General features: G+C 41.3%; 8 protein-coding genes across 13 annotated transcripts; 3 read left to right on the top strand and 5 right to left on the bottom strand.

Annotated features, from left to right (window-relative positions):
* Positions 1-8837: 8837 nt before the first annotated feature.
* LOC137278068 (uncharacterized) lies at positions 8838-28150 on the top strand. Its single transcript, XM_067810152.1, has 4 exons — positions 8838-9130; positions 23379-23912; positions 24677-24847; positions 25439-28150. The coding sequence occupies exons 1-4, from the start codon at positions 9062-9064 to the stop codon at positions 25766-25768; spliced, it is 1104 nt and encodes a 367-aa protein (XP_067666253.1). The 5' UTR covers positions 8838-9061; the 3' UTR covers positions 25769-28150.
* A 5412-nt stretch (positions 28151-33562) lies between these two features.
* Positions 33563-53332, bottom strand: LOC137278067 (uncharacterized abhydrolase domain-containing protein DDB_G0269086-like). Of its 2 annotated transcripts, none has more exons than XM_067810151.1 (6): positions 52955-53332; positions 42394-42425; positions 38287-38405; positions 37316-37381; positions 35051-35825; positions 33563-34656 (listed from the first exon to the last, which is right to left on the bottom strand). In XM_067810151.1, the coding sequence occupies exons 1-6, from the start codon at positions 52992-52994 to the stop codon at positions 34258-34260; spliced, it is 1431 nt and encodes a 476-aa protein (XP_067666252.1). In that variant the 5' UTR covers positions 52995-53332; the 3' UTR covers positions 33563-34257. The 2 variants fall into 2 exon arrangements, with proteins under 2 accessions (XP_067666252.1, XP_067666251.1); XM_067810150.1 differs by having other exon boundaries at positions 38287-40772; positions 52955-53239.
* An 18805-nt stretch (positions 53333-72137) lies between these two features.
* LOC137276858 (exosome complex component MTR3-like) lies at positions 72138-78952 on the bottom strand. Its single transcript, XM_067808505.1, has 8 exons — positions 78770-78952; positions 76540-76597; positions 75906-75984; positions 74241-74415; positions 73865-73925; positions 73526-73611; positions 73167-73337; positions 72138-72299 (listed from the first exon to the last, which is right to left on the bottom strand). The coding sequence occupies exons 1-8, from the start codon at positions 78851-78853 to the stop codon at positions 72195-72197; spliced, it is 819 nt and encodes a 272-aa protein (XP_067664606.1). The 5' UTR covers positions 78854-78952; the 3' UTR covers positions 72138-72194.
* A 6061-nt stretch (positions 78953-85013) lies between these two features.
* LOC137278065 (E3 ubiquitin-protein ligase UBR5-like) lies at positions 85014-124797 on the top strand. 4 transcript variants are annotated; one of them, XM_067810145.1, is made up of 50 exons: positions 85014-85192; positions 86638-86764; positions 87087-87163; positions 87603-87722; positions 89385-89592; positions 89774-89833; positions 90378-90612; positions 91037-91257; positions 92182-92310; positions 92623-92733; positions 95664-95821; positions 96027-96135; positions 96387-96529; positions 96714-96844; positions 97400-97521; positions 98008-98275; positions 98653-98807; positions 99314-99505; positions 100168-100249; positions 100707-100829; positions 101176-101296; positions 101578-101732; positions 102028-102235; positions 102442-102774; positions 103501-103647; positions 104006-104127; positions 104297-104423; positions 104792-104903; positions 105058-105224; positions 105564-105744; positions 106304-106480; positions 107547-107661; positions 107944-108078; positions 108529-108678; positions 108967-109083; positions 109539-109652; positions 109883-110127; positions 110829-111063; positions 111439-112462; positions 113019-113138; positions 113267-113483; positions 114149-114328; positions 114605-114677; positions 118255-118589; positions 119084-119214; positions 119599-119823; positions 120224-120452; positions 121552-121677; positions 121869-122013; positions 122300-124797. In XM_067810145.1, exons 1-50 carry the CDS (start codon positions 85131-85133, stop codon positions 122596-122598), a joined length of 8898 nt encoding a protein of 2965 aa, XP_067666246.1. In that variant the 5' UTR covers positions 85014-85130; the 3' UTR covers positions 122599-124797. The 4 variants fall into 4 exon arrangements, with proteins under 4 accessions (XP_067666246.1, XP_067666247.1, XP_067666245.1 ...); XM_067810146.1 differs by having other exon boundaries at positions 99311-99505; positions 106304-106432; XM_067810144.1 differs by having other exon boundaries at positions 99311-99505; positions 109542-109652.
* A 13644-nt stretch (positions 124798-138441) lies between these two features.
* On the top strand, positions 138442-199360 carry LOC137278066 (tudor domain-containing protein 7B-like). The gene is made up of 25 exons (XM_067810149.1): positions 138442-138593; positions 138901-139010; positions 142173-142278; positions 142366-142474; positions 143652-144059; positions 163938-164025; positions 165818-166009; positions 166565-166639; positions 167608-167678; positions 168848-168981; positions 169699-169753; positions 184607-184644; positions 184981-185092; positions 186278-186388; positions 186739-186882; positions 187453-187543; positions 187709-187846; positions 188642-188742; positions 189255-189500; positions 189762-189874; positions 190878-191586; positions 192338-192415; positions 193656-193760; positions 194351-194468; positions 196719-199360. Exons 2-25 carry the CDS (start codon positions 138920-138922, stop codon positions 196937-196939), a joined length of 3654 nt encoding a protein of 1217 aa, XP_067666250.1. The 5' UTR covers positions 138442-138593; positions 138901-138919; the 3' UTR covers positions 196940-199360.
* A 1501-nt stretch (positions 199361-200861) lies between these two features.
* On the bottom strand, positions 200862-233930 carry LOC137278064 (replication factor C subunit 1-like). Its single transcript, XM_067810143.1, has 25 exons — positions 233829-233930; positions 232181-232363; positions 231371-231455; positions 230201-230272; positions 229870-230057; positions 228405-228503; positions 220312-220348; positions 219726-219844; positions 218845-219003; positions 218411-218503; positions 217236-217415; positions 216705-216818; positions 215912-216200; positions 215356-215456; positions 214769-214880; positions 208032-208126; positions 205829-205966; positions 205490-205585; positions 204831-204929; positions 204404-204558; positions 204158-204275; positions 203786-203931; positions 203077-203290; positions 202239-202436; positions 200862-201572 (listed from the first exon to the last, which is right to left on the bottom strand). The coding sequence occupies exons 1-25, from the start codon at positions 233829-233831 to the stop codon at positions 201453-201455; spliced, it is 3213 nt and encodes a 1070-aa protein (XP_067666244.1). The 5' UTR covers positions 233832-233930; the 3' UTR covers positions 200862-201452.
* Positions 233931-241502: 7572 nt separating this feature from the next.
* On the bottom strand, positions 241503-250979 carry LOC137278063 (agmatinase, mitochondrial-like). Of its 2 annotated transcripts, none has more exons than XM_067810141.1 (9): positions 250853-250979; positions 250182-250298; positions 249720-249855; positions 249141-249266; positions 247137-247312; positions 245123-245323; positions 244671-244815; positions 242716-242810; positions 241503-242000 (listed from the first exon to the last, which is right to left on the bottom strand). In XM_067810141.1, exons 2-9 carry the CDS (start codon positions 250221-250223, stop codon positions 241896-241898), a joined length of 1026 nt encoding a protein of 341 aa, XP_067666242.1. In that variant the 5' UTR covers positions 250224-250298; positions 250853-250979; the 3' UTR covers positions 241503-241895. The 2 variants fall into 2 exon arrangements, with proteins under 2 accessions (XP_067666242.1, XP_067666243.1); XM_067810142.1 differs by having other exon boundaries at positions 250182-250246; positions 250853-250974.
* A 9048-nt stretch (positions 250980-260027) lies between these two features.
* Positions 260028-272969, bottom strand: LOC137278062 (agmatinase, mitochondrial-like). The gene is made up of 8 exons (XM_067810140.1): positions 272898-272969; positions 266295-266484; positions 265573-265698; positions 263747-263922; positions 263055-263255; positions 262639-262783; positions 261810-261904; positions 260028-260473 (listed from the first exon to the last, which is right to left on the bottom strand). Exons 1-8 carry the CDS (start codon positions 272898-272900, stop codon positions 260369-260371), a joined length of 1041 nt encoding a protein of 346 aa, XP_067666241.1. The 5' UTR covers positions 272901-272969; the 3' UTR covers positions 260028-260368.
* Between the last annotated feature and the right edge of the window lie 15389 nt (positions 272970-288358).

Raw genomic sequence — 288358 nt, 5'->3', positions numbered from 1 at the left:
CTGTTTTCAACATTTGGCCATTTCAACTTTGGACATGTTTTAACTTAAACTTTCAATGTAACAAGACAAATCGGATTTTATAGAAGACAGATGCTTCCTCTTGGAGTTTTATTCAACGTCGTATTAAACCTCATTTCTCTTCATTTATCCATATTAGTATTGTACATATACAACAAATGTTGTCTTTGTGCACTCACAAATGACTCACACTAAAAAAGCACAAGTTAATCGTTAGTTGCTTGTCAACTTTAATCAGTCTCATAACAATCAGTCCATTTTCAATTCCTGTTGATGTTGTAAGATAATATATGGACATATAGTGACTATTAACTGTAGCATACACAATCCCATCATTCGCATCTGACCTCTGTTAAACAGTCAAAGGAGTCTTCTCTACCGGCAGCTTCTTTCTTTACCCGTCATTCTCCGTTTTTCCTCTTTGGCTTTACATTATATATTTCTGTTGCTACACTGGTAGCCTCATGTGTATTTCCTTCAGTCCAGTTACAATCTAGATATAATAACCAACTTCAACCTGCTTTCATCTTATTCAATCGGGTTGACAAAACTGTCTGCAGGAAAACACAACAGAGATATGCAGCACGTCTTTATTCAAGTCATCATGATGGTATTCAGTCCAACAGAACTGCATTCCCACAAACACTTTGTAGGAGATTCTTTCACTAGCGGCGACACACCTTTTCTCCTTGTATTTTACAGCTATGCATCTTGCATGAGCTTCCCACTCGGAGAGCACAATCTTCAAACATTCGGTTTGTTGACTGTAGGGTCACACGAGTTGTCTCCCCTTTACAGTCAATTGCACAATCAAATGGAAGTATTACAGGACAGAAACCTGTAGATATAAGTATACAACTTGTCTGTATTTGTGCCGGGTGAGCCGTAGCATGGTGGATTGATTGCCGACTTACTTCCACTGAGCCTAAAGCATTGGATCTATCCTCGTTGGGGAAACCTCGGTCGAACCGCGGGGATACCACCATGCCAACTCGATACTCACCTTTTTCTTATTTTTGCTGTTTTCAACATTTGGCCATTTCAACTTTGGACATGTTTTAACTTAAACTTTCAATGTAACAAGACAAATCGGATTTTATAGAAGACAGATGCTTCCTCTTGGAGTTTTATTCAACGTCGTATTAAACCTCATTTCTCTTCATTTATCCATATTAGTATTGTACATATACAACAAATGTTGTCTTTGTGCACTCACAAATGACTCACACTAAAAAAGCACAAGTTAATCGTTAGTTGCTTGTCAACTTTAATCAGTCTCATAACAATCAGTCCATTTTCAATTCCTGTTGATGTTGTAAGATAATATATGGACATATAGTGACTATTAACCGTAGCATACACAATCCCATCATTCGCATCTGACCTCTGTTAAACAGTCAAAGGAGTCTTCTCTACCGGCAGCTTCTTTCTTTACCCGTCATTCTCCGTTTTTCCTCTTTGGCTTTACATTATATATTTCTGTTGCTACACTGGTAGCCTCATGTGTATTTCCTTCAGTCCAGTTACAATCTAGATATAATAACCAACTTCAACCTGCTTTCATCTTATTCAATCGGGTTGACAAAACTGTCTGCAGGAAAACACAACAGAGATATGCAGCACGTCTTTATTCAAGTCATCATGATGGTATTCAGTCCAACAGAACTGCATTCCCACAAACACTTTGTAGGAGATTCTTTCACTAGCGGCGACACACCTTTTCTCCTTGTATTTTACAGCTATGCATCTTGCATGAGCTTCCCACTCGGAGAGCACAATCTTCAAACATTCGGTTTGTTGACTGTAGGGTCACACGAGTTGTCTCCCCTTTACAGTCAATTGCACAATCAAATGGAAGTATTACAGGACAGAAACCTGTAGATATAAGTATACAACTTGTCTGTATTTGTGCCGGGTGAGCCGTAGCATGGTGGATTGATTGCCGACTTACTTCCACTGAGCCTAAAGCATTGGATCTATCCTCGTTGGGGAAACCTCGGTCGAACCGCGGGGATACCACCATGCCAACTCGATACTCACCTTTTTTCTTATTTTTGCTGTTTTCAACATTTGGCCATTTCAACTTTGGACATTGTTTCAATGTAACAAGACAAATCGGATTTTATAGAAGACAGATGCTTTCTCTTGGAGTTTTATTCAACGTCATATTAAACATCATTTCTCTTCATTTATCCATATTAGTATTGTACATATACAACAAATGTTGTCTTTGTGCACTCACAAATGACTCACACTAAAAATGCATAAGTTAATCGTTAACTACTCGTCAGGGTTGATGAATCCCGTGCCCGAGACCGGTGTGGATACAAGAATACAACTTGTCCTTTTGTTTTAGTCGTCACATGGCAGACTGATTGTCGTGTTACCTGCTTAAAAATACTAACTACACCTGTGTAGCATACCTGAAGCATTCATGTAACTTGCGCTTGCAAATGATACTTTCATGTGATTCCCTGGGTAAGGAAAACAGCACAAAGTGTTTTTCAATAACGTTCTTAAATATTACAATTAGAAATATATTCTACGATGTATATTGTGTCTACGTGAAATATCATTTGCTTTCTGTTTCATACCTTATGTGTTTGCAAGAATGTTTTTCAAAGTTTTAAAAGCAAATTTAAATCTCAACCACCAGTTTACATCTCACTTGTGGAAAATGAATATAGGTTGCTTATGGAGAAGAGAGAAACTCTTGGTAGATACTCTAGCTTATAAATGAAACATTCAATACAAATTTCGTATGATATTTTAGATTTAGTCCCATTTTTGGCAGTGTGATTATCACACCTCTTAACCAGTCCAGCGAGTTGTCCCATTTTTGGCCGTGCTATTTCCGTGAGTCCCTTTTATGACAGTATGCTGTTCACACCTCTTAACTGATGGGTAATAAATTACTAACTGGACTTGAGTGGGGAGTAACATAATCGATCAACGGTAAATTACCATGAGAGACACAAGCAAGTAAAGTGCTTCATGACATTTTTGATATTTAGAGTTCATGTCAAAGGGCATATTACTTATCACAGCGATAACAGAATAAGCATTAATTAACATGGATGGCTGTGCCTAAAGTTCTAGCCTTAAAAGAACCTGCAAGTACTGCACCAGAAGCTGACAAATACGAAGCAAGTATTAAAAACACTTCCTTTCTCCAAGTGCACAATATACACCCTATTCAATCCAAAATAATAAAAAAAAACTGTGTTGTTAATCATTAGATGCGCGGGGTAATTGATCAGGCAGCAATGGATGAATTAACCCAATTTCATTTTCACACAGGATTAATTAACCCAATTTCATTTTCACACAGACGAATTTGTCATAATTAATGATGGTAGTTGTCCCATTTCTGGCAAAGGATTATAACACCTCCCTAATTACGTCACCCGGAGACTGCCAGTTTAGGGATCTTACCAATATTTTGTTCATTGGTGATAATCAGGTTCGCTGTATGATGGCATGACAAAACTCTTTAGTTTTTTAATGTAGCGATTTTTAAAAGACTACAAGAAAATGATGTGGGAGGAAATTTATAGCAGAATACACGTGCACGTTGTGACAATAATGTGCAATCGCAATGACTATGAAGGCTCAAACATCGATTAGTTAATTTCCACGGTTTTGGAAATGAAAAAATGCCGAGCCTAGTTACTGCCACAAGACGCCTTGAACTGGATCATCCCAGTCTGCAGTTGCACGTAAATTTCACCGTAAACCAAGCGGTATTGGTATCCTGCCTCCGCAAACCGCCCGAGAAGTGGTAGACCAAGAGGTACCACCCCTGAAGAAGATCGCTACATTCAAGTCTTACATCTACACATTGGAATGCTTCTGCCACCCAGGACATGTGCCTGTTTTCAGCTGCAGGTTGGTATCGGACCAATCAGCAACCATCTGAGAGAGGTGGAACAAGATCAAGGATACCACTGTATTGAGTGTTGTGCGACGCGTTCAGTGGATGCAATGGAGCACCTCCTACGAGAAATTGACGGCGAGTCTGGGTCAGAGATTACATGAACACTTCAACCTAAATGCGTACAAAATGTCGACCGAATCACTGCCGGAAGTATGATGTTTCTGTCGGAGCACATCTGAAGGCAAATCGGTACACCGACCAAATTCTTCAAGTCGCCCTCTTCCACCGTTGATCCACCGACAAAGATAACGTTTTCGACATGACACAGCTACATTAGACACATGTGTCACTCAAACGTCGGTCTCTTCCAGACCTACGGATCCGAATCCAGCAGAAAATCTGTGTGATGAACGTGATAAAGATATACGTCAACGTCAATTTCAACCTCATCATACACCACAATCATGTCGCAGCTGACCAGCACGTTGCAGGATGAATTTGGGTGAATTCCACAGCACAGAAATCGTACATTTATTCAATCTGTGCAAAACTGATGTAAAACGTACGGTGTTAACAGCAAACAGCAGTCACACCAGGTACTGACCAAAACGCCCATCCATGGACGTACATACCCCTAGACGGAACAATCAGTATTGCTATTATGTATACTGAACATGTGCCCGTCGCCAAATTAAGATTCGTCCTTGTGTCAGTTAAATGAAACATGCACATTCAAATGATCACAGTATGAATTCTCAAAGCTGAAGAGAGGTAGAAGAGTCTAATGGGTACAATGTGTATACGCCACTCTGAAGACCCGATGCCGAATAACGACATAGGAATTTTCTTGAACCATGATATTACTGGAATGTTGCTATATGCGTCGAAAAAAACCATCCTCGTTCAACCTGAGATGCCCAGTCAAGCAAACAGTCGACCTTCATGACAACGTATGACGTCAGACAGCTGACCCCCAGTTACACAATATAGCCCTGACAATGGTAGAGGTTGCACGTTTACGTCTGACGGCGGTTGATCTGCAGACTGCCCACTGGCAATATATTGACAGTCTGCTGACCTATCCCATGTTAACAAATTGGCGTAAAATATAATCAGTGTAATTGTCAGTCGTTGATTACACAGTACATGGTGATCTAGATTTCCCAGCTATACAGTCGACCCAGGATTAGAGAATCCAGTGACTGGTATGAGCAACCCTGCACACAGACAAAGACTTCGTCTCAGAATAAATATACATACTTTTGATAGTAACAAATAACCGATCTGAACTGAAATGTAGCACCACTGGCATGGGAGATCGAGAACCTGAGTAAAGCTAGACTTCTTCATTCAGGGCTTGAGCATTACAGTGAGGGCCAGGCAACAGAGGACATAATGTGGTTGAGCGACTGTCAAACAGACTAGCCTCCACACAGTGAGGGTACGATGAGACACAATGAACAGAGCCTCGAGTGTGACCACTCGACCCGTTTTGTAGCCCCTTAGTCAGTCTCACAGTCCCTGAACCATATTATTTTCCCTACAGTCTAGCCCTCGTTGTAGTGATAAGGCCCTAAATAAAGTAAGTCTACATTTCCGCAGATTCAGGGCCTGTTAACATCTGCCTGGAAACTAACTCACTTTGGGAGCGGCTTACAAAGTAAACACATCTAACTGCCATGGCTGGCCGGACCAGCATCCTCGCCAGTAGTCTGGAATCTTGTCTCGTCTGTCAGCTGTTAATTAACAAGCACACAATCAGGACGACATGAATTGTCTTGTGGGCCTTGTGCACGGATTCTGGTGTTCAGGAGACGTGTAGCCCCAATGCAGATGTTCTTAGTCTCTGAATCTCTGCTCTCCCTGCGGATCCTTTTCAATTAAAATGGGTTTGTTTGTTTTTGTCAAATTATATATATTCAAAGACTAAGCCTTACTCTAGTAGCCCCTTCATACCTATACATATAAGGATGCTATGGATCATTACTACGTCCCCTACACACGCATCTGTACTCTCACTGAGGCGCGGTCACACCTTATGGTCATGGACGTGTTTCTAATGGACCGTAACGTAGTACACCGTAGTTTAACATTAAACCACTTGGGAAAGTTCTGTCCATTGTTCTTGCAAGTGTTTTATTTGTATGACTCACTGATCACGGGCAAATATGTCTATTTAAAAACAATAAACAACAAAATTGTACTTATTTGGATAACCTTCATCATGCCTATTACCTTAAATACTAACTAAGCGGTTTAATCACCCTCACTATGGTAGTTATTTAAATAAATGTTGATTAACTGATACGTAGCGCCATGTTACCACGGGCTGATACGATCAGTAGGGTCAGTTACGGTCTACCAGGGAGAACTCGGGTCAACTACGTTCAAACAACGGTAACAGTTGGGTCTTGGCATTCATTCTAACCCTGGTAGAGATATTTATTTGGTCTAACCACTTCCAAATCTCGGGTTTGCTAAAGTTGAGAGTACGGTCGTAACTACGGTGATCCATATTGAACTACAGGTAACTACGTTTAACTAAGGTCAAATACGGGTCTACCACTGTCAACTATGTTCATTCACCATTACGGTTAGCTACGTGTGTTCCCGTAAGAGGTGACCGCTGCTTGAATCAAACTGCTTAAATCAAATGCATATCTCTCATCCCTACAGCAAACTGACCCGTGCCATCCAATCACTGTATTGACAACGCATCGCGCCAGTAATTCCCAGTATGCGAAGTGTACAGAGTTTTACACAGTAATCACTTTGAAATATATCATTTGGCAAATCTATGTTCCCCATAAGTTCTTGTCAAGGTCCTCCATTATTTATTTAAAATGTCAACCACTTTAAGGCTAAATCCAAAGCTAAAACCGCATGATGTTTCAAATTCGTACACCGACTGATAATCATGCGCAGATGAATTACCATGGGAACTAGGAGCATGCAATGAATATACGACATACTGCAATCAGCTGCTCCGACAACATAAAAGTAATGATTGCATTTTCACGTGGCCTTGGTACAAAATTGAACATCAGTATACTCTCAGTATGACAATTCCAATGCTTTACATCCCAAACTGAACTCATCTTTACCTTTATCTGGGTAAAATCTTACATCGAAAGTCTACAGCATTAATTGAACATGGGAGGGTACCAGCATGTACTCAACGTACAGCTGTAACCGGTTGTTTTCATGTGAGCAGTAGTATGATTGTGTGCGAATGTGTGTGCGAATGCGCCTGTGGACGACTGTGTGTGTGCGTGTGTGCGTGTGTGCTAGTTATATGCACAAAACTCCACCTGAAACCTTTCTGCACATATAAACACATCTAATATTGGGTCCATCACGTCGCTGGGTAAGGGCCCAGTCTTCGTAACAGGGTTGCAGTAATAATAATATCATTTGATCATTTTTATTAAATCTAATCTACAATGTCTTGTAAAGTATAACTTCCAGTTTTATAAATGAATCTGATATTTAACTGAAATTAGTTTGCGTCTTCCAAATAAATAATGAGGTTTGAAGAATTATTATTATCATTATAAGCATGCTAAAAGCAGGTGCGGACATTGGGAATGCCTACTGGCAGTAATATTATTGTGAATACATTATGCTAAGACTAAACTTGGTTATATGCACTGTAGTTGGTATCAACTGTATGTTTATGAGTGGCCATGATCCAGCTGACCTCAAACGTTTATTCACGTCAAGCCTTTACCAAGGTCAGTCCCTGTGATAACTGTCCTTCTATCAAGTGTTTACTCAAATGTAGAGACCTTCTTTGAGTGAATATCGTCAACCATGGCTGTGTCACTGTATATACGTGTTTTGACTGGTTTAAAGAAAACGACATTGCCCGAGCGGATATGGATCGGAAAATGAATGGAAATGGGGAGAATATTAAACACAGCGAAAAGACGTTTTAATCTGAATAAAAAATGTTACTATATAGTTTTTGTAGAATGGACGTTTGAATGAAAAATGAAAGTGATTTTATCATGATACAAATGTATAGAGAGAGAGGAACTGCAAAATAGAAAATTAAGCATTGATATTGAAACAGAAATTGGAAGTGCATTATGAAAATGTGAATTAATCTTATGTGATCGCACATGCGTTGTAAAGACTGAACTAATGATTTTATAGTATCATTTATTTTCCTCTGAGAGATTAACGCATGCTTTGATTCTGAGTTTTGTGATAATCTAGTACTGTTATGTCCTTCGTTGGCAGTGTTTTAAATATTACGTGAGTGTAGTCTGCATTTTACTCACGATATGGCTAAAGTATTTCGATATGACTTTAAATCTTAACTCACTCACTCACGTTGCTTTTGATTATGGAGATATTTTTCGTTATTATCTCAACTTCTATAATACAGTCAAAAACTCGAACACTGTTGGGTCGAAATAGTCGAAAGCAACATTAACTTAAGACTGTTTCACCGCTAACAGAGCTTCGAATATCTACCTCTGCCTATTCCTCATATTGTCATCATATGTCGGTTGTGGCGAACATCGGGTAACTCGAAGTACCCGTCGACTTCGACACAGCAGTGTTTGTTCTTGTGAAGTGTTCAGAATAACGTATTAATACAATCTATACGCTGACTCGGTGGTGAGACATTAAACGTAGTGCTATAAGTGAATGTACACTTTTATTACAAATTTAAAAAACAGACATCCAAGCATATCGGATGAATTTACACCCTCACTCTACAAGTGTGCATACACTGCCGTTAAGTACTTGACCTATTTCGAATTGCACAACAGCGATATGCGTACCAATATACCCGTTTTCCAAAAACTATTCTGATGAACAATTGGACCCTTGTGTTTGTCGTGTTATCCATCACGCTCTGATTCACAAACAAAGTAACACATCATGGGAATATCCAACTGGATGCTTGAGCTGCGTATATCTACGCCATACAAGTCAAGGTGTATTGTCACTGTACAACCCAACTTCCTGGTCCGACCAATCGGTTGATATGAGGCCACGTGACTATACAATAATTTACTTCCCTGTTGAAAATCGTTGCCGAAATATGTCGTCTGTACTTGCATATGATGATGTGATTCAGGGAAAGACGGGATGAGGTAGGGCACGGGATATACTATCGAGTTACACAGCGGAGCAGACGACACTTACAGAATGGCGGGAATTTACAGGAGTAAACTTTTCAGACTTTTCGCAGTGGCAACGTTGATGACAGTTTTACAGGTAAGTGGGAGTATGTACGTCGAGGGTACGGCGCCATTGCTTTGTCTGTTGACGGGATTCGGGGGGTTTCGGGAATGAAGACTGCGTATGTGGTTGTGGGTTTTTTGTACTCTGTGCTTTTAGGTATTAGTTGTCCATTACTGTATTATTTGTACAGCGGTTTGGTTGTCCCATTTAAATACTTTCTTGTACTGTCATGTTGGGTTGGGTTCTATTTCAGTCGCCAACTCGACTACCCCGACTTAACGTTATTCAACACGTACTTTTGAAATTGAAACCTTTATGTGTTAGACAAACATGTTAGGTGTGTACGTCGTGCCTTCACTCTCTGTGTCAGCTGAAGGTCTAATAATCTAGGTTACCTTAATGCATAGGGCAGATCTAAGATTCCATTGACAACGGAATATATCTATTTAGAGTCTAGTCGTCTATTTACTAGATCTTGTACAACCCCACAATTCTAGTTTACTTATCTATTCTCCCTTCCTTCTCTCTCCCTACCGACCTGTGAAGGTCCCGGGGTAGAATAGGCCTTCAGCAACCCATGCTTGCCATAAAAGGCGACTCAGCTTGTCGTAAGAGGCGACTAACGGGATCGGGTGGTCAGGCTCGCTGACTTGGTTGACGCATGTCATCGGTTCCCAACTGCGCAGATCGATGCTCATGTTGTTGATCACTGGATTGTCTGGTCCAGACTCGATTATTTACAGACCGCCGCCATATAGCTGTAATATTGCTGAGTGCGGCGTAAAACTCAACTCACTCACTCACTCACTCTCTCCCTACCTCCCGATCTTTCTGTGTATCCCTATCTATTCTCCCTTCCCCTCTCTCTCCTTTCCCCTCCTTCTCTCTCCCCTCCCTCCATCTTCTCTCTCTCTCATCTCTCCTCTCTCCCCCTCCTCTCTCTCTCTCACTTTTCCCTTCCCTCTCTCTCCCCCTCCCTCCTTCTCTCTTTCTCTCTCCGTGTCGACACAGGAAGGAAAATACACCATACAGATACCTCCACTTGAAATTATCGTTCGTTATCAACCAGCTTGTCGGACCTCATCCGTTAGTCGATCATGGACTCTTTTATTGCGTATCTCAGGGAGTGCCCTGTCTATACTACGGTTATGTATTTCCTCACAAGTGATAATGAATTATGTCAGCAGTAATTGTAAACGCACCTTTATGAAAGAACTGTAACAAAATAGACTGGAAGGGCATTTTGATGAAAGCCAGGACGGCTGTAACATGGTTGATCTCATGTAAATGTACCTCCTTCGCTGTATCAGATCATGTTGCAATAGACATGTAAATCGATATTGGGTGTTCTGCTAATACATCCATTGTATTCCTTCACTAACAGTTGCCGAACCGTGAAATGTCTTCCTCGTCCGAGAGCGAGTATATAGATGCCCACAGCAATAGAGTTGTGCGGCGTTGTTTGTTTGTTGTTTAACGCCACACTAATCAATAATTCACCTATATGGCGACGGTCTGTACATAATCGAGTCTGGACCAATGATCAACATCATGAACACCGATCTACGCAATTTGGATACGAAGACACGTATGTCTGGCTCCTCGCCTCTGCAGGTTAACAGACACTACAACTCATTGTACCAACACAGTCAGTAGCTGTACCGATCACTGATCCTCTGTTCTTCTGAAGTGATTAATTATCTGAATTCATCGTTAATCCAGAATGTACCCGTCTGGCTGATGACGATACTCATCTTTACCTTTTTAAGATCTGGATGCATTTGTCGTTGGCTGGATTCGAACCTGCGCAGAAATCCAAAAGTTGTCACTACGCCACCACACAGGGCCAATTCTAACTGTTGTATTCCTGCTGCTAAGCACAGAGTTGATTAAACTCCGAGGACCGAGGGAAGGAGGAAAGCCAAATGGAGGAGGCATAATGTGGCAGAGGGACAAACAGGAGAAGAGATGAGAATAGATTAACTTAAATGATCAGAGGTCTTTTAAATAAATAATTATTTAATCTGTTTCAGTTATCATGTAAATAGGCTAGACCCCAGTGGTTCCCTGAACGGTGCCAGACGCCTCCGCAATAATGATGGAAAAGGTGCCACCTGATCCTGAGAATACAGCAACTCCGCGCTATTACCAAATATAACACTCAGTTTAAACTTTAACCCCACAAAACAGTTTCCCTTTCCTCATGTAATCATCATTCTTATTCAAAATGGACGTGATACCCGATACAAAATATATATTAACCTACCTCATTTAGTATTTGTATCATGATAAAAAATATTCTAAATATATCTACTTTATATATTCAGAGGAAAAACCTAATCTCAGTTTTACAATAAAATGTTAATTCCTATCTATATCAGTGTATTCATTTTTGAAAGGCCATCCTGGGTGAACCTTCCACCGTGTAGATCAACGGTTTCATTGTATCGCTATTTACGAGGCACTTGAACTGTGCCCACCTTAGTCACATTACAAAGCTATCTGTTTTACATAACCACTTGACGGGTGATATATCGTTCGTGAATTGCATACAGAGACGATCATATTATGGCATATTGGTTTATGAATACATCTTTATTTACATGTAATCATCGTAAGCAACATTCATGTAGCTATAAACAGTAAAAAATGAAACTTCTTGTTGATATATATGAAATGATACCTGTCTGTTTAATGTATTATACATATATCTATTATATCAAGATAGCATAATATTTATCCACCTATCCTTATGCTAAACGTGATCTTAGGTTTTGTGCTCTTGTATTAGTCTGTCTCAGTCCTCAACCATGTTATTGTACCTATTACCTAACCCTCCTGAATCATGTTATTCTATCTACTACCTAGCCCCTTGAACCATGTTATTGTACCCTTATTACCTGGCCCTCCTGAACCATAATTTTGTACCTACTTCCTAGCCCTCTTGAACAACGTTAGTGTACCTACTACCTAGCCCTCCTGAATAACGTTATTGTACCTACTACCTGACCCTCCGGAACAATGTTATTCTACCTACTACCTAACCCTCCTGAACCATGTTATTCTACCTACTACCTAACCCTCCTGAACCATGTTATTGTACCTACTACCTAACCCTCCTGAACCATGTTATTCTACCTACTACTTAGCCCCCTGAACCATGTTATTGTACCTACTACCTAACCCTCCTGAACCATGTTATTCTACCTACTACCTAGCCCTCCTGAACCATGTTATTCTACCTACTACCTAACCCTCCTGAACCATGTTTTTGTACCTACTACCTGGCCCTCCTGAACCATGTTATTGTACCTACTACCTAACCCTCCTGAACCATGTTATTCTACCTACTAACTAGCCCTCCTAAACCATGTTATTGTACCTACTACCTAACCCTCCTGAACCATGTTATTCTACCAACTAACTAGCCCTCCTGAACCATGTTATTGTACCTACTACCTGGCCCTCCTTAACCATGATATTCTACCTACTGCCTAGTCCCTTGAACCATGTTATTGTACCTACTACCTAGCCCTCCTGAACCATGTTATTCTACCAACTGCCTAGTCCCTTGAACCATGTTATTGCACCTACTACCTGGCCCTCCTTAACCATGATATTCTACCTACTGCCTAGTCCCTTGAACCATGTTATTGTACCTACTACCTGGCCCTCCTGAACCATGTTATTCTACCAACTGCCTAGTCCCTTGAACCATGTTATTGTACCTACTACCTAGCCCTCCTGAACAACGTTATTGTACCTACTACCCAGCATTCTTGAACAACACTATTGTACCTACTACCTGGCCCTCCTGAACCATGTTATTGTACCTACTACCTAGGCCCTTGAACCATGTTTTTGTACCTATTACCTGGCCCTCCTGAACCTTGTTATTGTACCTATTACCTGGCCCTCCTGAACCTTGTTATTGTACCTATTACCTGGCCCTCCTGAACCATGTTATTGTACCTACTACCTAGCCCTCCTGAACCATATTATTGTACTTACTACCTGGCCCTCCTGAACCATGTTTTTGTACCTACTACCTATCCCTCCTGAACCATGTTTTTGTACCTACTACCTGGCCCTCCTGAACCATGTTATTGTACCTACTACCTAGGCCCTTGAACCATGTTTTTGTACCTATAACCTGGCCCTCCTGAACCATGTTTTTGTACCTATTACCTAGGCCCTTGAACCATGTTTTTGTACCTATTACCTGGCCCTCCTGAACCATGTTATTGTACCTACTACCTAGCCCTCCTGAACCATGTTTTTGTACCTACTATATAGCCCTCCTGAACCATGTTTTTGTACCTACTTCCCGGCCCTCCTGAACCATGTTATTCTCCCTACTACCTAGCCCTCCTGAACCATGTTTTTGTACCTACTACCTGGCCCTCCTGAACCATGTTATTGTACCTACTACCTAGCCCTCCTGAACCATGTTTTTGTACCTACTACCTGGCTCTCCTGAACCATGTTATTCTACCTACTGCCTAGTCCCTTGAACCATGTTATAGTACCTACTACCTGGCCCTCCCTAACCATGTTATTGTACCTACTGCCTAGTCCCTTGAACCATGTTATTGTACCTACTACCTAGCCCTCCTGAACCATGTTATTCTACCAACTGCCTAGTCCCTTGAACCATGTTATTGTACCTACTACCTAGCCCTCCTGAACAACGTTTTTGTACCTACTACCTAGGCCCTTGAACCATGTTTTTGTACCTATTACCTGGCCCTCCTGAACCATGTTATTGTACCTATTACCTAGGCCCTTGAACCATGGTTTGTACCTACTACCTGGCCCTCCTGAACCACGTTTTTGTACCTACTACCTGGCCCTCCTGAACCATGTTATTGTACCTACTTCCTGGCCCTCCTGAACCATGTTATTGTACCTACTTCCTGGCCCTCCTGAACCATGTTATTGTACCTACTTCCTGGCCCTCCTGAACCATGTTATTGTACCTACTTCCTGGCCCTCCTGAACCATGTTATTGTACCTACTACCTGGCCCTCCTGAACCATGTTATTGTACCTACTTCCTGGCCCTCCTGAACCATGTTATTGTACCTACTTCCTGGCCCTCCTGAACCATGTTATTGTACCTATTACCTGGCCCTCCTGAACCATGTTTTTGTACCTATTACCTGGCCCTCCTGAACCATGTTATTGTACCTACTACCTAGCCCTCCTGAACCATGTTTTTGTACCTACTACCTAGCCCTCCTGAACAATGTTATTGTACCTACTACCTGGCCCTCCTGAACCATGTTATTGTACCTACTACCTAGCCCTCCTGAACCATGTTTTTGTACCTACTACCTAGCCCTCCTGAACCATGTTTTTGTACCTACTACCTGGCCCTCCTGAACCATGTTATTGTACCTACTACCTAGCCCTCCTGAACCATGTTTTTGTACCTACTACCTAGCCCTCCTGAACCATGTTTTTGTACCTACTACCTAGCCCTCCTGAACCATGTTTTTGTACCTACTACCTAACCCTCCTGAACCATGTTATTGTACCTACTACCTGGCCCTCCTGAACCATGTTTTTGTACCTACTACCTAGCCCTCCTGAACCATGTTTTTGTACCTACTACCTAACCCTCCTGAACCATGTTTTTGTACCTACTACCTGGCCCTCCTGAACCATGTTATTGTACCTACTACCTAGCCCTCCTGAACCATGTTTTTGTACCTACTACCTAACCCTCCTGAACCATGTTATTGTACCTACTACCTAGCCCTCCTGAACCATGTTTTTGTACCTACTACCTAACCCTCCTGAACCATGTTTTTGTACCTACTACCTAACCCTCCTGAACCATGTTATTGTACCTACTACCTAGCCCTCCTGAACCATGTTTTTGTACCTATTACCTAGCCCTCCTGAACCATGTTTTTGTACCTACTACCTAACCCTCCTGAACCATGTTATTGTACCTACTACCTAGCCCTCCTGAACCATGTTATTGCACCTACTACCTGGCCCTCCTTAACCATGATATTCTACCTACTGCCTAGTCCCTTGAACCATGTTATTGTACCTACTACCTAGCCCTCCTGAACCATGTTATTCTACCAACTGCCTAGTCCCTTGAACCATGTTATTGTACCTACTACCTAGCCCTCCTGAACAACGTTATTGTACCTACTACCCAGCATTCTTGAACAACACTATTGTACCTACTACCTGGCCCTCCTGAACCATGTTATTGTACCTACTACCTAGGCCCTTGAACCATGTTTTTGTACCTATTACCTGGCCCTCCTGAACCTTGTTATTGTACCTATTACCTGGCCCTCCTGAACCTTGTTATTGTACCTATTACCTGGCCCTCCTGAACCATGTTATTGTACCTACTACCTAGCCCTCCTGAACCATATTATTGTACTTACTACCTGGCCCTCCTGAACCATGTTTTTGTACCTACTACCTATCCCTCCTGAACCATGTTTTTGTACCTACTACCTGGCCCTCCTGAACCATGTTATTGTACCTACTACCTAGGCCCTTGAACCATGTTTTTGTACCTATTACCTGGCCCTCCTGAACCATGTTTTTGTACCTATTACCTAGGCCCTTGAACCATGTTTTTGTACCTATTACCTGGCCCTCCTGAACCATGTTATTGTACCTACTACCTAGCCCTCCTGAACCATGTTTTTGTACCTACTATATAGCCCTCCTGAACCATGTTTTTGTACCTACTTCCCGGCCCTCCTGAACCATGTTATTCTCCCTACTACCTAGCCCTCCTGAACCATGTTTTTGTACCTACTACCTGGCCCTCCTGAACCATGTTATTGTACCTACTACCTAGCCCTCCTGAACCATGTTTTTGTACCTACTACCTGGCTCTCCTGAACCATGTTATTCTACCTACTGCCTAGTCCCTTGAACCATGTTATAGTACCTACTACCTGGCCCTCCCTAACCATGTTATTGTACCTACTGCCTAGTCCCTTGAACCATGTTATTGTACCTACTACCTAGCCCTCCTGAACCATGTTGTTCTACCAACTGCCTAGTCCCTTGAACCATGTTATTGTACCTACTACCTAGCCCTCCTGAACAACGTTTTTGTACCTACTACCTAGGCCCTTGAACCATGTTTTTGTACCTATTACCTGGCCCTCCTGAACCATGTTATTGTACCTATTACCTAGGCCCTTGAACCATGGTTTGTACCTACTACCTGGCCCTCCTGAACCACGTTTTTGTACCTACTACCTGGCCCTCCTGAACCATGTTATTGTACCTACTTCCTGGCCCTCCTGAACCATGTTATTGTACCTACTTCCTGGCCCTCCTGAACCATGTTGTTGTACCTACTTCCTGGCCCTCCTGAACCATGTTATTGTACCTACTTCCTGGCCCTCCTGAACCATGTTATTGTACCTACTACCTGGCCCTCCTGAACCATGTTATTGTACCTACTTCCTGGCCCTCCTGAACCATGTTATTGTACCTACTTCCTGGCCCTCCTGAACCATGTTATTGTACCTATTACCTGGCCCTCCTGAACCATGTTTTTGTACCTATTACCTGGCCCTCCTGAACCATGTTATTGTACCTACTACCTAGCCCTCCTGAACCATGTTTTTGTACCTACTACCTAGCCCTCCTGAACAATGTTATTGTACCTACTACCTGGCCCTCCTGAACCATGTTATTGTACCTACTACCTAGCCCTCCTGAACCATGTTTTTGTACCTACTACCTAGCCCTCCTGAACCATGTTTTTGTACCTACGACCTGGCCCTCCTGAACCATGTTATTGTACCTACTACCTAGCCCTCCTGAACCATGTTTTTGTACCTACTACCTAGCCCTCCTGAACCATGTTTTTGTACCTACTACCTAGCCCTCCTGAACCATGTTTTTGTACCTACTACCTAACCCTCCTGAACCATGTTATTGTACCTACTACCTGGCCCTCCTGAACCATGTTTTTGTACCTACTACCTAGCCCTCCTGAACCATGTTTTTGTACCTACTACCTAACCCTCCTGAACCATGTTTTTGTACCTACTACCTGGCCCTCCTGAACCATGTTATTGTACCTACTACCTAGCCCTCCTGAACCATGTTTTTGTACCTACTACCTAACCCTCCTGAACCATGTTATTGTACCTACTACCTAGCCCTCCTGAACCATGTTTTTGTACCTACTACCTAACCCTCCTGAACCATGTTTTTGTACCTACTACCTAACCCTCCTGAACCATGTTATTGTACCTACTACCTAGCCCTCCTGAACCATGTTTTTGTACCTACTACCTAACCCTCCTGAACCATGTTTTTGTACCTACTACCTAACCCTCCTGAACCATGTTTTTGTACCTATTACCTAGCCCTCCTGAACCATGTTTTTGTACCTACTACCTAACCCTCCTGAACCATGTTATTGTACCTACTACCTAGCCCTCCTGAACCATGTTTTTGTACCTATTACCTAGCCCTCCTGAACCGTAATATTTTACCTAGGCTACCTAGCATTGCAAAGCCCTAAAGAATCGAGGATAGGTTTCACCAGGTTGAGGTCTCTGGAATCCAATTTATATGGTTTATATGTTGTTATATGTGTTTTATATATATATATATATATATATATATATAGAGAGAGAGAGAGAGAGAGAGAGAGTGAGAGAGAGATAGATAGATAGATAGATAGATAGATAGATAGATAGATAGATAGATAGATATAGATATATAGATATATATAGATAGATATAATATTTCATAATTATATAAGTTGAAATATTATATAACTATTTATAAAAGTACAAATCATATATAGTACGTATTTGTGGCATGATATTAGTACGGCGGCACGAGTTAATTACATTTACCATGCAGTCGGTGATCGTGGAAACCGCTTTAAGTATAGTATCATTTTCCAGTTTAAATTCTGGGATTCTACGAAATAAGAAATGTATTTGATGATATGCCATGAAAGGAACTGAAATAAATCTGAGATATCATCAGTAATTATTTATTATCCTTACAGTTTCAAAATCATCACATACAATACTCAAATTCGTTTCCAATGCAGAAAATATCTGTTTGTCAAATTCCGTGACGTACAGACTGGTTAGTCTGCTGTCATTAGGTAGCATAACATGCCTGAGAGAAGTGTGTTAATCTAGGAATGTTATTGACTGCGTGAATGATTGAAAGGTCAGTCAAGGAATTCTGCACGAGATGGATAGATCGGGGAGTCATAACTGATAGGTAGGTCTAGAGTCCATGCTGTGAACATCAGCACAAAAATATTCGGATTTATGCACATGCTCTGTAGTTCTCAATTTGAGACTTCCCAGTACATGGTCCTTAATAGTGTTAAGCATGTTAATTTACTAAGAGTCGTTGTGTTGTGTAGATGTACACTTTACCATGCACGGAGGTTTGGTGTTGATATTATATATGATGAGGCTACGAAGCATGTAATGATGTTTTATATCTTGGCTCTGAACTGTAAAGAAGCCAAGTCTGATGAACTAAAAGGTCAAATCTTAGCCATCTGTAAATAGGTAGTGTCAATACTTAAAACATCATCAGCAAAATACTTGCGCGCATCTCAAAACATGTACGTGCAATCTTGTCATAGTGCGTGTGCCTGTCACCAGCATGTAATCTAGTCAGCTATGAGCACTTGGTCGTCATCAGTGTGTGATCCTGAGATAAATGTACATGAGGGAGCTGCTATACCAAACCATCTTAGCGCTTAGATGCTAATGTGACCGTAACTCCCATACCTAAAAATAGACAGAAGACAAAGCATACTGGCAATCTTTATGTATACATACCTTTTCTCATTCTGTGAAAAGCGGCGTAATTGCGAGGCAGCACCATTGAAATCTATGTTGAAACGCCGCCTTTCACCTAATATAAGAAATTGCATATCCAGAAAAAGTGTCATCATTCTTCAACTTCAACTTCAACTTCGAAAAGTCCATCAAAGAAATCGACTTAAGGTAGTCTTTGCGCTAAGATTGGTTTGTACAACAACACCCTAACATGCTTACCATAAATCTTGCCTTTATAGTTCACATTTAATCGCATCTTGCTTAAAATATCTAGACGGCATCTTAAGAGTCGATGTTAATATCTAAATAACAACATGATCTAAACATCAGCATGACAGTTTAACACAATTTGACAGACGGATACTAAGATATGCATTGAAAGCCGATTGGAATAATGTACCAAGATACCAAGATATACATTGAAAGCTTATTTATAGTAATGTACCAAGATACCAAGATATACATTGAAAGCTGTATGGGGTAATGTGCTTTTTAATAGCTTCTCTCGTAGATGAATAAGTCCTGTAACGACTTGCATTCCCCCAATCCACAGGGATTGTTTTCCTTGAGTGCAATGTCTAATTAGTCTGCGTTGTGGGTATCATTGCGTTTCCTATTCTACGAACTGTGCAATTGCAGGAAGTTCATAATAGTGTATCCTAGCTCTAACACAGCATTGTGTAGCTCTGAATCATCAGATCTCGATTGACCATCCTATTGTCAATGTTGATTCACATCCTGTGACAGGAACATCTCTCTGACCAATCCAGACATGCCTCGTCACCACTTGCCTCTCGTGGTTAATAATACGTTTGGCGGTATTCCCGGGTTCAATCTCCCGAGGTTATAGGGGTTTTTTTCGTTATGATTGTTGTCTTGGAGTCTTTTACGTGTTATTTTGATGGTATTCCTGTATTAATCAATGTGTGATTGGTGGAGCTGTTGTCATCACCATCGTAAAAATATTATTTTGTATATTGCTTTAACGAAAACAAACTGTCTTCTCACATTCTTACAATCTGTTCAAAGTACATATCAACAGATTATAGCAAGACAGTATTTTTAATCATGCCTTTTGCATAGTGTCCGATAGAGAACCTACGATGTGTTAATACATTTCAGGACTAAATTACAACGATATGTTATAAGTATGAAAAAGTATTTAATATTTTGCTCGGGTATTGAAACACTTTAAGTACTTACAGTCCGCCTCGATGACATATTGTTGTCCAATATAACACCACTGATGTCGCTTACAGAATACACGCATATACATATTGTGAAGTAAGTTTGTATATTTGCCCTAAACTAACAATTTCGATGGGAAAAGACAAAATTCAGTACTTTCTGTGTATACTTAATACAGAGAATAGCAGACATATATGATACCACTATAAGCCGTAGAATGTAGTCTGAATGTTGGTGTACGTAGGTGTCAGTCTCGGTGTCATTGTCAGTTTTCTGATCAGTATGTTATCAATATTTAGGAAACTATCAGTATCAACGGCAGAATCAATAACAATTAGGATTATATATAAGTGGTTATAATAAGTCGCACATGGTATTATTTTCCTTATATAATTATACAATGTAGAGTATCAGTATCAGTTAATAATCGGTATTCGTAACTCGTTCAAGTAAATATCCCTGCTATGATCAATAATATGAATGTATTATATGTTGTCAATAAGCGACGAAACACAATAAGAAACACCATATAATTCGAATCGACGATCATACGTAAACTTACACGCCAAAGCATCGGCTATGCATAGTGAGTGAGTGAGTGAGTTTTGTTACGCCGCACTCAGCAATACTGCAGCTATATGGCGGCGGTCTGTAATAATCGAGTCTGGACCGAACAATCCTGTGATCAACAACATGACCATCGATCTGCGCACCTGAGAACCGATGGCATGTGTCAATCAACTCAGCGATCCTGACCACCCAATCCCGTTAGTCGCATCGTACGACAAGCTGAGTCGTTTTTATGAGTGAGTGAGTGAGTGAATTAAATTTTTGCATCGCATCGGCAATATTACAGCCATATAGCGATGAAAACAAGGTAATCAATCTAAAATATCCGTCGACAAAGGACAGTAAAACTAACTAGGTTATCACAGATATATTGATGTTAAAACTAATCATGAAGAGTGGTTTTTATGGCAAGCATGGGTTGCTGAAGACCTATTGTACCCTGGATCTTCACGGGTCTTGTGGACTGTGGGTATGGGTGACGAGGGGTTAATACAGGTACAGCTAGCACATGATCAAGCGTTAACAACAGGTTTTGTTTTTTCCACCAAGACATTAATAAAGAGAACTACCAACTAACTTTGTTTATATTTCATTATTTAACGGCTGTTGATCTGAGCAATTATGTTTAATGAATCATTGTAGATTTCAGCAAATATACAGTCACAATCTCTGACGGAATCAATAAATATACATGATAACTGGGGAAAAATCAGTAAATGTACATATCTACTGATTATACATCTATACATTTCACAACCCCAACCGATTTTAACATGTTCCGTTAGAACCACACTAAATATACGGTAGAGGCCAAACAAGCGTCACTGCCCGAATCCGATCTGGTGGATTTAAATCCGATCTGACATACTTGAATCCGATCTGACGTACGTGAATCCGATCTGGCGTACTTGAAAAGTTAGAAAGAAAAGTTTTCCTTTAGTATAGACAGCAGTGTCGAAATTGGAATTCCAGTCTCAGGCAAAAGTAGCTGACATTAGAAAAAATACCTGTTGTTGAGACCATAGCATGTCCTCCTGTTCGATGAGAACATACCGCATAGTATGGAGCTGAATGTGTTAGCTGGTCACCGTTTGATCCATACAACACGCGAGCTCCGGACAGTGGTCGAATATTGTTACATGTATACCAAAACATTACCTACTTCACATCACTACTCAATGGAGACACATGGCTAAGGTGTCTAAAGTGCGTAAATGTTGCCTGCAGGGTATTGGTGTAATATATAGTATTGCTGGTCGTTGGTTCGAATCCCCAACTGGATTGATCCTTAGTCTGTCTGTTATACCCGCGTTCATCAGAGACTTAGTTGGAGATGTTTTTATCCACCGCAACAACGAAGTTGCGGCTGATGTAGAAACGAGTCCCGTCCGCCATACTTCGTCCGAAGCATACCTGCTAAACTACTAGTATTCGTGATAACTTAACCAAACTCGTTACACATGTCGAGCTATAATGGTGTCATCTTGTCCGGAGAAAACATGGCTTAGGCTGTGACTATGACTGGTGATGAGGATTTTATCTTGTCCGGAGAAAACATGGCTTAGGCTGTGACTATGACTCGTGATGAGGATGTTATCTTGTCCGGAGAAAACATGGCTTAGGCTGTGACTATGACTGGTGATGAGGATGTTATCTTGTCAAGAGCCGGTCTTCCAAACTATACACTCTAGCTTCATCAAACTTCTTAGTACTTCAAGCATGATCCCCAGATGTGCCTTTAGGGGATAAGGCCCAGTAATGAAATACATGTATATATTTTTGCGGTTTCCATGGAAACATGACTTAGGCTGTGGCTTGAGGACGTCATCTTGTCCAGAGCAGATGTCCCAAACTTTAGCTTTATGAAACTTGGTACACATGTTCACCATGTTCACCATAATCCCCAGATGTGCCTTTTGGGGAGTTACACCAATGTGTAAATTTTATTTTTTGTAGTTTCCATGACAAGAAATTTGACTTTGTCTGAAATTGGTGGTCGTGCTCCTTTCCGGAGCAGAACTTTAAAATCGATCAGTATTTCTTAACCAAACCTGGCACATAGATAGGTCTTGTGGTATGGTAGTGCCTTTTGGCAGGTTTGCATTTTTTAATAAGATATTTTTGTGCTTCCACTTGCAACAAGGTCGGACTTCACTCAATTTGGTGGTAATGTTCTTTAAAACCTTTCAATACTCTCCTTCCACTCTGCCATATGCACACCTGTAATCATTAGTAGTAGACATATTCATGAAGAGTATTTTGCCGTTGCGAGGGGTTATTGATGACTTTGTTTTCTTGTTCTACCCACAATGCGAGGAGCGTTGCTTGACCTTTAAGTAACGAGTTTGCTTCGTCAGAACAGCGTGGTAGAGTTCAACAATCAATGCTTCAAATTCTAGTTCTGCCCAACAAGTGTTGATCTTTTTATAAAAAAAAATCTATCAGAAAAAAAGTGTCTGTTTATTTTCATTTCTCATCTGTACAAATGTTTGAAAGGAGAAGAAAATATGAGGCGCTACTGATTATATATAACCATTATATTCTATCTGTTAAGTGTATATGTTTCAGGTATCAATAGATTGGTAAATCACCGTTACTCTTATCTTTCACTTGATCTGTAAGACACAGTCTATTCCACCTGGGGATATATATCAGTTGCAATACATGACATGGATCATTTTCTTGTGTTTTCAGGGACCAATTGCACAAGCACAGGAGTGCGACAGTGTCCGAACCAATACGTGTTGTTCAACGTACTCTCAATGTCCAACCGGGTACTACAAGGTATCACAATGTGACTCACTCTCAACGTCGGTTCCAAGTCCGCCCCAACCCGACGACGACGACGAGAGTTTCAACTCCACAGACTCAGGCAATGACACGTCTACAGATGCTACAACAGAGATGACATTCAACACCAGTGACAGCGAAGGAACTTCAACTTCACCTTCTTCTATCCCAGCAGTTTACTGCATGCGATGCGAAGACAACTGCTTCAACTGCAGTGCTTCTAGATGTTTTACCTACATGAACTCGTTCTTGCCGAAGAATGGCCAGTGCGTTTCATCCAACGCTTCCGAATCATTCCCCGTGGCGGCCGTGGTTGGTGGTGTTGTTGGCGGTGTGGCGTTTATTGTGGTAGTTGTCGTTGTCATCGTTTTTGTGTGTCGCAGAAAACCCACAATTCCTGCACAGAGTCCACTGCATAGGACCAATGACATGTCAAGTGTAAGTAAACATGATGCATGTGACATAATAGGAGATTGTTGATATGGCGGTAGAGAGAACACAGGTTTGATACCACAGCAAACATGTGTAAACATGACTCAAAAAGGCAGAAATGAGTACACGTACGACAGATATGAGGAGACATGACTGATACGACAGATATGAGTAAACATAACTGATAGGACATGTACTGGACAGCCAAAGAAACGCAACTCTGGCTTTTTGACAAGTATTTGAATAGACTGCTTACTTTTATGAGATTTCATTTTTTCGAAACTTGCGTTTCTTTTCTTGTTCAGTGCATATGAATCAACATGACCGATACGACTGATATGAATAAACATGACTGATACGACTGGACCTAGATATAACAGTCCAAACATGCCCAAAATGAGTATGCTAGTTAGCGGAGACTGTATGTGTTCCAGCCAGCTGACGCCCCATGGGATACAGAGTTAAGGCATTTGCGAATTCTGGTAACACTGGCACCAGCCACCACTCATCACATGCATGTTGCAACGCCATATAGCAATATAACCCACAACAGACCACAGGCCACAGGCCACAGGTCACAGGTCACAGGCCACAACCCCACATCAGCGAACTACAACCCACACCCTACAAACAACCCACAGCACATTCCCCCTCAACTACTCTCACACAGCAAAGAATATCAAATAACCGCTCTTTTTGTGCAAAGAAAAAATTGGTCTTGAACGAATTTCAATGTAAAGTCCGAATTCAACTTGTATTGTATTTTGCAGACACAAGACTCGTCTTCAGATGCAGAATCGGGGATTTCGGAGGGAAAAGGGAAAGAAGATAATCCTGATTACGAGAACATGGGTAGAAAAATGAAAGACATGCCCACCCAGATCCTGAGAGGACAGGACAATGTGTTGCGATATACTAAAGACCCAACAGCAAAGAAGACGGTAAGTGAGTGGAAAAGCGTGTGGACATTCCTGCTGTATCACGACAACCTTACTTGTGTTTACACACACTTATCATGGTATGGGCAATAAGTTATAAGATACACCCAAAGCAATAACAACACCCACACTCACACACACACACACACGCACCCCCACCCCCACCCCACCCCCACCCCCCGCACCCCCTCCACCTACCCCCCCCCACACACACACACACATCAAAATCCACATCCACAACCACATGCACACCAACACCCACATCCATACTCACATCCACACCTGCACGCAAACCCACACCCACACCCACATCCACATCCACAACCACAACCACAACCACAACCACAACCACAACCACAAACACAAACACAAACACAAACACAACCACAAACACAACCACACCCACACCCACATAAAATAATTACACTCTGCCCCCTCTTCCCAAACAGTACCAATAACCTCTCTAACCACTTCACCCACAGCATACCACACTGCACCAACAACTACAGCACAACACACTGCATCAACAACTACAACAACAACAAACACACATCCATCCACACCCACTCACTGTCTGATGTCCTTTTACTCCAGGTGCCTGAGACAATAGAGATAGAGACCACATACACCAACCAAGCTACAATCAACCTAAACCAGATGAACCAGGAGGCCAGAGAGATCCAGCAGCTGCCAGCAGCTCCAGCGGTTCCTAAAGGTGCTCAGCCGTCAAACAAGCACAAGAAGAAGAAGAAGAGTCGGAAAGCAAAAGTCGGAGAGGTCCCACAGGACGAGCCAACACCAGCAGCGGAACCCGAGTCAATATATGTCAACACAGCAGCGGTTGTTAGGGAAAGCTTGGAAGAAGAACAAGTGTATGAAAATGAAACAACGTCACCTTATGTGAACTTTGGCTTCCAGAATTAGATGTCAGGATAGCCCAGTACGTTTGCGATGACATTTGGTTTGCTGAATAGACACGTAGATGACAATAACGTCACTGTGACTTTGGTAATAAGAGGAAGACTAAATGTGATATTTGAAGGACTAAGGTTCCAAGAAACACTAGGCGCAACATTTTACCACATATGTATTTATGTATACTTGAGTCGGTAATTAAAAAGATACTAATATATTACCAAATGTTGATGTTTCAGAAGACACATGTGACTTATTGTAGAAAGGGTTCCAAGATTTGGTGATCACCTATGTGTGCAATGCATCACATGACCACAAATATGAAACAACGAACTTCGCTACAGTACTATGTATAAATATTTGTCGTTGTTTATTACACAGCAAAAATGTTCAGCTGCGGTATGTATTTCTGTAGCTGATGTTAAGAATGTGCCAAAGAGTTATATGCTGTAGATAAACCTGCACTCTTATATTAAACCTGCAGCTCCTTTCACAGAGCACTAAGGCGATCGTAAGTCACTAAGGTAACCTTTGTGCAGTGTTAAAGAATGTTAGTTAACCTTAGTAAAGGCTGCTTCGTGAAAGGAGCCCCTGCTCAGTAAAACAGTTTGGGTAAACATGTTGGTGTCCAAACATATCCTGTGTTGAATCTGTTTTATTTCAACTGGTTGTAATTTGAGTAAAAACTATATCCATAATTGTGCTTGACAACATATTATGAGAACAATCAATTTGGACTGGTATTCTGATATCAACACACCATTATTACATCCCGATGCGGCTTGCGTGTACGTCACAGTAAAACAACGACTGAATGAGGAAAGGTTTGGGTATGTATTAGAAGCAATATTTCACAGAACGCTTATTTGGATAAAAGCATTTCAGTATCGATAAAAAGGCTCCAACAAACATGATAATTTTCTACTGATGCGACGAAAATGTTTTGTTCGGTATTTGTAACAAATTGTTAATAGAATGTCATTGAAATCAGACATAATATATGATTATAGCATTTGCAAGAAAATAGCAAGCAGCTATTCAAGTGTATTGAAAATTTGTATTTGAACGATGCTTTTTCTGTAGGAGATGTTCCCGAACCATGGTGAACTTGAACTTAATGTTTTGTGTATGTATGCAAATAGGGATGTGAAATATGTGCTTTGAGTTGTATAGTTCTGAATTGGCCAAGTGATACAGGGCCTTATTTTTCTACTTTACATGTTTATATTTTGTATACAACATGCATCAGTGTTTGTGCTCCTCTTGCTGTAATGTATTATACATATGGTGCATGCAGCATTGCATATCAATCGTTTTTATTTATTCTTGTAAATATCCCGCCCATAGAACAGTATGGAAAAGCACCAATATGTTTTAGCATTGTATAATTCAACATTGATGATCAGTTATTTGATGTATAGTTATATCAGTTATTTGATAATCGCGTTGAACTCGACGGACAGAAGATATCTATTTATTGATAAATAATCGGAGAATATATGATACACTGTATATGTAGCTTTCTACATTTCACTTAATCACGAGTGTTATTAAAGGCGTTCACCCAAGCATATTTACTGATGGAAGCGTTTTGAAACTTGCAGAGTTAACATTAAAACATATCTTAACGAATGTCGCTTCAAATGTAAATGTTTCTTATCAGTTGAAACTTGGCACAGCAACGTGGTTAAAAACAAACCAGTCCACGAAAACTAAAACAACGTACGAAACGTAATAAAGGCTAATATCCTACAGCTTTGAATGAATCGCGCTACATAGGTTTTGTAGATTGTCAGCGATTTCCAAAAAAAATAACGATATATCGATGCTAAATATAATTCAAGATGCAGGGGGCAGTCGGGTAGCCTAGTGGTTAAAGTCACGCCGAATATCCGGGTTCGATTCCCCAGATTGGTACAATGTGTTAAAACCATTTCTGGTATCCCCCGTTGTGATATTGCTGGAATATTGCTAAAGGCGACTTAAAACTATACTCACTCACTCAGGCTTCATGGTATTAGTTACGAAGAATGCAACAATGGGTGTAGATTACAGCCAGTTTTGTGATCAGTGTAGAATATGTAAATGAAATATGTCTGTCTGTATTGTTGGGGTCACGTGTGTCAGTCATTGTAATTATCATTATTGTTCGGAATGTCAATCAGCTGTACACTAAACTACCGAAATATACATTATGTCCAAGTGTACTTATGCTCTCTTTATCATCCCTGGTCATCATCATTGTGACATATTGTCATTACTTCACAAGTGATACGTATCATTTCACTGAAGATTTCTTCAACGCATTTCATGTAAGTGATTCGATGAATGTATATATGAGTTGTCAAGCTCAATAAACTCTGAGTCATGTTATCATGCACATCATGTTAACCAGCCTTGTTTATCCTTGGTCTTGACGTCATCACTGGAGTTAGTTCTGAATCGACTCGTTAATCGAAACTAGTGGCTGACTGCATTAGCGAGGAGGCATACCGCTGGTGCACACCTCTTCAGTAGCCTGGTGGACAAAACATGTTCCCGAAGAGAGGACTGCTGATGGTTGGATCACCGCCTTCGTCAAATCAAAATGCGTTAAAAGATTACGCTTATTGTTACCGTGCCTGGCATTTTAGGGATGGGACAAAGACTGAACGGGAGTCAGTGTATTGTCTGAGTGGAATAGCAGTGTTACTTTGTTAGACTGCCACATGACATCGCACCGGCTTATTGTTGCCGTGGTAGTAGACCGACCTACTTTCATTTACACGCACGTTCGCACGCAGCAGCACGCACGCACGTACCTCCATGTACGTGACTAAAGAAGCACAATAATTCCGAATTTGACATTAATCCCGTTTCCTTACTTTATCTCGCTTTGTAGCATGTGATAACGGAAAACCATTGAAGTCACACTTGTTAACGTCTCGAACCTCCTCTGTCTACCTTTGGTTCCTAATTTACCTCGGGAACTCCTGAACTCTGACAGAGTATACAATACTCTGATTAAGGTCGCAGATGGTACTTCACAAAAGAAAGCGAAACAGATAATTTATGGATAGAATGTATCGGGTAAAATTAAGTATTCACTTGAACACTGGGTCTCAGGTTCAGGACATGTTAGTTTTGATCGTGTACTAGTATCGAGTTTTCCTATACGAATGACAAATTTGATATTAAGCATACGCGGACTAGGCGTATTAACATACCATCAATACATTTATCTAGCAATATTTGGAATACACGTCATCAAAGTGATCTATCCTTGAGGAAGAACTTTAGCTGTGATAGTACATGTCATAACTTGGTAAGTGTGAGAAAATGTGTTGCTTTTGCTGTGAGCATTCTCATAACATCATTACGCGCGTGACGTTTAATAGCATCCATTAGAATGTAATCTTCCCATTATTAAGCAGCCACCGGGTGGCTATTATATGGCTATTATAGTGTAATAGCCATATGTCACGTTTCGCAGGTGCTCGCGGCTTGTTGACACGCACCCTACTTAACGCGACACCTTTACCTTCTTTTAGAGTATTTCGAACAGGAGTGTAAACCTTGCCGCGAGTAATCATCGGAACTGCTTCAAGGATGTTCACAGTTCGCCAGTTCAGCGGTTTTGATTCGTTGCATTAAATTTGCATAAGATATGCAATAGATATCAATAATGTGGTGTAATTTACGAATTCTTTCACAGCCGTGTATAGTAATTACGTAACTAATATCCTTTTTGTAATTTAAAAAGGCGGAAACTCGAGGTATGTATTCACTGTCAAAATAACATGCGATGTTATTGATTGGGCCGTATGTAATCAGTTAGTGAAGATGGCATGTTCTAGAGTGTAAATTGTTTGGATGTCATCACACGCAAACAGTAAAGTATCAGGCTGTCGTTCATAGGTTTTCTAGATCATTCAGGGTGTAATATAACACTTAGGCAAAAAGCGTGCAAGGTGCATGTTGCTCCATATTCTGAGAACAGACAGAAGATACCTAATGCTCGTATCCTTTGTGAATAGAATAATGGCAGAGAACTCATGCATTCTATGTGGATCCTAGGGTGAAATACATGGATACTTGTTGGTATCCTGTGTGGATTCCATGGTTATATAAAGACAGGTATCGCATGTTTATAGCCTTGTGGAGTGTACGTTAGTATAAAGGCGGGTACTTGTTTGTGTCCTCTGTGCATTGCAAGAATGCAATGGCGGGCGCCTCAAGTGTGCTGTTTTGAGCAAACGGATTGTGCGTTTTGTGTTCATACTCTGTTACAGCTTAAATGGGCATAAATAGTACACATGTGAATTTTTAGAAGGTACTAAACAGATTATTCTGCTTAGACGTTTGGGGATTAAATGATTATAGTAAACGTTGCTTATCACTTGTGCACTGGTTTCGATATCATGCAGGAATTATTCCTGCGTTTCTGGAACATGACTGATGAATATACCATTTGATATCCGGACAAGACAACGTATAAATAATCACAATACATCAATGCAGTATGATCATAATTGCAGCATACTCTCCAAGTCCTGTGACTCATGTTCAGAAACAGAAAGTAAACAGAATGTTCCCATGTTTCAGAGAGAAATACTTCCCCTTCATACAGTGTAAACTTTGTTTATGCAAATAATCTGTGAATACATAATTATTGTGCATATAGAGAGGAGATTTTTGGACACACAATATAAATCTAGAAGATTCACAAATTCATTCTTTCACTCACCCACCTGAATAAGCAGGGTGTGTATTTCCATTGAGACAATATTTTTGTTAAATGAAAAAAAATGCTCTGGCAGGTTGTGAAGTCCGTGTGTAAATCAGGACGTATCACTAAATTGTGAGCGAACAAGTTTCGTCTATTCTCACGCTGTATACTGCTCGCTCACATAAACATGGCAGGTCGTACTCTCATTTATAAGATTTATGTGCTGATTATAATCTCGTGTAGGATTATGTAAATCGTTAAGTTAAGACAGATAACGAATCTGTTCGTTTTCCTGCTTTAAATAGTATGAGAACGAAAACTGAACAGTGTGACCGTCTCCCACCCTAGAAAACTGGTTGGGCGAATATATGAATAGATTTAATCACTATTTCGAGGATACGGTTGTCCTGTTGTTTATTCGTCTTTTTATCGACTGAATTCTGTCTTCTATGCATGCCTCTCCTAAACGCATATACATCATCATATGAACATATGTAATATGATCGTTTTACTATTCTAAGTAGTCCACAATGACTCCCTGGCGAGGGCGTCGTCCAAATTCATAAATATACTTGATCAGCATTTTCCTTAGTGATGGCAGCTAAAGGTCTTACTGATTTCCTCCTATTTAAACGTTCGAATACCAGCTTGCATGAATGTCCTGCGTGGGCAGTATCAGTTGTTTGCAGTCTTGTCCATTTACAGAGAATTCCTAGTCACATTCATGTCTGCAGATATATACTGCTTGGCTGTTTTTATCTTTGACATGAATCACTTCAGTATGGAAAATGCTGTACCTACTGCATGCAAACTGTTATGGGTTTACTGTAATTCTTTGTTGGTAGTGAAAATTTGTGAGCTTAGGGTAAATTAAGATATTTTAGCCATATCACTCTTAGTTTTCATCTGAGTACCGATCACAGTCGCCAAAGGACTTTGTTCCCATTTGTTTGATGGGTTTAACACCCTGGCACCTTCCCAGCGGAAGTGTCCATGAAGATCCGGGTTAAGACTGATCTTCAGCTTGTCGTAAGAGGCGACTAGCGGGATAGGGTGGCCAGGCTCGCTGATTTGGTTGACACATGTCATTGTATCCCTATTGCGTAGATCGATGCTCATGCTGTTGATCACTGGATTGTCTGGTCCAGACTTGATTATTTACAGACCGCGTCAACATAGCTGGAATGTTGGAATATTGCTGAGTACGGCGTAAAACTAAACTCAATCATTCACTCGTCCACTGGCAACAACACAGTTAATGTGTATGTGTCTATGTATTGTCACAGCTCGCGTATCCATCTATTACAAGTACAGTTCGTATCACTTGGGTCAATCCTGTGTTTATCTTCTATGTTATCTTCTAATACGTCCCTTTCATGGTGCGAGATTTCAAGATTTGTGATTGGTTGTCAATCAGATTTAGTTGTGCAATCAGCGACGTTGTTTGAAAAACTATGTTTAACAAAGCTGAACTTTGAACTCAACTGCACTTTGAGAATAAAAAGCCCAAGCAACTTAAGCAATATATTCACAAAACGCAAACTGTCTTCTATTTTTGAGTGTAGTACAGTCAGGCCGCGTTAGTCCGGACCCCGACAATCCGATTCCCGCGATATCCGAACAGTAGCTGGCTGTAACCAATCTTGTTTACTATATAAACTCATTACCTGATGATTCATTAATCCGATGCTTCAGTCTCCGTATCCGAACGTTAATTAGCGGTAACAGATTGGCTAATTACACATGGTTTTGCTTCATTAATCCGGGGGTACATCAAAAAGGTTCGGATAATAGTCTTACCTCGTGCGCGCCTGTGATTAGCGCTGACTTCAATTGTTAGCTGTACATTCTGGGAAATGTGTTTTCTCATATTTGAGTACAAACTCTAACTTCAGTCAATACTCAGACTTAAGTTTGTTTCAAGAAATCGAGGCCAGATTGCATTGGAACAAGGGAGATAATTTGTGTTGCGATTTTTTGCCGCTGGGGGCTTTTAAGTTTACGAGAAGTGGGAAATCATTTGTTACAACTCGCACCTTGCCGTGCCCCCAAGACGACTCGGGCCCCACACGATGCTTGTTTTGTGCGAATATACGATAAACAATCCAGAACTCGCGTAATGGATGTTGTGCTTTGATTAAAAAAATAATCCCGACTACTTAACCCCTTTATGACATTATGTTATTGTTTTAAATTAATGAAATATATATATCGTCATATTGAAATTACAAAGAACGTATCAAACGGAAATGTGCTGTCTGATGTGAAGTTTTTTATTAAACTCATGCGATTTAGGGTGAGAGATTCAAGTACATGCACGTGTGTTTGTTCACGCAGCGGATCTCACTGGACCAACGGAGGCACTGAGTGACGACCTTGCAGGCTTGTTGTGATGATTGTACGTGCGCTTCAAAGAGTTATCAGAAAAATTCAACGATTCATATGCTATCATGGTTACATGAATGTCCAGTTTGAGAAATATATCAAAGTCATATTTGACTTTCTGCCTTGGGTTTTAATATACTTTTGTTTTTAATAAATTTTATTGCATATTCAATAAAACAAATCTCATTTGTAATCATTAAACCCTTTTCAGAAATGGAAATGTAAGGTATATAATAGTATGATATATATACGTCAGAATATGTCTTTACCAAATATGTTTTTTTCCTTCTTTTAGCTGTATCAAGAAGGCCTAATTCTTTGGAATTAAAAAATACAAAAACAAAAACAGCAATACACTGTATGAGTATTTCGGCGATATCAAGTCCCACTGGAATCAAACAGGAATGGAGTTATCGTTTCTGTTTTAATAAGTTCTGCTGTTCCTACGCCAATATGAAATCCTTCGAGAGAGTCATGAGTCACTATTTGGCATGTCCTGGAATAACATGAGTTGGTCACGAATACCGGGAAATATGGCCGTATTAGAACAGAGGTTCGTACGAAGATATGACAAGTAACCTCTGTGGGAAAAGAATGAGACGACAGACATTGTTCTGAGATTTCGAGAGGGAACCATGACCAAAGGATTCAATGGAAGAATAATGCTTCCTTGCAGATTCAAATCCATCGAAATTCAAAACGACTGCAAATAAAGTGGAGAAATGTGATTTATTTAAGCTGTTTATATACATATTGTGGAAGTATGACTACTCAAGGGTAGGCAGGGGATAAACTAGAAGATAGACGGTACAGCGCTAGATACCAACGGTGTGGATGGTAGGGTATAACCACATTTCACGTAATAGGACACCATGCAGAGGGCGTTAGATATCATGAGAGGGTGACTGAAAAGTATATATACACGTCATAGGACACTGAGCAGAGTTAGATACCATGTGGGGTGACTGAAAGGTCTAAATACATTCCACGACATAGGACACCTCGTACCTACGCGTGGTGACAAATTCCAAACAATAGGCCAAGAAATCAAGAATTACTGGAACTGGGGTACATTTCAAAGGGGTGGGGTCGATAAGCAAAGCAATGGACTTGAGTAAATATTTCAACGACATTGAGAGGTTAAAAGTAACGAGTCTGTAAGACATACAAATGTGGTTAGAAAATCACCGGGTAAGGACAGTCGGCACAGTGTTACATAACTGTTGACATCGAGATTGCTGCTTTCGAATACGTTAAGGACCGTTTGATGACAACATGTACACACTGACACTGCTATCATTTATGCAAAACAGAGTTAGTTTCATACGTCCGAACAAGTGTTTAACACATATTAGACGGAGATAGAAAAGTGAGCTCGAGAATTAGGCAAACTCAGTGGAGCGACTTAGCAGCAGACACCCATCCAGCCATTTCCTCTGCAGCAATTCAGTCGAGCTGACGTTGAAGGTGTACAACAGACGACACGACCCTGTGAAGAGCTGAGCTGAGTTTGAGGTTGGGAAGCCCCGCAACAAGGGGTCGAACTTACTAACGTAGTGGATGAGCAGCACGCGGCGCGAGCAGAGTCGGCCGTTGAGCAACAGGTTGTCACTTGGACCTGGGGCTGGGGCTGGGCTGCAGAAGAACAGCAAGCTGGTCTCTGTGCCTCGGGGATTCGAAGGGGTTGGACGGAAGAACCACAGCTACTGCATACCCTTCGTGCGATGAGAGCAAGGCGGTCGGCTTCTTGCTGAGCGGCGAGAGTAGCTGCCTGCTGGGCTTGGAGTTCGGCAGCTTGTTCAGCCTTTAAACAGAATCATAGAGATCAAAATAGACAGTCCGTTGTAAGTTACTAGTTGTTATTGTGTGCTTCGATGATAAAATCATTATACAACAGTAGACTTGATAAAATCACATTTAAGCTGAATACTGACAAAGCGACGTAAACTTAATTCACCCATTCACTCGCAGACGCACGCATGCAGTATTATTTATGTAGTGCAGTACTTCATAAACCTGGGCATTCAAAGTTTGGTTCAGGTGCAGTGAAAAGTTTGATACAGATCTTGTAGTTTTGTCAAAAAATAATTATATTATGAATCGTCTGGTTTACAGCTGAATTTGGAAGTTACGGCCAGGAGTATAGGCGAGTGTTTCTCACTTCCTTGGCTTGCTGATACTTGTATCTATATATTTACCTGAAGCCTTGCAAGGTTGTCCCGTTGTGCCTGGGCTCTTGCCTCTGCATCTCGCGCCGCCTCCTGTTGGCGCTGCAGCTCAGCAAGGCGAGCAGCCTCGGCTTCTGCGGCCACCTGAGCCAAGCGAAGAGCCTCGTGCTGAGCAGCAAGCTCTGCCTCTCTCTGAAGTCTGAGAGCAGCCAGTCGAGCCTCGTTCTGCCTCATTTCTCGTTCTCGGGCAACTTCTAGAGCGGCAAGACGAGCGGCTTCCCGAGCCTCGGCCTCACGCGCTGCAGTTTCCCTCAAAATAGCAATTCTTTCGGCCTCACGTTGTTCAGCCTGCCTTTGGGCCCGAATAGCGGCGAGTCGAGCAGCATCTATGGCAGCTTGCCGCGCCTCCGCCTCTCGCACTGCAGCCTGTCTCAGAGCAGCGATCCTTACAGCCTCACGGTGCTCAGCCTCTCTTTGTGCTTGAATAGCGGCCGCTTCCTCAGCCCTTATACGAGCAATCCTCTGAGCCTCCATTTGAGCAAGGATTTGCTCAGAGGTCGGTATAACTGCGCAACAAGGGGGCCTGGGTGCACTCATGCAGCACAACATACGAACGCTCTGGACCTGCTGGCAGCAAGCCTGAGGTGTTTGTGTTTCAGACAGCAAATACCGTTCAGTACGACGACGTCGAATTGGGGGTTTCGGACGAGGTGCTTGGACATGACATGTCACTGGACTCGACGGGATACGATTGCAACAAGCGGAGCACACGCGGTCAGTGCGGGTTTCACATTGCTTGTCATATCTGTAGAAATGCGAGCACACAAGACAAAATATGTACATAAATCTCTAAAAGTAATAATACATTAACAGTACAAATTGCAGATCCTGACTAAAAGATACCTAAAATACTTAAAGTGGTGACAATGCTTTTTCAGGTTTGGTTGATCATAAGCTACGTTTAGTACTATCTAACCTCACACATGAATGTCTCTTTCTGATTGGCTAGGCGCTATTCTATTATTTTCATTGTACCCCGCTCACAGGCGATGTATTATTTTCAGTGTACACCGCCTGTAATTCCGAACTCTTCTGGTGCTTCATGGTAGTACTGTTTTATCTCGAATAACATTGAATCACGTATCAAGCACGGAAATTACCGATATTTTGCGATTGAAAATCGATGGAAGGGAGATAACTCTAAATCTGTTAAAATTGTGTCGTCTGCAAAATGGCGATTCGCCTCGCATTCAAAACAGAAGTGGTTCAAACAGTTCAGAATTAAAATTCAGGTGTACGGTAAGATAAATACGTTGTTCACTGGTCCCTCGGGGGGCATGGGCGCATGTACCCTCGAGGTTTGTTTATGTTCCCCCCACCCTGCGGACTTGTGGAACATAAACAGACCTCGAGGGTACATGAGCCCATGGTCCCCTTGTGACCAGTGAACAACTTACACTGGCGTCTCCTAATCTCGCGGTACTTACGAATATCAGCTGAAAAAATAATATAAACAGTTCTTTTCTCATGTATGCTTGTTGTTTTTAAATGAAGAGATCCCCCCTCTAACATCTGCATCTATCAACCGCTTGATCCATTGAGTGAATTGTCTCAGTTGAGCTCGATAAAAAACATGGTCGTCCGCCGCTGACATTTCGAGGCGCCTCCTATTCTCGCGGTTTGAGAAAGTAACGTTATTAGGTGTAAGGAAGGGGAATCTTATCGGGAAGGGCGGGGGAAAGTTACGATTTTTCCAAGTTGGTTAAAACTCACGAATATTCGTTACATTGCAAATTTTCATAATTCACAGACTTGGGTCACTTCCTTACTGGTCAATGATGTAAACAACCGCTAAGTATCACGCATCGGCGACCTCGGCAGAAAATGTGTTTACCGCGAGAATAGGAGACGGCCCTATATATTATTTATCCATGCAAAATGATGAAAAGGAATGAGCGATGTGGTAAATGAGGTTGAATTATCTTTTCAAAATTATAGACAGTATGTAATAGATCATTCTACAAATATAAATTGCATAAGCACTGAAAATTTCTTTTGTACATGGGCTGTTTGAAAGCCTTGTGATTTACAACCGACAAAATGGGGCGCTGGGGTAACCTGGTGGTTAACGCGTCCGCTCGTCACGCCGAAGATCCGGGTTCGATTCCCAACATGGGTACGATGTGTGAAAACCATCATTGGTGTCCCGTGCTAGTGCTGGAGTATTGCTAAAGGCGGAGTAAAACACTCACTCAACCGACGAAACCGACCATCCTAATCCAACCGGGCACCTACCTGGTCTGGTTAGACATCCGGACACACACACCATTGGACATCTCCAGACATACCTGGGTGGTACACCTGAAATTTGAAACACTGTGCAATGAAGGAGAACACTGATATGCCTGTATGGCATACAATAAGCATCATCCTATGAGTGCGTGGCATCAACATCACATCCAACATTACGGGTTTTAAGACACATATCGAGTAAAATGATTGTAACACAGTGGGCAAATAAACGATAACAGATATACCTCCCATAAAATGTTTAGACTCTCTAAAGTGAATACAGCCACTTACTTCAGACAACTGTTCTAAACCAAATTTTGCAAAATATTTTACACTGTTTAAAGGTACTGATTACACATGAAGTGATGGTTTCTAAAACAAATTCGTAAAGTTGTAAATATTATTTTCAAATGATAGAAATCAATGCAAATTTGCGAATTCTTACCAAAACTTTACACCAAAACCGCAGCTCTTCACATGCACGATACGTGCACATGTTTTTCAGCAATTTGATGCATGATCATAATGCAATTCATCTGCGTAAGGTTGCAATCGGTTCCCCTAACACACACACACATATACATAACATATAGTGATTGTTTTAAGTGAGTAAACTTTAGATGGGAAGTATCTATCGTCATTTAAGGCAGGTTCTGTATATCAGTATACGAAGAACTGAAATTCTGTCTACCTTCCAATGCCTTACATAAAAATATAAGTACCATGATGTATCTTCAATTGTTAACACCTGGTCCAACCGTACACGAACACATTAAGTCTCATCCTGACATCCGATCGATATAGTATTCTGTAAGACATTTTGTCCACCTCTCAGTTCCTTACATAAAGTAATAAATACCATGATATATCTTGGTCAACACCTTGGCAAACAGTGATGGCCGGGCAAACAGGACTAACATTTATGATTGTGGCTTAAATAAGAGCTTATTCATCATGACATGACTGGAACGCACCTGTTGGTCCACTTGCAGCAGTAGCACGATGAGGAAGAGGAACAGGGTCCTGAATGTGTATCCACATTTGTGGGGGCTTGAGTAGGGGCCTGTGTTACAGATGCAACCTCGGCGTCAGTCTGGATGGGGACATAGGGCAGACTGGTCACAGATAAGGAAGGCAAATATTGTTTATTCCAAGGCTGGGTTTCTGCACGGAAACCTGGGCGGAGGTGGGTGGGGAGGTTATATTGTAAAGATGGAAAGTTGGGGTGCCTACCCTCTGGGGAATAGCGGTCGATGGGAGGTGAGTACCGGAAGACTGAGCGCTGAAAGTCATATTTGCTTATTGCAGGACGGTTGGTAGGGACATTTATACCCGGGCGGAAAGGAGGACGGGTGGGGTGAGTAGGTTTATATTGAAAAGGAGATAGGGTGGTTTGATTTCTACTTGGAAAACGGTGAATTGTGGCTAATAAATCGGGTCGAAAATGAGAGCGGGTGGTGCGGTTAGGATTGTACTGAAAAGGAGGAAATGATACAGAGGGAAACGGAGGAAGGGTAGATTGTTTTTTGGTTACTCTGGGACGACGGGTGGCGGGTGCTCCGTCAGGTTGGAAAGGAGGACGAGTTACGCGGTTGGGATTGTACTGGAAAGGAGGAAGGGTTCCAGAAGGAAAAGGAGGATGGGTTCCAGAAGGAAAAGGAGGAAGTGTAGATTGTTTACTGCTTACATGGGGACGACGGGTGGGAGGTGTTCCGTCAGGTCGGAAAACAGGACGAGTTTCACGGTTGGGATTGTACTGAAAAGGGGGAAGGGTTCCAGAAGGAAATGGAGGAAGAGTAGATTGTTTTTTGGTTACTCGGGGACGACGGGTGGGAGGTGTTCCGTCAGGTTGGAAAGGAGGACGAGTTTTGCGGTTGGGATTGTACTGAAAAGGAGGAAGGGTTCCAGAAGGAAACGGAGGAAGAGTAGATTGTTTTTTGGTTACTCTGGGACGACGGGTGGGATGTGCTCCGTCAGGTTGGAAAGGAGGACGAGTTTCGCGGTTGGGATTGTACTGAAAAGGAGGAAGGGTTCCAGCAGGAAAAGGAGGAAGAGTGGATTGTTTACCGCTTACTTGGGGACGGCGGGTGGGTGGCGTTCCGTCAGGTCGGAAAGGAGGACGGGTTTCGCGGTTAGGATTGTACTGAAAAGGAGGAAGGGTTCCAGCAGGAAAAGGAGGAAGAGTAAATTGTTTCTTCTTTACTCTGGGACGGCGGGTAGGAGCTGTTACGTCAGGTCGGAAAGGAGGACGGGTTTCACGATTAGGATTGTACTGAAAAGGAGGAAGGGTTCCAGAAGGAAAAGGAGGAAGGGTTCCAGAAGGAAAAGGAGGAAGAGTGGATTGTTTACTGTTTACTTGGGAACGGCGGGTGGGTGGTGTTACGTCAGGTCGGAAAGGAGGACGGGTTTCGCGGTTGGGATTGTACTGAAAAGGAGGAAGGGTTCCAGCAGGAAAAGGAGGAAGAGTGGATTGTTTACCGCTTAGTTGGGGACGGCGAGTGGGTGGCGTTCCGTCAGGTCGGAAAGGAGGACGGGTTTCGCGGTTGGGATTGTACTGAAAAGGAGGAAGGGTTCCAGCAGGAAAAGGAGGAAGAGTGGATTGTTTACCGCTTACTTGGGGACGGCGAGTGGGTGGCGTTCCGTCAGGTCGGAAAGGAGGACGAGTTTCGCGGTTGGGATTGTACTGAAAAGGGGGAAGGGTTCCAGAAGGAAAAGGAGGAAGAGTAGGTTGTTTTTTCTTTACTCTGGGACGGCGGGTAGGAGCTGTTACTTCAGGTCTGAAAGGAGGGCGCGTGGCGCGGTTGGGATTGTACTGAAAAGGAGGAAGGGTTCCAGAAGGAAAAGGAGGAAGAGTAGATTGTTTTTTCTTTACTCGGGGACGGCGGGTAGGAGCTGTTGCGTCAGGTCGGAAAGGAGGACGAGTTTCGCGGTTGGGATTGTACTGAAAAGGGGGAAGGGTTCCAGAAGGAAAAGGAGGAAGAGTAGGTTGTTTTTTCTTTACTCTGGGACGGCGGGTAGGAGCTGTTACTTCAGGTCTGAAAGGAGGGCGCGTGGCGCGGTTGGGATTGTACTGAAAAGGAGGAAGGGTTCCAGAAGGAAACGGAGGAAGAGTAGATTGTTTTTTCTTTACTCGGGGACGGCGGGTAGGAGCTGTTGCGTCAGGTCGGAAAGGAGGGCGCGTGGCGCGGTTAGGATCGTACTGAAAAGGAGGAAGGGTTCCAGAAGGAAAAGGAGGAAGTGGACGTTGGTTCATCTCCATGGCCAGGGGAAATGCAGTCGTGTTGTCAGACGCATATGAACGGTCTGCTTGCGACTGGGTTTGCCTCCTCCTTGAAGGACGACGGGAAGGAACAGGTACATCCATCCGGAAGGGTGGTCTGGTTGGACGGTTTTTGTCATATTGGAAAGGAGGGAGTGTTCTTGAAGGAAGGGGTGAGCGTTTAGGAGCAGCCTCGTCAGGCTGAAAGAAGGAATCACACGGTGGTGGAACGTGATCAGACATCAAACGTGTTAGTAAGAGAGGAAGGTGTTAATGGGGTCACAGGTCCATCATACATGCAAATGAAGGTCAAACCAGAACAACATGCAAGACATGTTTTATTCACACAGCCACCAAAGCAAAACTTTAAATGATATTTTGAATTCTGATACATCAGAAAGTAAATAGAAGTAAATATTGCTATTAGTGGACTGAAATCTGAGACTGCGCCTGGCAAAGATGATCTACCCCCTGAAATAATCGTGAAATGTTGTAGTATTTTAGCTCCATATTTGTTCCATTAGTTTAATTCTATCATGCGTACGGACTTGTTTATTCTCTGTAGACTAAAAGTATTTTTTTCAGCTGTACCCATAATGAGAAGTGTAAAAGATGTTACTAAATATCTTTGATAGACACATCAGGAAACCGTTTGACTGCGGTGTTGAATAATAGATCAGCTCCGTTTGCTGATTTGTATGAGCTCAGGCTGCATTTAACGTGGTTGCTGTACTGTTCATAAAATCTTTACTTTACACTGTTTGGTTCAAAAACATGTATCGAAAAAGGCATACAGATTTTCCTGCATTTTTGTAGATTTTGTTTGGGCTTTTTATGCCGTTTTTCGTTTTTGGGAGATTAGTGTCGGTGACCGGGGAAGTCCCCAGAAAACCACAGCTGTTGTCTGTTAAATCCCTTGTTAAATCTGTTTGACCGTCTCGCATTTGATTGGACGGACATAGGTCGCTCGAAATTTATTTGTCGCGACCTTCTACTTAGGTTTCTTTCACTCCATCCTCGATATTTCCACTGTATACCTTCCGATAAACCTCCACTATACCCCGATTGCATCTACGGCTCCGCACGATATTTTAATACCTACACTGACTGGCTTTTTATCCAAACAGATGTCTACGCCGGGAAGTTAAGCGTACCGATCACAACTCACTGTCGCTTTTCAAATTATCTAACCGGTTAAATTTAACAACACAAATCGTGAAGAGGTACTGTGAAAGAGGTAGAGGGCGTTCTTACAAATATTTTTTAAAGCTTAGGACCTGACAATTTCTAGGTATGATATCCCCAAAATCTGAGTCGCACTGCGAACAAACCTGCACAGCTGAGACCGCAATTTTTTGTGACGCTGGCAAGCTCGATAGTAACGGCGGCTTTTCTGGCTGGCTACAGTGAGAATGCGAACCAGCAAAGAGAGGTAATAAAATCACGAAGCCGTACATGCGTCCAGGGTTTAGTGGAGAGGTATCGGGAAGAGGATGCTTAGACTGAGGATAGCAGTGTAACGAACAATGCTAAGCCAATGTTTACTCAGACTGTAATACATGCATCAGTAATATGAATATTGTTCCATGGAATGAGAGTTAGTCATGCTCGATTTTTATTGATTATCGGCGTTAGAGCTGATATAATAACAAAAAGAAGGTTAATCGATGTATTCAATAATGTTCTTAAATTATGGTAATAATAATTCGGGAAATCCCTTAAACTATTTATGTATCAGTCTAATAATCATCAACCTATGCCAGTCTGTAATGCATATAACAATGGGAGAATGTGTCAACTTGCCTTTTTCAACCGGACTTACCGTTTCCTGGGTGGAGGATACCCATGTTAAACCTGCAACACAAGGGCATATAAACCGTCAGTTTTCTACAATCACAGACAGCCGGGCGGGCAACACTATGCCACAACACCTGCAGACTAACACATGTCGTCTACAGACCGCCGGGCGGACAACACTATGCCACAACACCTGCAGACTAACACATGTCGTCTACAGACCACCGGGTGGACAACACTAAGCCACAATACCTGCAAACTAACCAATGCCATCTACAGACCGAAGGGTGGACAACACTATGCCACAACACCTGCAGACTAACACATGTCGTCTACAGACCGCCGGGCGGACAACACTATGCCACAACACCTGCAGACTAACACATGTCGTCTACAGACCACCGGGTGGACAACACTAAGCCACAATACCTGCAAACTAACCAATGCCATCTACAGACCGAAGGGTGGACAACACTATGCCACAACACCTGCAGACTAACACATGTCGTCTACAGACCGCCGGGCGGACAACACTATGCCACAACACCTGCAGACTAACCTATGCCATCTCCAGACCACCGGGTGGACAACACTAAGCCACAATACCTGCAAACTAACCAATGCCATCTACAGACCGAAGGGTGGACAACACTAAGCCACAATACCTGCAGACTAACACATGTCGTTTACAGACCATCGGGTGGACAACACTATGCCACAACACCTGCAGACTAACACATGTCGTCTACAGACCGCCGGGCGGACAACACTATGCCACAACACCTGCAGACTAACACATGTCGTCTACAGACCACCGGGTGGACAACACTAAGCCACAATACCTGCAAACTAACCAATGCCATCTACAGACCGAAGGGTGGACAACACTATGCCACAACACCTGCAGACTAACACATGTCGTCTACAGACCGCCGGGCGGACAACACTATGCCACAACACCTGCAGACTAACCTATGCCATCTCCAGACCACCGGGTGGACAACACTAAGCCACAATACCTGCAAACTAACCAATGCCATCTACAGACCGAAGGGTGGACAACACTAAGCCACAATACCTGCAGACTAACACATGTCGTCTACAGACCGCCGGGCGGACAACACTATGCCACAACACCTGCAGACTAACACATGTCGTCTACAGACCACCGGGTGGACAACACTAAGCCACAATACCTGCAAACTAACCAATGCCATCTACAGACCGAAGGGTGGACAACACTATGCCACAACACCTGCAGACTAACACATGTCGTCTACAGACCGCCGGGCGGACAACACTATGCCACAACACCTGCAGACTAACCTATGCCATCTCCAGACCACCGGGTGGACAACACTAAGCCACAATACCTGCAAACTAACCAATGCCATCTACAGACCGAAGGGTGGACAACACTATGCCACAATACCTGCAGACTAACACATGTCGTTTACAGACCACCGGGTGGACAACACTAAGCCACAATACCTGCAAACTAACCAATGCCATCTACAGACCGAAGGGTGGACAACACTATGCCACAACACCTGCAGACTAACACATGTCGTCTACAGACCGCCGGGCGGACAACACTATGCCACAACACCTGCAGACTAACCTATGTCATCTCCAGACCACCGGGTGGACAACACTAAGCCACAATACCTGCAAACTAACCAATGCCATCTACAGACCGAAGGGTGGACAACACTAAGCCACAATACCTGCAGACTAACACATGTCGTTTACAGACCGCCGGGTGGACAACACTAAGCCACAATACCTGCAGACTAACCCATGTCATCTACAGTCCGCCAGGCAGACAAAATTTAGCCACAATACCTGTAGACTAACCAGTATCATCTACATCAGCGTGGGAAGCAAGATGGTGATAATGACGGTATTAACTGACAGCAACACAAGGGTATAGAAAGCATCAATGCTTGTCGTAAGAGGCGACCCACGGGATGGGGCGGTCAGACTCGCTGACTTGGCTGATGCATGTCATCGATTCCCAGTTGGGCACATCGATTCTCATGCTGTTGATCCCTGGACTGTGTTATCCAGACTCATTCATTTACAGACCGCAGCTGGAATATTGCTGAGTGTGGTGTGAAACTAAACTCACTCACTCACTATAATCACAGACCGCCAGGAGAACCTATACATATCCACAATACAGGCGGACTAATTAATGCCATCGACGCAAGCTGTGGGTAATGACATAATGCATTAGCTGACTATGCTTTTCGTGGTATCATTTATATTTGTCTACATGCAATGTGCGAAATACTTTCCACATTTTACTTGCCAGTCAGGCTAGCCTAAAGGTTACTAGTCCACAAAATAATTCACTAGCCCAAAATGTGACTATAGAAACTTAGGAAAAGATTACAAAAAGGTAAAATGCCATAATTTATCAGGCCATATGAAAACCCTGTGAAAATTCACCAGTCATTCAGGACAAGAACTTTGGAAATTTATGGCCCAATTTGTTTCTTATTAGTCACCGAATAGCGGGATAGTGGCTATTTCGTCTTTTCCGATCACTAGCAATTCATAGTTACTGAATAGTAATGTGTGTTTGAAGAACTAGACATGTTTGAACGTCTAGAACTAATATCAGAAGTAATGTCCACATATAATATTATAAAGAACGTCTAGAATTCTCTTTCGAAGATCTAGAAACAGTGTCAGAACGTCTAAAATTAATATTAAAGACATAAAGACATAATGTTAGAACATATTTCAGATGGGTCCAGAAAAATTGTTCCAAAGTCTAGAAACATTGTTAGAACGTCTGAAATTAATATTAAAAACATCCAGACATAATGTTTGAACATATCTAAGATGAGTCCGGAAATATTGTTCGAAGGTCTAGAAATATTGCTAGAACAACCAGAATCGATATTAGAAGATCCGGAAATATTATGAGAACGTCCGGAAATAGTGTTAGTAGGTCTATAAATAAAGTTAGAACTTTCAGACAAAATGTGAAAACATCCAGACTTGTTTCTATTTTATAGTTTCGATTTTGAAACGTTCTTCAACATATGGAAAAATAAGTGTTGCGGATATTTAACCAGTAAACGCTAGTTTTCCTTTTAAAGTAGATTAGTGAATATTGTCGAAGCAAACAAATGTTCAACTATGAAAGCATGTGCTAAATAATCGAGTCTTAGCAGGACTCCCTTCTGGAGTTGAGATGGGATGCTCCGGTCAATGTTTGTATGTCCGGTGTGTGAGAGTCCAGAACAATCTTGCATTTGATGGACCACGTGAACAAATCTTGTGGCGAGTCACAGGTGCTAAGTTTTCATCTGTTGCTAAAATATGGCACAGAAAATACTTTCGTCGATACCAATGGCTCAGTTTGTGATGAGTGCTTACTAGATACACCACAGAGAGCTGTTAAATCCCGCCAGTGTACAGGTGAATGAATGATGAATGGCATGCGTGCTTCTGAGACTTCATCATCGTAACAGGGGCGGTGGGGTAGCCTAGTGGTTAAAGCGTTCGCTCGTCAAACCGGAGACCCAGGTTCGATTCCCCACATGGGTACAATCTGTGAAGCCCATTTTTTGGTGTCCCCCGCCGTGATATTGCTGGAAAATTGCTAAAAGTGGCGTAAAACTAAACTCACTCACTCATCATTGTAACACGAGCGTTAGTACCCACGCATATGGTAATCGATTAATACCGTGTAATATAACGTTGATACTATGGTTCATCCTCAGTGAATAATATTATACACATAATTTTCAAAATCTGGACAAACAGTTTTATTCAAATGATAAAAGGATAGCGAAGTAGACAAGACTGGCCAAATATTATGACACATTAATATCAAATATGGCTCTCGTAATGGTCATTTGTAAAATCGTATTTGAACCTCTTGGACAAGATCAAGTGGCATCAGTGTGCTACAGTCATGTGATGTTTCAGCTTCCTTGGATGAATAGTTACCGTGGTGAAGGTGTCAATGCGAGGAATTACATTTGGAGGGAGTTTAATATTATGAGTGAGTGAGTGAGTTTAGTTTTACGTCGCACTTAGCAATATTCCAGCTATATGGCGACGGTCTGTAAATAATCGAGTCTGGACCAGACAATCCAGTGATCAACAACATGAGCATCGATCTGCGCAATGGGGAACCGATGACATGTGTCAACCAAGTCAGCGAGCCTGACCACCCGATCCCGTTAGTCGCCTCTTACGACAAGCATAGTCACCTTTTATGGCAAGCATGGGTTGCTGAAGGCCTATTCTACCCCGGGACCTTCACGGGTTTAATATTATGAAGAAAGTGGACATATAAAAAAAACAAGCTGTGTTTAGTCGGGACTGAAGATTTAAGCCAAGCCCCCCACCCCCCACACCCCACACCCCACCCCAAACAAGGACGCAGTGCTCTTGCGTGAACATGTTGAAAAGTATCAAAGCATCTGTAATGACGTCACATGGGCTAGATATCTGTAATGACGTCACATGGGCTAGATATGTCCCCTTTTCATAATGAATAAGGTTCAATGACCAGCGAGGAATGCGTCATGTTGAGGTGACCGCGTAATAGTGCTCAACATTACTTGCGCGTTGAGGCACCCACATATCCCGGTCAAGACCACATAGGGTCGAGATAGCACGTGACATCTCAAATGTGCCGCATGTGCTGAAAGCGAGCTGCTGCAACAGAATCTCTCAAAGATAAGGGCCGGTCCCAACAGTTTTATTCAATTTTCCTCTTCTTTCAGTGCCTGGACAAATATGCATTTTCTCTTCAAGAATTCCCTCCCTTCCTCTTACCCAAATCATCGCAAATTTCAGTATCACATAGACAGAGACAGACAAATGCTTAAGTGTCTGACTATATATAATTTTGACAGTAACAAACAAACCCAAATTAATTGTAAAGGACCCCCAGGGAGACCATAGATTCGGAGACTAAGAACATCTGCATTGGGGGCGACACGTGCTGGGGTCATTACCAATTAGAAGTCACATCATACAACCATCAGATAACGGTAAAAGTGACAGGCATGTTTATTGGCCCTCGCGTTAAACCCTGTTCTTTCTCCATGCTGTCATCAACTCATGCGCCCCAGTCACGGTCTCTTACTGCCAAACAGTTTACAGTTTGGAGCCAACAATGTCACGTGTAGACTAGATGGCCAAGTATCTATCTGCAACACCAGCAACATTACTTAGGAATGTGATGTAAACATGTCTACAAATTCAAAGCATTTCATTTGTATAATATGCCAATCGATAGATGCCCACGCATTTAATCACTGCATTGTCTGGTCCAGGCTCTTTTATCTGCTTTTATGGTTGTCTCTATATTTTCATTTTGTTCATATACACTGTATTTAATTTGTTTAGAAAACCTATGAGCTACGGAGCGATAGTAATGCCATGATCAAATCGAATGAATTGATCATGTGACCTGTTTCCTTGCCCTATGTTGACAATGAGTTTTCTTGTTGAGCAATCAGATAACGGTAGATTATTAAACCACAACAGGGTTAAACCCTTATCCACATTAACAATTGGGCTGGCATGCGTGGACCCAAGTCAGACAATGAAACAATAATTTTCACAAAGTAACATTCAGGAGGAACCTTTCCCTAACATTTTTGCTTGATTTGTCTCTTTAAGACCAGAAACTGTGCACACTCTCCCATCTCCTTAAGAACTGCCAGATGAAAATGTGTGACAAATTTCCAGACCACTGTAGACTAACAGCTAGTCTCTGAAATGAACATATTTTACTGAAAAAACGTTAGTGAAAAAAAATAATATAATGAGACTTTCTTCATTTTCAGAAGAAGCTGAAGCTATGGAAATCTTGACTTGCCACATTTTCTAGATTTGCGTGAGCTTTCTTGGATATGTATACTTCAGGGTCTGTACGACAGACTAAGACCACTGGTGAAGGTGATGATCTGACCAGTCATAGCAATTAGAGATGTTTACTTTGTAACCGGACCCCCAACGTGAGTTTGTTTTCTTGCAGTTGCTTACAGATCCTGAACATCAGGGATTCTAGACTTACTTCGCTTAAGGCTTTGGCTCTGCAGAGAAGACTTGGCAGTAGGCAAAATAATGTTGTTCAGGGACTGTGAGACAGATTCAGGTAGAGAGTTATCTAAAGCAGCGCACTTCGTTGTGAAGTAACAGTTTGGGGTAAGGTTTACACCGCGCTCAGCAATATTCCAGCTATATGGCGTACATAATTGAGTCTTAACCAGACAATATAGCAATCAACAGCATAAACGTCAGTCTACGCATTATAATGACTTGTTTCAACCACCTCAGATAGTCTGACCACTCGATCTCCTTAGTCTCCACAGAACATTCCGCTTACTAAAGATCATTTCCAACTCGGATCTTCACGGGTCCGTTGTGAAGAAATTGCGCCCATCAGGGAACAGCTGACACCCATGAGCATGTTTCGCCCTTTGTTTTTAATGTTCTAGGCGTAGCAGCATCGTATCCGTGCCCGTTGTCATATTCGTAAATTGTTAGAAAGTGGTATACGTAAAAAAAATGAATTACTCCAAGTTTTCCTCCCATGTCAAGCAGACACGCAGTGACATAACTGGAATACTGTTCCAAACGGCGCTAACACAAATCACTTACTCATCCACTCAAATATCCTCAAATAACATGATGGACATTATTACTACGGGTAACCTAAGTTACCCAAAGTTAAAAGCCATTTGCCTTATCCCACCGGGTACCCATTTCCTGCTGAGTGAAGAGGCAATTTTGAACAAACTCGCACGAATAACATTACACATGTGTGCTTCGTTGGGGTCAGGACAGAAGATACTGTGTTGCAGACTGATAAAACAATCTAGTTTCTTTTTGGTTGTGAAACTTGGCGCAACAATAAACAAACAACTCCATTTAAATTGAGAAATCTGCTTTTGTATGATTTTACACTGACGCATAAATGGAATATTTTCTTTCTCGCCAATTCAGTTATAATAGAAGTCGACCAACCGATGTCTTGGTCAGCAAATATTTCGAAATGTGTGGTCATATCTGTCATAACAATACAATGTAGCAAGTTTACGAAGAACAGATAATACAATGTTATTCACGTGACAGGCATCCAAGGCTAGATTTTCGAAGCTCTCTTAGCGCTAAGATAGTCGTACGTCCGTGTTCATATATGGCACTTACGACTATCTTAGCGCTAAGAGAGCTTCGAAAATCTATACCCTGAACATCTGCTTTCACTTATTTCTTCGATGTTGCTAGTTTCATCCGTGACGTCAAGATAACTCAGGGATGTACGATGGCGTAACCCTAGACCCATACACACCCACAGATAAAGGTGAATGACCGATTAGTTAAACTAGAAAAATATGTTTGTTACTTTTCATTCTCAAATGCGTTCAAAGTGATATCCCAGAGATGAGCGTAGAGAAGAGTATTTCAAGGTACATAACATGTATATTGTGTCGTGTATTCTGAACCATTGGATATCATGTGTTCATGTTCACATCACGTTGGCATAAATAATCCAAACAACGAGAAAATAATTAAAACTCCAGTCTTTGAAAGAAAACTTAAACAACGAGACAGTTAACGAGAAAACACTCTTAGTGTGGTTAAAATAGTTGAAATAATGAGAAAAGATTCGAAGAAACTAAAATAGAAATTTCGAGCAAATACGCCTTTGTCCTCCCCGGCCCCGATTGCTCGAAACAAACTTAAGTTTTTATTCAAATTTCAAAATGAGTTTTGTGCCGATTTCAGTTCATTCTGAGAAATGAGTTTTCTCAAATTTGAGTAAAATTTCAGACCTAAGTCAAAACTCAGACTTAAGTTTGTTTCGAGAAATCGGGGCCAGGACACATATCGGCCCAAGCTGTTTATTTATGTGTTTGAAAAGGAAAAATCATACACTTTATAGCCTAAATTGCTTTTCTGAAATGCCATAACCATTCATACTTATACAAACTACATTTTTAACATAGATCTAGAGTCACTATTATGTCACCTGCTCGTTTCAACTAATTATCACCCACATTTTGCGATTATATACTTAATGAAACTCATGCATTTACTTTGGCTACATACAATTCACATGTTCGGGGGAAATATACCCAGTTCACCATATCCGTATTGTGTGTGATTAAAGTTTGGTTTGTTCATTGATTAACGCCGAATTCATTTAACGTCACATTTTCCACAATTATAAATGGCGGCGGTCTGTAATTAATCGAGTCTGAACGAGACAGTCCAGTGAGAGACATGAGGAGCATCGATTTACACATCTGGGATATGAAGACATGCATCAACCACACTATCAAGTTTGTCGCCATTTAAGACATGTATGGGTTGCTCACGACCAATTCGTATTCAAACACAGGTTTTTCATAGAATTTGCCGGACGGTGTACTTCTCGTCAGTTGAATATGACAAAGGCTTCATATCCCACCCACAGACCACACTGCGGGTCAGAATATCGATAAACTACTTAGTGTCGGTGTACTATCCATTCCATACCACTGCCATAAAATATGTGAAGGTTCGTCACAGAAATACGACGACACGATTGAAAATCGGACAGTCACGCACAAATCAATCGATTTATTGAATTTTAAAGGTCTCAAAAGCACCAAAAGCTTTTGTCTATATCTCCTGTGTAGGTGGCATATACACAGGCTTTCCCAGGGGAAAATTAAATCGCCAAGGACAGAGTTGACGTGCTGGAAGTATACAAAGTTAGATAGTCAACGCTTGACTTCACTATCTCCGGACGATCAGATTGTCTAACACATAACACTGGATTATTGTGTGCTTCTTTGAAAAATGTTTTTACTGGTTTCTTAAAATTATTGTTAGCACGGTAAAACATCAAACCAGTGACATCAATCTTGGATGAACCACGTAAGAATTGTCAACTTTACTATCTCCGGCGATCAGATTGGTTAATAAAATGACAAAATATGTAAATGCGAAAACGAGAAGGCAATTCAAACGTCTTTCATCCAAGTTGCCACGGTTTGATGGTTTACCGTGTTAACAATAATATACTAGCCACATAAAGAGGCTGTGCACATGGAAAATATGAACAAAGACACACGGTGTCTTCACACATAAATTCAGGTGTGAACACAGCAAGTATTGGAGACTATCAAACGCTCATGCTCGTCACAGGCGACGTGACGTCATTGATGGTGGCATATGGACTTGCAGTGTGTAACTGCAAGTGCAGCCCGTGCAGCTGCACTCAGCAAGTGAAACTCATAAGTTGCTGTCACTATCGAAAACTTGATCTTTGGTCATTCAAACGTTCACAAATTCATATGCACATCATAAGAAGAGTATTTATGTAGCGCTGACTTCCACCACACAAAAGCAATGCTCAAAGCGCTGACAAGTCACAGTTCATATGCACAAGATAATCCATGGATTTATGAAATATATTTTTGAAAAAGGTATGTTTTGTGTGTGAAGAAGAGTGGCAGAGTTGGCGCTAGTTTTAGATGAAGGGGCAGAGTGTCCCAAAGGGTAGCGGCTGCATACTGAAAGGACCTGGCAACAAATGATTTGAGTTTATAAGAAGGCACGGACAGGAGAAACTGATCATGGGAGCCGAGAGTTCTGGAAGGAGCGTACAGTGTTGGGGGTCTTGAAGATAGAGCGGTCCCATGTTGTGAATTGCCTTATAAGTGAGAATCAGTGTTTTGAATTTGATGCGCTCAGGAATATGAAGCCAATGGAGAGATCGTAGAATGGGTGATATGTGACAAGATGGCTCGTTTCTTGTTATAATACGGGCAGCAATGTTCTAAATCTTTTGTAACTTATTGATCAGTTCACGAAACTCCAAACAATAAACTGTTACAGCAATCCAGGCGAGAGAGGACTAAAGATTTCATGAGACATGCCACTCAGACAAAAACGTCGTCAAGACAACCGCACACGGTGGTCACACCCTTTCTTGGCTGTGTGACTTGGGCGTGTGTCTCCTTACTCGAGTTTGAACCTTGACGTAATCGTTACGGATATTGTTCATGTTGACTTTTTGTTGTGGTCTGATACCACAATGACATCATTTCGTCTTTGCTGTGAAATTCTGAATGCATTTTCTGTATATGCCCAGTTTCTTTATGTGGCTAGTATACAAACAAACGAGTAAAAATATGTTTACAGAAACACTTAATAATCCAGCGTTATGTGTCAGCCAATCAGACGCCGGAGAGAGATACTGATGTCAAGCGTGGACGATTTAGTTTTTGTATACTTCCGGCTCAGCAACTCGGTCTAAGGCGATTTAATAAGACAAGAAATGCATCCCTACGAGAGGCGTGTGCATATGCCTCATACGTACTTTGGAGATATGGACAAAAGCTTTTGACCACTGAGACCTTCAAAATACGATATATTGATTGTTACGTACGTGGTTGTCCGGTTTTCGATCATGTCCACGTGATTCTATCACGAACTTTCACATATTATATAGTATGGGAGCTTGACAGTTAGTTTATCGGGTTTAGCTTATCGATTTTCTCACCCGCAACTAGGAGCCAATGTATCCCACCTGTTCACTCTATCCCACTCACCTGACAACAGACACGCGAACAGGAAGACCTTCATTTCCATGTTCCTTGCAGTACTTGCTTCAGCACCTTAGCTCGCTCCGGCAACAGCAGACAAAAGAAATCACAAGCAGACGACACTTCCCTTTGCGCCCACAATTAGATCCACCTGTTTTTTTAAAAAACCAAACGACATTCACTCACTGTTCCTGGAATGTTTCGAACCACATTAACCAGATGCGAACAGCCTACCAGAGTGGAGGACCTGTGACTGAAGTTTCGATTTAGTTCAGAGACAAGCCTCGTTCTGATAAAAGCCATCTCGTATTTCTTCGACCTCTAACCCAAAACGTTGCCTCGAAGATAACGCTGTGGCGTTACGTAGACGTACAAGAGACGTCTGTCTTGTTGTCGCCCGTTATGCGGCAGTACCACTGGGATAGTTGGGGCATGGAATCTGGGGATCTGTGTTCGGTTATTGGGTCAATAGTGCATCAAGTGAAAGACGTTCGCTGTTCACCTCAACGCCCTCTCCGCGTAAGCATTTGATAAGCATGTGAATTAACGTCAGGGAGGATGGTTGTTGCAATGGTTGCATTGGAGCAATAGATGTTTTCTTGGAAAAAATAGTGCATGTAAAGGGTTTAATTTCTTCTTTTTCTTCCTTTGTCAACTTTTTTTTCTTTTTTTAAGCATTCATTGATACATGGATGTATTTGTTACCAGTAAAAAGTATATGATTCATTAAGCCAGTATTATTTCCGCCAATTAAGACATTTTTAATTTTTATAATATATTATTATTTTACAGAGTAAGATTGAAATGCAGCAGAGAGGGTTTGGGTGATCCTGGCACAGTCAGGCTGGTCAAGCTCATCATCAGCTCAGGGCCCTCACCCCCTCTACACGCAGCCCAGACAGCGAATGGGACTTCTCCCAGGAAACACTGCCTAGTCGAACCCACCAAGAACTTTTCGGAGAATATGAAGGCTCCCCAACACTGCAGCCTTCTGCATTACCCAGATTGTCAGAAGGGCTGTGCTCCCGGTGGAGAACCCGGGCACTCTCCTCATCTGCGCTAACAGATCAGGAGGTACCAAACCAAGGGCACCGAGAACAATGGGGAGCCTGACGACAGTGTACTTGGAATGCAATCGAGACATTTCAAAGGCTAGGTCCGCATATTTATCATGCTTTTCCTGAATCTTGCCAATCACATTGCTGTCAAAAGGGACAGAAAATTCTATGATATAACTAATTTCATTGGCTTTATCAAAAAGGACAAGATCAGGTTTGTTGGCTGGAATTCGTCTCAAGCTGTATATTGGCCTATTCCAGAGAAGTTTGTAGCTGGAATTTTCCAGGACGCCCTGGACATGTTCAGGGTCGTACCATGGATGGACCTCAGAGTCAAATCCACAGGCATGGCGGAGACGATAATAAAAGCAGCGAGCCATGCCATCATGTCTTTTAAGATATGCTGTTTGTGCCAAGGAAGGGCATCCACTGACAAGGTGTTGGACAGTCTCTGTAAAGTGATTGCAAAGACGACATTTCATATTGATATTTTCTTTAAGAATCACATTCTGGCGATTGCGAGTGGGAAGTGACTGGTCCTGAGCAGCAAAAAGGAAGCCCTCAGTTTCACATTTAAGACCAGCCGACTTCATCCAGGCGAAGGAGTCGGTTGGATTGCTGTTCTGTTCCACACACTGCATATACACACGATGCAATGGCTTCTCAGACAGCTTCTCCACAAAGGACCGACTCTGGGCAGACTTGGTGAAAGACTTCACCTGGTTTACTCCCATCACTGTACCGTCCAGCAGTACATCGCCATCAACAAAATCAACTTCAAATTTCAAATTGTGTCCAACAACCTTGGCACGCTTAAAATAGCTGTGGAATTCCTTGCTTTCATCATGAATCTTGACGTGCATCACCAGAGAATCATCTGACAAATAAATATGTGCAAAAGTACACAATAAAATTCTGTCATGAAGAGCTTCTACATTAATCAAACCCCGACCTCCCGAATTGATTGGCATATATAAACGATTAAGAGAGGAACGAGGGTGGTGTGCTCTGTTATCAGACATGATCCTTCTGGTCAGGCGGTCAAGACTCTGGATGTCTTGTTTTGTCCAATCAACTACTCCAATTATTATTATTATTATTATGAATAATTTTAAATTGAAAGTCAATCAATTTAGTATCTTTTGTGCATCTTTTTTCGAAAATATGTTGCCATGTGATTACAATGCCAAAGAGTTGTTGCCATTTTTCACATGTAGGAGGGAAGTTTTCAGTACTTACAAGTTTATCATAGAAATATCTGGATCTCTTTGGTGCTGAAAGCAAACCTATCAGTGATGTGCTAAGATAATGATTATGAACAGTCAACAGATTATTTCTAATAGTATCTTTCCATTTTCTTGGTATATTTGAAAGAACCTTGTAGTAATCAAGAACTGTGCCTTTGATTTTGTACGTTTTCTTAAGTTCATTAAAGGACAAAATACCTTGATCTTTACACAAGTCTGTTATAGAGTGAATACCTTTAAGATATCAATGTCTTATAATAAAATTACTATTTTGGAATTGATGGTTGAACCAAAGGGGTTCAGATAAAATTTGATCAATCTGTAAAATCGGTTTTATGTGTTCTATAAAATATTCCCCATGCCGCCAGCACATCTTTCCAATAGGGATTCATTATAGTCATATAATTTTCATTATTGGCTCCAAGCAGAAATATATCCTTGAAATTAAAGGTACTGTGGCTAGCATTTTTATTGTTAAGATTTATTTAATACTGACAGTTTTAATGAGTTTATTAACACCACTACACTAACCATTCTGAGTGCCCCTTCTTCATATTTTCTAATAAGTGTTGTTCGCCATATCTTATCCCGCTTATCATTCCAGATGGATTTATAAAATATATCATTTAATTTATCAATGAATTCCTTTGGAGGATTTGGGAAGTGAATATATGCACCAATGATGAGAGTGCTAAAGTTTTAACAACCGTGATTTGCCGTATTAATGTCAAATCACTATTAATAATTTCTAGTCTTTTTCTTGTCTTTTCTAGTCTTTTTCTTGTATTAATTACCCACAGGTTATTCAAGTTAAGATTAAGCCTTATTCCTACTATATCAAAGTCCCCACTGTGCCAGTCAAGCTTAAGATCCTGACATAACATCATGTTACTACCTGCCATTGAGTCTATCCATATTGCTTTAGTCTAATCTACATATATTCTTAAGCCAGACATTTTTTAGAAATTATTGAGGGTGTCAATTGCTAAGTTTAAGCCTTCTTCACATCCATCAAGAAATAATTCAGTATCACCCACAGGAACTTGTATTGCTGAACACAATACATTCTGGGTCCAACAAACGTACATTGATATCCATATACATATCAGGAGGATGTATATGGATATCAGAGCACGCCTGTTGGACTCAGTACGTATTATGTTCAGCAATACAAGCCCCTGTGGATGATACTGATCATTATTCCTAAACTTTCTGCCACTAAAATGAATATGTAAGGAGAGACCGGGTCACTTTGTCTGCATCCCTTTTCATTGTGAATAAATTGAGATAAATGACTATTTTGTATAACTATTGATTCATAGTTTGATCCCTTTTCCATATTGGGTCCAAAGCCAAACTTTCCAATTGTTAGAATCTAAATTCTTTAGAGACAGTGTCAAAAGATTTTTCAAAGTCAATAAGTACCAACAGTCCCGTTTTATCTGGTAATTACTTCTAGTCTAAGTAAACTTAGTCTCAGTGTTATTCGTTACACTCCACCACTGAGTCTAACAAACCCTATTAGAAGGTCGCCTCAGGTAACCTTTAAGCGACCTATGACCGCCCAACCAATAGCAAGACGGTTAAATATATTTAACCAATCAGACAAAGACTACTACTTAGGGATCGGAGGTACTTACAAAATATTCAGGTCACTGACACAGATCTCTTCACAAACAAAAATCCGCATATAACACAGTTATTAGGCCTGCAGTATATACGCTTTGGGGTTTGTGTTGACATGGTTACCATTAGCAAATATTTCCGCAAGATGACAAACTTGAATTTTGCCAAAAACACTGTTTTCAGAGACTGTTTACTTACAGTGTGTCATGGTTGTAATGTGCACCGTGTGCATCACCCGGAAGCGAGCGTACGCTAACTAGCATTCGGGTACGAACCCTTTCAGGAGAAAAAATTCAAAAGGTAAGTGCGAATGTCCACTTTTGCGATTTTGTAAGCTGTATTCTGATTGGTCAGTCTCAAAGGTTACCTGACTCGACCTCCCATAAGGTTTTGTTAGACTCAGTAGTGTAACGAAAAGTACTGAGGCTAAGTTTACTTAGACTGCACATGAATACATCTTTCAACACACAGGAATTACTGTCAACAATAATATTGTGTCCTTATGTGAATAAATACAAACATATATGTATATACATCACAAACGCACGCTTTGGAGACCCAATTGCAGACAGGCAGTCGTGTGAACAAGTGGCAGACTTGCACGTCTCTCGACAATTCAGTGCAAGTCACGTGATCGGTTACCGTATTATACATCGAGTTATAAAGCATATGATTGACATCCTCAAATGCTAATCCAGCCTGGTTCCCTAGGCACAGGAACCCGATATCGCATTGTAGGTTAAACATAGACCATAGATATACACTCACGTCATATATATTAAGAGAGCAAAGGAGCAGCAGCTGCCATATTGGATTGTCGTGCAGACATCGACTCGTTCCGATTTCAAGCTGAAATGTACGCTAAGAATTCGGTGACATTCAAAACTATGTACACGTACCTCTCAATTATACATGTCCCCACACATCCTGCCTGATTTCCACGACACAACACCCATTTTATTAACTTTAATACGTCCTCAAACTCGAAAATCAAACCAAAACACCTCTGGGGTGAACGTTATCCAGCACTTATCCCGATCTTCTCAATCTTCAATACAGAGTATTGTTATATGATCTTTGTCCTGTTGTATTCGAGGAAGTTCAGTCTTCTGAGTTTTTAAAAAAGGTATAAACAAAGAGCAGAGGGAACACCATGTCTAGTTATTACACACAGTTGAGAGTACGTATTCTTCAATCCGACAAGTTCTTACAAAAACGCTTGATTAATGTCATCCTCAAGTTTCACTGTTTTCCATGGTTGATCTGAGTTTTTTTCTGCACTGTAAGAAAATTTCAATTCCCTTTTCTTGGGTACGCGTTCGAACCACGTATTTCTGTCTCAATTCGTATGATTTATTGGCAAGCTTTCCACGAATCTTCTTCAAGGGAACCGGGAGATCACTGCGGATAGACATGCCTCTCTCGTAGTAGGACACACTCACGAAAACTGGCTTCAATGATAGCTTGCCTGTCACACATGTTGACAAATTTGGCCACAGTAGGTTTTGGAGGTTACTTGATCGAAACAATCGTGTTCAGAATGTGACCGTGCCGTTCATACTCTGGGCGGTGTGTGTGTGTGCATGTGTGTGGTAGGGGAATCAGGCGCTGTGAAGAGTTCAGACCGAATAACTATTTTCACAGACACCACTTCAAAATAAACCAGTCTTTTCTTTTAGAAGAGGATCTGAACTTTTTTTTCCAGGATGCCAAACCCGTCCGGTTAACCTTTCTTATCTTTTCCGGATTAGTCGGGACGAGGAGTCTTAGAGTGAGTGAGATTGACTTTACGCCTCAATATTCCAGCTATATGGCGGCGACCTGATTATAATCAAGTCTGGACCATACAATTCAGTGATCAACAGCATGAACATCGATCAATGCAACTGAGATACGATGACGTGTGAGCCAAGCCAGGGAGCCTGCATGACCACTCCATCCCATTCGTCGCTTACCACATGCATGGGTTACTGAAGATCAGTTCTAACCCGGATCTTCACGGGAAAATTGCTTTAGAAATGAAACACATAGTAGTGATATATTAACTAAAAGCCCAACCCATAAAGTCAATATACAGTCTCGCTATTTTTTCCAATCCACGAAGGTTAAAATGACAGTGACACAGAACGGTAATGTCGACGAATATGTGAGATACTGGTAACGACAAGTACTGACAATAATTGTTTCCATGGATTTACGGCAAAGGGTACTTGTGTAAAACGTCCACATGCGTTTTGTGAAAATTCAAATCAAGTAACAATTACTTGTCACTGAGTTTGCTACTAGCTGGGATATAGACCCGTGAAGGTCCTTCAGCAACCCATGCTTGCCATAAAAGGCGACTCAGTTAATCGTAGGGAGGCGACTAGCGGGATCGAGGGGTCAGACTCGCTGACTTGGTTGACAGATGTCATCGGTTCGATGCTCATGCTGTTGATCACTGGATTGTCTGGTCCAGACTCGATTATTTACAGACCGCCGTCATATAGCTGGAATATTGCTGAGTGCGGCGTAAAACTCAACTCACTCACTCTCCCGTAGGCCAGTAAACCGGCCAGGCAGTAGTCGCATCAAAATCATGTATAATTTTCGGAACCTAGCAGACATATGATTCTTTTATCAAATCTATCAGTTTTCACAATGTAAGAAAACACTTGTCTGATTCCAAATGACCATATATTAACGACAGGATTAGAATCATAAACTATTTTCGCAACGTTATTGGGAAAAACGATTCTCATTCATATGCTCCGGCAACGGGTCCACATCAGGGTTTTCAGTGAGCACATGAACGATGTTTCGAGGAAATAATTAAAACATGAAATGAACTGAAAACTAAATTCAACAACAGTACTCATAAAAGTTGCTAAACGAACATTACAACTTACTGTCTCCGCCTTTATAGTCCGATTGTGTAGTGTAATTCAAGTGACATCTCGGCTTTCGTCGCTTCGCTCTTTACGCTCGGACACGATGTTTAAATGCTAAAATATATGCATAAAACTCTCTGGCCACAGGTCATAACCTAGCACGATACGTCCTCCACGTTCCATTATATGCGTATAGGTGGTGACTGTTTTGCGAAACACGTTCAGAATAGTATGATTTTACCCTAAACTTTCGCCTGAATCAAAAGATTTTAGGAAAGTTCACGCGGACAGCATCCATAGCTGTTACCTGATTGGCAGACTTCATGTCACATGTCTCATTTTGACCAATCACGATCCTTTGCAAGAAAAGCGTCATTATAGACAATCGTTATCCAACAAAATCGCGTCTGACAAGAGTGAAAATATTCTAAAAATACATTAAAAAATACGATTACGTAAAAATGATTAAGTAAAAATGAAATCAATGGAAAAATGGCATGTTACAAATGTAAATTATATCACAGCATTTTTGGCTCCCTTTGTGGTTTATCTGGACATTATAAATGTGTAAGCTTGAATTTTCCATGAAATATTAAAGTATTTACGTTGTAGTTGTATTAATTGAAAAATATTATAAAAAAATAAATTCCATATTCATAGGCAGTAGAATGATACCTTTGAAATGGTGTATGAGATGTAGCAGCACGAATGTTTTACAAGCTGATATTTTCTTTGATAATATATGGACTTCATCTATGACCTCAGAGTCTCTGGGAACTCGGTGTCATGGTTGTGAATGCTTTGATTTGACTGGTGTTGACAGAGTTTACCTTAATAATTAATGTTATGATCATGATACATAATACAATAGCAGTACTAATGATATTAGTCATGTGTCTGGGACCGCCATTTTATTGTCCAGGACCACTGAAAATTATAAGCATTAGTCCACGGGACCCTCAAATACAGAACTGACGGTTAATCCCCGTCTTTTATTCTTGTTATGGCTCGCATAAAGATGTTGCTTACTGAAGAGCATTCAGTGATATATTCCACTGATATTGATCCGACAAGTACACGACATCCACGCAATACTGAATTAGCCACCTGTCGCCATTTGTCCTGTTCATATGAGTATATATGGCTGTGTATGCCAGCAGAGGTTCGGGGATCTTTTCATATACACATTGTACTTTAATGTTTAATAAGGGTACAGGGGTGTCTTTTAATACACGCATTGTTTCAATGTTTAATAAGGGTGCAGGGGTGTCATATAATACACATATTGTGCTTCCGTGTTTAAGAAGGGTGCAGGGGTGTCTTATAATACACACATTGTGTTTCAATGTATGTTTAGTAAGTGTGCGGAGATGTCATGTAATACACATATTGTGCTTCAGTGCTTAATAACGGTCTAGGGGTGTCTTATAATGCACACATTGTGTTTCAATGTTTAGTAAGTGTGCGGGAATGTCATGTAATACACATATTGTGCTTCAGTGCTTAATAAGGGTGTAGGGGTGTCGTATAATACACACGTTGTACTCAAATGTGTAATAAGGGTGCAGGGGTGTCTTATGATACACGCATTGTGCTTCAATGTTTACTGAGGGTGCAGGGGTGTCTTTTGAAACACACATTGTGCTTCAATTTTAAATAGGGGTGCAGGGGTGTCTTATAATACACGCAGTGTGCTTCAATGTTTAATGGGGGTGCATCTCTTCTGTACAAATCTCCGTATACTTTAGACGAGGCTATGAAATCCGCAATCTAAGCACAAAATAAACGGCCGTATTCGACTTCATGCCGAACAAGGGTAGTCTGTAGACCCTGAAACAAACACATCAAAGAAAGGCCATGCATGTCTAGAATATGGGACAAGTCTAGATAACCACGGATTCTGAAAAAGGGGGCCTCTTGGCATATTCTCATTGTCTTTTATGATTATAATTAACGAAGTGGGGCTTTTATAAAATTTCAGAGCCTAGGTGTTAGTCTGATATAAGGAGAGCATCACGCCACTCACAGCTTTTGGTAACAATGCTCAATCCAGTGGTGTCACGTTAAGGAACTCGATCCTGTGATGTGGGTCTCCCTACGCCGAGAGTTAGCACGTATTGTAATCTGAACGTTCTCGTCAATGATTAGGTCTCACACACAGTGGTCGAATGGCATGTGTTTCACACGTCAAGCAAAGAGTGTTCCAATATAGAGACAGACAGAATGGGCTTCATACAATGCGTCAGTGAAGAATGAACCTCGATCCTCCCTCTCGACCAACAACGCTGACAGAACACACCTGTTTGGGTGAAATGGTTATAAACTGTGTAAACTCAGTAACATCCTCAAACATTGCACATGGCTCACTGAGGACAGAGGTCACCCGCCACTTCCTAAACCTATAAATCACGCTGGGGAATTCGTGACATTGTTACGTCTTTGAGTTTCCCATAGCTTCAAAACTTTTTTCTGAACGATATTCCCTACTGTAGATATATTTCTATGGTAGAATGTATTTTGGGTTTATTTGTGTGAATGTGGGGCACTGTGATAACGTAGTGGTTAAAGCACGCCAAAGACCCGGGTTCTATTCCCCACGTGAGTCCAAGGTGAGAAGCCCACTTCTGGTGTCCCCCACTGTGATACTGCTGGAATATCGTAAAAGCCGGTGTGCAATATACTCATTCATTTTACATGGTTATGGCTGTTCTGTAATATCAAATGTGTTAATATTGGGTGGCGGAATAAAACTTCACCTGGTTGAGAAATCTAGGGGATCTATTTGTACTACTTGTGTCCATTTCAAATTAAATAAATGGAAGTACATGTCTTCTCATTGCGCACTGTGACAACAATAACTGTAAATGCAAAGGTTATTCTAAAATAAACATAGCAGAATGGCAAAGGATTTTATTGAATAAAAGTGAGTTTTACAAAAACACTTTTGCTCTAAAACTGTGGATGATAAACACAAATGGCATCATTGACAGCTAAAACAGAATTCCGTGACCTCCACCCAGGGAAATGTAATATGCGAACCTGGCCTCTAGTTAAGGAATCGTTTCATGACGTGCCCGCCATCAGCTTCCACTCTAATCATGTCTGTCGGCGTTCTTTGGGGCTGTTATGCTTAGTCATAGCAGAGACCGTATATGGTCTCTGGCCATAGTAAAGCTGTGTTCTTCAATGAAAGACAGATAGATGTAGATATGGAGAAAGCATATTAGTCAGTGTACAGTACTTTCACTCCGCGGAATAGATGGATTTTCACAGATCAAGAAATCAACGCCTCGTCATGCTGCCAGGGAAATGAAATACAGGAAGAGTTGACGCTATTGACTAACTTCCTATTTCCTGTAGAAATCAATGAATATTTATGGCGACTACCAAGACACACTTTGAGCTAGCCTCACTGTGTACTGCAGGGACGTGGTGTTTTCACCGACATGCATTGTCATTGTAATCAAAATGAACGGAAACTGAAAAGGAGATAGTAAAAGTGGATGGGTTATTTACATTCGTGTGTTGCATTCGTGATGTATCTATCGCCTGTTTCTATTTGTGCCAACAACACATTTCAAAGTAATTGCTTTCTTATTAATAATCAAAGAAACGAAAAGTGTACCATTACAAACAGAGGATAAGTTATTTTGAAGATTAGGTATCTGAAAACATTTGTAGAGTAGCCTACAACACACCATATCCTGACACTGGCGTAGACGCGTTTTGATAACGTATGCCATGTATCATCTGTCACTCTCCCAACACCACCACGTCCCACTCCAACCCCCATCACAACCGCCCCTTTTGGTTTACTAACTGCGTTTTGAAACTAGTGAAAACGGATAACAATTAACTGTGCACCTCTTCCTTTCTCCAAACACCCGTATCCGCAACCGCGTACTGGCCACCACTACAAACATTGCACCTTCAGAAATTACTGCCTGCATAACGTGACTTTTAAAACAACACCAACACTAATCAATGTTTCCAGACGTGACCAGTTTGGGCTAGTCAAGTTATCAGATTTAAACAGAGCAAGATGAAATTACAGACGTTTTGGAGGAGGTGATGGCATCCAGAAAGACTGGAACATAGTAGCATGACAGCTGAACTCCCCTCAATATGTCCACAGTTTGAGAGTTACAGTCGAGTTAACAAAGTGCAGAGGTTTCAAAGGAGACGCAATACATGTAGTCAAACCATACCGAAGCATAGATCTCGTTAACAAATTCGGACAATGACCTCCTTTTGAAAAAGACACCACAAACAACACTGGTTACACTGATTTTCAATTCGTCGTTTCATATGAAAAAGAAATTTTCAAATGAATTTCAATTTTAAACTTTAATAACAGCGTATGTCTGTTTTATGGGGAGGTATAGGCAGCATTACCTTAAGTAAGACGTCACAAAATGTCCCCGTTTCATGAGGTCGTAAAATTATTCACAATGCATCTGGCCCATTTGTTACACCTGTGATGTGTTTTTACTCTTATTCTGAGTAGTTATGGAACGTGCAATGAGATTAATTTAATATCAGTTCCGTACCAGACCGCCAAAGTTTCCTAGCGGCAGAGCCTCGGTTTGAGATTTCCACGATTTCCAGTTTTCCGTTTGTCAGAGCTCCCTGTACGACATGTGTGTAAGGATCAGAACGTGCGTAGTGTTGCAACATACAAGAGTTTAGATGTAGCACATCATACTGATTAATATTTATGTAGCCAGTTAAATAAATTAGTCTGAACATTCTGGACTGGTTATTGCACTAAGATGCGCAACGGGGCGGAACCCAGTCAAGAGGAAACGCGACTGTTGTGTAATCAATGTTACGACTTGCTGCACGTAGTGCCATGTCACCGTAAGCCGGTCTGGATAGGGAGTTCACAATGTCAACAAGAAGACAAAGCCATCAATATCCCACGCAACGGCATAATATTCTTCATGAATATGTCTACTGTTTATGGGTACACCACTTAGACCAAGCTATGTGCCAAGTCTAGTGAAGAAATAGTGAACTAGTGAGTGCTGCTCCGGACAAGAGTACTACCATCAATTTCAGTTGAAGTCAAACTTGTTGCCATGGAAATGCAAAAAAATATTTTATTCTGAATTCCAAAACTACCACAAGGCAACAGTACACCACCAGATCTATCTATGTGACAAGTCTGGCGATAAAATATTGAATGTGCACGGACGGACGGAGTGCAAATTTATTACCCCCTCCAAAACGCGTTGCTCGGGTTGCTCGGGATCACAAGCGTCATCAGAAGAATCGTTTCCATAGAAATAATTGAAAAGCCAAATATCTGTAAACAGCAAAAGGCACTACTTCAAGATCTGCGTCATATATCTGCCAAGTTCTGTTGAAAGATATCAAAATGGAAATATATGGTATATTTATATACATATCCCATCTCACGTTATGCAGCTCTCTTCTTACTCTTCGACGTGTGTGGAAACGCGCCATGAGCTAAGTTGAATCCAATCGTTCTGGCCTCTGACCACCCGACCTCTGATGTGGGGCAGGTTGGGTTGGCATCCATCGCGTGACATAGCACAGGTATATAAATACAGTTTATGTTTAACATTTCCAAATTTTTAAACTTATCCTGTCTCACGTTATGCAGTATCCCACAGTTGGCAGAGGGGACGCACATGACCCTGATAACTCTGCGAAGAGGAGTACGCAAACACAAGGAGGCCAGGAGAAGCACAGACTTTCGATATGCTAACTCACACTTGTGACGGTTTGCTTCTAGACAACCCCTTAGCTTACACAACACAAAAACTCTAGGGAGTGGGCGCTCCCGGATTAATGAGGTTTTCTGCCGCAACTTTTGATAAACAAAATGACGCAAGTAAACCCCACCGCCCCAAGATTTATCAGGTGACCCCAGTGGTCTGGCCAGTCCCTGGATGGCGGTGAACGAGGGAATAGCCCGGTAGCTCAACTAGTTTAACGTTCAGTACCTATCTCCCTCACATACCAAAGGTGAGGAAAGACCTAGGAGCAGAATGCTTCGGAAGTCATGTAGGTAATCGGAATTAACACTTCATTGACATAGTTACTCAAAGAGTAGAGGTCAGTAAGCGGCAGGTCGATCATGTCTGCATGTAAGACAAGACTGATTGCTCAGTCTGTCATGGCACAACATGACACTGTTAGCACGCCCTAGTACTCTAGACGAGAATGATCTAGCCCATATGAACAGACGTATTGAGATATGGATAGCATCGATATCTTCTATTAAAGGGGCACTGATGCGGAGCAATTTCCGTGGACTGGTGTAAACCTTTGTTATTGTTTTACTCCAGTGAGTACCCGGATGATATCCCAGAATACGTGACTGGTTCGTGACCTCTGCTGCGCAGTCCGTTTGTGCAACTGATAGTTTAATTATAGACAGATCAACTGAGGTGAAGTCATTTTCACTTCATTACAAATGTATTATGAAAACAAATGAAACACTTTGAAGATTAATCATCTGCCAGTGGTAGAAATGGTAAAAAACTATTAGGACGGAAAAATACCGAAGCCAATGTACGTCTCTATATTTTGTCTCATAACCCTAATTAGTTTATTGTCATATTTGTATGATTTTGAAAATTAATAAAAGAACACACGGTCTGCTTATACTGATAGTAAATTTCTAACATAACAGCAACATTTATACATTGTATAGATTGCCAATGTGGATCCTATTTCACACACATACGCGATCTAGTGTGTGTTTTCTGTCATATCGATTCTGCTGAATGCTACAACAAATAAATTAAAACAAAATGCAAATAATGAATGTAAAACAGACTAATTTTATAGCAACAATGTCAGGCTACTACCTTGTTCAGGAATGTATCGATATCCACGTAAAAGAAATCGTATTCCATTCATCTGCAGCTGGTAAATAATCCTTCTCTGTGTCGCGTGTCTTACACAACTGTCTAAAGCAACACATCGTTTCACGTCTTTCGTTGGTGAAAACCTGATAAACCTCTCACTGGTCACCCAGGATAGCACACCTGGCAACTAATTGTATGATGCCCGCTATTCTAAGTAATTTAGTTAACCAATAAAGAGCAATCAATCAATCAAAGCAAGGGTGGTTAATTCTTTGAAGGGAGGATGTTGTTTTTACAATCGCACTTTACGACAGGGTGTAGTCATCTACACACACTACCTTTTGACAAAAGTAATTAATCAATCAGTGTGTTATCGGTTAATCTTTTGATCGGTTTGTTTTTTTAACTCAGCTGATAAACCCTCTTGCATCACTTACATGCACATATTACATAACATACAATAAATTTGCCATTACATACCTTAATTTATAATGTTGAGTATTTACTCCAGACAGGAGAAATGCCAAATGGGAACCTTTGTTGAGTAACCTGAGTGGTGTTACTACTAATTACACCTGTTATGAATTCAGAGAATGATGACAAATAACACGTGTAGGTTTACACCATCAAACGCGAGTTACAGCAAGGAAGATGTAATCTCTGTGTCGCATGCAGCCTGAAAACACTTATGGGCCGAAACTGTTTTGAGGATACCAACGGAATTTCGTTACATAAGTAATACATACAGGCATTTGCTGTGTACTTGGGTAAATAGGTGAAATAAGGGGGGGTTTTTACGTTAGAAAATTTTCAGATTTCTCTACCAAAGGCAAAGTCATCGTTTATTGTTTACGAATTCAAATAAATCAACTGTGTGTTTTCATTATCATAAATAATAAACCATTGTAGCTACTATAGCTACCAAAATTTACGTATGATATTTGCTATCACAGCTGAACCAACACTCAAAACTACCTAAATATGAAGCTTTGCAATCTTCCGGAGTGAAACAAATGGCTTGCTACGTGCCTGTAGACATCATGTTTTCATGTAACATGATTGAATATCGAGGTTAAAAACAGAGAAACAGGATAAAATTGACTAACTATACCATCCAAGCATCATATTTTCATTTAACATGATTAAATATCGAGGTTAAAAACGCTGAAATAGGATCAAATTGAGTAACTATACCATCCAAGTATCCGAAAAGAACTACACTGCTGGGATATTTTGTTACGATCAGACAAGGAATACCATGGATATTTTTAAATAATGGCATATGATGGGCATCCGGCCTCCTGACTCTTTTGGGTGAAGAAATTCTGCTAATATGGACAGGAGCCCAGTTCCTTTGTCCGTCACGGTCGAAGGAGCGGGCGCTGACCAATTTGCAGTTTGGTTCCGTAATTTGACCGTTGGCGAGAAACATTATACGCTCCGCATCAGTGCCCCTTTAAGTACAGAGCAAACTGACACACAGGAGGATCGTTTTATCAGTGAAGATGGGTCGTTCACACTTGCTGCGCCAGGCAGGACCAAGGGCTTAAACTGATGGAGACCTTCCACGTCCGTAACTGAGAGATCCCAAAGATAATGCCATGCAAAAACCGTATCTGACTTCCAAAAGCATCCCTCCATGATGGATTGGAGGGAACAATGCCAAAGGCAAGCGTTCAAGTCTCATGAGGCTTTGCAATCGACAGTGGAGGGAGGTTCGCAAACCCATATGTACAAAAGGTTCGCAGACCTCAACCAACATGCCAGGGTAGTATGGGAGAGTTCTAAAGTGGAGGTGGCGGACAACAGAATAAAAAGTTTCTTCCGTAACTTGCGGCAGCTAAGTAACTCTGTAATGCACAAACCGGGCACAAGGGCAAATCATCTGAACCCAAAATCGTAGAATGGTGAAGGCACAGTCCAGCTGACCTGGTGAATGGTTCCTGGCGAGAAAATCCCACCTCAAACAAAGCAACACTTTGGCATATGCAGACCTGTCAAACTGTACCTAAGAAACATCAAGAGCATGTAAGTACGAGCAGCAGTGGCCAAAGCTAACAAAAAGAAGGTCTTAAAAGTGACGTGCTCAAAATCTTTCTCTTTCAAAGGTTCATAATCTACTGACGTAAGGTGAACAAGGATGATGGAGAGATCCGACCAAAAGCAGTGTCATCCTCTGGGTCGAGCACAGCTTGAGTAGTATGTGTGGAAGATGGGCCACTGGTGGAAACATGGACGCATAGAGATCCTCCCATGGAATAGCTACATTATCCTGACCCCAAGCCAACGGGTTCAGCAGTGGTGACACAAAGCGAGGCAGCTGACGGTTGAATCTGGCGGTAAGTGGTGAACAGATATACTATCAGATTCGTCCATGGGAAGAAGAAGGTCCGGAACACCTCCAGATGGAGCTTCCACTCCATTGGAGAAGGATGGCTTGACCGCAACAAGAAGTCCGCAATGACATTCATCAATCCTGGAATAGGGTTGGCGTGAACCATTATCTTGAGAGAGTACACCAAGTTGAAAAATCCTTATGTACATTTCAGAAGTTGAACGACCCCATTGACCCCATCGGATTGATGTGCCACACCACTGTTCCGTTGTCCAACCGAATCATGAGGAAGGTTACTTGTAGAAGGTCGTGCCAATGACTGATGGAAAGAATCACTACTGAGCTCTAGAACTTTGATCTTACAAACATGATCTGCAGGAGACCACTGCCCGAACACTTGCTGATTGTGTAGGAGAGCTCCCCATCTGTGTAGAGACGCATCTACGCACAGGCACTGATAAACGGTTCTAAACAAACTCCCCCGCAAAGATTCAACTCATCCATCCATCACATCAGATAAGGATGTAGCTGCAGGGGAAGAGTGATCCGCGCATGCGGATCGCCCAATCTGATATGAGGAGCTAGAAATAGCTGCAATGGTCGAAGCTGTAGTTGACCCAGAAGGGCCAGTGCCTGTGCTGCCGACAGAAGACCGAAGAGTTCTTGCCACTGACAAATTGTCTTGACTTGAGACAAAGCCAGAAACGACCCCTCGGGACAATGCAATAGGAAAGACCGATTGGTCTGAGCTTGAATGTAGTCATTGATGTAAGTATTGAACACTATCTCCCAGCGGTGAAGAAATCCACTTAATGACCAGTGTAAACAGCTACAGTGCCAAAGACATTACAAACAGGACGGCAGACCATTGATAGTGGGTGCTCTTGAAGACAAACCAAAGGAACTTGCAATGAGCCTTAAACATCAGTATGTGGAGGGATGCATCCTGCAGACTGAGGCTGACTATGTAATCCCCTGACTTTATGATAGTTGTGAGAAGGGACACTGACACCATCCACAAATGAGACAGTGGCTGAAGAAACATTTTGTTGAAAACTTTCATGTTAAAGATGAGTCTCTACTTGTCCGAGTTTTTCTTTGGAACCAAAAAGACTGGAGACTAGAATGTATCCCTTGACTTTCTGATAGTTCTGAGAAGGGCCACTGACACCATCCAGAAATGAGGTAGTGGCTAAAGAAACATCTTGCTGAAAACTTTCATGTTGAAGATGAGTCTCTGTTTGTCTGAGTCTATCTTTGGAACCAAAAAGATTGGAGAGTAGAAACCCAGGTCAAGCCTAGTGAACTGATCACCAGCTTCTGAAGCAATGTGTCTTTTGTTGATCATAGAACAACCAATTGCTGAGCGGGATACCTTCTGTGACTCGGTAGGAGTGTTAGAGGACAATTGCCAGTGGTGAGAATATAAGGGTCGCCCAAAATGGTCCAGTTTGGAACAAAAGTCCTAAGTCTTCTACCTACCTGAGAAATCTGAATAGACACAACTGTGGGAGGAAGGACCACGTCATGCTCAAATCTCAAGCAGTCACTGTTTGTCAAGTTTCTGGGAGGAGGACTGGTCGGAAAGGGAAGCTGATCTAGTATACACCTGGAAAGTAATTAATGTTCTCAACACTTGAGAAGTAGTGAGTAGTGCAAGGGAAGGTACCGGAATATCAGGAGCCAAAGTCGCACAGAAGACAAACGTTGAGGCAGGAGAAAGCAATGCATGACCTACTAGTAATGACAAGCACACTGAACCAAATGCACACACTGCCAGTAACCAGTGACCATGCGAAGATCACGTGCTGATACAGGGGTGAAGCGTTGAACCAGGTATGGCGTAAGGGAGCACCAAACCAATCGTACTATGACAAAACACTGAACCACCTGGCATGTTATGAATGACCGGCGCTTGGGCTTGCCCAATCGTAAACAAAGCTTCAGAGGTAAGCACTGGTAGAAAAAGGCTGTCCTTGACTCAACAGGTCCATGTGAATAGGATGAGATAGCGCCAAACCGAAATCCTTCACCTCTCCTTATTGATTCGACAAACTGGACTGACTGCGATCCAGGAACCAATGTTTCCGTTTCTTTGAAATCTTGTGATTAGCTCTACCCATCTTCTTAAAAGAATGATCAAACTTATCAGTGAAAAACATGTCCACACGCCATAGCGACAAGAAAGAAAATGACAAGCACAGATCAACACGTGATCACTAGGGCATGCAACATGAGCACAAAGATGATTAACAGGTGCCGATGTCAGGATGGGGGCAAAGGTTGGGTGGTCAGAGGCCAGTAAGATTTGTTTCAACTTAGCTCATTGCACGTTTCCACACATGGTCGAAGAGTAAGAAGACAGCTGCATAATGTGAGATAGGATAAGTTTAAAACTTGGTAGGAAACAAAGCCCATCCCTCCCTTTTTCAGATTTCTACACAATGCCATTTAGAAAGTGGTCAAATGTAGCATGTCATATTTTGAAATACACTTTCTTAAGGTAAGGTACAAATTCTAATACTTTTTGGGTTGTTTCCCATTCGGGATTTGAGCCCGCACCCTCAAAGTCAGGCACCTTATCACCTACACAAAAAATGGAAGTCAGACAAATGGTAGTCTAGACTGCATACTTTATGTACCCCTCTGATAAGTGTAAATTGGCATGCTTCCATGGAAACCAAGAAAAAAAAATGCCAAAAATCTGTAAATAGCAAAAGGCACAACCTTAGCTTCAGTTTGTTATGACTGCCACTTTTGGTCTAAAAATGCTGAACGTTTTTTGAGTTATGCTATGGAACAAATTCATAACAGACTGAGGGGCAGGCTGGCAGATGGACAGACGGAAGGACGGTCAGACAGACACGGCAGCGACTATGTCCTCCCACATTTTATGCTGAGGAAATAACAGATATGGGCACTTCACAACAGTTGCCATTAGCAGTGATACAAAAATATCAACTACAAAAAACATAATAACATTGATGCGTAATGCTTGGGTCCTAGTCAAACTGGCCTCAAAACATCTAAGTCAAAATGGCCACAAAAATGTCAAGGTTCAAGGTTACACAATGTATGTAATGACGTGTTGATTAGTAATTAACGAGCAATTTAAAGGATACATATGGGATGATAGCATGGGTACAATCCATATCGTTAAGGTGTGGCATTTAACAATTAAAATTTAAATCAAATAACAACATACACAGGCTGTTGTAACTGCTATTTATATAGAATGTACAAGGTAATATTGAGGACTTTTAAAGTGTCATCCTGTGTCTGCATCCTTCAGCCTCTGTTTGAGTGCTGTCTCCAGGGCTTGCTGTAATACTGGATACAATCGTTGGCATGTCTCCACACAATCTTTGATAGCCTAGAGGATGAAACAACAGAGGTATGCACAATAAAACCTAACAAAATCTCATTAAGCTGCCCCATATTTTGTAGGAGTGAAATCTATCTCGGGCATCAGTGCATCACTTTTATTCATATGCAAAAGAATTTTTATTGCCATTTAATTGGCCGCATCCCAATCATTCATTTGTCTACTATAATGAGTATCTGTAAGTGTGACTGAATCTACAATTCATTTACATGTGCAAAACTTTCCAAGCTATATTTCTGAGAGAAAAAAAATAGAAATCACCATCGTCACTTTTGAAAGAAATGTGCCCAAGAAACATTTCATTTTCTTATGCAGCATAAAAGAAAGAAAAAAACAATTCAAATGCACAAATGTCTGCCCTGATAATAGTTTCTGTCTTTTTATTGCCACTTCACTTCGGGAGGATTTTAGCAGGTAAGTGAAGCAAAAAATAGGTAAGGGACATCCAAATGCCACAAATATGACTGTGCCCAAAATAACCAGGCATCCCCTGAATTACACCAACAAGTCATATTCTCATCCCCAACCCTGTCCAAACCAATATTTATAGCCTTATACCAACCATCACTCATTCCAAAACAAGTACCAGTAGCCCACTGTCTGGGCATAGCCATTTCTAGAATATTACATAGGCTGGTATTGTTACACAACTAACATGGAATAACAGGGACTAGGTGATGCATGGCAAGAGGCAGCATGTTTAGAACAGCCAAGCATGCAAGGTCAAATCTGCTTCCACTACATCAACAGGCACAGTCTAAACTGGCATTTCTTCTCGATACCATGTGAAGTTCTGACACAGCAGAAAGTTTTTCTTATTGATAGTTCCTCTACTGCAGGAACCCTCCTCCTCACCTTGGTGGCTAGTGGAAAATCGATCTCCCCCTTGGAAGTGATGGCAGACACTTGGTTCAGTGATGGCATGAGACCAACAGTAACAGAGCCATTGTTCTTTTCAGCGGTCAGCTCTGGCTTGTACTCTTCCGACTCAGTGGGATCCAGCAGGATGGTGTCTCCTCGTACACGCTGTCACAAGATGCAACGTACAGATACAGTCAAATCACATGTACTTATGTATCGATAATGATAAAAAGTTACATATATATAAAGTTTTGCTCAGGCACCGTGATAAAGAAAAGAACAAACAAGTCCGTTTCATGGTAAAATTCATTTCCACACTTCCTTCTCATATCTCCACTACAGTCCATACTTACAGCTGAACACCCAGTGACAAGGTCGTACATCTCTATGCCAGCATCAGCGAGTGCCAGAGCAGCACATGTGATGGATGCAGCCAGTGCTACAAGGAGCAAAAGTGTTTCTCAAACACATAAAAAGGTAATACAGTGTATAACAAGTATATTGTTTGGGTAATATACATCAGATACAGTTTAGTGTGAAATATTATTAGTAGGCACATTATCCATTTTCAAAGCAGAGGTAAACTCTAAAATTAATAAGCAGCATGAATTTTATACAATTTACATTTACAAAGTAACATTATCAAAGAATTTTCATATTTGTTTTAAACTGTAAGGCAAGTATGGACATACCACTGCCGGCGTTCTGCACCACCATCACATACACATTCACTTGGGACTTGGGGAACTTGTGCTGAAACAGTTTCAAAATTATTTTCCATTATTTTCAGTTATTTTGATTTTTCATATATCTTAAGTCTATCATAAATAGCACAGAATATACATTCCAGATAATTTCTACTTTATTGCAACTCATTATTACTACCTCACAGAGTAACATCCTGCATTCGAATATGGATACCCAGGAGACACTAACCCAGACAAAGCACGCTGACCCTGCATAATTCAATAACCATCTCTAACACTATTGGTACATTGTTCTTATCAAAAAGATCACATTGGCGCAGGTTCAGTGTGTATTTGTTTATGAAAGGGAGATAACTCCTACCAAGCAGACAGCTGGCTCCAGTGCTTCAAGTAGCTGCACCGAGAAGTCCTTTTCCTCACTATCCTGCTGATGTTTCCGTCTCAGATGACATGAGAATGTCGCAAACTTGAACTCACAAGTAAGCTGACCTTTCATGCTGAAGTCTTCTTTGCGGACCACTTCTCGTGGACCATAGCTGCAACAATGTATATTAGTATTCCTAGAAATTATTGAGAAAGCTGTTTGGGCAAATATCTAATAAATGTATATAAAATATGGAAATTTCACTTAAATGAGCATGTTGACATGTAATTTTCTAACAGTCTAAGTGTCTTTTCAGTAGTTGGTAAAACCTCCTTATCCCAACTCATGTCTGAATATTCTTCAAAGTTCTGTTTACTGAAGAGAGGAATGTCATGTCTACCAGCTACCCCTTTTAGATTAGTCACACCCCTTTGAAAATCACCTGGAAGAAGCTTTCTTTTCTCTTCTGCAGTCAAATATACCATATCAAATAAGGAAGATGTCTGCTACACTAGGGGAGATAACTTTTGATGTAGTAAAGTTCATTCATTAGCCTACAAGAGTTGTAGTACCTCACTACAGAATATAACACTTATTTTAAATTCTGTTATCAGCATTAGGAAACAACGATTTTCTTAAAAAATTCTGGGAGAACTGTAGTTCATATAGTATCTGCATAGGTGCATCCTGACTGGGATTGCATGGGTGCGCACCCTCCTTTCATCCTGAAATCTTGTTATACGACCATTGAAATTCAGGTGAAAATGAAGTGTGCAGCCCCCTTTTCCCAATAATGTGCTCCTTCCCTTTCTCAAAAAATTGTATCTGTCCCTGATCTGGTCACATCAGGATTCCAAACCAAATTACTTCTACAGGCAAATACATTACAACATTCAAACTTTGATTTGTCTTAATGTTCTCAAAAGATCATAACTCATATTGGGAAGTAAAGGACAGACTACTGACAGGGAAGACTTGCCCCATTACAGACTCCTACTGTTGTAGAGCATAAGTCAATGAGAATGAGTTGATGTAGTATCACATCATAGTCAGCAATATCATAATGTAACCATGGTAACTAATCACATCTAAACCAGACAAATAAGACTGACAGCAAGAAATCCCATCATGTCATCAGATCATGATGACACACAAGCCAGGTCACATATTCAAACCACCTAATCCCCACTTTAATCTCAATCTGAGTTAGAATATCTCAAAATCTTGATATACTGGAAACCTCCACATAGCAGATGAAACCCTTTGAGGATATCAACAATCACACACTGAATCCAGAGTATGTCTCAAATGGAATTACATTCTTCATCTACACGGAACTTTCAAAATGCTCCTCCAAGTTACATTAGCTAGACCTGTGAAAGTTCCGGGGTATAACAGGCCTTCAGCAACCCATGCTTCCCATAAGAGGCAAAAAAGCTTGTCGCAAGAGGCGACTAACGTGATTGGGTGGTCAGGCTCGACTTGGTTGACACATGTCATTGGTTCCCAGTTGCACAGATAGATGCTCACGTTGTTGGTCACTGGATTGTCTGGTCCAAACTTGATTATTTACAGACCACCACCATATAGCTGGAATATTGCTGAGTGTGGCGTAAAACTAAACTCACTCACGCACTACTTTAGCTAGATCCCAACACTTACACAGAACAAATCACTTTTGTTTCATTCTGTTCAATGTAAGCTGATCCTCTAGCCTGGGTGATCAGTCCAGCTCGTAAAACTGAAACATAATTATTCAATGTAATACAAAGATCATTCTGACAACATTCTTTCAGCCTATTCATTCATCTGTCATTGTCAGGTTGGGTATATACACAGGTGGAATAAGTCAAAGCAACACTGAAGTATACTTGATTTCCACAAAAATAGCTCATATATAATAATTAACACTTGTTTAGAGCATCCATTTTCTAACTTAACACACCTGTGTTTGTTCCCAGTAATGTATACTGAAAGCAAATATTTTTATAATATGGTGTGTATCAGTGCATTGACAACAGTGGTATGGACATTTTTCAGTTTGGGTTACATGACGTGTAAACAGTTTATATGATTATTGTCAGAAGCAGAGGCCTTACACATAAACTTCATCAGGCGTCAGTGCTATCTGACATATTCATTGAAATTAGATCCATATCCTGCTTAGATACTTTCCAGAATAAATTCTGGTGGGTATAAAAATACAGATGGAAACGTGCTTAACATTTCACATTTGCATAAATTAAGAGATAAATATCCGTAATACTCTGAAAATGGGGAAGATGATCCTACTCACACAGAGGCCTCACTTGATCAGGCTTCCTTCCATCGGCTCGTTCACTTCCATTCGTTACCTGTCACAGAAACGTCAACAGTCCTCATATTTATCAGCACTGGCTGGCGACCAGTTACTGCAGCACACCAGTTATCCCCACTTTCTCATTACAGCCCATACACAGATCTGATCATGTCAAATTCGTTGCTTTTCCAAACGGCATGGTCAGGAAGTATATCTTGAATATCGTAAACTATTTCCATGGTAAGTAAAACAAAACTTAAAATCAACAGAAAAAAAGTTTGTTCTCTCTATGATTTTAATAGCAGGGTAGGGGGATGTCACGTGATCAACATAGTTGTGGTATAACATTCATATCCTATTATGTTAGACTGATATATTAACTTGTGTCTTTAATTACAAAGCAATATTTTTGTAAGGTTTTGTATAAAATTATCCATAAAAGATACAGCACAATTTAGAGGTACCACTAAGAGAAAATACTTTTGTTGACAAAATCGGTCAATACCAGTTCATTTGCATGACATAATTTACATTATGGTTTCCTTTCACTAAGGCATATCCACAGATAAAGTATCATCCATTCAGACTGACTTGACAGTTAAAAACAATGTTGTCAATATGTCGAGATTGGAAAGACAATGATTTTCATTTTCTTTTTCAAATTTTATGCCACATATGGGGAATAACATGAACAATTCTGAAGTGGCGACAGCATTTGAAATAATCGTTGGCCCACAGGCCCAGTGCCAGTTGATAATGTATTGGGCCGGCTGTTTCAAATATTTGCAGGCCCTTGTCATATTAATTTTCTTTATTAACGTTCAACAATCATCCTTCATGTCACGGTAACTTTCAGTTTCACTCCCTTGTATTTCAGCGCATTGTGCATAGGAATGTCAACACCAGTCTTCAACAAACAAAAACTTCTCTCTGTACCATAGACTTCACTAACTGATTTTGCAGAAATAGTGTGAATCTGTGTACAGTGAAGTCTGTTTTGTTTTTATTGGTTCGATTGTAACAAAATGGGCCTGCAGATTTCATTCAGGTCCTGCAGATTTTAAAACTTGCAGGTAGCAGCAGGCCCTGATAGCCAACTGGCAAAATAAAGCATTGCAAACACTGAGTGGCGATAACTGCTCCTTTTAGTTGTTTGGAAGTAACAATATGTGCGATCACGCTTCCTGTTGGCCGTGTTATTGACAGTTAGCAACTGTAAACAAGCAGGATACTTCAACTAATCTATCATCAAGTTTTTCACTAGACTTAGAAACTACAGGGAAAACTGTGAAAAACTGCTAAAATATTGCAATAACAGGTCGCCTGCTAGAACCAGTGTAACAATACAAGCAAGCCCCAGTCTAAAAAGAGTGATCACACATACATACATCATACAAACACACGCACACACACATATACATTCTGTATAGCAGTGAGTGAGTTTAGTTTTACGCCGCACCTATATGGTGGTGGTCTGTAAATAATCGAGTCTGGACGACCATTCACTGATCAACAACATGAGCATCGATATGCGCAATTGGGAACCGATGACATGTGTCAGCCAAGTCAGCGAGTCTGACCACCCGATCCCGTTAGTCGCCTCTTATGACAAACATAGACGAAGTCCAAAAAGACAAGGGTCCCCAAGAAGAAGGCAACAGCAAAGAAGTGAATACTGATGTTGTGAAACTGACTTGTGTAATTAGGTTCAAACTTTCACACCTAGTGCTTTATCATCATCACCACCTCATCAGGTGTCACGAACACATTTACACTCTCGCTCTGCATCAGGGCAAAACTGGACAGGCAGCAGATTGAGCTGAGTGTGGTAAGTTGATATTGACATCCCTCATACATGTCATCGAAAGTCAGTATCGCTAACGTTTTCAATTGTGCAGTTTTGTTAATTATTTATTGGTATGCACAATGCGCACGTCATTACTCACTGATATCGCGTTTCATTGGCACAATCTGGGGAGTGGGTATAAACCATGATACAAAAGAACTATACTTATCCCGACAACGTAGCCGTAGGTGCGATGCGATTCGTATCCAGTAAATTACATGTTACAAATCCTCTCACATTTCAGCAGGTTTATAAACTTGGGGTCACTGTGCAGACTACCAAACGTGGAAATACCACATATACATTGTACCATGATACTGTACTAAACACAACAAAACTAAAAGTGTGCAAGACCTGTGACCACTAGATTTACTGATTTACCGGTGCGTGTGGATTGTTCTTGGTCAGAGAGTATGGGCTGATCGTTCCTTCCGGACCGGTCAACCTACGTGTGTCGGTCGGCATAGTCTGGGACGCTCTTTATTCACTATATGTACAGACTTAATAATCGGTCGACACGTTTCAAATGGAGGCATCCATGTTGCAAATACCCGGATGCTCAGTGAATTATCTCCCTTGCATCATAACGCGGGGTGTGGGAGTCAGTATGGTTTATATGGTTTAACGCAAAAGCAGAGACTGTGCAACAGATCTGTTATATGGTCTCTGAAAAATGACACTAAAGGAGTGTATCAGCCTTTATTCTGGATCGTATCATCATGTGTATAACACAATTTGATAATAATAAATGGACATATCAAATCCGACAAGGTAAACACTTTTGTTTCATAATATTTCGATCAAATGAATAAATAAGATACATGTAATTATAGAATTGAAAGATTGTTTGTCACCAATAATGATCAAATAGACAGACACGTGTAAAAGTAAGAAGATAAAACTTTGCGACGGAAGTGAACATTAACAATGCAGAGAGACCAAGAAAGTAAACACCAATAATGCAGCAGGGTCATTGGACACCAATAAATATACTGCAGTCGTGGCAGTGAGACTAGCAAGAACGAGGACGGAGATACCAATGCATCACGGCCAAGAATGAAATCGCCGATAATGCACCATGTTCAGTTAGGGACACATCAATAATGCAAAAGGGTTCAATAAGGGAGACACCAGTAATGCAACAGGTTCAGTGAGGAGGACCCCAACAAACCTGTAGGTTCAATGAGGAAATCGTCGATAAAGCACCTGGATCAATGGGGGAGACACCAGTTATATAGCAGGGTCAACCATTAAATCGCCGATAATGCAGCGGTTGAAATTGCTGCACCAGTCTGAATGACGGAGACACAAATAATGTGGCAGGATCAATGAGGAAATCGGGGATAGTGTAAAATGAGTGAGTGAGTGATTTAAGTTTTACGCCGCTTTTAGCAATATTCCATCAATATCACGGCGGGGGACACCAGAAAATGGGCTTCACACATTGTACCCATGTGGGGAATCGAACCCGGGTCTTTGGCGTGACGAGCGAACGCTTTAACCACTAGGCTACCCCACCGCCCGGATAGTGTAAAAGGATCAACGAGAGTGACAGCAATAATGCAACAGGATCAACCAGGAAATCACCGATATCATAGCGGGAACAACGCTCAGTGAGGAAATCATCGATAAAGTAGCAGGATCGATTGGGCAGACACCAATAATATAACAGGATCAACCAGGAAATCACCGACAATGTAGCAAGAACAACGTTCAGTGAGGAAATCATCGATAATGTAGCAAGAACAACGTTCAGTCAGGAAATCATCGATAATGTAGCAAGAACAACGTTCAGTCAGGAAATCATCGATAATGTAGCAAGAACAACGTTCAGTGAGGAAATCATCGATAATGTAGCAGGATCGATTGGGCAGACACCAATAATATAACAGGATCAACCAGGAAATCACCGATAATGTAGCAAGAACAACGTTCAGTGAGGAAATCATCGATAATGTAGCAAGAACAACGTTCAGTGAGGAACTCATCGATAATGTAGCAAGAACAACGTTCAGTCAGGAAATCATCGATAATGTAGCAAGAACAACGTTCAGTCAGGAAATCATCGATAATGTAGCAAGAACAACGTTCAGTCAGGAAATCATCGATAATGTAGCAAGAACAACGTTCAGTCAGGAAATCATCGATAATGTAGCAAGAACAACGTTCAGTCAGGAAATCATCGATAATGTAGCAAGAACAACGTTCAGTGAGGAAATCATCGATAATGTAGCAAGAACAACGTTCAGTCAGGAAATCATCGATAATGTAGCAAGAACAACGTTCAGTCAGGAAATCATCGATAATGTAGCAAGAACAACGTTCAGTGAGGAAATCATCGATAATGTAGCAAGAACAACGTTCAGTGAGGAAATCATCGATAATGTAGCAAGAACAACGTTCAGTGAGGAACTCATCGATAATGTAGCAAGAACAACGTTCAGTCAGGAAATCATCGATAATGTAGCAAGAACAACGTTCAGTGAGGAACTCATCGATAATGTAGCAAGAACAACGTTCAGTCAGGAAATCATCGATAATGTAGCAAGAACAATGAGGAAATTATCTATAATGCAGTAGCATCAACAACGAAATCACCGATAATGTCGCAGGTTCAATTACGAATACGCCAACAATGCAGAAGGTTTAATAAGGGAGATACCAGTAATGCAGCAGGACCCCAATAATGTAGCAAGTTCAACGAGGAAATCGTCGATAATGCAGTAGGTTCAGTGATGGATGCGCAAATAAAGCAGCAGGGTTAGTAAGGAATTCATCGATATAGCAGCAGGTTCAATGTGTGAGTGACCCGAGAAATTGACTTCACACGTTGCACCCATGTGGGGAATCGTATTCGGCAGGACGAGTGCACGCTTCAACCATTTGGCAATCCCGCCGTCCCGCGGGTTCAGTGAGCGAGGCAACAATAATGTAGCAAGTCCAATGAAGGACACGTCAATAATGCTGCAGTTGCAATAAAGGCGAGAATAATATTGTAGCAGGTTCGACGAGGAGACACGAGAATAATGATGCATAATCAAAGAGGGAACACACCAATAATGATGCAGGGTCGACGAGGGGGCACGCCAAAGTAATGCAGGGTCAATGAGGGAGACACCAATGACGCAACAGGATCACTGGAAACCAATAGTGCGACAGAATCAACAACGGAGACACCAGAAGAGCTGTAGTTTGGTTGAAGGAAGCACCCATAAACAACAGAATAGATTAGAAGGGAACAACACAGAACTTGAACTGAATCTGATCAAACAAATGATTATTAACACCCACACCCGCCTCATTCTTACGAGGGGAGGTGGAGTAGCCCAGCGGTTAAAGCGTTCGCTAGTTACGCTGAAGACCTGAATTCGATTCGCCACGTGGGTACAATGTGTGAGGCCGATTTGCGGCGTTCCCAGTCTGGATGTTGCTGAAATAATGCTAAACGCAGTTTAAGAGTAACTGACACAAACTCATTGTTACGAAAACACTTCGGTCTGAATGCACCTTGTTTTGGATTGCTGTTGTTGTTCTACAGTGGCACGTTCATAGTTATACATCTCCTACTCCAACTCTCTAGTCTCAGTACCTAGTGTACAAGCTCCTTAAAGCCCACACGCCGACAGTCGCCAATACATTCCAAACATTCCATATTCAGTGACTTGTGGTGTCACAGTCACTGAGCCTTAGTATATTCCCTTCCTCCCAGTCCTATCATAATGCCTAAGTCAAGCATGTCTAGATTGTCCACGGGTTCAGAAAATCCTATCTTCCAATTTCAGTATAGTTGCTTGTGTCTATCTATCAAGGCCTATGTGAGTCTTTCTATGTGCTATGCGACTGAAACTGCCTGGGCCCTATTCCACAAAGCGAACGTAGCGCCAAGACGATCGTAGCTCCCATACTTTGACAGACTTAGGCCATCGTAGCGCTGCGATCGTTTTGTGGAACAGGGCCCAGTGCAGGACAATAACATCAGTGTGGTGGACTTCAAGTTTACGCACTTCATTACCGACCAGCAGTACACATTTCCAGTTCTGAAGGTCTATGTACACTTCTCATAGCAGTATAGTGTTTTTCAGTATCCCGAAGCCATGACAGGTAACTACAGTCAATTGAACGGGTGGTCTTTTTATCCCGTTGAGTGGTGTTTATATTGTGGTATTTAAGTGAATGCGTTGTCTTCAAGGCCACTACACAAACTGTCATCAAATTTATATCATATGTCACATAAGGCGGGTATTTTCATCTACATCTTCAAAGTATGCAACTGGCGACCGCTTCAGCTACACGAGTGAGACAGTGGAAAAGGTTTCACGATGGAAGCTTTGGGCATGATTCAAACAGTATCACGACAGTGGAGACCAGCAATGAGCATCACACATTGTTTTCATGTGAGGAATCGAACCCGGGTTTTCTGCATAAAGAGGAAAGCTTTAACCGCTTGGCCTCCTCACCGCCATCTGCTGAAAGAGCGAGGAAAGTGTCACTTGCAGATATCTTATCCCGTTGGTGAAACAGTCAGAATCTTAATTCGAACCTACGACAAGTGATTAGAGCGTACTAATCCCGCAAGTGTCCTTTGAAACTGCACTGCGCCTTATAGCGGGCAACTGAGTTTAGTCTTACGCCGCTTTTAACAAAGTTCCAGCTATATGGCGACTGGGGACACCAGAAATGGGCTTCACACATGTGCCTATGTGGGGAATCGAACCCGGGACTTCAGCGTTATGAGCGAATGCTTTAACCACAAGGCTTCCCCAACCGGCCAGCTGGACTGCGCATTCCCTTGACATATCCTCAGATTTATTTCAATTTACAGATTCATTTTACTCCCCTCGGCATCCATGCAAATAAAATCATGCAGTCAGTTGTGTTTAAATCTTGTTTGTACATGATTACAGTTACGTCGTAGCGTGTAAACTCGATGTGGGAGGAAAACTCAAAGTGTTGCAGGTCGAAGAGCTGTAGATTTAAGGACACAACATTTCTTTGTTTATCCTTTTGGCGAAAAAAATTATGAACAAGGTAATATGCTCTTGACAAATCTTGAAACCATAGGAACGCGGTATACTCTACACAGCAAATTGCGGCGCCAAAGACGTTGCGTTGAAATTTGATAGGACATTTGAAACCGCATATGTGTTTTCTTTAGATTTTCAGCTGCCAATATTTAAGCATTAGGGTATTTAATGAAAATACCATGTTCAGGCTTTTAGTAAGATATAAATTGACAAAATTAAGGCTTTCCGTAGGACATGACGATCAAAAGAATCAGTTACTACACACTACATTATTCTCGTACCAGACATCATGCAGTCTGTTATATAGTCTCTGCTCTTACGTACGTTTCAGATATTAAATGATGAAACAGCAGACAAAATGGAAATGGTTATACTGGGAATTAAGATACCGTACATTTTTGAGTAACTAGAAAAATTCTGTACGGAATCGTACCAAATTGAAAAATGAGTGACAAGTGTATCTAACTCAACATTTTTGGTTTCAGTTTCTTGCCGGGTGTTTTGTTTTGAGAGATGTCGCGTGGCTGTGTGAATTATTCATGACAAAATGTTAGTCAACAGATCATCTCGTGCTGCATGTTAAATGCCAGGTTTATTTCCCCCTTGGTCGAGAAGACGTGTGGAGAATGCGAACTTAAAATAACGAAGCATTTTGCTACATGTGATATGCGTTTGCGTTGCTCCCTTGTAGAATAAAATGTGGTTACATGTACATTACCAGCGTATATACCAGTATACTAGTATATGTATTCATCTGCCTTTCTGATTCCTATGTATACAGGTGATTTCCGCAGGTATATAAGTAATAACTATTTAAATGGTGCGTCCACATATTTCTTCTTGCGAAAATGGAGATATAAAGGAATTTTGGCAAGAAGTAATATCTGGGTTCATCACACATACATACACACATATACATTCTGTATAGAAGTGAGTGGGTGAGTTTAGTTTTACATCTCACTCAGCAATATTCCAGCTATATGGCGGCGGCCTGTAAATAATCGAATCTGGACCAGACAATCTTGTGACCAACAACATGAGCATCGATCTGCGCAATTGGAAACCGATGACATGTGTCAACCAAGTCAGCGAGCCTGACCACCCGATCCCATTAGTCGCCTCTCACGACAAGCATAGTCGCTTTTTATGGCAAGCATGGGTTGCTGAAGGCCTATTCTACCCCGGAGCCTTCAGGGGTTTCCTGTATAGCACATGCGTGATCGAGTCTAATATATGTATATGCCTATACAAACTATACAAACTGTATAACAAGACCAGAGGGAATAGCCCAGAAACGATGTGCAAATAATAAAGAAGTCAATGTCCATAACATTTTGTCTTATACTTAAATACCTACTTCTACATGCCTCTCAAGTACCTCAAGTACTCCCTCAGTGGGTAAAGGATAAAACAGCTATTCAGTTTGTATTGCAATTTACATAACAATCCTTTAAGATGACAAATAATTTTGACCGTCATACGAGTAATGAGAATCATGTTAACAACAACTATTATCGTTATTATGTAAACATTTGAAGGCGTGCTTTGACAATATACCGTTCCTCTGTCGCGCTCATAAATTGACCAATCAGCGCGCACCTGCCCCGTTACACCGAAGCATCTGTTCAAAATGGCGATGGGTCGCACTCAATTTTTGTGAAGACTTGGGGCGATCCTTCTCAATATACGACAACCTGTGTAAAACAGATGTTTATAAAATGACTTCTCTTCATTTTGTTGTTCAACCACTACCGGGAACTGATGATCAACTAAACGAAAGGTGACGAATCCACGCTCTTTTTCTATGTTTTAGATGTCATCGTACCCCAGACAAATCAGACTCGGGCACGCATGTGTAACGTCGACGACAGAATACTAAGCTTGGAATCCTTTGTGTGGACATTATGAAAACTGAAAGAGGCATAATAGACCGTAGATTCCATTTCACGTTGATGACTTTGTCTAGTATGCTTTAATGGAGATTAAATTATAATGTATTTTGTTTCCATAAATAGATTCTGCCAGGTTAACACATCTGGATCCTGGCTCATCCCAGTTCCTTAGATTTTAGACATTCACGTTCAGGCACCCAAAAAAACCATGGTGGTTCCATTTACTGTGTAGTTGGTTATGCCGGAAATAATGATAAATGTTCTAAACATAGCACCGACATGTAAAATTTCACTTGAATTTAGTTGTGAATAACGTCCAGCTTAGTTTTTCAGTCTTGTAAGTTCTGTGTTGAAACTTTACATCAATTGTGATAGTCACAGGGAAAGTATTGTGAATCATCCTGATAAGGTTGAACTTCAGTAATTCAGGGCATTCTGTCATGTGAATTTATACACCCCCAAATCAGTAAATAACCTCACATGTTCATTACCTTCCCTGAATGCTACACCCCTAGTCCTATATTTGTTACAACTTGCTAATCAGGAGCATCATTTCATAAAAGTAAAGTGGTCCTGTCTAAACAATGATATTAAATTGCCCAGTTTGATCATGATATATCTGAAAATAAAACTATCTGAAAATTTTCACTTAACAAACATTTGAAATGGAACAGTCTGCAGGTTCTACTGCTATTTTTAGTACTATGTTGTTAATAGCCTGTCACAACATAGATGGCGAGGAATATCATAACATTCAATCACTGATTTTGTTTGGCACCAGGGTCTTGGAAGTCCAAATTCAGCTTCATGTAATGAGCCATTATCTTAACAAATTCACAAATTTAATGAAATAATTGCCCAATATTTTCAAATGATAATAAAGTTGTGGCATTGTAGAAGTAGCTTTTAATTCGTTAATTGCAGAAGCCGAAAAAGATAATGTAAAGTTAAAATGCCTCTATTCAAGAACAATGACAAAAATCCCAGTTTCTCAATTTGTCTGCCAAGATGGCCAAGGGAATCCTAGCCAAATGCCTCTCTGCTAATATGATTACTTACTTACAAGTACAATAATATTAGTCAGAAATAGGATGAAATCAGCATTAAGTGACATTGACCATATTCAGCAGTGTCATAATTTGGCGGATGGGTAGTGACAATATATATTTCAAGAGATTAATCAGTATTCACATGATGTAGTAATGCAGTGACACAGCTGTCAGTGCTAAGGAAAATGTAGTGTTATCAATCTGACTGTCACTGTCAGATATATCATAGTGAGTGATGTATTTCACATGTTGGCACTCACACATTTAACGTTTTACCATTCCAGACTTGGAGAAGTTGCTGCTAAACTGAGTCATCATGGGTTTACCAGTCCAGCATGTCTGTCAGCACTGAAGAATCTAGTTATATCACAATGTGTGATTGGACCAAACTATATTGCTCTTCTTCTAGAGGTTTGTAGTAACATGACCTTGATAACAAAACATTAGTATGTATGGAAAAAATTAACATTTAAAACGATTATTTGCCTTTTTTATGATAGAGTGGCATGGTGTTGGAATGCCAAGAAATCAGAATTATACCAGAAACAACCAGTAAGAACATACTATATGTAATTTATGTTGTCAATTAACACTTTTATCTAGCTTTTGTATTACTGAGTACAGTAGTATTCACCAAGGCAGGATTCCATATGTGTGGTAAGGATTTATTTCTGTTTGGCTTATTTGCTTGAATTTGAGAATACTTAAGCTAAGTTGTTGTGACTTTTCACAGAATGGCCGTATCTGCCGTGTGCCTTTCACACTGGTGACAGACAGACTTGACCTCAGCAAAAACAATGATAACAAAACGTAAGTCTTTCCGTTTCCTGTTTACAGTTTGTTTCCATGGCAACATTCCTCAATGGCACAAATTGTTAAGATCAGTATAATACTGTACATGATGAACACTTGAAATTGGAAAAAATGATTTCATTTCTGAAAAACACCTATGCTTGAAACTTGTTACAAACCGAATGTAAATATTCGCTTTCAGGTTTGATTTGTTATTCATTTAAGACATGGTCAGATCCGCTATCTGTTTTTCGCAAATGAACTAACGAGTGGTAAATGAAGCCCTTCATGCATCACTGAAAGAGGTGAAGGCACTGTATGGATTACTTGTCATGATAGGTAGACTCCTGGATCTCTCAAGACCATGAACAGTGCGTAATATATGTGTACTTACCATCTTATCCTTTCTATACATCTGTTCAAGGGTATGTCTTAGCCTTTCTATCCATCTGTCCAGGAAGCCCAGTAAACCTGAGAAGCCAGAGCGGAACCTGTCTCGGAATGGCACACTCGTCGTGGAAAGCCCCCTTGTGTTGGTGTCAGATGCTCTAGGATCAGGCACAGCACAGGCTGTGGGGTAAGACCTTTTTGCTGTGTTTACATGAGATTGAGCAGTTACAGGTGTCAGATTTTATGCTGTATTATGCTTGTAAACAATTGCTTTGGTGTTAAATATTACTCATATTAAAGTTCTATGACAGTTTTAGGTACATTTTTATATACCTGTAACAATTATTTTCAGCATAAATAATCTTTATATTATTAGCTGTAGTGTACCCTAAGAATTAGTTTATTACAGAGGTTGGTTTATTAGGCAGGGGCCATGGGCCATTTTGCACATTAGAATGAAGAATGGCCCCTCAAAGTTCGGAAGTAGGTACAAGAGCAGTTGCCCATTCAAAATTCAGGAATTGTCACATAGGCATTGTTCTCCCAATCCCCGAAGGTGCTTACTATTAATGATTTCTTCCTGTCATGTTTTGAATAGAGTGTTGTATAAAGTGGAAACAGTTTGGTCTTCCTAAACCACCATTAACAGCTGCTAATTCAAATGAACTTTGATTTATTCATGTTTTGTGACAAAGTCTAGTTTTAAATATTTGTATTTAATAGATTAGATAGTTTATAGGGTTTATTGGTTCAGCCTTTAACTTTACAGGCAACATATTACAAGCCCCCTGAGTGATACATGCCCTCAACACAAATAAACATTGCCCACTACTTCTGTAATTACTAATTTAACAATAGCCACCTCACTGGGTCAGGCCATGTTCTGTTCTGACTGGTTGCCTTCTGACTATGTGCTGACACTCAGCACTGTGCACAAGCTTCTTGTCTTTCTGCTTCAGTTTGTCTGGTCAACTTGCTATCTATTGTCTGTTTAGATTTAAAGGTTGCTGTGACGCATATTCTGTTGGCAGTCACATAGATCTTTTGGAAGAGGTCAGCTTGATTCATGCTCTTATTCATGGAAATTAGCCATTTACTGATTGGGAACATTGCTGAGGACTCACTGTTTTGTGATGAGGATTTCATTATTTAGGATGGTGTCACATGGTCTTGAGCATTGAGCTCATTGCCACAAAGTGGGTTTCGTATTATTATTAGACTTGCTGTCATCATCAGCATCTTCATCATGCTGACATCATGGTGGGGTAGCCTAGTGGTTATGGTGTTCATTCATCATGCCGAGGGCCCAAGTTGAATTCCCGTCATAAAAAATAGTGTATGAAGCCCTTTCCTTGTGCCCCTCTTTGTGATATTACTGGAATATTGCAAGAAGTGGCTTAAAATCCAAATTCATTCACTGTTCATGCTCTCAGAAATAAACTTGGCTGTCATCTATACCTGCAGTTAGCATCTTGTTTTGTGAGCCTTAACATCATTTTTACCTGCTATTATTTTTTGCAGTCTTGATACAGATACCATAATTTCTGAAATGCTTGGACCCATAAAAGCCTAGGGTAGAAAAGGTATTCAGCAACCAATGCTTGTCATAAAAGTTGACTATGCTTGACGTACAAGGCAACTAACAGGAATGGGTGGTCAGGCTCGCTGACTTGGTTGACACGTCATTGGTTTCCAGTTGTGTAGATCGATGCTCATGCTGTTGATAACTGGATTGTCAGGCCCAGATTCGATTATTTACAGAGCACCCCCACATAGCTAGAATATTGCTCAATGCAGCGTAAAACTAAATTTAAGGACAGAACTCTTACCCAAAACTGTCTCTCCACAGAACATGGCCAGGTTCACGAGGTGGAAGTGGAGGCGTTGGCAGCAGCAGTGGTGGTGCCAGCAACCCCACATCCCGCAACAACAACCAGCAGGGCTACAACCGCATGCAGCGTACAGTTCATGTCAGCAGAGGTCGGAGGTCAGGGGTCATAGTTGGAGCACGTCCTCTTGTACCTGCCTCAGTTGTTCCAGAAGAGCTCATAAATCAGGTATTTGCAATACAATGCATAGTTATGTCAGAAAATCATAAAAGTGTTGCTTAACTGCCATGTAGAAATGTTTCTATTGAATTTGTGCATTTTGATCAAATTTTCAGCATTTGTGTTAGTGAAAAGTGTGTGTCTTTTATGCTATTAACATTTGTAATTCAAAACTTGTTTGTTTTTGCAGTGTCAAGTAGTTCTTCAAGGCAAATCACGAAACCTTATCATTAGAGAACTGCAGAGAACGGTGAGTGTATCATATATTTTTTAACTTACAGTGCCACATTATAGTCAGTGTTCACAATTTTATTACAGTCTAGAGCATGAAGTCAAATGATAATTGCATTAGAACTTGGTGTCATCAGACAGGCATCCTCTTCAAAGAAAGTTAGTAATAGGTATTTCAGGGTATCTCTTCCAGGGATTGGGAAAGAAAACTTTGACAATGGGCTATTTTCAGGATTATTAGCCATTCTATGAAATTGGAGTGGGCAATTTTTCATTCTAATGTGCAACATGGCCCATGGCACCTGCCTTTCCCAATCCCTGTGTTCCAGAATGTAAAGGGTATCCCCAACTCACCCCAACCCACTAATTTTTGGAATTCATATGTATTCATATTTTTGAGTACTATGAACAATAACAACACTTACACAATAACAAACTGGACCTCTTGGTTTGTTTCTGTCAGTTTTTCTTTTTCCATGGAGCACCCCTAAAACCTACGATCATCATCATCAGCTGTCAATTATCTTTTGTCTGTTTGAAATGTTTCTTTGCTTTGTCATTAGAACCTTGATGTGAATATGGCTGTGAACAACCTGCTCTCCCGGGATGACGAAGGGGAAGGAGACGAGGAAGACAGCCAGGACTCCTACATGCCTGACGACCTCATCTCACTCCTTGACAGTGGCATGCATTCTGACCACCCAAGTGTCATCATCGATGCAGATGCCATGTTCAATGAAGACATGTTTGGCTACAGTTCGCTTAGAAGTCGTGGCTCGGGGACAAGGTCCAGGCTAGGTCAGTGCTAGGAGAGATGAATTGAGTTCCAAATACACTGTTCCTTTCTTAGGAACAAGAATAATCATGTCATGTCCAGGTGTCAATATTTCTCCAGTCATAAAAATTTACTTTTCATTGAATCACTATTCATAACCAAGGTTCAATTACAGAAAGCATTGAATGCATGACCTTTTGGACTTTTGTCATAAGTAATCTCTTGATACACAGAGGTTGTATTATGTTGCACTGTTCTCCCTGGTTTAGACTCATGTCACCATTTTGAAATAATAAAGCCTTTTCATTGCTGACTCTTTGTCATTAAACTCTTTACTTCCATTCACTGTTCATTACCAATGTACTACTATCACTGTTATGTATGCTTCTATTACTGTAACTTTTCATGCAACCATGTCAGTTTGCAAGATATTTCGGATAATTGCAGGTGAGCGAGACAGGGACCTTGATCGGGACAGAGAGAGGGAGTCCATCTTCCGTATACGTGACCGCCGGCGTATAGAGTCGTCATTCCGCGAGGACCCTCTGAAGCCCTTAGATAGAGATAAGTCCGACAATGTTAGTGGGGAGTCCAGCAAGAAGTCCACAACACCAACACAGAGTCCTCTCATTCTTGGGGAAGAATTGCAGTGGTGGTCCGCTTCTATGGTATGTTTATGAGTCCTTACTGGAGCTGTTATAGTGATGTGATTGGTGCATGTGAAGGGTCATAAGCTGTATGGGTCTTTTGATTGTCTTTATGGAAGATAGCCTTGTGTTACAGTCCCTTGATGAAGAACACATGATGTTGTTTGCAAATTGTGAAATAAGTATGTCATTGAATCCTGGGAATAATACACAATGACTACCACAGATCAGTTTGGATATGGGACCAGAAATAGAATGGATATGACTGTAGGTATCTGTGATCACAGAGTCTGTGTGATATCTTTAAGATTTCATTGTACATGATATGGTACTCAAGGACTTTGTTGTTTGCATTGGACAGTTTTGTATAGGGAGCACACAAAGAAGTTTGTATCAATTATGCCCCCGCAACGCGTTTTGTGGGGTGTATTAGAATGGACTCTGTGTGTGTGTGTCCATGCATACATGCACATTTGTCTTTTTCAGCATAGAACTTTAAAATCATTCACTATTTCTTCACCAAACTTCTCACATTAGGTATGGTGGTGTACTGGCGTTTTTTGGGAGATTTGGATTTCTGAATAAAATAATTTTTTGCGTTTCTGTGGCTTCAAGTTTGTCTTTGACTGAATCTGGTGGTCATGCTTCTCTCTTGTGCCTAACTTTCAATACTCTCCATGCACTTTGCTATATAAGTACTAGACATATTCATGAAGAGTATTTTGCTATTGCATGGGATATTGAAGGCCAAGTCTTCTTGTTTCATTATCTGAATTACTTGATTGACTGTGGAATGTGTTTCCTATTATCATAGATAATTCAAATGATACATTAATGCCACTTGATAAAAAGTTATGGCAAACTATGTTTGGTTGCATTAGTAACTTTGATCCTGTGATCCTGATTCACAAATGTAATTTCTGTGACTGTTATTTCCCTATGCAGGCCCAGGATGCAGATGATCCACGGTTTACTCACATCTCAGCAATGCACTCAGAACTGGTTGCTGTGGGATCTAATGGTCGTCTGTATGGATGGAAGTGGTCGGATCCTGATCCATACAAACATCCAGATGTGAGTTCATTATTGTATTAGCATCTACTGTGTCATAGTAGAAGATGTGGAACAGATTGTTTCCAGATATGAAAGGTTATGTTACTAACCATAAGTTTGGTGACAAACTGTGTTTGACGGTAGTTGCTGAGTATTCCCGTGATAGTTTTGGTGAAAGGATGAATGAACAGTAGATAGAAACATACTCTTGTGATAAACAACAAATGCTCCTAAGCAAAAACTGAATGACCATCTGCCACCTTATGATTTACTCTTATAGCTGATGTTTCATTGTGTCTGAAAATGAAGGTGATGCTGTATATTTCTTGACAGAACCCCATCATTCACCATGCTAAGACTGCCAGTCTTGGGCTGACCAATGAGAAGGTGACTGGACTATCAACATGCAGTGTCCGAGCATCTGTGTGCACTGAGTCTGGCAAGGTAGGAACAATGACGACACATTGTCTTAACAAGTACAGGAGAAAACATATTGGTATCATTCAGAAAACCAGTGTTCAATTCTTTTTCATAGAGATCGTCCTTGGGATACTTATATGCATTTTCTGCTGCCGGAAAATGTCACGTGACAGTGACAGTATGAATGTTTTAATAAAACATTGTACAATAAACAAAGAGTCTTTTTTGTTCATTATATGGCCCCTCACCCCGTGGCGTCACCCCTCTGCCGCACATGCGCAGGCAACCAGGTAAGCATCCAAGCCCGTATCATCATTCCTTCTGCTGTCACAGTGGTGTACGGACGTAAGCTGGAAAATTCTCAAAGTAAAAGTTGCTACAAGGTTGCCTTACGTGATGTCTCAGGAGTCTTCCTCTACTGTATGTATGGTTTATTCGTTCGTTACACAGAAAACAGAACGTTTAAAAACCTAGAGTTACTTTGTTTGTCTGTGACTAGAGTTGTATGACGGCTTTCCCGTGGGTTACGCACTTGTTGCTTTCCCATTTTCAATGATTTCTACGTGATACATTACGTTTATACGTAGGTATGCTGTTGTGTTCGCCGTTAGCTTATGCCTTGCATTCTTGGCTTACAGGCATTTACAGCGTGTACGTCTTGTGGGTCGAATATCCCCCCGAGGTATCTCCCAGTTGTACGGATCGTTCCAGGTGGATCTGTTTGCGGCAGGACAAATCAGATACTCGTGTTCTGCTCTCGGATACTGGACCAAAGGGCATTGGCATCCGACGCCTTTCTGCTGGATTGGTCGGGACAGGTTCTGTGGGCGTTGCCGCCACTTCCCTTGATTCCCTGGGTCCTCTCCCAGCTGTCCACCCAGTCGGCTCAGCTGCTTGTGCTTCTGGCACTGCTTTGGCTGTCACAGAGCTGGTTTCCGGTAGTTGTCAGGTTTCACCCCAATCCACGGATTCAGTGGGTGGCTTGGCCTCTGTCAGGTCTAGCCTCAAAGCGCGCGGAATTCCTGCGGCAGTTGCAGACACAAATCTGGCTTTGAGGCGGGATTGGACAAACATTCAGTATGAGGATAGGTGTTCCCACGATGCACGCTGGTATTCAGATAGGGGGATTGCAGATCCCTTTTCTGCGGATTTAGTCCGAGTATTGGAGTTCTTCCAAGCTCGTTTGGAAGAAGGCCTGGCGGCTTCAACCATTCGCGGCTACTCCACCGCTATTTCCACTTTTCACAACCCTGTCAATGGTGCTCTTCTGTCGCAGCACCCTCTTGTACAGCGCTTCCTAGCTGGTGTGGATCGGGTTCGACCTGCTATCCGGCGAACCCGCCCACCTTGGGATTTGTCAATCATGCTTGATTGGCTGTCCGGTCCTACTTTCTCACGTCTATCAGCTATTTCCATTCAGCTGTTAACATGGAAGGCCGTATTTCTGGTGGCGGTAACATATGGAAGAAGTGTTGGCGATGTACATGTCATGTTTTCAGACCCGGCGCTGACAGTGTTTCACCCTGACTGTGTCAGTATTCGCCTGCTTGATACTTATCGTCCAAAGATCAATCACACTTTCCATGTGACAGCTCCTATCAAACTTCCCACTCTCACCCAGCCTTCTACATCGGGGACCTTTGCAATGAACACTCACCCGTTGGATGTCCGTAAGACCCTCAAGGTCTATATCTAACGAACACAAGGGATCCGTACAGGTACCCATCTGTTCTGCTGTTACGGTGGTGGGACTCCTGGGTTGCCAGCTAGCAAACAAACTCTCTCTCGCTGGCTAGTTTCTGTTATCTGTGCGACATATCAGGCTAAGGGCAAGCCTCCCCCTGTGGGGTTGAAGGCTCACTCGGTAGCCGCTTCCAAAGCATTTGCATCGGCACTGCCCATTGAAGAGATTTGCTCTGCTGCTATTTAGAGCAGGCCTAGCACGTTCATCAAGCACTATCAGCTTGATACGCGCTCACGTGAGCGTGCGAGGTTTGGCCGGTCGGTTCTCTCCAGTGGACAGTGTCCTGCCACTCTGACCGAGTGAGTCTTGGTTACTTGACAGTCGATGCTGCTGACATACTGTGTATTAGTGCATATCTCCACTTTTGACTTGTCCTGTGACTGCGATCTGACTAGATTTGTTGTCAGTCTTAATCAGGTTTTTTGCCCCTTTTGGGGCTCTCTATACGATTCACTTTGTGGGCGGGGCGAATTAGACACTTTTTACAGTGCTCGCTTATTTTGCTTAGATCTGAGTCGGTCTTGGTTCGGTTGCTCCCTGTCGGTTCTCTCCCATAATACCTCTCACAGAAGCTTATCAGGAGTTGGACGCAGGTTAGTCTCTGTTGCGTGTGTTAATTTTCGTAATTACGATCGCTAGTAATTCCATACTGTACCAGAATTCCTTCCTCCCTAGCCTCCAGTCTTTGGGAGTCTGAGTTATGCATACAAGTACCCCAAGGACGATCTCTATGAAATAGAATTAGACAAACCTGTAGAGGTTTCCAATTCTTTGAAGAGAATCGTCCTTGGGCTAGGGCCACCCACCTCCCCGCAATTCTGTTCCCTGATTTATATATCAGCAGAAGGAATGATGATGCGCGTTTGGATGCTTACCTGGTTGTCTGCGCATGTGCGGCAGAGGGGTGACTCCACGTGGTGAGGGGCCATATAATGAACAAAAAGAACTTTTTGTTTATTGTACAATGTTTTATTAAAACATCGATGCAACTGTCACGTGACATTTTCCGGCAGCAGAAAATGCATATAAGTATTCCAAGGACAATTCTCTTCAAAGAATTGGAAACCTCTACAGGTTTGTCTAAATTTCTCACATGGAAAGTCTGTAAGGTCCAACGCTTGCTCGTAATATTGCTCTTGCATATCACCATGCAAGATATTCTGCCATATTTTCTGTAGGTAATTATCAACACTGTTAACGTCTCTTTCAGGTGGCGACATGGATGGACGAAGCCCTCAGCCAGGTTGCTGTGAAGCTAGAACACTCTGCTCAAATGTTCAGTGAATTCCAGACAGACAAGATTGTGTCCCTACACACATGCTCCCTGTATACCTGTGCCAGGCTTGAGAGCGGGGCACTCTACTGGTGGTGAGCCTTTACACCATTGACATCCTAGCATAGACAGTACTCATTGCTTGCTGTACAAATTTGTGACAAATCCTAATCTGTAGGTAATAATAGGAGAGACAATAAAAGTTGTGCTAGGCTTGTAATTATATTAGACTTAGGTTAATGATTAACAAGTGAAAATTATTGTTTGAGGTTTGTAATGAAATGTTTGCCTGATCCACAGGGGGGTGATGCCATTTTCTCAGAGGAAACGTCTATTAGAAAAAACAAGATCAAAGAAAAAGAAATCCAAGGAATCATCAGGAAATACAGAAATTGGTACTGGCTCACTGGTGAGTGAAACAATGACTGGAAACACATGCTTCAGCCGCATTACTATAAATTTAGTATTATCACCAAAACCCTTTTTGTAAGATGAACGCTAATGATATCAGTCATTGCATTCTATGGATCAGGTACAATTGATAAACCCTTGTTACAAAGCTATGAATATTGTTGTGAACTGCACAATAAATCCAATAAACAAACAATACACAATGGAAAATTTCATATCTGGTCTTAATGTATCAAAATGTTTGTGTAGGTGTGTCTGCGAAGTGCCCCTATGTACCATGCTGGAGCCATGGCCTTCACCACAGTTGATGGTGTCCCTAAGGTGGGGGTGCTGCTGGAGTCAGCTTGGTCCCTAGCAGACACCTGCAGGTTCAGACTGAAAACACAAGTCAGGTGAGTAGTACTGGGACAATGTTCAGTGAGTGGTCAGTGAGTTGGTTTGATTATTATAGAAGAGTTCATGGATCAGCAGAGTCATATTCATTTTCTGAACAAATGTTTATGGAAAGGTTAAAAATCTGTAGCACATCTGGGTCATAGAAAGAGATGTTATTAGTGATATTTCTTCTGGTTTTAGTGAAGCAAGGCAAGATTTCCGGCCAGAGATCAAAGTCCCAGACAGTAAGCTGGAGATGCCGCCTCCCTCCCCTGCGTCATCAGTGGGAAGTGAACACAGCAGTGCCTCACTCACCACACCCATGTCTCTCAGTGAGTCACACCTTCCTTACAATGCTTACAAAACAATATAGAGTGACAATGACATCTTGTTAATGACATGCTGATAACTATAAAACTGATTTGTTTGCAACTCTTGCAACCAAATTCTGCGATGCAGAAATAGCTCTATTTTAGGCTTGATCTTGTTAATAAGAATCACAGAAGGAAAGGCTTGATCTTGTTAATAAGAATCACAGAAGGAAAGGTAGTCCAGTAATCTGCAACACCAAATAAGTTCACTCTTGCCAGCGTCCTTTTGCTTTTGGGATCACTCCCCAGATTTGAATCCTTGACTTGTCACCTCCCTGGCAGTGCTCAGGAGTTAAGCCAAGAAAAAACAAGTATCTCAGACTTTCATCACTTTCATCATAACTCTGACACTATGAAACATAATCTAGATTCATCTGTGACTTGTCATTATGGTGTTAAGTGTTGAGTATGCGGTGGTTCATAAAGCTTGCCTTGCTTACATACCGCCACCATATAGCTGGAACATTGCTGAGTGCGGCGTAAAACTAAAGTCGCTCACTCACTTCCTTATTGCAGAGCGTAAGAAGGCTCCGACGCCATCCCGTGAGGAGGACAAGAAAGAGGAGGAGAGCTGGGCTCTGAAGAATGTTGTATTTGTGGAGGACATCAAGACAGTCCCGGTCGGCAAGGTCCTCAAGGTGGGTACATGCTGATCTTCAAGGTCACACTTACAGACATTATGCAGGATTCGTCCCACCTTCATAAGCCAGGAACATTTGGCATGTGACCTTTCCGTCAAAAGTCAATACCCTGTTCAATTTTCCTGCAAATCTAAAAGACAATTTCTTATGAAAAACATCAGAGGTTTTAGAGTTTTAGACGTTCTCAGCTTCACTGTTATTCTGCTCTCTCTCTCTCTCTCTTTAATCACATGCCTCTAAAATGTGATGAAATTATCACACAATATTTTCTATCCATGGAATTGATAGCAGTGTTGGTCAAGAAAATAATAGAGGTCCTTATTTTCAGAGATGTTGAATTTTCAGGTAATTTCTCTGTTGAGAAAGTATGTCAGAAGGTCAGCCTGTGTTTTTTGTGAAACTGTCTTTATGCTGCACATAACATGGCATAGTCATTAACATACTATACTGATCATCTTCCAACTATGTTTTTTCCATCTTCAGGTGGATGGTGCCTATGCTGCAGTGAAGTTCCAGGTGAAAGACGCTGGGGATCTGTCTGCACCCCTTCCTGGGCGCGGTGGCAGCAGCAGCAGTGGGGGTGAGGATGTCAGTAGCCTCCTGCAGGATTGCCGTCTTCTGCGTAAGGATGAACTACAAGTGGTGAAAGGTTCAAGTTCTCCACGAATTCCAGACTGCTTCCAGAAGACCCCCAAGAAAGTGACTGTGGTGGAGAATGCACACATTTTGTCTGTCTCCGTAGACTGTGATGGTGAGATTTTTCACTAAATATGTTTTAAAGTTGCAGTTAATGAGGGATGTGGTGGACTCATTGTCAGATTGTATGATTGTCATTGTCATGGCAGTAATTATTCTATATATATGTCGCACCTGCTGATACGTTGAATAATGACACCATTAGGATCACTGATCTATTTACTCTTGTGGTACTCTTATTCAAATATCTTTCAGTGGGGTTGTCAAAGGTATTATCAAAATGGGTGCTGCCCATCTGTTGTTTGATATAATGGTCAGAGCAGATTTTGAAAACTGTCACTATATTTCTTCACCTAAACCTGAGGCAATCTGTGATAGATCTTGTAAGGTCCAATCTCAACAAAGGGATGTACATTGAGTTGTATTTTGCAGGTATCCATGTGATAGCTCGGTCAGGGTCCCGCCTTAACTACTTGGTGTATAATCTCAGCTCAGGCAAAGTGGAACAAAATTGTCTCTTCCCAACTGATGCTAGCTCCTTCTTGGGTTTGGGGACGTCAGACATCAAGCTGCACAACAGCGGCAGTGTAAGTAGCCGATATGGCTTCTCCATGCTATTTATGTGATTTACCCAGCTTGGTTGAAATGATCTAACAGTCCATGTCTTGTTAGTGTGTTGCCCTACCTTGACGTCCTTGATCGTTATTCTTAGCATTAACCACTGGTTGACTTGGATGTGATCATTTCCCAAGCCAATTTAATGTAAGTGCAGAACACCAGAATACAATTTCACATTACTCTGTCGGCACACCATGTGGTTACCTGATTTTTAAACTTTATAAGAGCAAATTACCTTACTTTACATTAACACCTTGACCTCTTGAAGTAATTAATGTTACTCGTAAATGCTTTCATCACAAGGCACATGCAAAGCTGTATCTATACATTTATCATGACTGATACATATGAAATAACTTTCTGTCAGTACTTGTGGGAATTATATAGCCGTATACATTGTAGATGACCTGAAGACAGGATACATTTCTATGATGTCAAACGAAGTTGTGTTCATATGATATTGCTGTTACAGCAGGATGTGCCGTCACCTCTACAAGATGGAAATGGTGCCATCTACCCAATGGCTAAGGACTGCTTGGAAGGTATCAGGGACCCGATGTGGCTTGATCTGCCTCCAGTCCGGTGTCTGAATGTTCGAGTACAGTCGCTCAGTAACACGGGAGCCAACATGAAGAATAGGGCAGCGATAATAGCATTAGCTGTACAGGTACTTGCTGTTTCACCAAGGTCTGTTAGTCATGGTAATGGAAGCAGTAGCTTGCCAAAAACTTGTGTTGGATTCCCCTAGTGGATACAGTGTGTTTTCTGTTAACTCACTTGCCCTCTTGTAAATATTTTGTAGTTTCATATTCAACAAGCATCAGTTGTGTGATTATGAAAATGTATGATCAGTATTCAAAATGTAAATTAATTTCTCTGTGTACTACTGAAAATATACTGAACAGCAAAAGAAGCACAAGTTTGGAAAAACTGAAATCCCATAAAAGTAAGCGCTTATGTTTATGTCTTCCAATTAAAAACTTGACAGTTGCATTTCTTTTGCTGTTCAGTATAGCAATGAAGTTGCTTTTAAAGGAAGATGTAAAATAAATTGAAATGGTAAACATACAAATTAACATCACTTGGTTAATGACAAATAGGTAAAATTACTGGAAAATCACTGTAATGACATTGAGGTATTACCAAGAGGGACTGGAAAGGTTGGCACCTCTGCCTCTGGGATGTAAGTAGCAGGTTGTTGCAGACAGAAAATGTGTTTGTTTCAAGATCTCATTTAAAAGCAGATGTCAATTCACATTGACATAAATGATGAAATGTTTGGTGATACATTTTGACGGAGGTGTCACTTTGAGGTGTCATTACTTTCAGCACCAAACACTGTTACCACATATCCTGCGCTGTGACGTGGACCAGGTGAAGACTATCCTAACTGCTGTAGAAGAAGATGTTAGTGAGTAACTGCTATGAGCTATTTTTGTGGTTAGTATGGCTAGGAAAATACACTGATGATTTCAATAGTTATTTTGGAGAAAAGACATCACAGTCAATTGTGTATTATACAGTTGCCTTTCATTTTCCACTTAATGCTTGACAGTAAACAGAATCCTCAGCACAAGCTGATGTTCATGTTGTTTCTTGATTTCGACCCATTAAGGTCCTGTGGTAGAATAGGCCTTCAGCAACCCCTGCTTGCCATAAAAGGCAACTATACTTGTCGTAAGAGGTGACTAACAGGATCGGGTGGTCAGGCTCACTGACTTGGTTACTTGTAATCGGTTCCCAGTTCCGCAGATCGATGCTTATGTTGTTGATCACTGGATTGTCTGGTCCAAACTCAATTATTTACAGACTGTCGCCCAATAGCTGGAATATTGCTGACTGTATCTTGATCTCACTTTGATCCCCAGATTCAACAAGCCGAGAGCAGAAGCTCCAGGAAATTATTCGAGAACACTGTGATGGAAGTCGCAATATCCTCCACACAACTGTTGCCATGTGTGTGCCAACATCCAACAAAGACTATGATTCAGGTAGGTCATGTGTGAGACAGTGGAACTCTAGACCCTTATCGGAAATACCTGTTCCCTCACAATGGAATCTGACTGATTTATTCCAATATGGATGAACTGTGGTAATTCAACTCAGACTCGTCACGCTTATGACCCAGGTCCGAATCCCCCATTGGTACAATGTGTAAAGCTTATTTCTGGTATTCCCTGTTGTGATGTTGCTGGCATATTGCCAGAATATAAAACCAAACTTGGTCAGTTGGATTTTTACAGGCCTAATGGTCGAATATTGCTGACTGCCATGGTCAACAGCAAACAAACCATCACTGCATTACATGAAGACATTTTTGTTTTATATTACCTTCAGACACTCCCCCTGGTGGTGGCAATAGCTTCAGTTCCACCCTAGAGGCCATCAATGCTGTAAGCAACGCTGTGGATGCCCTGGCCTCTATACAGTCTCGGTCTGGGGACTCTGGCAGTCGAAGGTGGGGGAATTATATTTCAGCTCACTAAGTAATTCTGGAAGTGTTTTTCAGAATTGTCTTTGTATCTGTTCTTATTTTCTGCACTACTTGGGTGCCAAGTCTTATCTGTTACTCAGAAATATAATGCCAGCCTATAGAAACACAATTAGAAGACACTGCAAAGGAATTTGATATTGTATCATAACGACTTTGCAGATGTACACTATATATACTTCTGCCATATCAGGTTCAAACAACTGTAAACAAGCATGGTAGTTTATGTCTAGTATTGACTGTTTCAGTATGAGTGTTCGCGAGTTGATCCGTCGGGCATCTTCAGCAGCAAGGGGTGTGAGTGGCCTAGAGGCTCGTGACCCTGACAGGGAGGACTCTGGTATAGCAATACCTACCCTTAACTGGCCAGCAGATCCACCAAGCTATGACTCCCTGCATTCTGGTAAGAACATGTTGATACTGATGCTGAACTGAAAATTTTGGCTTTTCTGTCACAGGAAGTTCTGCTTCTGATAAGAAAGGAAGGTGTCCCTTGTCTGTCAAATTTATCATGTGAGCCCAATCAGATTTTGAAATCAGTCATTTCGTGAAATGACTAAGAGAGTCGGCCATTTCGCATAATTTTGTGTCAAAACAATCAAATATAATTCAGTAACTTTTTAGTCACTCCTTGAAACGACTGATTTCTGACTATAACATATACACTGATTCTTTATTATTGTCATGAACATCTTCAGATGCTGAGAGACCAAGCCTGTCTCGCCAATCTTCAAGTAGTCTGCCAGGGAGCCTGAGCTCCCTCCATCTGCCTGAGTTCAGTACTGTCAGCATTCCCCCAGTGCGCCTAGAGGACAAGGAGCGACGAACCAATGCTGTCCAGATACTAAAGCTACTGTGTGACAGTCCCCTGTTACAGCCACACCTAGTGGAGCTGCTATCCTCAAGGTAAGCAGTAGCAGAACATGCTCTGTGTGACTCTTCCTATTTTTTCAGGGGCACCTAGTGGACTTCTTCAAGAATTACTGATTACTCATGTTATATATAGTAGATTAAAAGCAGAATGCATGTTCTAAATAGCACTTTGAGTGTTCATGAAAGTACTTTCATGAGTAGGTAGTTGTCAGAACTAATTTAGTCATTGTGCTGTACAGGAATGCAGAGGGCTGCACACCATTCATGCAGGCAGTCCGGGGTAGGGCATATCCTGCTGCCCTCACACTCCTGGATGCTGCCAAGAAGAAGGCTACAGAGGATTTGCAGGAGGTGGATCGGAATCTGCTGATGAAGATGATCTACCCGCAAGGATCCAGCCTGGACAATTCCCCGCTACAGGTTGTGTGCTGTAATGACACCTGCAGCTTCACCTGGACTGGGGCGGAACATATCAACCAGGACATCTTTGAATGCCGGACATGTGGACTGACAGGAACTCTCTGTTGCTGCACAGAGTGTGCCAGGGTCTGCCATAAGGGACATGACTGCAAGTGAGTCTCATGTGTAGGGCTGAATTTGATTAATTGATGGAGTGAGTGAGTGAGTGGACACAGTAATCTAGAACTGAAGACAAGAATAGATATTTGGTTCTTGCAGTTGAGGCTCATTTCCATATTGAACAGAAGCATGAATAGTGAACATTATTTAGAATTATGAAACTGGAAAGGTATCCCTACTATTTCAGCCCGTTATATTGCTGGAACTTTGTTGAAAGCAGCAAAAAGCCAAACCCACCCATCACTACTGATTTATAATGAGTATTTGAGTTTTTATGCAGTACTGTTTGTGTTGGTGTAGGCCAATGGTTTAAGTGCAGATTTGTTCTTTATTTGGTCTTCAGTGGATTTATTCCCATGAAATTTCTGAATGTATTTGATCTGTCAGTGAAATACTCATCAGTGATGGTAATCAGGACCAGGTTGGATAATGGTAAATGTTGGTACAGGCATGGTAGAGTTTCAAACATTTTAGGGGGCAGTTATGTGTTATAGCAATCCAAACTGGTAGACATTCTTGGTTGTAAGTCGTAAATATAACATGTATGTTTCAGTGCTTTACTCATCATATGAAGTGAACACAACATGACTATTTAAACCGTCTTAACATAACCCAAGCTACTAACCACTTGTTTGAAATATGATTCAGTACTTTTAATGACATAGGTTGTATTGGTGAACTCTCATGAAGGTGTTGTTGACATTTGGTGTCTGTTCTAGACTGAAGAAAACGTCACCAACAGCGTACTGTGACTGCTGGGAGAAGTGCAAATGCAAGGCACTGATTGCTGGACAGCAGGGAGCCAGGCTCACACTCCTTAACAGACTCCTTACAGAGACTGATCTTGTCACACTAAATAACAGCAGGTAATGCAGCTTACACACAGGATTCAATTCATTGCTGCTAGTCAGCTCTGGAATTGCAGATTAATCGCTGAACTAGTCAAGACATATATGTGTTAACTCTCTTGTAGTGAAATTAGGACTATACAGCTGATTCGGTAGATTTTTGAATTATTGTAATTTCACTTCAACAGGCATTGATATTATAATATTAGAGGCTGCAAATGTCCTTATTTGGCAAGTGGTGAACTTGATAGTACATGCTTCAGCCAGCAGCCCAAGATTTCCCACTTGGCAAGAATGAGCTGTATGTGACTTTGAATCAGCAAGTTTGTATAGTGTAAGCCGTATGAGCAGAGTGAACAAGTCTGATGTGTTACAGAGGGGAGAACATCCTGCTGTTCCTGGTGCAGACAGTTGGACGGCAGATTGTGGAACAACGTCAGCATCGGCCATCTCGAACACGTGTCACAACATCTCGGAAAACACCCATGTCAGATCTAGGTAAGTTTTACAATCCTATATATACATCAGAGATGTTTCACAACACTAGAACATCAAGCCATGCACAGCAGGTGATAATTTGTCTTCATGAATCATTGTGACAGAAAGTTCTACATTGCAAAAGATAAGTGATTCTCTGTAGTAGAGGAGATATTCCTGTTGCCCTCAGATGTGGATATGCCTGAACATGACCTGGAGCCTCCACGCTTCAGTCGCAGAGCACTAGAGCGGATCCTCAATGACTGGACAGCTGTCAGGGGCATGATTCTAAGTGGAGACAGACAACAGGGTGCAAGGTTAGTGGTTTCAATGATGATGGGTTTGATGTCATTTTAAACGTTGGTTTCTCAAAATTCTCATTGATTTCAGAGGTTGATTATTGTGGGATTCTCTCATCAGAATCTCAATGCAGATTGGATGAGGGGATTTTACTTTACAGAAAATGAGGCTATTTACATCATAATTGATTTGATAAAATCTGTAGGCAGGCATTGTGGTCTTCTAGACTTATATTAATGTGAATCACTTAGGGTATTTGTTGGAAAGAATCATTGATGCACCAATGTATATTTGTGAACCTTGATTTCATCTGCATTAGCTGAACATTGTGTGTAACCATCGTAAGTCTTAATCATTTGGTGCTGTTATCTTTGTTCCCCTTCAGCAACAGCAGTCCAGATGCTGTGTATGAAGACCAGATGTACCTGGGTAGTCAGAGTGGCACCACCAGACTGGACAAGTTCACCCACTGTCTACTGGTCAAGTGCAGTGTCGAGGTCAGTACCGGCCAGTGTTGAGGGGTGTACATTGTAGAGTAACTTTCATGCATGTTATGGTCTAAAATCAAATTGCTGAAAGTCTTGTTCTTGTATAATGAGTGAATTTTTCAAGCTGCCATCTGGTTTTCATACTGACATGTATTTATGACAGATGCTTGACACCCTACTGACAACGCTGATCAGGGAGATGCAGAATGAGTCTATACCAAATCGCAAAGAAGAGGCAAAGCAAGTTGCTAGACGATTCATCCGCTCTGTAGCGCGAGTCTATGTGGTTCTCAACATCGAAATGACCCCTGGTTCCAGCAAGCGGAGAAGGTAAGTTACACTTTGACAGAAAGGTGACCAGGTAGAGGTTGAATATGTCATGATAGTTCTAACCTGTAAATGCCTGCCATCTGACATACCACTGTAAAAGTGCTCAAAGCATAACTGAGTTTCTTAAACATGCTGTGATGTGTCTTGAATCCTACATAATGTAACATAATTACAAATAGTTACAGATAAGATGATACAATGCAGCCAGCAGCCATCTCATTTTGTTTCCTTTCATGATAGGTACAATATGTAAAGGTCACTCTTCGACTTAATTTCTCCAAGTATTGTATAACCACACAGTGATGGGTCTAACTGGTTTGTGAATGTTATGTTATTCAGCCCAGGCCTAGCTAACTGTCAGCCCCTCCCTCGATGTAAAAGAGCATTCCAAGCTCTGGTGACCATCAGCGTGGAAGAGTTGTGTAAGATAGCAGAGTCCCTGATCACCCCTGTGAGGATGGGAGTGGCTAGACCTACAGCTCCCTTCTCCCTAGTGTCAGCCAATGTAGAGGCAGTACAGGTAAGGCTTCACAATGTGGTGTGCTGTGATGCTGGATCACTGATAGCTTTGTTGACAGGAGCATTTAGTAGATATGGCATCTTACATCTTCATGCAATTTGTGGATTGTGGTGAAAATACTAGTCCATATCTCTAAGTGATAGTGCTTGCTAAAAGTGGAGCAAAACAATGCTCCCAAATACAGTACCCTTGCAGAAAGTTGAAGTGGATTGTGATATAAATTTGAAGACTTGTGTGTCATGTGTTTTGGAATCAAATTTTGATTTGGATTTCCATTGAAACTAACCTCTAAAGGTTGAGGTAGGAATTGATCTTCAACAAAGCATGTTTGTTGCGAGCAATGACTAAAAGGATGTGGTAATCAAGCTGGTAGATTTGGTTGACACATGTCATTGCAACCCAGTAACATAGATTGGTGCTCATGATGATATCCCCTTGATTGTCTGGTCCAAAGCTATCATCGTATCGCTAGAATATTGCTGTGTACAATGTTCACAAACAAAGCATTATGATTACACTATGTCTGAAGTATATTGAATCTGATTTACTTTGTGTTCAGGGAAGTGAGGAGCTGTTTAGTGTAGACCCGCTACCCCCGCGACCATCTTCTGCAGACACAGAGGCGCCCCCGATACCATTCCTTCCTCGTTCTCAGTCACCGCTACCCCCAAGTCATCAGACAGGACGGGTAAGGGAACAAGACATGGATGAGATCGTGTCGGCTGAGGCAGAGGAGGTAGGGAGATATGTGTGTGGTTGTATGACAAATCATCATTGTCATCATCAACGTCGTCATCATCATCATCATCATCATCATCATCATCATCACCACAGTTGTCATCTCCATCCTCATAGTCTATATGGTCTCATCCTCTGATGTTTTATATCGGATTATCTTACTGCATCACCTTTAAGTTATTAGACTCTCCTTTTTCATTGTTTCATGTAAAATGGCTTCAGCTGTTTGATAGTTTGTTGCCCTTGTGATATAATTCATACGTTGACTACTTGCCAGAATAGATCCCCACTTTGTTGACCTACAATACCATAAGATACCAAGTGCAAATGTTGTGGTTATTGTGTTGCTATAGCTGATTCATTGCTGTTTGCTGATACAGGTGACTAACCTGTCTAGTGTAGATTGCATCCATTATCCCCCGCAATGCATTTTGGCACATAGATATTCCTAGTGGTGTACTGGTGCCTTTTGGTAGTTTTGGAATTCTGAATAAAATAATTTTTTTTCGATTCCATGGCCACAAGGTTGACTTAGACTGAAATTGGTTGTAGTACTTCTTTCCGGATCAGAACTCTAAAATCGTTTGATATTTCTTCACCAAACATGGCACACAGATAGGTCTAGTGGTGCAATTGTGCCTTGTGGTAGTTTTGGATTTTTTAAGAAAATATTTTGGGTGTTTTCCCAACAAGTTAGACTTAGACAGAAATTGGTGCTAATGTTCTTTTCTGGAGCAAAATGTTAAAAACCTTTCAGGACTCTCCTTCCACATTTCTGTCTGCACACGAAAACTTTTGACATAACCATAAGTTTACCATTGTGGGGAATATTGATGACTCTGTCTTCTTGTTTACATCTGGCAATGTCCTAGGCCTTGTCTGGTCTGTTGGCCAGAATTGTGACATTTTCGACAGATTTTGTTTCACTTACTCATCAGTGTAGGAGGAGACTGTGTCTAGAGTAACTAACTGAGAAAAGAGTTATACCTGGATATGTGTAAAGGTTGAGATTATGAGTAGAGTAACATGTTTGACAGCTCTGTTTGACCTGATCCTGTACACAGGTTGAGATTGTTGACAACATGGCAGTGGTGGAGGATGACCAGTCAGATCATGAGGACAGACAATCTGAACACTCTGACCATGATGGTGATCAGCCACCAGTTGACCAGGAAGAAGGTGAGTGTTAATGGGAAGTGATGTATCTAGGGCTGAAACCGGAGTGTTTCATTGGCAGGTCATAGGTGGGTTTTCAACAGTGCCAAGTAGATGCTTCCTTCATATCTTTAAAGAGTTAGAAATTGAACACTTATATTGCAACAGGTTGTCATTAATTCTTTTGAAATCACAATGACACGGAAGTATTGGCAGTTACTTATGCAACTCTATAAAGAGGTGTGTGGGTTATAAGTATGGCTACTTGGTAGCTGATGGTTATGTTTCAAGTGCTTCTTTCCACAGGTCAGGCTGAGAGTGACATGGATCTGGATCTCCTGGCTGAGTCTGAGAGTGACAGTGACAGTAGCCGTAGCAACCAGGACAATGCCAGTGTGCAGCGTAGTGCTGTCACTGCAGCAACTGCGGGATCTGATGCAGGTTTGTGGAAACACTACAGATTAAAAACACTATCCAAGCTACTTGCCTTGTTCATTCAAATCATGATCGTTTTATTCCTATGTCACTATTCTTTATTCAGAAGTTTGGCACTTTCCTTATCTTCAGTTAAATTCTATATTTACATGGTCAGTAGAGTGTAAAATCTGAGGTTTTTGTTCACTATGTGTGACAAGGTTTTATCCAGGATGCATCTCCTGTCGCTGTCAAATATGTGGTTCTTAGAGATATGAAGACAGGCTGCTTCATGATAAAGAGGATTTAGTGGTTCCTGTCTGTGACTGCCTGATCATACATTGTTGTTACTGTTGGCATGGGTTAATGTACTTGCTATGAGACCTTGGGTTGCCTGGTTAGGACCAGCGGTAATATGGCTGGAAGATTGCAAACTGGCATAAGCAACATTTACTACCTTCTGTGCCTGTGTTTAAGGTCTGGGATCTCTGGCTCATTTCTCGGAGGACTCCGGAGAATCCTCCAATCAGGAAGATGACTATGAGAGTGAGGGAGGTGAAAGTGAAGAACACGACACTGATGAGTTTGTCTATCTTGATGAGCAACTGGAACGTCGAAATCCACCTGGTGAGTTGAGTGTGTGAAGCCACTTCTAGTGTCCCCACCATGATACTGCTGGAATATTGCTAGAAGCTGGGTAAAACACAAGCTCACTCACTCACTCTCTCTACTGATATTTAGTTATGTAATGGTTTTACTTGTGTTGTGGGAGTGTTATTAGTGTGTACTTGGCTTAGAAACTCCTCAGTAGTGCTGATTCAAATGATGATGAGGCTGTTATATTTATACCTGGCTTCATGTTCTTCATCTTATCGATGACATAAGCTGGCTGTAATGCTACTTGTATGGTGTCAGGTTCCCATGGACAGCGCACCTTGCAGCCACCCCAGACAATGCAGTGGGCTATTCGTCAGCGTGAACCAAGTCTCAACCCACGTGTACCCACAACAACAGCTACAGCCAACAACACTGGTATGGAACTCATTTTGATTCAGCATTGACCTTTCTTGTCTGGTGGGTTATTTAGCCAAACCCATTTTATTACTTGTATTGTTTTAGTCCTACTTCTTTTTGTGTTATTTTCTCATAGTGAAGATTTGGATTGTTGTAAGAGGCAATTAATGGGATCGAGTGGTCAGGTTTGCTGACTTGGTCGGCTCATATCATCATATTTCAACTGCATATATCACTGCTTATGATGGCAATCACTGTATTGTTAAGTCCGGAATCGAATACAGCTCGATTACTTACAGACAAACATCAAACAAACAAATTATGCATCACATCAGTCATTTGCAACGTATTGAGTTGTACATTGTTGAACGACTAGTGATTCTTTAGTGTTTAGATATTCTTGAATGCTATATGCCTTATTAAAGTATGGTTGTCTTTATGGAAATGACTACACAAGTGTATTTTCCCACTAGAAGGAGAGCGCCTGATCCAGCGGTCAGCTGTGTCCCTCACCCAGTCCTCCATCCCCTCCTCCACCAGCAGGACAACTAGGAGGGTGGGAGCCAACTCGGTCGATAACTTCTCGGGTAGGTCTTGTACATACATAGGCTACATGGGTTGCCCTGTTGCTATTGCAGTACAGTTTAGAGTCACTGTAGTGTTGCTTTTCAAAAGTAAGTCCTGTGAAATTTGTTGTGTGTATGTAGCCTTTTTAGCCCACCTCACTCACTGATAGATGCTACCATGATATGTTTCATTTGTGAAGCAAGAGTCAAGCTACTGAATATGGTTAATTGTTGGTATGTGTTTCCTGCAGGTGGCAGTGGTTTGATTTACATTGACCCCTCCACACTCCGTCGCACCACCACTGTGACTGCAGCAACGCCAACAAACCAGGATAATGCTGTAACCATGGCAACTACAGTGGGACAGTTAGCACGAGCGTTTGGTATCATCATACGTCAGATAACTGACATGCTGAATACACTGCCAACCTACGCTGCTACAGCACCCCTGCCTTGTGTTCTCAATGTGACGGAGCAGGATGCAGCAGATTTGCAGGTAATGCCATCTTCCTAATTGTCACAGATGTCTTCATAGGATGAATTTGCTTCCAAATGAAAGTTTGTTTTCAGATTTTTGCTAAATAGTGTCGCTAGCTTGCTTTGGTTAACCTGAGAATTGAGATGCTGGTCAGTGAAATGTTTCCATGGATCAGACAGTACAATAATGATGCTTCAGAGGAGAGACAATCATTTGTTGTCGTGAGACAAATTCTTTGTTTTCCTCAGTTTACCCAAACAATCTGCGGCAACTGAGTCCTGGTCAGGGTCTAGTACAATGTCTTCTGTTACGAAGCATCCACGTGTTAACTTGCCAGACACTACACAGTGCTAAAGCTTTAAAATTGGGAAAGTATTAAATCTTTGCATGTATCCCCAAATGGTCATGTTTTAACGTACCTGATGCTGAACCTGAAAGACCGTGTAACATCAAGAATTGATAAAGTCAGTTCATTTGTCTCAACGTTCTAGTATGTTAGTGATAGAAACTAATATGAATGTTGCCAAATTACATGATTAACAAATAAGAGCTAGTAAAAGGGAAGTTTGGTGCTCATACTGCCATTAAAGTTAACTTGATATTGATTGAGAAAAGAACCATGCAACTATTTGTCACTTAGTCTGCTTTTGCATGCATAATACTATTTGTTCCCATTCACTGTTGGATGCCACCACCTTAACTATATAACCTTATTGCAGTCCTACTTGGAACGCCACCTTAAGCTCACCTGGGACTGGCTTATCTCTGTCATGGACTCTACAGAGGCACAGCTGCGCTTCGGCAGCGCCCTCAGCAACAACACTGATCCCGCCATGCCCACACACCCCAACTACTCCAGCTACATGAGGAACACAAGGGAGAGACCTAACCGAGATGAGCAGCGTACAATTCAGACCATCGACACACGCAGGAGGACTAGATTCGGGGTCATTGGTGAGAATCTATAGTTTCTAGCTGTTTGTCTGGTGTTAGCTTTATACTTTAAAGCTATTTCAGCTGTGAACAAAAATTGGTACCATTCATAAGTCATTGTCAAAGGCTTGCAGTGCTCTAAACACTATCTGTGTAGGGTGCCTTGTGTGTTATCTTAGATTACAGTATTTACTAGCTATAATATAACCAAAATATTGTTATATGTTACATAAGATGATACTCATTTTGGAATGGCACCTGATAAAATGATGGGCACAGTGTGTGAAGCCCATTTCTGGTGTTTCCGGTCATCACCTGTGGTAATATTGTCAGAATATTTCTAAAAGTGGCATAAAACTAAACTCACTCACTGATAAATTACTGATTCCGTTGCAGCTGGCACAGATGGTAATTCTGCTAGAAGAGACTTCCTCAACTATGCCCTATCTCTGATGCGTTCCCACAGCGATGAGCATCTTGATAACCTGCCAGTCATGGACATGTCAGCTCTTAAGCATGTGGCATATGTGTTTGATGCTCTGATCTACTACATGAGGTCAGGACCCGAGTCTGACCTTGATGGAGGCAAGGATGGCATTTCAGTAACTTCGTGGCAGGACCATGAGGAGACAGAAAATGATGACCATGATGACGATATCTCCAACAGCAACATTGCCATGGACTCTGAGAGCTGTGATGGTGACAGTGACACCACTTCTAAGCTAGGTCGGAAGCATCCATTTTTCCAACGCTCAGATTCAACTATATTCCTCGGGTGCCCCCCTCCAGATCCATTCAAAACGCCCCTCATTCAGGCACTTCCTCTGGCAGATCAGCCACATCTTCTTCAGCCAAATTCTCGTCGTGAAGATCTATTTGGAATGGCAAGACCAACAATATTACAGCCCAAACACTCAGTAGATGCCAGTGCTAGCTCCCCAAGTACAACAAACAGATTTGAGAAGTTGCCAATCCATCTTTCTCTGTCTAGTCCCCTGGATGACATATCGGCTAATACATGTTCAATTGCCACCCAGACTGCTCAGTTTCCAGCTGGTGGTACTGGTCAGACTGCTGAAACACCAACACAAGCACCATCAGATGCTCCCATCAGCACTGGGGTCATTGTACGACCTAACATTCCCAGCATACCTTCAACTTCCTCCACCTTGACCACGGAACTGCCTCCAGTGTCATCGATGGAGACTTCGTCCCCAGGTCCCCTTAGTCCTAATATGAGCCTCATGAGGTCTGATCTGCAACAAGCCAGTGTGATTGTACATGCTGGATCCACGCAGGCTTTGCCAGTGCCCCCTCCTTCAGGGTCCATGTCGGATGAACAGAGTCAGGAGATGATGCCTGTGCCCATGGATGTGGCCTCCAGTTCAACATCCGAACCCTCTACACTGCCTTCCTTCAGGTGAGTCAAGCTATAGTTTGTCAAACTGTGTTGATTTGATGTTTCGTGCTACAGGTTTTACCAGTGGCAGTGTCATCCAAATCTTAGGGATGTCTTGACCCATTTTAAAATACTGTGTAACAACTTTTAACGAAAAAAGGCTAGAGTCTGATTTCTTGTGTGATGTGGCTGGAATATTGATGAGGTTTGATGAATATTGATATTGGTTGAACCTTGTATGTGCATATCTCATTGGTGCTGACACATGTCTACCACACATAAAGACTTACCTGTTATCACAGTGTGCAGCGCTATTTCCCACCTTAACCAACATACGAATTGCACATGATACTGATCACAAGCTACGTAAAGAGTGCTCTTTAATGGCTTCAAAACTTGCAGTTCATTCCAATGAGAGGGTAATGTTCTTGATCTTCTTGATCCTTGTGTACTCTTCCTTTAATGGAATGATGGCTGACTTTTGAATTGTTGATGTTCTGATGACCAAACTGATGATAGTCTAATTAGATGACATTCTCATGTATTGTTTGACTACAATATTTCTTGAATTACCCAGTGCTGACCCAGCACCACCTGTGGAGAGCCCAGTGGATCTAGTTGGTGCCAATGAGAATGTTTCCAACACTGTAGACATTGAGACTTCATCAACATCTGCATCCATGTCCCTCAGAGCCAGGTAACTGGGGTTTCTTACCAGAAATTGTTCTCAAAACACTTACGTAACTCAGTACAAAGACACTGTAATTCATTTCTGAACTCGATATATGTTATTCCCAGGTACAGTGTTTTGTTGGCTCATTTCAGACAACAAAGTGTGATTGGACAGCAGGTGTCACATGATGTGTTGTTGGGGCGATGGCGACTGACATTAGATCTATTTGGTCGTGTGTTCTGTGAAGATGTTGGAGCTGAGGTTGGATCTGTGATCAGTGAGCTTGGTGGCTTCCCCGTCAAGGAGAGTCGCTTCCGGCGTGAGATGGAGAAACTGAGGAACTCTCAGCAAAGAGATCTTACGTTAGATGTAAGTGTAGATTCATATACCAGGTACTATTCCAAACTTTATCCCATTTACTAGCCTAAATGTACCAGTTCCTTGTCAAGAATTGTTTGAGAGGCATTCTAAAACTTGTAAGGAATAGGATTGTCTTTATAGATGATCAGATTCTTTATTTTATAATAGCGGTATTTCAGTATAGATGCTTATACCATTTTTAAAGAGTTAACAGAAACCAGATGAACCAAACTTACGAAACTTGTCTAGCTCTTTGTCAGGAGAAAGCCCCCATATCTGGGAAGTCGGTTGTCATCAGTATGGCCTACTGTCTGGCACGTCACAGCTATGATGGCTTGTTGCAGAGTGACATACACGTTATTTGTCATTTGGTTTCTGTTTTGTTTCTGCCAAAGGATGTGAAGTATTTGTAGCTGTATGTGAAGCGCCAGCTTGTCTGCCAATCCATTTGGCAAAGGACTCGTCAGGGGTAACAATTTTCAGCATAGAGTTCATCTGTTGCCCATGACAGGAACTCCTGAGATGATTTCTCTGTCTGTTAAATTTCCACAGCTTGCATTACCCCGCATGAAAACATTTTGCCAAGTGATTCAAATACTGCTTTAACTTGTCACAGTTCTTTCACTTGCTAATGTTTTCCAAGATTCCTGACATGTCCTAATTTCTTTGCTAAGGTTGAACGAGACAGGAATTCCTTGCTGCAGACCACTTTCAAACAGCTGAATACTCACTTCAACCGGCGTACCAGTACTACAGGCCCACCTTTGGCTGTACACAGGGTGAAGGTCACATTCAAGGATGAGCCTGGCGAAGGTTCAGGGGTTGCCAGGAGCTTCTATACAGCAATAGCTCATGTAAGTAGTTATGTGATAAGATGACATGCATCCATCTGTGTCAGTCTTCTCACTGTTTGTAAAGGGCGACAGATGTACGATAGTGTGAAAATATGTTTCTTAGAGTAGGATTCATCCTGAGGCAACAGATGTTTAATTGTGACAAAATTACTCTGATGGAATTCAAAGTTACCTCATCACATTTATAAAGCTTTAGATATACTGGATATACTGAAACACAATGAAAATGCAAAACAATCTTGATTGAGATTGATTTCATGATGTTTGATGTTCAAGGCCGTGTTGTCCCAGGAGAAGCTGCCTTCCTTGGATGGGATCCTTGTTGGAGGAGGGAAGAGCTTTCAGTACAGTGAGTAAAATTTGACATTCTTTTTCTGAAGTCCTCCTTTTCTTACGTGTTCTAACTATATTTTATAATAAAATATTTACAAAAGAAAAACTCGCTTTTGTCTTGTGAGAACACCCTAACAGGTCATGCTGTCATTCTATCAGAAAGATGTGGTGTCAGTACTTCTTCCTATGTATACTGAGCAAAAAAGAGTCAGCTAATGTATGTATGGTTCCTTTACTTCTGCACAGGCACTAGATGGAATTTATAGGCTGAAGTTTTCATCCATAAATTGTTGTAACTTTGTCAGTCCTCCCTGTCATGTGGACTTGAAGCCCTTACTCATGCAACCCTCTTCCTCCCACACGCGGCCTTCCGTCCTTGGCTCTAGTTATCCCTCACTTTCAGCGAAGGATACATTGAAGTGGAATGCTCCACTTCAAGCATGTAAGAACAAGGGCAAGGGGAAAGGTAAGGGCAAGGCGGCTTCTCGGCAACCTTTTCCGACCCTGCCATCCAACATACCTATGGGCAGCTGTCTCCTGTTATTCCTTCAGGAATGGGAGAGAGTTACAGGGATTTGTTGCACACCAGTGCTGAAGTCTCCAGAAAAGGCGGAAATCCTCTGTGCCCTAATCCAGTCATTACTGGACAAGGCAGCCATCAAGGTGGTTCAGTTGGGCCAAGAAAATCCAGGATTTTGCTCCACTTCTTTGCTGCTGACCAAGACCCATGAAGGTCCTATGTAGAACAGGCCTTCAGCAACCCATGCTTACAAAGAAGGTGACTATGCTTGTCATAAGAGGCAACAAACGGTATCAGGTGGTCAGGCACTCTCACCTGGTTGACACATGTCATCGGTTCCCAATTTGCCAGATCGATGCTCATGCTGTTGATCACTAGATTGTGTGGTCCTAACTCAATCATTTACAGACTGCCGCCATATAGCTAGAATATTGCTGAGTGTGGCATAAAACTAAACTCACTCACTCACTCCTGGTTACCAAATAAGAGGATCAGATCCATTCTAAATCTCAAGGGTCTCAACAACATGATCAAGGTGCCGTCTTTCAAGATAGAGACACTCCATTCAGTGATCTCATCTGTGGAAGCAGGAGATTGGCTTATGTCAGTCGATTTCAAAGACACATACCTCCATGTCCTGATGCATCCCGACATAATGAAATACCTCAGATTTTCCTTCGTTGGCGTTTGCTACCAGTTTCGTGTGCTCCCCTTTGGCATCTCTATGGCGCCAGAGCACAGGGCAGCTTTTGTTACACATACCTGGACGACTGGATTCCAAGATTGGTTTGCCACAACTTGAGTCGAGAATCCACACAGACAGTGATTGATATTCTCACCAAGTCGGGTTGGATTATCAACCTTAAGAAATCTGAACGCAGGATCTGGTTTTCTTGAGGGCGAGATTTGAGACACTTTGGGGATTGGTTTCTCTGTCTCAAGAAAGCATTACCAAAGTCCAGTGGATTGCGTTACAATCCCTTCAGTCCCCTAGGGCCTCAACTCGAACTTGGCTTCAGTTGCTAGGCAACATGGTGGCAGTGGTGGACATTGTTTGGCGTACACGTCTGTGGATGAGACCCATTCAGCAGGAGTTAGTACAGCTGTGGTCGCACTTGGAGAATCTACGAGAAGACTCGAGTAACTGCAGAGTGGTTAATTGCTCATGGGAACTTGTCCAAGGGCGTGCTATCAGACGGCCATGTCCTACATCCTGAAGCAGGGCGGCATGGTGATCCGTCACTCCTTCAGGAGGCATGGCAGTTTCTACTGTGGTGTGATCAGTTAAGCATACATGTTATACCTGTTTTTCTCTCAGGGCCGAACAATGTCTGTGAAGATGTGCTCTCACGTCGTGTTCTAGCTCCCCTCGAGTGGTTGCTCGATTATGAGATATTTGGGATTATCTCCCAGTTGTTCATGTCATTCCAGTTGGATCTGTTTGCTTCTTGGGTGATGCACCAGACTCTGGTGTTTTGCTGCCGGATTCAGGATCCAAGAGCTCTCACCTCAGATGCCTTCAGCTATATTTGACTGTGGGCTTCCTTACCGATTCCCTTGATTACCAAGGTCCTTTTACAGCTTGCTACCCAACTGCTTGTGCTTCTCTCTCCTCTTAGTCTAAGCACTCAGGTCAATAGTACAGCCTTCTGTACTATTACCACGGCGACCAAACCTGCTATCCCAGAATGGCCAGCCAGACCTAAATCTCACGATTCATCAGTTCCTGCGTCAGTTGCAGACACAATGCTTGCTTCACGGAAGGATTCCTCTAACGTACAGTCTGTGTCATCAGATGCAGAACTTACCGTATTCCTTAAGGATCGGGTTAGCATATGCTTTCCAGATTTCTACCACCCTAAGATAGATATCACGGCGCCTATCGATCTCTTCTCTTGTTAACCCGTGAAGGTCCCAAGGTAGAATAGGCCTTCAGCAACCCATGCTTGCCATAAAAGGCGACTATGCTTGTCATAAGAGGCGACTAAAGGGATCGGGAGGGCAGGCTCACTGACTTGGTTGACACGTCATCGGTTCCCAATTACACAGGTCGATGCTCATGTTGTTGGTCACTGGATTGTCTGGTCCAGACTTGATTATTTACAGACCGCCGCCATATAGCTGGAATATTGCTGAGTGCGGTTTAAAACTAAACTCACTCCCTCACTCTTCTCTTGTTATGGTGGTGGCAAGGTCAGGCACTCGGCTAATACGCAAACTGTATTCCGGTGGATTGTATCTGCGATCTGTATGTCTGACATACATAAAGGCTTATATCCCCTCAAGAGGTGGATTCAATGTGAGCAGTAACCACTTCAAACATGTATGCTGCTGTTCTGCCCATTGAGTAGGTCTGCTCAGTGGCTATTTGGAGCCAACTGAGCATGTTCATCCATCATTACCAACTTGACAAACACTCACATGATCATGCTCAGTTTAGTCCATCTCTTCTCCAGTGGCCTAAGCTTTCCATGTGACAGCTTCTGTTCACACATGGAGTGGGGTATCTATCAGTTCTCCCCTTTCATTGGTGGTGTTTTTTACTCCCGGTCACCCTTGATTCTCAATGTCTTACTTTTCTGTCCATTATCCACACTTAGTCTGCTAATGCGGTATGGTTAGGGTTTGTTTTGGTGACTTTCCTATATTCCACACCTCCAAACCTGGGCTGGGTGGTCAGTGTCTATATTGGGTATTTTCCCAATCCAGCCAATGAGCATGTAAGCTGTGACAGCTGGGTCCTCGCCTTAGTGATGCCCCCGTCTTGATCTGGTGACAAGTTAGGTGTCTTGTTCGATTTCCATATATTTGTAGATTCGCACTTTGAGTGGACAGGGTTGTCAGACAGAATGCAACTCCCTAATATTTTTGTCTTTGGGAGTCTGTTTAATGCTTATGTACCCCAAAGAGGACTTCTGAAAAAGATTTTTATAAACCTGTAAAGGTTATGAATTCTTTGAAGAAAGTATAAGTTGCATTGATGGATTTTTCAGAAATTCTTCCATAGTGTAGTATTATTGAAGTTTTGTTGTGAGCACAACCTTTGAGTAACATTATTGATGTGCTTGTCCAGATCTTATTCAACGATTAAGATCCAGAGAGCGTGAAAGGGAACGCCAGAGGTCAGCCATACAACGACAGAGGAGTAGAGACCGTGAGCCACGTAGGACCTTGTCATACGATGCCCCGCCCTTCTACATGCCGACTGATGCTGCCAGCAGCGGGTCAGGTGGTGGAAGTACAAGTGGGGTAGGGAGCAGTGCTGGAGGAGGTAGCTCCAGTGCCAGCGGAGGAAGCAGTGGCAGTGGTGGTAGCAGTGATCCCCCGGCAGAGGGTGGGGACACTATCTCACAGTACAGGAGGCAACTGGGGGAGAGGCTGTACCCCAAGGTCAGGTTGCTGCAGCCGGTGAGTAGAAAGCTCTTACTGATTAAGAGCACTTTTTGTGCTAACTCTTTTATGTGTCATCTGTGGTCATCAAAGAAGTATGAGAGAGTTACGTAACTTAGTAAGTTCACAATAATTCACGACCTTTGATCATGGGTTCAAACCAAATACTTTTCAGAGAATGATTTGTAATTTTCAGTCCCATCTTTGGGCTTGATGTGTCCTTCAGCAGCAGCACTTTAAACTTCTCCATAAGCTGACATGCCTTGCCAAAGTATTTTTCCACTCATTAAACTTGGGACTAAAATTGGACGAAACCCTGTTCTTTAGTATTGCAGATTGTGTTAATATAACCTTTTGCTAATATGAATTCTGGTGTTGAGCATGTGCCCTGTGTAGCCAAAAAGGAGGTGGATTGCCAGATTCTAGTCAAAGAAGAATATTGACTGCAGTGTGCAGATGCTCATCTATGTGGCCTAAATAAGTAGTGATTATGATGACATTGTTCCCTGCAGTCGCTGGCAGCCAAAATCACTGGCATGCTGCTGGAGCTGTCCCCAGCACAGTTGTTGCTGCTACTGGCGTCTGAGGAGTCCCTACGTCAACGTGTCGATGAAGCTGTGGACATCATCATGTCACATGGCAGGTGAGTAACCTGCCTTTAGTTGATTGAATTGTCTGTGATTTTGACACCGGTCTGAAGCCCACATCAGGATTTGGTAGTGAACTCTTCAGTCAAGTTTTAGTTTGATAACACTAAACTCTGTTGAAAATAATGCAGAGAGTCATGTTTGGGCTGGTAGATTCAGACTTGGTAAATTATGAAATTGTTATTGGTAATTTGGAAAACAGTTACGATAACAGCACCTCACCACAGTCAACCTCCAGCATAGATCTTGGTGTTGGGATGAAATGATGGGAATAATGAGACTTTGCCTCAGCGTAATGGGGATAATTTAGAACATACCCAGTTATTCCATGGTAGTCATGTTTCTATCCATTGATGTTATTATGAGTTTGTGCTGTACAGGGAGATGAGTGCTGAGACACTTCTTGACCTGGACATCTTCAACCTGTCCTCTGACAAAGCCAAGAAAGGAGGAAGTGGATCAGATCGCCGTAGTGATGGAGAGGAAGAGGAAGACCTGGAGGATAATGCTCCGTTGCTATGGCAACCTGGAAAGCATGGCTATTATTCCCCCAGGCCTGGAAAGAACACTCCTGAGAGGCTTAATGCGTTTAGGAATATTGGCAGGTAGGTGTACTTTATTTACATAACATGTTGTTCTGGATAAAATGTTGAAATGCATCAGTGATTGGAATTCTGGTGATATTTCTCAGTCATACTGTCAACATATGAGCAGATGATTGTTGAAAAAGGGAGGTGTCTAGGAAAGCAAATGCTAAATCATCAGCAGAAATTGAATTATTTTCAGTGTTGTTACTTTCTGTAACAGAGTCATCAGTCTGTGTCTACAACAGAGTTAGATCATCAATGTTTGGAGTTCTATTGATAATTCTCAGTAATAATTTCAGCAAACAGACTTGCCACTTACATGGGAAAAGACAGTATTTAAGAAAGCAAATAGTTCATGGTCCACAGAAATTATTCTAAGTGTATTGTGTCTTTTCAATATTGTCATTTTTTGTTACAGAGTCATTGGCCTGTGCCTGCTACAAAATGAGATCTGTCCTATATTCTTCAATCGCCATGTCCTCAAGTATGTGCTGGGACGGAAGATAGGCTGGCATGACCTGGCCTTCTTTGACCCTGAGATCTATGAGAGCCTGCGCACATTGCTGGAAGATTCGGAAACCAAAGATGCTTCACTGATGTTCACAACTCTCGACCTGAATTTCTGTGTGGAGCTCTGTGCTGAAGAGGTCAGAGTTATTTTATCTCACATTGTAGGATGTTTACAGGATGTTAGGTTACTTTGAGTGAGTAATGCTGATCCCTCTTTGTTCAACATCTTAAATGCCCACCATGTACCTCACTTTGGATGGACTATGTGGCATGGTTGAAATGTTTTAAGAAGGGACATAATACACTACATAAGTGACACTTAACAGGCAATAACAGATTAATTTTCAGTACAAGATGTGAATCAGGAGGCAGTTTATCTTTCATATTTTGTTTTTGTCAAAGAAGCTGTTGAAAACTTCAGTCATATGCTGAAAAAATGTTTGTGGTGTATTCCTTTTAGTAGAAAAATGTGTGATGATTTTCTGATGTGTTTGTACTTAGAGATAATATGTCTAGGTCAGGTAGTGATGTACATATACTGGACTGCTAAATTACATTGTCAGGTGCACCCATGAAGGTAATATGTCCCCTATTATTCATCATTTGGCTTTCATAAGTGTCAGTCTTTAAGGTTGTCAAGTTGTAGCTATAGGTACATGTGACCATTCAGACCCACAGGCCCTCAAGTATTTGTGAGGGATAAGGAATTTTGAAAAATATATATGAACTTTTTGAGATGACCCCAAAGCACGCTTCACAGTAAAATATATCTAGATAAGGCCGGACGCTTTGGTGTACCCCACCCGCCTGCTTTGCTGATCCCTATGCTTCCATCACATGCAATTGATTAAAACTTCATCTAATCAGAACCATGATGATTGGCCTATCAATCACCACTCATGACACCTACCAGTTCTTTATTGTTGTTTCCAAAAGTTGATTGAAAACCAATTTTGACCCTCAACTTAACGATCTAGGCACAAATGGCAGACAGTGTGGGTTAAATGGGGTACAGCGAAGTGTCTGCCTTACCTAGATACATTGTACTGTGAAGTGTTTCAAGTCGGGTGGTCATCTCAAAATGTTTATATTTTTTAAAAAATCATTAATCCTTGCAATGACACGAGGGCCTGTGTTCAGGTCTAGCTGTTATAGGATCAATGAAATGAACACTTATCATGTCCATGTTGTAAGATGGTACAAGACTCAACACTGTCATGATTCTGGTTTGATCAGGGTGGAGAGCAGCTGGAGTTGATATCAGGAGGTGCTGACATTGAAGTGAATGCCCAGAATGTCCATGACTACGTTCGCAAGTATGCTGAGTATAGAATGGTCAAAGTTGCTGAAAAAAGCCTGCGGGTGAGTAGATCCTTTGTGAAGAGTTCATTGTTTTATGTGAATTTTGCAGACTTTTAGTCAATGAAATATATTTTATTGAGTCAGCTGAAGAACCATGCATGACAGCAACTCATTTCTTGGCTTCTTGAAATGGCACTTTGGAGTGTTTGCTCTTCACAGAGTGTTTTCACTGTATATTGTATGTTTTCTAGCACATCAAGGCAGGTGTCTTTGATGTGATACCACAGAACTCACTGGAGGGGCTAACGTCAGAGGATCTGCGGCTGCTCCTCAATGGTGTTGGTGATATCGATGTACAGACGCTTATAGGGTACACCAGCTTCAACGATGAGAGTGGTGAGTCACTTCACTTTAACAAAAGATTATGTTATGGAGATGTAACGACATTTACTATGAACTGGGTGTTTTTATATCATCAGCTGTGCCCATGGATTATTTCTGACTATAAGCAGGCAAATTATCCTGCCCATATAACGTTCAGCCCAGGTCAAAGTCTATCAGTACTTGTGTACTGTGTTCTGAGGTGTAGCTCAGTTGCATTCGAACATTAGCTGTCTTGTGAATAAAATGAAACATGAAGGTGAACGTGAGATGAATGCAATGTTTCTCTTTTGCTGCATAGGTGAGAGTGCTGAACGGGTCCAGCGCTTCAAGAGATGGTTGTGGTCAGTGGTGGAGAAGATGACCAACCAAGAGCGACAGGACCTGGTCTACTTCTGGACATCCAGCCCTGCCCTGCCAGCAAGTGAGGAAGGCTTCCAGCCCATGCCCAGCATCACCATCCGCCCGGCAGATGATGACCATCTCCCCACAGCCAACACCTGCATCTCCCGGCTGTATATCCCTCTCTACTCAACCAAAGTTATTCTTAGAGCCAAGCTCTTAATGGCAATCAAGACCAAAGCATTTGGATTTGTCTGATCATCTAATCCATATGTATTAGCATCAAAATTGTGCTAGTGGCTTTAAACAAATGTATTGGAGAGGCTGGAAATGCACACAAACCTGACATAGATATAGCAAATGCTGTCATGGAATTTGGATGGCTTTGGAGAGAGGATGTAAAGGGAGGTAACCTTGTGTTGCAGACATGGATGCTTCTGTGACATGGGTCAAGGTCATGGCAAGGTGAACCTGTGAAATTGTGCCAATATTAATATCTTGACAGACTGGACTGGTGTGCCATGTTTGAAGTCATGGATAGTTAAGGAACAAACACTTGATCAATTTGGTGATACCAAACTTTATCCTATTTATAATGTCTATGTCTAACAAGGGCAATACAATACCTGGGAAGTGCCTGATGGAAGTTCCCTGTGTGAATGACTTAGAGGCTGGAGGGAGCAGCTGCTGCCTTTTCACCATTCTGATATGTCGGAATATCAAGAACCAAGGATCTACAACTACCAACTTCAACAAGAAAACAAGAGTGCAGCTGATCAAGCTCAAGGACTGTTTATTGTTCGCTTTATCCCTTTTGTACTAAGTGCAAGGAAACATAGGTTTATCAGTGTTGTGTCACAGTGTCTTATATGTATATTGTTCAGTCTCTTTTTTCCAGATTTCTAATTCACATGGATTTAAAGAGCCATTTGTGTTAGTGTTTGAAGGTTTGCAAAGATACCTATATGCACAATGTGGTTCAGTTCTTCTGCAGTCTAAATATTTAGAAACCCTTGTCAACATCACTGAGCCAGGGTTATTGCAGGGGGTTAAGGATCAAGCAATACTGTCACTGTGAACAATGAATATGATAATCAGTACCATAATTTGCATTTAATTACCTTTTCAGTGTTCTGATTGTATACAGTTTTATAACAGAAATCAGAGGATTTGTGAGTATATTTGTGTGATGTGTGTATGCTAGAATGAGGACATATGCAAGTGAATAGATTACTAATTCAGATGTATGTTCATACTAAGAATATTGTCTTTCAGACTCAAATTTTCTCTTTGTTGTGAAATACCATTCCCATGTGATGTGAGAGCGTTTCGGACTGTTTCAATGGTTTTATAGAGATCATACAAAATGACCAGTTCTTGTCATGAATTACACAACCTTCAACCACAGACAGTATTTGTAGATGAAACATGTGGAACTGATGTTCTTCCAGCATCAGTACCATTCTGATATTCTCTTGTTGGAACATGGCCAACAGATCATGTAGTTTTACCTTAGATATATGTAAAGAGAGACTACCACATATATCTGCAAAAGCCAGTGTTGTGAGTGTTGTGACTTACTGACGGTGCTACAGCTTGCTATATGATCTCTTTATATGACTAGCTAGGACATGCATGGGACTCATCTGACAGACCTACAGTGTTAAGGGAAGAACCCAGCAGTACTGGCACTGGTGCTTGTCATGGTATTTGGAGTACTTCATGCACACACTCTGGGATGACTCAGATTGCCAGTATTCAGAGCTGAGAATAATCACTCAATTGTCTGTGTGAATCGGGTGGCTAGAGTATATAGTACACAGATGCCCATTGGGTGAAACACTAAGCAGAGTACTTATTGTGTCACTGAACTGATGTGGTTGATGCCCAAACTCATTCTGCAGAACACAGAGATAAAGCTATTGCAAGGAAAATCATCTGTTTTTACACTGACATTTTTGTCAGTACAAATTGTGTATCATATGAATACTCTAGAAAAATTGCTTTAAAGGATGTTTACTTACACTTAACACTGATTATTAGTAAGAATCGCTTTGAAAACATTTGCCTGGTAAATGGTAAAATAATAAGTATTCTCGACATCAGGCTGGGGTGGGGATTTTCTTCCTTGCTATAATTCACTTAAGTGTCTAAACTGTGTGTATGTGGGGGGATGTGTGTCTGTGGAAGTGTTCTGATGGTTGACACTGTTGTGCAATGGCAGACAGATGTGTCCTACCAGCCTATTGTTGTGCCTGTGTAAGGGGAAAAGAGGGAACAAACGCAGTGTTGTAAATTGTCATGGTTGGAATTTGTATGTATGTTTATTTTCAAAGATGTCTGGCAGAAGAGATGTTTCAGACAAGTGACAAGTTTTATGACAAAACCAATGCATTTACTGTTAGACTTGCATTACCAACAATAATTTGTATGATAAATAAATGTATCAAACAGTGACCTTTTGTGGGTGTTTTATTCTTGATTATGTAACATCCCAAGAAAAAAAGCCAACATTACAATTTCACATGTATGTATTTTATAAACCACGAAGAAGCTTTTTTGGCTCGCTGTTATCTCTTCACCACTCCGTATTATATGATTATTGAGTAGATCTGTTATCTCAATGATTATTTCCAATATCATGAATACCACAAATCCCATGCCATGAATAATGCACATCCATATTAATAATCCAATAGTAATCCGGTATTACAAGTATTCCATGTCATGAATAACACAATATCCGGTATCATTAATTGCTCAACACGAATACCCAATGTCCAATATCATGGATAACACATCCGGTATCAAAAGTAGCCCATATCCAATATCATGGCTAACACATATCCGGTATTACAAGTATTCCATGTCCAATATCATGGATACCACACATCCGGTATTACAAGTATTCCATGTCCAATATCATGGATAACACACATCCGGTATTACAAGTATTCCATGTCCAATATCATGGATAACAAACATGCGGTATTACAAGTATTCCATGTCCAATATCATGGATACCACACATCTGGTATTACAACTATTCCATGCCCAATATCATGGATACCACACATCCGGTATTACAAGTATTCCATGTCCAATATCATGGATAACACACATCCAGTATTACAAGTATTCCATGTCCAATATCATAGATAACACACATCCGGTATTACAAGTAGTCCATGCCCAATATCATGGCCAACACACATCCGGTATTACAAGTATTCCATGTCCAATATCATGGATACCACACATCTGGTATTACAAGTATTCCATGTCCAATATCATGGCCAACACACATCCGGTATTACAAGTATTCCATGTGCAATATCATGGCCAACACACATCCCGTATTACAAGTATTCCATGTCCAATATCATGGATACCACACATCCGGAATTACAAGTATTCCATGTCCAATATCATGGATAACACACATCCGGTATTACAAGTATTCCATGTCCAATATCATGGCCAACACACATCCGGTATTACAAGTATTCCATGTCCAATATCATGGCCAACACACATCCGGTACTACAAGTATTCCATGTGCAATATCATGGCCAACACACATCCCGTATTACAAGTATTCCATGTCCAATATCATGGATACCACACATCCGGTATTACAAGTATTCCATGTCCAATATCATGGATACCACACATCCGGTATTACAAGTATTCCATGTCCAATATCATGGCCAACACACATCCGGTATTACAAGTATTCCATGTCCAATATCATGGCCAACACACATCCGGTATTACAAGTATTCCATGTCCAATATCATGGATACCACACATCCGGCATTACAAGTATTCCATGTCCAATATCATGGCCAACACACATCCGGTATTACAAGTATTCCATGTCCAATATCATGGCCAACACACATCCGGTATTACAAGTATTCCATGTCCAATATCATGGCCAACACACATCCGGTATTACAAGTATTCCATTTCCAATATCATGGCCAACACACATCCGGTATTACAAGTATTCCATGTCCAATATCATGGCCAACACACATCCGGTATTACAAGTATTCCATGTCCAATATCATGGATAACACACATCCGGTATTACAAGTATTCCATGTCCAATATCATGGCCAACACACATCCGGTATTACAAGTATTCCATGTCCAATATCATGGCCAACACACATCCGGTATTACAAGTATTCCATGTCCAATATCATGGATACCACACATCCGGTATTACAAGTATTCCATGTCCAAAATCATGGATAACACACATCCGGTATTACAAGTATTCCATGTCCAATATCATGGCCAACACACATCCGGTATTACAAGTATTCCATTTCCAATATCATGGCCAACACACATCCGGTATTACAAGTATTCCATGTCCAATATCATGGATAACACACATCCGGTATTACAAGTATTCCATGTCCAATATCATGGCCAACACACATCCGGTATTACAAGTATTCCATGTCCAATATCATGGCCAACACACATCCGGTATTACAAGTATTCCATTTCCAATATCATGGATACCACACATCCGGTATTACAAGTATTCCATGTCCAATATCATGGATAACACACATCCGGTATTACAAGTATTCCATGTCCAATATCATGGATAACACACATCCGGTATTACAAGTATTCCATGTCCAATATCATGGCCAACACACATCCGGTATTACAAGTATTCCATTTCCAATATCATGGCCAACACACATCCGGTATTACAAGTATTCCATGTCCAATATCATGGCCAACACACATCCGGTATTACAAGTATTCCATGTCCAATATCATGGCCAACACACATCCGGTAATACAAGTATTCCATGCCCAATATCATGGATACCACACATCCGGCATTACAAGTATTCCATGTCCAATATCATGGATAACACACATCCGGTATTACAAGTATTCCATGCCCAATATCATGGATACCACACATCCGGTATTACAAGTATTCCATGTCCAATATCATGGCCAACACACATCCGGTATTACAAGTATTCCATGCCCAATATCATGGATACCACACATCCGGTATTACAAGTATTCCATGCCCAATATCATGGATAACACACATCCGGTATTACAAGTATTCCATGTCCAATATCATGGATACCACACATCCGGTATTACAAGTATTCCATGTCCAATATCATGGATACCACACATCCGGTATTACAAGTATTCCATGTCCAATATCATGGATACCACACATCCCGTATTACAAGTATTCCATGTCCAATATCATGGATAACACACATCCGGTATTACAAATATTCCATGTCCAATATCATGGATACCACACATCCGGTATTACAAGTATTCCATGTCCAATATCATGGCCAACACACATCCGGTATTACAAGTATTCCATGCCCAATATCATGGATACCACACATCCGGTATTACAAGTATTCCATGCCCAATATCATGGATACCACACATCCGGTATTACAAGTATTCCATGCCCAATATCATGGATACCACACATCCGGTATTACAAGTATTCCATGCCCAATATCATGGATACCACACATCCGGTATTACAAGTATTCCATGTCCAATATCATGGCCAACACACATCCGGTATTACAAGTATTCCATGCCCAATATCATGGATACCACACATCCGGTATTACAAGTATTCCATGCCCAATATCATGGATAACACACATCCGGTATTACAAGTATTCCATGTCCAATATCATGGATACCACACATCCGGTATTACAAGTATTCCATGCCCAATATCATGGATACCACACATCCGGTATTACAAGTATTCCATGCCCAATATCATGGATAACACACATCCGGTATTACAAGTATTCCATGTCCAATATCATGGATACCACACATCCGGTATTACAAGTATTCCATGTCCAATATCATGGATACCACACATCCGGTATTACAAGTATTCCATGTCCAATATCATGGCCAACACACATCCCGTATTATAAGTATTCCATGCCCAATATCATGGATAACACACATCCGGTATTACAAGTATTCCATGTCCAATATCATGGATACCACACATCCGGTATTACAAGTATTCCATGCCCAATATCATGGATACCACACATCCGGTATTACAAGTATTCCATGTCCAATATCATGGATAACACACATCCGGTATTACAAATATTCCATGTCCAATATCATGGATACCACACATCCGGTATTACAAGTATTCCATGTCCAATATCATGGCCAACACACATCCGGTATTACAAGTATTCCATGTCCAATATCATGGCCAACACACATCCGGTATTACAAGTATTCCATGTCCAGTATCATGGCCAACACACATCCGGTATTACAAGTATTCCATGTCCAATATCATGGATAACACACATCCGGTATTACAAGTATTCCATGTCCAATATCATGGATACCACACATCCGGCATTACAAGTATTCCATGTCCAATATCATGGATAACACACATCCGGTATTACAAGTATTCCATGTCCAATATCATGGCCAACACACATCCGGTATTACAAGTATTCCATGTCCAATATCATGGCCAACACACATTCCGGTATTACAAGTATTCCATGTCTAATATCATGGCCAACACACATCCGGTAATACAAGTATTCCATGTCCAATATCATGGCCAACACACATCCGGTATTAAAAGTATTCCATGTCCAATATCATGGATAACACACATCCGGTATATCAAGTATTCCATGTCCAATATCATGGCCAACACACATCCGGTATTACAAGTAGCCCATGTCCAATATCATGGATAACACACATCCGGTATTACAAGTATTCCATGTCCAGTATCATGGCCAACACACATCCGGTATTACAAGTATTCCATGCCCAATATCATGGATAACACACATCCGGTATTAAAAGTAGCCCATGTCCAATATCATGGATAACACACATCCGGTATATCAAGTATTCCATGTCCAGTATCATGGCCAACACACATCCGGTATTACAAGTATTCCATGTCCAATATCATGGCCAACACACATCCGGTATTACAAGTATTCCATGTCCAATATCATGGATAACACACATCCGGTATATCAAGTATTCCATGTCCAATATCATGGCCAACACACATCCGGTATTACAAGTAGCCCATGTCCAATATCATGGATAACACACATCCGGTATTACAAGTATTCCATGTCCAGTATCATGGCCAACACACATCCGGTATTACAAGTATTCCATGCCCAATATCATGGATAACACACATCCGGTATTAAAAGTAGCCCATGTCCAATATCATGGATAACACACATCCGGTATATCAAGTATTCCATGTCCAGTATCATGGCCAACACACATCCGGTATTACAAGTATTCCATGTCCAATATCATGGCCAACACACATCCGGTATTAAAAGTATTCCATGTCCAATATCATGGATAACACACATCCGGTATATCAAGTATTCCATGTCCAATATCATGGCCAACACACATCCGGTATTACAAGTAGCCCATGTCCAATATCATGGATAACACACATCCGGTATTACAAGTATTCCATGTCCAGTATCATGGCCAACACACATCCGGTATTACAAGTAGTCCATGTCCAATATCATGGCCAACACACATCCGGTATTACAAGTATTCCATGTCCAGTATCATGGCCAACACACATCCGGTATTACAAGTATTCCATGTCCAGTATCATGGCCAACACACATCCGGTATTACAAGTAGCCCATGTCCAATATCATGGATAACACACATCCGGTATTACAAGTATTCCATGTCCAGTATCATGGCCAACACACATCCGGTATTACAAGTATTCCATGCCCAATATCATGGATAACACACATCCGGTATTACAAGTAGCCCATGTCCAATATCATGGATAACACACATCCGGTATTACAAGTATTCCATGTCCAGTATCATGGCCAACACACATCCGGTATTACAAGTATTCCATGTCCAGTATCATGGCCAACACACATCCGGTATTACAAGTATTCCATGTCCAATATCATGGATACCACACATCCGGTATTACAAGTATTCCATGTCCAATATCATGGATAACACACATCCGGTGTGACAAGTAGCCCATGTCCGGATGGTGGATAACACGCATCCGGATGTTGACGGTCTCCCCTCCCCTCCCCTCCATTCCCCACCCCATTCCCCACCCCGGATACTGGTTCAGATCTCCCCCTTCCCCATTTCCTCGTTCAGCTTTCTGTTCTTCCATCTCTCCAAACATTCCTGAGCCGTCGGTGTCTTCGACGATGCTAACATCGGAGTGGCCGATTCCAATTCCCTCCTGTGAACTTTGTCTACTATTTTCAGTCCCTGTTTCTCATTAACCTCCTCAACAGCCCCAATGAGAGTTACCTTCTCATATTCCAAGGGTGGTCGGACGGTTCGTCTTCCTTTGGCAGCCTTTGGGCGTACCCTTCTGTCGGGATTGCTTGGGTCAGGAGAGTAGCTGCGGGTTTCCATGGTGTTCTCGTGCTGCGTGAGCCACTGAGCGACTGTCGAAACTGGCAGGTCATGCAGAACAATCGGACTTGAACATTCATCCACGTCGTCACATTGTTCAGAGCTGTGGATGCTGTGTACAGATCCTATCTCACCTGCAAATGTAATAAATATATAAGCCTGATAGTCAGGTTAGTTTTCAGAACACGAAGTAAAGTACAATCAGCGCTCGTTAATCGGACGCCCACAATCCGATAATCACGTTAATCCGACAAACAATTACGGAACCATTTGAAACAGTGATAATTTCTCTCGCAAATCCTACATTCTCGCATTTTGACTCAGACATACCAATCTAACAACTGATTATTGTAAATTATCTTTTTCAGTACACATAAAATTCCATGTATAGTTTCCATGTGTCCAGTTGTTAATTATTTGGATGCCAAATTAAAGCAAACATCTGGGTTTCCCGATAACTGAATCATTGTACGTAGTACGTATTTCGTCCAGTATTGTACATCAAAAACATAGCATTGTGCGAGAATAGACGAATTCCTTCAGATCATAACATGTCATACTGTGAACAATTGCTACTCTAGAAGCTACGTGGGCGCCTTTTATCACTACTAATGTAGAGGAATCAAACTCGAGCCTTTAGTGTGACGAACGAACGCTTAAGCGCTGAGCTAACCCATCACCCTAATCTATAAGATACCGCTGCCTTGATATGGTAAACAAAAGGTATTGACTGAATGAAACTGTGAAATACAACCTCGCAAATAAGAATGCTGGGATAAAGTTTCGCGGAAAACAAATACATGTATAGGTTTGATGATGGATAGGACCTTGAGTTCGTAACTTGTCTTGACAACTTAATTCAGCCTAGTAACGTATAGATACCGTGGTGTTTTGGCTAACTCCCGGTTTTCAAGTGCATATGTTCCTTTACCGAGTAGTATTTAATCCAGTTCATGTGAAAGCACGTGTGACGATCATATTTGCAATCTGAGTATAATTTAGCAAAATAATTATAGCACACTACCTGTAAGAGACGCTGGCCTAGGTGAGGGTGGTTTGATTGAGATGGGTTCAACTCGCGTCTTCCTGAAGTGACTCGTCCAGGCTTTGAATGCGACACATTTCTCTATAAACGTCTGCTTCTTGATGCCAATCCAGCTCTTCTTCCCTTTCCGGGTTCGGACACAGACGGACTGATTACAACCCATTGCGCTAGCAGTCGTCAATAAATAGACGTGCGTTGATCTTGGAGGGTCGACTGATTATGACGTCATTCCATTGATGACGTCACATTTATTGAGTATTCATACTCTGCCGATGCACTTTTTTCTACATTGAGAGAATTGCACAAAACAAATAACAAGGTCTCGCAAGTTGTATGTTATTTTTTTTTATTTGAAGCTATACACAGGCCGGGTTCTTTCTATACTGGCTCTAAAAATGTTGAAAACCTGGATTGTTACTGTCGAAGAGAATGACAGGCTCTTAGTCCAGTTACATGTTAGTCTCATCGGACGACAGAGTGAGTGAGTGTGAGTGAGTTTAGTTTTACGCCGCACTCAGCAATATTCCAGCTATATGGCGACAGTCTGTAAATAATCGAGTCTGGACCAGGCAGTCCAGTGATCAACAACATGAGCATCGATCTGCGCAATTGGGAACCGATGACATATGTCAACCAAGTCAGCGTGTCTGACCACCCGATCCCGTTGGTCGCCTCTTACGACAAGCACAGTCACCTTTTATGGCAAGCATGGGTTGCTGAAGGCCTATTCTACCCCGGGACCTTCACGGGTCCGGACGACAGAGAAAAAACTCGAACCACTTCAGATTTTCGAAACTCGCTTTGCGCTAGGATAGGTGCCAGTCAAATAATAATAAGCATGTTATGCAGACATTTCATTTTCTTCTTGCTATTCTTTACAAAAATATTATTAACATGCAAAGAACTGGAATTACAGTCCTGTCTGTACAGGCTTATTACTTTTGCTCTTATCAGTTTACTAATGGAACATTCATCAGAAATATTGCTGTATAATATTATATGATGAAAATATTTCGGAAGTTCACACACACACACACACACACACACACACACACACACACACACACACGTGTGTGTGTGTGTGTGTGTGTGTGTATGAAATCATCTGGCATTCATTAGGATATTTTGACTACACCCCCGGGACAATTTGACGAAAAAAGATCTGCTACATTTTGACTATTTTGACTATTTGCAGAAGGATTCTGTAGCTGGGGAGATTTGACCTAAACAAAGTTTCAGCTAAACGGGTTTAAATCTGTGCTTTAACTAGATTAAACATTATATGCATGTGACGAATTGGTCAACGTTTTTTTCTTCAAATCACTGATATGATGGAATGTTCTTTAGTGAGTGACTGAGGATGGTTTAGGGCACTTGTAGAAATATTACAGCAATATCACAGAGGGGCACACCAAAAATGGGCTTCACATAATGTACCCATGAGAGGAATCGAACCCGGGTCCTCTGCGTGGGCATGTCTTTTGGTAAATTTTGACAAACTTGGTGGTATGAGTGTAGACATGAAAATATCCTATTTGGAATTGAACTGAACTTTGATAGAAGAAGAGTATATGAAGTTTTCCTCAGTTTTACCTCTGAAGTAAATTGTGATTATGGTATTGTTGATCAAATTGTTAGTGGTCAACCACCTGTTTTGGAGACATAGAGTTACTCCCCTTCGCTTTCAGTTCGCACGATGTCCGGCATTAGATGGGGAGTAGATCTAAGTATTTCCTCGTTTTCTTGAAATGTTAACGATTAATTTGACACCAGTGGTAGTTCAGCACATAAATGAGTTGTGAAATCGAATAAGTGAGTCAGAAAACATGCCCGTCATTTGTTGCAAACACTTTTGAACGACATAACAAGATCGCTGTCACTGATGTTTACAAATTTCATGGCGGCAAACTCATTTGAAACTGGAAGTTTATGTTACTGAAGAGACGGTTGTGCTGCGTATGTGCGTATTTTTCAGACGATTAATGTTTCACGGACCAGGGTAAATGTCAGCAAAATCACATATACAGACCATGCTAATGGAACTCTTTGGAACCTTGTCTATGAAGGCCTTTCTGTGGTTAGAAGTTATAGAACGGGCTCTACTTGCGGTTTAGAATGACACTTTGAAAGTTGTTTTTCGAACTAATATTCAAACAATTCTGTTTTCTCAAGTGATAAAATATACTGTTGGGCTAATTTGATGCAGATTTTTCAAACCACGTTTCCTCTTCTGTCAACCATACTTCTCGGGCTTCAACTGATTTTGTCTGTGTTTGTTGTCTTTACCTTTTTTCACAGGTGCTGTGTATGTAACTTACCCAGGGGCGAATACAGCGTTTTGTGAAAGGAGGGTGCACACTTCATTTTCACCTGTGTTTCAATGGTCATATAACAAAATTTCAGGACAAAAGGTGGGGTACACACCCTTGCAACCTCCCTTTGAAAGTGCCTATGCTGTCTGTCATGGACTCTGGACTCATTGACCCGATGGTCAAAGAAAAAACCATGATTAATAGATTGATTGCTTTATCACTGAAAGAAAATGTTTCCTTTATATAGAGACCATATGATAGTTATTATATGATCTCCTCTTTATAGTATTGAATACATAATTCATTATTCCCCAGGTTTGTTTTCATCTTATGATTTTGCTGAATCAGTACGGAATCGGTTCACTCCAAAATTACAGGAACCCCTAAAGTTTCATGCTTTATTTCAAACACCACTTTTCAAACAAGTCACTTTTATCATAAAGATTGCTCTGTCTGAAAACATGCTGACCGTGAAATTATTAACAGGGCCAGAGGTCCAGGTAAGGTGTGTATCTGGGTAAAATACATACAGAAAATTTCCAATTTACGCATTCAACAAATAATTGTTGTGTACCAATTATGCATGTGAAATGTTTGATACGCAAGAAGTTTAAAACATGCAAACCAAATGTATTTATAAAAATCACTTGCATAATGGAAAAGACATTTGTTGCTATCAAGTTGTACTGTTAGTATAGGAATAGTGTTGTACTGTCAGTTTAGGATGAGTGATATTTTATGAAATCATTTCCATTGTATAAGAGCAGCTTATGATTATGTATTGCATAAGGCAGTATGTGTAGTAAACTTACTCAATGACATGTACTTAGGTCAGTAGAATTACTGAAATAGCCACATATTTGAAAGCACTGGGTAATGGAAAATTAGATACCCACTCAACGTTCATAATCCTGTTATTGTGTCTACTTCAGGACAGCCATGTCACAATACTTGTAAAGACCAAAAACTATGCAACCAGGACATATGATGTTTAGTTATTATTATTCAATCCACATTGGACATTGTTTTGTCAGCTACCCTGTTCCTCTTTGTCACTCCCATTAATTACTGTATATAACATTTATGGCCTTTATTGGCAATCCCCCTTGGCTGTGTCTGTCATCGCATCAACTGTAGAAAGAAGTGCTATTGTTTCTCTATCTGTCCATTGTTCAATCTTTGCCTGTCTATTGTTAAAAACTGAATATATATGTATGCTCACATCTATACTGAATGTGAATGTGGAGTCTGGTATTCTGACTGTGTAGGGACGACCGCAAGCAGGATTATGCTGCTCGCAGGAAAGGCCCTGGGGTTGAGCTGGAAGTCCGCTCACCTCATTCATTTGTACTTGTTTGTCATGTCTTGTGAAACCAACTAAAGAAGTTCGAACTAAACTATGCCTTCGTCTTCATGAACGTATTCTTTCCTCATTTTGTCAACATAATGTTCATCTTAATCATGAGCTAATTCTCCAGTCACCGTATCCACCCTTTCATAACACCCACTCCAAGAAATACAGTGAGGACAGTACCCGCATGAGCTAAATCTTATCCATCCTCAATATCTCCAGGTTATATGATTCCAATAAATCTCCACCATACCCTGGATGCAGGCTCGGCCTGATGATTTTATTACCTCCCTTGGCTGGCTTTTTATCTAATCACATGTCTTATCCAATCACGTGTCACATTTAGCTTGAAAACGATGTAAGAATCTACATCAAAACGTCGCTCAACGGAGTAAGCAAGAAGTTGTAATCCATAAAGCTGTATGTTTCAGTCTACACTGGGAAGTTGATCGTTCCAATCACAAGTCACTTTTGCTTCTTAAATATACTTGGCGACTGATATGAGTGAGTGAATGAGAGAGTTGAGTTTTATGCCCCACTCAGCAATATTCCAGCTATATAGTGGTGGTCTATGTATAATTGAGTCTGGACTAGACAATCCAGTGAACGACAACATGAGCATCGATCTGCACAATTAGGAACCGATGACCTGTGTCAACCAAGTCAGTGATTGACCACCCGATCCTGTTAATTGCCTCTTACGACAAGCATAGTCGACTTCTATGACAAGCATGGGTTACTGAAGACCTATTCTACCCCGGAATCTTCATGGGTTGCAACTCATATGAAGCAGAGTTACTCTGAAAGAGTAAGAAGGAGTTCTTGCATGTATGATTTTAAAACTTTCATACCTGTCAATTTGTATGACTTCCCCCAAAATGCGACTTAAACTGCAAACAACCCTTCACAGCTGTGACCTGCCTTTGTTGACTCTGGCAAGTTCAGCTTAATGGTGGCTTAGCTGACTGGCTGCTGTAAGAATGCGGATCCAGCCAAGGGAGGTAATAAATTACCATAGATGCATCCAGGGTATAGTGGAGATTTATCGGAACATACCAAGGATTTATCAAGGATGAATCTTATCTGGAGCTCTGAGAACTGTGTCTTTGCTTGACATGTTTGTTATGACTAGTAAGTTGATTTATAGTCTAATAATGATATAAGAATGATGTTAGATGATTGATGTGAACTTCATTGTTTTGTACAGTTCATTTAAGTCAAACTCTCCCCCAATGAATTGCTCTCTAACTCAAAAACAAATAATCGTAAATGACTCAAACTAATGCCAAAGTAAATAGGATAAACACACTGACTCTGCAGAATTTTGTTATAATATTTGTCAACAAAATGTGACATTATTTTCATTTGATACTGGAAAATTTGTGACAGGGATGTGGCAACAGCTCTGGTAACAGCCAGGTAGGCGAGAGGCATGTGTGATGTTGATGTCATCGGTAGGGGATGGTATCAAAAGTCATCACATTGTGCTTCCGAATCGGATATGGTGTCGTTGCTACAGGAGTCATCAGAGTGTAATCGTATGATAACAGGACTAATAGTCGCCTGTTGTAAACCGCTTTGAAGCCAGCACTTATGGTCCACAGCATTTTCAACATTCTCAGCTGATTTTTTCCATGTGTCTCGTGAAATCTTAGCCATGGATTCGTGGAGTAGATCTTGATCATTTGTCATTTAGAAAATTGTGTTATTCCGGACAGTGTCAGATTTGATGATACCCCAAATCAGTCCAGTTGGGTTCAAATAGTGATAAGAAGGCAAATGTAAGTCATCATGTAAGTTAAGATACTGGTCAGTTTTACACACAGGTGCTGTTTTGTTGATTGTAATGATTTTGTACAGTTTTGGGTTTTTTTGTGTTATTTAGGAATGGTACATTATGGTTTTCTAACCATGTTATCATGTCTGACTTCCTTGAATTTGAAGTTTGGGCTTTTGTATCAGGATCCTGGGCACTATGATATGAAGCATTGTCCATGTAAATTAGGCTCTTTGATGCAATGCTAGTACCAGTTGTTTTGGTACCCATTCCATAAAAACCTGTCCATTCATTTCAGTGTAGTAATCTTGGTTGTCTTTGGCTTTAGCCCTAAACACAAGAGAACACCCAGGTAAGAATCCCACAGATTTACAACCTGCATGGCAGTCACTGCCCCTTCAGTGCTGTTGAGTTTCCATTTCTTTTTGCAACATGCATAATGATAAGTGTCTATTCTTGCTATATAAAGTTTGGATTGTGTTCAGGACTAGCTGTTTTTGAAACGATTAAAGTTTTTCAGTTTTCATGGATTTTGATATGCCTCTCCCCTTCCTCTTGTTGTTGTTTTAATAATGTTTTCAATTGCTCCTCTGGAACCCCAACAGCACAAGATGTATATTAAAGAAATTTATCTAGTGCATAAAATGGTCTGCCCCATTGAGTGTCAGACTTGAAGAAGTCGTAACTTTGTAAATTAAAGCTTTAACATCAGCAGTAAACTTCATTGTGTGAGATGAATCAATCGCTCAATCGGTAGGACTAACCATCTTTGCCCATGCCTCTTGCTTCCCTAGTGGTTGCCTGAGCTGTTGCTACACCCTTGTCACAAATCGTGCAGTATCGCATGAAAATGATGATCGATTGTTAAACAACTTTTGAATTTTTTTGCATAACAATTATAACAAATTCCGCAGAGTTGGTTTTGAATTTCCTACTTACCTTGGCGTTGGTTTGAGTCATTTGCGATTATTTGTTTTTGAGTTAGATTGCTATTCATTGGGGAGATTTTGATTCAAATAGACTGTATGAACTGTATTTTTGTTATCCACAAAGACAAACACACTCAGGTCATATTCTCTGTATAAGTAAACATGTTTTTTTTCTATTACAGATGGTTAGTACTGAACCAAATACAACAATCACAAAGATAATTTACTACAAATACAATTACAAAGACATTTATATCACAATGTGAGAAGCTTCTCATTATCCAACAAGTGAGATTCTTTGGAAACACACTACTGAATCAGCTTGAAGAGACAGGTATGAAACATTACTTCTGGATGTATTGATGCATTACGTTTTTCACTGATGAATCCAGAACAAATATATTACATGATTTTTGTCAGAATGTTTAACAAATGTTTATTATTTGTCATTATATATTTGTACATGACTGTTTGATATGGATTTTTTTTTTAACAATACTCACAGTCATTTTGTTTGTAGGGCCTGTTTAAAATGAATTATCATGTGGCTTGTGTTAAGTAAGCGAAGGTGAAGTCCATGAAATTTTGATCATTTACTGTAGTATGAGCTTGTGGTGTTTATGATTCTGTTTCCTTTCAAGGAGTTAAAAATTAGTCAAAATGGCAGAAGGGGAACTGAAGCAAGTGAAGGCGATGTTGAGAAGTGTACTTCTCAGTTGTAAGGAAGGTGTAGCATCACAGAGATTCCTGGGTAAGTATCTAACAGAGTAATCAGTGCTTCCAATGACATTTTTTACATGGTGACCGGGTAACATTTCAAATACTGGTCATTTGTAAATTTTACTGGTCAAGTGATCACACTTTTCATTGTGTGCAAGACATAGCATCCAAAGAACCAGTCAGAAAGGTAGAGGGTAATGCTGTGCATCAGTGTTACTGTTTTTGGACAGGGATTTATCAAAACTGCCATTTTTTGTCGGATAACACCTCAGTGTCATTGTGAGAATGTAATCTTTTTCGAGGACAAAAAAATTGACAGTGGTAATTAGAAAATTGATTTTGAAAATTTGTTGGACTTGATGACCGTTCCTATGAAATTACTGGAAGGAAGGCTTCAAGTTCTCTGCAAAGTTTAAAGAACAAATATAATCAATTTTTGTGTACTCTTTTTACCACTGCATATGAAGGACTTCTGGTTAGTCATAAATGGAACACCTTTTTTTAAAAAAAACAACTTGTGGTTAATTAATACCAAGCACTTAAAAGTTGCTAAAAAGCCGTCTGCTTCTCACTTGTCCGCAAATGAAACCACAGAAAGATTATGCAACTCTGTTGCCAGAGCCCTGCAGTGACATCATAGAAGGAACGATAAAGAAAATGTATAGAAAATGTGTGGGAAGCTCATCATTTTGCTGATTTCTTGACGTCACCAAAGACATGCCGAGTTTTTATGATTCTGTCAATTGCTCCATGGGGTCGGAGGATGGTGTCACTATGCACAGATTTCCACCGGACCCCATAGCTTGTGCTTAAATTGGTTGTTTGTGTGTGCGAAGCGAGCGTTGTAGAAGCCTGTGGTATATATTAAATCAGATGGTTCACCCCCTACCACGCTTCCAGGATAGAAAATGGAGTGCTTACTACATGTTGCTGACCAAAAGGATTTTGCATAAATATAACACTTTTTTCCTCGGAAGCGAGGTTATGGTCGAAGTTACAGTATTATCATAAGTAATATTATATTGATCCCGCCTCGCTTCCAAGAGTGAAATTGTTATGTTATAAGCAATGCCATGTAAAATCGTAATGTCCATCAATAAAATACATATTTTACTGCTGGTAAAAAGTAATTTTGATTTTGTAAGTTAGTGAAAACAAACTTAAATAGCATTTATCCTCACACAGGGTGCCGCCATTTTTTAAAATTGTGAAGTCATGGGCTAAAGTCCATCAGAGTTATTGAGATTATGGTTTGTTTTCATCAATAGAAAATCAAACTACTTTTTACTAGTATTTAAATATGTACTTGAATCATGGCCAAAAGGATTTTTCATGACACAACCTGTAACATAACATAAGCGAGGTCAGGGTCGAAGTGAAAATACTGCTTGAAAAATTTCTTCTCTTCCTAAATTTACTTGGTTTGTAAACGATCACTCACCAGTATGTAGACACTTATATGTTTTTATGTTTGGTCTCATAATCCTAATTACTTTATAATCATACTTGTATGCATTTTGAAACTTAATAAAAAGAAGCAATCTGCGAATGTATGACAGGAATGTAATATGTAGACATTTCATAGTTTGCCTATCTAAATCATAATTCACATGCACGCCCTAGTGTATGTCATCTGCATCATTACACTTCACGACAAAAACAATAATTCTGTTGAAAGCTATGACAACTTAATAAAAACAAAATGCAAATATTTAAATTAAAACAAATTAAAGTTATAGGAGCAATGTCAGGCTATTACCTTGTTCCAGGAATGTATCCATCAATATCCACAAAAACGAGTGATATACCATTCATCTGCAGATTTCCCAAGTAATGTGTCTTTTAACAGTCTAATATACAAAAAAGTGATGTATCATTTCATATCATTTCATCCCACTGGCGTATAGTCACATTGGTCACCTGGCAACTGCTTGCATAATGTCCATCATTCTTTTAAAAAAGTAATTTAGTTAGCCAATAGTGAGCAATCAATCAATGTATTCGTGGTTAATCCTTTGAAAGAAGAATGTTGTTTTTACACAGACATGACAGAGTGTATTCAGTATAGATTAGTAAATGTACATACATAAACACTGCCTTTTGACAATGCGCATTTAAATCTGCATAAAAGTAATCAGTTAATCAGCATGTTATCAGTTAATCCTTTGATCGATCCAGACACAAGAAATGCCAAACGGGGATCTTTGGTGGGTAGTCTAAGTGGCATTACCACTAATTATACTTGTTATAAATTCATTAACTGAACATGAAGTGAATGATGACAAACAACGTGTAGGTTTATACTACCTAACATGGATTACAGCCTAGTGACACCAAGTGATTTTGACAGAATTGTCTATGAAAACAAGGGTTGTAACTCAGAAACTAGGCAAAGGAGACAAAACTAAATGTCAGTAGATTGTGAGAACATATAGCTTTCATTTTTCACAATAACTGTCACAATTTCAGGTTTGTACAAACCTGTAAAGGAAATAGTGTACCCCCATGAAATGTAGATGAATTCTGTGTAGGCCCTCATATCTATACCTCATATTTCATCACAGAGACGTGCCGCTCTGATTGGTTGAAATTTCGTTTGGGACTGAGAATTGTGCACTGTTGTCAGAAAGGTCAATTTAAGGTAATTAAAGATCGAAATAAGTAGTTTTAATGATGGAGTCTCATTTATGACGATGCCAGTGAGTAATTTATGTATTTGCACCCCCTTGAGTATATGTGATCTTTAATGGCAAACATGATTTGTGTCCTTTAAAAATGGCAGTGTCTTGGTTTCTTGGCACTATGACTTACCTATGCTTCCATTTGTCGTTATACGATTGGTATGATTTTAGTGAAAATCAAGCATGCATAATTTATCATGTTTAAGATGGTGAGAACCATGGGGAGTAGAACTTGGGGTTCGAGTAAATTTCCCTATAACAGAGACCAGGAGTGAGTGAGTGTGTGAGTTTGGTTTTATGCTCATCAATGTCCAGCTATATGTAAATGATCAATAAATAATTGAGTCTGAACCAGGTATCAAATGAGGGTTGATCTGTGCAATTGGGAAATGATGACAACTGTCAACCATGTCAGAGAGTGAGCCTGACCACTTGATACCATTACTCGCCACTTATGATAAGCATGGGTTAAGCATTCTTGAATTATTACGGTGTTTTTCTGTACACTACAGTTGACTACCGTGACGTGACGGGGGAGTATCTGCCATATAAGAAGTTTGGTTTCAGCAGCGTGTCTGACTTCATCGCCTCCATCCCCGACGTTGTACATGTGAGAAGGTATGTTGCAGAGTCCTGATCAACATGATTGTTAGAGTGCAGCATGGTGTATGTAGATCATGACGATGCCATTGTTTCCTGATACAGGCAAGGTGGGGAGGAAATATACCATGCTGTGGCTGATGAAACTACAGCTCACATCCAGAAGTTGGTGTCCAAACAGAGAAGCAAGAAGACGAAGAGGCCACTCCGTAAGGTGAGGGGACAAGCGATTACACTGCTGTAAGGGGTAGATGGCAAGGATGGAAATCTGCATTACTGGCCAAGATCAGTTTGTTCATTATGAAGGTATCCTAAGATCTGGTAGAATTTCATTCAGTTTAGGGGTTTTCCTTTATGTTAGGTTTGGGATAGTTGATGGTTTTGGAGTCGTTTTTTTTGTTGTAAATTTCCATCTGTGCAGACGGTGGTGTAATGTTTCACAGTTGGTTCCTCACAGCAAGGAACCCAGATTGAATCCCAGTAGGTAAGGTTTGTAAAGTTGCCTCTCTCTGCATTCTAAATAAGGATATAAGTTAATGCATCTTCACTCGGTCAGTCATTGTTGTTTAATCTGTGTGTTTGAAATTTGTACTGAGATATGGTACGATAATTTTAAATGGAATAGGGGCGCAAAACGGAATGAGTGTGATGTTAAGATTATTTCACTTTTACATCATGCTTGCCTTTATGGCACATTAAACATTATTTCACTTATGTGCCATGTGCTACATAATGTGTATTAAACATTATTTCACTTATGTGCCATGTGCTACATAATGTGTATTAAACATTATTTCACTTATGTGCCATGTGCTACATAATGTGTATTAAACATTATTTCACTTATGTGCCATGTGCTACATAATGTGTATTAAACATTATTTCACTGATGTGCCATGTGCTACATAATGTGTATTAAACATTATTTCACTTATGTGCCATTTGCTACATAATGTGTATTAAACATTGTTTCACTTATGTGCCATTTTGCTACATAATGTGTATTAAACATTGTTTCACTTATGTGCCATTTGCTACATAATGTGTATTAAACATTGTTTCACTTATGTGCCATGTGTGTACGTAATGTGTGTGTATTTAAGGTTTTAACAGTGCAAACCCCTTAGAATCCCTGGTACAGTTCAAAATAGGTACACCACTCACACACATCCTTACTCTGAACCATCCTGTCAATCTTTAGACATGTCATTTAAAACTCGAACGAGTTCAATCATTGTACAGTCCCATTGCTATGTCTTGCTTAATAAATTGAATCGTGAACTATAAACACCAAAAATCTTGAAACAATCATTTAAATTAGCTGAGTTTGTATTTTCTGCTGTTTATTTTTAGTTTTTAGTGTAGTAATGATGAGTAAATTATACTTCCAGGCTCCAGTGAGGAACCCATTCCGTTCTAACAACCGACCTGTGGGCAGGGGGTACATACCTCCATACCGACCTCGAGGAGGCGGGTACTCGAGGCCTCCAGTTCATCAGCCTCACTATGCTGCAGTTAGGAGATTTGATCCACGACCTCATATATCATCTCCTCAAGTACATAGAGCACCTCTGCTGCCACTGCCCAGGTCCTCTCCAGAGGAATGGTCCAGCTCGTCACCACCCTCCTCTCCCATGAACAGTAATGAACTCTTCCACAACTTCCAGATCACACTGCATAACTCTGCTGGCAATAGGATGGTTGGTGCAGGGTACGGTGGTCCAAGACCCCGAGCGGGGCGTATGATAATGAGGGCAGTGTCTGAGGCAGTGTTGGATTGCCAGGGAGAGAGGAGACCGGTGAGTCAATTCTTGATTTCTCAGTAAACTAAGAATATTTGTGACACAAAAGCCTGTTTTGATGCTTTTAAGACTCATCACCCACCACATTATTCTTTTTCAGTCCTCCTTGGGGTACATATGTGCATTAAAATGTCCATTTTAAATCCTGTGACAGTTGTAACTATATTTTTCAATAAACTATTTACAAAACAAAATCTCATTTTGTCTTGTGAGGTGAGACCACCCCTAGAGGACCCCACTGGCCCCCCTACATCCAAGAGCAGGTAACTCTTGCCGTCGTCCTCATACCTCACTTTTCATGCTGTTCTGTTGAATAGACATGCGTAGTGTTCACTTTGAGTTGGCTCTTCTGTTGATAAGATGAGTGTAAAAGAGCCTCAATCTGTATGGTTCCTTTCTTTACACCCACATGTTACATAGACATCATATATTGAAGCTGCCAATAATTCTCAAATGGCTGTCTGACCCTGACCTTTCAAGTATATATCGTCACTTCCCTCACTTGTTTTGTTGATGTGAAAGATGAAATGACACGCATTCTACATGCTCGGGTCTCTCTTTTGGTTCTCTCCAGTGGAGAGTGTCCTGCCACTCTGACCAAGTGAGTTAACTTATCATTGGTATCAGTTCAGTTCTGGGTTCAATGTCAATATGGTTCATATCACATCATAAAAGCCTTCCCACCCTTTCAGGTTGGGGCGGGTTTGGGTGTATATATGTCCCTTATGTCCTCTTCACCTCCAAGCCTATTTTAAGGGCTCTAACGAGTTATGTGCTATTAACCCGTGTTACGATGAAATTGGACACAGACCCCACAGGTTACTGTGGGGTATGCCTCTCTTTGAGCTGCATATCATGAGACCAAGTTAGTGTAATAGTGAGCCAACACATGTTCAGCTGTGCTTTTTGCTATTAAGGGGATTTTTGTACACTAACAGGTTTTCCCTCTTCTTGAGACTTAAGTATCTTGGAATCTGTGTTTATCAGCACCTTATGTGGTTTACACTTACCCTCACCTCGCTGAGAGCGTTTTGTGAGGAGATTTTATCCTGCCTTTCACTTGTAGTGTGGCACTCGTCCTGGTTCGATTTCCTCCAAGTTGTTAGTGAGGCTAATAATTTCTCTGCGTTTTTTAGAGGTCTCGGCAAAGCTGTCTTCCAGACATCAGGGGTGCATTCGTTGCATTAGTTTGCAGTACTTATTATCTCAACCTCTGGGTTATTGTATTTACTTTCCATACCATAATGCCCCTCGCCATGCTTCGCTGGTTCAGGCTATATTAGAATTGTGTGTTGTTTTGGCATGTCATACATTCCTTTCCATCGTGATGGTTGGGGCTGGGGTTTATGTCATACTTGTTTTGAGCCAATTGATGTATAAGCTTGAGCCCTTTATTCCCGCCCTAGCCATGCCCCGCCTGATTTACCATGTCCCCTCTTCCCCTCATGTCCCCATACAGTTCTTTCCATTGTAATGGTTGGGGGTGGGGTTTTATATCATAATTGGTTTGAGCCACTGAATGTATAAGCTTGAGTTCCTTATTTCCAACCCTGATCACACTCCCACCTGATTGACATCAGTGGTGATGCGGCTCAGTGAGTGCATTTTGTATTTGGTTTGTAGATTTCACACCACCATGGGTTTAGTTGTTGCCAGACAAAATGCCTCTCCTGGCTCAAACTGGGTGTCTGTCTTGCAAACCTGTACAGGTTATGAATTCTTTGAAGAAAGTCCTCCATGGGGTACTCCCACCGGCCTCACCTCATTCTGCCTGACATGTTCAGCATGACAAGTGAGGTACGAGGTAGACAGCAAGAGTTAACTGCTCTTGGGGTCCTGTAGGGGTGGTTTCATAAGACAAACAGGTTTTTGTTTTCTAAATATTTTAGTGTAAGATACAGTTTCGTAGGATTTCTAATTGACATTTTAATGCTTGGTTAACCATCCTTGGTTACTTATTCTTAGGGACGTATTCCTCAAAGTGATCGTAGCATGATGTCAGTCCTAAGGGACTTATTCCTCAAAGTGATCGTAGCATGATGTCAGTCCTAAGGGACTTATTCCTCAAAGTGATCGTAGCATGATGTCAGTCCTAAGGGACTTATTCCTCAAAGTGATCGTAGCATGATGTCAGTCCTAAGTCGATGTTAAGGTATGGGAGTTACGATCATCTTTGCACTACAATTGCTTTATTGAATAGGACCCAGGAATTTTTAGTTGTCCCTTGTGTCTTGTTTTAGGAAACTGTAATGCATAAAAGTATGATAAAACTGCCTGAGTATATTACAGTCGAACCCCATTTATCCGGACATTAAGTTTGGTTTCATTAGAAAATCGTCCGGATAGCAAGACGTCCGGTTAACTGGGTCAGACAGCAAAATGCGAAAATTAGGTCAAAGCAAAAAAATTTCATGTACGTACATCAATAATTCAACAGTCATTAGTAGTAACAGTGAATCATCATAACATATAAGTGTACTGATAATATGTGGAAACCGGAATGCAGGTTACCATTTGTCAGGTTGTCTTGGATATAACCGTGTAGCGTGTGGAGCTTCAGAGGGTAAGTTAAATGGAAAACATAAATCGATGACAAAAAGTTTCTATTTTGCCAATTGCATATTCTTTTTTATTAATTTTAAATGCCCTAAAGACATATGACATCATGACAAACTGATGCTGTCTGCAGAAAGTAAACTTCTGGACGGGATCACATGACTTAGATCCTGTGGTAGGCCATTTTTAACTTGCATCGCGACAGATAGTAGGGGTCGATTTATAAGTGTTATATACACTACAATTACAGTGTAGTTTACCTTAATCCTACTTAACATGTGTTTTTGTTACTGATGAGATGTTCTCACACGTGCCAAATCCTAATGAACAACCCGAGTGACGCGTTTGAAACTTCGCCATCCGGGTCTGGAAGCACGGAGTAAGGTTTAAAAAGTGAAATGTCCTGGATCTGCGTATAGCTATAAATTGCACAGAAATGTAGAATATTTAATTTCCTATCCGTTGGTATAAATATAACTGCGACTACCTCGGGTGTTTGAGAAATAGACACTGCTAAATGTTGTCCCAAACTTTTGTGTGTGTTAAAAAACAGTTAATTTCTCTGTTTTTTTTATCGTGTACCGATAAAAGCACTCTGCTACAATTTTTTTAATTTGTCATCAGAAAGTGTGAGCGAAGAAAATACAGCTTGATATCTGAACAACATAAGTGTATATGAAATGGATGTATATACTAATGCATAACATCATACTCACAAAATAAAAAATGACCTGCAGTAAATGTCAAAAATCGATTTTCTTCTATCACGTCAAACAGAGAGCTCATGCACATATAAAGATAAGGGGGCATAACTCCACTATGCTTTACATTAGGTCAGTGTAACTCGGATCACATGGAGAGAATTTGCTGTGGATACTGACAGTATATTTTCGTTACGTTTTGTTCACAGTGAACCAAACTATTCCAATACAAAGTTCCCCATTGTGAGAGAATACCTTTTGGTAGTTTCACAATTTGTAAGAAAAGATGCCTATGTACTACATCAGAAAGCAGGTAATAGCGATTTGGATGGACCTGTCCGATACATAATTTAGTTCTTAGATTCCCATATTCTCCTGTTTACGTAGCTGTATTTTGATTAATTTTGCATCATTATTAACGAAGTAACAACCACATTTTCAAATGTAATTAAATAGTGGAAAATAATGCGACATTTTAGTTAAAGTCATTTCATGTTTTGTGCATTTTGTGACATCGGGAAAAGACGACACTGGTTTGCTGATTAGTATATATCTAACCTAATTTCCACTCAATGCGTAAAAGATCTCGGTTTCTTTGTCAGAATTCAACACTCTTCAGACAAGACATAAAATGAATGGTTTTACCACTGATCTTCCAAACTTGTGTAGAGGCGTGAAATGTGGTATAATACACTTACTGAGTCAATTTCCCATGTAAATATTATTCAAACAATCAAAAACTTTCAAAGAATACAAACTTTCCTTGATTCAAGGATCTTTTGTACATAAATGTGAAATGTAAGTAATCAGAATTATTCTATCTGTGTATTGTCATATATTTTAGTAGTATAGGGAATGGGGGTTCTGGCTCACTTTCACAAAATGTCTCTACAAAGCCTTATTTACTAAATAAGGCTTTGGTTGGACCATTAGATCTTGCTACTATTACCCCTACTATAAAAAAGTTGGCGGTAATTACTGTGCCTTGGTAGGAGGTAATACTGTGCCGTACGGTACGATCAATAATTCTTCTCTTACAAATCCCCTACCCGGCCCATCCCTCAAGTAGTATAAGTTAGGTTCGTCGGCTTTCATATCCACTTTATCTATGTTGTAAGTTTTGACTGACCATATAGGATCGGTGGCTCGCTTACGGCTATCGCCCCCTATGTTATGTTTATATCGATGAAACAGTTTAACGTGAACCGCCTATGATCTCTTTGGTGTTCGTAATAAAGGCTTGTTGGGCTTTTTGTATCCCCTGTTCTATGTACTTTTTTTTCTCATCCTCGCTGATAGCAGACTTACGAGACTTGGACCGAATATCTTGTTTCATTCCGTTATATTTTGTGAGTTCAGATAGGATTGAACGAAACTCCTCTTCTGAGATCTTACTGTCAGAGAGTGCCGTGGAAATTCGCTCACTCACTGTGTTCAGCTTTGCTTCGGCCAGAACCCTGATCTCGTCGTGTTTCAATGCCTTACGATTAAGTCTGCGTGATACTAACTTAAGAGCCAACCCTACCAACCCTGTCACCCCAGCCGTTATTTCAATACCTAGCACTATAGGTGCAGCCACGATGGTGGTTAACAACCCAACGCCTGCCGCCCCTAGTCCCATGCTGGTTGCCATAAGGGTAGTGTCAGCCCCATCCACGATATTGAAAGCTCTATTATATTTTTTACATAGTGCTTTCCGCGTGTCACGGTCTTGTTCTAGTTGACGTTTCACATCACATAACTGCCTCAAGCGGAACCCATCTACGGTTTCCAACGTCTTCGCTACTTCCTCTACGACTGGGTACAGACCCATCCTATAATATATATTTTGAAAGATATTTTAATTGGGTTTCAGTTAATTGTCTATTAATATATTTGAAGCCTACAAGATCTAGACCATCAATCAGGGTAATAGGTGAGAGGCTAATAGACTTTTCTGTTGTAATAAAAACCCCACTGAGGCTTATTAAGCGGTTTATAGGGGCCCCGTGGGTATCCTGTTGTATAACAATACGACAATATTGGCTTGTGTGTTCATCAAACCAGTGTATTGACACCCCGGGTAAAATTTGTTGTACTTTTGAGGTGTTTTCATTACCTAAATAGAAAAAGAAGACTTCTATGATGAGTGTGAAAGGGGAGGATATATCAAGATATACGTTATAATGATTATTGCGAAATGGTAATTTATTTTTTACTATAGTCCTTAACCTATTTTTCCCGGGGCCAGTAGTTATCATGATTAATGCCCTCTCCGGAATGAAATCCCCGACCCAACTACCGTTGTTCTTAATCTTAGAGATCACCCCATTTTCACCTATTGTGATATAAGGTGAGGCTGGTGTTAAGTTGATCAGCCATTTGGGTTCTTTAAAATCTGATAACGGCACCCGTTTGTACACGTTGTCTTTGAAGTGCAGGATGTATAATTCATCTTCCTCACCAGGCTGATCGAATCCCTCCGTATCTCCCAGGTCGTTAAGCGTAGTGTTGGGATGATGACTGGTCATTATTATACTATTATGATATAATTTCCAACTGGTTTTCTGATAATAATTCAGGGGTTAACTTAATACCCATGAAGTGTATGTTGTCAGGCAGGAATATATTGATTAATGATATCTTGTTTTCCACGATCACGTTGACCCCCTGCAGACTGGTCTTGGAGTCGACACCCACCCGCACGTAAACGTTGCAAACTTGAAACTGGTGTCGTTTCACCCACCCGAGTTTGATCCCCTTCACGATCTCGACATCATTCCCCGATGGTTCCCCTAGGTAGACTTTGATGAACAATGTTGAGTTTGCCGGTAGATCCTCTAGTATCTTGACCACGCCTTCGAATTCAGACACCAACTGCAATTTCACGTTTTGCATGGCCGGTTTACTCGATAGCATGTGGGCTGCTATAGTGTTGACTGGGCTGACGACTATACTACGTCTCTGAGTTGGGACGTAAGCCACGAGCAGGGTTCCATTGTTCACGACTTTGTTTAGGTGGTTGTCTTTGTTATCCGTGAACACGTAAGGGGAGACGAGTTTAATATTGAGAAACCATTTGTTATCGGGTAACAACACCCACTTGTCATCTTCGGTGAAGACGAGCATATATGGTTTGTTTTTGGCGACGGTAGTGCTCTCAACATCGTCTAAGTCGAACAGTTTACCTCCGAACGATGGGTATATTACCCAATTATTATCACCGGTGTTGACAAGGGAGTACTTAGTGTTTACTGTTGCTCTTGTGGTATCTATCATATCACTTAGGGTTCCACCGGAGGGGATTTCAACGCGTTTGTAAATGTTGTTTTTCAGTTGCAAGGCATACGATTTACCATCTACTCCGGGAGCGTCGAAACCGCGTGTGTCTCCGAGGTCGGAGATCCCGATATTGACGCATTTTTTCACTCCGGGCCCTTGTGCGCTGGTCATGTTACATGAAGTGTTAAGCTGAGGTATCCTATATTTACAGGATTATGATTTATATCTAACACCGATATTGTCAGCTCAGGTATGTTGCCCTGGGTTAATCTCTTATACTGCCGTGGTGAAAATGACTCGGTTCTACCGTCGTTGAATTTCTCAGTTTTCACCGGCACTGCTCTCAGTATAGTGGAAGGGTGGCCTCCTTGAATGTTATACGTTGTGCTCACCTGACCGAGATGAATGTATAGCTCTCGGTACGGTACTAGGTCGGGTAACTTCGTGCCTGTGACGGTTGTTGTTGGTTTTATCTCGTCAGGAGACATACCGAGCATCCTTGCTAATGGTCGGCCGAGCCTCAAAGGGTTTATTCCATTGTTGATTAACACCACTGTACCGTTTGAGTCGTTCATCTTGAGTTCGGCTCCCAGGGGTTTGAAGACCTCGTCGTTTAGAGAGCACACGCTGTAGTAGCCGTCAGTTATCTGGCTGCGAGTTCCACTGACGAACAGCTTATTGTTGCTGATATTAATGTTAGTCCATTGCGGTAGGTAGGTGATATCGCAGAGTGCGACTTCGAGTTGACCTGACGTGTTATCGATCGCGTGCGTCAGCTGAACGGCCTCACCGCTCGTTATTCCTGGAAGTGTTATGTACATATTATAATATATGAATTATAAATTATAATATGGATTTAGCACACTTGAAAATCGTGGTGAATGCAGATGGTACGGGGTTTAAAACAACCTTTATTGATATCTTTGAAAAGTATGTCGTGTCCGTTAATAACGCGCAGGCGGTGGTAAACTGGAATCAAAACCCAATGCAGTTTTGGCAGAACCAACTCAACTTTGCTGTGTGGTGTGCGACGACAGGGTCGGGTGTGAAACCAGACTACGGTATAGACGAACTGAGTAAGGCGGTTATTTTGTTTCATATTTATTATCAAACGAGACGAATATTGAAGGAAATAAGTGCTCCTCTTCCCCAAGATAAAGCGTGGAGTATGACGAATAACCCCTATGATAGACGCGCTTATGAACGTGTTTGTGGGGAGTTTGAGATTCCAACGAATAAAGACTTTCGCCTTCCTGGTGTGAACCATGGTCTCGGTATAGTTCTCGTGTACTTCTACAGGTCCGGAAAATATTATGCCGGTTCTAAAGATGGTTCATACAACCCAAACCGGCATACATTTACAGGCCCCACAACGAATGAAAAGATCCATGTCAGCTGTATAAAGCAAACCAGTCCTGATGCAGCCACAGCCTGGACTAAAATGATCTCAAAAACATCGAAAGGATTCACTCGTGCTGGTACAATACGCTTGAACGACTCGATTCGAACGTACGTGTGGGCGCTGTTGGGTGCGCAGTCGATGACGCGTTCTAACATCCTCGGTAAGGGAACTGCTTACGACGCTCAGACACAATTCGTTTCCAACGTTGAGGATGCTATCAATTCTCCAGTTGATCTCCCGAGGGCTATCGACCGTTACCAAAACGTGTTAGAATACGCCAGATCGAAAGTCAATTACGTGTTCGGCGTGGGGTTGTACATGGCCCCGAGTGATATGCAACTGAGAATAAAAAAAGTGGTGGGTTATAACAACAAAATAGTTATAGCCACGAAGGATCAAAAGTTGGGTATCAACTCCGATATTAACACCCCCTATATCCCACACATCCCACCACGTGAAAAGGGTATAGTGGCGCCACCTCCGGAGTCTAAAGTTCAACCAACACCACAGGAGGTGGCCCCTCATATGCAGGCCTCCTATCAGCAGCATATTGATAATAAAACAGCCTTAGTGGTTGGTGGGGTAACTTTGGGACTTATTTGGTTAAAGATTTCTTAGCCGCTACGTACACCAGACCCGCCACGGCGACGATGGCTGCCCACAGGTTTTGACTGAGCCACATGGCAGTTTTAGACAGAGCGCTCAACAACCACGAGACGATGCTACCCAGGATGCCGGGAAGGGCTTCGGCGGCTTTACCAGCCAGTTTAGCTAGGCCTTCCCCGAGTTTTTTTATCCAGTCTTTAACACCACCGCTGGGAGTTCCCCCGCCGGCAGGTGTGGGGGTTCCCCCTGTCAGTGACACCACCAGGGTTGATATAATGAAACCCAATGCAGTCAGAATGCTGGCGATGGTGATCCCTTGCTCCCGGAACAATATCCGAATCCTGTTGGCTAAAGTTGTATCCTCATCCAGTATTCTATCGATTGTTTCCCGAATACGACTGATCTGGGATCGAAGCTGTTCACGATTCGAGGAAGCGGCTTCCAATCGTGTACGTCTCTCGTCTTCTAAATCACGTATTCGTTCATTGATACGACGCTTCATATCATCGTTTTCAGTTTCGTTGAGTTTGGTTTTTTCCCTAGCGATGTGCTCGTCGATTTCGTTCAGTTTCCCCATGTTGTTCACGAGTTCTCCACGCACGCGTTTCACGGCTTCGTCTAAGCCGCGCAGTTCCCTTACCGGAAAGTCAAACCCCGGTAACGGTTTGTCCCAGTAGGTGCTCAACAGTTTTTCTATGCTGTCTGAGGCTTCTGTAGCACGCTGTGGTGTCATTTCATCTCTAGTGGTGAGGTGGGATCTGGTAGCTTGCAGATCTTCTTTAACGGCCTTAGGTATTGCACCACCGTAATCATTCATGTTTAGATTTTTACGGATAAATTCAACACCATAGCGGCTGGCTAGAGTTGACAAGGCCAGTGGTTTTTTATTGCTCTTGTTAAAGAGGTCAACCCCTGGGTCAGACTTAAGGCGTAGAACACCCTTTGTATCAATAAAAAAATCCTTATGGTATCGACCCTGTGGTTCAACGTAGTTTTTATCTCTTCTTAAACTTTCGAAATAATCATTTACCGTTGTTTCCAAGAGTTCTTGGTTCAATGGTGAACTAGTAAATGAGGTCTCCTGCTCATCATCGAATGCCTGGGCACTAGCGCCCGGCATCTCATCCATAGGTATGTCTTCATCCATTAGTATTAAAAATATATTTCTTTTATATAACAATGTACGGTAGAAAATTAGATCCTTTCAGAAAATTGAGAGAGCCATTAGGAGCCAGAGCCGTGCGACAGTCGGTGACCATCACCAACAATCCCAGCAAGATAGACCAGAACCAAACTCTGCTGGTTAGATTTCCAAACCTTGGTGAGAATGACCTCATTGTACCAGGCACTGTTCGACTGGCGTTCAATATCACGTTGACCTCCGACAACGACAAACGCGAGCTAGTGCGGAACGTGGGTCGAGCTATCATCAAGAAAACGACCGTCAAGATCAGCGGTAACGAGGTGCTGAGCATCGACGACAGCGACGTGTTTCACTGCTACAAGGATCTCTGGAAAAGCGATGGAGAACGAGTCAATGATGTGTACCAGGGTATCAGCAAATCAACCCGGGCGCGCATAGGGTATGTCTTCACGCAAGACCAACAAGACAAGCTATCGGCCGGTGAAAAGGCCATCGCTCTAGCATACGGGAATCGATTCTGCGTGCCGCTCGACTTCGAGTTGCTCACGGGACACGCGCCGTTTTACCAGGCCGCGCTGGGTGATAGGCTCGAATACGAGCTCACGTTTAACGACTATAGCAAAGTAGTGCGTACGCCGAACGGTGATGAGGCCAGTTATGCCATAGACAACATCTCTCTGGAGTTCGACATGGTCACTAGCCCGGAGCTGGCCAGGCAGGTTCGAAGTCAGTACTCTGGGAAGATGGCTATCCTATACGATCGCGTACTGAGACATAGATCAGTCGTGCGAGATAAGAGCGACACTGTGTGGAATATCAACCTGAACGTGCCGGCGAGATCGATGAAAGGTATCCTGGTCGTCCCCGTGGAGGATTACGAGCCATTCCAGAGGGACAGCGAGAAGTTTTTCAACCCCGAGATTGAAAAGGTGGAAGTGACCATCGAGGGCGTGCCCAACCAGCTGTTCAGTCATGGTATGAGACCACACCAGCAGTGGGATGAGATAAAAAAGCTACCAGTGGGGGATTACATAATAAAGGACCTGGACCTAAGCTCCGTGCAGATCGGTGAATACCTGACCACCAAGTACGCCCTATGGTTGGACATGCGATCCACGGATGATGATAAACTGCACGGTAGCGGGCGCCGTATAGATAACGGCAGCGAAGGGATAACCATCCAGATTACTAAGAAGGCTCAAACCGCTGGTAAGTTGAAATTATATCTGTACGTTATTATGGACGCGCAACTTAATATAGACAATGGGAGATTCGTGCAAGCCATCTACTAGTGGGGGAGACCCCCACACCCCCCAGGGGTACCCACAACTACCCACTGACCCACACTGCGCTATCATATGCGGGCAGACTGGCTGTGGGAAGACCGTTTTCGTGTTGGATATGTTGGAGGGTTACTACAAGGATGTGTTCGATAACATCGTTATCATGTGCCCTACTCTGGGCATGAATAAAACGTACGCGCGACCTTGGGTAATGACGGACCCTGACGTACACAAAATCGACCCTGGAACACGCCTGCAGGACTGGTTGAAAGCTCTTCACGAGAAATTTAAAGGGGAACCGACGCTGTTTATACTGGACGACTGCAGCGCTAATCGCGAGATAACAAAAAAGAGAGACATGCTATCGTACCTGGCCTTCTCCGGCCGGCATGCAAATCACAGCGTCTGGGTGCTAACGCAGAAGTTCAACTCGGTGTTGAAAGACCTCAGGGAGCAGACGCGATGGGTGGCCTTATTTCACTGCAAGGATAGGGATTCGTTTGAGGAGTGTTTGAGAGAGAACGATGTGATGAGTAAATTAGAACGGGAACGGGTGAAGAAACAGCTCGCTGAAACTAAACACGCTAAGCTCGTTCTAAAGACCGACCAACCAGTAGCATATATAGTATGCTAAGCAAAGCTAAGCAAAGCTAAGCAAAGCTAAGCAAAGCTAAGCATATAGCTATGATATTTGAAGTATTTGTCGTGTGCAACTTAACTTTCATTTCTCTGTGTTTTGTCTGCATCGGGTATTATATAGTTAAAACTAAATCTTACTTGTTATATTATAAGATGGAGTGTGAGGAATTGCTCGAACAATTGTCGTTGGAGGGTTCCCCCACGCCGCCCGCAGGCCCCACTGATGACAAGCGAGAGAAACTGGTGGCGTTGGCTGTTGGCGGCAAAGCCAAACATTACTTTGGAGACTACACTCCGGATAAAATTAACAAAATGTCAGCCGAAGAAATCGATAAGCTGTACGCTAGATACGAGTCCCGGCTCGGAGCAGAAATGACAAAAACAATAGGATCGGCTATGACCCAGATATACACCGGTATTGTATCACAATTCCTTCCCATTCCACCAGAGCGCCGACTTTACCTGTGGGAAGACCTCGAGAAAGACCCTTTTATCGAACACGCCGTGAGCTCTATCAGCTGCGGGCTGTACCACAAATATGGTATGTTGTTGGCTCCAGTGACGGCGGCGATTATCACGGCAAAACATTGTCAATTTGAGAGAAAGAATAATAATAATAGTATAGATGGATGCTGCACAGGAAACCCCAGTGAGTCCCGAGGTGACGGAACCAGTGAGTCCCGAGGTGACGGTGGAGACCACTTCAACAGTAACCAGACAGAAGAATCCTAAGAGAGTAGCTGCCGGTAAAAAACGGTGGTGTAACCAACATAAAGTGACCAACCCAACCCGACTGTTGTTGGCTGTAGGTGTAACTGCTGCCTTGGCTATCTCGTGGTTATATACACGTGAGGGAAACCCTCACCGTGAGGTGGTACCTGAGGTGGTAACCCCCACTGTTGGGGGTGTGGGGGGTACCCCCACCGTCGACCCGCATATCATGTTATAATTTTAATATTTTATATCATATACATAATGTCGGGGAAAACGTTCGTCAACGACGCATACCACGCCACAGTGGTCGCTAGTCTAGCCGTAGGGTACGCTCGGTTGACTAAAATGGTGCTTAAACAACCAACTATCAAGCTAGATTTCAACCTGCAGGATATGGGTATGCTCATAATGAACCTTGGTATGGCGATGGCCACAAAAGACATCCTAGTAAAACAAGGAATAATACCTGATAATATAATGAAATAAATATAGGGATGGCCACGATAGCTATGATGGTCGGTGGGGCGTTAGTGAATGCCCTGGCATTTTCCGGGAGTAATTTCCTCTTCTCGAAACTACGAGATGATCACGCGGCTGAAATACAGGAAGAAAGGAAGCGGCACGATCTCGCTACTGAGAAATTACAAAGAGCACAGGACGAGTACGTTAAAAAACGCCTCCAGAGGATCGATTTTATTAACGAACAACTCAAGCGTGAAAACCATGCCATTAAAACATTCTACGATGTCGATGAAGCAATGAAAGAATACTATCTACTAACTGGTAAACAATTGGAACCGCTCAATAAACCCACACTCGCTCAGTACTACACACCATCCAAGGGACAAATGAATCGTGAACTGGGCTTCATAGTGTTGGGTATAGCAGCTACTGCGTTGGTTGCGAAGCAATTAAACTAAAATACCTATATAAGTAAACATGAGACCCGCTCCATACCGATGCGAATATATACTTATGGGGAAGACCGAGGCCTGTGGTAGGAAATGCAGGAATCAGGGGTTCTGTTGTTTCCATATGGGAAGTCCTAACTACACGTGTTCTGTGTGTGGTATCGGGGTTAAAGGGCACTACTGTTTATGTAAAGCTCACGGAGCGAACGTAGTCAGACATCAACTCATATACGAGAATAAAAAAGGCTACATAAAAGAACGTAGGCGACTGCTCAAGATAGCCACTTAAGAGTTACCTCCCCTTACTGTGAACCAATTAGAGATTATACACACCTACGTATAGCTATGTCTGCGGAAAGTGTGATCGCATCTCTAGTTAAAAACATATTCAAATATGAACTGGCTTTATGGGGAAGCTTCAGATTTAAGATAATATTGGACGTGGTATGGATTAAAGAGGGTTTTAAGTATACTCACCCCTTCGAATGGGAGCGGGATATCGCGACTCAATACCATATAGAACGTTTTTCAAGTCTAAGTGAATACTATAACCAAGGCGAGTGCTGGATTGAAACAGCCACACTATATATTTTACCAGGTACGTGGGACGATTTGACAGAATTACTAGAATTGGACCCGGCTGCCCGAGTTTGGCCTCTTCTGGATTGAAATATTTTTTAATAAGGTTACTGTGAACCAATTAGACATTAGTTCTCTTAGGTGTAAACACGATGTCTACTGTAAGCGAGCTCAAGAGGGTCGCAAAACAGAGAGGTGTTATCGGGTATTCTAGAATGCGGAAGTCAGCATTGTTGAGATTACTAGGTTTAGAAGCCCCTCCTACGGTAAAACAATTAAAAGCTCAAGCGAAACAGCTTGGGCACACGGGTTATTCAAACCTGGGGAGAGCCGGGTTAACCGCATTGTTATCACATGCCCCCGTAGCAAAACCTCCTACTGTAAAACAACTGAAAGCCGAGGCACACGATTTGGGTTTAGGCGGGTATTCCCGTATGAGAAAACCACAGCTTGTAGAATTATTACGACAGAATAGAGCTATTGACCTACAGTTCGTGCGCACTGAGCGCGCTGTAGGTAACTATTTGAGAGGTTGGCGCATGCACGTTGATAGAAACATAGACATTACAGATATCAAGCCTCTGATAGCTGATAAGGTCAACCAGGAACTAAATAACCTAGGAAGTATCAAGTTTCAGATCACAGTGAAAATGTCGCTCGATAAGCAGGTTGGGAGTACCACTGAGTATGTTCAGCCTTACTTCCGAGGTCAACAAGAGGTCGTCACACATGCAGAGACCATTGACGCATCAATCGATACAAGTTTTCAGCAGATACGAGAATACCTAGAACGCTACACACACTTGGGGTCCGGGTGGGCTGTAGATAAAATCGATAATGTCTATCTAGACATAGCTAACTACGTGCCGTTCAGAGGCGGGTCATACCTAGCCTTGCCTCCCTACTATAGGAACAAACATGCCATAGTAAACGTTAAGAATAGAGGAAACGATTGCCTTAGGTTAGCTATCAGGTCAGCCTTATTTCCAGCTGGCAAGAATTCAGATAGGCTTTCTAGCTATCCCCAAGATGATGGGCTTAATTGGGATGGTATAGATGAACCCACCCCAATATCCCAGATCACTAAAGTAGAAAAACAGAACAATCTGGCTATAAATGTCTTTGGGCACGAAGGCAACACAACAATAGTACACAGGGTCAGCCCGGTGAAGGATCGTCAAGTTATCAATATATTCATGATCCAGCGAGGTGAAAAGTATCACTACACATGGATAAAACATCTCAGCCGGTTGTTGCACGACCAATCGGCACACGGAGAAAAGACCCACTTCTGTGAACGATGCCTACACGGTTTCAGTCGAGCTGATTTATTAGAATCCCACCGGGATGATTGTCAAGGTGTGGGGCAGACGGCCATACGAGTCGACATGCCTAAGGAAGGTGAAAATATCCTAAAATTCAGTAACCACAAGAACCAAATGTCTGTACCTTATATTATATACGCCGACTTCGAAGCCTTAGTTGTGGGTGGGGATTCCCCCACACCCCCTAGTGGGGGTAGCTTCACCCACAAGACACAAGAGCATAAAGCCTGTTCGTTTGGATACATTGTCGTCCGTTGTGACGGGGAAACGAAAGCTCCGGTAGTGTATAGGGGGCCTGACGCGGCTGAAAGGTTTCTAAAGTGTTTGCAGGAGGAAGAAAAAATTATTAGGAATGCATTGTATAGAATCGCTCCCATGCGTATGACCCGAGCCGACAGGCTAGCTCACGCTAGTAGCACTAACTGTCACGTGTGTGAATCACCACTTAACGGTGATTCGGTGAGAGATCACTGTCACATAACTGGTAAGTATAGAGGCGCCGCTCACAACGCGTGCAACCTCAAGCTTAAAATCAACCCTAAGACAATAAACATCCCCGTTGTCTTTCACAACTTGAGAGGGTACGACTCACACTTGATCATGCAGGCCATCGCGAAAATCGATGGTAATATAACGTGCATCCCCAACAACATGGAGAGATACATCTCCTTCAGCTTAAACGGACTTAGGTTCATTGACTCGTTTCAGTTCCTCCTGTCGTCACTCGACAGTCTGGTCAAGGCCAACAATACCTTCCCTATCACCGATCGATACACAGACGCCGAGACTAGACCCCTGCTTATGAGGAAGGGTGTGTACCCCTATGAGTACATAGATAGTTGGGCCAAGTTCACCGAGACCAGACTACCCCCTATTGACTGCTTTTATAGCAAGCTGAATGAGGCGTCCGTCTCACGAGATGATTACTCGCACGCGACTAACGTATGGAATAAACTGGGTTGTAAGAACCTGGGTGATTATCACGACCTGTACTTGAGGACAGATGTACTGCTGTTAGCCGACGTGTTTGAAACGTTTCGGCGGACCTGTTTAAAGCAGTATAAACTCGACCCCGCATGGTATTACACCAGCCCAGGTCTGTCGTGGGACGCCTTGCTTAAAAAGACCGGAGTTAATTTGGAATTGCTCACAGATTACGACATGCACCTATTCATTGAGAAAGGCTTGCGAGGTGGGATTTCCATGGCATCCAAACGATACGCGAAAGCAAATAATCAATACGTGAAAGGTTACGATCCTAACAAACCAACCAATCACATTCTATACCTCGACGCAAACAACCTGTACGGCTGGGCCATGAGTCAGTATCTACCTACAGGGGGATTCGAATGGGTACCCCACGTTGATGTTATGGGGGTTGCACCAGATTCGAACAAAGGGTATATCCTCGAAGTTGACTTAGAGTATCCCAAGGAATTACACACATCGCACAACAGCTATCCCCTTGCACCCGAACGTATGAGGGTTAACACAGACTGGATGTCTGAGTACCAACATAACTTGTCAGGTGGTCGTGTGACAGACGTTGAAAAACTCGTGCCTAACTTAATGAATAAGACCAAGTACATCGTTCACTATCGCAACCTACAGCTGTACCTGTCGTTGGGTATGAGGCTGACCAAAATACACAGGGTGCTCATGTTCGACCAGAGCCCATGGATGGAGCCCTACATCAGAATGAACACAGACCTACGAAAAAAAGCCACCAGTGATTTTGAGAAAAATCTCTACAAGCTCATGAACAACTCGGTGTTTGGTAAGACTATGGAGAACCTGAGGAAACGCGTGACCGTGAAGCTGGTTAGATCTAGTGAGGAAGACAAGCTCAGGAAATTGATAGCCAATCCGGCATTCAACCGTAGTAAGATATTCACAGACAACCTGGTTGCCCTACACATGAAGAAAAGCCACATAAAATTCAACCGGCCTGTTTACGTGGGGATGAGCATCCTCGATTTATCCAAACACCTGATGTACGACTTTTACTACAACGAGCTCAAGAAACAGTACGGCGACAGGTGTGAAGTGCTGTACACTGACACGGATTCCCTGCTGATGGAGATTCGAACCGAGGACGTGTACGAGGACATGAAGAAACACCTCGATTTATACGACACCAGCGACTACCCTAAGACCCATACCCTACACAGTACGGTAAATAAAAAGGTCCTAGGTAAGATGAAGGACGAGTGTGCTGGCACGCCCATAGCCGAGTACATAGGTTTGAGACCTAAGATGTACTCCATACTGAAAGCCGACAATAGTGAGATCCGGAAGGCTAAGGGGGTTAAGAAGTATGTGGTGAAACAACACATCAAACACGCCAGATTCAAGGAAGCCCTGTTCAAGACCCGTACCTTTAGACATAAAATGAACACACTTAGAAGTGATGGACATAAGATATACGGACTGACTATAAACAAGACGTCCCTGTCGCCTATGGACACGAAACGTTGGATAGCTATTGATGGTATAAACACATACGCGTATGGACATGAAAAAATTTGAGGCTATTTACTACAGCCCGCGTGGGTACTGGAAAGGAGCTAGCGCAGTAGATAAGCTAGCTAAAATAGCGCGAGTACCCCCGGAGGAAGCCAAAGCGTGGCTTGAAAAACAAGCCCTGTGGCAGATCTATTTGCCGGCACCACGCTACGTGCCTAGAAGGAGGTTCGGTATTAACATACCTAATAGCGTTCACCAGGCAGACCTACTGTTCCTACCCCACGACAAGAGGTACAAGTATGCCTTAACCGTAGTGGACGTAGCCAGTCGTTACAAGGAAGCCGAACCCTTGACCACGAAAGATTCGGCCCAGGTAGCCAGAGGATTCGAACGCATATACAAACGCAGCCCGCTGACGTGGCCAACAGAGCTGCAAGTTGACCCCGGACGGGAGTTCATGGGTGCCGTGTCACAACTGCTAGCCAAACACGATACAAAGGTCAGGCGTGGCACGGCCGGAGCCCATCGCAGCCAAGCCATAGTTGAGAGATTTAATAGGACTTAGGCCGAGCGCTTGTTCGGCTATCAGTATGCTAGGGAGATGGCCACCCCTGGAAAACGATCGACTGAATGGGTCACGAGGTTACCCAAGGTGGTGTCGGCAATCAACCATGAAGTCACCCGTCTCACCGGTAAGAAACCGGCAGACGCTATCAAACTAAAATCAATAGTTGCAGAGTCGGCCGCTCCATTGCGTGGGAAGGAGAAACAGATACCAGATAGGGCCTTAGTGAGGTATCTATACCAGCCGGGGGAACACGAGGGCGATAGCCGTAAGCGAGCCACCGATCCTATATGGTCAGTCAAAACTTACAACATAGATAAAGTGGATATGAAAGCCGACGAACCTAACTTATACTACTTGAGGGATGGGCCGGGTAGGGGATTTGTAAGAGAAGAATTATTGATCGTACCGTACGGCACAGTATTACCTCCTACCAAGGCACAGTAATTACCGCCAACTTTTTTATAGTAGGGGTAATAGTAGCAAGATCTAATGGTCCAACCAAAGCCTTATTTAGTAAATAAGGCTTTGTAGAGACATTTTGTGAAAGTGAGCCAGAACCCCCATTCCCTATACTACTATTTTTATTGTTTGCATTGTAAATGATGGAAGAAGCCAGAAATGCTGACAAGTACCGTTGTCATTCTGCGTGATTTTTGCGTTAGTCATGGCGTCACGCTGCACCAAAGGTTTGACAGTTTCTTATGAATTATCAAATGATTGCATTGTATGTATTTTTAATTGGCTATTTCTTGCTACATTATTCTTCCTCTGAATATTCTAAGCGTATTGAGCCATTGTAAAAAATGCTTACAAGGCTGGATGCTGAAAATTTCCTAAAATGCAATGCAGTGTAAAATCGGAATTTCTCTTTGTTTACATTTCAAACAAGCGCTGTCTTTCGAACACAGTGTTCATTTTCATACCAAGTATATTTCGTTTCATTTTATCTAGACAGTTGGTTATGGTGACAAAGACCATTTGTAATTTGATTCTAAGATGTTTGGGGAATTCAATGATGCATTTGTCGCAGCTGACTGTGAATAATACATGATATAATAGGTGTCACAATACCAGCCTTCTCGAAACGTGATTATGTAAACACCGATTTATCAGATTTTCACATTTCAGAACATGTGGCAAATAACGCTCTGAGTTACGATTTTGTGTAGTGTGAAAAATGATGACATTTACGATGAAACCTATTTTGAAAGGCAATTTTAAGCACTTTAACTGGGTCTGAGATAATAGTGGATGGTATCAGGAAATGGGGCATTTTCCGCAGAATTCAAAACTGTAAAGTCTATATATGTGTGTGACATATTTAGAATTCTATTGGACTTCAAAGTGAGAGGTGAAGAGGAGGGACATATATGTCCCTGTGGCATCCTGGGAGTTAAGCGAGTACAAAATACTACAATTAATGAATGTAAGTTTCTTTTCGCATAAAAATCGTCCGGAAGGCGGGGTTTCCGGATATGTAGGCTTCAGGTAAACTGGGTTCAACTGTACATGAAATGTTATTGAAATAAACAATGTTATTGAAATAAACAATGTACATAAGTCGATATACCATATGTTCATCATTACAGTTGTTATCGTGCTAGTTATTTGTGTGCACTTGGAGACCGTGTTTTTGTCCACCATAAGGCCTGTACGCCTTTGTGCATTTATGTCTGTTATATGTTTGTAACACGGTTAACAAGAAAGTTTTGTTTTACAGAACAATATTAAATTTGGACACAAGTTTGAAGTGCCACCACGTTTTCGCAGGAGTCACGATTCATTAGGAATAGGAGAACCTTTCCAAGGTTTGTAAAGTACTTCCTTGATGTCCATTTCTCTGAGTTTTGTAGCCTATGTTGATGTCACTGATGGACGAGTGAGGAGTGGGAGGTAAAGGCAGTGTTCTTGCAGTGGAATGAGTGAGTTTAGTTTTACGCCACACTGAGCAGTATTGCAGCTTAATGGTGGCAGTCAGTGATTAATCAAGTCTGGACCAGACACTCCAAAGATCAGCAACATGAGCGTCATTTTACGCAGTTGACAGGTGTCAACCATGTCAGCAAGTCTAAACACCAAATCACATTTCATCCTACGACAGGCACTGATTAATGAAGGCAAATATTTATTCTAAGTAGTATCTTTGTGGGTCACTCGTCAAGCCAAAGGCCTGGCTTCAGTTCCCAAGATGGGTTACTGACGATCAATTCTAACCCGATCTTCACAGGTTGCAATGAAGAGGGGACAGGGACCCTTTCTTCTTCAAATCCATAACGTCTGGGCCTCAGAGAGATCATATATATAACTTGAAACCTGATGTGCTCTATGTTGATGTAGAATCACCATTAACAAGTAACGCTCGTGTTAAACAGAATGAGTCGCATGAAATCTTTTTTGCTTTCATCACGAGTCTTGACATGTATCACCAGAGGATCATTCAGTAAATGAATATGTACAAAAGTACACAAAATTCTGTCATGAAGAGCATCCATATTAATCACACCCCGACCTCCACAACTGATTGGGGTATATAAACAATATATTGTTATCTCTACAACTTATTGTTTAAGGTTAGAAATTAGCTTTCACATGATTCATTCAAACATAAAATGCAATGGTATCTATATCTGAGAATGCAGCTTCTTACTGTTGTCTCGATGATAATTAGAATGAAATTATCTCCATTTTATTTTTGTCCTACCTTCCTTCAGTCAGACAGCTACTTTCTGAATGGTTTATGTTGAATTCTTGTTAAGACTGTAAGTTCCATAACAGTAAGCCCTCTGATTTTTGTTTCGCGGTAGCAAGACTTACGATCTTATTTTATTGAAATTTAGCCTCATTGTTCTAACAGCTGTTCTTTTTATCCCAAAAGTACTTCCAGAAATCTTTGTGTATCACAAAGTCCAGACAAATACTTCCATAAATGGCATCTTTACATGAGTTATTTAAGCATGTTTTATTAACCTTCAAGATGTTTTCTGTTGTGGACAGTCAGGCTCTGATACTAACCTTTACATTTACCTTATTGATTTCTTTCCAGAAGTGAAAGTATCATTGTATTGTATATAACCATTTCAGTTTAACAGTGGATAATGTATCCTACTAATTGCTTGTAGCGAGCACTGTCACTGGATACAATTTTTCAGTCGGGAATGAGTGAGTTTAGTTTTACGCCACACTCAGCAATCCAGTGATCGACAGCATGATTATCAATCTACGTAATTAGTATACAATGACATGTATGGCATGCTGTGTGTCAGAAGCTTTTCAGTTTAAGACCTACATACATGCAGTGATGCATACAGAACTAAAAATGAATGAATTATTAACCTTTAAATATATTTCATTCTCTATTTTGTGTTTAAACCTTAGACCAAATATTGTCTCATAATTGAATCTAATTGGTGTCCTTTTAATTTTTAATAAAAGAATCACTCTCACTAACTTACTCAGGCCAAATATGGTTTCTCAATCAAATCAAACAGACAAACAATTGTGGTCTGTGACATTGGTGACATTGGTGAATTTTTGTCTTCACTGCTTTCCTCGCGTGTTTCCTAGCCTGTCTCTTGACCGTCATTTTGTCCTCACCCCCAGGCCTACAGACTCCACACCCCCTACCTGTCCACCAGGTGAGGTTCTGTGGGGACGGCACAGACTACCTGGAGAAACTCAATAAGTATGTTTGGAAGCGGAACTTGCTTCCTGTGAAGTTTGACACAACCCAGGCCAGGAGTGGACTGTACGTCAGTTCAGTGAGAGTAGATGGGAAGGTGTTTGGTAGTGTTGGTAAGTAGCAGAAAGCCTAGTGAGGATTCCAATACATTCTCACTACATAGATTAGCTGATGAGAGATAAATTATGGTTAGTGGTAGACAGGCGGTGCTGATTGTACCTGAATGAATGGGATACATCTAAACTTGCTTAGAAGACAATATTTAGCACCAATTCTGTAACAAATAGCAGAATCAGGATGTAAAAATGAAAAATAGGACTGAATGATTTTAGGGGCAGTCACTGTTTTGTTTTGGGAAGGTTTGTGGCATCAATTTTGTACTTGTGTTCTTAGGAGGGAAGGATAAACAGTTTTGTACTTAAAAGTATTAAAAACTAAGCTTAAATATCATGATGGGTAAAGGGAGGTGTCATTGATTTTGTACATGACATGCAAGGGGAGGAGTGGTCACTTACTTTGTATGTAAATTTTATCATTTCATCACGTCATTGACATTGTACATGCTGACAATTAATTTCATCATCACCTCCCCTAGTTTTAAATTATGAACAGTCCCTTTTTCAAAAAGAAACAGTACTTGTTTGTACCTCATTTGTGATATGTTTCAGACATGTTCGCCACAGCACAGGAGGCTGAGTATGTGGCAGCCAAGAATGCATGCAAGGCCCTGGAAGTGGACAAAGGTAAGTGTGTACCTACTGGTTTCAGTACACAGATAGTGATGTGACCCATTCCATTTGAACTTAACCTCTTATCACTGACAATTCAAAGCTATGAACCAGAATTTGGTGATATTCAACAGCGAATTTCACCTATGGGCATATTTTTCAGAAACTTATATTTAGTATTTTCTGAAAGCTCATTCATCGTAGATTCAAAATATATATGCAGCTTTCAATGCACACCCATGTTTGTTATTGTGTTGAAACATGTTTACTTTCTTCGAAACTGTGCAAACCGTCCCGCTTATAGGTGACTGCGGAAGTGAATCCTTAATAGGAGGTAACTGATGCCTGAGTTAATCGTTCAGTCAAAATATCCGTCTTGTGACCTGAATTGTCAGAAGCGTACGTCATTTATGTGGGGATGTTTCTTGCACTGCCCCTAAGAGGAAACAGTAAATCAATACAAAATCAATACAAACTATATCATTTGTACTGTTGATGAGTACTATTGAGTGTCCTTCAGGATGCATCTATCCTCTCCATTTGTGTGTACTGTACTGTGTACACATTTCTACATCATGGAAAACCTTTTGTATGATTAGGCATACATTTGCACAAGCCTGAGGTCTTTCATTAGCAGGCAGTTTAAAAGACCAAGGACGTCTGAATATGATAATGCCCTAATGCCCCAGTAGTGTTACCATTGTTAAAGCTGAAATGGAAAGAATTTTTAATAAAATAAAAACAAACAATGGTATCGCTTTTGAAGCATTTACTGCTAACATACTTTTACAAATATTGAAACTTCATAAAACAAAACAGACGACTTCACTATTAACACTGACCACATTCAACCTTGACCTTTGCCCACACTACCAGCCATTATTTGAGCTATAAAATCACAATAAGCATGGCTCAACTGTGCTACTGTAACTATTGATAAATCAGTGTATACATTCAGTCCTGTATCTATGTTTTCCACTCAGATGCATCTCCCATGGCTGCCAGCAGTAGTATGTCTGTATCTGACACTGCCCTCCGAGACTGGATACGAGAGGTAGGCATGTCCACAAGAAATGTGTTGCCTGAGTTTCCTGATAATAGATTCCAGGGTCAGGTTTTTTATAATCAACATGGCAGTATTCTTATTTGAAAGGTCTACTTTTGTGGCAAAATCATAGCTGTGTTTAGAGAAGGATTTAGGATTTTATTCTTCTCCAGTGGTCTATCAGTCATCTTAAACCATAATTGGTTACAAGGTCCATTTCCCTTGGCTATTGCCCAATACTGTGCCCTTAAAGGCACAGTGTCACACATTTTCGACAATATTTTGGCCTGTATTATACATACTAGGAAATATGCACTCACTTTAACTTCCAGTTGATGCTTATTGAGACTTATTGTCCCTTATGACTTACTGGAAATCTATAATTGAAACTTCTAGGCGAACAATTTCCAGATAGGGAACACTTGCCATATGTGGAATGAAAACAATTGCTCTGTACATTAAAAACTGTCACATGCAATGTTGTCAATGTTTACCAAACTGGTTTCAAGTACAAGCTGTGCTAAGGATATTCGTAAGCGACATAACCCTATTGGGTTTAGATACAATAATGATCTGTCGGCAGAGGACATGCAACTTTGCACTAATTTGTTTGAAGTTATTAATTTAGCATTGTAATCTGAATGCGTAGTTTTACGTATGGGAATAAATTGTATGGTAGCTTCCCTGATGGCTGAATGTATTATTGAGAAAAATGCATTATATTTTTTTATTTCTTTTTCATCTGGACTCAAGTAATAATCGCTTATTTCCCTTTCCCTTTCGACTGTTACGTGGAAACTTGAATTCCTTTGTTGCCTTGAACAGTCAAAATTCATTCACCCATGCAAAGCCCTGCCAAAAGCTGCTCTGCTTGACCTGAACCATGCTCTTATCACTCTCACCTGAATAAGATCTCAGTAGGGCCTACAGCTGATTCTGTAGTGCTGAGAGGGGACAGTTGCGAATAAGATCTCAGTAGGGCCTACAGCTGATTCTGTAGTGCTGAGAGGGGACAGTTGCGAGGATGTGAAGCCCAGTTCTAGTATCCCTGGCCATGATATTACTGGAATATTGCTAAAAGCAGCACAAATCTGAACTAACACTCACTCCATCACTGCAATATACAGTGCTGGATACTTGATGTTGTAATATACTCCAAGTTTTTCTGATGACTGCAGACCCTGGATCCTCTCCCTAATGGCATGTGGGGCACACGGATCCCTATTCTGTTCAAGGAAAAGTTTCTCGAAGAGGCCCCAGCTCATTTATTGCGCAAGATTGGTGCATGGGAGGACTTAGTGGAAATAGAAAAGTGAGTGATGTTTCTGGTCCTCGCTTTTGTTGAGGTGCATGTTGGGCAAGTTACATTCTGTTGTAGTCATAACTCGTGAAGATCCAGGTTAGAATTGAACTTCAGTAACCCATAAGAGGTGAGTAATGTGATTGGGTGGTCAGGCTGCCTGACTCCGTTGACACATGTCATCACTTCCCAATTGTGCAGGTCAATGCTCATGCTGTTGATTGCTGAATTGTCAGGCCCAGACTGGAACATTTACAGACCATTGCCATATACTATGATATAGCTGGAAGATTGCTGAATGGAGTGTAAAATTAAACTTAATCACTTACTGTAATGATAATTACACTAAAATATGGGTAGAGGCAGGTATATTATGTTGCACAGAGATATATGAGTGCAGGTGGCAGTTTCAGTATTTGACGTGAAGAAAGACTTTAATGGCATGACAGTTATAAACAAAGTGTATGTTAGTGTTAAACATGTTAAATTGAAAGTCTTTTAATTTGAGGAAAAAACGTTTCCTTACACAATTTGTTCAGTGTTTTCTAAACTTAATGAAAACAGAGGCATGCCATTTGGATGATAGTGATATTGAGAGTCCAGTAACTATACCATCCGTTGTGTTATGAGTGACCCAATATGACCACTGATGACTGAGCTGACATTTTCAACATGTTCTTCATACTTAATGTTGAAGGATGTCTGTCTAGAGTGTGGATGTTATTTCAGGGTGTGTGGGCGAGACTTGGTGAAGCTGGTTCGAGCTAAACCTGTCAAATGGAAGGTTTGTATCAATTATCCAATCAACCACTTGGGCTGTCTTAACAGATGTGTACAGAATGTCGCCATAGTGTCTTGTAAAATTCTTTGGTCGGACTTGATGAGTGTTGCAAAACTGTCAAGAATGTTATCTATGTATCAACAATGTTTATGTGTCTCTAAGTGAAGAGACAGGTCTATGTAACTGGATATATTGTTCAGTATCCTGAATCATTTGTTGCAGAAACATATATTGTAGTAGTATAGGGAATGACAGTTCTGGCTCACTTTCAAGAAATGCCTCTACAAAGCCTTATTTAGTAAATAAGGCTTTGGTTGGGCCATTAGCTCTTGCTACTATTACCCCTACTACAAAATTACTGTGCCTTGGTAGGAGGTAATACTGTGCCGTACGGTACGATCAATAATTCTTCTCTTACAAATCCCCTACCCGGCCCATCCCTCAAGTAGTACAAGTTAGGTTCGTCGGCTTTTATATCCACTTTATCTATGTTGTAAGTTTTGACTGACCATATAGGATCGGTGGCTCGCTTACGGCTATGTTATGTTTATATCGATGAAACAGTTTAACGTGAACCGCCTATGATCTCTTTGGTGTTCGTAATAAAGGCTTGTTGGGCTTTTTGTATCCCCTGTTCTATGTACTTTTTTTTCTCATCCTCGCTGATAGCAGACTTACGAGACTTGGATCGAATATCTTGTTTCATTCCGTTATATTTTGTGAGTTCAGATAGGATTGAACGAAACTCCTCTTCTGAGATCTTACTATCAGAGAGTGCCGTGGAAATTCGCTCACTCACTGTGTTGAGCTTTGCTTCGGCCAGAACCCTGATCTCGTCATGTTTCAATGCCTTACGATTAAGTCTGCGTGATACTAACTTAAGCGCCAACCCTACCAACCCTGTCACCCCAGCCGTTATTTCAATACCTAGCACTATAGGTGCAGCCACGATGGTGGTTAACAACCCAACGCCTGCCGCCCCTAGTCCCATGCTGGTTGCCATAAGGGTAGTGTCAGCCCCGTTCACGATATTGAAAGCTCTATTATACTTTTTACATAGAGCTTTCCGCGTGTCACGGTCTTGTTCTAGTTGACGTTTCACATCACATAACTGCCTCAAGCGGAACCCATCTACGGTTTCCAACGTCTTCGCTACTTCCTCTACGACTGGGTACAGACCCATCCTATAATATATATTTTGAAAAATATTTTAATTGGGTTTCAGTTAATAGTCTATCAATGTATTTGAAGCCTATAAGGAATAGATCATAACTAATGCTAAGAGGTGAGAGGTTAATAGACTTTTCTGTTGTAATAAAAACCCCAGGGAGGCTTATTAAACGTTTTATAGAACCCGTGGGGGTATCCCGTTGTATAACAATACGGCAATATTGATCTAAGTGTTCGGTAAACCAGTGTATTGACACCCCGGGTAAAAATTGACGTCCTTTCGAGGAGTTTTCCTGGTCAAAATACGTAAACATGACTTCTATGATGATTGTGTAGGGGGAGTATATCTCAAGCTGCCTTTCGTGTAAATAACTACTGCTAAATGTTAATTTACTTTCTATTCCAGAAATTAATCCAATTTTTCCTTCATGAAAATATACCTCGGCTGTTGCTTCATTCCCCGTAATGAAATCCCCGGGCCAGATACCGTTATTCCTAATCTTAGAGATAAACCTCCACCCCTCTTTTGTTGTGATATAAGGTGAGGCGAGTGTTAAGTTGATCAGCCATTTGGGTTCTTTTAAATCTGATAACGACACCCGTCTGTACACGTTGTCTTTGAAGTGCAGGATGTATAATTCATCTTCCTCACCAGGCTGATCGAATCCCTCCGTATCTCCCAGGTCGTTAAGCGTAGTGTTGGGATGATGACTGGTCATTATTATACTATTATGATATAATTTCCAACTGGTTTTCTGATAATAATTCAGGGGTTAACTTAATACCCATGAAGTGTATGTTGTCAGGCAGGAATATATTGATTAATGATATCTTGTTTTCCACGATCACGTTGACCCCCTGCAGACTGGTCTTGGAGTCGACACCCACCCGCACGTAAACGTTGCAAACTTGAAACTGGTGTCGTTTCACCCACCCGAGTTTGATCCCCTTCACGATCTCGACATCATTCCCCGATGGTTCCCCTAGGTAGACTTTGATGAACAATGTTGAGTTCGCCGGTAGATCCTCTAGTATCTTGACCACGCCTTCGAATTCAGACACCAACTGCAATTTCACGTTTTGCATGGCCGGTTTACTCGATAGCATGTGGGCTGCTATAGTGTTGACTGGGCTGACGACTATACTACGTCTCTGAGTTGGGACGTAAGCCACGAGCAGGGTTCCATTGTTCACGACTTTGTTTAGGTGGTTGTCTTTGTTATCCGTGAACACGTAAGGGGAGACGAGTTTAATATTGAGAAACCATTTGTTATCGGGTAACAACACCCACTTGTCATCTTCGGTGAAGACGAGCATATATGGTTTGTTTTTGACGACGGTAGTGCTCTCAACATCGTCTAAGTCGAACAGTTTACCTCCGAACGATGGGTATATTACCCAATTATTATCACCGGTGTTGACAAGGGTGTACTTAGTGTTGACTGTTGCTCTTGTGGTATCTACTATATCACTTAGGGTTCCACCGGAGGTGACTTCAACGCGTTTGTAAATGTTGTTTTTCAGTTGCAAGGCATACGATTTACCATCTACTCCGGGAGCGTCGAAACCGCGCGTGTCTCCGAGGTCGGAGATCCCGATATTGACGCATTTTTTCACTCCGGGCCCTTGTGCGCTGGTCATGTTACGTGAAGCGTTAAGCTGAGGTATCCTATATTTACAGGATTATGATTTATATCTAACACCGATATTGTCAGCTCAGGTATGTTGCCCTGGGTTAATCTCTTATACTGCCGTGGTGAAAATGACTCGGTTCTACCGTCGTTGAATTTCTCAGTTTTCACCGGCACTGCTCTCAATATAGTGGAAGGGTGACCTCCTTGAATGTTATACGTTGTGCTCACCTGACCGAGATGAATGTACAGCTCTCGGTACGGTACTAGGTCGGGTAACTTCGTGCCTGTGACGGTTGTTGTTGGTTTTATCTCGTCAGGAGACATACCGAGCATCCTTGCTAATGGTCGGCCGAGCCTCAAAGGGTTTATTCCATTGTTGATTAACACCACTGTGCCGTTCGAGTCGTTCATCTTGAGTTCGGCTCCCAGGGGTTTGAAGACCTCGTCGTTTAGAGAGCACACGCTGTAGTAGCCGTCAGTTATCTGACTGCGAGTTCCACTGACGAACAGCTTATTGTTGCTGATATTGATGTTAGTCCATTGCGGTAGGTAGGTGATATCGCAGAGTGCGACTTCGAGTTGACCTGACGTGTTATCGATCGCGTGCGTCAGCTGAACGGCCTCACCGCTCGTTATTCCAGGAAGTGTTATGTACATATTATAATATATAATTTATATATTATAATATGGATTTAGCACACTTGAAAATCGTGGTGAATGCAGATGGTACGGGGTTTAAAACAACCTTTATTAATATCTTTGAAAAATATATCGTGTCCGTTAATAACGCGCAGGCGGTGGTAAACTGGAATCAAAACCCAATGCAGTTTTGGCAGAACCAACTCAACTTTGCTGTGTGGTGTGCGACGACAGGGTCGGGTGTGACACCAGACTACGGTATAGACGAACTGAGTAAGGCGGTTATTTTGTTTCATATTTATTATCAAACGAGACGAATATTGAAGGAAATAAGTGCTCCTCTTCCCCAAGATAAAGCGTGGAGTATGACGAATAACCCCTATGATAGACGCGCTTATGAACGTATTTGTGGGGAGTTTGAGATTCCAACGAATAAAGACTTTCGCCTTCCTGGTGTGAACCATGGTCTCGGTATAGTTCTCGTGTACTTCTACAGGTCCGGAACATATTATGCCGGTTCTAAAGATGGTTCATACAACCCAAACCGTCATACATTTACAGGCCCCACAACGAATGAAAAGATCCATGTCAGCTGTATAAAGCAAACCAGTCCTGATGCAGCCACAGCCTGGACTAAAATGATCTCAAAAACATCGAAAGAATTCACTCGTGCTGGTACAATACGCTTGAACGACTCGATTCGAACGTACGTGTGGGCGCTGTTGGGTGCGCAGTCGATGACGCGTTCTAACATCCTCGGTAAGGGAACTGCTTACGACGCTCAGACACAATTCGTTGCCAACGTTGAGGATGCTATCAATTCTCCAGTTGATCTCCCGAGGGCCATCGACCGTTACCAAAACGTGTTAGAATACGCCAGATCGAAAGTCAATTACGTGTTCGGCGTGGGGTTATACATGGCCCCGAGTGATATGCAACTGAGAATAAAAAAAGTGGTGGGTTATAACAACAAAATAGTCATAGCCACGAAGGATCAAAAGTTGGGTATCAACTCCGATATTAACACCCCCTATATCCCACACATCCCACCACGTGAAAAGGGTATAGTGGCGCCACCTCCGGAGCCTAAAGTTCATGTACCCCCCACACACCCCCATATTCATGTGGGGGGACCCCCCTATCAGCAGCATATTGATAATAAAACAGCCCTAGTGGTTGGCGGGGTAACTTTGGGACTTATTTGGTTAAAGATTTCTTAGCCGCTACGTACACCAGACCCGCCACGGCGACGATGGCTGCCCACAGGTTTTGACTGAGCCACATGGCAGTTTTAGACAGAGCGCTCAACAACCACGAGACGATGCTACCCAGGATGCCGGGAAGGGCTTCGGCGGCTTTACCAGCCAGTTTAGCTAGGCCTTCCCCGAGTTTTTTAATCCAGTCTTTAACACCACCACCTGTGGGAGTTCCCCCTCCGCCGGCAGGCCCCACAGGTGTTCCCCCTGTCAGTGACACCACCAGGGTTGATATGATGAAACCCAATGCAGTCAGAATACTGGCGATGGTGATCCCTTGCTCCCGGAACAATATCCTAATCCTGTCTGCTAACGTGGTGTCTCGGTGGAGGACTTGATTGATGGTTTCCCGTATACGGCTGACCTGGGATCTAAGCTTTTCTTTGTAGCCGGACGCTGTCTCCAACCAGGTCTGCCTTTCATCTTCCAAATTACGTATTCGTTCCTCGATGGTGGTTTTCATAGACTCGTCCTCAGTTTCACCGAGTTTTTTCTTTTCATAGGCGATGTGGTCGTCTATCTCACTTATTTTGGCTGTGCTTTTCCAGAGCTGACCACGAATGGTTTGCATCAACAGGTCCAACCCCCTCAGTTCCCGAACGGTAAATTCGAGCCCCGGGAAGGGCTCGTTCTCGTAGTCGGCCAACATCTTTTTAATATCATAAGTCATGTTTTGATCTGATGTGGCGTCCCTGATGCCTTCCAGACCTTGAACTAACTTCGGAGGATACTGCTTAGGTCGCGCGCCACCGTAATCTATGAAACCTAGTTCATCTTGGACCAACTGACTTCCATGTTTACCGGCTAATGTTGATAAAGCGGTTCTCTAGTGCGTTTATTCATGAGATCGATCTCCGGGCGAGACTTCAAACGCAGCGTGCCATTGCTGAGGGTAAAATCGGAATAGTTCCTTCCCAACGGCTTGAGTTTGGATTTATTTTCAACTGCGTTGTAATAATCGTCGACGGCGCCTTTAAGGAGCTCGTCACCTTGCGAGAATGAGGTCTCCTGGTCATCATTGAATGCCTGGGCACTATCGTCCCACATATCATCCATAGGTATGTCTTCATCCATTAGTATTAAAAATATATTTCTTTTATATAACAATGTACGGTAGAAAATTAGATCCTTTCAGAAAATTGAGAGAGCCATTAGGAGCCAGAGCCGTGCGACAGTCGGTGACCATCACCAATAATCCCAGCAAGATAGACCAGAATCAAACTCTGCTGGTTAGATTTCCAAACCTTGGTGAGAATGACCTCATTGTACCAGGCACTGTTCGACTGGCGTTCAATATCACGTTGACCTCCGACAACGACAAACGCGAGCTAGTGCGGAACGTGGGTCGAGCTATCATCAAGAAAACGACCGTCAAGATAAGCGGTAACGAGGTGCTGAGCATCGACGACAGCGACGTGTTTCACTGCTACAAGGATCTCTGGAAAAGCGAGGGAGAACGAGTCAATGATGTGTACCAGGGTATCAGCAAATCAACCCGGGCGCGCATAGGGTACGTCTTCACGACAGACCAGCAAGACAAGCTATCGGACGGTGAAAAGGCCATCGCTCTAGCATACGGGAATCGATTCTGCGTGCCGCTCGACTTCGAGTTGCTCACGGGACACGCGCCATTTTACCAGGCCGCGCTGGGTGATAGGCTCGAATACGAGCTCACGTTTAACGACTATAGCAAAGTAGTGCGTACACCGAACGGTGATGAGGCCAGTTATACCATAGACAACATCTCTCTTGAGTTCGACATGGTCACTAGCCCGGAGCTGGCCAGGCAGGTTCGAAGCCAGTACTCTGGGAAGATGGCTATCCTGTACGATCGCGTACTGAGGCATAGATCAGTCGTGCGAGATAAGAGCGACACTGTGTGGAATATCAACCTGAACGTGCCGGCGCGATCGATGAAAGGTATCCTGGTCGTCCCCGTGGAGGATTACGATCCATTCCGGAGGGACAGCGAGAAGTTTTTCAACCCCGAGATTGAAAAGGTGGAAGTTACCATCGAGGGCGTGCCCAACCAGCTGTTCAGTCATGGTATGAGGCCACACCAGCAGTGGGATGAGATAAAAAAGCTACCAGTGGGGGACTACATAACAAAGGACCTGGACCTCGGCTCCGTGCAGATCGGTGAATACCTGACCACCAAGTACGCCCTATGGTTGGACATGCGATCCACGGATGATGATAAACTGCACGGTAGCGGGCGACGTATAGATAACGGCAGCGAAGGGATAACCATCCAGATTACTAAGAAGGCTCAAACCGCTGGTAAGTTGAAATTATATCTGTACGTTATTATGGACGCGCAACTTAATATAGACAATGGGAGATTCGTGCAAGCCATCTACTGATGGGGGGTACCCCCCCACACCCCCCAACAATAAACAAGACCCCCACACCCCCCTGGGGTTACCCACTGACCCACACTGCGCCATAGTGTGCGGGCAGACTGGCTGTGGGAAGACCGTTTTCGTGTTGGATATGTTGGAGGGTTACTACAAGGATGTGTTCGATAACATCGTTATCATGTGCCCTACTCTGAGCATGAATAAAACGTACGCGCGACCTTGGGTGATGACGGACCCGGACGTACACAAAATCGACCCTGGAACACGCCTGCAGGACTGGTTGAAAGCTCTTCACGAGAAATTTAAAGGGGAACCGACGCTGTTTATACTGGACGACTGCAGCGCTAATCGCGAGATAACAAAAAAGAGAGACATGCTATCGTACCTGGCCTTCTCCGGCCGGCATGCAAATCACAGCGTCTGGGTGCTAACGCAGAAGTTCAACTCGGTGTTGAAAGACCTCAGGGAGCAGACGCGATGGGTGGCCTTATTTCACTGCAAGGATAGGGATTCGTTTGAGGAGTGTTTGAGAGAGAACGATGTGATGAGTAAATTAGAACGGGAACGGGTGAAGAAACAGCTCGCTGAAACTAAACACGCTAAGCTCGTTCTAAAGACCGACCAACCAGTAGCATATATAGTTTGCTAAGCAAAGCTAAGCAAAGCTAAGCAAAGCTAAGCAAAGCTAAGCAAAAGCTAAGCAAAGCTAAGCAAAAGCTATGATATTTGAAGTATTTGTCGTGTGCAACTTAACTTTCATTTCTCTGTGTTTTGTCTGTATCGGGTATTATATAGTTAAAACTAAATCTTACTTGTTATATTATAAGATGGAGTGTGAGGAATTGCTCGAACAGTTGGGGGGTACCCCCACCCCGGATAAAATTCACAAAATGTCAGCCGAAGAAATCGATAAGCTGTACGCTAGATACGAGTCCCGGCTCGGAGCAGAAATGACAAAGACAATAGGATCGGCTATGACCCAGATATACACCGGTATTGTATCACACTTCCTTCCCATTCCACCAGAGCGCCGACTTTACCTGTGGGAGGACCTCGAGAAAGACCCTTTTATCGAACACGCCGTGAGCTCTATCAGCTGCGGGCTGTACCACAAATATGGTATGTTGTTGGCTCCAGTGACGGCGGCGATTATCACGGCAAAACATTGTCAATTTGAGAGAAAGAATAATAATAATAGTATAGATGGATGCTGCACAGGAAACCCCAGTGAGTCCCGAGGTGACGGAACCAGTGAGTCCCGAGGTGACGGTGGAGACCACTTCAACAGTAACCAGACAGAAGAATCCTAAGAGAGTAGCTGCCGGTAAAAAACGGTGGTGTAACCAACATAAAGTGACCAACCCAACCCGACTGTTGTTGGCTGTAGGTGTAACTGCTGCCTTGGCTATCTCGTGGTTATATACACGTGAGGGAAACCCTCACCGTGAGGTGGTACCTGAGGTGGTAACCCCCACTGTTGGGGGTGTGGGGGGTACCCCCACCGTCGACCCGCATATCATGTTATAATTTTAATATTTTATATCATATACATAATGTCTGAGGGGAAAACGTTCGTCAACGACGCATACCACGCCACAGTGGTAGCCAGTCTAGCAGTAGGGTACGCTCGGTTGACTAAAATGGTGCTTAAACAACCAACTATCAAGCTAGATTTCAACCTGCAGGATATGGGTATGCTCATAATGAACCTTGGTATGGCGATGGCCACAAAAGACATCCTAGTAAAACAAGGAATAATACCTGATAATATAATGAAATAAATATAGGGATGGCCACGATAGCTATGATGGTCGGTGGGGCGTTAGTGAATGCCCTGGCATTTTCCGGGAGTAATTACCTCTTCTCGAAACTACGAGATGATCACGCGGCTGAAATACAGGAAGAAAGGAAGCGACACGATCTCGCTACTGAGAAATTACAAAGAGCACAGGACGAGTACGTTAAAAAACGCCTCCAGAGGATCGATTTTATTAACGAACAACTCAAGCGTGAAAACCATGCCATTAAAACATTCTACGATGTCGATGAAGCAATGAAAGAATACTACCTACTAACTGGTAAACAATTGGAACCGCTCAATAAACCCACACTCGCTCAGTACTACACACCATCCAAGGGACAAATGAATCGTGAACTGGGCTTCATAGTGTTGGGTATAGCAGCTACTGCGTTGGTTGCGAAGCAATTAAACTAAAATACCTATATAAGTAAACATGAGACCCGCTCCATACCGATGCGAATACATACTTATGGGGAAGACCGAGGCCTGTGGTAGGAAATGCAGGAATCAGGGGTTCTGTTGTTTCCATATGGGAAGTCCTAACTACACGTGTTCTGTGTGTGGTATCGGGGTTAAAGGGCACTACTGTTTATGTAAAGCTCACGGAGCGAACGTAGTCAGACATCAACTCATATACGAGAATAAAAAAGGCTACATAAAAGAACGTAGGCGACTGCTCAAGATAGCCACTTAAGAGTTACCTCCCCTTACTGTGAACCAATTAGAGATTATACACACCTACGTATAGCTATGTCTGCGGAAAGTGTGATCGCATCTCTAGTTAAAAACATATTCAAATATGAACTGGCTTTATGGGGAAGCTTCAGATTTAAGATAATATTGGACGTGGTATGGATTAAAGAGGGTTTTAAGTATACTCACCCCTTCGAATGGGAGCGGGATATCGCGACTCAATACCATATAGAACGTTTTTCAAGTCTAAGTGAATACTATAACCAAGGCGAGTGCTGGATTGAAACAGCCACACTATATATTTTACCAGGTACGTGGGACGATTTGACAGAATTACTAGAATTGGACCCGGCTGCCCGAGTTTGGCCTCTTCTGGATTGAAATATTTTTTAATAAGGTTACTGTGAACCAATTAGACATTAGTTCTCTTAGGTGTAAACACGATGTCTACTGTAAGCGAGCTCAAGAGGGTCGCAAAACAGAGAGGTGTTATCGGGTATTCTAGAATGCGGAAGTCAGCATTGTTGAGATTACTAGGTTTAGAAGCCCCTCCTACGGTAAAACAATTAAAAGCTCAAGCGAAACAGCTTGGGCACACGGGTTATTCAAACCTGGGGAGAGCCGGGTTAACCGCATTGTTATCACATGCCCCCGTAGCAAAACCTCCCACTGTAAAACAACTGAAAGCCGAGGCACACGATTTGGGTTTAGGCGGGTATTCCCGTATGAGAAAACCACAGCTTGTAGAATTATTACGACAGAATAGAGCTATTGACCTACAGTTCGTGCGCACTGAGCGCGCTGTAGGTAACTATTTGAGAGGTTGGCGCATGCACGTTGATAGAAACATAGACATTACAGATATCAAGCCTCTGATAGCTGATAAGGTCAACCAGGAACTAAATAACCTAGGAAGTATCAAGTTTCAGATCACAGTGAAAATGTCGCTCGATAAGCAGGTTGGGAGTACCACTGAGTATGTTCAGCCTTACTTCCGAGGTCAACAAGAGGTCGTCACACATGCAGAGACCATTGACGCATCAATCGATACAAGTTTTCAGCAGATACGAGAATACCTAGAACGCTACACACACTTGGGGTCCGGGTGGGCTGTAGATAAAATCGATAATGTCTATCTAGACATAGCTAACTACGTGTTTTTCAGAGGCGGGTCATACCTAGCCTTGCCTCCCTACTATAGGAACAAACATGCTATAGTAAACGTTAAGAATAGAGGAAACGATTGCCTGAGGTTAGCTATCAGGTCAGCCTTATTTCCAGCTGGCAAGAATTCAGATAGGCTTTCTAGCTATCCCCAAGACGATGGGCTTAATTGGGATGGTATAGATGAACCCACCCCCATATCCCAGATCACTAAAGTAGAAAAACAGAATAATATGGCTATAAATGTCTTTGGGCACGAAGGTAACAAAACAATAGTACACAGGGTCAGCCCGGTGAAGGATCGCCAAGTTATCAATATATTCATGATCCAGCGAGGTGAAAAGTATCACTATACATGGATAAAACATCTCAGCCGGTTGTTGCACGACCAGTCGAAACACGATGGGGAAAAACACTTTTGTGTACGATGCCTACACGGTTTCAGTCGAGCTGATTTATTAGAATCCCACCGGGATGATTGCCAAGGTGTGGGGCAGACGGCCATACGAGTCGACATGCCTAAGGAAGGTGAAAATATCCTAAAATTCAGTAACCACAAGAACCAAATGTCTGTGCCTTATATCATATACGCCGACTTCGAAGCCTTAGTGGTTGGGGAATCCCCCACACCCCCTAGTGGGGGTAGCTTCACCCACAAAACCCAGGAACATAAGGCCTGCGGTTTTGGATACATTGTCGTCCGTTGTGACGGGGAAACGAAAGCCCCGGTAGTGTATAGGGGGCCTGACGCGGCTGAAAGGTTTCTAAAGTGTTTGCAGGAGGAAGAAAAAATTATTAGGAATACATTGTATAGAATCGCTCCCATGCGTATGACCCGAGCCGACAGGCTAGCTCACGCTAGTAGCACTAACTGTCACGTGTGCGACTCACCACTTAACGGTGATTCGGTGAGAGATCACTGTCACATAACTGGTAAGTATAGAGGCGCCGCTCACAACGCGTGCAACCTCAAGCTTAAAATCAACCCTAAGACAATAAACATCCCCGTTGTCTTTCACAACTTGAGAGGGTACGACTCACACTTGATCATGCAGGCCATCGCGAAAATCGATGGTAATATAACGTGTATCCCCAACAACATGGAAAGATACATCTCCTTCAGCTTAAACGGACTTAGGTTCATTGACTCGTTTCAGTTCCTCCTGTCGTCACTCGACAGTCTGGTCAAGGCCAACAATACCTTCCCTATCACCGATCGATACACAGACGCCGAGACTAGACCCCTGCTTATGAGGAAGGGTGTGTACCCCTATGAGTACATGGATAGTTGGGCCAAGTTCACCGAGACCAGACTACCCCCTATTGACTGCTTTTATAGCAAGCTGAATGAGGCGTCCGTCTCACGAGATGATTACTCGCACGCGACTAACGTATGGAATAAACTGGGTTGTAAGAACCTGGGTGATTATCACGACCTGTACTTGAGGACAGATGTACTGCTGTTAGCCGACGTGTTTGAAACGTTTCGGCAGACATGTTTAAAGCAGTATAAACTCGACCCCGCATGGTATTACACCAGCCCAGGTTTGTCGTGGGACGCCTTGCTTAAAAAGACCGGAGTTAATTTGGAATTGCTCACAGATTACGACATGCACCTATTCATTGAGAAAGGCTTGCGAGGTGGTATTTCCATGGAATCCAAACGATACGCGAAAGCAAATAATCAATACGTGAAAGGTTACGATCCTAACAAACCAACCAATCACATTCTATACCTCGACGCAAACAACCTGTACGGCTGGGCCATGAGCCAGTATCTACCTACAGGGGGATTCGAATGGGTACCCCACGTTGATGTTATGGGGGTCGCACCAGATTCGAACAAAGGGTATATCCTCGAAGTTGACTTAGAGTATCCCAAGGAATTACACACATCGCACAACAGCTACCCCCTGGCCCCCGAACGTATGAGGGTTAACACAGACTGGATGTCTGAGTACCAACATAACTTGTCAGGTGGTCGTGTGACAGACGTTGAAAAACTCGTGCCTAACTTAATGAATAAGACCAAGTACATCGTTCACTATCGCAACCTACAGCTGTACCTGTCGTTGGGTATGAGGCTGACCAAAATACACAGGGTGCTCATGTTCGACCAGAGCCCATGGATGGAGCCCTACATCAGAATGAACACAGACCTACGAAAAAAAGCAACCAGTGATTTTGAGAAAAATCTCTACAAGCTCATGAACAACTCGGTGTTTGGTAAGACTATGGAAAACCTGAGGAAACGCGTAACCGTGAAGCTGGTTAGATCTAGTGAGGAAGACAAGCTCAGGAAATTGATAGCCAGTCCGGCATTCAACCGTAATAAAATATTTACAGACAACCTGGTTGCCATACACATGAAGAAAAGCCACATAAAATTCAACCGGCCTGTTTACGTGGGGATGAGCATCCTCGATTTATCCAAACACCTGATGTACGACTTTTACTACAACGAGCTCAAGAAACAGTACGGCGACAGGTGTGAAGTGCTGTACACTGACACGGATTCCCTGCTGTTAGAAATTCGAACCGAGGACGTGTACGAGGACATGAAAAAACACCTCGATTTATACGACACCAGCGATTATCCTAAGACCCATACCCTACACAGTACGGTAAATAAAAAGGTCCTAGGTAAGATGAAGGACGAGTGTGCTGGCACGCCCATAGCCGAGTACATAGGTTTGAGACCTAAGATGTACTCCATACTGAAAGCCGACAATAGTGAGATCCGGAAGGCTAAGGGGGTTAAGAAGTATGTGGTGAAACAACACATCAAACACGCCAGATTCAAGGAAGCCCTGTTCAAGACCCGTACCTTTAGACATAAAATGAACACACTTAGAAGTGATGGGCATAAGATATACGGACTGACTATAAACAAGACGTCACTATCGCCTATGGACACGAAACGTTGGATAGCTATTGATGGAATAAACACATACGCGTATGGACATGAAAAAATTTGAGGCTATTTACTACAGCCCGCGTGGGTACTGGAAAGGAGCTAGCGCAGTAGATAAGCTAGCTAAACTAGCGCGAGTACCCCCGGAGGAAGCCAAAGCGTGGCTTGAAAAACAAGCCCTGTGGCAGATCTATTTACCGGCACCACGCTACGTGCCTAGAAGGAGGTTCGGTATTAACATACCTAATAGCATTCACCAGACAGACCTATTGTTCCTACCCCACGATAAGAGGTACAAGTATGCCTTAACCGTAGTGGACGTAGCCAGTCGTTACAAGGAAGCCGAACCCTTGACCACGAAAGATTCGGCCCAGGTAGCCAGAGGATTCGAACACATATACAAACGCAGCCCGCTGACGTGGCCAACAGAGCTGCAAGTTGACCCCGGACGGGAGTTCATGGGTGCCGTGTCACAACTGCTAGCCAAACACGATACAAAGGTCAGGCGTGGCACGGCCGGAGCCCATCGCAGCCAAGCCATAGTTGAGAGATTTAATAGGACTTTGGCTGAGCGCTTGTTCGGCTATCAGTATGCTAGGGAGATGGTCACCCCTGGAAAACGATCGACTGAATGGGTCACGAGGTTACCCAAGGTGGTGTCGGCAATCAACCATGAAGTCACCCGTCTCACCGGTAAGAAACCGGCAGACGCTATCAAACTAAAATCAATAGTTGCAGAGTCGGCCGCTCCATTGCGTGGGAAGGAGAAACAGATACCAGATAGGGCCCTAGTGAGGTATCTATACCAGCCGGGGGAACACGAGGGCGATAGCCGTAAGCGAGCCACCGATCCTATATGGTCAGTCAAAACTTACAACATAGATAAAGTGAATATAAAAGCCGACGAACCTAACTTGTACTACTTGAGGGATGGGCCGGGTAGGGGATTTGTAAGAGAAGAATTATTGATCGTACCGTACGGCACAGTATTACCTCCTACCAAGGCACAGTAATTTTGTAGTAGGGGTAATAGTAGCAAGAGCTAATGGCCCAACCAAAGCCTTATTTACTAAATAAGGCTTTGTAGAGGCATTTCTTGAAAGTGAGCCAGAACTGTCATTCCCTATACTACTATTGTTGATGACATTGCTGTGATATTATATATTGGCAAAGAAGTGAACTTCAGATTTTTTTTTTTTCGTAAAGTGTACGTCATATTTTACAGGACCTTACAATCCCAGAACCACAGCTGTTAGACCCAGGGTGAGTGCCAGTCTGGTTGTTGATGTTACTATCTCATTAAAGCTGATATATTTCTGATACATACCATGTCTGTGTCAACATCTGTGGAAAACCGAATCAGTTGAATTTTGACCATTCCAGTGCCTATCAGATGTTAACTTTGTAAAACAATTCTTATTCATTTCTTTGCCTATCAATTAGATCTCTCCCAAAGTAAACCACTGAAAACACAGATATATACTTTTTATGGAGACCTTTCTTGCTGTAGGTAGAAATAGCACGATTTATGTCAGTATGTTTTTCTCTGTTCATCACATTGATACAATATTATTGCATATTGCGTCATATTTGTTTCAGTGAGACGGTCACAGTTTTTGTGACATTTGCACTTCGAGTAGACAGCTTCTTTGTTCAGAAGGAAGACTCCTGCATAGATGACATAAACGCCACGCTGGAGAAGGAATGTCCTGTAAGACTTTACGCTTCTTGTGTCCTTAGTGTCTCATGTTTGACAACCACCTCTTGACAATCACTGTCTTCTCTTGTGTCCACAGTGTCTCTTTTCTTGTGTCCTTAGTGTCTCATGTTTAACCACCACCTCTTGACAATCACTGCCTCTCTGATTGATGTATCATTGGTTTCCCTGATTGATATGTCATTGGTTGCCCTGATAGGATATGTCATTAGTTTCCCCGAATGTCTTGTCATTGGTTACCCTGATTGATGAGTCATTGGTTCTCAGATTGATGTGTCATTGGTTTCCCTGATTGTCATGTCATTGGTTTCATTAATTGTCTGTCACTGGTTTCCCTGAATGATGTGTCATTGGTTTCATTGATCGTCTGTCATTGGTTTCCCTGATTGATGTGTCATTGGTTTCATTGATTGACTGTGATTTGTTTCCCTGATTGATGTGTCATTGTTTTCCCTAATTGTCTTTCATTGGTTTCTTTGCTTGACATGTCAGTTGGTTTCTCTAATTGTCTGTCATTGGTTTCCCGGATTGATGTGGCATTGGTTTCCCAGATTGATGTGGCATTGGTTTCCCAGATTGATGTGGCATTGGTTTCACAGATTGACATGTTGGTTGGTTTCCCTAATTGTCTGTCATTGGTTTCCCTGATTAATGTGTCATTGTTTCCAAGATTGGTGTGTCAATAGTTTCCCTGATAGTCATGTCATTGGTTTCCCTGATTGAGTGTCATTGGTTTCCCCAGATTGATGTGTCATTGGTGTCCCTGCTTGACATGTCAATTGGTTTCCCTAATTGTCTGTCATTGGTTTCCCAGGTTGATGTGGTATTGGATTCCCAGATTGCCATGTTAGTTGGTTTCCCTAGTTGTCTGTCATTGGTTTCCCCGATTGATGTGTAGTTCGTTTGCCTGATTAATGTGTCATTAGTTTCCAAGATTGGTCTGTCATTGGTTTCCCTGATTGAGCGTCATTTGTTTTTCCTGTTCCGTAATTTTTCCTGTGTGATGTAGTGATACAGGTATACAGGTCATACAGGTGTTACATTCAGATGATGTGTAGCCCTATGCCCTCACTCACTGTCTATAATATTGGGGGAACATATTCTTTTGGACTGATTGCGTAGGGAACATATATGTTTTATCAGAAGTCTACACGGATGTGTTTTAATTGCATTGATCAGAAGCAGGCTGTGCCTGAGAGCAGTATGCTGAAGAAGGGGACATTCTGTGCTGCTCTTTATACCGAGGATGAACGCTGGTACAGAGCTGAGGTGCTGGACATCACTGCACAGGTACACTGTCAAAGATATGTTGCCTTGTTTATGTATTGTCCCAGTGGCAAGTGTCAGTTAGGATACATCCCCAGTGTCCTGATGCTGATGATAGGAAGTGACACAGTTTGTGCATATGCCAGATGAATGGGCTGATTTCATCTCAAAGTCCCTCATCTGGTTGTCCATATGATTGCTTGCTTGAATATTTATGTGAATTTTGTTTTGTGTGATTGGATGTGCATTCTGAAAATGAAATAATTTATGTGTAAGACTTTCTAATAAATTCATCTGAAAGCCTGTATGGGTCTTCCATTTAACTGTTTAGTGTGATCACTGAATTTCAGTGCCCTTTCATTTCCCTCTTCCAGTCAGTGCAGGTGAAGTTCCTGGACTATGGTAATACTGAGACAGTCCCAGTGTCCTCCATTCGGCAGCTGCCAGAAACAACAGCTAGCATTGCAGCTCAGGCAATACCTTGTGCCTTGTACAGCATCATTGTCACAGACACAGAGGTGAGGTTTTGGTACAGTCAAATGGCCCTGAAATGGCCCAGTGATCTCCATTCACCATAAATCACATTGCAGTGTTTTGCCCGGAAGACATCCAATGGTCTGCTGATAAGTCTCAATTGTCACCTTCTAAAGCAGTGTAAGAAGCCTTTCAAAATGTCCCACAAGACCACAGGACCAGCGAGTAGACAACAGTCAATGGTGCTGTCTGCACTTCACTGGTCCACTGGAGTGACTGCGGATGTAAAACTGGTTCCTGTTTCCCCATGCACTTTGACTCGGGAGTGTTTTGGGTTTTCTTAATCCTCACTAAAGTATACAGCACACTGCTAAGGCTGTTGATGTGTCAGCACCATATAGAATTTCATTGTTTAATCGAGGTAGACATCAAGTATTTCTGTCTCACTTCAGACTTTCCTTCCACGTTGATTTCACTTCTTTTATTTAGCCTTAACATTCATTACAGATTTCATTTTGTACCAGGACCTTTCATCCATGAATCATATCAGAACTGTTGATGAAACACTCCCACTTCCACAGCTAGCAGATCCAGTTATTTTGTTGTGTTTGTAGAGCCAAGACGAACCATCTCCATCCCTGAAGGAGTTCTCTGAGGTGGTGAAGGACTCGCCGTTATCTGCTTCCACTGTGGCCTATAACACAGGTGAGGCAGGACAATCACACACCACATGAAATACCAGAAATAATGTTGTTTGGAAATTAGGAAGTCTAAGGTTAAAGTGAGAATTTGACTATGAACTTCCGGTATCATCTCTTGGATGACCTTGTAGATATCTTTGACTGTAGATAAAGTTTCATCTGTCCCCAGATGGTCAGTGTGAGGTGGAACTGTCCAAGGATGACATGTCCATCAATGACTACCTGATAAAGAAGGGTCTTGTGAAGAGTGAGGTGATGGATTGGGGCGCTGAGCCAAATGACACTGACTCCATGATAGGGGAACCAGGTGAGTGTAACACAGACAGCATTGACATACTGCTTCATGTTCTACTGCATCATTCTTTTAGTTTACTTTTGACACAGTTTGTAAAGTTCAGCTTGTTCCAGCAACTTGTGTTTTTAAACACAACCCTCAGCAATATTCCAGATATATGGTGGCAGTCTGTTAATGATCAAAACCTTGTCAAAGGTCTTTATTTGAAATATAGCCAGTAACCTATTCATGTTATTGGTGACAAAACTGTGTTTTGGTCACTTGATGACTTGTGTCTAGTTGTTGCGTCTGCAACAATTCACCCAAACCTCAGTTTGATTTGATTTTCGATATTCGACCCTCAGTTCGATCATTTTTGATTCAGTCCTTCATACAAGTAAAAACATCAGATTTCATTAACTCACAGTGTAAACGATGTCTACTAACAAGCCCAGTGTCAACCAACCAGTGTTTTGCCTTACTTAAGTGCTCAAGTTGGCATCAAAATTACATTCTTTTTGTGTAGATATAATTTACATAGGGGTTCAATTATCAAATCAAAATAGTGATGATGGTTATTGAAAATCGAAACTAAGATGTCGAATTTGATTTTGGATGAATGGAACCACATCATCACAGCCCTACTGGTTGTATCTTGCCACTGGGACATTGCTCACAATAAGAAACATTGGTTGTCTGGTGGAGAGTTGATTGTTTACAGGCTATGTGATGTAGCCAGAATAATGAGTACCCCATGAAACAACATATTAGCAAGTACATTCTAAACAGTGTGTTTGAATGCAGTTCACCTGTGTCTGTTTGTTTCAGAGACTGTGTTACTACCTGACAACAAGTTCCTGGATGTGTATGTGTGCTTTATCAGCCCAGACCTTGCTGTCACCGTCAGGATAGTGGGCGAGGATTACTCCGTATGTGTTCTGTACTTTGAACTCTGTACTCCTATTTATCGAGTAATAAATAGAGGTTATTATATAGTTCCCATGTCATGCTATGTTTATGACACAAGGATATACGAGGGATGAGTATCGTAAACATAGTGTGATATGGACACGAATATGATACTCTGTTTATTACCAGAGTTGTGAAATTGAGGAAAATAAACCCCAAATCTAACTATAAATATAGGTTGCTCTCCCGCTGTTGCCGTATGTAGAACGCAACATTACAGAAGAAACGTTATGTCATGGAATTGTTCATGATGTCACATCAACATTACAAAGTGATGTTTTGCCCTTGGACATCATATGAAAAACATATTAATCCTGATATAGGTAGTAAATCCCCCTCGTAGGTAATAAATCAGGATAAGGTCAGCATTATGAAGCATGCCATGTTTTTTAGTCCAGTCTATGTCTGTGTCTGTATGTGAATAGTGCTCAATAATTTCCTTCAAGTGGAAAGATGAATCTTGTTTTACTAGGACAAGCTGGATGAGTTTGAAGCCCAGCTGGAGGACTGTTTCAAGAAGGCTGATCCAGACACCTTCATAGCTCCAGGGGCAGTGTGCATTGCCAGCATGGATGGACTGTACCAGCGGGTGCTCATCAACTCTGTGACAGATGGCAAGGCTGAGTGCTACTTCACTGACCACGGTGATACTGAGAACATCAGCCTCTCACACCTTCGTTCACTACCACTGGATCTCAATACCTCTCTGCCATATCAGGTCAGAAGATATCTTCATATAGGGGCAATCATTTATTTGATTCTCTGTGTCACACAACACTTGTGGTACTGACATTTGTGTGGGTCCCTGGGTATTGGTAGAGGTAAAGGTAGTCAGTACCTAAAATGGACATGGCGATGTGGGAAGTAAATATCTCGCTTCTTCAGCCACATACAGTGATACAGTGATGACTGTAGTAATATACTGAATGTAAAACCTCCCCACTCATGAGCTGTGATTGCCATTGTACTGTTCTTGAAGGCTGTGCGCTGTTACCTGAATGGGCTGGAGAAAGTGACAGATACAGTGACCGCCCTGGAGAGCCTGCTGGACATGGCACTAGGCAAGACTTGTGTCGCGGAAATAGTCGACAGGTATGTTCATGACTAGAACTAGACTTGTGTGGTGGATATTATTGACTGGTATGTTAAAACTAGAGCTAGACTCTGTGGTGGATATAATTGACAGTTATGTTCATGACTAGAGCTAGACTCTGTGGTGGATATAATTGACGGGTATGTTAAAACTAGAGCTAGACTCTGTGGTGGATATAATTGACAGCTATGTTCATGACTGGAACTAGACTCTGTGGTGGATAATATTGACAGTTACGTTCATGACTAGAGCTAGACTCTGTGGTGGATATTATTGACAGCTATGTTCATGACTAGAGCTAGACTCTGTGGTGGATATTATTGACAGTTACGTTCATGACTAGAGCTAGACTCTGTGGTGGATATTATTGACAGTTACATTCATGACGAGCTAGACTGTGTAGCAGTAATAGTTGACAGGTATGTTTAGGATGAGAGCTTGATGATGCAGATGAAGTGGTTGACTGGTACTTCCATAAGGAACAAGGTGTGAATTGTCTGCGAATCCCCAAATGTCCAATATTCAGAATTCAGTAGTATCTTTTTTTTGTGTGTATTATTTCAGGTTTGCCCTTGATATATTAGACCATTTTGGTGGATTGTGAACTGACTTCACAGAGATTGTGGATTTGAATCCCTGTGTGCCACAAGTATGTTTCTGGGTTCTGTCAGGACCATATGTGTGCATTGTGGCAACCCACTTTGTAATAACAACGCACTTCGTAATAATATTTTCTAAGTCAAAAAAAAAATGCATAAACATCTGAGACCTGGATCTCTTCTGGATCTCCTCCAGCATTGGCTAAAACACCATAAAACAGGAATACTGTTCACTATCTCTTCTTTTTGGAGAATTCTTGAAGTTACAATAGAGTGAGAATGCATTCACTAGCTTATATATTTGGCACTGAAAACAACATAAAATGAGATACCATGGATCATTGAAATATGTAACTACCATGCTACCATTAAAATGTACACCCTGTCTTCTTGATTGCTACAGAGATGAGCGACTATCTGTGATCCTGTATGACACAAATGATGACAATGATTTGAACATCAACGAAGCTGTCATTAAAGCAATCCAGGCCAAGGATCCCCAAAACTTCACAGTAACAGATGGAGGAGCAGAAGCAGCAGCATCCTTGTCACAGCCTCCTTCCACACACTCTAACTCTGTGTCCCCCAAAAGTGACAACTCCGGTTCAAGAGCCATCACCAGCACATCTGGCTACAGGGATACAAACGCAATATGGACAAACAGAGAACCAGACTTCAACCGGACGTTGAGCACAACAAGTGCAGATTCATGGGGAACAGAAGAAGAAGCAGAGGCCCTGGCTGCAAGCTACTTGGACTCACACACCAGCTCCAACTGGGAGAGCAGTGATATCGCCAGTCCGGACACTGCTGCAGCCACAAGTCAAGGCAAGGCTGTGGACTTTGCTGTAGTGCAGGGACTCGGTGGTCTGACACTAGGGGAGAGGACCAAGGCGGGTAGTAGTTCTCCCTCTGCAGTGGTTCACAGTGAACAGTCTTGGAACAGTAATAGCACAGTGATGTCTGAGCCCACACTTCTATCTAGTCATGTAGGGTTAAACAAGGGGGTTGTCAGGAGAAAAATACCTCAGCCTGAGTTGGTTGATATTCCTGGTGTTGGAGAGTTCTTTGATGTCCATGTTTTGTGGGTGTCCGATCCAACAAACTTCTGGGTAAGTAGGCTATAATATGCACTTCTCTATATTGAACAAATAGCTATGCTGTCGTTTTGGAGGGTTTGTCTGTGTAAAGATCAGACAAGCCTATTGCAAAACTTTGTCTGTATTCCTTATTTAAATGAGTGAGTCAGTTTAGTTTTATGCCGCACTCAGCAATATTTGTAAATAATCAAGTCTGGACCAAACAATCCAGTGATCAACAACATGAGCATCGATCTGAGCAATTGGGAACCGATGACATGTGTCAACCATGTCTGCGACCCTGACCACCCGATCCCATTAGTCGCCTCTTACGACAAGGATAGTCGCATTTTATGGCAAGCATGGGTTGCTGAAGGCCTATTCTACCCCGGGATCTTCACGGGTCTACTTATTTAAAACCAGTGGAGAAGTGAATTATGATTCTAGACAGGTTTCTTGTGTGGCTGTTGTCATGTGATGATCCACATTCCAGAAATACATTACTGAATAGCGGTGGGGTAGCCAAGTGGTTAAAGCATTCACTCATCACGCCAAAGACCTGGGTTCGGTTCCCAACATGAGTACAATGTGTGAAACCATTTCTGGTGTCCCCTGCCATGATATTGCTGGAATATTGCTAAAAACGGCATAAAAACATACTCACTCACATTGCTGAATCGTGACAGACCTACTAACACTGCAATGTCTGGTACATGTGATTCCTACAATTTTCCCAGTGGTATGTATCCAGAAGTGTCAGGCAGTTGAATGTATATCTTTGCAGTGTACACCGTACAAGATGGTGTTATGTCTGGAGAATATGATGAAGGATCTCAATGAACACTTCAAATCTTGCACTAAGGTAAGGACAATAACATGTCATGAGGCAGGTTATATACACAGTGTAAGTCTACTATCCATATACTAGTACATTTTAGAAAAGACTTGTAAATATTTGTTGAAATGTATGCTTTGAGGTATATCATTATCCTGTAGCAATTCAGTTTTGTAGTTTAAATAGATAGATATTGCGGTTAGTCATGGAATGTAAACCAAGTGAAACAGGGAAAGTAGAATCACAAGTTAAAATTTGTGTGACTCTCTTCTTGCTATAGAATGTTGTGTGGTTTGCTGCCTTTGTTTCTAACTTCTATGGAATGTTGTACTGTACCCTGACTGTGGTCACTACTCAATGTGTGCCAGCGGTACCCTGACTGTGATCACTACTCAATGTGTGTTGTGCTGTACCCTGACTGATCACTACCCAATGTGTGTTGTGCTGTGCCCTGACTGTGATCACTACTCAGTGTGTGTTGTGCTGTACCCTGACTGTGATCACTACTCAGTGTGTGCTGTACTGTACCCTTCCTGTGATCACCACTCAGTGTGTGTTGTGCTGTACCCAGCCTGTGATCACTACTCAGTGTTTGTTGTACTGTACCCTTCCTGTGATCACTACTCAATGTTTCTTGTACTGTACCCTTCCTGTGATCACTACTCAATGTGTGTTGTACTGTACCTTACCTGATCACTACTCAGTGTTTGTTGTACTGTATGCTGCCTGTGATCACTACTCAAGTGTGTGTTGTACTGTACGCTGCCTGTGATCACTACTCAAGTGTGTGTTGTACTGTATGCTGCCTGTGATCACTACTCAAGTGTGAGTTGTACTGTACTCTTCCTGTGATCACTTCTCAGTGTTTGTTGTACTGTACCCTTCCTGTGATCACTACTCAATGTTTCTTGAACTGTACCCTTCCTGTGATCACTACTCAATGTGTGTTGTACTGTACCCTACCTGATCACTACTCAGTGTTTGTTGTACTGTATGCTGCCTGTGATCACTACTCAGTGTGTTGTACTGTACTCTTCCTGTGATCACTTCTCAATGTTTGTTGTACTGTATGCTGCCAGTGATCACTATTCAGTGTTTGTTGTACTGCATGCTGCCTGTGATCACTACTCAAGTGTGTGTTGTACTGTATGCTGCCTGTGATCACTTCTCAATGTTTGTTGTACTGTATGGTGCCTGTGATCACTTCTCAGTGTTTGTTGTACTGTATGCTGCCTGTGATCACTACTCAGTGTTTGTTGTGCTGCAGCATGTTGTGCTGGAAGAGAAGGATTTGACTGCAGGGATGCTGATGGCTGGCTGTCTGGAGGGAGCATGGTACCGAGTCATCTTTAAGAATATCATAGAGCACCAGGTAAGTCGACATTGAGAATGACACCCTCTATACCCTCTGAAGTGAGATAATAGCACAAAACCTTGGAGAAAGTAGCATGGCTAGTGATACAGGCCAGAATATATTTCCCATCATAGTGAGTAGTAGCATGTTTTTACATGGATTTTAACAAAAGTGTGTCCTAAACATGATTTCGAAGCAGACCATGTATAAAATCCTAAATTTGTATCCTGTGTGAGAAGATCAATCTTTTGTTCTGCCACAAAAGTTAATGCTCGACGTTACTAGTAACACAATTTTCATAGTGATAATTATCAATTTTTCTGACATTTCTGATCATCAGTCATTTCAGCCAGTCCTAGCTTGCACTGGCTACTCCGTGGATAGCTGTGGCAGTAATTTGAGTTCACTGATCAATCAGCCGTTGTTATTTTCAAAGTGCATAATTCATTCTGAGACACGTTGTTGATTATATATTGCAAGAGTTACAGGTATGTTCTTTCCTGTTGATAATAAGTCTGACTTGTAGTATTTCAAGTATACTATCTAGCTGCAGATCCAGTTTCTGTGTAAGCTGTTTATTGTAGCACTTTGAACCTGGTTGTGTTTAGATGTCTGTGTACTTCCCTGACTATGGCCAGTACAACATCCTGAAGATAGAAGATCTGCAGCCGTTACCAGAACAGTTTTATGCACTGCCGCTGTGTGCAGTCAAAGCCAAGTTACATGGTAAGGTCATTCTATTAACTCCTTCAGTCCTAGATGTCCTCATATACATCACATGTGCTGGTGGTAGGGATGAGAGAGCTATTGTGATTTTGCAACCGATACTGTTGCATGTTAATGATGGCTGGTGCAGGTTACCTTTAGTAACAGGTCGCACCTGGTGAAGGTTACAGTAGATCTCCACCATCTTATAGCAGTCATCATGTGTTTGAATTGTAAGTTTGTCATTGTGAGTGGACTTGATATCTTTCTCTCCACTTGACTTGTTATAGCATATTTGTGTACTAATAAATCAGTTATGTAGCAGTAAACATGTAGCTGAAATTTATATAAAAGGTAACATCCTTTATCATCCTGATGTCAGGGTCTGTTGAATTTATCTAGTACTGAGTATTTGCTATGAACTTTTAGAACCAGTGTCATTATTTCATGGTGCAACCAAAATTGTGATGATGCAACTATACCAATAGGCCAGGTAGCATCTGGTGCAGGTATTCACACACATGCACGCACACATATGAATTCACACCCTGCATTGTGATGAAGATTGAGATCTGGTGGCTGTGATTTGTCAGAAGCTGCCTAGTGACCCCATCTAAAGCCTCTAGACCATGTAGCAATCGTTTCTCTAATTTTAGGGACAAATGAAGTGAAGATGTAATAATTTGGTAAAAAGTTTCTGCCTGATCCTTTAACAGCTTGTTTCATTGAACTCCTTTATAAATTGCTGGTCCCTCAAATGTTGTTTTACACCTGGGATATAGCATTGTATCACAAGCAAATAGCATCAAGCTGTGATTCTTGAAGAGTGTACAACATTTTGTCATATTGTATTGTGAAGTGTAGTTACGTAGATATGTTATTTGCCATTTCCATATTTCAGATATCAGCCAAGACGATAGATCAGCACATAAAGGTGCCACTTGGTTCACCATTTTGTTGACAAGATCAGTCAAATGTTACACACAAACAGAGATTGTTTCTCACTTCGGACTGACCTTATCTTAGCTGATCCACACTACCGTACTTTTGGGGGTGAAAGATGATATGTCTTCGATATTAAGCTCCTTTCTCAGACATTTGAGCATGTGCCTAACATTCATTGTAACTCTTAATGGTGTGACAATGTGGTGTTAAAACTTCTGAATCACAATACATGTACATTACAAGTTACATTTAATTAAAAACAGGTGAATAACAACAGACACAGTTGACGAACCATTTTGAGCAGATCCTCTAGTAATTCCTTGTTATCTGTGTAGAACAGACTCTTCTGTGATCCAAGGCATGTGTCTTCCACGACATTTTCCTGAAATGATTCTTGGTTGTGATTCACTTTCATAAGTGGAGAGAATTTGATTTTATGAATTAGGATTCCTGTTTCAGGATGTGAATCAGATCACTCTGATGTTACTAGGTTACGTATCATATCATAGCATGACACCTGTTATAGCTCTTTGTCCTTGCATTATAATGGGTAAATACTGAAGGAAATGAAGGTTGTGGGAATTTGTCTGTGTCAGTTGTCTTTCTGATGTGGGCATTGTCACAGCTCCTCGGACTAGCCATAAATGAGATTATTTGTATGATATGCCCTGAGAGTGATAAGTGTCTCTGGTCTAACAGTGTTTACCGGTAGTTAATCCTGCATGTGTTTCAACTGCAGCAAGCAGAACCGTTTGTTTTTGTTCTTTTCTGGTTTGATTAATTTCCTTTTACTTACATGGTATTTTCATTGCCAAATCACATTGTTTTTCTTTGATTTATTTAACACCAGTTCTGTTTTATTATGAGTTTTGTCTGCCATGAGGTCGTTGTTAAATTCCTCAAATGCTAAAAGATGGTATTTGATGTTTCATTGCCTTGCAGTCATTTTATAATTATATAGCCTGTACCTCTTTGGGCTTTGCTCTCACAAAAACAGATATGCCATGATATACTGGAAATCTAAATGTCTGAAAACCAAACAAACTCATTTACTGAAAGGGCAGTGGAGTAGCCTAGTGGTTAAAGTGTTCACTCGCCACATCGAAGACCTGAGTTCGATTCCCCTCTTGGGTACAGTGTATTCAGCCCATACCTGGTTCCCCTCGGCTGTATTGCTAGAATATTGCTTAAGTGGCGTGAAACCAAACTCACACCACTCACTCACTGTATGATTGTGGTATGGCTAATTAATTGACTCCAAGTAAGTTTCAAGGTAGGATGTCTGTAACTGTCTACATGTCTCTCATTGGGCCCTTTCCCTACCAGGTATCGACTATGTGAAGATCAACAAGCCTTGGTCCGAAGCTGCCAAGTACAAGTTCATGGAGTTGGCCCAGGGACGGGACTTTGTGTGCTTGGTGTGTGACAAGAACAAGAGCTCAGGTATGGTGTCTGTGAAGCTGGTGGACACATCCAGTGATCAGGAAGATATCCTCATCGACGAAGTGCTGATTGATATGAAGTTTGCACGGAGTTTGGACTCGTGATGAAACTGTACAATCTGCAAACATTATGATGATAGTTCATGAATGGATTGAGCTCAGCATGAAAAACTTTGAGACCTGCGTGTGAAAATGTGTTTGGAATCCTTTTTGAGCAATTCCTCCTGCCATTGTAATTGAACTTCCTGTTGGTGTGACTGTGTGGATTTTCAGCAATGCAGGATTGTCAGCAACACATGCTCTTGTAAGCATTGTATTTGAATTCCATGCTATTTGACCCATAATGTAGTTGAAGTATAGCATATGTATTAATCTGTATGCAGTACAATGTTATAGAACACATTGCTACGCTGTATCCAACATATTCAAGTGTCTCCATCCCACATAGCATTAGGTCTGTCACTGTTGTGTGCAGACAAAGACCTCTAGGGCAGAGTTGATGCATGTGAGGCTGCCCTGGAATGATGTGTAGTGCATAATGGAGAAATCAGATCAGGAGCATTTGACTGGGATCGTGTGTCTGTGGTGATCATTAGAACCTCTCTGACCAAATATGGTAGTGCTTGATTACATAATGTAGATATTACAAATTGATTGTAATTGGTAAGGTTGAGTACAGCCATTTACACGAGGTATTTGACAGTCAGCATGGTGACATGGATATTTATTATAATATGATAAGACACTGTTGTATGTCACTGATAGCCTGATGGAATCAGTATCTGAAGTTTGGAAGACTCTTGCTGCTGTTTGGTTGCCTTTGTCACAAGTCAAGAATGGCAGTTTAAGCTGTATATGATAGACAGGAAGCTTAAATCTCCTGATTCAGTACATCAAGCATATCATGTCATAGAGAGGGGACTGTACATAGTAACTGTGCCAAACACTTCCTGTGATACGAGAGCGAGACTTCAGTACTTTCAGTCATGGACCTGCATATTATTATCATTATTAATATCCCTTCCTTGGGTAGATGTAATTAAACTTGACCCAGGTGGGACAGTGTTAAGATTTGTATTTGGAAGCACCTAAGACTCTCTGAGGTCTAATGCTTTGAATGTATGTGCACTTAATCTAAATTTAAATACAGATTTAAAGGTGGCAGATTCTTCAAACCAAGATCATTGTCACTATGGACAAAGTTTTATTCTCATTGATTTCTTTTACATGTATCATCATCATTCCACAAGACATTCTTATTCCTTTACACACGTGGGTTGTTCTCATGAATGAAAAAAAAATGAAAAAAAAAGTATATTGTTTTGGTTGGATCTGCAACTTTGAGACTTGAGCCAAGTCCCTCTGTGCACTGACTCCCTACCTCTTCAGCAAATTTCTGTCCACTAGACACAAAGGTTCAGTAGTTGTCTTGGCACGCAAGATAAATGAAAATATTAGTTCTCACTTAGTAAGGCATTGTGTGACATTTTTTTTTTCAAACTGGTCAAAGGAAATGATCTTTGTTCAAAACTTTGCCTAACTGGAAGGTAGGGGCACGAGAAGGATCAGGTGTCTGCATAATGTGTAAATATATTTGTGTGACTGAACAAGGCACTAATTACGTTGAAAAGTTAGTATCAAGATAGCAACTTAATGCATCTTTATCTTTCAGCCTTAAACAATAATGTTTTTCAGTTTATGTAAATGTATCAAGGTGAGCATCATCATATTTTACATATACAGTGGATTTTAGTTTGAGATGTGCTGTTTGTACCTAGGTGTATCTTCAGATGAACGTTTCCTGTACACATTAAACAAGTATTCAAAATGAGTTGTCATTTAGTTTATCAATCAAATCATTTTGTTATTAACGATACAGGTATAATTTTACTTTAAATATAATTTCTAATTGTACTTATTCATTAGTCCATGTGCAAGCAGTATTGAATACTTTATTGTGTTAGCAAGCGTTATCAGGATTATGAAGGTGTAATTCTCTCAAATGGACTGATGGATCCTTCACGTGTCTTAGAATCTTGAACACAGACTTAAGTCCACCCCAAGAACCACATAATTCAAAACAAATATTTTGCTTTTGTACCATTGCTAAGCTCCAGGATTAGTATGGGTGATTCCATTTTAATGGGGTATTCTAGTGGTTAAAGTGTTTGATTGTCACACCACAGGCATATTGTTTGAAGCCCATTTATGATGACCTCATCATAATATTTCTAAAAGTGGCGTAAAAACTAAACTCACTCCATTTTAACAATATCTATGACTAATCTAGTCTGCAAGCACAAAATACTTTTAATTATTTCCTTTCTATGATCTTTATGTGTATAAACTGATCCTGTACGAAAAAATTCTGTGACCACTATTGCCTTATGATGTAACATGGTTATGACCAGTTGCTTGGTGTTGAATGTTTCCAGTGACAGGAACCTGCTATATGTTACCTGTAATATAAGGCAAAGTCAGCACTGTCCGGTAATTTGGTGCTGCCAAATAAAATATTTCATTCCATCTCTCAAGTTCTGTTGCTTATTTCCGCAATGGACCAAAGAAGATGCAGGAAAGCAACTATTTGGATCTAGTGGTCACCCTCATTGACTCATCATCGTATCCCAATTGCGTTCAACAATTCACATAATGTTGATCAGTTGATCACCTTGGTCCAGAGTCTATTACTTACAGACTGAAGCCATTTAGCTGGAACATTGCTAAGTGTGGTGTTAAACTGCACTCACTGTTCCCACAATGGTTGTTAGCAGGTTTTTCCAGTTATTTATGAACTGGTCAGTGGGCTTAGTTAGGGTTGAAAATATCTAGCCCACCAGAATAATCTACTGGGCAACAGTAATTGTGACACGGAAGTTTTTATTGGTGACCTTGTAATATTTTGGGATTTGAACCAGAAAAAATTGTTAATATGATCAAAGAATTGCATGATACTTACAAGAAACATGACATTCAAGACAAATGGCTAGCAATGTTCACTTCAAAAGGACAAACTGATCGTTATCATTTACCCTCCGTTTTGAAGTCAGAAAACTCCCAGTATTCAACACTGTGGAGGCAGGTTATTTCGTTAACGAAAAGTACTGAGGATAAGTTTACTTAGACTGACATACCATACTTGTGGAAATGTGAGACATGGAGAAATATACGTGTGCTTCAATCTGGTGCCAGTGGACATAGCTTGTCCCAGGTCTAACACCTGAACAGCACGGTGCTAGATAGGGTTATCTATAGTGTTCTGCTACCACTCCAGTCATGTGTGACCATACCTTGCCCATCAAACACTGACTCAATAGAAAAACAGGCTGCACAGACTTCATGGAATCCTGTGATTGTTTTTTTTAAAACCAGAATAATCAACTTCCATAGTGCCACCAGTCTCGGCTTTCATGAAGCTAAAATATGGTGATGTAAGTGAAATTATGTGTACTACAAAGGTGTTTAAGTGCTAGAGACTGGCTGTTCTTTCAATCTATGGCAATGCCACGTCACACAAGCCTCTATACACAAGGCAAGTGACTGGGCATTACTGGGATAGAAACCTTGCCCTCTGAAAATAATGGGAGTTCAGCATTGTTGCATGATGCAGAAACTACATGTACTGATCTTGTTATTGTTTGTTGTTTAACACCACACTCAGCAATATTCCAGCTATATGGCAGTGGTCTGTAAGTAATCAAATCTTGACCAGACAGTCCAGAGATCTACAGCATGAGAATCGATCTACAAAACTGGGGTATGATTATGACAAACATGGGTTACTGAAGACTAATTCTAACCAAGATCTTCTCGGTCTTACTTAAACCATAGTCAAGTATCATAAGCTGCCTATTTACAATGTCATGTCTTGTATAATCAGGAAATGCATAAATGTGATAGATAGCAGTTCTTCACTGGACAAGATCCTCTACATATTGGTGAAAGTAACAATTTCTGAATGAAGGACATTTGCACTCACATAGTAACTGAAACATTCAGCTACCTGACACAAACATAAAAGCCCACAGAGGATGTATAAAGCTGGCTTTATTTCTTTGTGTACATATTTACAAATGCGGCTTGTGCTTAGCCCTCACAACTCAAGATTTTTTCACATCTGACATTCCAGAGAATTACCCAATGAGTCTCCTACAACCCACAGAATTGTTTTCTAAAGTATCCTGGTCTGACACATTCCTGTCCTTGAAGCAGCATACATGACCATTCAGGATTAGCACTTGACTGCATCAATAAGCACTAACAATGTGCAATAAATTGTCAGTAATTCTATTCATCATCAATTCAGTCAGACGTAAGAGAAGAGAATACTTTCACCATGGACTACAAGAGTACAATCCTGCTACAACTGTATGGGAGTCCACAGCAAACATTTACACACTATACCAACCTAACCAGTCATGTTTCACTGTCATTAATTGACACAGTACAGCTCCCAAGTAACAACATGGTGCTTCTCCAATACAGATTGTCTGTACTTAATCAAGCTCCAGAGGATGACCATCAGTGAATCAAACGTGTTCAAGTCCATGACTGAATTATCAATGACAGGAATCAATCGCAGTGAATGAGGGCTTCAGGTGGGGTCCGCTGACCACCCTCAGCTCTTTGCCTTTCCTTTCCCCTTCCCGCCAGCCTTGCCCTTCCCTCCAGTGCCCGCCTTGCCCTTCCCTGCAGCATCGCCTCCCTTCTTCCCCGCTGTCTTGCTGGATGTCCCCTTCTGTGAACAGATGGTGTATTTATGTATGTGAAAACATTTTAGATCAAAGCCACAGGCATATTCCAACTGGATGGCAGTCTAATACATTCCCTATCCCAGGCAAAACAGTGCCTGATACAACTGATGTAGATGAAGACTATACACATTTTTGCACAAGTAACACACAATTTTCACATGTATATAAGATACATACATTCTCAAAAGTAAATAAGATACACATATTCTCACACACACATGCACCTACTCACATTAAACCTACTCACGTTAAACAATCAGAAAACCAGGATAATTTAGAGAGGAAGTCCAAAGTGTTGACCCTGACACATAGGTCAGGATGTTGCTCTTCACGAGCATCAGAAACTAAGGCACATGGACATGCCCTGTGGCAAATTAGACTTTGGATGTGTTTTTTATGAGAATACAAACACCTAATAAATGTGCATACTAAATTCTAACCCAAAGTCTTCCAAACTTCTACAAGATATACTTTTTGTCTCCCAGGTGATTTGGAGTTAAAATTACCTGTATTCATTTGAAACATCTATATATGTGGAAATCAACTAGCAACACTGTGACCACATACAAAGCACTAACAACACCTTCCTTCACAAGTGTCTACACAGGTTTGTTTAATATGAAACCTCACTTATCCACACTCTCTCTCACCTTGATCATGGTGTCAGCCTCCAAGTCATCATCATCATCATCGGAGCTGACTGCCATTGCTGCCCTGTCCTCACCATCCATGAGGTCATCCTCTTCCGCAATAGGTGCTCGTCCACGCCTCTTCTTGGACATGACCCCTGTGGCATAAGGCGTCACATGCGACTCCTTGTTGTAGGTCCTAGTGAAAGCTGCCTTGGTCTACAGTTAGTTGACAACACAAATGTAGAATTGGGAAGAACAACAAAGTGAAATATCCCATACATCATAGCGAAGCTTTGAATTAAATAGTCTTTATGCCACCTGGAAACTGAACAAACATCAGTCTACAGTCAAACATCACCTTGGTCTACAGTTAGTTGACAACACAAATGTAGAATTGGGAAGAACAACAAAGTGAAATATCCCATACATCATAGCGAAGCTTTGAATTAAATAGTCTTTATGCCACCTGGAAACTGAACAAACATCATCCAAGAAAACATGGATGAGCAATACATGGGGCCTGTGAACAAAAAGACCATGAATACACATTTCCTGGTGTTATGGTTCCTTTCTGAAAGAAGTCATTATTGTACTTAAGAAGCTGAGTCACATCTGGATATTTGAACCAAACCCTCACAGTTAGGCACCAAATTCCAGCACTTGCAGTCAGCAATCTAACCACTCAGCCATTGAAACTTCAAAAACTATGTTCAATGAACAGTAGTCTACATAACATGCTTTGTGTGACTCTTTCACACATGAAACCTCAAGTCTCACATGCCAATGTGCATAAAAAGAAAGATGGCCGCTTTAAGCATCATCTACTGTCAAACTACATCATTAGAATGACACTGACCTTGGTATCCAGTTTACTGAGGGGATCAGAACTGTTTGGCCACTTCGTTATTTCCAGTATGTTGTCAAAGTCTTCCTTGATGATGTCATAGTTATCCATGAAATCGATGACTTCCCTGACCCCATCTCCACCATGCTGCACGAGGGGGTTGGTCATCACATGTCGAATGACAGGCAGGTAATCCATGTTCAGACCCTTTATGTCACCTGAGGTTCTGAGACAGGTAAAGTGATAACTTGAAGACAAGGCAGTCTCCATAATAATCCTACAGACCTTTAGAATATATGGTAAAAGTAATTCTGGAAAGTACAAGGGGACAAAACTAGCAAACACACACTAGCAATACTTATAAAATCTCAAGGTGAGGCTGGGCAGGATAAGATAAGGTGAGGTGAAGTGAGGTGAGGCTAGGCAGGGTGAGTAAATGCAAAGTGAAAGATTCCTTGTCTGGTTCTTCTACTGGTCCTTACTTTTACTGGTTCAATAGAGTCAGTGAACTGAAATACCATGCCACTGGTTACCATGGATTCACAACTAAGAGCCTGACATATCCTTGTCTATGACGCATAGGGTACCACTTTTTAACATCTCTCGGTTTGCTGTGGTCAGGGATAGAAGTATGACATTCCACTCCATGGCCATATATCCACTATATGACAGAGATGGTCAGGTCAATACTGAAACAAGCTGGATGTAGGAGATGACCTACTGGAGTCTCATGTGAGTGCGAAGCTCCTGTATGATGCGATCAGTCTTGTTCCGGCTGGAGTTCTTGCCCAGCCACTGGGGGAACTGCACCATACTGGGTAGATTGCCCCGCATCACCTCCCCAGGGATCACGCTGGAGAAGATGGCCTGAAATATAAACAATCTTTTAAACCTGAGACAAAACATTGGTTACTGTGGTAATTTACACTTAGGTGAATGAGTGAGTGAATTTAGTTCTACGCCGCACACAGCAATATTCATTTAATTCATTTACTCCGTCTGACTGCACTTATGCTAATACTAATCTTACCAATACCGGGAGTGCTTTCTAACTGTGAATGGACATTGAGTAAATGTAGCAGTAGTAGCTCACCTGGGCTGGGAGCAGGTTCCAGTTCTGAGAAGATCTGATCTTCCTATCTGCTAGATCTCCATCACAGATACTGTCTGCCGCACGTGCTAATGCTGACAAATGCCGTGATGTGTTGCCTCTACAAACACAGGAAATCATTAGTCAAATCTGTTATCACTTGGTGATTTCAGACAAGAAATAAGAGAATAAATAATAACAATCAGACTTTAACAATTTACTCAGAAAAGCCATTTTTCTCATGATTACCTTGCAGAATATGGAATGACACTTATGTAGTTCTCCTGCACAAACAGTGGTGTGAAGGAATAGTCATTGAAGAACAAGTCGGATTTGTCATGGATCGTCATCTTGGCCGTCTCTTCTCCTCCAACAAACACCTTCCGACACACATCAAACGGACTCTAAAAACAACAGATGTATATGCATGAAATGGACTCTGAAAACAATAGTCAGCGATAACAGATGTATATGTAGGTTCAGCCTTCAGCTTCCTCTACACACACTGGTGGGACTCATAACCTTCAAATCAAAGACATACTATCTACTGAAACTTAAAATCTTGATTTTGAAAGTTTAATCACGAAATCTGTAAAGTCACACATACATATTCTGAGTAACTTCAAGAACCCACATAAATAACAGCTGGTCCCTATGAACTATGATGTGTACTTACAAGCTTGTAGTCTTTCTCTGCCTTCTTTGCATCTTCCTTGGCCTGCTCATAGGTGAGTGTCTTGTCCGTGGCTGTCCACATACACAGGTTGTGGATCACCTGAAGCATCAAGTCACCAGTGAGAGGTGGGGAGAATGAAGTGCACAAGGGACGTGAATGAAGTTATTGAATGTGGGAGTGAGAATGAGGTCAGTCAGTGAGAGAGAGTGAGGGTGAGAAAGTGAGTGAGTGAGTTTTGTTTTAAGCCGCACTCAGCAATATTCCAGCCATATGTTGGCAGTCTGTAAGTAATCGAGTCTGGATCAGACAATCCAGTGATCAACAGCATGACCATCTGCGCAATGGGGAACCGATGACGTGTCAACCAAGTCGGCGAGCCTGACCACCTGGTTCTGTTCGTCGCCTCTTATGATAAGCATAGTTGCCTTTTATTTGCAGAATGGGTTGCTGTAGGTCTGTAATCCATAACTGAGGGAATCAGAATTATAAAGCAAACTTTAATGATAAATTAAGAACAACTCTGACGGGACAGAGAGTAGTCTGGACAACTGGATTACACAGAGTCCGGATTTGACAAACTCCACTGTATACAGCTTTTGGACAATTAACAATCACTACTACTTAAATAAAGAAGCCTGTTCCTTGATGCTGTGCCTCACCTGTCGGACATCCTGATTGGCTCCCAAGATGATCTCGTTAAGAACAGGTGGATCGATCTTCAACCCCTCCTTGTAGATCATGGACATCATGGCTCCCTGTGAACCAATACCACAGTGAGACATACAGATTTATGCACATGAAATATCGTAACAACATGCATCTTACCACTGGTGCCTCCAGCCTTTCATCCATGGTACTCACTGATTAAGGTATATCAAACATGTCAGTAACAAAGTAGTTTTCAATGTTTATAAACCCTGTTATCTCCACAATTAATCCTCTCATAAAGTACTAGACATTGTCAATCATTATTTCAGATGTCCAAGGTAGGAGCTGACCTTAATCTGCTCCACCCTTGGCTTATAGAAGCGGAGGTCAAAGCAGTAGTTGGACAGCGTGCGCATCTTCTGGTGGTTACGGTCATTGCAGATGCAGATGACCGGAATCTTCGTTTGTTTGATCAGCTGTACCAGTTCCTGTAACAAAAATTATCTTGTCAATAGTTACTTCTTTGCTCTATTTTATATTCATTACCTGCAAAGAATATTTTTAATTTCATTAGTAACTTATGTTTACTTCACTTAGTCAAATTCCTGATACCACATATTTCCTAACATTGATCAGATTAATAGCCAATATAACATTTCAAAGGACGTCTGACATGGCTACAAAATGAGCACCGAATTCGCTTCTGGATATGATACTTCAGGAAACAAATGGGTTATTGATATAATATCTTCATTTTTCCTGAAAGGTATCACACTGGATGACAAGTGGACTTCCATGGCATTTCGGTTAGATCACTGAGTGACAGTGTAATGTAGTCAGGACATCTGAAATATTGCTTGCTTAGACTTTTAACAGTTTGAGAAACCCGTACACAGGTGCTCACATGTATCATGTCTAACAGCAAAATTCGGAAAATCAAAACATCCAGTCTAAGTAAACACAGTCTCAGTATTATTCATTATACTCCTCTACTGAGCCAAACCCTAGTAGGACGTCACGTCAGGTAACTTTTGAGTGACCTATGACAGTCCAGTCAAACGCAAGAGGGACAAACTGATTTAACCTATCAGACATTGGCTGTTGTTTAGGGTTTGGCCAGACTTACAAAATTCCCCAGTCACTGTCACTGATCCCCCAACAAACAAAAATCCTCATAAAACACAGATATTTGACCTGCAGTATACACACTTAATGTACTCTGATGACATGGTTACAATTAGCTAACATTTTCACAAGCTTACATCCTTGAGAATTGACCAAAATACTATTTTCAGCAACTGTTTACTCTCACTGTGGACAGAGTTGCAGCATGCTCCATGTGCATCAATCAGAAGTGGTTGTACGGAAAATAGCCTTTGGAATCATTCAGGTACAAACCTCTTCTACGTAAAAGTTCAAAAGGTATGTGTGAATGTCCACTTTCGCCTGTGTTCTCATTGGTCAGTCTCAAAGGTTACCTGACGCAACCTAATACTAGGATTTGTTAGACTCTGTAGAGGAGTGTAACAAATAATACCGAGACTAAATTTACTTAGGCTGTCAAAATAGCAAACCCAAGGGAGAGCGAATAGTGCTGTCTAGGCTGACATGGTTACAGTTCCATCACAGGCCCCCCTAAGTAACTGAAGGAATTACAGCACATTGGAAGGAATTGCATCTCAAATGTAAACAAACGCAGCCCAATCATGAAACAAATGCAGCCATATCGGCAATTTAGCGGTAATAACTGAAACACATCGGCCATATCGGAAGCAATGTCGGTAATACTTGAAACACACTCGGCCGTCTTCGGAGATTTTTTGTTTACATCGGAACCTCCAGGGGCATGACTTGTGACACTCTTCTGCAGTGACAGTCTTTTCCTAAAAAAATAAGCTATAGCCCCAACAACACCTCATACCTAAACACATTCAACACGGGTGGTCAAAGATGGATAAGTATAAAAATGTAATAGTAGGAACTAAGAACAAAACTCACCGAGACGGGAGCTTCTTCGAACAACGCCATGTTTTGCTGCATGAGTTTCCTTTTGCGACCGACAAATCACGGATGTGAGCCGAAAAATCTCCGAAGACGACCGAGTGTGTTTCAAGTATTACCGACATTGCTTCCGATATGGCCGATGTGTTTCAGTTATTACCGCTAAATTGCCGATATGGCTGTAATTGTTTCGCGAGTGAGCTGCGTTTGTTTACATTTGAGATGCAATTCCTTCAAATGTGCTGTAATTCCTTCAGTTACTTACGGGGGCCTGTGATGGAACTGTAACCATGTCAGCCTAGACAGCACTAGGGGGGGCCTGCATCACAGTGACTTTAGATCACACCTGGTCCAATCCACAAAGCAGTCTCAACTTTAAGTTGATCATAACCTGTACTTTAACAGTAGCAAGTCGCCTTGTTGACTGGAGCATCAGTGACTCTGGTGATAACAGCTCACAACACGCAGATGACAACAGGTCACTGTTCCTTGATCCAAGTGACTACTACTGTATCTATTACAGCTATCTTAGTGTGGGGACCAGTGACTGACCTGGATGCCGCCTCGGTCCTGGTTGCCTGCCATGCCATCCACCTCATCCATGATGATGCAGTGCTTGTGGCCTCCGGTGTCAGCTCTGGACGGACCTGAACATGAAGGTATTGACAACTGTTTAAGAACACCAAACACCTACATACCCTCTGCAGTCACAGGTTAACTTTTGTTGTGGAACCATAAATTCGAACAAACCTGTAGAGGTTACAGATTCTTTGAATAGAGTCCTCCTTGGGGTACTTATAAGCATTTAAATGTTCTTTAAATTCTCGCGACAGTTGTAACTATATTTTTTCAATAAAATATATACAAAACAAAAAACATCGCTTTTGTCTTGTGAGACCACCCCTACAGGGCCCCTGGCCCCGTGACAGCCAAGAGCAGGTAACTCTTCAGACTATAGCCTCCAGCAAAACACTTCCGTTCTGTAAGCAGTACAGACAGAATGTGGGGAGGTGGGTGGCCTTACCCCAAGGAGGACTCTATTCAAAGAATCTGCAACCTCTACAGGTTTGTTCGATTCTTTTTCATAGAGATCCTCCTTGGGGTACTTATAAGCATAAGACAGACTCCAAAAGACTGATCTTAGGGAGAGGCATTCTGTCTGCTCATAAACCTGACATAAGATGATAACCTTTATTACATTTACTGAAAGTAACAAGGAATCAAACCTACCTGGTCACGTGACCTTCTATGCCTTGCGGCGGGGGTGCGGACCAGGGCCAGGCTATTACACGGTCTAACCCTACATTTCTATAAGAAAGTCGTAGGGTGCTTATAAAAAATGCCCCCCCCCCCCCCCCCCCCCCCCCCTCTTTTTTTTTTTCACAAAAAACGGGAGTCGAGACACTGCACTGGCCAAGGTGCTAGGGAAGACCTGAAACAGTCTAAACCGGTAAAGCAAAAAATACCACCACCATAATAGAGCCCACCACCGGGATAAAAGATGGAAAGTATACAGTAAGACACCACCACCAGTCTACTTGTTGCAGCTACAATGTCAAATGATCGTTCGTCAAATGCAAGGGTAGCTCAATCGGCTAGGGCACTCGTGCCCTGCCCACTGGTGAGAACTGACTGGCCAAACCGAGCACGCTCGCTTGACAGTCTGTCTAACTGGTAATGACGGATGAACGTGCTCGGTCGGCTCCAAATAGCCGCGGAGCAGATCTCCTCAATGGGCAAGGCAGACGCATATGCCTTAGACGTCGCCACAGCCCTAACCGAATGAGCTTTCAAACCCTCAGGGGGCGTACGACCTTTCGAGGTGTATCCCATACAAATGGCAGAGACAAGCCACCTAGATATGGTCTGCTTGTTCGCCGGAAGGCCAGCCTTGCTGCCACCATAACAGCAGAACAATTGATCATTCTTCCGAATGTCTTTTGTTCGTTTGATATAAGCCTTAAGGGTCTTACGGACATCTAAGACGTGAGCACGTCGAAGAGAGGTACCGGGCGGCGAAGGCTGCGTGAAAGCGGGAAGCTCAATAGGCACCGTAACGTGAAAGGTGCTATCTCTCTTAGGACGGTAAGTATCTGGCAATCGAATGCTCACTCTGTCTTTGTGAAACACCGTTAATTCAGGGTTGGCGGACATAGCGTGTATGTCGCCTACCCGCCTGCCAGAGGTTACCGCCACAAGAAAAGCTGTCTTACATGTCAACAGCTGGAGGGACAGAGCCGACAGGTTGTGAAAAAGAGGACTGGACAGCCAATCAAGAACGACTGGCAAGTCCCACGGGGGACTAATCCGCCGGACAGACGGACGGATTCTGTCCACGCCTGCAAGAAAGCGCTGAACTAGAGGGTGCTGCCCCAATAATGCACCATCGACAGGAATGTGGCAGGCAGAGATTGCCGTGGAGTAACCTCTAACTGTAGAAGCGGCCAGACCGGCTTCCAGTTTAGATTGCAGGAACTCCAACACAGATACTAGATCTGCAGAAAAGGGATCGAGAATCCCCCTGTCGACACACCAGCGCGCATAACAGGCCCATCTATCCTCATATTGAACGTTCGAATCCCTCCGCGAAGCCAGAATTGTGTCTGCAACTGGTGCAGGAATTCCTCTCGCATGGAGGCGACTCTGGACAGCGGCCAAGCCACCCACTGAATCCTGGGATTGGGGTGTGGCGCTCTGTTCTGGGATAGTAAGTCCGGTCGAAAGGGTAACAGTACAGGAGGCTGAGCCAGAAACCTGAGAATTACCGGAAACCAGCTTTGAGCCGACCAAAGCGGTGCTAGAAGCACAAGTAGCCGAGCCGGTTGTGCGGTCAGCTGCGAGAGGACTCGTGAGATCAGAGGCACTGGCGGGAATGCCCAAAGTCTGTCCAATCGAGCAGAAAGGCGTCGTTGGCTATCGCTCTCGGATCCAGTATCCTTGAGCAAAACACAGGAATCTGGTTCGTCGCCCCAGAGGCAAACAGATCTACCTGGAACGACCCGAACAACTGGGAAATAATCCCGAATATCCCCCAATGCAGCATCCACTCGTGTGGGGCTAGTATACGTCTCGATAGCGCGTCTGCGCGGACGTTGTCTATGCCCGAGAGATAAACAGGGAGCACCTGAATGTTGAACTGGTCGCACCAAGTCAGAAATTGCCATGCCTCCTGAAGGAGGGACGGAGACACTGTGCCACCTTGCTTCAGGATATACGTCATAGCGGTCTGGTTGTCCATCTCTAGGCGAACCACTTGACCCCGAACTGACTCCACGAAGCTCTCGAACACCCGGCGGACTGCTCTCAATTCCAACACATTGATGTGTAGGGTAACTTCGTCCTCGGCCCAACGGCCCGAGACCGATAGTTCGCCCAGGACGCCCCCCCCAGCCTGTGAGGGAGGCGTCCGTCTGAATCGAGAGGGAACGTGTCGGTGTCTCTAACTGGATCCCCATGGACAGATTTCCGACTTCCGTCCACCACCGCAGGTGAGGAATCAACCAAGCGGGAGTCTCGAGAATAGTCTCGTAGCTCTCCGCCCACCACAACTGGGTTAATGCCTGTTGAGTGGGTCGCATCCTCAACCTCGCACGCCAGACCACGTCCACTGTAGCCGCCATAGTGCCCAGCAAATGAAGCCAAGTTCTTGCTGTGGCTCTGGGGAACTCGAGAAACTGAAATACAGTTCTCTGAACTTTGACGATGCGGTCTGGGGCTAGGGAAACAATCCCCTGAGCCGTATTGAACCGTGCCCCCAAGAACACCAGATCCTGCGGGGCCGGCTTCCCTTTGCTCCGAAAAGGCTGCTGTTGCTGCGACTGCTGCAACGCAGGCCCCTTGCCTTTGCCTTTCGCCCTCTTGCTACGTTTGTGCTGCAGTGGAGCAGTCCACTTAGCACTTTCCTTCGCCGGCGCCGAAGGGTAAGCTGAAGCAAGAGTGGGAGGCCGTTGGCGAGACGAGGAGGGTTGCTCTAACAAGGGCTTAGAGTCCTTGAAAGTGCTAACAGCCTCCGCGGCCTCCTGCACAACCTGTAATGCCCCAGGGAAGAGGGAAGATCCCAACCTGTAGGGCAGAGCCAGGAGTGCCTGTTGGGTAGCGGGAGAGTACCTGGCTACGGATAGCCATAGCCGACGCAACCCCATGACGGCCCCCATCATCTGGCTAGCACAGCACCTGATGCTGTCCCTCGCCAGATGAGAGTGCACGTCCGTAAGCTGCCGACCCAACATTGCCGACGGAGAGTCGTCAGCAGTGCTCCCATGATCCAACAGCTGCCCCTGCAAAGCAGAAAGGTAAGCTGAATGGACCACTACTCTCAGCTGCTGGGCCGCACACCTATATTGCTCCTCAAAGGACCGATAGGCGGACGCCGCCGGCCCTGCCTGGCCGAGGCCAAGGAAGAGGAGGAGGACCCCCCCTGGGTGACCGAGGCATACACACACTCGTCCACCACTGGCGGTTCGAATAGCGAATCCTCATCCAGTTGATACCGGCGGCTAATCTCCGGGAGATCAAAGCGCGACCGGGTACCCGAAAGGAGCGGATTCACTACCTCCCCGACCAGCGATGGGAGCAGGCGCAACCTCGCCTCGGCGACCTTGGTAGGCGCGAACGCCTCCCCGGGTAGCCGAAACTCCAAGGGGTCGGGCTCCGACACAGGAATAGAAACCTGAGGTAAGAGCTCGGCAATTTTTTCTCTAACCTGTCTGAGGGACGAACCGAACGAGTACGTGACCTCCGACTCGCAATCCCCTCCTCCTCAATATCCATCTCCTCACGCTCCTTGGACAGGGAACCTTCACCGTAAAGTGAACCTGTTGAGGGCGCTACCGAGACGGAACTCGCAGGAGCAGAGAGACTAAGAGCCTGAGCCAGAGCCTGAACTAGGTCGTCTGGGCAACTGGGGCAAGCCCCCCACCGGAGGGTGACCCGAGAGCCCAGGAAATAGGATGTCGATGCCCCCAGCGGCTGGGCAGCACTAGGCTGCCTGCCCACCGTGGCACTAGGCGCGCTGACCGAGGTCAAGCCGCCGACACCGGGCGTCGTTGCCCCACTTGCCCCACGGGACAAGCTGGGGTCGACTGCCCTAGGCACATCCGCCTGAACGCCCGAAGCGCAGGACGGCTGCCCAGAGGGAGGAGCGTTCTCCGAGCCTAAGCCCGGGCCGCGGCCTCCCTCCACTGAACCACCATGGCCGCTCAATGAAGATCGGGCGTCCAGTTCCTTTTGGAAACCGGACAGCGCCGAATCTATCATTGATTGTACCGAAGACATCTGTTGCTGAAACAAGGCATTAATTGAATCAACAGAGATTAATGGTGCTTGCGAAGTAGGGGTAGGTGCTGAGGATACAACGGCAGAAGAAGGGGAAGGGTCCCTAGACACCCTGGCCTTCTTAACTGACCCCTCCAAAGAAGAGGCTGCGCCTTTCTTTTTGTGGGAGCGCTTAGATGGAGGGTCCTGAGCCCAGATATCCCCCCCCCCCCCGCCTTCAGTAGGTTGGAATAGAACAAGAAGTCCGCGTGTCTAGACTTTCTGGTCTGAGGGGTAAACCCCGCGCACACATCACAAGACTGATCGTCGTGATGACATTCCACTAGGCATCTTAGACATACATCATGCAGGTCTTTAGCCGGAATGGAGGATTTGCATGTTGAGCAGGATTTAAACTGCAAGGCAACAAATAACCTCCTAGTGTTGCATAATAAACAACAATAAAACAAGACACGCATGGGCGCAAAGCTAAAACTAAAACTACGTACATAGTTAAGGTAAAAGCTAAGTGCCACGACACCATAGTTTACGACATATTTTATAAAAAATAGTAGTAAATATGGAGATAACAAGAATAAAGTACATAAAAGCATAGCTACACAAGCTTACTTTTTTTAAAAAAGACCGCCAGAAAACTAAAAAGTTTTGGCGGGAAAAAAAGGTTTGCCTTCCACCATTACGCTAACCACGTGGCTACCAACAGGGATGGTAAAAGTTACAACAGTTTGACAAGTAAACTGTAAAAAATGATTCCTAATGCGCCCATGCGTCTAATAAAGAAACCATACATACAGTTTGAGCCTCTGAGGTACTCATCTTAGTACTTGTCTTTGTCTTGTAGCAAGAAACTCTGAGAACGCTGAAGCACGTCTGCATAGGCGGGCGACAGAAAAGGAAGTGTTTTGCTGGAGGCTATAGTCTGAAGAGTTACCTGCTCTTGGCTGTCACGGGGCCAGGGGCCCTGTAGGGGTGGTCTCACAAGACAAAAACGATGTTTTTTGTTTTGTATATATTTTATTGAAAAAATATAGTTACAACTGTCGCGAGAATTTAAAGAACATTTAAATGCTTATAAGTACCCCAAGGAGGATCTCTATGAAAAAGAATTGTTCCTTTAATGATTTAACTATCACACTACTTAGAAATGATCTTGTCCTGCTAACATTTCTTGTACAGAAGTCTAACATCTTAATCTTAGTCCACTTCACCAGAATCTGTATGTATTATGGTCTGGATATGGATGTGTTATGGCCTGGATGTGGATGTGTTATAGCCTGGATGTGGATGTGTTATGGCTTGAATGTGGAAGTGGATGTGTTATGGCCTGGATATGGATGTGTTATAGCCTAGATGTGGATGTGTAATGACCTGGATGCGGATGTGTTATGGCTTGAATGTGGAAGTGGATGTGTTATAGCCTGGATGTGGATGTGTGATAGCCTGGATGTTGATGTGTTATGACCTGGATGCGGATGTGTTATGGCTTGAATGTGGAAGTGGATGTGTTATGGCCTGGATGTGGATGTGTTATAGCCTGGATGTTGATGTGTTTTGCCTGGATGTGGATGTGTTATGGCTTGAATGTGGAAGTGGATGTGTTATGGCCTGGATGTGAATGTGTTATAGCCTGGATGTTGATGTGTTATGACCAGGATGTGGATGTGTTATGGCTTGAATGTGGAAGTGGATGTGTTATGGCCTGGATGTGAATGTGTTATAGCCTGGATGTTGATGTGTTATGACCTGGATGTGGATGTGTTATGGCTTGAATGTGGAACTGGATGTGTTATGGCCTGGATGCGGATGTGTTATGGCCTGGATGCGGATGGATTATGGCTTGAATGTGGAATCTGATGTGTTATGGCCTGGATGCGGATGGATTATGCCTTGAATGTGGAAGCTGATGTGTTATGGCCTGGATGTGGATGTGAAATGATGTGGATCTGGATTTGGTATGACCTGAATGTGGAACTGCTGTGACATGTTCTATGTTTTGGTACTAGTCCTTCACCTACCCATAAAGTCCACCAGTGTTGTGTTATTCAGAGCCTCAGCCACAAATTCCTTCAAGCTTCTTTTCGACCGTGTGTCTGATGCATTCAGCTCAATATAAGAGAACCCAAGTTCCTGAAAGAGTTATACAGATGCAGATTACATTAATACAGACATGAACTGTGAAAGAAACAAAGTATGATGGACACAGTCCCAGCGTTTATGGACAACTAGCTGACATGACCCAGGTTTTAATTAACACGTAGACAAAGGAACACAACAGCATACAAACAATTAGAATACTTTCCTAAAGCTGAAAATGGCATGTAAGAACCTACGTATCAATAAACAGTGACAACAATACACTCGTCATCCCAAACTGAATCTATGAATGATAATGATCACTGACAGTTTTAGCCTTATGAATTAAAGGACCCTTCGACAGATATTTAAACATATTCGATCAAAATAAGAATCAATATCACTTTGAAACATAGATGAATTACACTATGTTCAGAGGAACTACTACATTTCAGCAGAATTCATTAAGTTAAAAAGTATAAGAATGATAAGAACATTGACTTGGTTGATGCTGCAGAGGAGACCTCACCTGACATACAAGTGTCGCCGTCGTGGTCTTCCCAACACCCGGGGGCCCAGAGAGAAGAGCTGCCCTGAAACCAGATCCATCATCTTTCCCAAAGAATTTACCTGAAAGAAGACAAGTGTGGGGATGAGTTAACTGTATAACTGAATTTGTTGTTTTAGGATTTGGTCCTGAGTTGTTTAATGCCTCAACCTTAATATTCCAACTATAGAGGAGCAGTCTGCAAATGAACAAATCTGTACAAAACAATATAGTGATGAGCATAACAGTATGAGCATCTACACAACTGGGATACAATGACATGTTTCAGCAAGTCTGACCACCAAATCCTGTTAGTCACCTCTTACAAGCACAGGCTACTGTGGATGACACAGAACCATTTTCACAAGCTTACTTTTTCTCACTGTCAAAATCTTATTTTGCTGGGAACTTCTTCACAAACATTGCAGAAGTAGAAACTGATAGAAGTGTAAGTTATTTCATGCCATTGTTAGTAATATCTCAACTTTATCAGAGCAGCTTGTAACTACTGGAGTCTATATCTATAAACAATAGTCACCTTGTGGTTTGGTTCCACTGGCTCTATTATGATGCCACTGTCGCAGCCAACCGAGAAGCTTTTTGGCATTGCTCTTGTCACCTTGCTGACCAATGATCTGCCTGATACTGGTTGGTTTGTATTTGTCCACCCACAGTAACGACTCTCCTGATTGGTCAGATTTGGATTCTGATGGTGATGATTTTGAAGATTTATTGCTGAATTCCTCTGAAAGTTTTTCTTTTTTATGTGGAACATTGTTGTTTTCTTCTGACTTTCTCTTCTCCAGTTTTTGTTTCTCTAGTTTTTCCTACAAAAGCAGAGGATATTTTGCTAAAATTCATCCTATTCAAGTAAATAATATGCGTAAACAATGGTTGACTGTACAAAAAACAGGTTACACACTTTCAAATGCTTGAGACATGCATTACGTTTGAGTGAATATTGTGTTTTGCCATGACTTTATTTCCATAATTTCAAAGAACGTGACAAAATGAGTGTATGCATAGGTAACATGCTACATCTGCACTGTAAAATTACACCAAACATAATGGCTACCCAATCCCATTTCAAATGCTATTTTGTCAGACACACTGGGAGTATCTCCTGCTCACTAAATGATAGAACTTGCACCATACTGACAATTTGAGCAGAAGCCTACACCCTTACTGCGTTAGATTAGGAACTTTGATACCTCTTGACTGTTGTCCAAAATGTTCAAAAAGATTCCTTACAACATGAAAAAAATTACAATTATGAATATGTTGTCATGACATCTGTCTCCACAAAACACTGAATTAAGGACAACTCTAACCCTTTTGGCATCTTCCTCTGCTTTCACAAGGTACTTGGATTTCTTTCCAGGCATTGTTCGAACCAGATCCAGAAGACCATCCTCATCAAGCTGATGTGTCTTGAACTGATTTGCCTGCATCAATCAAGGTAAAGGTCAAGGTCACTACATCAGAATGGCCTTCTGTACTGACTGATACTAAAGACAGTGGAATTCTTGCAATAATTTGTTGATTTATGTATAATATTTATTCTCAGTGGGACAATGGGTGTATTCAGAGAGATAAGTTTATTTCACACAATTACAAGATGGTATATCTGTCTCAAAATATTTCATATTACTTGGGAACCTGTTTTAGTTACTGAATGTACATATCCAGACCATCCTTGGATTTGAATTCACTTTTGCCATTGTTTATTGGCTGGAAGTCACAAATGGACCAATCAGGTTTCACAACTTTCACATTTTTTACTAATACAGTTGTCATAGTTCCAATCTTCATGGACGGGTGCTGCTAAGAATAAAAATAAATACAATAGTGGAAAAAATCACCTTATTAAGTTTGCTCTCTCCAGCATCCCTCCCAACTACAATGTAGCTTGTTTTCTTGCTTATTGAACCAGTGACTTTGCCGCCATACTTTTCTACAAGACTCTTGGCTTCTTCTCGTTCCATTGACTCTAGAACCCCAGTGATGACAAATGTCAGACCCTCCAGACAGTTATCAGCTCCCTGAGGAACATTCAGAGAGAAAATCACAACAGGCTTCACATATTCCACAGGTTCATAACTCTCGCAGAAAACATGGCTGGTAATTTTTTTCTCAAAAATGTTAATGTCTAAGAAAGTTGAAATTCCGCTCAGATGAAATAATTGTAATATTTCAGCATGTGTATGACAATTCCTTACAGAAGTTCATTCCATCCCCAAGTACATCAAACGTCTCTTGGCACTAACTTCCCGAACGTAACTAACAGCATGGGATTAAGCAAGACCGTTTCCTTTGAACCTGCAGGGCAATGCAGGATACTACACTAGCACAACAATCTGCACGTTACCAATATGCCCTACCCTATCAGGGTTCAGCCACACCCAGGACCCTGCATGATAAAAGTCCAACGTGTCAAATTAATACACTGATGTAATCCGCCAAATGATCATCTAATGAAACTACATAACAATAACTGAAGCGCACGTAAAATCAATTTAATGACATTCACTATAAGTAGATAATTTAACCCCAGCACCTTTGTCGGCCAAGTGGCAGTGCGGTAAAGCGTCTGCCTACGGATCTGACATCTGTGGTTCTAATCCCGCTTGCGAAAACAATTGTGTTGTGAGTTTAATCTTGAACAATAATTTTCAATTGATTTCAAACACTCATATATCATTTGAATGTTGATCATGTAAAGTTAGGAAAAGTAAAACCTGGGAAGCGGTCTCACTAACAAAAAGGAAAACCTGTGAACAGCTCTTTCTAGCGAAAAGTAAAACTTGTTCCTCCAAAACAAAAAACTCAAATGCGGTTATTCTGGGAAAACAAGAGATGACCTAATATATAGTGAGAAGCACACTTTAAGTTTATGTTCCAACGCCACAATATGTAGGATACCAATTCTAGTCCCATCCCAGCAATATGTCAGGTGCCAATACTTCCCCTTTACAAGAATTCAATGATAGAAATTGTGACCCATCCCCAACTCCGCAAGGTACAACTACTTCCTTACCTCCGGGATTTCCTTGGAGCCTAGGGCTGTTGGACCTTCTCGGTGAAGGTACGCCCGGTAGCTTGCTCGGTTCACCAGCTTGGGAGTTCCTTCCTTAAACAAAACCAGATCATGTTCATGTTTTCACAAACACTCTCCATGAGGCATTCTCCAAGATGCACTCTACGTGAGGCATTCTCCAAGATGCACTCTCCATGAGGCATTTCTGAAACATCATGTTCCTTGAAGCAAGGAGGCAGACATCTATAATTTTTCCATTCATATGAAATACTAGTAATCCACTGCAAATATACCCTTGGATGTTTAAGGAAAATCAACATAGGAAGACCATCATGATACACTTGAACATTTTGATGCATATGTAACAACATTCTTTGCTAGGATTTATGTAGTTGACTGCTGAACTAAATGTGTGGCAATTTTCCGGCTGTCACCTTCGGACTGGTGGTAGACTTGGGAGATGTCTTTGAAGGACTAGGTGATGAGGGAGATGTTTTCTTGCTTTCTGTTTTCACTGGGGATTTCTTTGGTGTGAAGACCATGTTGCTTCTGACTGGTGACTTCTTGGGTGATGGCTTCTTCAGTGGAGAAGTCTACATTGGAGGAGAAATGTCAGAATGTAAATCAGTGCTAGACTACCAATCATGGGACACAACTACCAGAGAGACACCAACAATTATCATGTTACCTTGTAAACTACAGATACAGAGCAAGTGAGTGAATGATTTTGATGATACAGTTACAAATATTCCATTCAAATTACAGCTGTCTGTAAATCAGACAATCCAATACATGACTCACTAATTAACATGGTCATGGATAGTTATTGAGTTAATCCAGCAGCTCTATGCAAGACCACTCCTCACCAATCTTACAATCTGTGGAGAGCGTCGCAAATCCAAACAAAGATCCAGTGTGATAATGCTACTGCTGATGAGCTGGCCATGATGTAAACTCACTTTAGTTTCTGGCCATGATTTAAACTCACTTTAGTTTCTGGCCATGATGTAAACTCACTTTAGTTTCTGGCCATGATTTAAACTCACTTTAGTTTCTGGCCATGATGTAAACTCACTTTAGTTTCTGGCCATGATTTAAACTCACTTTAGTTTCTGGCCATGATGTAAACTCACTTTAGTTTCTGGCCATGATTTAAACTCACTTCAGTTTCAAGGCTTGCTTGATGACTAAAAACCATTACAGCAAGTATTTTTAGCAACTTCTGTGCATGTTCCAAACCATACCAAACCAATATCTTCTTGTCATTTCAAACAAAAGACACAAAACTCAATGCACAGTGTATGAACAGCCATACCTTCCCACTCTTAGGTGTGTCAGGCACAATGACAGCAGATTTTTTGCTGATTTTATCTGGAGTGTCTTCCACCAAAGTCTTCATACGACTTGACAGCTTGCTTGAAAGACTCTTGTCTCCTGAACAGACAACGGGATGAAATACAATATAGGGGCAATAGATTAAAAAGTACACCATGAAGCAGAATAAGTGGAATTAATATTTCCCTGTAGAAGCAAAAAGCTGTAAAAGTCAGTTAAATCTTCTCCTGTCTCATCAAATGTTATCCAAAACATCATACAGGCCAATAGGGTGAGAAGCACTTGAGTTGGGTCTACCCACATGCCTTGTCAAGCAATGATCACTGGGAATATTCTATTCGATGAAACAAACATGGTGCTCTATGGAAACGTTATCTGCTTGCTAGTGGTGGAACAAATAATACTGAACAACAAAAGAAACACTACTTTTGCTTTTTGTCAACTTTTCAAACAGAAGATATACACATGAACGCTTACTTTTATGAGATTTCATTTTATTAAAATTGTGGTTTTTTTGCTGTTCAGTATATAAAGTTAATTAGGAAAGTGAGGTACAACTGTCTTACCGTCTCCATTTACTTTATCTGGCGACTCTTTCTTCACCTGGTAAAAAAAAAATATGATTGTTAAAAATTAATTTGTAGACTATAAGGCTTTAAAATTTATAAGTAGATTGTACCATGTGCAATGAAATATTCCATGAATATAATTTGCACTTGTCTCATATTTCTATGCAAATTAACAAACCGAATGAAACTAACTTTCATTTTCCTGGACCAGAGTGGCTTCAGAACAAAATGGGGGCATTACTGTGATGACAGTTTATAACCTTAAAGTGACAATCTGGTAAGCTCTGACCATAAATACAGACAGAAAATCATTCAAATGCAGACCATTATTGAGATGTCAGAAAGAATACAGGTAAATAATGTAAACTTATCGTTCAACAACACTGTCGTGTTCTACTTTTCCAGTGTTAACTGAGCCTCCATTATCTGTATTCAATAATCTGAGCCTGCTATCTCACTAATGTCAGGAATCAGATATTTTTATGGTGGGGGAATGATGGACTTGTTTATGCTTGATATCATGCCAATCTTGCCATGCTATCTCTGTTTGGGGAATGAGAAGATACACATTGTGTTATCACATCTCTTCAAAAGAACAATGAACAGTGAAGGTAGCAAAGAGCCACACCGACACATTATTACACATTTTCCTATCTACCACTATGAGTAGAATTGTGATGATACACCCATGCCACGATACAATACATATCACGATACTGGTAGTCCGATACATACGATACAATATGTATCACAATATTTTGGCCTTGTATACAGAAAAATAAAAGTGCTGGAAATAATGTGCTGTTATGTTATCATTTCAGGGAAGGTATTCTTCTCCCAAGAAAAATAAAACACGTCATCACGAAAGGCATTTTATTAAAAATGTTTAGCATGTGTTGGTAAAGTAGTGTTTTCCCAAAAAATGGAACAGCAGGGATCAACATTGGCACAACAGGCTTTTTCGCACAGATAACGAAATAAATTTGTGAAAATTATCTCAGTCAGAGCATGTCCTTGGCAATATTTTCCACAAAAATCTAAATAGAAGGGAAGACGGTGTTTTCGTAGACTGCTAAGTACGTAAGTATCGTGTTGAATCGATACACAACAATCGTATCGATGTATCGTATCGTGCAGCTCTTGAATCGCGATAACTTGCGTATCGAGTAATCGTCACAACTCTAACTATGAGTAATATTCAGCGTCTGCCTGTAGCAATACGTTGGAAGACTGGCAATGTTGGCTGATGTTTTTCTTTTCAACATGCATTACATTAACTTACAAAATCATAAAATCAGGAGATTAGAACAAAAGCATCACTTTTCCATGAAAGCATATTTCCATTTTCCATCCCTGTACATACAGTAACACAAAGAGAATGGTAATTCCTGTCTTGTAGCACAATTCTGTTAGTAAAGTACAAATTCTAGTGCTTTTAGGAGATGAGTCCCATCTGGGACTTGAAATCACCCTCTTGGAGTATGGGTCCGAATCTCTAGCCACAGTTGGGAATGGATGCAAAAAGTACTCGAGTCCATGAGTGAGTTAAGTTTTATGCCGCACTCAGCAATATTCCAGCCATATGGCAGTGGTCTGTAAATAATCGAGTCCAGACGAGATCAGACAATTAAGTGATGAACAGCATGACCGTCGATCATTGACACATGTCAACCAAGTCAGCGAGTCTGACCGCCCAATCCCGTTAGTCGCCTTTTGTGGCAAGCATAGTCGCCTTTTGTGGCAAGCATAGTCGCCTTTTTTGGCAAACATAGTCGCCTTTTGTGGTAAGCATGGGTTGCTGAAGACCTATCCTACCCTGGATCTTCACGGGTCTACTAGAGTCTGTACTTCACACAGAAAGAAACAGTTATCCTGACATAACATATTACATTTCATCACTCTTTATAGGCAGTGTCCATTCAAAAGGATAAGACACAACCATCATCTTTCCTTCCAACTGAATCATTTGCTGTAGCCAAGTCTCCTGTGAAAGCAAAAGTATATCTGACAACTTTTATTTTCAAATATTTTTTCTCTCTTTCCATCTGGTCATGACATGACTCATGTATCAACCTATCTGTAATAACCTAATGCGACACTTTTTATGTAAGGCCAGACCAATTTTCTTTCTTATTTTCGAGATTTTTGTCTCCAGGAAACCTTAAGATAGGAAGGGGGAAAGAAAAAATGAAAAAAAAAAATCACCAACCAAGTAATATTTCTTTTAAATACTCAACACGTTTTAATTTGGCAATTTATGAAGTTAATCTAGGGCAAAAAGACAATTTAAAAAATATTTTTCTTGTAAGTTTACATTTTTGGTCCCCAAAAAACCAATAGGATTTCATTTTTTGAGCAGGGAAAATTAAATTTGTTTTTTTCTTATTTTTGAAAAAATATGGCTGATGGATCCATAAAACAAGACACAAAATTGGCCTGGCCTAAGAAATTGTTTTTAGCTTATCAATCACAAATAGCTGTGCAGTGGCTGGAAATCTATATCATTTCTTAATGTAACTCAGCATTTGTACAATGTCTGACGTAAACTTGTTTTGGTCACATTATTTGTGAGGGAAAACATTTCATAATTGCTATATAAAATACTAATAATAACCAATCCTTAATATAACTCAGTACACTTTCTTTTTATGTTTCATATTTCACTGTTCATGTTTCATCTATTTACTGTGAATTTATTCATTAATTTTGATGCATCTGTAAAATCTTAAATTGAAAATGACTGTCACCTAAAGGCCACATTATATACATGATTAACATACATGAGAGTTCAATAAACATAGAGATTGATTCAAGTACATTACATAAACAAAAATATAACTTAACATGAATCAATCCAACTCAATAGAGGACTAGATTTCAGGAACCTGATTTCACCTTTACCAGATGCATTATTACATGAGGTTGTTTCAACCAATCAAAGTTGAAACCTGATCCCATAAATTTCCAGTGGAAGCTGTCTAAACTGGCTCTCACTGGACTTGATAAATCATCAGGCTTACACAATCTGCCGGATTATAGAGCTGATGATAAATATACAAGCCACAGATGGGACTGAGATTTTATGTCGGTGTTTAAAACTTGCTGGATTGGACAAATGACGGTTTTGACAGTGTTCACTGTATAAATATACATGGTTAAGTCTAAATTAGGAAAATCTCAGAGGACTTTGTAGAATCATAAATTATAGTCACCACAGGGATTAATTATGTAGCAAAAACAGGCTTTGAATGTCTTCAAAGATCTAGAATGTGAGGACAAATAAGGGTTAGTAAGACAAAAATTCATTTTTCAAAAATGTCTTGCATGTAGCCATAAAGAATATCTTGTATTTCAACCATAGCTTGCACAGGTACATGTTTGATAGCTAAACCAAGCATGACCACATCAAATCAATGAATAAAGTCATGAAATTGAAACAGACTATACTGTTCCAGCTTGAGCCTATATTTAGCTCTCTTACTGTGGAGCATATAAGCCTAACATTCACCCATTATGCTTGAGGCAGGCGTAGCTGTGTGGGTACTTCGTTCAAATAGAACCTTTCAAACACGTTGAAACTGTTGTCACTTCCCCTTGGGGAGGTGTGTAACCCACTGGCGCTGTCCTGTCTTTTGAGGTGATTACAGAAGGTAGACAGGGTGAATATGTAAGTTCAATGCTGTCAGAGATTTTAATGGTCATTGGTCTTTCAAAGAAAGAGTCATGTAGTAATGGTGTCTTTAACAGTTCCTGGGTTCAAGTCCCATGTTGTCTTTTTATTTATGAAGATTTTTTTTCTTTCTCCTTTTTCTCTCTTTTTTTTAAAGATTTCAAAAAAAAGCTTTGGGGAACAATTGAAATTTTGTCATTTATTGAAATTTTTAAAATATTGGTATAAAAACAATCAAACGACCAACAACAATCCTTTTTGAAACACTCTGGATTTGATAACTGTTAAGTTGATCTACAAGACCTGATCATATGTTTTATCCTTAGGATAAGATACTCTAAAATTAGCTGAAGAGGAGTAATGAGTGGCATTCTGTTTTTGTTTCAATACTGATAGTGTTGCTATGTCCCAAAATTAGCATTGTGCTAATAAAGTACATACATGGGTATTCATAGCTTTGACTCTTTGACTCCAACTACCATCACTATACTACAGCATAGGATGGTGGTGGTGGTGTTGGGTTTAAAAAAATATGAACTAGATTCCCTGAAATTCACATCTTGAAAACTCTATTTAAGGCTTAAAAATGATCTGAAATTGATCAAAAACCTGTCTACGAAAAGTCAAATTGACTACCTCTGATTCCCCAGATTGTTAAATATTGGAAGAAAATCTTTGAAAGATCCTTCTTTGCATTTTGGGTCTGAATTCCTAAAGAGCCTTTTATTTTTGCTACAATAGTGACATAACATCACACAAAGCTCATCTTGAGAGAGCCACAGCTATTCTTTCATCCCTTTTTTTCTGAAAAACACCTGGTTTGATTTTACTGGGGAGTCTGGGTCGGTCTCTGAGTCATGCTCACCTTTTGATTCACATGATGTATCAGTCTTGAAAGACCTGGTTGTGGCTTTCTTGATGGTATACTACCGACAAGAAATAAGGGAACTAATGAAATAATAGCGAATTTGAAACTGCTTTAAATATCCACTAAATCAATTTTAGGCGTCAAGTTCAATATCTCGTGTGTCCACCATGTTGGGCAACACATTCACGGCACCTTGATGGCATGCTGTTAATCTATTTCCGGATGGTTGCCCGTGGTATTGCCCGCCATTCCTCTTGGAGAGCTGCACCAAGCTGGGCCAGGTTGGCGGGTCCTGGGTCCCTGGCGTACACCCTTCGACCAAGAACGTCCCAGAGATGTTCAAATGGGGACAGGTCTGGGGACTTAGAGGGCCAGTCCAATGTCTGGATACCCTCTTGTCGGAGATAAGCGGAGACAATTCGGGCCCGATGTGGTCTGACATTATCATCTTGGAATACAAAATTTCGGCCGATAACTCTAGCCAATGAAGCCACAACAGGACGCAATACTTGGTCAACGTATCGCTGACCAGTCATGGCTCCATTAATGATGATCAAATCTGATCGTCTGTCATGTGTAATCCCACCCCAAACCAAGACACTACCACCTCCATATCGATCATGGTCAAGAATTGCTACTCTGGCATATCGCTCCCCGCTCTGATGCCAACAACGTTTTCTGCCATCTGTGAATCGTAGGCAAAACCTTGACTGATCAGAGAACATGGTGTAACGCCAGTGGCGCATAGCCCATGCCAATCTTTGGCGCTTATGGTGAGCTGAAAGGGTGACACCCTTAAAAGGCCGTCTTGCTTTGAGACAAACTTGATAGAGTCGGTTTTTAACGGTTGAAGTTGAAATGCGTCTTCCAGTGAGTGTGCGGAATTCTCTATTGATGGCAGGGGCCGATTTAAACCTATCGCGTAGAGCAATCAATGTAATGAGACGATCCTGTCGTGGTGTCGTTGATTTTGGTCTACCACGCCCAGGTCTCGTTGCAACCCCACCCGTTTGACGGTACTTATCCAACAGGCGTGAAATTACACTTTTTGATTTACCCATCTGCCGGGCAACTTCACATAATGATGTCCCCCCCTCTATCATCCCCACAATTCTCCATTTTGTTGCTTCACCGAGATACTGCCTCGGAGGCATTTCTGTCAGTGTCAATCTCTATTGCATAAGTGATTGCGACTTCTCCAGTACATTTACAGGAGTTAACTTCTGTATGCACTTGTAGCAGGTGCTGGGCATGCATTATGCGAAATTCCATTGTCATTGGATGTTACGTTTGGGAGATACGCCACGATAACGGACCCTGTCACAGTCAAAGTCATCTACATTCAATTTCTTGGTTCCCTTATTTTCTGTCGGTAGTATATTATGTGCTAAAAGAGTCAGTTATTCTCATTCTTTTGTGCAACATTATTCCCGCCAAACTACCACAAACCATTTTAAATAAGAATGTCATCTTCATTTGTTGTCTGCATTACTTCAAGTAATGTATTACATATATTTCATTTTGAAAACTGAACTAAAACAAGCTGATTTTCTACAAACGATCAGCAAAACTTTGACTTGGAAGCACTATACAATACACAATATGTTTAGAGTTTTTATTCTAAGGTTTTAATTAATCAAATCAGGATTTTACTGAAAAGTTTGAACTATGTTCATACTATAGTGAATGGAATTCCTTTCCCAGTGCCTGTAGTAGTATTAATCCAGGGAGGTTAATCTCAGTCTGTCGTGTTCCTGATGTTATTGATCGAACTAAGTCTGTGGCCAACTCTGATTCAAAAATTCATTCCTAGTCAATATAAAGCTTTTTCTGTAAAGTTTTTGAAAGGCAGGCTAGGGATTAAAATTACTATGTGTCAGTGTGTTCTAGAATAGACACTCTTTATGCCCTTGAGTAAACATGGTTGAAGAGCTGGGATTTATGCCATTGAATAAAGATAGTTGAAGAGCTGGGATGTATGAGGGCATTTGTCCTAAAAGAGGTGCCAGTGTCCTTTGAAGTAATTGATGCCTGTTATCATTGTATATGACATTTCAGTGAAATTAAATCATGACAAGTTCACCACTTTCAGAATATACTGAGTTTGAGTTCACCCCTTTAGTTTCAGAACCAAGTTCACCACTTACTAAATATACTTTGGAAATGATTTGCGTTCACCACTTAACGAATTCATTCGAGTGACCATTTTTCACAGACAGTGCAAATAAAGGAATGCTACATTTGCAATCATGGTTCACACACAGATATGTAAGTTTATTCTGTCCCATCTTGGAGGAAGAACATTCGTGCATCAAGATACAAGATAAAAGGCAAATAAGAGGAGACATTCCTGGGAATCCTGGGAATGCATGATGAAGACATGTCCTGCAAGACCGTCAACAATATACATCTTGACCAAGCAATAAGCAGGTCATATCATCATCAACCAGTGTGCAAAATAGACACTGGCCCACTAGCCTGTAGCTAGCAAGAATTCCCTCAGGCCTGTAAATCCACACACTTCACTGACCCGACTGATTAGTAAATTTTCATGGAGTCATGAATACATATTTGTAAACAAGTAATTTCCGCAGGTGTATAAGCAAAGAATATATGAAAGATGAGGCCAGATATTTCTTCTAGCTCAAAACTCCCATACATCTGCACAAGATCATGCACCGTTCAATGTCTCGTCAGGTGTACAATGGAAAAACTAAGTGTCGTCATAGGTGACACACAACTGTAGTAGCTATGTCATCATTATGTGTATGAAGTTACAGTCAGTGACAATAGCGAGAGACTAAAACGTTTCAATGGTGACCATACTGTTATGAAGAGTCGAATTCTGGGCTAGTGAATTATTTTGTGGGCTGGTAACTTCAGGGATAGCTAGCCCAACTGGACAGACAAATTTGGAAACTATGTCAAAAACTGCCATCACCAGGTAGAAGTTAACATAAAGGTAAGATGGTCAAAATGTATATCTTCTTCATATTTGTTTTCCATACTAATTTGAATTATGTGGGTGTGGTATAACATACTGGGGTGTATCACTTATGTACATATTTCCCCTATCATGACACTATAAACGTCTTCAATCCCTTTCAAAAGAAGAAATGGACCATTGAGACATCAGTTACCTTAAGTGTATAAAATGTACATGTTTGTGTGATTATGTATTGAAAATATTGTGTACTGTAAATAAACGAAACAATAATCCTTGCAGGAATAGCAAATTTCCAAACTAACCATCCTCAGATTAGCCAACTATTCCGACTGTCAACAACAGTGACAGCCAAGCATGGTTGTACATTTTGTTCGGTCTAGTAAAATCATCTTTGGCAGTTGCACAATTTTGAAACAAGAACTGGTTCTTGAAGATATGCTTGTCACCAGATATCTGGTACCAGAAGTAAGCTGGGACCCATCTCGCACATCGCATAACGGTGAGCTGGAAACCAGTTTAGTTCCGGAAGTAGCAGCTAATTAGACTCACAGGCTGTATTACCCTGATTAAATGTTTATACTTTTAACAAAGATGGCAAATCTTACTTTCTTGGGTAGCACTTCATCATCAAGCTGGGACAGAGTCTTCGAAAAGTCATCGTCATCATGCATCTCCACATCATTGGAATCTCTTCTCTCAGTCGTCTGTGAAAATAAAAACAATAACACCTCATCATAATATGTAGGGATGTGTATATCACATGATTGCAGCAGTGTTTTTAATCTTTCTGTTCACATTTTAATTAGGTTTTGTTTCAACTATTATCATTTAATTGACAAACTTCATGTGTTTAGAGATTTGCAGTTGAAGGGGAATTGTTCGAGGCCAGGGATTTTCACTTAGAATTTTCAAAGTTCCAAAATAATCAATATCATCTGCAAATCCCAAAACAAATAATATTTATTTATATTTTATATTTATTTATTATTTATTTACATTTATATCTGAAAACTGAAAATAGGCATTTTACATCATTTAGTCATAATTTCAAAGGTGCTGCTGTTGCTGCGAATATTTTCATGGGATTAACCACCAAAATTTAGCAAACATATTTTAAGTAATAATACAAATGAGTGTTACTAAATACAAATAAGCATTATCTCCCTTGAATAAGATGTACCAAAAGTGTTGGCACATGTTCCTTGAATTGCACCTCAACATTTTACAAATGTAGCAACACTGAACATAGGGCACTGCAATGGTGGGTCATGTTGGTGCTTTCACAAATGATAGATCTGAAGTGCATTACAAGTTTGTTATGCTTGACCCAAGAAGATCCTGCTCAGAACTGATCTTCAGTAACCCATGCTTGTCAGAAGAGGTGACTAGCCCGATCAGAGGTCAGGCTTGCTGACTTGATTGACGCATGTCATTGTATTGTACCCCAATTGCGCATGTAACCCAAGTGCTAATGCTGTAAAACTATATTCACTCTCATTGGTTACGCTCAGCAACTCATGCACCACTCTAAACTGAGAAGGTGTTTGTTGGAAAATATAGTGCTACTGTCCTCGGCACATCAATTTCAGCTGGTGGTATGGTATAACAATGACAAGTCTACAAATTGGAGTAATGCGAAACGATATGTTTCGTAAAAACAGACGGTGATACAGTGATAGCAGGGATAAACCTTGGATGCTTTTCTGCAGCATATCCACATAAAAATATGAATTGCCAGATATTTGAATTATTTGAAAGTGCCATATCAATAAAACACAAGTGCAGCCTAAGTAAATATGATTCAATAGCTGCTCTTAATGTTCGCCGCAGTTGCACAAATGATTGTTAATTGAACCAGTTTTAATCCATTAAAACAGGTTGGACTCGGACTCTCCTATCATAAATAAAGGACCACCCAAATTTAACCAGGCCCTACATAAAAAATGACTGTGATTAGTCTGTTTCGTTAAGTAAACACTTTGGATGTAGCTGAAAGTATCATATACACTCTTGTTGTTGCAGAGGTCACACATTCCATCTATATGTTATATCATTGTAACAAAAACCCACCTGTTTCCTTTTTGCTGCTGCTATTTTGCGATCACTCCTCTGCACAGAGCTACTGCCAAAGAAATCCGAGGCAGTGATTGGAGTCATTACCTCAGGAGATTTAACACTTGCTTGCTTAGGTTTGGGTGGTGTTACTTTCACAAAACCATCTAACGATGATCTCTTCTTGGGTTTCTCAGGTTCCTCATCTGTAAATACAGAATCGGTGAGACAAATTACTTTCCGTCTTATTGGGTAATATGTGGAAAAGCATGCCTAAAATCAGAAAATAAGGTGTTAGAACTGTGTCCTTGGACAAACAAATATTCCGATCTGAAGTTATCATTCTTACCAGAATCATCAATGAATACAACAGCTTCTTTCTTCTTTTTGTTTTTCTTTGGAACTGGTTCCTCATCTGAGTCTGGAAAACAAAAAACAAAAACAGATCAAACATGTATTGAGGATCATTACCCTTGCTGTGCTAAATATTTCAAAACATTTTTCAAACTGAAGTAACGGCATAGGTACCAAAGGAGTACTTTTATCACGATGGAATATGGTTAATGTTGCTTTCTTCAAGGGACAGTAATAAAATGAATTTATTTGAAATGTTTAGTACTATCAAACACACAGACACAGACATACAGACATACAGACACACAGACACACAGACACGCACACAAACGTACACAACAATGCAACTTTACCAATGTAATTTGCAATACATCAATTGTTAACACAAAATAGTGAACTGGGGTTAGTCTGAAGTTTGGAGCACAGGTATCTGAATCTGGGGATTACATTTCTTTTGCACTTTTAGCATTATAGCATTTTTATGACAAGGACCATGACTAGGTCGGGACATGAGAAATAATCCATTTTAGACAAACGTGCCAGATTGGAGAGCTGATGATGGATGTAAAAGCCACAAATGGGACTGAGATTTTATGACAGTGTTAAGAGCTTATCGGACTGGACAGACGCCGGTTTGGACAGCTTCCACTGTACAGGACTTTTCAATCAAAGCCGACATTTTCATATGCACACATACAAAGAGGTGAAGAAACTGTTACCATGACTAGGGCTGTGTATCGGCAAATAAATGGTATTGCAGTATCTTGTGATTCAGGCACCCGTATATCGAGATATTGGAACTTGAGTGATTGACAGTAAATTACTACTAACAGTACTTGTCCATCCTATTTGTTACATTAGTCTCTAAACACATATGCTAAGGTTCTGATAACAACAATCTCAAAATTAAGTTGCATAGTCAGGGATTCTGTTTTCAGTATTTTTATACGATTCATAGAATTACAGTAAGCCATGCCACAGAATAGCGAAGAAAACATTTGTTGTGAATGAAATTTTAATTCAAAACATAAAGATAATAACAAAATACTTCTTATGTTCTTCACCCAACAAATCAGTTCTCAGAATTAACATTGCAATATGTATTGTTTGAAAAGCGTATTGCGATATACCAGTGACAACTTTGAAATATTCAGATCTCACTCACCTGATTCTATTCTTTGTGTTTTCTTCGATCTTGGTTTTCCCTTCTTGTGTACATCCTCAGTATCTGCTTCTTCCTCAGTTGTGCTCTACAATGACAATATGCTCAACGATGTTGGTCATGCATCATGCTGATAAAATAACCATTTGACTAACTGATGACAGCGCCATTCTGAAAGCAGGCATGGGTTCCAAAGAAATCTACACAAAAATACTAAATTGTGAACTGCCAGGAAAGAGAAACTCTCATCCGAGTTGACTGTGTTATATTGAGAAACACTGACCACAATGGACCTGTCAAAATCTGGGGTAGAGTCGGTCTGCAGCACCCCATGCTTGCCACAAATGGCAACTATGCTTATCATAAGTGGCTACTACTAAGGAGATCGGGTGGTCAGACTCCCTGACTTGGTTGACAAGTCATCGGTTGCCAGTTGCACAGATCGATGCTCATGCTGTTCATCAATGGATTGTCTGGTTCAGACTCGATTATTTACGGACTGTCGCTTTAGCTGGAATATTGCTGAGTGTGGCATAAAACTAAACTCACTCACTCACTCACTGCTGTGATATATTGTGTTGATTCATTAAGTTTTGTTGGCATTTACCTAACTGATATTTAATGATACATGATAGATTTTCAATTAGGGATTACAGGGCTCTGTGATCAATATCCCTTGCCAGCTCTATTAAGCACTGGCTTATTTAGTCCTTGGAGGATCGTCTGACAGAAGTTACAGGCTGATGTTAAGAGGCTAAAATAGTTTCTATAATGCCAGAAAATGTTAACTTAATGGTAATATGAACTTTTTACCTCTTTTTTCCTTTTCTTGTTTTTTGTGTCAGCTTTACTGGAGTCTCCACTGTCTTTTCTGGAAGTTGTTTCAGTAGACGTTTTCCTTGAGCCTTTCCTGTTGGATTCATGTTTCTTCTTTTCATCATTTCCAGAGTTTTTGCCTTTCTTCACCCCAACTGGGCCAAAGAAATTCCTTATATCCTGAATAGAAAATATCATCATAGCTAGAAATACAGTTTTTACAACAATTCATATGGTTTAATCATATTCTTCTGCAGGATGTAGTCACTGGTAATGTTCACATGGTATCTCCTGAGTGCAAAAATTCCTCAAAAAAAACCATTTGTGCTGTAAGGCAAATTGATTTTATCTTTCAGTCATCCTGCAATATGATTCCTTCCACTCCTTAAATTTTAGATGGGTTAGAAACGATCTTCACCAACTCATGCTTGTTGTAAGAGGCTGGACTAGCTGATCAAACTCGCTGACTTGGTTGATACATGTCATCGTATCCCAATTGCATTGATCGATGCTCATGCTGTAGACCACTGGATTGTCTGGCCCGAACTCGATAGTCTACACTGCTGAGTGCAGGGTAAAACTAACCTCACTAACAATCAACTTGGTGCAATAATTAAAGAAATTATTCAAACATTTCTTGTATGCTAAGCTGGATAAAAGAACATGTAGTTTCAATTATACAAGGCAAATGAAGTCTGAATGATGTGGAAAAAAAGGTATTATAGGTCCGTCTCCTATTCTCATGGGTTTCCTATTCTCGCAGTAAACACATTTTCTGCAGAGATCGCTGTAATGTAATGACTATTGATTTCCAAGCTGGACAAATCATAACTTTTACAGCTCTTTCCGAAAGGATTCCTCTTCTTTACATTTCAAAACGCTACTTCCTCTTTAAACTGCCAGAATGTGAGATGCCTTATTAAGTCAGTGCCAGATGACCTTGTTTTTCACCGAGCTCATGACTATGATGAGTAGTAATACATCTGATGGATCAAGCACTAGATGCAGATGTTAGAGGAGTCACTTCATTTAAGAACTATAAGCATTCATACAATAGGAACTGTTTGTATATCTATTTCAGCCCATATCTGTAAGTACCGCGAGAATAGGAAACGCCATGTATGATTTACTATACATCGTTTTCCTTGTGTGTATTTAGTTCAGTCTGATCTTTAATCATCACTGACGATCAATTAGTTTAGTATCCAACATCACTGAGTGATCACAGTTTTACTAACTACAGGATCTGGAAATAGCTCGAGTGATTTTGTTTTAATGTCTTAGCCAGTTAAAACCAATTATCTAGTTGCACGATTGAAGTCAGTAACAATTTAACATTTTTAGTCTTTACCTGACAATCCAGCGACTCTTACAAATTCACGTTTGCCACATGACTTTGGAAAGCTGTTTCTAAATTCTGTTTCACCAGATGCAGCTTTCCTTTAAGTGTTCACAGATCTTGAATAAACACTTCGATATGAAGCGAAAGCATGCACGAAAACTATTAGCATTGACATCAATTACCGCCTGACGATCTAAGCAAGGCATTGAGCCGTCTTTCCTAATGAGACACGGCCTGACCAGTCAACCGTGAACGTATTCAACACTTAACTCGTTGGCTCTATCATTGAATTAATTAATGTACCATTGTTTGATGTAAACGAGGACTGTCAAGACATCAGTCTGTTTTCATGTACACAGCCATTCGCGCCAAATTGTGTTCTACGCATGTTCCGGACCCGGAAGTCAAAGTAAGAGGCCCAAAAGGGGTTGTGTTGTGTTTGAGCGGCGCAAGGTTTTGGAGTTTTTTTAAAATGTTGTTGAGCTCTAAATCGCAGAAACAGTATTCCTCTTAGTAGATTAGGACTTCGACCAGTAGGTAACTGAGTATGGACCGTGGTTGGGTCTGAAGTCCAGACATGACCCTGCTTTACTATCTAGGTCAGGACTACTAAAATCTTGTGGTGACATGTTTTACCGTTTAACAGCTACTGTAGATAACTGGGGGTTAGTACGTGTGTCTGCCGCACAGTCACAGACCTTCATTATTTTCCCTTCTGCCGAGTCCTTTCTGTAATGCTTAATCCCTAACTAAAGCAAGTCTAGATTTCCTCAGGTTCGGGTTCTGAATCCGTCATCTCTGTGGAGCGCTTATTTGCCCACATTTATTATTTTCTTTATCAAAATAATATATTTCGACTGATGAATTATTTCAATATAACTATCGACTGGGCGTCAGCCTAAGTGCGTAGGTAACGTTCACGCTATTGATCACTGCATTGTCTGTTCCTGATCCGATTATTTACAGTCGGCCGCCATAAACCTGTGCTGTTGCTGATTGTGGAACACTTGAAAGTGTAACCGTATGTGATATATTACGGCGGCTTTATTCGCTTCCATAGCCAAGAGGTTGACGGATATTGAAACAAGAGTGCCCTCCCCTCGATGACGCCAATTTCACATTTCCACGAACACATTGTGAACAGATATTGGCTTCCTTTTACCCAAGAGCCTGCTGCATAATATCTAGCGGGTCAAGCAGACGCCAGTTGCAATATCCACACCATTGTAGGATCTTTATATTCTGTGTGGCTGTGAGCCTTGGGTGGTGGGGTAGTTTAGTGGTTAAAGCGCTCGCTGGTCACACCGAACACCCGGGTTCGATTCCCCATATATGAGTACAATGTGTGAAGCCCATTTCGGATTTCCCCTGCCGTGATATTGCTGGAGTATTGCTGAAAGCGGCGTAGAATTAAAACTTACTTTTGTATGTCGGGTGTGTGCGATTGTTAGAAATCTGTATTATCGACTCTAATAAATGTTACACCCATGAAACACTGTGTGAAATGTGTTTTGACGGAAACGTATATGTTCAAGGAAACTTTGAAACTTATCTTTGCCATTTCGACATCATTTCTTGTTATGGTACGGATGCTGCAGTGACATTGCGGCCGTCCCAAGAGCTCTGACTGTGTATGTACCTTACATGCATCCCTAACGTCTACAGTTCACTTACGCTGTTTTCTTGCTTATATCTACGTGTGCCTATTATCTGCAATATCCCAGTGTTAGGGGTTTTCGACGGTATAAGACAAAAAGGTAATTTTTATCTTTAATATCACTTTAAGTTTTGATTTTGCTAACCTTGAGTGATAATGGTATATTCATCTATTTCACAAAAAAGTATCGTGTGTTTCCAAAAAAACCCAGCTTTTATAACATCGTATGAGCGAAACTGCAGTCGCTTGTCACATCCGGGTATTTTTGTATGTGTTTTCGACGGTGAGACATACTTTTCTCTCCGCACTGCGAGAGAGAGTTTTGATCACGTGGCTTCCTGTTTCATACATAACCTGTCACTAGCAGACGAAAGATCTTGTTGAATTTTGATCGCTGTTATACAAGCAAATGATGAAGTGGTATTAACGATCGAGGTTAAATAATATTGTTGTTTATTTGCTCTTTACATAACTTAATTTCTTGATTTCAATTGTCAATAAAACGTCTCATGACAGGAACTGGGCATCCGCCCTACCGATGAAACTGTTTGTGCACTCCGATCGTGCACGTACTTCCTCGATATAGCGCTAGCAATGCAATCGTCGAAATCAGCAGAACGTCGAATTCAGCTCGCTTTAGGATATATGGTGATTTGTTGTCTTGGAAAGTCCCCCGATGTCACTGTCACCCAAGCCTTACCCCTCCCCCACCCCCCAACTGATATGCAGTATTCCGCTGATGTTTCCCCTACTCGTTCTCCCGTTGCAACACTACATCGAGCTCTGACAAGCTCAAATCATCCTGAAAATCGTGGAAATCTCAAAACGAGTTTCTGCTGCTCGAAAAGTTTGGCGGTCTGGTACGGAATTGATATTATATCAATCTCATTGTCCGTTACAGAGCTACACTGAATAAACGCAGAAACATAACAGGTGTAACCAGTGAGCCAGATGCACTGTGAATCATTTTACGACCTCAAACAGGGACAGTCTCTGACGTCTTAGTTAAGGTCATGCTGCTTACAGCTCGCCATAAAATATAGAAATACGATGTCATTAAAGGTTAAAATTAAAATTCCTTTGTAAATATCATTTTCTTATGCGACAACTAATTGGAATTGAGTGTAACCAGAGTTGCTTGTGGTGTCTATTTTCACTTTCACACGAGAAAATTCGGATCAGCAGAAAAGAAGGTCGTGTCTGTTAATATGAGGCTCATGTTTCGATGTGTGGGGTTTGTTTTGATTAGACGAGTTATCTGTTCAATTAATTAATGGTCGCAGGCGGTGTGTAGGTAAATGTTTGTGTTTCTGCAATATATGTTGTTGTTTTTATTTTTCTCTCTCTCTGTGTGTGTGTGTGTGTGTGTGTGTGTCCAATGTATAACCCTACAACTTATTCTAATAAGTTACTAGTATGCAGTAAAGATCATGAAATCATTCTAAATGTAGCAAAATATGTTAAACATTAAAATATTGTTTGTCTCTCCACAATATATAATCACCATCACTTCTACTATATCATTACAGTTATGTTCAATGATGTACAGAGGCTGAAGGACTGAAAACGAATAAACGAATCATATAGCATGACCTATGCTGTTGGTGTCATCATGTTTTCATGGTCATATACTAAATTTGTAGTCATTACTTTCTAGCATGGCCTACACTATATATTGGTGTACTATTCATTGATGCATTAAGTCATATACTAAATTTGTAGTCATTATTTTTAGCATAGCCTATACTACTGGTGTACTATTAATTGGTGCATTAAACCATATACTAAATTTGTAGTAATTATTTTCTAGCATGGACTGTACTATTGGTGTACTATTCATGGATGCATTAAGCCATAGCTGTCGGCCCGGGAGAGCTACTTTTTAAATTAGCGTAGTTCCGGGAAAGCTACTTTCTCCAACGCAAGATTGTACCGCCAAAGCTACTTAACTGAATAAACACTGTGATCAGTTAACCCTGACAATTACCGGTAAAGGGAAACAAACGACAGCCCCGATGACCTCAAAGTGCGATCATTCATGGATTATGACTGCTTCGTGGGTGGAGGGTAACCAGTTTTCCCCATTAGTGTGGAACCATTTAGGAAACGAAGGACCAAGGACAAATAACCACCTAGAAGGGTTCCATCACAAACTTAATCAGCAAGCCAGAAAGAGTCACCCCAATATTTTTTAAGTCGTTGGACTTTTCCAAAGGGAGCAGTCAGTGAGTGAAGTGTCCTGTGCCCTACTAACAGCCTACCCTAGTGCTCCACAGAGGAAACGCCGCTACCGGCAGATAGACAGTCGTCTTAGATCCCTGAGTCAAGATCTACGGAGCCAGGACATAGATGATATGGAATATGTTGACTGTGTATCTGAACTGTTAAAACAGGAGTGATGTGAGGATTACAATGATGAAATGGCAGTAACTGCTTACAGGAATATTTTTTTGTGTCAACTTACATTTTACATGTATATATATTTATTTGATTTACATTGTTTGTAACATATGGCAAGCAAACCCGAACAAATTAAATATGGTGAATACGGTAACTTAGTTTTTTATTGCCTTCATTCCCGGTAAAGCTACATCTCCGTAATCACATACCGTGACGCACCCCATCCTCTATGACCGGTAAAGCTACCCCTACTTTCCTCTTTATATTTAAGAAAGTAGCTTTCCCGGCCCATAACCAAGCCATATACTTCATTCGAAGTCATTATGATTTAACATGTTATACTCTGGTGGTGTCCTTATTCATTGATGCGACGGGACAGGAGTCACCCGCGCTCTTATTCCCGTATATAACATCATGTATATTCCTCCCACCAAAGATATCCATATGGTATTATGAAGCAGTAGAACATGTGCCATTTAGCTTTTCCCATTTGCTTATCTACCAAACATGGGTTAGTTTGAGGGAGTTTTAAAGTCACAACCATTTTCGTGAAACCAACAAATTTCCAGGTGTTCACGGGACACTGAAGTTGGAACCTCCCTGAGACTCATGTGTAAGTTTATGTTTATACGTATATGTTTGCATGTTACCCAAGAGAAAGATATATTCAAAGGTACAAGGAATACAAATATTTATTTCCTTCACAGCGATACAAAGGTGGAATGATGGATACACGACTTCGGTTTCCTTTTGACGGAATCAATTTTTGTTAGTATTTTCAAAAAATCCATCGCTGGCCGTTATAGTTTACTCTGAAAATGGATGAATTCCCTACCCTGGGCAAAACGGGAATGATTGTGAAAGTTGAAAACAATTCAGGCCTAATTTGTGTGCAGTACAGTTATGTATATTAAGTTAGCATCGATGGTACGAGAAGTATTATGGTGTTATGTGTGTTTTCCCTCCCACGAATCCATAGCTATATGGGTGTCGTTATGCAATCATGACATTACCATTGAGAAAAGTCGCAAAATAACAGGCATGTCTGACAAACTGTAGGCGAAAATCGGATCTGTAGCACGGATTGGGAAATGCAGGGACCATGGGCCATTTTGCACATTAGAATAAAAAAATGGCCCGTTAAAATTTTGAAGTTTACTATTGATAAAAGGGCAGGGGCCCACTCTGATTTGAGAAAATGGCCAATACTCCTGAAAATGGCCCTTGTCAAAGTTCACTTTCCCATGCCCTGCTGTAGTCTCACCAATGTTTGATCAGATGTTTTCACACTCTATTTTCAGGTGTGAATGGATCAGGGGAAACCTCTCTCAAATCCTGACACATCTTGCAGAGACGAAAGTAAAACCCATATGATATCTAATATAGGCAGTATCTACAGTGTAGTTGGTTGGTTACAACAAAATGAGCAAAACTATGTGGCATGTAAAGGCGACTTCCAACGGGCCACATAAATTGAGTAGCTGCTAACAGATATTGATTCAATCGTTCCCTACCCCCTCTTCATTATTTTTCAAATAACGACACCATTTTTGTTGTAGAGACAGTGTCTTGGTTGTAAGAGACATGTTTCAGTGAAAGCAACTTGACGTGTGACAAAATAGCCTACTTTGAATCGAACGTCATTCATATTGTTTGAAATAATCCACAATAACAGACTCAAACATGCGGGTAGGATACATCCGGTTAACAACATCCTTTGTTCTATATGTAGCTAAAATACACAGCGTTCACTAACATGAACATGTGACATGTTTATTATCAGTACTGCACATGGCATGTCGTTACCATTGATGCCACATTATTACCGTAAAGATCGATACCGTATCGTTACCGTGGTGACATGTCGTTACAGTAGACACCATATCAGTACGTTAGACGGCATGTCGTTACAGAGGAACAGCTGGTGACAGCAGAAAATATATCGTTACAGTACGATGGTCACGGTAGATAACATATCCTGATATATGAGAGAGAAGGTGCATATGGTGCATCGCCTAAGGTGATGAAGTCTTCAGATATGTACAATACTGGGAACGCACGAGCACGGTATGATCCTGTCTCTTTCCCTGCTCAGACAACACAGAACAAGACCTGGTTATGTCTGGAAGACAGCACGAAATGATTACTTTCTTAGCATGGAGAAAACTGACATGCACCCGTTTGGTTCTGGCAAACCTGGAAACAGGGATACAAACCCACGATCATAGTTTACTGGGTTGCCCAATGAACGCTACAGAGCGAGTGGCAGCGGCACAGCCGATATTAACGTCATTAGCCACTCGTTTCCTACTCGGACAAAACAGAACCACTCAAAATACAGGAATGGATTCTGTAGGTCTGCTAATCTGAGCTCACAAGATGCTTGCACAACTGTTAGGAACACATGAAGTCATCATAAGATTGTTCGTACAATCTTGAAATCTGAGAATCTTTTGGGCGCTAAGATTGTCAAGGTGGTGTAATGTTTCAGTTTACCGTACATAAAAATACCGAAAGCACATATAGCCTGTCTCAACAACACACCTTCAAAACGGTGTTTCATCAACAGAGTTAAATGTTGCTGTGCATCAAGGTTATCTATTCTCATCTTACAAAGTTGAAAACATCATAGGCTATTTAACGTACACGAATTTGTGATGAGGCAATAGAGATTTTGTTGTTTATTTCTGCTACTCTTCACCTTCATTAACGAATTTGTATTGTGGAGACAGTCGTCAGGTTAAAAAATAAGGAGACACGACGCACGATGACTGAAATAGGTTCGACCTGGCACTAGGCCTAATTTACTCACTTGTCCTGAGACTCTTGATTTAAATAAGCATGTACACTTCACTTAAAATGGCCTCTGTATACAGGATTACCATCGCTATTTTATATTCACTGGCCGTGCTACCCTGTACAACGTTCCTATCTTTATCTGGGACAGTCGGGGATGACCTGCCCTGCTTGGACAAATACACCAGTAAATAGATCGTAATGTCTTGCTGGGTGTCGTCATATTATGTAAAGCGTGGATTAAACGAGAAAACCTCACGCGTAATCTTATAGGCCAAGGTCAAGGCTAGCGACTTGTAGGCCAAGGTCAAGGCGAGCGAGGTCACCGATTTACCCGAGTTACCTGGCTTACCTGACACAGTTAACATCTTACGTTTTTACGTATGATTTTATATACTTAGAACATGCTAGCTAATGGTCTTAATGCTCAATGTGTAGAATTTACGTCGCTAAGACCGGGCTAGCTACGAGTCTTTTCCTGTACTTACAATTATTCCTCCAAAAAGCATTAAATTTGAGGCAACAACTCCTGCAATCAGTGTATAATGAAAAATACATTAAGAACTGTTTTTTCGCAAGAGAAAGCAATAAACATGTAAGGTAAAACCAACACCCTGCCCATTTACGAAGCTATTACCCCTGTGTTCATACTGTGTGTTATATTGCCGTATTAAGGGTGCTGCCCTTATGGTGTGGTGTAACGTATGGTAGGTAGTTTGATACACCAAGATCATGCTGGCAATTTTCCCGTACACCAGTGTATTCAGAGACCAATTTAATTAAAGTGTATATATGTACATAACGTGTTCATACCAAGACTTATTTAAATTATGTAAAATCAGTAAAGCGACCACGATCCATAATCACAAGAAATATCTGATGAAAGCGGATCTCGACAGTAAAATCACCACTCTCAGTGATGATACCACAGGTTCAGACTGAATCGCTCGTCTCACTGGGCCCCTTTCCGAGTTTGTTTGTTACTAACAAAAGTACTGTCAAAATTTGAATTTTTTAAACCAAAAAAATAATTCTACACAAACGACAAACACTGAAGATGAAGTCATCCCTCGTGTGGAGAGTTTCTTGTTACTCTGTATCTATAGATGAAACCAATGAGACGGTTTCACTGACATCATTTATTGGTAGTTCAGGTAGGGAAGTCAGTGGAATGAACCTGACCTTTTGGCCGTAATTGAAACATCAACTCACACAATTACTTTCCATTAATACACGTTTATACTGTTTAGACTAACATGAGCCATCAAATGCGTTTCGACACATGTCATTTTCTTTCATGTACATGTCATAGGATACTTATATAAGCTAAATCACTTATATCAATTAAGTGGGCGGGGCGTAACTATATGTCTGTTGATTGTAGATATAATTTAAACAAACAATGATACAACAAACTACATGTGAAACACATCACCATAAGCTCATTTTTAACATTCTTGAGCTTTCAGTATGTGATGGTTTTCTCTGAGCAACCTTCAAAGCTTCCCTTTATGACATCACACGGTATAATATTTGACACCAGGAAGAACACAAAGCATCTCAAACAACAAATGCGCTGCCACCATTGATGTCATATCGTGGTTGTCATAGGGCGGCGACACCTGAAGTGGAAACAGGACACTAATCACATAAACTGTCAGCACAGGTAGCACCTTACCACACGGACAACGTCGTTACATCAGTACATATCAATAATGGATAAGTCATTTTAGGTAATTGAGTTTCCAATAGATGTGAATAAAGTTTGACATCTCGACATCTTGGCCAAGACTAAACTGCACAGACTAGCCCTATTGAGGTGGATTTAATACATGATTAAATGAACGGTTACCCGTGTTTAACACACCAATATATACCATATCACAATGAATTTGCCAAAAAACATGATTGTTTACAGTGAGTGAACTGGGTTTTGCACCGCTTTTAGCAATATTTCAAGCAATACCACGGTGGGGGACAAGAAGGTTTTTACACATCGTCGTCACGTAAACTCATTTCACGGAATATCACATTTACTAACAGTTTTAAAATATGCACTGCATATCATGTGTGTACAGTTCTAGTGGCTGTACTTGTTAATTTTTTTTAATATATGAAGACTATGGAAGACATTTGAGAAAGGCATTTACACTATTGGTGGTAATCAGGAAGAATCCCAATCTGCAGTGCTGACGAATCAGCTGGGTGATGAAAAGAAAGACAAGTTGCCACTGAGTTAAACTTATTATTTGCTGACGAAAACCAGTTGTAATACCCGGATGTCAGTGAGGGTTCAAGCATGCTGTATTGGACTATATGCTGTGGTTAAAACATTACCTCAACAATACCGGCGCCAATGATATTGAGGCCTCTGCAGCCCCGGATCACCTCCAATGCTTGTATCGTCGTCAGTCCACCGATTTCCAGTGTCCCTGTGCACATGTATGACTAATGTAATGGCACATTGACCGGGACATAAAGAGCAGCTGTATGTTTATGGCTAAAGATTCCTCCGGCAGTCAGTGCTGGCATACTGATCGTGAGTGACTGGGTGAGTTTAGTTTTACGCCTCACTCAGCAATATTCCAGCTATATGGTAGCGGTCTGTAAATAATCGAGCCTGGACCAGACAATCCAGCGATGAACAGCATGAGCATCGATCTGCGCAAATGGGAAGCGATGACATGTGTCAACCAAGTCAGCGAACCAGACCAGCCGATCCCTGTCTTACGACAAGCATAATCGCCTTTTGGGGCAAGCATGATTTGTTGAAGACCTGTCCGACCTCGGTCCTTCACGAGTCCGAAAGGGTCTTAGACGAGGTGGTATGCTTTTTAGAGTTCTGACCCTCCTGTGTGTCAGGATCCCCTAGTAACTAGGCACGTATTGTTTGTAAAGCATAATGTTATTGTCCATGGGTGTCACTACGCGGATGTCTACTATCTGTACATGTTTAACTTTCTTCACGGATGTGGCGGAGATACTGGATTACGTTACTTGATTTCACTTCAAAGCAGTGTTGAAACAAACAAAGGTTAATGTTTAGAGTTTTTTAATGCCTATGAAAAAAACGCATGGTTCTCCGCAGTCGAAATGAACGGATACACCATGGTAGTGTAAAGTTTCTTTTGTCCGTTCGGTTTGTGCAGCAGGGTTTGGTTCTGTTTCATTAATGGGAATGCATTAGAAATTTTCAATAGTAGTGTGGGTTTTTTTCTAAATATGACAAAAGATACATGTACATATACCTCCTGAATTTCATTACTGCATGTCAGAGGTCCGCAGAATGAAAGTTATGAGAGCTGTTTCATGGGATCCCCTTATATACAATTAAATAACTCTCGTCATCATGCGTCTCGTCCTCAGCTTCCTCCAACGTCATCAATATCATTTCACCTCCACGTTCGCACGCACGCACGCACAAGCGCTGGGCAGGCCATTAGAATATCGCTTGGCTTGCATCTTGGGCTTAATGAGTTCTAAGAAGCAAGTCGATACTGTCAAGGTGGACATTTTGTACGAACTAAAATGATGGGGTCATTATGTGATAAGAGGTGTTCGTTTGCTTGAGTACAGCTCCGTCCATTTACACTGTAACGTATGTTCTGTGAGAATGAACTATGGTTGACTTGGGTGTCTACGACCTGTTTATTATATCTTCGTTGTTGCCTGTTGAAGGTGGCGCATCAGAGATCGCAACCCAGTCAAGAATCCTGGAATATCTAGGCCAGGTTAACTAGTGGTTGATATAATGAGCACATTCTAATGGCGTCTAGGTACGATGGCAGTCAACGCAGCCAACCTGACCATTCGATCCAAATGGGTAAATGTGCGTGCGTGCGTGTGTGTAGGCGCGCGTGAGTGTGTGTGTTTAATGACAACCCCTCTCTGAGTGATGGCGCTCTCCAGCATCAAACGGAAGGTTCACGTATCTTTATTTTCTGACAAAGGACATGGTTTTATGATCGCCAAATGAGACCAAAAAGATGCTTGAATTATTCAGCCTGTCGCCTATCTTGCATGACGTCATTTACCAGTTTCATACATGGGGCGTCATTGTTATTCCCTTGTCTAATTGGTTCAGTTACGTTTCACGACAAAACTAATCGGGGCGGTGGGGGTAGCCTAGTGGTTAAGACGTTCGCTCGTTACGCCGAAGACCCGGGTTTGATTCCCAACACGGGTACAGTGTGTAAAGCCCATTTCTGGTGTCCGCAATATTGCTGGAATATTGCTAAAAGTGACGTAAACCTCTACTCACTCACTCACACAAAAAGCATCATCAATTTTACCTGCCCCCGGGGCGTACGAAGGGTCAAGTGCGTCGATGTCAAAGTCCATATATACAGGTACATCTCCCATCATGGCTCTTACTTCTTCCATGAGAGGTGTAAGAGACTTGTACCAACATTCCTCCGCACGGACCACACGGAAACCCTTCAGAAAAACACATTTCAGTATCTGACGTATAGTGAAATGATATTGGTGCAAGCAGAGACTTTGTGTTTTTATTTACCCTGTGATTGGTTTACTCTGTGACTGGTTAGCTTTCAGTTTCTGTTTAACCAGCATTTTGACCATCGGTTAACGTCTGGTCAGCTGGCGTTAAGCTGTGCAAAGCTTAAGGGTATGTTTGGGGCAGTGATTTCCAAACTACAATCCCCTTCTCTGTAACAGAAACTACTGCTTCGTCTTAACATCAGCATCCATCCAATCACAACATTCACATAGCTTGTCGGTTTACCTGATCAATGCCCCACTGTATATTGTCCATTGAGAAACCTGCACCGCGAATGCCAATCTGCACCGTCTTCTCGGGTACGATGCAGCCTTCATCAAAGGCACGTCTGATGGCAGTGGAGTGGTTGATCCTGTCCCCTGCTATACTGTCCGATGTATCCCTGTGGGCGTCAATCTGTATCAGGCCCATGGGTCCATGCTTCGCCTGAATAATAATAATCATCATAATCATCATCAACACCACGATATCCACTTCCACCTCCACCTGCTCCACATCTTCCTCCTCCTCCTCCTCTTAGTCCTCCTCCTCCTCTTCTTCTTCTTCCTCTTCTTCTTCATCAGTGGTTGCTTCCCAGTTTCACTCTATTAGAGATGTACTTTATTATCGGAAATAACAATGAATATGTTTTTTATCAGAAAAAAAGAAATGGTAATGATAAAGCAACTCAAAATGATAACTTCGCATAACGATCCAACAAATATGTCATGGACACTAAACAGGAACTACCTTGTACATCGATGTGACGCTCGTTTGCTAAAACACAAGCCAATAATGCTGCCTGTTGATGAAAGAGGAGCACAGACTCTATACAGTAGTATTCCAACGGCCTTTAGACACTGTCTTAGACAAGACAATCCGATGATTGATATTGTGAACAGCGATCAGTACTGTTGGTGTGCGTTACCATTCAGGTGAATCACAGGATGACAACCGAGTTACTGAGTGACGTCACAAGACCAGTATGGTCTCTTGAGTACCCGTTCTACACCGGAATCACATGATGAATATTACATTACTACCCTCGTTTGTTTGGTGTCGTAAATTAATTAAATTCTCGCTACGTCATACCTTTATTAGCACTGCGCCAGCTTTAGGTAGTGTCACCATGTGGCTTTATTTGACATGAGGAAAATCAGGATTTAGGATACAGTGGTAACAAGCCGGGCAAGTGTCGTTCAATGTGTCTTTGAGTAGATATTTTGTATTAAAAAGAAAGATATCATTTCTATTATATTTTGTATCGATTTCAGTTTGGGTAATGTTTCATTGACACATATTTGGCATGAAATAGAACACTAGTATCCCACATAAAGTGTTGTTCTTAAATTGAAATGTACATGAATCAGGGCACAATAAGTGTAACTTGTGTGTATATTTATCAGTCTGTGTATGTTTTGTTTGAACACAATCAATGTGTATACTGTGTAAATAAGTAAGTAGTTCACCTAGATAAAGAAACACTGAAGACGGATGTATTGTGTTTGTCACACGACGATTTACAATGTGTTCTCGTCCAGGGCAGACAATACGTATGATTGTCGCCCTGTACTCATTGACTGTATCACAAACTGTGTCATTCAATTGGACACAGTCTCACTCATGCCTAACCACTGTCCCAGACCCTTTAATGCTGTCTCACTCACAAAACAAACACTGTCTCACCCCCCTTAAATACTGTCTCACTCACGTAAATGCTGTCTCACTCACACAACAAACACTATATCACCCCCCTTAAATACTGTCTCACTCACGTAAATGCTGTCTCACTCGCACAACAAACACTGTCTCACCCCCCTTAAATGCTGTCTCACTCACGTAAACTCTGTTTCACAAAACAAACACAGTTTCGCCCTCTTAAATATTGTGTTACTCACCCTTACTGTCTCACCCACAAAACGTCTCACCCTCTTAAATACTGTGTTACTCACTCATACTGCCTCACTCACAAAACACTGTGCCACTTTTAACTTAATACCACATAGTAAGATCCCACATAGGAACGTCGCTCTATGCAGTAAATATTAAGCTGTCATCCATAAAGCTGTATGTTTCATTTCAAACACCCGTGTTCTTCACTCACCCAAAGGCTGATTGTCTAATTCACTGTCCCACACGCTCACTTAAAACCAGCTTACTCACCCACCACTCATATCACCCCCAATCCCTTTCTCACTCACTACCCACATATTCGCTTAGTTACTTATTCATTGTCTTCAATCACTCACTCTCTCTTTACCTTCAAGGCCTGTAGTATAGGGTATGTGATAGTGTGATCGCCACCTATCGTCAGCGGTGTACACTCTATGTTGGAGTAATATCTTCGAATGTCTTCGCAAGCCGTAGCCGCATTATACTGGTTTAGTCTGACGTCACCGACGTCTGCTACTTGCAGAGACTCGAAAGGGGCAGCGCCTGGAACAGCGAAATACAGCTATCTAATCTCGCACTCACGTTCACCGTCACCATTGTCGTCCATCTTATATTACCATTACTATATATAGATTAAGATCAATATATATATCGATAAATAGGGTTTAGGTGACAGACCTACAAACATAATCGGTCACTGTGCAATCTTGGACAGCAGAAAAAGGCTAACAGAGTGAGATTGGGATACGATGACATGCGTGAAGCAATTCAGCGACCCTAACCACTCGAGCGACATGTTTAGGTTCCTGAAGGCAATTCTAACCAAAATCTTCAGGGGTAATCCCAAACAGTCCAGCCCACTGTATGGGAGTTCACATGCAACCAAAAATCCAGCATAATTAAAACTCATTTATCACTAATTCATCACTTATAATAACATTGCTGCTTTGTGAAAAAAAACCAAATAAACAAAATTATAAGCGCACAACCGTGATTCCAAAGTGCAATATTTTGTACTTGGGCTTACTTCCCTTGAAATGAGACCGAACCTAGTCATAGCGGGTCGGTGTGCACTCAAGTGTAACGACGGCTTCCGATTGGCTTGTTCATTTGCCGATACGCTAAAGGCTCATGGTGTGTACAGAAAGATGATCTGTTTGATGGACATTTTAGAAGTATGGCGAGTTACAAGAAAGTAAGATTTTTTATGGATTATAACTTCTTTTATTGTACTTGATGCATCGTTTCGGTATGGATTCATATATCGTTGTCAAACAAAATCATAAACTCTAGAAAAAGTTGTTATCCATAAATAATGTATATAGAGATGTTGGGTTTTGTAAATACATGTTCTCTGAATCTGCGTTCGGTCCAATCCAAAATCATCTCTGTAGAGATGGTGAACTACTGCGTGGCTGGAAACTGTTATTCGTCCAGGTACAAAGCAGGACTTGAAACTGACAAGAGTTTGCACCAGTTTCCGTCAAATCCAGTCATTCAAGAAAAATGGCTGTAGTTTTGTTTGCAACCCACAGACATAAAACATGTCATGTGTACAAGTATCACACCTGTCTAATTACATAATGTGGCAGAGACGGGACTCGGGTGCACGAATCGTATATCAATTTATTTTGTGACGTATAGCCTGATAAATGTTAAGTTCAAATTGCATGTGGTCAATGATTGAAACTGTATCTTGCATAGTGTCTTTAGCAGACAGGCAGGCAGACGAAAAGGTGTCAATAAACCAGACATTGAGTTTTCTCTGTGACCAAGAGTGCTTGTCACATTCTACATTTTTTTTTATGTAACGAGTAGATTATTTACTTCTTTAGACTACTGCTCACGACATCATACTCCAGGCAGACATACTGTTTCAAGCTCCGCGAACCTATTCACTGCGCATGCGTTATGGACGCAGCGCAGCACAGCTGTTGAAACTACCTTTTTTCACCAGCGCTGGGGGGAATTTAATGAATCGTTTGAACTCCGATTTCGAGGGCTTTTTTCATCCCGTTTTTTTCAGCTTTATAGGCTGAAATGGCATTTTTTATGATTTGTTTCGGTAAGTGCACACCGCAAGGTATCAGAATATGCAAAGTTGTGTTTTACGTTGCATGTGACCTTTAAGTAGTGTTAGATGAGCTGTACTCCAAGAGGAGAACCTGTCCACCAAGGGATCGGGTGGTACCAGACCTAACACAGAGGACAGTGAGGAGCTTGGCGACAGTGTACATGGGATGCAAACTAGACAACGAAAATGGTGTGGAAAAAGAACCCAAACCAATAACAAACATACTGAGATACGCAGTATTATGAAAAACACTTGATTCTGTCTGATGGAAAATCTGAATTGGTTGGTTATTCTCACCTGTGCTTGCATTGAGTGCCTTAAGGGCGGCCGACTGAACTCGCACTGCCCTCGGGGCCATCCTGGGGCCGTTCTTGAACCCACATCCGAGGTCAAAGGGGACACCAATGAAACCAACATCTAAACCTGTCAACAAATACAACAGCCAAGCTAAACAGCACCTGTTACACTTGGTATAGAAGCGATTGAGCACATTCATAGGTCCAATATATATGTTCAAAATGCTCTAAAACCAAAGGACTCACTCTTGCTGAAATATCTTAAAATGCAGCAAAACGCCATATATGCACTCACTCACACGCCTACGTTGTCCTCGTTGTCCTAGCATCATTCCACTGTATAACAATAGGGAACACCAGAAATGGACTTCACACTTCATACATTGGCTGAACTCGAACCCAGACCTTCGGTATGATGAGTCACTAGGACCACATCGCATAAGGATTATGACAACGCTGCACTCGATCTCATCTCGATCTTGATCTCATATCACGCGCGCGCGCAAACACACACACACGCGCGCGCGAATTTCTGATACAAGGTACATGTATATCTCTACTGTCTGCCTACAAGCTTTACCTTTAGTTGTTTCTTGTGACGGAAGTCTCATCATCGTGCAGAATCCTGCGGCACGGGGAAGATCATCTGGGGACTGGGGCTGGTTGAAGGCGGGTACCCGGGAGTTCCCGGATGGTTTGACCGTGTTCTTAGACATCTGATCATCAGGATGAAGCATACGATATGTTACTGGATACAAGTAAGATAAAATAGCTTTTTGTGATTTGAAAGATGCAACACAAAAGTGAACAAGAAATCAATGAGTTTTTTAAATAACAAATGGTGATAACAAATGCGGTGACATGTTTCTTGTGAGAAATGTATTTCTGGGTATGTGGGGTGGTCCAGTGGGTAAAGTGTTTGCTTTAATAACGTAACACGTCCGTAAAGAACACAGAAAGATTGCTCCGTAGAGTTTAACATCTATCAAAGATGACAACAGCGAAAGCAGTAAGCAAGTTCAGACCTACCGATAATACTCACCACTCTCTCAAGATAAGTATCAAACAGGGGCGTGCTTGTCATGCACTGCTACCATAGGACGGTGACTAAAGAAATCAGATTGTGGATCAGTAACTTCTTTTTTGTTGAATCTGAAACCTGTACACGTAGAGTCATTTCATTTATGTCTGTGTACAAGTGGAGGGATTCTGTTGCTAATAAGTAATGAAAATAAACTAAGTGAAACGAAAAAAGAAATTTCGTATTGCAACGGACCTTTATCGGTCAGAGCATTTCACTTGTAGTTAAGCCTTGCGATGGATAATTTTTACAGAGCTTACAAGGAAACTCGGGGGCCTTAGATCCAGGAACGAATTAGTTTGGAGCACGTAAACAATCCTTTACTCGCCTTTTCGTATCGAAGAATACAACTTTATGGACATGAACTACTTGTCTATTGAACATAGCGCTGTTTCGATTTTACATCCTTATAGACCTTGAAACGACACAACCAAGTGATGAGAGGTATATATGCATAGCATATTGTGACAAGCAATAGATAACACGAAGCTATTGTTTTTAATCTGCTGCTATCGACAACATGCTTATGCATATATTCCCCCCTCCCTCTTTCCCCAGATACATATCCAATAAGTCGTATGCTTCGTTATTGACTCACCATCATCTAAAGAGCCGATCAAACATATACTTACCACTTGCCTGTAAGATTCAAAGTGACATGCGGTTGTACATGTTCTATTGTATTAAGTTACAGCAGGGTCTTCGTGTGACCTGTGATTTGTGTTACCGTGTCATTTCTTTATAGACTGTTAATAGGTCGACAACACCGTTATCAATGATAACTTGCTTATGGCTTGATGTGTCCCTGGCTTGATAACGGTGTTGGCATCGGCACAGAAATGTCACACATATTGGAACAAAGGAGTTGTATGTCCATCTATCCACCCACTTTACTGTAGTGGAAAATGCAGGCACAGTCAGGTGTCACTCAACAAATACAGTTAGCCAAGTAGAACAGTAGCAAGTCTACTTGTTTTTATTGTTATAGAGACGAGCAGCCTTGTATTGTCAAGTGCTGTTCGTGTTTGCACATAGACAATAGCTCAGTCTCTGCCCTAGACAGTATGTGAGTTACACAACATGTGCTAAACATACTAACATATTAACAGTGCTCCTTGATGCGTTCAGTAAAAACAGATTACAGCAGACGATTAAAAATGCATCTTTCAAAAATAATTGATGCATACATTAAGAGCTTGAATAACAACTTGCATGAGCATGTTCATGCACGTACACAATTTGCATACTTGCGTTTCTTTGGACCCGGATAACCAACACGTTTGGTTTTAATAAGAGGGGCACGATTGTTTTGCTAAAAAGGAATAAGTCACGTCAACAAGACCACGATATACGGAGTCGATACCAAACTGCCACATAAACAATTCCTGGGTTGAGACCAAATAGCGTCAGAATCGTACCCAATGTGGGATGCACAATGATCTTCAATGATCTAAGCCTGCTCAGGAGAACGTTTTCACGACGCTGACGTTATTCAACGCCCTCAGTTTGAAGATGGAAGTGTAATGGTTTGGGCTGGCATCACTTCCATAGACAACACGCCTCATCCTTATTTGCAGCATTTGGAATGGCGTACCTTACCGGGACGACGCCTTTTACGTTGGCTGACATGTGCCATAACATCTCCCCCACTATTCTCAAGCAAATGGTGTCTTTAATACATCGCATGGGTCAACGCATATGTAGGTCATATCTGTAAATTGAGTTGCTAGGACCTGCTTTTCTGGTTCTTGTTACCAGGTATGGGTTTTGTCAAAGCATGTGTAATGATAAATTATGGATCAGTCCAATGACCAGATATCCTGCTGTTATTTTCAACAATGCCATTCATATGACTTTTTAGGGAGCACAGTTATATTGCTAGAATATATAGAATACTGATGGTTATAGTTTCTCGTTAATAATGTAGATATCTGGGTATAAGCAGAATCTAAATTGATTTGAACAATCTTTATGGATGAACAACTTATTGTGATGCGACATTTCGATACAGAATCTTGTATCGTCTTCACGCGTAGTATATATCATTTGACCCTATATTAATGACGCTAGTATATTATACTAAGTAAGTTTTAAGTAGGTGAAAAGGGTTGCCCATTTTTTATCCTGTTTTGAGCAGGTGGTGCTACTTGTGCTCTAGTTTTAGGACGTTCTAAACAACAAACATTAACTAAACATTATTTTTTTAATTATAATAAACTTAAAGTTATCACATCGTCCCCACAACGAACCATTATCTGCAATCTGAGCAGCATCGACGTCAATAGGTAGGACCAAACCATGGTTCTTGAAGTTAATAGGTTAAACGGCTAGTAACCATTCTTTCCACTAAATACAGACAATCTCTATGAATAACAACTTCTTTATTTCGTGAGTGTGTTGATTCAATACAGATGCTTGTATCGCTGTCAAGCAGAAACGTTTGCTTGGACAACGTGATAAAGTGACGTTCTATCAAGGTTTTTAATCGTGACTTGTAACGTGTTCCCGAGTGTTGTCACGTGAATGATTGACATTTCTTTTCGTGCATTCTATTGCACAGCATGGTATTTTCCTACCAAAGTGATATAGATTATGGTATATGAAGCTGTATAACATTTACCAAACTTGTAAGGCATCATAATATCACAGTGCCCATATTTTGACCTGACCCAAAGATGGTTAGGTTCAGTGAGGTTTTAAGTCGTGACAGGCACAGACATTTCAGCGCAATGTTATTGGTCTAGATTGATCCTATACAGACCTACACTTATCACTGTCCACTTGTAAGTCTTTTAGGTGTATGGCAGCTACTGCGGTCACCAACTTCACTCAAGCTCTAGTGAAACAGTCACGAAAGTTGATGGTTGCCATCCCTATTCATCCTCCTTAAGCATTCTCGTGTCCTTGTCCTCATCTATCAAGCGTAAATAGGAGGTTATGGTCAGGTATCCGATACATATCCGATTTTTAGTGACGTAAACAGAACCGACGTCTTGACTTGATAACCCTCTTCATTCCTGTGTTCAGACAGGGTGTAAATATGGAGTATGAGAAACCAACAAATCTTCTGGTGGTCACAGTTCACAACACGCCAGGTAATGTCTTGAACCAGTGACCACTCAGCTGCAAGTACAAAGGACAAAAATCCACAGTTTAGGTCCCAAATCGTGACTTCTGCAATTCCCTCATATAGTCTCATTTTAAAAAAGACATTTTATTGTTACTGCTAACTTTCATTGATACTATCATTGTCATTTTATTCAATTTAAATCAATCGTATATATGATGACGTTTTGAAAACACTGCTCGTTTTTTCATCTGGAATAGAATGGTATGTTATACTATCCTAAGACAGTAGCACCAAAACATGTTACGAACGTATGTAATTTCAGGCCTCATCAAGAGGGCACCGTACGTCGAAATTCACGTACTGAATCAAATACACGCAAGTATTTGTGACAAGATCATTCAAATGTCATCAAAGAGGAAACAAGATAGTTCCAATCTCCATGACAGAAACGCCTTACAGTAGCACAGAGATGTGAAAATCATGGTAAACTATGGCCTGGAACCCTACAGTGTTGGTGGAGAACCAACTTGCAACATCTTCATTGTCCTCGTGTTTTGAAAAACCAGCCAGCTGAGTCACGATCCTCTCTTCTCCAGGCCATAATGACAACAGGGAGCTTGAATGATTTTAGAGATCTGGAGACACATTTGTAAGTATATTTTAATCATTCAATATCTATCAAACATCCGAGACTTTGCCGGACATATCTTCTTACAACACCTTTATAGATTGTGTGTTTTCTTGCAAGACTTTTCAAGACTTTACGTTTTCTTAAAAGAATTTATAAGACTTAATGACAGAATAAACATTCCAGTTTTTGAGAATGTTTTCAATAACCTTCTCTGGTTGCTATTGTTAATCCTGAAAACGTTCAGATTTACTATCAACGGCTAAAAATGATCAACCGTAGACGAGAATGATTGTGCCAAATTGAAAGCAATTTTTGATTAGTTGGTGTGTTTCTCCTGCAAGTGTTTGTATCATATAATGTGTATTAAAATAAAATCATGGCATGAGGTGTGATGTTTCCTCCAAAACTTTGGTGGTTCTGTGATGGTACTTAACACTCCAGTGATTTCACCATTATAACATAACAGGACCTCGATCAGGACTTCATTAAGACAATTTACAAACTAGTTTGCAAGTCAGACAAACTGCTGGCGAACTGCTGGTCTGCAGTCTCACCGATATTTTGACCACAGTTTGACGCGTGACTGAAAATATTTTCAAATGCCGACACCATATTTAAGCAGAAATCGCGTGCAAAGTAAAATGTGCTGTATATGACTGGTTGTAAAGGAACAAATTACAAACACAACCCCTGTCCCGTAAAGGTGACATACGTAACACAAATTTCAAAATACAATCTGATTTACTCCAAACTTAATCCCACGCCGCTTTCTTCAAATGCCGACGCCATTTTGTCGTAGAGCCAGTATCTGATTGGTTGTAACCATCATGTATCAGTGGGAGAAACAAGATATGGCACAAGTTATGATCCATCGAAAATGGTTTGTTTGAAACAGCAGATGACATTTGTTCTTTATGTAACGTAATTTACCAAAACGGTAGTAGATGTAATATGGTGACAATAGATGGTGCAATATAACTGTAGATGTTATATCGTTGGAGATGATGTCATAAGGTTGTAGTAGATGCAGTATTGTGACAGTAGATTTTAAATCATTACATGTCGTTACAGTACATGCTATGGTGTAACCAAAGATGCCACACTATATTATGACAGTGGATGTCAAATTATTACCGTAGATGCAGTATTGTGACAGTAGATTTTAAATCATTACATGTCGTTACAGTACATGCTATGGTGTAACCAAAGATGCCACACTATATTATGACAGTGGATGTCAAATTATTACCGTAGATGCAGTATTGTGACAGTAGATTTTAAATCATTACATGTCGTTACAGTACATGCTATGGTGTAACCAAAGATGCCACACTATATTATGACAGTGGATGTCAAATTATTACCGTAGATGGAGTATTGTGACAGTAGATTTTAAATCATTACATGTCGTTACAGTACATGCTATGGTGTAACCAAAGATGCCACACTATATTATGACAGTGGATGTCAAATTATTACCGTAGATGCAGTATTGTGACAGTAGATTTTAAATCATTACATGTCGTTACAGTACATGCTATGGTGTAACCAAAGATGCCACACTATATTATGACAGTGGATGTCAAATTATTACCGTAGATGCAGTATTGTGACAGTAGATTTTAAATCATTACATGTCGTTACAGTACATGCTATGTTGTAACCAAAGATGCCACACTATATTATGACAGTGGATGTCAAATTATTACCGTAGATGGAGTATTGTGACAGTAGATTTTAAATCATTACATGTCGTTACAGTACATGCTATGGTGTAACCAAAGATGCCACACTATATTATGACAGTGGATGTCAAATTATTACCGTAGATGGAGTATTGTGACAGTAGATTTTAAATCATTACATGTCGTTACAGTACATGCTATGGTGTAACCAAAGATGCCACACTATATTATGACAGTGGATGTCAAATTATTACCGTAGATGCAGTATTGTGACAGTAGATTTTAAATCATTACATGTCGTTACAGTACATGCTATGGTGTAACCAAAGATGCCACACTATATTATGACAGTGGATGTCAAATTATTACCGTAGATGGAGTATTGTGACAGTAGATTTTAAATCATTACATGTCGTTACAGTACATGCTATGGTGTAACCAAAGATGCCACACTATATTATGACAGTGGATGTCAAATTATTACCGTAGATGCAGTATTGTGACAGTAGATTTTAAATCATTACATGTCGTTACAGTACATGCTATGGTGTAACCAAAGATGCCACACTATATTATGACAGTGGATGTCAAATTATTACCGTAGATGCAGTATTGTGACAGTAGATTTTAAATCATTACATGTCGTTACAGTACATGCTATGGTGTAACCAAAGATGCCACACTATATTATGACAGTGGATGTCAAATTATTACCGTAGATGCAGTATTGTGACAGTAGATTTTAAATCATTACATGTCGTTACAGTACATGCTATGGTGTAACCAAAGATGCCACACTATATTATGACAGTGGATGTCAAATTATTACCGTAGATGGAGTATTGTGACAGTAGATTTTAAATCATTACATGTCGTTACAGTACATGCTATGGTGTAACCAAAGATGCCACACTATATTATGACAGTGGATGTCAAATTATTACCGTAGATGGAGTATTGTGACAGTAGATTTTAAATCATTACATGTCGTTACAGTACATGCTATGTTGTAACCAAAGATGCCACACTATATTATGACAGTGGATGTCAAATTATTACCGTAGATGGAGTATTGTGACAGTAGATTTTAAATCATTACATGTCGTTACAGTACATGCTATGTTGTAACCAAAGATGCCACACTATATTATGACAGTGGATGTCAAATTATTACCGTAGATGCAGTATAGTGACAGTAGATTTTAAATCATTACATGTCGTTACAGTACATGCTATGTTGTAACCAAAGATGCCACACTATATATGACAGTGGATGTCAAATTGTTACTGTAGATGCAGTACTGTGACAGTAGGTGTCGTTACAACACAGGAGATGCTGTTACCGAGGATGTCACTTCATATCATTACAGTCGATTTCATATTGTTACCGAATCGTGACAAAAAATATTAAATCATTACATGTCGTTCCCGAAATGCAAAACTATATATGACAGTGGATGTCAAATCGTTACTGTAGATGCAGTATTGTGACAGTAGATTTTAAATCATCACGTCGTTATAGTACATCATATGCAGGACTTGCTACCAAAGATGTCATACCATATCATGATAGTGGACGTCAAACTGTTACCGCAGATGCAATATCGTCACAGTGGATGTCAAATCGTTACTGTAGATGCAGTATTGTGACAGAAGATGTTAAATCATCACGTCGTTATAGTACATCCTATGCAGTACTTGCTACCAAAGATGTCATACCATATCATGATAGTGGACGTCAAACTGTTACCGCAGATGCAATATCGTCACAGTGGATGTCATATCGTTACTGTAGATGCAGTATTGTGACAGTAGATGTTAAATCACCACGTCGTTATAGTACATCATATGCAGTACTTGCTACCAAAGATGTCATACCATATCATGATAGTGGACGTCAAACTGTTACCGCAGATGCAATATCGTCACAGTGGATGTCATATCGTTACTGTAGATGCAGTATTGTGACAGTAGATGTTAAATCACCACGTCGTTATAGTACATCATATGCAGTACTTGCTACCAAAGATGTCATACCATATCATGATAGTGGACGTCAAACTGTTACCGCAGATGCAATATCGTCACAGTGGATGTCAAATCGTTACTGCAGATGCAGTATTGTGACAGTAGATGTTAAATCACCACGTCGTTATAGTACATCATATGCAGTACTTGCTACCAAAGATGTCATACCATATCATGATAGTGGACGTCAAACTGTTACCGCAGATGCAATATCGTCACAGTGGATGTCATATCGTTACTGCAGATGCAGTATTGTGACAGAAGATGTTAAATCATCACGTCGTTATAGTACATCCTATGCAGTACTTGCTACCAAAGATGTCATACCATATCATGATAGTGGACGTCAAACTGTTACCGCAGATGCAATATCGTCACAGTGGATGTCATATCGTTACTGTAGATGCAGTATTGTGACAGAAGATGTTAAATCATCACGTCGTTATAGTACATCATATGCAGTACTTGCTACCAAAGATGTCATACCATATCATGATAGTGGACGTCAAACTGTTACCGCAGATGCAATATCGTCACAGTGGATGTCATATCGTTACTGCAGATGCAGTATTGTGACAGAAGATGTTAAATCATCACGTCGTTATAGTACATCATATGCAGTACTTGCTACCAAAGATGTCATACCATATCATGATAGTGGACGTCAAACTGTTACCGCAGATGCAATATCGTCACAGTGGATGTCATATCGTTACTGTAGATGCAGTATTGTGACAGAAGATGTTAAATCATCACGTCGTTATAGTACATCATATGCAGTACTTGCTACCAAAGATGTCATACCATATCATGATAGTGGACGTCAAACTGTTACCGCAGATGCAATATCGTCACAGTGGATGTCATATCGTTACAGTAGATATCACGACGTGACGGTAGATGACAACGTAACAGTAGACGACATGGTGACACTTCCTAATCTGGGAGGAAACTAAACACGAAATCAATAAGTTCTCGGCTTTGGAGAAACCCACATACACCTGTTTGGCTCTGGTAAACCCGGAAACATAAGTGGAGCCTATCGGGATTCGAACTTACGGCCATAGTTGTCTGGACTGCCAAAAAGGGCCCAAAGAAAACACATGTTCAAATCTTACGTAACTAAATTTTTTTTCGTGAACCAGTTACACGCTAGTGCTGATTAGCTATCACTAATCACTAGTTTTTTGTCGTAAGGCAATTCAGCTTTTTAGGTCACCATTATTAGTGAACTTCTTCTAGTTTGACTGAATCATCAAATGAGACAAGTATGTGTGATTTCTCTGTATCATCTTATGTTTCTGTTTCAAAGCAGTCATCCTAACTGGCGGGTTTTTTACTGTAGAGTAATGTCCCATAGCTGACAGGATCCGCTGTTCCGCTATATAGCTCAGGGGGTGGTCTTATACTGTTGAAGCATTTACGACCTAGCTATCAGCTTTCCTAAGGTGATCCTGTCTCATTAAACAGACACGACATGACATGTTACGCCTGGCTCACTCACTCGTCCGGAGACACAGAGATTAACCAGAGTTATTATATACTGCACACGTCTTACACCACACAACTTCAGTATCTCCAATCGTAAAAGTTAGTGTGGAAGTACTTCGACACATCCAGAAACATTTTGCATTGGTAGATATAACCTAATTTCTTGGCAGTAAATCGTTCTTTTTATGTAAAGAGCGGATTAAACGAGAAAGGCCTACATGTAACCTTAGAGGTTAAGGTCAGACGAGAGAAGTCAAGGTCACCGTACTGAGTTATCAGACACAGTTTATACCGTATACACTTTAGTAATGATTAGACGTAGTAGCAATGAAACATTGGTCGTTTAGAAATTTTCACGAAATACCATGTCATCATCCTCGCAACCGAGTGAAGTACATCAGTTATGATGTACAATACAAACATCACTCGATGAAACCTTACTGAATGAATGTTGTAAACTCAAGTTTGATCAAACAATGTCTTAGGAAGAGTCATATGATACATTTTGAAAGAGTGAGTGAGTGAGTGAGTGAGTTTAGTCTTACGCCGCTTTTTAGCAATATTCCAGCAATATCACGGCGGGGGACACCAGAAAATGGGCTTCACACATTGTACCCATATGGGGAATCGAACCCGGGTCTTCGGCGTGACGAGCGAACGCTTTAACCATTAGGCTACCCCACCGCCCCCATTTTGAAAGAAGCTTAAGAGAAAACGTGATTACAAATGTTGTAAAATTGTACAGACGTATGTATGAAGCTGTTGAACGACAAACAATGAAGATGGGGTCATTCGTGCCTCTTGTCAAACAGTTTTGTGAAGTGTTTGGGGTTAGTCTGAATCTACAGATGAAAATGTGGAGACTTTTCTTGTGTCTGTAAATGAACAGATGAAACAAGGCGGTTTCCGTGAGGTGTTTTATTTAGTGGAATTAACATGGCCGTTTGACCTTGACTGAACCATCAGGTCACAAAGTGTACATTATGATTTATACGTATCCTGTTTATACACATATAATATCAGCCGTATAATATCAGCCGTATCACACGTATTTCGGAGCATTTTTCTCATGCACATATTATACTATCCTTACAATAGCAAGCTTTTACTACTTAGGTCAGGACCACGTGCGAGGGGACAAAGAAGATAGAGAAGAAACACGGCCCCAGTAGGTCATTATTGAGCTGTCAGTCGGTGAAAACTGGCTTTATCAGCAACACTTTGAGAGGTTTCATTTATGACATCATAGCGGGTAATATTTGACACCGGGAAGAATACATAGCATCTCAAACAAGAAGTGAGCTGCGGCCATTGACGTCATACTGCCGTTGTCATAAGGCGGCGACACCTGAAGTGGAAACAAGACACTACTCACTCAAACTGTCAACACAGGCAGTACACGGACAGCACATACACTCGTATCTTTGCGAGGATTAAATATTAATTCTCTCTTTTTTCAGACGACCCCGACTCAGAATATTTCGCAGTACAAAAGATACTTTGTTGATTACATTAATGAATTCTGAAAGTATTTATTTTGTACATATGTTAGCCAACGATATAATATAAATATTTTTAAGACGCAATTTACGTGCGGCCACTTAAACTTTCAAATACTTTGTGAAAATATATTCTGCACAGTATGGCGTATTACATCTTCTTATGCTGTTATATAATCTAGATGCTATATCTTTTTACACAAAGATTGCATATTCTTTCTAAGTTATATTACCATATTTTGTAATATGCTTTTTTATGTTTCATAAGTTTTAAATGTTTAGTGTCGCATAAACCAATCATGGCTGGATAAAAAATTGTATGTAAATAATTTGAATACCTCGATTATACACATTGTAACTGAGACACTTCAATAAAATACTTCCGTCACTCTTCTGTGTATGTACCATGATGTATTGTATTGTGAGGCATTTCGAGTCAGGGGTTATTTTAAACAATTTTTTTAATCCTATAATCACGAACTCGGACAGTAGGGATAGACGTCCCTCGGCGTAATATTGAATAAAGCCATTTAATAATAATTCAGCTTCAAATACATTTGAGTGAAGTGGGACATCTCAACATCTGACGCACAAGGCTAACATAAACCCCTATATATAACGGATTTAACAATGCATTAAAGGAGCTCATCTTTACTTTGTCTGCAAATAACATCACAATATACTGCTCATAAAACGAATAAATATTTTTATGTACTTGTTGAAAACATAATCATTGGATGCTTTTACATCGACGTCACTTGGACTCATTCCACGGAAAGACTATTGTATACATATGACGGAATTTTCAACAACATTTTTCAAAAATATGAAAAATATTAAAAATATTAATATGCCAGGTAAACACATGGCATTTATTCAAAACATTTGCAAAACTGAAGGCGAAAACGAACAAATATATAGTTACATCGAAACATCCGCAGCTAGTTGTTGAAAAGAATGACAAGTCGTTTTGTTGAATTTACAATTGGTACAAACCAACTGCATCATCCTGATGACGGAGGTAGTTGAAGCATTGAAAATCGATCGGCGTGAACATCATAATATACTTTATATTGTTATGTAAATTAACCCAGCGTGTAGACTGTATTCAGTGTTTCAGAAGAGAGGAATGATGTGTTGTTTTGGTGTAATACTAGAAAAAATAAGTTGTAGTGTAGCCGTTACCTCCACAACGTCACCGCCGACGACGTTCAGGCCTTTGCAGCCCCGGATCACCTCCAAAGCTTGTATCGGCGTCAGTCCACCGATTTCCAACGCACCTGTGAAAATGTATAAATAGTTAAATTACACCAGTGAAAAATGTAGCATCAGTGTGTGAATGGGAGAACTACTGGCTTCAAAAAGTGGCGGATGTAGCGTTGACCGGTCAGTTTCTCATCAAACATGTACAACAAATCTAGTGGTCTGGTCTCCAGTAATGCCTCCCTAGATCATCACACTCCTTCCACTGAAAGCTGCTTAATATAGTTGCTGATTTTCACATCTGAGATCCCACAACAGCTAAAATGTTCTTTAAAATAAACTCATCATCTGGAGTCTCGTCTTCAGCTTCACCCAACGTCAACAGGATAGTCTTTGACAGCAGCCAGACATACATTCACGCAATTCTCTAAATATGGGTAAACAAGATACTAATCTAGATGCCGGTTAACCAGTGTTTGATACTATGAGAACATTGCAATCAGTCAACTCATCTAGTTTGACCACCTGATTCAAATGAGTAAATTGAATCATATTGAGTGCCTGCGTGAGCACATTCAATGCCAATCGCCCTCTGGCAAATTGTTTGATCCAATCTCTTCTTGTCATGAAAGGTTCACGATTTCTAATTTTGTGACAAAGGACTTGGATTCATGAGGCCAAAAGACGCTTGAATTATTCAACTTATCAGCATATATTTTGCATGACGTCATTTACCAGTTTTTATACATGGCCGACACAGTTATCTAATTGGTTCTGGTTTCACATCGAAATCCAATTATCAAAATATTACCTGTTCCAGGAGCATACGAAGGGTCAAGGGCATCGATATCAAAGGTCACATATACAGGTATATCTCCCATCATGGCTCTTATTTCTTCCATGAGAGGTGTAAGAGACTTGTGCCAACATTCCTCCGCGCGAACCACACGGAAACCCTTAAAAACATGTTACAGTATTTGATGTAAAGGTAAATATCATTCGTGCAAGCAGCTACTGTATGATTTAATTCGGTTTGGCCTGTAGATTAATAGCCTTTGTTCAACCTGCATTTTGATATTACTCTTTAAGTCCTGGTTTAAGTTGCACATCCCTTACAAACCACAATTCCTGTCTCTGAAACTGAATCACAGCCTCCTTTTACCTTCGCTCCCCCCCCCCCCCCCCCCCTCCTACAGCATAAACAGTAAGAGTCTGTTGTCAGTCTACCTGATCAATGCCCCACTGTACGTAGTCCATTGAGTACCCGCCTCCACGGATACCAATCTGCACCGTCTTTTCGGGTAGGATGCAGCCGTCCTCCACGGCACGTCTGAAGGGTGTGGAGTGGCAGATAGTGTCCCCGGCTATATTGTCCACTGTGTCTGTATGGGCGTCAAGCTGGATCAGGCCCATAGGTCCATGCTTCTCCTGAATCATCATCATCATCATCATCATCATCATCATGAACATCATCGCTCTCTTCTTCATCATATTCTGCTTCACTGTGGACATTTTCTGTTTGTAAGTGTATATATAGCATATAGTATATTATAACACTAATTAACATTGTTGTTTGACGCTTCTCAAAATGAATTGTACACGTGACACATTCAGTGTTTTGTTTATACGCAAACAATGTAAACACACTTTAAACAAGTGTATAGTTGACCCAAATGAAAAAAAGAATTTAAACTATCTATTTGTCATTTGAAACCGTGTATGTTTTATAGGGTGGCTGTCGCATTCATATTATACATACAACTCACTGTCTCAGAAACAGTCACTCTTTCACCCTTTGTTTAAATGTCTCATTCCGTTTCTCATTTATACACTGTCTCACTCACTCGCCTCAAACAGTCTCTTTCTCACTCTCTCACACAATGTGTAATCACTCATTCACTGCCTCACTCACGCTTTACCTTCAAGGCCTGTAGTATAGGGTATGTGATAGTGTGATCGCCACCTATCGTCAGCGGTGTACACTCTATGTTGGAGTAATATCTTCGGATATCTTCGCATGCCGTAACCGCATTGTACTGGTTCAGTCTGACGTCACCGACGTCTGCTACTTGCAGAGACTCGAACGGGGCAGCGCCTGAGCAGAAGAATACAACTCCTTAATCTCTCACTCGCCTTTTCACATCGCTATCGTCGTTTATTTTACGTTTATTTTTTGTTCATAAGACACTAACAGCAATATGGAGACGGACAATATTTTACTTGAGGTACAAGCGTGGCATTTGGTAAGCCCAAGCCATATTTTCCCTTGTATTTTTACATAACTGTCCAAAGGAACAGAAAATTAAACGATGTCACTAATTTCATAATTTCTATCGGAAAAGACAAACAATTTTGAACTGTACACTCAGACAAGTAATTGTTTGAGAACAGTTCACACCACTTCCTTTGGGAGAAGTATGGTTCGACCTTTGCAGAACCTAGTATAAACATTTCATGTATCCACGAGAGAGTTGGACTATTGAAGTTATGTCGTTTTGCCACAAGAGAAAAGTTGCCAAAACCAGTTTCCAGTACAATCAGGCCTTGGCCTTAGATTAGATTTTTGGACCGGAAATCAGGCGCAACGAACCACATGTTTTGGCGACATGTTTTTGTAACGTTTTTAACCCATGGTTCCTCGAAGTTGCAGTTAGCGCGTGTAAATTACAACTACAGTCGAACCCCGTTTACCCGGACGTTCTGGTTTCACTCGAAAATCGTCCGGATAGCGAGACGTCCGGTTAACTGGATCAAACATCAAAAACCATCCAAATTAAGTGAAAGCAAAAAATATTCACGTACGTCTATCAACAAATCAACAGTCAGTAGTAATAACAGCGAATCATCATAACATATAAGTGTACCGATAATACATGGAAAGCAGAACGTAGGTTACCATTTGTCAAGTTGTCTCGGACGTAATCGTGTAGCGTGTGGAGCTTCAGATGGTAAGTTAGATGAAAAACAAAAATCGATGACAAAAAGTTTCTAGTTTGCCAATTGCACATTCTTTTTTTAATTTTAAATGCCCTAAATACATAAGACATCACGTCGAACTGATGCTGTCTGCAGAAAGTAAACTTCCGGTCGGGATCACATTTTAAGCGAGTACAATTAATGAACGTAAGTTTCGTTTCACATAAAAATCGTCCGGAAGGTGGGGTTTCCGGATATGTGGGATCCGGGTAAAACGGGGTTCGACTGTATATATTATTATTGATATTAGCATAATGTCATGTGTTTACAGATATATGCCGTGGCACATTACAGCGTCGTGCATTTGTGGAAACTACAAAAAATACGAAAATAGTGAAAACCATCAAAGACAAATAGAAGCCTCGGGGCGTGTTTCCAATGCACACTGAAACACCCAGTGCTGTTAATTCCACAGATTTCGTCTGATGAAAACAAATATGCAGATGTACGGAAGCGTATTAGGGCCACAGTGAATTTTTATTTAGTCCCTTTATCTCCTATGATTAGGTCATTGTATCTCCTACGTAGGACTTACTATCTCCTACGTAGGACTTTCTATCTCCTACATAGGAGTAATATTTCCTACGTAGGACTTAGTATCTCCTGTAGGAGTTAGTATTGCCTACCTAGGACTTAATATCACCCACGTAGAAGACAGTATGTCCTACTTAGGAGACAGTGACACTAAAACCATTTTTCACCGTAGACCCTACTACACCTCCATGCCGACGTGTTACTTTTGAACAGTGTCTGACACAGTTATTCTCACCTGTACTTGCATTGAGTGATTTAAGGTATGCTGATTCTACTCTCACAAACCTCGGCCCCATCCTGGCACCATTCCGGTACCCAACACCCAGATCAAATGGGACACCAATGAAACCTACATCTAAACCTGTTAACAAGAACAATGAAAAAAAATTGACAAAATATGTTATATTTCTTTTAAAAAATCATTACCTGTCCTTACAATCAGGTCTAAAATATATCATGACATGACTGCATAGCTAACTCGCCCCACAGTTTGCGATAACAGTATTTCTGCAAAAAACTTGTGGGCAAAAATTGTATTTTACAATCAATATGACGAATCTGGTCACCCAGAATTAGTATATTTAAGTAATGTAAGCATTCTGTTCTAATGTGTTGAGGCGATGGGGTAGCCTAGTGGTTAAAGCGTTCGCTTGTCACGCCAAAGACCCGGGTTCGATTCCCCGCATGGTTACAATATGTGAACCTATTTCTTGTGTGCCCCGCCGTGATATTGCTGGAATATTGCTAAAAGCAGCGTAAAACTAAACTCGCTCACAGTATTGTGTTGTTAAACCTAACCATATCTGACTCTGTTTTTTTATTACGGATCATCACAAAATCATAGAACAAGGCTGTAGTTACTTTTTCTGAATGTCTCATACGTCTAATTACTATGGTCTTGGCGTTCATAATTATAGTGGATTGTTATATGCATCTCAACATGTAGCTGCCTTTTACCCTTAGTTGTTTCCTGTGACGGAAGTCTCATCATCGTACAAACACCTGCTGGTCGGGGCAGAACATCAGGGGACAGGGGTTGATTGAACGCGGCTGTCCTTTCGGTGGTACAGAATGCCCGCGGTGTCGGGAATTGCTTGACCGTACCTGACAGAAGTCGACCAGCTGACAACAAAATTCTCTGAAACATCTGATAAGCAGAATGCGGCATAAAAGTATATTAACGGATGCCAGTTCCTGGATTGCTTGACAGTTCCTGACATACGTCGGTGAGCACAATGTTCCCACGTACCTACAGAGTACATATTTTTCAGTACGCGTGTGTGCGTGTGTGCGTGTGTGCGTGTGTGCGTGTGTGCGTGCGTGTTTCCAAGATGGTTGTGAACTGTGATAAGATACTATGTTAACGTGAACAGTCTCAACATCTCATATAATCCAACACATTATACATTTGTCACATCTGTAGTATATCTATATCTACTTACATATGCAGGTAATTATGCTGTCTTCTCACTCTATGAAGGACTGTACTAAACGCATTTCGTCCACTTACTATATATGTTAATACTATTGGTATATTGATATTTTAATATACTTTGATGTATGAGTCATTCTCAATAGTTGCAGCTATGTGGTGTGCAAAAGACAACATAATTCAAACTCGAAATAATCAATCACTATTTTCACAAATGGCAAATTACATTGTCATGGTTCACATATCAACAATATTTGAGGCTTAATTATGTTCAATATTATTATGAAGACTAATTAAACTATTTACGTCGAAGCCACAATATCTTTCCTGTAACAACAGTAATACTCATATTTTTCTTTAAAATACATTGATGCCTAAAGATATTGCATTGTAAATGCTACCTTACCTGTTATTTTGTTACACGCACTTAAAAATTAAGTTCTATGATTGCATGTTTATGAAATAAACCTTATCTACATTGTGTCAGATGAAAAAGTGAAATCTGATGAGAAAGTATAACATGTTTCAGTTTCAGCATATATACACATTAGATCTTTATTACAATTAAGCTGTTAATGACATTGACATTGACATTAAAATAAAACGAATATGTGACTAATCAAGATATTTGTCTTTAAAGTAACACTGATGGTCTTTCCAATAACAAAATAGCTGTTACAGAAAAGACTGTCATCTGAGAGACAAATTGTATAAGTAAATTCAGAATAAAAAAATGACTATTCCCGTTCCCATTTCTACGGAACCGTAAAGGGGACGTTGGACGAGAAAATAACAATCAATACTAAGTCGAGGCCACGAGATAATAAGTCGTGGCCACGAGATAATTTGGCCAATGGCCATTCACGGTACGTATTTTGGATTTTAAGATGGATGACCTCTAGCGTTTTCTCAGAGACAGAGGTGTTCCCAAAGAAAACGTTCAGCTACTTGCTGCTGACAAAGTAGAAAGAAGATAGGGATTTCGCGTAAAATGTATTCTTTAGCTTTGCATGTAAAAATCACATTCATTACTCAATCTTAATTTTCCCTTTAAATGGTACTCTTGGCACAAATGCATATATCATTAAGCGATGAAGACGTAAGCTTTGCTTTTAGATTTTGTACCATATTCATGAGTCTTGACCATTTTAGCGTTTAGTGTCATATATGTTTCATTTATTAAACAATATGTATCAACCAGAATTACACTTGAGAAATGTCTGGGTGAGTGAGTGAGTTTAGTTTTACACCGCACTCAGCAATATTCCAGCTATATGGCGGCGGTCTGGAATTAATCGAGTGTGGACCAGACAATCCAGTGATCAACAACATGAGCATCGATCTGCGTAATTGGGAACCGATGACATGTGTCAACCAAGTCAGTGAGTCTGACCACCCGATCCCGTTAGTCGCCTCATACGACAAGCGTAGTCACCTTTTATGGCAAGCATGGGTTGCTGAAGGCCTATTCTAACCCGGGACCTTCACGGGTCCACACTTGAGAAATACATGTATGTACAGTTTCATACTGTTTCAACACTGCTATATTTGGAATAACACTATATGTAACAGCAACGATTCATAATAATAGTAATAGTAATAGTAATTTTGTGCTTGAAGACCATGCGGCACACCATAAGAACCCACACCATAAGAATAGGTACCAATTTGCCAGCATTGCAACTTCCACCATGTACCACTTCAACCACACACTCACCGGGCATGGAATCCATATGTTATCCCCCAAATAACATTTTCCCATTTATTCATCAATTAAATGTCATTAATTAACTCTTTCATGACTTCTTTGTTTCTGAATACTTAAAACTATAATGTTTTCCATATACGAAATGCAGACGACATGTGTTCGTTCCTGGATGCCGTAGGTGGTGCTGATCAACTTATCCAACTTGCTGGTTGCTATTCTCTTACCCTCTCCTTTGCAAAGAAAGATGAATTGTGATGCCCTGATCCATTTTATTGTGCTTGGCAGAATCAAAGAGTGCCTAAATCAGCATGTATTGCTACTAAGCTTTTCAGTGAAGATTTGGTCAAAGGTGAAGAATATTTTTATGGATATACGACTTCTTTATTTTGTATGGACGACGTTTCGACATAGATTCACTTGTCACTTGCAGCGACATCAGAATCCATGTTGCAGCGCCATCAGAATCCATGTTGCAGCGTCACCTATACAGAATAAAGTTACTGTAACAAATTTCCAGTCACGCAACAAAATAAACAGCTATCAGTTAACAGCTGTAACAGGGTATTTTTGTCATTATGTTAATGTTATTTTATGTATCAAACAGAATGATGATGTTTTTAATGAACGTTCAAAGTACATAATTTATAAGTTAAGTTAAAGAGCTTATTATCATAGCAAATTATTATCTAATGATCCATCTGATATATTACCATCAGTGCTTGTAATTCTGCAAAGGACTGTGACTGTAAAACTAAAACATTTTCCGAATGACGTGTCAGCTTGATGTAATTCAGACATTATGTTATTCATGCACAAAACAAGTAAACTAAGCTTGTGCTTTGTTTGCATGCACATGCATATATCAAAGGGTTGTGGCTCTTGTATATGTGCAATCATTTAGAACTTTTAGTTCACATTGCCTTTATGTCTTGTAAAACATCAGATGAAGGGTTTCTGTCTGAAATAGAAACATTTACGAAAGTTTGTTCTGGCATTTAAACATAATTTATGTGTCATAACCATCCATAAGAACGCGCCTCGTGGAAGGGGGGCAACAACGTACATCTGGTAGGACCGTACGGCTTAACTATACATAACATTTTGAGACAGGAACTCGTAGATTTCTTGTCGGAGATATCTGTACAGATCAGCTGCTTCTTGAGCATCCGTTGCTGGTTGTAGGTTGTTTCTCCCCATGATATTAGTACATATTTCATAAACGTCTTAGTCACAAGGAATTGTTGAGCGAAGCACGGCTTCCTCAAGGCAGGTAGAGACGTCTTCGTCGTCTTCAGTTTCCTATAGAGCAGGGGCACTGTACATTTGCTCTGGATGACCACTGGCAACATTGTTTCTTGAGGGTCTAATACAATGGCTGTCCCAGACGGCAGCCACGGAATCCAGATCATCCTAAAATGTTAATGCTACACAGATGTTTCAGACCGATTTATTAAGACATTAAAACATATTAAGACATTAAAAAAGCCAAAATACGTGCTTTATATTACATTGACCATTGCAGGTAACAGCAGTATCATTGCCTTAATAAAGCAAATTTAGATGTATAAAGTCGTTACTCTACATAGGAACAATCAATTCTTCTTGATACTTGATATAATACAATAAAGTGTACTTGGACAATAGCCATGAAACAAAACTGGATCAAGTTTTTGTCCAAGAAACCTCCCCTGAAATCACCATTTTCCTCCAGACCTTTGAAAATGTCAATCCAAAACTGTGTCCATTCCTTTCTTAGAAATGTCCACCAGACTTCTATTCTTTGATTTGAGGTGCTTAAACCGTCAATGAAGCATCGTGTGGCCTGTGGATCTGTATTGTCACGTCTAAGATATTGTTGATACTGTCGGACGAGCAAATTTTCTGTACCAAGATCACCCCTTACAATGCGTGGACAACCGCTGTGGGTCTTAACGGTCTCTAAAAAGTATCCACCAATTACCTTTGGAATGTTGCTGGTATTGTAGACCTTGTTCCATATTACTTTTCTGTAAAATCCACAAACACAAGCGTGGATACAAAGTCTAAATGTTTTAAGCTTATCATATCCATCTATAGGCCAGACACAATTTTGTCCAATGGCATAACAGGAACGCCGACGAAGTCGCCGAAGTCTCCTTGACGCAACTCCCACTGGATCTAGATAACGCATAATACGTCTTCCATTCTAGCTTTCAGACCGCCTTGTTGACATTTAGCGTACATGATACGGTAGCCACACAGCTGTTCTGAGGCTGATAGTTGACCTGTATAAAACTCACACCATCCACGAGAGGGCTGAATTTTCGACGACTCAGATTCATATTCCGTAGAATTCCGTACACTTAGTTTGAAACCATAGATGTTGTCCAGAATGTACGCAATATCCTTATAATTGATTCCAAGATAGAACTAATGTGATATAACTTCACTGCGAAGGTCAAGATTCATAATATGACCAAGCTTGAGAAGTAATGGAATGATGAAAAGTCTGCAAAATGGTTGACCAAAACTGCAATATTTTTAGCTAACTTATTTCGTGGCCACGGCTTATAATCTCGTGGCCACGGCTTATTATCTCGTGGCCACGGCTTATTATCTCGTGGCCACGGCTTATTATCTCGTGGCCTCGACTTATTATTGATATTTATTTTCTCATCTGATGTCCCCTCTATGGTTCCGTACATTTCAGACAGCACCCTTGTGTTGTAATTATGTAATGCAAAGAGAAACACATATTTTTGGAAAACTGTTTGTTTCTTTTGTTAAGTGGTGTTACTTTAAAGACACCCATACACAATACTTGCAAATTTTAACTTTTCAACTTGATTTTCTTTAAAAGTTTTGTCTTGAACTTATCGCCACATGTTTATCACCCTGAACCAGAAGTTGTTAATGAGCATGATAGGGAGTTCCACTTTCACAGGATGAGAGATCACTGATTATGTCATATTTTTGTGGAACTGTTACAGGAAAGACATTTTTCGTGTATACAAGAGAAAAAGATTGTTTTTTACTTCAAAATTCAGCTTGAAAATCACAAACATCTGCCAGGAATGGGAAAGAGGTCTATTCTTTTCAACTACTCCAAAAACATTTTCTTAAATGAAATTTAGTGCACAGCAGACAGCTGATGTTAGGTTTCGGCACCCGGATACATGATAAAATGCATATCCTTTGTTACAAAAAGGAATACAATAAAAAGTATTTGGTCCTTTTGTTTGTCATGAAAAATTCCCAAGCTAGATTAGATATTGCTAATGAAGGAAAAATCAGATTTTTAAAACATTGATAAAATTTGACGGTTATATTGCAGTTTTAATCCTGATGCGTGGAAAGCTGCATCTTTCGAGAATGACTCGTATATACAAATATGCAAATCAATATGGAAATATTTCTCCGTAATGTTCATCATTTTCAGGAATATGCTACCAGCTGTTCGCTTTTCACACAAGTCGCACAGAAAACAAGAGAGAGTGTCTGGTGCACTTGTGCCATACGAAATGGACTGTAAAGAAATAATAAAAACGATTTTCAGAATATCAGTTTTGTTGAAATTGAAATTAGACCCCAGATTTATCTGAATCAAACCTGCCCTGCTCTACTGGAGATATTATATTGCTCATAAATAATGAATAAAGCCAAAAATATGCTCGCATTGCAACATGTTGGGCACATACACGTCGTTCCTACTAAAAAGTTTATCTTGAAGTTGATTCAGTGCCATAGATAAATACTAGTCTCACATTTAAAACAATGCAATACTTATAGCAAGGTGTGTAACATTAAGTATATCAACGTCATGTATATTGCACAGAGCGACATTTCCATATAAATTAGATTCTTTCACCGTTATCAAGGTAAAAATGATTACAAAGAAGTAATTAAGAAGTATATCTACATAGCATGCGGTATGAAAGCAGCAGATGTGGTTTGATTAACGTCACCTTCATGTATATTTCAAAGATTTTAAAGAAACATATATGTATAGTACGACGGCGCCATATTTACAGACATAAAAAACAACTTATTTCAAAGAAAAAGGATGGACCATACAGAACAATTTATTCACTTTCTAATTCTCGAAACTCCAAAACCTTTAATAATTTAGCTGAATATATGTCCCATGAGTTTAAAGAACGAGGAGAACTGTAAACTCCTTTAACTCTTTAAAATGCTTTGAATATTTCATGGACATGTACAATGGGTCACATGGCCTTTGATGCGAATAACTATCTATCCATCTTTAGATTGATGTTTCGATCGAGTTAAATGTGACGACTGCGAGAGGTATAACATTGTATGTTGTAGCAAACAACCGATTAACAACATATTTTAGTGTTAATCTGCTACATGCTGCCACAGAGGGACTTCGTTACCTTGACTCACCAACTTCTAGAATGCCGATGAAATAAGCACTTACCATTTAGCTGTAAGATTCAGACACGTACATGCACAGTGTTACAGCGGATCCTATCGAGATGTGAAGGCATGGGGTTTCATTATAGACTGTTAACAAGTTCACGTTATCGATTATTATTGGTTAAACGCTTTAGTGCAATCCATAGTAGGTGGATATAACAAATGCAGCTGGCCACATGCTGTCTGTCTGCATAAATGCCCAGTTAGTACAGTGGACAATAGTGCAAGCAGAGTGAGGTGTTACCAAACAAATACTGTCAGGGAGAAATAAGAGCAGGCGTAAGTCTACATATATGTTGCTTTACTGGTACGATTTTCGTTGTCTTGTCACGTTTAAGTCCCTGCTTGCGCATAGACAAGAATTCTTGTCACGTCCACAAACGGATGTTGCCTATAATTTCCTATCAACTGGGTTTCTTAAATCGTTTACTAAAATGTTTCTAATGACAATGAAATAATGCCTTTTGAAAACATATTGATGAAGGCATAAAAGTCGTGATTCACAGTTTGCACGTGGATGCTTACGTTATTGGGAGCCAAATACTCACATACGTGTGGTTTTATTGTGAAGAGCTTGCGATGACTGCTTTGCTATCAGGTGTTCGGAGTAGAGCACACGTTTGTTTTGCGGTAAATAGCGCTTACGTATTGCGACGTCTTGAAAATCAACGTCTACGCAACGTTGCTGTAAACATGAACATTTTAAATAAGAACAGTATTATCTCTTTGGAGACGTTATCTGCAGTGTTCGTCCACGTGTGAAGTCAACAAGACGACCATATACGATGTAGACACCAATCGCTCTGACGCTTTTCTGGTTTGAGACCAACTAACGTCAGAACCGTACGCAACCACTTATGGGTACCCCACATCCGTACAATGCATGAACCCATTTCCGGTGTCCATCGCCGTGCTGTTGTTGAAATATTGCTAAAGCAGCGTAAAAACTCACGAATGCACTCACTTAGGGTACAGAAGGTGAGACATAAATCACTTTGCATGAGATAATGTCAGCCCAATGGTACACGTGGTGTGATTTTTTGTGCCAGCACAATGTTGCTGTAAAGCCGTAAACTGGTGTATTTATACCTTTGTGTGAAAGTTGTTCAGCTGAATGGTTTGCAGAACAGAAAGGACAGAGGTTATGTAGAAAGTTTTCAAGCTCCAGAAATTAGCCAGTGAGAACCTAAATAGATAAGATAAATAGACTATAACACGTCCTCTGTACAAGAACTTTGGTTGTGTTAGTTTCAGCTGGTATTCAAGTTATCTATTCACATCAGGTTTCACCGATGTCGCTGTTTATTATTCTTGTACTTGTAAGATATAGACGAACAAAATCGACCCACTTGTATTCATATTTCTGTTCCCATCTACGGTGACCCATGAAGATCCGGGTTAAACTGATCTTCAGCAACCCATGCTTGTCGCAACAGGAGAATAACACTTATCGATGCTGCTGGTATTGTTCACTGGATTGTCTGGTAATGCCTTGATTGTTTACATACTGCCGCCATGTAGCTGGAATGTTGTTGAGAGCAGCGTTAAGCAACAAACAAACAAATCCCATGCCAACCCTACCACCGCTCTTCAAGAATATAGTTTTTAAGATAAATAACATTTGTGTCATATGTGAATTTCTTATTGTCTCCGACAGCAGGTTGGCATGTCTGATTGTGAAACCCCGAGTACTGTATTTCATTGTCTTACAAATAATATTTGCAGACAGATACTGCTGGGTCATTTCAGGTCACAGATGGGTCAGCGGATGTATGTAATGACTCCTCTGTTATAACGAACGTTCGTCCGAGGATCGATTCAGCAGTTAATTGGTGGCGGAGGAGGTGCAGATGTAGGGTTTGACGCTGCGTCTGATTATTACCGCACTGTGTGTGTGTGTGTGTGTGTGTGTGTGTGCGAGCGCTTGTGTAATTTTTAGTGCTGCTTCAGTGACGTACTACACCTATGCTTTATATGGATACCCCATTCACACAGAATATACTGACTCAGATCCGATCAGCAGAGAAGCAAGATGATGGTGGTAATTATGTAAAAGACGACTCTTTATCTAAACCACGGAGACAGTTACAGGGTTTGTGTAAGTCTGGCATACAGACCCTGAAGCAAATACACAATACAAACAAACTTTAGAGAAAGCAAACCTCTTTATTACGAGTGTGCAACGTTTTGATACGTTCTCTTTTACCATTGTATTCTCGATATGAAGAAGTTGTTATCTAATATAGTATAGAGTTTTTATTCTCAGTTTCTAAACTGCCACTCATAAAGACTGAGTGAGTGATTGAGTTTAGTTCCACGCCCATATTAGCAATATTTCCGTAATATCACGGCGTAGGACTCCAGAAATGGGTTTCACACTCTGTGTCCATGTGGGGAATTGAAGCCGGATCTTCGGCGTGACGATCGAACGTCTTAACCACTAGGCTACCCCACCGCCTCCTCAAGAAAGATGAGAGATATACACCCTGTGTAGCTAATTTAGGTCTAGAATGTGTGACAAGTCTATATTTGACACCGTTTCGAGACATGAAGAAAAACTAATTTTTATTTGATTCTAATTTCATTCAAAAAATTTGAAGATTCTTCTGTAAAATATGTTAATTTCAGAGACAAGCTGTTAATGTTGTTAATAAAGTTAGTACTAAAGCATGTCAACTGACAAATCAGACACAGAACATCAGATATTATCTGTGAGACGCTGGAGTAGCATTCATCGTAACCAAATACAAGGTCGTGCCGTTACATGCATCTGATAAAACCTCATGGCGTTGCAACAATACCTACCCTATAATGTCGTCTCATTGAGGGAGGATATCACTGCATATCCAGAATCACACTGGCTGCTTTCAGGCATATACACTGGTGGTAGTTTTATCAGAAATAGTTGTATATACACAATATTCATCTGTATCCTTAGCTCCAGACTACGTTTACAACTGATCTGCCAGTGTTCATGAGTGAGTGAGTTTAGTATTACACCGCACTCAGCAATATTCCAGCTATATGGCGGCGGTCTGTAGAGATAATCGAGTCTGAACCAGACAATCCAGTGACCAACAACATGAACATTGATGTGCTCAATTGGGAATCGATGACTTGTGCCAACCAAGTCAGCGAGCCTGACCACCCGATCCCGTTAGTCTCCTCATACGACAAGCATAGTCGCCTTTTATGGCAAGCATGGGTTGCTGAAGGCTTATTCTACCCCGGATCCTTCACGGGTCCAGTGGTCATGAATACAAACAACCTGTAACAGCTTCTCCACAAACACAATGTCGGAGAATAATCAGTCTCAAATGTTGTATACAGGTTCAAATAGTCCAAAAATGACGTCATCAAACACCTGTGTGACCTCATTTTCACAGGGGACCAATGACCTTTGAAAACACTTTGTTGGTGTTTTACTGAACACATCCCCCGTCCAACCAACCTGCTGGTACCACATCTCCTCCTGCCATCCCATCCAAGTCAATATAGGCGTTATCGCAACCCTGACCCGTCGTGCCAAAAAAATCTCTTCAACACCTGAACTACTCGAGATCTAGCTGGACCACCTCAGACATGCCTTCACAACCTAAAATGAATACCCGCCCTCCATTGTCAACCAGACAACCAAGAACACCCTCCATCTAACCATCAGGGGCCCTGGACAACAATCAGCTCCCTTCACCATCAGCATCCCACACACTGGATCAACCAGTCACCACATCCGCAGACTTCTGAAACAATAGGCCAACATCGACGTCACCTTCCAAAGAGGAAACAAGATCCAGAACCTCCTGCAAGCAACAGGCAGCCCCACATCATCCCAGAAGCTAGAACCAGCAGATGTAGTGTACCACATTGAAAGTGACTGCGGAGACACCTATGGTGGCGAAAGCTCCTGACCCCTCATCCATAGACTCAGAGAACACCAGACCTCAGTTAGAAAACAGGACTCCAAATCAGCCATTGCCGACCACATCAGAGACCACCCAGACCACCCCATCAATAGGAACAACATCAAAAACTTAGAAAAGAACCAGTCAGACTACAAAATCCGCAAACTACTAGGGGCACTCCACATCAAGAAGGCTGAACCAGCGAGGGCTACCAAATTCCACTGACATATCATCACTTGTTAAAATAATTCTGTACATCAACCCACTTTGTTATAACAACACTCCACTGGCTTCCAATCTCCTATACCATACTCTTTATTAACTTCTGGCTTCCCATCAGTCTGTGTACATCAACCCCATTAATTGTATAAACGACTCATTTTCTTTTCATTTAATGTAAAAACAATTCATGTATGTATTCATTCCACAAATTTATTACCCTGTACCATCTGCTTGCCAACGACATTAGTATCTATGTCGAAACGTCGTACTCACTGTATAAAAGAAGAATCTGATGCATATCCATAAATCATGGTCCTCATTCTTCATCTACTCAACTTCTAGAATGCCTATCAAAGATGTGTTACACGTGCTTAATCTACCTGTCGCAACCAGGTGTATTCGTCCAGATTACTTGCCCCGCCTGGTTATCACAAACTGGCTCATATACTACTTGTCAAGCAGTAGTACTTACATCAATTATTGTGTCCTCATTTTTGCCATTGTTTCTATACATCAGTTCGGACATATGTAAATGCACACACACACACACTCACTCACACACACACACACACACATATACATACATACATACATACATACAGACAGACAGACAGACAGACAGACAGACAGACAGACAGACATACATACATACATACATACATACATACATACATACATACATACATACATACATACAATACAATGCAGCTTTTCCAACATATACACATGGAAAAATGTAACGCAAAAGTACATGAAAGTACACGCATCAATATGTTATTACTAATCATAGCAAAGGAACTCGATTTGAATTACTATTTGGATAAAATGACCCTCAATAAATAAATGAATGAGAAATCTGAAGGTCGAAATAATGACTCCAATTGACTCGCCTCAGTGAGGTGCACTGTGATAATGTGTTAATTGGTATCAATGTGGTAATCTGTAGCAATGATAAATGAAAGATTATCCAGTCATATGGCGCGGAGTCTTCCTACTTAACCAACTCTTATTGTTTCAGGCGGAGAACCTTACATTCCCCACAACTATTGTTTAAAGTGTACGTCCACCAGACCATGACCAATTAGTTAAAAAGGGACATTAAGGTATAGTCTGTAACAAGACACAGGTATCACTTGGTAATTGTATAGATATTTATATACGGTTTGATAGTAACTGAAGTCGATGCAGGTTATACTCATAGCACTAAACATACCGTAAGGCAATTATTAGACTAACAAAGTTCATTTACACAGTGTAAGTACTTATATACAGCTTGATAGTAACTGAAGTCGATGCAGGTGATAGTCATAACACAAGTACTTATATACAGCTTGATAGTAGGTGATAGTTGATGCAGGTGATACTAATAGCACTAAACTTACCGTAAGACAATTATTAGACTAACAAAGTTCATTTACACAGTGTAAGTACTTATATACAGCTTGATAGTAACTGAAGTCGATGCAGGTGATAGTCATAACACAAGTACTTATATACAGCTTGATAGTAGGTGATAGTTGATGCAGGTGATACTAATAGCACTAAACTTACCGTAAGACAATTATTAGACTAACAAAGTTCATTTACACAGTGTAAGTACTTATAAACAGCTTGATAGCAACTGAAGCCGATGCAAGTGATAACCATAACACAAGTACTTATATACAGCTTGATAGTAGGTGATAGTTGATGCAGTTGATACTAATAGCACTAAACTTACCGTAAGACAATTTACAGACCAACAACGTTCATTTCAGTGTTGAAGTATTCCATGGGAGTCTTGACACCAGTGATCAACAGGTTCTTCTCTCCTATGATTCTCTTATTAAGGCGGTGGTACTTTATTTTCTTGGAAGCAAGCCTGCCCCCAATTTCGAATTGTCTGATGGTTAGTTTAATGTCTTCTTGTGAAGTCTTGATCAAGTCGAGGAACGTGTATATGTTTGGATGGCCGGCACCAAACCTCTTCGGTGTCCAGTACCAGCCTGCCAGATGATGGGTTGTTTTTGGCCCCACAGGTGCAAAATGGTTCCAGATTTCTCTGCGCAGGCAACTAAATAATCCAGTCTGGTTTAAACAAATTCAACCGTCACAAGCACCCTCTTCCAAAAGTTCCACCACTGTTTATGTTGCTCTCACAATTACGAAAGAAATGCTATAACGAGTACCGTTTTGCCACGAAGTATCATTTTGCCATGTTGGGAAGTAAGAAGTTATATATTCTGATTGTATTGAGATTTACCCCGCTTTTAGGATAATTATATGTCTCGGCGGTTGGGAAAAGACTGCCCACACTTATATACTACCGACAAGAAATAAGGGAACTAATGAAATAATAGCGAATTTGAAACTGCTTTAAATATCCACTAAATCAATTTTAGGCGTCAAGTTCAATATCTGGTGTGTCCACCATGTTGGGCAACACATTCACGGCACCTTGATGGCATGCTGTACATCAATTTCCGGATGGTTGCCCGTGGTATTGCCCGCCATTCCTCTTGGAGAGCTGCACCAAGCTGGGCCAGGTTGGCGGGTCCTGGGTCCCTGGCGTACACCGTACATCAAGAATGTCCCAGAGATGTTCAATTGGGGACAGGTCTGGGGACTTAGAGGGTCAGTCCAATGTCTGGATACCTTCTTGTCGGAGATAAGCGGAGACAATTCGGGCCCGATGTGGTCTGGCATTATCATCTTGGAATACAAAAGTTCGGCCGATAACTCTAGCCAATGAAGCCACAACAGGACGCAATATTTGGTCAACGTATCGCTGACCAGTCATGGCTCCGTTAATGATGACCAAATCTGATCGTCTGTCATGTGTAATCCCACCCCACACCATGACAATGCCACCTCCATATCGATCATGGTCAAGAATTGCTGCTCTGGCATATCGCTCCCCGCTCCGACGCCAACAACGTTTTCTGCCATCTGTGAATCGTAGGCAAAACCTTGACTCATCAGAGAACATGGTGTAACGCCAGTGGCGCATAGCCCGTCCCTGATGCTGCCTAGCCCATGCCAATCTTTGGCGCTTATGGTGAGCTGAAAGGGTGACACCCTTAAAAGGCCGTCTTGCTTTCAGAAGAGCTTGATAGAGTCGGTTTTTAACGGTTGAGGTTGAAATGCGTCTTCCAGTGAGTGTGCGGAATTCTCTATTGATGGAAGGGGCCGATTTAAACCTATCGCGTAGAGCAATTAACGTAATGAGACGATCCTGTCGTGGTGTCGTTGATTTTGGTCTACCACGCCCAGGTCTCGTTGCAACCCCACCCGTTTGACGGTACTTATCCCACAGGCGTGAAATTACACTTTTTGATTTACCCATCTGTCGTGCAACTTCACATAATGATGTCCCCCGCCTCTATCATCCCCACGATTCTCCATCTTGTCGCTTCACCGAGATACTGCCTCGGAGGCATTTCTGTCAGTAAGTGTCAATCTCTAATGCATTAGTGATTGCGACTTCTCCAGTACAATTACAGGAGTTAACTTCTGTATGCACGTGTAGCAAGTGCTGGGCATGCATTATGCGAAATTCCATTGTGATTGGATGTTGCGTTGGGGAGATACGCCACAATAACGGACCCTGTCACAGTCAAAGTCATCTACATTCAATTTCTTGGTTCCCTTATTTTCTGTCGGTAGTATATATATGTTGCAAAAGCTGTCTTTGGCTTGATGCTTCTTATTGTCAGTTTCATGATTTTATGAGAGTTTAACATGTCAATTGTGTGCCACGGGACACGTTAATGAACTAGTTTCTTCTTTCTTCTTCTATTTATGAGTATCCATAAGACTTCTATATTTAGTATTGACACTTGCTTAACAACGGTATAAGAAGCTACACCGAAACGTCGCATCATAATGAATATAGAAGTTGCTATCCATAAAGAATTATGGTTTTCTTAACATATCGTCTTGTCTGTGATTCTACTGGACTGTTCTATTATAAGAAAAAGGTATCGGCTGGAGGATTAGTTATGCACCGAACCAGAAATGATGGTTTAAACTGTCTGAGCTATAACTACGTTGACTTCACCCCTCTAACTTCATCCATTCCCTCTAGCCCCCTGTTGTTACAAGCCACTAATTAGTACCTCTAGCCCCTCGCCTGGCTGTCCTGTTAGTTGTACTCGCTCCCATGTACCTTAATTAACTGCTATATATCTACTATTAATTAACCCGTAAGGTAGATAAGATGCTGGCAGTGAATAGGTGACTACGATACTTTTGGAGATAAGAATCACAGCTCCATGGTCATTGTTGCAGGGTCTAGAGGGATGCTGACTAGAGGAATGGTACCCTCTATCTCTATTGACACTGTACGAAGTGAACAATCAAACTGACATGTAAAGTATGTTAACACGATGAGATACCTACCTCTGTGAATGCAGTTGGGAGCCGCAGTCAGCAGTCACAGTCATGTATCATAACTGACAACTGACCTATGATATCAGCTGATGTGCAGATATATTTCAACACATCTGACATGGAGTATAACTTCGATTTGAAGTGCCTGACTGGCATAATTAGGACCATTACATTAGGAACGAATTGTGTCCCATAGATATACACTAGACTAATAGTCAGAAGTTTTATAATTACATTAGCACCTGTTGCACATCTCTGAAAGGAGCTCAATTATGCATTGTACAACGAACGTTGTTTGTGGTAACCAGAGGTTTCGTATGAAACTATATTCACCAGAGACACAAAAGAGTAATATAAACGTAAGGTTTGTCATCATCACATGGGACTGTTACACTGTAAGGTAAAACCTGATGTGATCCGAGGGATATATCCTAGTTTCTAACTTGCCAGTATGGTTGTCTATCTGAATGTGGCAGTCTGCTTCAGTGTACAAAGTGGAAGTCTGACTTCGAATGATAGTCTCTCTGAATGTGAAAGTTGCCTCTGAATGGTAGTATGTCTCAATGTGCACGTCTGTCTCCGAATGGTAGTATGTCTCAATGTGGACGTCTGTCTCCGAATGGAAGTATGTCTCAGGGTGGACATCTGTCTCCGAATGGTAGTATGTCTCAATGTGGACATCTGAATGATAGTATGTCTGAATGTGGAAGCATGGTGGTCTCATCTAATTCATGACGAGCATTAATAGATTGATTTCCACTACCACAGTGTGGAAGTATGCGTCGTTATGCTAATATGTCTCAGTATGACAATGTGTCTCAATATGTATTGCTTCCTTGGAGCAGTGCTGCGAGTATATACGTCCCTGGAAGTCTAAGAGGCAATTCCCGTTGTGCTCCACAGACAACAACGATGTGGACCATTGAGCATGTGCACAATAACCCTAACGAATTTGTCCACGTTTTGCAGTTCTATCAGTTATAACTGAGCAGTCCAATTAACAAAGATTAAATCGGCGAAATAGGGCATGGGACAAGTAGTTTCTAGCGTGGGCAGTGGTAATGGCAAACATGTCCTGGTTTGATTTCTGTAAGTACCCAGCTCGTTCTTATTTCCGTTATCAGTTTCAAGATGGAAACATCATCGCCATGTCTCCACAGAAGAATGAGGGAGGGCCAAGAAAGACAGCTTATTTAATGAAGGGGTGGTGCATTCAAGAATTTCATCAAACATGGGTGGAGTGGTTCTCAAGAAATTGTAGGACTCGTGATCATCAAAGCGGAGATCCTGTGTGAGTTGATGAAATGTTCCACAGCTGTTGGCCTCTCAGGTTAAAGCCAGTTTCTCACCCAACAAGTTCTTTGTACGTTTCCTCCTTTCTTGCTCTACCAACCCATTGTACTCTTGTTCTGTTTCCATTAAAAATTGCAGGAAATAAGTATTCAGCATGCTGACAGCTACAAATTTGTTCTTGTTTCACAGACAGAATTTTTATTATCCCATATGGAGAACATGTTAGAAACGCATGTCTGCATACCCGACCGTGTCATATCGTAATACACACAGTGTTGCCATAGTAAGACCTGTGTGAGACCTACATAAACGCAGAACGAGTAGAACTTGATGAGAATCCATTGCGCCCTTTCAGAATCGAGTAGAAATGTACTATAAACCTCTTAAGAACATTTCATTATATTTAAGAATATTTGCACGGAATACCAAAGTAACTAAGAACATAATTCGGTCGAGTTTCGTCTGTCTTCGAACGGAGTTGACCTGGTGGAGACTGTACAAAGGTACTGTAACTGATGTCCAACTATATTATGCCTGCACACATTCCCATTAAGTTTGAAGTATGGCGATGCCGTTCGTCATAAGGTCATCTTGTTTAAGGTGTGTTATCTCTCCGTCCCATTTTAGAACATGTAAAACACTGGACAGTGGGAATTGTCTTACTGAAACTACATTCACACAATTAGGTGACAATCAGGATTTTGTCGGTCATTATATCTTGTGGACAGTTTGAATATAAAACCGTCCCAAATCAGATCTTCATTACACCTGACAGCGTCTTATTAACACACTTTGGAAACAGGTCAAAACACTTCAGTTTAATATCACAGAATGTCAGAGAATGTTCCAGATTGTATGTGCATACAACGCGGCCATCAAATCCCAATGTCCAGAATAGCTGAGTGAGTGAGTGAAGCGTTTTGACAATTAGTGTAGGTTCGATCCCCCAAAACGTTAGTTTTAAAGCCATTCTCAAGGATTGTCACGTTTAGTGAAGTCCTATATTATTATGTCTTCATTTTGTGCAGCTGATCCAGTCTACCGAATATGCCCTTCCCCGAAACAAGACACAGGAAAGGCCATTCAATCATCGGAATTTCACAAGAATAAGTTTAAGTTTTAAGGGAATAAATCGGAATTTGATACAATTATATAAAACATGTATTAATTTATATGTTCTATTGTCTGCAGCCAGACCTTAATACACGCATAGGCAATGTACGATTATTCAAAACCAGATTTAATTCATAAATGTACAATCTACGATCATTTCGATGCAAATCTCAATAAACAGATGTACACTCTACGATTATGTTATCTAAATCCACACATGTTTAACCTACAGCGTCTTATTAACACACTTTGGAAACAGGTCAAAACACTTCAATGTAATATCAGAGAATGTTCCAGATTGTATACGCATACAAAGCAGCCATCAAATTCCAACGTCCGGAATAGCTGAGTGAGTGAGTGAAGCGTTTTGTCAATTAGTGTGGGTTCGATCGCCTAAAATGTTAGTTTTAAAGCCATTCTCAAGGATTCTCACGTTTAGTGAAGTCCTATATTATCATGTCTTCATTTTGTGCAGTTGATAGAAAGGTCATTAAAACATCAGAATTTTACAAGAATATCTTTAACTTTTAAGGGAATAAATCGGAATTTGATACAATTATATAAAACATGACTGTATTAATTTATATGTTCTATTGTCTGCTACCAGTTCTTAATACACGCACAGGCAATGTACGATGATTCCAAACCAGATTTCATCCATACGATCATTTAGATGCAAATCTGAACAAACAGATTGTACAATCTACGATTATGTAAAACCAGATCTAAATCCACAAATGTTAAACCTACACTGTACGATGACTGGAAGATGCATCCACACCATGACTTGTATGTACGTGACAGCTGATTCAGCAAAAGTACATGTAACTGAAAATGTAGCCAAGAGGTATTCTAAACACTGGCTAGTAAATATAACATCTTATTTTCTGGAAAAAAATAGTTGCCTAGGAGCATGAATTAGCTCTGAGACGTCGTATAAAGAATAAAATGAAGTCGTTCTGAAACGTGGTATAAAGAATAAGAAAGAAGCACTGTTATCAATAAAACGTGTAAAGTTATATTGTTGTAATATTGTTTAGAATATCGCAAAACTGGGAGTATATCATATGTACTTTGTAAATTACCTAGGTGTAAATATTGTGGTTTCAAATGCATATTCTTTTAACGTCAAAGTCATCCAAGTCCAGAGATTTAATTCATTCAAAAGGTATGACCCTACTTTGTCTTTCTAAGATGCATGTCGCATCACAACACATCTTTAGAACTAGTTTGCACAAGGAAAGGAAGAACAAACCCACCACTGAACATGATGGGCTAAAAGACTTCAGTGTCCACCATAGCACCATATCTTGATGATGACATGCATTCAGTGATAGATGTGATTTGGGTGTTCCAGTGGTGTATGTAGTTGTGTCGTAATTAGTGGTGGATGTGTTGCATCCCATGTTGTGTCGGTGGTTGTGGTGTCTATATGTAGTGGTGCATGTGGTGGTGATGCCCCATGCATCGTTGAATGTTTTGGTGTCCCATGTAATGCCAGTGGTGGTGCGCCATGAAGTGGTGAATGTGATGGTGGTGTCTCATGTACATGTATGGTGGTGTCCGAAGTTGAGATGATCTACCACTTAAAACAAAAAGTAAACCAGACATAATAATAATATTTCGAATCCACGTAATTTTATCTTGCCAACCGAAAATGTAAGTATAAGAATTTGATTCTGAGAATTAAATGTTCAATTGCCAAGGTAAAATTATAAGAATTTGTAATCTTAATTTAACTTTATTCGATTTACTTTTTAGCTTAAAGAGACATTCATCGGTACGTTTTCACGATAAACAGACTGTAATCGCAGAATCGCAGAATAACACGAATGAGTCACGAATTCGATGAGCAGTGACAAGCACATCACAATTTACAACATTCCCACCCACGGACGACAGTTTGTCTTAAGTCATTTGTAGTGAATGATCCATACACCTATGTCAAGTTGAGTTTGACTTGTAATTTTAAATTTACAATGCGTCATACCTGTATTGTATTAGTCGTTGATTATGTTTTAATTATATTGTCTTGCATAAATAAATCTGTAATTAATGAAATAAACTTTTGCTTCGTTTTGTTTCAATAAGGAATTTTACCAGGTCTTACTTGGCTCACGCTAAATCAGAAAACATGTCTCTGTGCAAACACTTGTGACTGAGGTGTTTTCAATAGCTTTAACCCTTTGTTTCGGGTTCGTTGACTGGGATTAGGTTGCGTAAGGTGGCCAGTTTGCCCTTTGTCGTTTCCAGCTGCACACGTTAAGCGAGCGTGCTAAGCCCGCTTGGAGTCTGAGCACCGACTCAAAATGATGTGAAATATTTGTCGTTGGGGCAGAAAGTCTTGAAATCCTGTAGAGGTAGGACGACTTCAAGGATTCTTCGGAAGGGCGAGAGAGGACCAGACAGGCAGGTGTTCCCAAATCTATTTGGAAGAAAATATGCTTCTTCATAAATATTCGTTTAATACACAGTGTACACTCATTCTCTCACAGTATACAGCCATTTAGATATAGATGGGAAAGGTTGTTACTGGTTACTGCATGTAAACGGAGTGGTAGTGTAGCCTAATTGTTCAAGTGTTGGCACGACATGTTTAGTGCCAGTGTTCGAATCCCCACTTAAATACTATGTCTCACACCCACTTCTGCTGCCCGTCGTTGGAATACTGTCAAAAGCGGCATAAAACCACACTTACTCTCTGTTGTTAAACCAATCTATATCTGCGAGAAATGGGATTCCTGATGCTTATGCATGACTCATTTCTTTCAGACGCAGGAACCCTGGCACATTCTGGATTTGGTGTTGTGTCCTTCTAAACCCTTCCACCTGGAGTTTAGTACACTGGACCGATGGGATGAGCTTTTGTCTCATGGTGGCTCCATCGTACGTCCGCTCTCCGCGTAGTCCCCCGCCGACTGTACATGGAGTAGGTTCGGTGTTAGGGCCTGATTGTACAGTCAGGATGGTTGTTACAGCAACCCAGCTAGTTTAGGGTTGGCACACTCTGTGGCCCCAGTCTTTTCAGCATCCCCAGTAGGCCCAATGCGGACTGCATTTGACTGGTAGATTAGGTGGTAGTGTAGACAGGGCCCCCTTCGTGCATACCCAGTACGATGCTATCTATAGATGGCATAACTTAGTGTTAACCCGCCATTCCGTCCTTCAGTAGGTAGTTTGAGACAAAGCAAGTCCCGACTGGTCACTTTGAGAGTCAGTGTACTGGCCGACTGCGCGGCCACATGCTGGTAAAGTATTTCAATATTTCAATTTAAAGTTTAGATTAAATTTTGTTTTTCATGACCCTACATATTTGTTTTGCATTTAAATCTATGAGGATCGTCGAATAACCGAATGGTTAAAGTGTTCGCTCCAAACAACCCTAATTCCATTTCCCATGGGAATGATGTGTACAGCCTATATTTGTTGTTTCTCACCGTGATATAGCTGGAATATTGCTAAAAGCGGTGTAAAAACAACACTCATGCAGTCTTAATCTGTGTGGGAAGTATAAATGATGTAGATAATTATTTACCTTTATTAGAAGAACCGCCGCCCACCGAAGCAACTGTGTTTTTTCAAACAATCTTTTAAAGAAAACATAAAATGCCTCCTTGTTTACAATGACGCCTACTGCCAAGTCACAACCTGAGTTTCATGTTTGAGATTTTTTCACTTGTAGGCAAATAACCTGCATTTATATAGACAGTAAGTACCAATGATTTAAAATATATTCACTTTACTATTAGGAGCAGGGATACCATCGTCCTGGGGGCGGAAAAGGACCCTGAAGTCCCCCAGAGGCAGGACGACTGCCAAGAAGATATGCCATGGACAGAAGTGGATCAAGGATTCTTCTGGAGTAGGGTGTGGATGTGGATGTTTTACTGTTCGTACATTTTGTGACAATGTACTATGCGTGTCTACTACTGTAAACCCTCCAGTAGAAAAGGTAGCGTTGCATACGTTGAGGGAACACGGTTCCAGAGGGGTTTTTTTTCTCAAAAACGTTTTTTTTCTTCTGGTTTTACGTGTCGGGCTTCAGGTACCTTTGACCTTGTTCAAATCTCAAATTTGAAAAAGGTCAACTTAGACACACAATCTGCGGCAACAAAGTTGGTGTTTATGTTCGAGGATTTGGTACTGTTCTATGTTGGGAATGATGACATTAAAAACGTATTCCGCACAGCTGGTCCAATTGTACTTGTTTGTTTTGTTGTTTTGTTGTTCTGTTTTTGAAAGTTGTGAACTCGAGAAGAACTGTTTTTGTCCATGGAAATCGGAGATGCCCGACTTTATCGCCGTGTTGGAGTGCCTGTTTTGCCACACACTGCCAGACTAAACGCTGCCAACGCAGAAACACACCAAGAAACAAGTCCAACATTAAAACCAAATACATCAGTACACGGGCGTATTATAATATCTACAAATCAGAACCTAAAAGGCTATCAACATTACCAGATCACATCGCACAGACTTTTAGTTCAATGTATGTACCAAACAATCCAGTCTGAACATGAAACAAGACATTAAACGAAAAGCTCCCACCAACATCCAACAG

This window comes from Haliotis asinina, chromosome 3, assembly GCF_037392515.1.
Source record: "Haliotis asinina isolate JCU_RB_2024 chromosome 3, JCU_Hal_asi_v2, whole genome shotgun sequence".
NCBI lineage: Eukaryota > Metazoa > Mollusca > Gastropoda > Lepetellida > Haliotidae > Haliotis > Haliotis asinina.
Note: the sequence above shows the minus strand (reverse complement) of the source record. Positions and strands in the feature narration are given on the sequence as shown.

Coding starts and splice junctions, on each gene's coding strand:
- LOC137278067 (XM_067810150.1), bottom strand. CDS start 52,994: ATGGAAATGAAGGTCTTCCTGTTCGCGTGTCTGTTGTCAG. Junction 40,773..42,393: donor TATCCTCCACCCAGGAAACG/GTAAGTCCGGTT, acceptor TCCTTCTTTCAG/CCTGACGAGGCTGCTCCTAA. Junction 34,657..35,050: donor ACAACCTTGCAAGGCTTCAG/GTAAATATATAG, acceptor TTCTGTTTAAAG/GCTGAACAAGCTGCCGAACT.
- LOC137278065 (XM_067810147.1), top strand. CDS start 85,131: ATGACTTCTCTTCATTTTGTTGTTCAACCACTACCGGGAACTGATGAT. Junction 85,193..86,637: donor GATGATCAACTAAACGAAAG/GTGACGAATCCA, acceptor TTACCATTCCAG/ACTTGGAGAAGTTGCTGCTA. Junction 105,225..105,563: donor GGTTCCAGCAAGCGGAGAAG/GTAAGTTACACT, acceptor TATGTTATTCAG/CCCAGGCCTAGCTAACTGTC.
- LOC137278062 (XM_067810140.1), bottom strand. Junction 262,784..263,054: donor TACAGTGGGGCATTGATCAG/GTAGACTGACAA, acceptor CATGTTTTTAAG/GGTTTCCGTGTGGTTCGCGC. Junction 261,905..262,638: donor TTCGTATGCTCCTGGAACAG/GTAATATTTTGA, acceptor ACATTTTCACAG/GTGCGTTGGAAATCGGTGGA.
- LOC137278066 (XM_067810149.1), top strand. CDS start 138,920: ATGGCAGAAGGGGAACTGAAGCAAGTGAAGGCGATGTTGAGAAGTGTA. Junction 191,587..192,337: donor CCGATCCAACAAACTTCTGG/GTAAGTAGGCTA, acceptor ATATCTTTGCAG/TGTACACCGTACAAGATGGT. Junction 193,761..194,350: donor AGAATATCATAGAGCACCAG/GTAAGTCGACAT, acceptor GGTTGTGTTTAG/ATGTCTGTGTACTTCCCTGA.
- LOC137278064 (XM_067810143.1), bottom strand. Junction 217,416..218,410: donor GCTCCAAGGAAATCCCGGAG/GTAAGGAAGTAG, acceptor AATGTTCCTCAG/GGAGCTGATAACTGTCTGGA. Junction 214,881..215,355: donor CGGCGACACTTGTATGTCAG/GTGAGGTCTCCT, acceptor TAACTCTTTCAG/GAACTTGGGTTCTCTTATAT.
- LOC137278068 (XM_067810152.1), top strand. CDS start 9,062: ATGGCGGGAATTTACAGGAGTAAACTTTTCAGACTTTTCGCAGTGGCA. Junction 9,131..23,378: donor CGTTGATGACAGTTTTACAG/GTAAGTGGGAGT, acceptor TTGTGTTTTCAG/GGACCAATTGCACAAGCACA. Junction 23,913..24,676: donor GGACCAATGACATGTCAAGT/GTAAGTAAACAT, acceptor TGTATTTTGCAG/ACACAAGACTCGTCTTCAGA.
- LOC137278063 (XM_067810141.1), bottom strand. CDS start 250,223: ATGACAAGCACGCCCCTGTTTGATACTTATCTTGAGAGAGTG. Junction 247,313..249,140: donor GGCACTCAATGCAAGCACAG/GTGAGAATAACC, acceptor TCGCTGTTCCAG/GCGCTGCCCCTTTCGAGTCT. Junction 242,811..244,670: donor TTCGTACGCCCCGGGGGCAG/GTAAAATTGATG, acceptor ACATGTGCACAG/GGACACTGGAAATCGGTGGA.
- LOC137276858 (XM_067808505.1), bottom strand. CDS start 78,853: ATGCCGACCGACACACGTAGGTTGACCGGTCCGGAAGGAACGATCAGC. Junction 76,598..78,769: donor AGAACAATCCACACGCACCG/GTAAATCAGTAA, acceptor TTTCTGTGACAG/GTAACGAATGGAAGTGAACG. Junction 73,612..73,864: donor GGTGCAGAACGCCGGCAGTG/GTATGTCCATAC, acceptor TGCTCCTTGTAG/CACTGGCTGCATCCATCACA.